Here is a 288,358-nt window from a genome sequence, read left to right on the forward strand (position 1 = left end):
CTCAAAGTGTGGACAACAGGACTATAGAGTAAGACGTGTGTGTGTGTGTGTGTGTTTTCATTGTTTGAACCATGGTTTAGCCTTGGCTGTCCTGGAACATGGTTTTTATCAGGCAGGCCCCAAACTCAGAGATCGATCTGCTTCTGCATCTGAGTGCTGGGACTGAAGGTATTTGCCACCACAGCCAGCAGAGCACTGTTCTAACTCTATTTCTCTTTAGATGTCAAGCTTCAACGAATACAGAAGAGCCTACAGAGAAAGATCTATGAGGATGAAACAAAGGAGCCAGAGGAGAAAATATATTATGATAGTGATTTCTATGAAAATGTTTATATAAAACTTTAACACCTGGTTCCATGTTTGGCAGATAAAGAACCATAAAGAATTTCCTTTTCTCAGCAATGGCCCATCAAGCCCACTTCCCAGTGAAAGCCAAAAGCTACTTATTGTGACTACAACGACTTGTGTACGTATTACTTATAGTTAAGGAATACTGAAGAAATACTACCCTGGACAATGTATAGTTTCTCCTGGCATTCTGAGAAACTGTAGTTGTTTGACAGTTATACTTAAAATAAAGATACTTTTTTGGGGATTAAAAACCTTCAAATAGTTTTGCTCACAGGGTAGCTGCTCAGCGCGGGGCCCACTCATCACCGAACGCTCCAACATGCCCTCTCCAAATGGCCCTCACTCATTTGTCTTCCTGAAGTGTCCGCTGAAGTGTTTCAATCTACACGACCATGGAGAATGGTGTATTTCACAGTACGTATACGACATGTACCAACCAACTCAGAGCGGTTGCTCTCTGTCCATCTGGTTGTTTGGCACTTTTGGGTGTGTGGTGCCGCAGTGCATGTAGGGTGCACGAACGTCTTTGGTACTCTGACTTCTTTGGAGACACTCGGAAGTGACACTGCTGAGCCACACAGCAGATCCATTCTGCCTGTCCTAATTTGCTTTCCCCTATATTGACACACGCATTGTGTTTGGTGTTTGAGAATGTGCATTGTTTATAGCATGACAGCATCTTGTAGTTTTGATGGCTTAACATTTAAAGTTTTTTTAAATGTATTCTTGATACTGACTCTTTTTAGATGAATAGTTGGCAAGTGTTTTTACCTAAAACCTGTAAGCTGTCTCTCCATTCTTATAATTTTGCATGAGCACTTTAGCTGGTACGATTCTCCAATCTGTCACTTTTGAGTTTTCTGTGCACTAAGGGTGCATCAAGAAAGTCTTTACTTCCACCAGCGTCTTATGTTTCCTGTGTTCCTGTAATAGTTCTGTATCTTACCTTTTAGCTCTTGACTAGTGTCTTATTTCCTGTTTTCCTGGAATAGTTCTGTATCTTACCTTTAGGTCTTGACACATTTGAGTTGATTTTGGTATAGGGTGAGACACAGGGAACCAACTTTTAATCTTCTGCATTAAAATATAGTTTACCAGCACCAATGGAAATAAGGAAATGGTGCCTGGGTCAACATAACCATTTTCTGAACATCAGTATAGAATCAGCTCGGTGGGGAATGTAGCTTTATCTCTGGGGCCATAAAGCTCTCGTCATTGTAACCCAAGCACGTCCTTCAATCCTTTCAAGTTTTTTTGTTGTTAGCTAATGGCAGGTTGGTGGGGTCTTTTTGGTAGTTCTATGTGAATTTTTGTGATTTTCTAGTTCTCCAAAAGGATGCTTCTCATATTTTTAAAAGGATTGGACTGAGTCTCCAAACTTCTTTGTCTGGTATAGGAAGCCTTTCCATCTTGGGACTTCTCCATGACTTTCTTCAGTGCTTTGTAATTTCCACAGCAGGGGTCTTTCAGAACCTCAGCTGAACTTCCTCCAAGGTATTCTATTTAACTACTGTGAATGGATTTGCCTTCGGTTTCCTTTACAGAAGGTTAGTAGCAGGATGACATTGGGCCTGCATGTAGTCATTTTTGGCTTGACCTATCTGGACCTCAGATCTCACTGCAAACTAGTGAGCCCCAAAATAAGAAGCTTAGGAACAGAGCGAAGACAGCCCTGTCCTCAGCAAGGAAGACTATTACTTAACACAGACACTCTTTAATGCAGGTAACAGTGATTTAAAGATTTCTCATCGATAGATCATCCTCTTCTAGAAAAAGAAATATCTATATATCTGAGTACTATTTACCTATAAAAAGAATAAAATCATGTCACCCATCAATGGGAAAATGGATCTGAAGGGTATCATGTTAAACAAAAGAAAAGCCAGACATAGTAAAATTAATATCGCATAATATTATGTCACGTGGAAGCAGAGACCTGAGAGGACAAAAGCAGCCATGAGTTATGAAAGAGGACATGGGGGTTGCAGGGAGGAAGATACCTCCCTGAGGAGCAGCAGACATGATCAGTATGTTTACACTTACACACGCACGCACACGCACAGACACACACACACACACACACACACACACACACACACACACACACACACGCACACACCATACCTTAAACAGCAGAATAAAAAGTTAAGGTCTGGAGCAATATTGCAGTGGGGTAGCTATAGAAAACAGCAATGTTCTGTACACTCCCAAAAGCATGACAGAAGGGCTGCGTAGACTTTTACCATAAAGAAACCATATACCTGGGGCTGGAGAAATGGCATAGTGCTCAAAAGTGCGGACTTCTCTTCTAGAAGACCAAAGTTTGATCCCAGTACTGACATGACAGCTCGCTGCTATCTAACTCTATTAATCTAACCCCACCCTCTGGCATGTAAGCGCTACACAGACATAAATGCAGGTGAAGGGGTTGGGGATTTAGCTCAGTGGTAGAGCGCTTGCCTATGCGCGCAAGGCCCTGGGTTCGGTCCCCAGCTCCGAAAAAAAAAAAAAAAAAAAAAAACAAAAAAAAAAAACAAAAAAACAAATGCAGGCGAAACACACAGACACATCAAACACCCTCGGGAAACTCGAGATGCCCTAATTTTAACATTACACCACTTACACACTTCAACATAGCCCATCAATGAGTACATTTTTAGGATTTTAGGTAAAAAAAACAAAAACCTCTCATAGAGCATACAACATCTCATTTCATGTCCTCATTAGGAAGAAAGTCAAATCATCTCTCTCTTTTTTTTAAATTACTAGGATTGATGGTGCATCCTGTCAATCTCAGGAAATTATACATTGTGGGAAGTAAAAGGTTGAGTTTAAAAACAAAACAAAACTAACAAAAAGAACGGCTCTGCGTTCTGGTTTTATACTTAGAAGTACTAGGAACAGAGTCTAAAGGACGGCCGTATACCCACGTGTATTATGATGGCGTCCTATTGCTGGGACAAAATACATGAGGTAAATAACTTGTAGGACGCCATTTGAGTTCTGTAGTGAGACAGTATCATGCCAGGCAACAATGACACAAAGAGGCACCAGGGTTCCATTTTATGAATTCAAAGAGCATAAGCCGTGCCCTCCCCTAACTTCCTTGCACTGGCCCACCTCCTAATGGCGGTTTCACCTCCAAAGTGTTGAAAGCGTATGGATGACCTCATCTTAGAAAACCTAACAGTGTGAGCAGTGGCACACAGTGTACAATAAGTACAGTAATGGGGTTTTTTTGTTTTGTTTTTTAAAGATTTATTTTATTCTATATAAGTATACTGTAGCTGTCTTCAGACACACCAGAAGAGGGCATCAGATCTCTTTACAGATGGTTGTGAGCCACCATGTGGTTGCTGGGAATTGAACTCAGGACCTCTGGAAGAGCAGTCAGTGCTCTTAACCACTGAGTCGTCTCTCCAGCCCCAGTAATAGTTTTACTCACCGAGAAACTCAGTAGTCAGGTATGAAACGACAGGCACCTGATAAAACACCTTGCGGACGTGGGAAAACGCTGGCCCTTGAGCGTCAGCCATGAGCCACGGGACTGTTCAACCATGACTGCTTCTGTACTGCACCAAGCTGAGGACGCAGCCACACGAGCAGAAGGCGACAAGGTAATAAAATAGTGTTAAATCGGAGGGGAAAAAAAACATAGCATAAGCGACTGCTTAAAACAGTGGTTCTCAACCTGTGGGCTGTGACCCTTTCAGGGGTCCCCTAAGACCCTGGAAAACAAAGATAATTTACCTGATGGCTCGTTGACAGTAGCAAAAGTACAGTTCTGAAGTAGCAACAAAAGTAATTGTATGGTTGGGGGGGGGGTCACCACCGCATGAGGAACTGTGTTAAAGGTCACAGCATTGGAAGGCTGATGAGCCTGCACACCTCTCTAGAAAGAACGAGACTCTCTGGTTACGGGATGAAATGTCAGTGGAAAGTAACAAATTTCAGATAAGGACAGTCTGAAGAGATAGCCTATCAAAACTATGACGGTGTCTAGGAAGAATAAAAGCAAGCGCCGTTCTCCTCCATTATAACTGTAAGAAATGGTAACATTTAGGGAGCTGTAGGGATGAAGGGAAGTCCTTAAGGGGCTTTAACCATCAGTGACGTGGGGATGACAGCAGGTGATTAGTGACGGAGCAGAATAGCGAGATCATGCAGCCAGGAGAGGAGCAGAGATACTGCGAAACACTCAGTCACCCTGACTAATTCGGCAGAAGGAAAGCACACCAAAAGTGTGAGAGGCTCTGTGCCCCTAGTGGTTACAAGCGAAGACACCACCATTTTGTGCCTAACAAAGATTTATTTTTTCAGTTTGAAAATATAAACAAGGCAAAAACCACCTGGTTTAGAGCTTCTGCTTTTAAACAATACAGTACTAACTATACACTGTTACTCCCCCCATACATAAAACCACACGTCCTGTGAGAGCAAAGTATGGGTTTTTATTCCCAGGAATAATTATCATTATATGATATCTTTACCAATTCTGAACCCAATTCTTTGACTACAGTGTATACAAAATTCATTTTGCCAGGAGCTGCACAGAGGAACATGAAACCCTCAAAGGGAAGGAATTTATCTTAAAACATGATAAAATGAAACACCACATTTAAGATATTAGGATCAGGGTTGGGATTTAGCTCAGTGGTAGAGCGCTTGCCTAGCAAACGCAAGGGCCCTGGGTTCGGTCCCCAGCTCCAAAAAAAAAAAAAAAAAAAAAAAAAAAAAAAAAAAAAAAAGATATTAGGATCTTCAGTTTTTTAGATTTGAGAAAAGTCAACTGGATCACTTTATAAGTGAAAGTAAAGAACACTGTTCATTGGCCTTCCTGTTACAATGTAATTAAGAAAACCACCAGACAGCACACTGGAAAGCAATGTCCTGGACCGGCTGCTGATTGACACTCAGCATCAGCCGCCCCTCCTGCCTGGACTCTGAGCTCACTGCTGTCTCCTAGGACCTAGCCCCACGCCTGGCACACACAACACTCAAGTAGTTCATACAACGGACACACGACTGTATAGTCAGCAAATACTTGTACAGTTCTTTATTTTACTAGCACTAAACAAATCTACATAAAATACATTACTAAGGTACAGCTGTAACATTAGAAATTAGAAATGGCACAGGCTCTATTTCATACTGACCTACTTTAAAAGACAGCTATAAACTTTAAGGTGCTCAAAGTTCTTCCTTTTACCATATTTAAATTTGTGATGGGTTGAACATTATGGTGACCTGAGCTTTAGGACCTAACTGGGCACCATTTCAGGGGTACAGGAGCACAGGGCCGGAAGAGGGGCGCTGCCTCCTTCACTGTGGACAGACACGCTGTCTCGCTTCTAGCAGCTTTTCTACTACTTCTTCCTGACTGGTGAGAAACATGTACAATGCCTTCTGTTGTTAGGCAGGTAACCTTTCTCCAGATAAACTGTGAGACCATCGTGAATATCACAAAGGCTGTAAGAATCCGAGGTGTTGCTGACAGACATGGCAGGCACTCAGCATAAAGAAAATACCTGACTTTTAATAACCTATAAGTCTACCACTCATTGGCTCCTGGTAACTGCCCATCTCACTCAAGACTGTCAATATTTTCTAACTTAGTCTCTTTCACCTTTCAATGAGCTGCTTCTAGGTTTATCTGAAAAATTTAATAGAAAGCTGAATAGCTTCTGTTTATGGAATATTATTCAAGGGTAAAGAATGGACCAATTATATTATCCCAACCTCTTCAGTGGATTAACTACAAAACCAAATTAGAAATTCATTTAGCTACCCATCATTAGCTAATTATCTTCCTCTGTCCATGAAGATAGCAACACTCGCTTAAAGACATTCTAAGTTCATTACATTCACTTGATTTTCTGCAGTCAAGTAGATACCAAACATCCATTTTGTAAGGCAGTACTTACAAAATACAAAAGAAAGTTGAAATGCAGGATAATTTCATAGCAGCTTACCAGTGTATGTGTGTATGTATATATCAACAATACAAATTATATATACATATATCTTAGGTTCGCAAACAGAAAGGAGCGGCAGTAAATGCATCTCCCTTCACACTGCCACCATGACATAGGTGACATTTAAGGGGCATCAATAAAATACTATGCCCACCAGCGTACAGATGACAGAGAACAGGTCTACTGTGGCCTGAAAGACTCTTCTGCTCTTAGAAATCTACACGACTCCTGAGATCTAAAGCCCTGGAGCCAAAAAATGTCAGTAAAACCTCTGAGGATGAGACAAAGCAAACCATCTGAAGACTCCCTCTTACCCCGGGCTACTCAAGATTCTCTGGAGCACAGGGATTAAAGGGTTACCACACCTGGCTTGAAATCAGAACATCGCTTTAGTGTCCCTTCCTAAAAATGCCAAGGACCAGAACTGCGTTCAGCTTTAGACATTTTCATGTTGTGAAGCATTTGTGCAAACAGCAAGTTAAGACTAGCTACAGGCTAATCTGCAAGTCTAAGATGAGCCTAATATGTCAGAAAGTTTTAAACACCAAACATCTCATCTTTTGGACTTTGGAACAGAGGATCTTTAACCTGTACCACCAACTTTCAACATGCTCTATTATTTTTTTCTCTTGAATCTGCAATTCTGGTCTGAATATGGGGCCCCATACAGGTTAGGCACACGCTCTAGCCCAACATTCATTCTAATGTGGGTTTCCCATGATATATTGACAGATAAGTACTTCATTACTTAATGCGTGTGACACACACACACACTATCTGGAAAACATGCTTTAACTAAGATTGTTACGATCTTGTCTTAAAGTACACCAAAGTTAAGCTCACTCTACCACTGTTTGCAGTTTGGTGTGCGTGTGGGTGACCCTACTGTGGTAACACAAGCATGATCTAAGAGTCAGCACAGAGATCTTGAGTAACCATCGCCTCTAACAGAAGACAGCAGGAATGAATACTAATATTTGGGTGATGATCAATCAAGTAGACAATTGGTTTAAAAGCAGTTGTTCACTTCAGTAATTCCTATCCAAATATGGTGGGTGGCAGGTCCTTTCTGAAGTCCAGCAACTCCTCTACTGAAGGTCACACCCACGCTTTCCACCCTGGGAAGAGTCGGCTGAGGTTTTTGGGGTCCATGGCCTGCTGGATAAGCAGGTTCACCTGTCCGCCCACACTGAGCACAGTGCCCTCCTCCACGCCTTTCAGCTTCTCTTGCAATCTCATCAGGACGCGCTCAGCTACTTTGTTGAAACTCTGGTCAGTATCACTAATGGTAAAAGAACACAAAGGTTACAATGGGGTACAACTGGCCTAGGAACGAGAAAATCTAAGTAACAACAGGTCCTTCCTGGAGTCCCTCACCTAAGACTTCGTTTGCACTCCTGATCGTCTGCACTGGGGGTGGACTGGAGGTCAGTCTCGTCTTCTGGCCTCTGCTGTAAGTACAAAGCTTTTAAAGGGTTCATAGTCCAATCAAAGAGTGGGTCGTACAAAAGAACCTAGGCAGGAAAGACAAACAATGTGCCTGTTAATTATGTGGTTAAAAACAACAGCAACCACATCACGAGGAACCACCAATCACAAGGAACGGTGAATGGGAAACTGTAGGAAAAAGAACAGCTCACTGTGGTTTACCAAGGGCAACACAGAACTGTGTATGTGCAGCTGGGTAAGGTTTGGGTTCTAAAGTGACACAGGCATTGTAGGTGGAGACAGAAATAATTTCTCAGATGCAGTTCCCTCACTCAGACCGCTGTGGCAAACTGTTCACTGAGTCTTCTAAAGGACACTGCTCTGCTCCTGCTATCCCAGGCTTAGTCAGTGCCAGTGAGAGAGGAATGACTCTTAACCCAGCCTGCACAGGGACAGTCATTCACAAAACACCCATGGTCCTCCTGCAGCCCTAGAAATCTGGTTTGCACTCGGTTAGCATCTCTTCGTTAGAAGCAGTGCAGAAGACACTTGTGCAGCCAGCCAGCCAGGCCTGTACTCGACTTCCTATGTGTACTTCCCTGTGCAGGAAACAGCTGAGTTCTCATCTCACATATCCTTACCAGGCTCCAAGTGACGGCTAGAGGCACACAGCTCTACTTGGGTGGATTAATATCGTAAGCACTGTAGGTATGGCTTTCTTCCCTCTCTGTCCCGGGTCAACAGGAAATGATGAGCCGGGTTTAAGCGTGTGCAACGCTCTGCAGGCCGCAGCTCCACTCAGGTGAGCTGTCTCAAAGCTGAATAGCAAATAGGCATGGCCACAGCCTCAGCAGCAGACCTTGCCCTTGAGTTATGCTTGCCACTAACAATGCTGACACCCTGATTTCCATCTCAATTAGCTCCAGATTTGTAGGGAAAATGATACATGCTGTTGATTTCTCTTCATGGAAACCAATCTCAAAGTAATCCTACACAGGATGCACGCAGACTTACCTGTATGCATATGCACATAATCATGTGTGTGGTGTGCCTGGAAACCAGAGGTTAATTAATGCCAGGTACTTTCTTCAATCACCTTTCCTCTTTGTTTTTTGAGACAGTGTCTATCACTGAATGCAAACTCACTGATTTGGCTAGACCAGCTGGCCAAGAGTCCCAGAGGCCGCCCCAGCTCTGCCTCCCCACTGCTGGGATTGGAGGCACGCACCACTAAGCTAGGTTTTGACATGGGTTCTTGGGATCCAAACTCAGGCCCTTGTGCTTGTGGGGCAAGCACTTTGCCAACTGAGCCATCTTCTCAGGCCCATGTGGGATGTCTAAGATGTCAAAGTGCTCATTAGTGTATCAAAGAATGGAGATTACTTAACAATGCTATAACATTGCAAGAAATGTGAGGGGACTAGAATCGTTTCTAACCCCAAACTTGTGATGTATGGAAACGCTCACTGTGCCCCTTTCTGCTGCTGCCTAAGATCACTCCACAGGAAACACAGCAACGGGTGACAGCAAATGAGTAACTTTCTAACAAGGCAGGCTGGTGGCAAAGGAATGCAGACATCCTGTGCACGCTTTACCTCTACAATGGTGAGCAGAGCTTCCTGGGAACTACGCATAACTTCCATTGTTTTTTCACAGCACCTGCAAGGGAAAACACTACAATCGTAGATTCTGTAGGATCCTGTCTGCCAGGATTTCAGCCCTTCTATGCCTATATGTACTCGAATGATTCTTGCTAGCAATTCCCCATATCATATGTCAAGGAGCAGAACAGCTGACTGAGACAACATTTAAGAGATGCTCCAGATATTGATACAAATATATACAAATGCTTATATTGTATGGGTGTGGATGGTTCCTAAGCTCAGCACTTCCAAAGAAGACTACGAAATACTTTGTCTTGATTACTGAGGCGAGGATTAATTTATTTTGACGAGCTGAGATTGTGGACCTTTGCTGGGAGAACTACAAGGACGGCAAAGTCTTTGGCTGGGAGTTATACCAGAACATGGTTCTTTCATACATCAACAAAACACCGAAAAGCAGAGTGAGTCAGCTAAGACTGAGTGACAGCACAGAAGGAGGCCTCTTCCAGAGGAGGTTAGGTATGACCACATATGCCATGCTGGATTAACACCACAGTGCTCAAAACAACTACAACAACAAAACCAAAAACCTATTAGTGCCCATACTAAGGGTCTTTTCCTTACTACTATAAAACACTGTGCACATTTAAAACTAGGAGCTGAATAGTTTTGATAGCAAATATTCCCTCCCTTACCTTCTGAAGACACCTTCCACACCAGTGATACCCATCCCGTCCACGATATCTCTGCTGAGTCTAAAAGGAACTGTCTCTGGAGTGGGAAGGATCTTCCCCTGTTCAAAAGCCACTCCTAAAATAAAAAGAGACGTGAGGCAAGCAAGTCTGAGAGGCCGAGATACTGTCTCTGCAAGTACGTGCTAAGTCTGTAAAGGCAGCAAACCATTTGTTACTCATGCTCTATTAGTCCTGGAAGAATGAAAAGAACATATATTTTTGCTATATAATTCCACTTTTGCTTTCCCTGAATATCTCAGCTTCATTATCTATGAGAATCACATCAAGTGCAAAAGTAACAGCTTCCTGATACAGAACAGCACATTAAAGGACGATTTTAAAACTGGGTAATGTTTAAAATGTAGAAGGCGTATGTATCAAACGTTTTAAAACATTTTAAATTAAAAACAGTTTTGAGATACAGACTCACATGCTGATTTTCAGGCAATTACAGATTCACATGTAATTCTAAGAAACAATGCACCTTACAAACTTTCTACCCATTTTTCCCGCTATAGTAGAAAACCATGGTACAGCATCACAGCCAGAATAATATGAACCCTGGTACAACCAAGACACTGACATTCCATCACCGAGAGATCTCTCATACGCTCTTTATAGCCACACCTACTTTCCTCACAGGGCTTGCCGATCTCTACACATATCTCCATTCATCTAATGACCACTATTGTGCTTAATTCTATAATTGTCATATAAAATGGATGACGTTGCAGCTGCAGTTAATGCTGGACTTCATTATTGCCTACATGGAATGTTTTCCTCCTACGGCTTAAAAGATGCCTTTTCTAGGACCATTTCCTTTGATGTGCTGGGCTTAGCAGCTAAGATAGGCCTCCCCTTGGTTTGTGAGGCTTACTTTTGGTTTTTGTTTTGACACGGGGGGAGGGGAGTCCCGTTTCATAACCCAGACTGGTCTGAAACGACCTATATAGCCTAAGCTGTCATTGAACTCACAACAATCCTCCTGCCTCAGCCTTTTAAGTGCTGGGATTATAGTCATGAGCTACAACGCTCACTCTGGTCTAGGTTTTCAGTACTAGAATCCCAAAGCTTCAGTGTGAGATCAGAGCCTGCTCCAGCGACTGTAGCTGTCTCTGGATGAGCTGGACTCGCCCTGACATCCAAACTCCCTTTTTTATATTGAACCATTACAGCTCTCCGGAAATCTCACTAACGTTTTCAAATAATGTGCAAAACTCATCGCTTTTTAATTGTTTATAATATCTGCCATATTCCTTCGCTAGATGCTTTGGACGTCTGGAAATCCTCCTCCCACTGTCCCACTGACTTCAATGGCACAGCCTACTACAAAAATGTCCTCGAATCCAATCTCCTTGTCACAACAACTCTCGTCCCAACCGTCATCATCTCATGTCCACACTATCATTTTCTCTCTCAACTTCTGGTCCAAGTTGCTCAGAAGATTAACTAAAATCCAAACCCCATGGTCTGCTGGTTAAATAGTTCTCACTTCCCGCCATCTAACAGATTAAAGCTCTCTTGCTCACCTTCTCAGTGTACTACCATGCTGTCTCGAGCTACTTAATTACTGCGAAGTTCTCTCTGGCAAGGTTATTAATTACCCCTCCTCGCTAGATCCCTGCCCTCTCAATCACCCGTCCTTCTTGCCTTGAGGACTTGACTGCCACTCAATCTTACAGCGAGATTTACTCATTGTCACAGGTGCCCACAGACACTCCTCTTGCTCACCACGAGTGCTTACGCTTAGAAAAAAAAAATATCCTGGTATATTTTCCTGCTGATGTGTCTTTAATATGCGGATAGACAAACAGTCTTTGGCGACTAAATATTAACGAAAGACACGTATCTTTTATTACTCACCCAAATCTATGTGCACGAGTTCTGCTGACTGCTCGTTTATTAGGATATTCTGGACATGCCTATCACCAAGTCCAAGGATGTAACCAACTAGAGGAAAAACCCAAAATCAACCATGTGAAATCTCTAATACATATGCAATTTTTAAGTAGCTTAGACTTTAAAGTTACTTCATGGAAATTATATACAGTGAATAGTGTATAGGGTTTAAGTAAAATCTAGCCAGATACTTTAACGCATTTTGCATTTTACAAATAGATGTGCTGCTAAAAACATTTTCCCTTTCCTCTGCCTGATGGAACTCTGCTGACCAGAAACTGATCGCTACTTTATTCCACCAGGCATAACTGCATCCCTACTTTTTAAGACAGATCATGGCAAGCCTTCAAACACCTTTAACCTGATAGGAGAAAGCATGCAGTGTTACAGAAGAACCACTGGGTAGGGAGTAAGGATCCCACTATGTCTGGCTGGCCCTACTGTTAACTGAGCCTGCTTTCCTGTTTATAAACCAAGTCGCTTTAATCCAATTAGAGGTTTTCATGGCAGAAGAGGTTCCTACAAATACTGAGGACCTCGCCCAAACATGCATGCCCTGCCACTCTAGGTACAGCACAGCAGTGGCAAAGGAAACTGCTTTAGTTGCAAATTAACATGAGATGGTCTCCACATGTCTGTCAGTTCTCATGTTCTAGGATTTTGTTAACAGCTTTAACTTTATTCCAGTCTCATAAGGAACGAAAAAGCCAAAACATATGTTGTATATCAAAGATTTAAACACAAATCACGATTTTTGTTCTGAGATTCTATTAAGCAGAATAAATCAGTGGTTTTGTACAGAAGAATAAGAAGTCAAACAGCAATATCAAAGGCTTTATTTCCTAAAAAAAAAAAAAAAATCTCAAAAAAATGAGATAAAATAAATCACATTCACTACATTAAAAACTAAACCAAAACTGGTTTTCTTCCTCTACCTCAGAGTAGAATTCTCTCTATAAAGACGGTGCAGGCTAACACTCTGCTGAACAAACGTGATGCCCTGTGAGGACAGTCTGAGTGACAACCATTACTACCACCTTGTGAGACAGAAGCAGCTATGTGATCAATAGTAAGATCTACAGGATTACCGATAGACGACGTGGCCACACTACGCGTATACGCCAACCGTTTCTCAAACCAAACAGCTGGATCCAAGAATTTTTCCATGCAGAAGTAACGGAAAACTGGCTCAAAGTTCTGGCAAATAGTCATGAAGGTCTCATACTTCTCTTCAAAAGACTTCTTCTGCACTTCCTTTAAACAGAACATTTTTTCAGTATTATGCTCATGCCATTCAGCTATGCTTTTAGAAGAAACAGCTAATAGGTTATAGGGGCAATAAAAAGTGAAAAAGACACCCTACCCACAAGAAGTTAGCAATCTGGTCAGGAAAACCTTTAATTTAAGTGATAACTGCATCAGGATCCTCTCAGAGCACTTTTTAACTAAATTCTAATTTGAAGGTTCTTGTAATGTAGATGAATGACACGGGAGATTCCAGAAGCGCTCCCACTAATCTCCCAGTAATCTCAGGTGGAGTCAGAGGGCGCAGGCATCAGACTTCTGTCCTCTAGAACCTCTCCATGGAACACTTCCTGAAGCCAAGCTTAGCAGCGTCAGTGGGCTCAGTGTCCATCCATCTGAGGATGGTGTCCTGACCTGGACCAGACACTGGCTAACAGAGTGACGATTACCACTCTATTCCCGATACAACATTTTCATTTCAATCTTCCAAATCCAAACGTAGCAGCAGCAGCCCACTATCCAGAAGACTGGGAAGAGCACACCTTTCTGTACACTGTGCTTGCTGTTTACTTAACAGAATTTCATCCAGGTATAGATCATGTACCGAGTATACTCCCCCAGCCTGTTTCCTCTCTTTTCTCATTTGTTATCCTCCTCTTTGAATCCTTTGTGTCCCTAAAAAAATTATAGTTCTGCTCTCTTTCATTTTATATATATATGTACTTTCTTCTTAAAAACTAGGAACCACAAATTTGAAAAATTATACATTTGTCTGAGCTGGTTTAATTAACTTAGTATTATCTCCAGCTGCACCTTTTTCCTGCAAACAACGTAACTTTATTCTTCTTTAAGCCTTAAAATTTTCCCATTTTCTTTACTGAATCCTACGGCTTGACACCTAGACTGCTTCTAGAGCTTAGATACTACAACAACCCGGGAATCCTTCAGGTACACGAGCAGTAGAGCTGGGCCATACCATAGATGTGTCTGTAGGTTTTTGAGAAACCTCCACGTTAACTTCCACAGTGGCTGGACTGGTTTACATCACCAGCAGCAGCAGTATTTAAGGGTATCTGTGCCAGCATTTGTGTTTTATTACTTACAATGTTTTTTGTGTTCTATTATGCTTCACGTGTATGAATGTTTTGCCCACATGCCTGTATGTGCAGCACGTGGGTACCTGTTGGATCCCCTGGAATGGGGTTGAGGATGACTGTGAGCTGCCACGCATGCACTGAGAACTGAAGCCAGGTCCTCTGCAAGAGCATCAGGTACTCTAAACCCCGAAGCCACCTCTCCAGTTTGATTACATTTTTATTTACTCGTGTGTGTGTGTGTGTGTGTGTGTGTGTGATGCTGGTGCTTGGAATGCATGCACCACAGTGCACATGTGTCAGTCAGAGCAGAGCCTGTGGGTCCTGTGATGGGAACTTGGGTGGTCAGGCTTAGCAGCGGAACCTTTTTACCTGCTGAGCCATCATCTCTCCAGGCTCCCTGTCGGTCTGCCTGGGGTAGGAGAGCATCTCAATGTCTGGTGACGTAGAACACTCACTCACACGCTGGCTCAGATTTCACCCTCCTAACTGTTCAGTTCATTAGGCTACTTACTGATTTGCCATTCATTTTCTTATTTCTTTTTTTAAGTTTCGTTTATTCTAGCTATTATGCTTCCGTCAGGTACAGAGCTGGCAAAGACTTTCCTGATTCTGGAGGCTGCCTTTTCATTGATGACCTTGCTCCTTTGCTGTAAAGAAGCCTTTAATTCCATATGATCGTTTGTCGACTGCTGACCCCACTTCTCAGTGGCTCAAGTCCTATTCAAAAGGACCTTATGTTTTCCTCACATCTTCCTCTCAGAGTACATTATCAATTCTAATCAATCCAATTCTATCAGTCTTGCCTCTTTAATGTACCTCTTATTTACCCACAATTCTTCATTAATTAGCCTTAATTCAAATAATAGCCCTAATCTGTTTTCTCAAAACCACAACATACATTACTGTCAGAATTATCCTCCTAAAATGTAAACCTGAAGCCAGCCACGGCGGTACATGCTTTTAATCCTAGCACTCAAGAGGCAGAGGCAGGTGGATCCCTGTGAGTTCCAAACCAGCCTGGTCTACATCCTGAGCTCCAGGACAGCCAGGACTAGAGAGACCCTGCCTCGATGCTCCCCTCCCTGTAAGAAGTAAATCTGACATCCTGAGTTTTCACAAGGGTCTTTTTCACCTATAGAATAAACACTTGCAAACATTTTACAGCAAACCTATGCTTTTTGGGTCGATTACAAACTCCAGCCCCATCTATCTACCCCTTCTTAACACCCAAGTTTATGTGGTCTGTACTACACATGCCTCCTGCCTTCACACTGTTTAAATCCCTTCCCGTTTCACTCACACAGACATTCATCTCGGTAAGTTTACATCTTGTTTCCACCTAGCACGTTCAACAGTTATCTCATGAGGTTATGTAGCGTGTATCCTAACACTGGGTGGCTTTGTGAACTACTAAAGAACCCTCCGACTCACCATCATTTTCTTTTGGCACTGATAGGCGCTGAGATCATTTGGCCTGTATCTTTTATGAGCACCTTCTTCGTTGTTAACAAGATATTCACCGATAGGGATGGTTCCTGTGCACCACTCAAGAACACCGCTTCGCTGGGAGAGGGGGACCACCTGAGATGAAATCGCAGACCCCGATTAGAGAGAGACATTAGAGGTGCCGAGGTTCACATACCATCAGCCAGTCAGAGGGTTTTCTCAGGATCTACCAACATTTCCACCTTCAGCAGACAAAGCCCTGTGGAGGGCTTAAGCTCAAGAAAAGATCTTTCTAGCTTCTGAGACTTCAGAGTAACCACCCACCTCTCACTACCCACAATTCTCTGAGGCCCCTCCTGTTAACGATACTCACAGCACCTGCAATCGGTCCACACGGATTTGCGCCTTTAGCAGAGGATGAACTCTGCTTTCATCCTTTGATTTCTGAAACAGCATCTCATTACGTAGCCTAGGATCCTTGAACCTGTGACGCTCCTGCCTTAGCCTCTGCTATGTTAGTTACGCTTTTGCTACCCAGGAAACTTAGGGAATTTCATCCAGAAAATAATTACTTGTAACTGTGGTCTCAATTTCAACATGCTGTCATTATTCAACGACATGTATTCTTGTCCACAGTCTGATTAATTGAAGAAAAAAATATCTCTAAACGTAAGTGAGGCACTGAGTTGTTTTTGAAAACATGGTATATTATAAATATATAAATGCAAAAATAATAAGCAAATACTTTTTTATATACTAAACAGCTTTGCCAAATATAAGACTTTATCAGGTTGGGATTTAGCTCAGTGGTAGAGCGCTTGCCTCAGCAAGCAAGGCCCTGGTTCGGTCCTCAGCTCCAGACCAAAAAAAAAAAAAAAAAAAAAAGACTTTATCAAATCTGCAAAGAGGTGAAGCTTCTTTTGTGCCTCTTGCTGTGTTCACGCCCCCTCCTACCAACACAGTGCTTGCTAATTATAATGCTCATGTAATTTTGTTGTGCTATTTTCAAAGGTATCTATGTAAAAATAGCTGCAAATTTTATTTTCTAATGAATGAATGATTATTGGGGATGTGAGTGCCAGCCATACATATGATGGTCAAAGAACAAGTTTAGCTACAAATTTTAAGTAATGCTTGTTTATCTCAGTTAATCTATAGCATTATCTTCCCCAAGACCTGTTCGTTTTGATGTAGTCATGTTGTACAAGACTTCCTTCTTGCCTCCTGCAGACTGACACTCTGCCAGCCATGGTGTTTGTAGAGACCCTCAGTTTCCCTCAGATACTGCTGCAGTCACAGTCTCCTGGTAATATATCAGCCAGGAATGAAATGGCAGGGTGGCAGGATGTCAAGGGTGGCAGGGCGGCAGGATGGCAGGGCAGCAGGGTGGCACCATCTCTAACTTGGTTGAGCAAACGCTGCTAAGGTAGTAACAAGCCAAAGTGACTGCTGCAATTTAGACTTAGCAGAAAGCTGTCACTGGATTTTCCAACATGTCTGTCTGACTTCTACTTTTTGCCACTTTCAGGCTAACTGTAGCACACTGTGGTTTTAGTCTGTTTTTCAGATGTCTAATGGAATAACATGACCGTTTACTGGTCACTCAAACTTTCCATATGAATTCTGTTCTTTTCTATTTTTGACAATCTTTAAATTCAGTGTAAGAATTATTGATATAGTCTACATGTAAATGATCTTGTGTTATAGTATTATAATTCGCTTTCACTATGGATCTATGTATTTATGGCATCTTTATTATTATTATTATTATTATTTTTTACTATTATTTAGATATGTAAAACTATTTTATGTTTTGTGTCCCAAAGAATCCTTTAGTTAAAACTCAGGTTCTCATGCTTGTCAGGCAAGCATTTTACCCATGGAGATATCTCCCAAGCCCCACCTATGAAATTTACATAAAATAAATGAAAATAAGGTGTCTAAGCTTTATTCTGACTGAGAGCAGCACCTTTGGCTGAGGCAGGAAGAAGAGGTTATTTTGAAAGCTGAGCTGGGTAAGAGTTTATGTACACTGCTGAATTTGAGATGCCTTAGTCCTCTATGCAACTAACCTTACAGGAAGTAGTCCTTCTAAATGGCTATGTGTTAGCTGATGTCATCATTTGAATATGCTTGGCCCAGGGAGTGGCACTACTTGGAGGTGTGGCCTTGTTGGAGCGGTGTGTCACTGTGAGCGTGGGCTTAAGATCTTCACCCTAGCTTCCTGGAAGCCAGTCTTCTTCTAGCAGCCTTCAGATGAAGATGTAGAACTCTCAGCTCTGCCTGCACCGTGCCTGTCTGGATGCTGCCATGTTCCCACCTTGATGATAATGGACCTGTGAGCCAGCCTCAATGAAATGTTGTCTGTGTAAGACTTGCTTTGGTCATGGTGTCTGTTCACAGCAGTACAACCCTAGCTAAGACAGCTGACCTGTCTATTTTCAGAGTCCAAATCAAAGACAAGCAAGGAGTCACTAAAAGCAGATTAGATTTCCAAAGACAAAGTTATCAGGGCTTAGCCACAATGGACAAGTTTTCCAGTGACAGGAATGGCTTCTGAAAGCCCCTGCTGCTGTGATACTCAGTGGCATTAAGGAATCAACCCCAAATACAAAGCTAATTCTTCAGTTGTCATGTGTACAGTCTGAAAGCCTGAGCCTTAGAACATAAAAGCGTCCTTTTATTGGAGTGGTAGCATGTCTGTACTCAGACAGGAGACAGCTAACACGCACTTCACCCTTGTTCTACAGCTAAGTCAGAGCAGACAGGGGTCAGACTGGAGGCCCCGGGACCAGGGCAGCATCAGCATTGCTTGGTAAGACGCGGTCTCAGGCTCCACTCTAGATCAATTGCTGGAATCCTGAGCACGAGCTCAGCAATCTGTTTCAAGGATCCCTCAAAGCCTGGGGCAGTCAGTGGTTATCTGTGATCCTAGTACTGGGGAAGTAGAAGATCAGGAGTTCAAAGTCACCCTCAGCTACATACTGAGTCTGAGGTCAGTCTGAGCTACAGGAAACCTGACCTTAAACACGCGCACAACGACAAAGATGGGGTAGGTGGGGTGGACAGAAAGGAAGCAGGGCGAGAACGAAGAAAGGGAAGAAGGACCAGAAATCCTGGAAGTGGAGATGGCTGCAGAAGCTTGAGTGCTAATAATCCGAGCTGTATTTAGAAGATAAAGACTCTGGGCTGGAGAATAGTCAGCACTTGCTGCTCCTACGGAGGACCTGGCTTCAGTTCCCAGTGTCTGTAAGGCAGTTCACAGCCATGTATGTGAGGAAAACACTCATACACAGAAAATAAAATAGATCTTAAACATCAACAACAACACGGCTGTTACAGACTTTTAACTTTGGTTTTAGCATTGAGAATGTCTTAAAAACATCTACTGGGCTGTTAGCACACACACTGGGTTTTAGAAATGTACTGGAAACATTTTATGGCTTATTCAGTTTTACTGTCTTTCTCCAGTCCCATCCCACCTCAGTGCAGGATACTGGACTCTGGGCCTTATGCCTGCTAGGCAAGCATTCAGTATTCACTTACATTTTTATTGAAATTGTACTGTCATACATTATTTTTAAATAAGCTGATATTTTTTAATGCCATCCCATTTAAGACATTTGTTAGTTTGCCTTTATATGTTATATTTTCCTAACTTTTTAATCCATTCCTGTACTTGTCACCACCACTCCTAGGCAGTTTATTCATGTCACATACTTGTCGGAATGGCTGGCACCTACATATATTGTATCAAATGGTGTTGCAGATGTGTCCCTGAATTTTCAATTGTTAATCGCTGTGCCAGCAGTGACAAGTGCTGGCAGGGTATTTGTTTGGTATTGTCACTTCTGTGGCCCATCACCTGCTTTCTATCAGTAAATGTTTGTCACCCCCTCACCTGCCCCAAAAGAGGCTTCTCCGAGATTACCACGGTAAAAAGCAAGCTGCCATGGGGGCGGTCATGGAAGGTCACATGGCCTTTGATCTGGCCAAAGGCAACACTATTACCATAAGGACTAGGTGCAGTCGGTGGCGCTCGGCTCAGAATGGGTAAGCTGTGGGACCTCTCCCACTATGCTAATAGCTTTTTCTTAGGAGAAAGGAATGTGAATTTTGTTTAAAATAAAGAGCTGGTGGCTGGAGATGGGGCAGAAGAAGGCAGAATGTCTTGGCAGAAAGACAGGCAGGAGACAGAACCATGGACAAAAATGAAGCAGGAATGTAAAGAGAGAGGGAGTTGGGGTGGCGGGGAGGAGAGAGAGAGAGAGAGAGAGAGAGAGAGAGAGAGAGAGAGAGAGAGAGAGAGAGAGAGAGAGAGAGCGCGTGAGCACTAGTGTGAGCCCTTGCCCGCCTTGTGGCAGGGACACACTGGCAGTCAGGTTAAGTCAGAAGCTAGCTGAGAGACTAGCCAGCCCCAGCAAAAAGGTCAACAACCTTAAACTTTACAGATCTCTCTGTGTCTTTATTATTAAACCTTAAGTGGGACACAAACACCCTGTAATACACACTCCCCTTCCCCCCTTTTGACACAGGGCCATGTAAATTTTCTTTGTACCAGTCCAATTTTAGTATCTGTGTGCTGCAGGGAGCACAGTGTCACATACTCTAACTGTTGTGAAGGGAACGTTTTTCCACTCTTTTTAAACAAGTATTAATGCTTAGGTTTACTCCTGGTGCATGTTTGAGTTTCTAGAGAAAAGACTTGCAGCGTCTACCCTTCTGAAAGTAAAAGAAAACAGCTCCTGAGACTGCCCTGACAAGAGCTGGTTCTCGACTAGAAGTGAATTAAATGCTTTTCAGTTTGTTCCTGTCTTCCTGGGGAAAGACAGGTGCAGCAGCCAGAAGTCCTGATACAGCAGTGACAGAGGATGGGGATGGGGAAGAGGATGTGAGAACAAAGCCAGAAAGGGACAAACCCAGGGAACCTTCACCTCTTAGGACCAAAGATCGGCTAATGGGATCAGCAGATAGAGTAACAGGCCTTGAGGATTTCTCAAGTGAACTGTGGAGAAAACGGAAATGGCTTCCGTTCGGTTGGCTGTCCTCTAGTGAAATCTACCAAGCTGTAGCTGCAGTGTCCTCTCGCCTAGCAATCCGACTTTTGGGAATCTTTCCAATCGGTCGACCCGATTATGAACGAGGCATGCGTGTTCACTGCATCTGTTCCAGGCAGAGCATCACTGTGATTAGTAACGCAAGCCCAGAAAGAAACAACCAAAATGAACCATGCACACACAAACGGCAGCATAGTCCCTACAGTAATTACTTACCACAACCAAGGGAGGCTACTTCTGTTGACTGTAGAAAATGTCTAATGGCAGCTGACATTAAATGACACTAAGTTGAAAATTAAAGTTGCACTGTCCACCCAGAGAGGGACAATCTACAGACTCTAAAGCAAAGCCAGCATCGGTCTACGTCTGTACAGCTTGTGAGCAAAGAATGGCTTCGCAGATTTTAAAATAGGAACACAAGTTACCTTGTATGTGCAGATGGTCAGTTTCCTCTTTCTAGTCTCAGTGTTCCTCTGCAGTAGCATATTGCACATCTGGAAAACCTGCTGCATGACAGCATCCTGCCTCAGGTCATCTCGGCCCTTCAGAGCAACCAGACACAGACAGCCAAGTTCACTTTGTTATAAGCACAGAGAGTCATTTAGAGGAGGCAGAACAAGGCAATCTGAGTTTCTATGCACGTCTTCAGAATCTCTTAAATAATTAATACCTACTGTCACTTTTCGTTTAGAAAAAAAAAAATCTATGAAACTGGGAAGCAGACTGATATAAAAGGCCAAGTCTCTCTTAGCTGCTTCTCTAATAACTGAACTCTCTCACCTGAAGGCACAATACAGAACACACGAATAAAGTAATATTTCATTTCTCTTTTCTGTCTTCAGCAAGACCCCAAAAGCACCCAGGCGAGCAGTGCAAGCAAGGAGTGTGCTAGTTCCCAGGAGCAGGTGGTACAGTGTCAGGCTCGGGACATTGTGTAAAGGCCTTAAATCTGTTCTAATCACCACCAACCCCTCCCCCCCCTTTAACAAGTAAGCTCATGGTGTGCGTATACCTTGATAACATATTTTATCTTGAATCAACTGTGTAAGAACCTGCTAAGCCCAGTAGTGCCGACCTACAGTCTCAGCTTCTCCAGCACCTGAGGCAAGAGGGTCTTAAATTCGAGCCCCTCCCAGCGAGCTCGGCACGACCCCATTTCAAGTAAAACCTTAAGGAGAACTGGGCTGTAACTCAGAGGCAGCCAACTGGTGAGCTTGAGCAAGGCCCTGGCTCTAACCCGTAAAATCAGGAAACGAGACAAAAATTAGTCTTTCAGAGAAAGACACACAATTTAAAAAAGCAGTTCGGTTCTACCAAACTGTATTTCTACTTCATAAATGTTTCCTACCTGTCCTAATTCAGGATAAAAGCTAGATGCGGACAGCAATGAGGCAAGGAGAAGCCATCCCGACACTGATGGCGTCAACCCTCTAGGGAATATATGAGAAACAGGAAGTCTCACCTTCACAAGCTGCCTCCTCTCCTTGCCGTCAGAACCCACACAGTCTATTATTTTTGGTAAATTTAAGCCTCCGGCTAAGCGAAATTCTGTTTTAAATGACTTTATAGTCACCAGCTTTTCATACTCTCCTGTGGGGTCAACCTAATAAATGGTGACAAATGATTATTATAGGACAGACAAACAATTAACACAGAAGAAAAACAAATTATAAGTAGCAAACAGAACCATAAATGACAACATTTATGGTTGTTTAATAAAGTTAGAATAAATATCACAGATATGATGATTTTCATTACTTTTGCTTATTAGTGTGTATGAGTGTGCATTTGGGTGACCACACACATGTGCATCACCATGCTGGTACCAAAGCTGAGCTCTGGTTTAAAGGGTTGGCAGCAAGTGTCTTTACTTGGTGAGCCATCTTGTCTAACGTAGTTTACTTTCTTAAACATCTTTTAATAAAACTTCAGCGTTTCGTCAATTAGATAGTGTTGCTGAAAAAAAACTACTGAGAAACTAGGACTCAGTTGTCGTTTGCATATGTTAAATAATCTAGGAGATTATTTAATTCACAAGAACATCGTGCAGATTTTTAAAAGTAAAGAGGAAATATTCAGTTAACCAACACGGCTTCTAGGTGTTAGCCTGCATGGTCAGACCCGGTGACAAAAGCACTGGTCTTGTACGCACTGGAAGGAGAGCGGTGTCATGGACTTAACACCGCAGCTTCTAAGATTAGAATGCGACATACATCCCGCCCACATGGCACTTCTGGGAATGGAAGATCACTGTGAATAGCTGTCTCGTGTGTGCACAGCAACTTAAAAGTACTGTAGCACCTATGCTTTACTGAAGTATACAGTTACTCACAGCCAATACATCCCGTTGCATATTGAATTATTAAAAACCAAAATGACGATAACAAAAATGATGGAGTGGTGTTGTACACCTGCAAACCAGGGGCAGAATGTTTCATCGTCATGGGCATGAAACACAGCCACACAATAAAGTCAGACACAATGGATGGGCCACAGGTCTAAGTCCCAGGTACTCAGGACATTGAGACCAGATTGTCAAGTTCTAGTCTTGTTTCAATTACAGAGCAGGTTCCCAGTCAACTCAGTGAGACCCTGCCGGAAAAACTAAGTCTAAAAAGGCTCCACCAGTACCTAATAGGTTCAGTCACTAGAGTTAAAATAACAATAAAATAAAACAGAAGGAATTCTTGGGAGAAGTTTGTGACTATTTTAAGGCTTAGGCAAAAAAAAAAAAGAAAAAAAAGAAGAAGAAACATGAAACTACAGTCATTAGCCATTTGGACTGAAAAAAAAATCTACAAATAATTTAATCCACTAATGTGTAATTTAGTCTGATTAAAAATCAAGAGTTTTAATAGTAAACTACCTTAATTTCCATAGTGGGAACAACAACGTCTTCTAAATTCTTGAGTTTAGTGATTGGCTGGTTGGCTGGGATGCTGATGCCTTCTGCATTAAGAATAAAGGGGTTTTAGTGGCAGCTGTAAATGGAGACCAGCGCTGCAGACCAAGCTGGAGCAGCGGCAACGACGCGTTCACACATACTTCTCTGGTTCCTCCACTGAGAGGCATCCAGGTTCGCCAGGATGATGTAGGCATCGCAGAGCGCCTCCATGTCCTTCACCATCGTACGCCTCGCACTTCTGATCGTATGGATTATTCTGCTTGCAGCCTCTGCTCGATCCTACCATCAACCACAAAGAATAAGAACTACCCAACCAGTAAGCTATACAACGAGAATGTATGCACCAATCTGGACAACGCAAGGACTATAGTTCTTCAGATACAAACAGAACACCCACCCAGTGGGTGAGATACACACATAAGGACATTCAAGGTTAATGACCTGGGCACTTTTCAAATATCTGTTTTTCTGGGCCCAGAGAGATGGCTCAGTGGTTAAGAGCACTCGCTGCTTTTTCAGAGGACCAAGGTTTGGTTCTCAGAACCTGCATGGCAACCCCAGGTCCAGGGAATCCAAAAACTTCTCCTGGCTTCTGTAGGTGCCAGATATACATACGGTGCAGGCCAATCATTCGTGCACATTAAAAATAAACGAATATATTTTTTTTTTAAAATTCTGGGGTTTGTTGTGCCCCACTGCTTCATGAAAATAAAATCAAACTGGCATTTATGCTCTGGGACATGTTTAGGAATTGTTAACCAATTCTGGGTGGCAGCTCCATAATACAGGATACAGAGCAGTACCAGCAACGTGCATCCTTAACGTCTCTGAGAATTAAGACAGGAATGTTCTGGGAAAGAATGACCGTCACGACACAAAAGCGTTCTTGTATTTAACCCAAATACCTCATCAAGCTGAGAGCTTTCTTTGGGTGCATTCTTGGTTATTCTGACCCTTCTTGCTGTCTCTGGTTTGCTCAAAAACTCATCTTTGTTTGCATTTGCTAAGGCCAGAATGATGAACAAGGTGTGATGGGGGTGATCCATTGAAATCCTAGAGATGAGCTATCAGAAGATTAATAACTGTTAGTTTCATGCGAATAGAAAAAACTTTAAATATACATTTTTCGTATTACTTAACATCAAATTCAAGTTAATGTCATTATTGTACAGTAAGTAGCGTGTGTATCTGTGAGAGAAAGCTACAGCTGAATGTCAGACATGAGAGACAAACTTATCTGAGATGAAAGAGAAAATTTAATACTTTGATTTCTCATTTTTACTAATATAAAAGACAGGTAATTATTACATTTTTGACTTCAAGTCTACTTACATTATTGAGGACTTCATGAAATCCTAGGCCTCCTGTCATTTTGGTCCCCATTCTAGCAGCCAATTGGTACATGAGAGGCAAAAACTTATAGGAGGAAATCTTCATTCCATCTCTCTGCCATTAAAAAAATGCAAAATATAGAAACGTGTGTGTAATATAATCTTACATCTAAGCCAAAATAATGGTTTCTAAAATAATGGTCCTCCACTAAGTACACCCTAGTGGCTGTCAAAACTTTACCAATTAGACAATTTCCCCTATCTCTTGCTCTACCTGAAAGTCTTTCTAGTGCAAAACCTAGGTGATAATAAAATTCACCTAGTGATTCAGTGATAATAAAAATACGTAGCCCTCAATCAAACTGTACCCAGAGCTGGTATGGTAACCACCAATCCATTCCAGTGACTCCGAGGAGGACAGATATGAATCCAAGTCCACTGTGGTCTCAACTCCCAAGAAGTCAGGGGCAACAAAGTCAAGTTCCTTTCCCCATATGCCAGAGGCAATTAAGTTTCACACACACACACACACACACACACATACACACACACACACACACACACACACACACACACACACACAGTGGAACAGATTAGTTTTGTTGATTTTGAGTCTTACCAGTCTTTCCATTCTGTAGAAACATTTTATGTATCTACAAACAGAAACTTCAAACTAACTGACAATATATATTTATTTTGTGACCACATCTTAAGATTTCTTTTCACAGGCTGGAGAGATGGCTCAGTGGTTAAGAGCACTGACTGCTCTTCCAGAGGACCTGAGTTCAAATCCCAGCAACCACATGGAGGGTCACAACCATCTGTAATGAGATCTGATGCCCTCTTCTGGTGTGTCTGAAGACAGCTACGGTGTACTCATATACAATAAATAAATCTTAAAAAAAAAAAAAAAAGATTTTTTTTTCACTAAAAATTTACAAGTACTCCTGTATATGCTGTGATTTTTTTTATTTGTAAAAGTGCTCTATTGGAAAAAAGAGCCCTCAAAAACACAAACAAAAGAAAGGAAAATTCTTGCTTAGTGTCACATTGTTTTTGTTTCCTCTTCTCCAGTCTAGCATTCCCTTCTATGGACTCCTCTATGTCATCTGCAAAGGTAAAACGCTAAGAGAAGTTCCGTTGCCTCCGCACAAACCCGTGTCGCTTAGAGTTTACAAAGTGCTTATTTGTGGAGCACCAGACCCATTACAAGGGGTACACAGACACTGAGAGGCCGTGGTCTCCGTTTAAAGTGTATGGGTTAGGTAAGACTTGCCTTCATCATGCCATTGACTTCAGAGACTCCAGAATTTTCCAGCCAGAGGGAGCAGAGTCGGAACACCCACAGATCATGTTCTTCTCCGCTTAGTAAGCAGCTGATGTAGTTCTCAACTGCTTTACACAGGAAGCGTTTACGGTCCTCTTTCAGTGCACGGAGAGCACATTCATCTAGCTCCAGTTCTCTCTGAACCTTTACTGTGTATCTTGCATTTGATAAATTCAAACATAAAAGTCACAAAACTTTACGTAACTATAAAATCGTACATGATATACAACATAAGTGAAAACCAAGGCGTTTACTCCAAAAAACCCTAAATATAATATAAAGGAACGAAATGGCTCGTTACACCAGCGATTACTAGGTCTTCTACACACCCACGGACAGAGTGGACTCCAAGTTAGTTCTCTGCTTACTCTACACACACAAGAACCTAGTGCAGACTTAAAAGTAGCGTGACGATATCAAAGCAGGCAAGTCTTCTATACTTAGTGTGTATCCAGCAAAACAAACTAACATCCATGTTCTCTGCCAAGAGCTAACCCAAGACATTAATTATTCAGAGGAAAGCACGCCAGTGTATTAACCGACTGCAGTTGTGATGAACCAGGAGAGGATTGAGGAAGCCGGTAAAAATGCTAATTTAGGTGTTCAAAACTGTAATTCAGATGACAAGCTCAAAGCAGTCTTCCTGTAAACCGCCCTTTAGCGTATAAAGTTACCTGTTCGTCTGAATTTTATGCTCCCTTATAAGACCCACTTCTTCCTTGGCTCTTTTTAAGAGAGCTTGCTTGTTTTCGAATTCGGATGACTTCATGTAGTTCTCGATCCTCTGGTACTGCGTATCAGAGAACCGCGCTAATGAGAGGAAGGCCTTCATCTGTCCATTTCTGAGCTCTCGGCTGTCGCCATCATAACTGCCAGCAACCTTCACTGCCTTCAACAACACACAATCCATTAAGACCATGTTTATAGAAGATTTCCACTCCTAACTGTCTCTTTAGATTTCAGAAACTTTAATTTTAAGACCATGTTTATAAGCATAAATAGAGCTAGACTTGCAGCCCAAGGCAACCCACTCACATCTAGATGAACGAGAAACTTGATGGTACGGAACCCTTATCAGGTAGCAGTTGCACTGAACTGCGCGAGAATGAAGCTCTTTAGGATGGGAGACAAGCACATCTTACTTTTCATACTAAACTGCCGGTCTCCCAAATTAGCAACACTAAAGGACAGAGTAGGCGTAACGGGAAGGCTAACAGGGACTTGAGAAGTGAAGTCCTGACCCTTACTGTGAGTAGTTGGACTACATACAAATGGTAAAGGTGGCTTCTACGTTTAATAGGATATTCTGTAGAATAAAAGCAGAATAATCAGAAATGACTTCCTGAATGGTGGGGCTACAGAGTGGACGGAAGACATTCACGCACTCAAAGTTGTTCCTTCCTTGGTGGCATTTGCTTCATTCTGCTCTGGGGATTACAGAGAGCCCCAGCAGGAACTGAAGGAATGAAACCACGCTTTTGTTTTCTTTTGAGATACATGCAGTCTTCATAAGAGGATTAAACGTATTTACAGTAGACAATAACGTTCAGAGCTGCACCAACGACCTACCTTTTCTAGATAGGTCTGCATGATGACTGCAGGATTTTCTAGGCAAGTCTCTGCCAGCCAGTTGCCACAAACCCTCAGACACTCTGCGTGTAGGCCTTTTAGACCTGCTTCATTCTGTATCAAGAAGCAAGAATCTTAAAATGTAGTTCCTTTTCAAGATTACAAAAGTGTCTTCCATGTAGGTAGAAAAAAACAATTAAAAATATCTTTCCTCATGTTTTTACCATATAAGGAAATAATTCTAAGTATGTGAGCTTATGAAATAACCACCCTGAACTGTCTAGCTATTACTAACAACTCACATTTACTGAGTACTTTACAATGCCAGGAAATTTCCAACAGCTCTATGCATATTAACTCACAATTTTCACAGGAACACTATAGATTAGATATATCATTATTACCTACTTGTCAGTGCAAAGACTCAGGTACAAAACCACTGCACATGTTAGGGTCTACACTATTTAGGAAATACTTAAGTAAGTTATACTGTTACCTAGTACTTTGTTATAATTAATAATAACAATAACTCATGACCTACAATGTCCTGCACTGTCCACTGAGTGTGAATATGTTCAGAGCACAAAGAATGACAAATTGTTGTCACTTGTTTTCTACTTTTCTTCTCCCAGACATTTCTAATTCTATTTTTGTTCTTGCTACTTCGAAGTTACAACGTGTATTTCCATTCATTTCCTACATATTATTTTTGACTTCTATAGAATATAAACTGAATGAATATACTACAAGACAGACTGATAGATTTAGGAAAAAGTTTTCAAGTCTCATTTCTGACATTCATTTTCAAGGTCTCTTTCACATTATTTTGTTTCTGGATCACTGCTTTCAAAGCCTTAATGTGACCACTACAGACGTATTCTGCAGCAGACACCTTTTGGAGAACATAAGACACCGATGAGGCCAGCACACAGGGCACGCACCTCTCTAAAGCTGGAGTCCAACTGCTTGATCATTTGCTTGAGGATACTTAGGGCAAGACTCTGCTCCTTCTTCGCCCAAAATACTTGTGCTTCTTCCAAATGCCATTCAGAGATTCCACAAACAGCTGGATTATATTGCTTAATTTTAAATATTGCCCTTTCAGGGAGCTACAGTGAGAACGCATATGGAAATAAATACGTTACCAGCAAGGCATTTGCTGAGACCCTCACTATTTTTCGGAGACTATCTTAATTAGCTTACTTACTAACCTACAGACCACAAAGTCTGACACAGCTCATGTTGGGGGGAAGGAGATAGAGAGGGGGGGGAGGGGGGAGGGAGGAGGAGGAGGAAGAGAGAGGGAGGGAGAAAGAGAGATCACTGAATTGTTATTATTACATTATAGTAGTTTGGGTATCTATTTTCTTATTTTATAACCAGGAAATTGAGGCTGAGAAACAATAATTATTGCCTTGCCAATGTTTAAACTCAAGTTTTTGTCTAATTCTACTATGGAAGCTTTGTTTTGTTTTTCCAATCAACACTGGGGTTTGATCCCAGAGCCTTGTATTAGCTATGCAAACAAGCATGCTATCACACAGACCCAACTCTTTCACACATGTAAGACGGGTCTCACTAGGATTTTCATGCTGACCATGAGCTCATTCTCTTACGAAGGCAGGCTCTGAACTGGGGATCCTCTTGCCTCAACCTCTCAAATTCTCAAATGACTAGGATTGTAAGTCAGGTACAAGCCTCGGTCAACCTAAAATCTTCAATAATTTTATGTACAAAGATTTCCAGTTTTCAAGGATATTTCTTCTTCACATCATTATACCTTCTGGTATCTGAGAAAATAGAGCCCAAGAAGTGAGATAACTTAATTTTACAAGCTTTTTACCTGTGTGTTCTTGAAGGTTCGGGCCAGAACAGAGAATTCAACAAGGTGTTTGGTGAGAATGTCCTTAGAGCATCCTCCTTGAGAGTTCTCCATTTCCTTTTGTACCAGGATCTCCAGAATGACTGTGCGGAGAGCCATGAGAGGCTCCTGAAAGCTGAAGTCACTGTCCTTCAGAAGCTGGGAGTGCTTCTGCCACTTCAGGTATACCTCAGAGCGCTCTCTGTCTGAGACCGACCTGAAAGTCAAGTCGCATAACTTAACTTAGTTGAGTAAAGGAAAAAAAAAAAAAAAAAGAGGTTCTTGAGTCCTGAAACTTAAGACATTGTATAATATATAAAGAACTCTTATAAACTCATGAGCAGCCCTAAATATTTAGAACAGTGCGAAATAGCATGCAATTACAGATAATGAATGGGTACTTTAAACAGATTTTGTTCAGACCTATCATAAAGATTTGTTCAGACCTATCATAAAGACGAGACGACTGCTAGTCCTCCTTGTGGAGAAGGCGGACCCATCTACAAGGAAATCAATTAACTTCATTAATTACCTACAAATGCTCACTGAATAGACGACTAGCACCTGAGGACACTTCATCTGCTAACATTCTAAACAGAAACACAGCATCTGCAACTCGTTTATATGAATACTTTGCTTTTCACATGTGTAAGTTATACTATCCCACCTTTCAACACTTGTGTTGAGAGGGGGAAAAAAGATCCAGCGAGACTAAGAAGATGACACAGTAAAGATGAGAAACCATCTCAGTTGTTTGGGCGTGTTCATCAAAACCAAACTCCTACTTCCTCCGTCACAAACGACCCCAGAACAACAGATCTAAAATATTTTAGACAAAGGAACCTCCATAGACTCTTAAAATTTAATGAAGGTGCTGAAGAGCTTTCGATTCCAATATTTAGGTTATACCTGTTGGCATTACAATTTTCTGTTGATAAGTCTAAGAGTGTTTATTACATGCACTTTAATAAATTTATTAATTTTATCTTACAATAAGTCTCTCTCTTTCCTCCTGCTGTGTGCCATCAACACAGCATCTCATTCAGGCCAACGCAGAAGCAGCTAATCATGGGCAGAAATCTTTGGAAACCGCAAGATAAAATAAACCTTTCTTAAAGCAAATAATAAATCATGCCCATCGCATGTTTCCACTGGTGACACAAACAACACACTTCAGGACCACGAGCCACATACCTTGAGAAGAGCTCTCCACTGTTTTCCAGTTCTCCGATTGCCTGCAATCTGCTAAGTGTGGGGTACAGCGAATACACCGACTCGAGGCTGCCTTTGCTCAACTCTTCAACTTCCTTCACCCTAGGGGTAGGAGAGACGGTCTGACGCTAACGTGCCTTCAGGGGGATGGACGTTCACCTCTGTGGCTCAGCACTACTTGGCATACGCTTGTGGCTGACTGAAAAGACTACGCACGCAGACAGACAGCATGAGGGTGAGACAGCAGTGTGACCAGCCTTGGGATTATACACACCTAAACCTAAAGCCCGGTTCTGCCATGTCTGTCTGTCCTTGATCTGCTACTGAATTTTGCCACAGCCATTGTTTTCCACCTCTGGAGTTAAAGAGTCTGTATAGAAAGAGTCTGACGAAGCATCTAGAATATAGTCATGATAAGCGTAGAAATATTATTTCTGTCGTATGTGATAGGTTATTTCTCCGCTGTCGGTAAATGAGACAATTCAAGCCAGATTAGATTATACAAAAGGCAGGTTTATCGGGAAGCTGCTCTCTGGTGGCCAAGTTCACTGGCCCCAAGGACCAAGGCCAGAAAAGTCACCATTAGGAAGGGGTGGGTAGGGTGAGGGAGAGTGAGGGATAGAGGGAGAGAGGGGGAGAAAGAGAGAGAGAGAGAGAAAGGGACAGGTACGCAGAGAGTGAAGAGGAGGAAAAAAGAAGAAGACCAAAATGTCCGGATTACATAGGGAAGACCCTCTGGGGAAGGGCAGCCCAGCCCCTAGACTGGAAAGTTCAGGATTGGGGGCAAGGTATACCAGGCAGGGACTGAGGGATGCTGGAAGAACAAGGAGGCCAGGTCTGCTTTGATGTGTAAAATATGCACCTCAGTCCCCTGTCCTGGGGTCTAAAACCAAACAATAACCAAACAACATGTATAGGATTTATGATGTCAGTGGCGAGTGTTTAAAATGTTCTACTCATGTTTGGGAGTAGAAAGATGGCTCAGTGGTTAGGTGCACTGGCTGCTCTTAACCAGGGTTAAGAGCACCTACATGGCAGCTCACAACTATCTGTAACTCCAGTCCCAAGGGATCCGACACAGACGAATACGTAGGCAAAAACAGCACTGCATATAAAAATAAATAAACCTTTAAAAAATTCATGTTTGTTTAACTTGTTACGGCTAATTGCTACACCATGTATGCCTCAGAGAAACCAAGCTTACAAAGCAGAGCTATGATGGTAAGAGAGTGAAGGCCATGAAACTAGAAAGGACAAAGGTTAACTCTTCCAGGACACGTGTACAAAAGAGAACACTATCATGCTTTTCCAGAGGGTGCAGACTGAAGAACTGACGTAGGTCCTCAAGAAAATCTTTCTTAAGAGCAAAGAACGACAAAGAAATGCTTGAACTCAGCCACCAAGTCTTATCCCTTCACTGACGCAAATTCTTATTTAAATCTACTCACATTTTGAGGACAGCAGCCACAGCATCAAATATAAAAACAATCTGTCTTTTTTATAATACCTGGCATGTCGGAGACTGTCATAAAATGTGGAGAATTCTCTGTTTCTTAGGCACTGCAGAGCATTATACAACGATTCATGGTAACTGGTTCCTTCTAGTTCTTGGCTGTGAGATGATTAAAAAACAAATTTAAAAACGGAAAACTCTGAGATATGCATCTATAACTAACTCAAAGGACAATGTTGAGAACTAAAATTAAGATTTCTCATAAAAGTTTGCAGAAAGAAAAGTTTACATATTAAGAAAAATATGTAGCTGGTACAGTGGCAAATGCCTTTAATTGGTAGGCAGAGAGAGGTGGATCTTAGTGAGCTCAAGGCCAGCCATGGTCACATGGTAAAATCCTAACTCAAAATATAAACAAAGAGAAAAGAAACAAAAAAGCCAAAGCAAGGGGTTGGGGATTTAGCTCAGTGGTAGAGCGCTTGCCTAGCTAGTGCAAAGCCCTGGGTTCGGCCCCAAAATACAAAAAAAAAAAAAAAAAAAAAAAAAAAAAAAGATCTAAAAAAGCCAAAGCAGTAAAAGGCAGTGAGAAAAGGAAAGCATTTTACAGGTCATTTAAATTCTTTAAAAAAAAAAAAAACAACTTAGAAATTCTGGTTGGTTCTCAATCTTACATTTAAAATAAATATTTAAAATATGAGAGCAGTCGAGTGGTGGTGGCACGCACCTTTAGTGCCAGCACTCAGGAGGCAGAAGTAGGATCTCTACTTCTGGTCTACAGAGCGAATTCTGGGACAGCCAGGGTTACACAGAGAAACTGTTTCAAAACAAACACACAAAATTCATCTACATATGAATAAATCCCCTTTTATACCACTCCTAACAGGAAATTTGATAAACACTCCAATTTATGAAAACATTTTTCCATTAAAGTAATTAAAATGACTTAATTTTTTAGCATTCTATCAGACTTTTTTATGTAACTATTAAATCCTTTAGTAGTCTAGGTGTTTTGGTTTTCATTTAAAAAATACAATGATTTGAAATACAGGCTACAACTTTTATCTTCTTGGGCAACTTGGTTGGGCAGTACTTTATAAACTGCCTGGTCATCTGTTTGTGGTAGCCCTGGCTGGCCTAGTACGCACTATGTAGTCATGGTTGGCATCGAACCAGAGACCCACCTGCCTGGGACTCCCAGTCACCACTGCTCCTGGCCCAGCACGACTTTTTAACAGCAGCAAGGACGACGACCACCACGAAACATTAACAAAGGTAACTGACTTTATCACCCAGCCAATAGAAATGCTTATGACGACAATGTAGCAAGAAGCCGTGGGGAGAAGGCCTACACTTGTCTTTAGATTCCTCAATTCAACAATCAGTATTTTCACAGGAAAAGGCATTTTTAAAAATTTCTATCTACAAAACACTTGAAGCAGGGGATAGAACTCCTCTGGTGGAAAAAAGTAAGAATGAAATTCAATCTTCATTGTGCTAGCTGCCTATTGTATACTAAGTATTGAGTCGTATGTGCGGCCCATAGTGTCTGTACAATACATTAAAAAACAAAGCCCCGCAGCACTCATCGAGAAAACAACCAAGTGCACAGTTCCAGGGTCAGGTAGAAGCAGTGGGCAGAGGCTGCTTTGCTCTCACTTGGCAGAAGTGCAGAGGTCCCACTGCATGTTCCTCCACGCCGCCTGGTAATGAAGCTCCTGCAGTTCCCCACACCACTCTCTCCTTTCATGGTCCAATCCTTTCAAGTAGATAGAAAGAATATGGGAGAGCCCCATGTTCTGCAAGGCCTGAAAGGAAGTCATCACAAAATGAATACATGATCAAATACGTCAGGACAGAGTAGACCAGTGGTCTCAGCCTTTCCTAATCCTGAGACCCTTTAGTACAATTCTTAATGCTGTGGTGACCCCTAACCACGAAGTCATTTCACTGCTACTTCATAACTGCAATTTTGCTGCTGTTATGAATCGTAATTTAAATATCTGACATGTGACTTCTGTGAAAGGGTCAGCCAGCCCACAAAGGGGGTCTCGACCCACAGGTTGAGAACCACTGAACTAACGAAAAACCCAGCCCCCCTCCTCCCAAAAACAATTAATTTCAAAATCTTTAATTGACAGTATTACTTAAAACTCTAAAATACTGCTTAGCATGTATATTTCTCCTCAGAGAATGTTAATGTTTGATGGAAAGATACCTAAGCCTATTATAGTAATAGATAGGACAGTTTCCAGGACCAACTCTAAAGCAAACTAGTGCCCTGTGAAGCACTACGAGTGTCTCCTGGCAGGCATACTGTACACACTCCAGAAGTGTCTTCTGCTGTTGGGTAATAAAAGTATTATCAACAAACTACAGTGACCTGTGCAGCTTTCCAGTGTGTACTGAGGCGCTGGCCTAATGTCTGACAGCCTAACTCCACTGACGACAGCTTTACGGAAGCAGGCACGGACGGCAGTGTACCTGGATGATTCCCGACTGGCGGGTGGAGGAGGAGATGGTGGTCTCAAGGTCGTATGTCACTAAGGCTTTCTCCCACGTTGCTTCATGCTCGTACGTCCTTATTCTGTAAGAGATGACGGTGAAAACATCTTTTGTTTCTGTGCGCATAGAGCTCCTTCGAAAGGCAGAATCACTATCTGAAAGGTGCAGCTTACCGGGTAAGGGGTTGTAACATTTTCCCTCCCCCGCAGCCATACAGGCTGTCTGGCTCTCCTATACTTCTGTAGATCTCCAAGAGAAGATCCTGAAAAGAAAAATACCAAAGGTGGAGACTTGAAAATAAAAATCAGTTCATGAGTTTCATAAGCTTTAAATTTTATCATTATCACTCACAACTTATAACAAATAAATGTGCTGTAAAAAGTAAAATACAATGGTATTCTAATCAACAGCACAGCGGTCTTGCCTCATACAGCAAAACGATTAGTCTGCTTTAGAAGCAATGCTCAGGCTGAAGAGAGGCTCAGAGGTTAAAAGCGCTTCTCTTCCACACGACCCGGGTTTGGTCCCCCGCACCCACGTGGTGGCTTAACTCCAGTCCTACGGGATCCTACACACTGCTCTGACCTGGGCAGGTGTGCACGTGGTGCACTTATATACCTGTAAACAAAATACTCATATGCATAAAATAATAAATCTAAAAAGTGATACAGTTTCACAAACTGATAATATATGTGTAGCAACACGCTCGGTTTTTAATCACATTCAGCAATGATCACAAAACAAAGCAATCTTGTGCACAAATGAAACTGTAAATGGAAAAATGAAGTTCTGCAAAGCCTAACTACTGAAACTGGAACAAATGAAGGCTGTAAATTTTCTTCGAAATGCCTATTAGTTTTTAAAATGTGCTGCATATAAAGCAGCAATTTAATTACTTAAAATACTTTTTGTGAAATTTACATAGGAAAGCCTAGTGTTAACTTCAATGAAACAAAACAAAACAAAACAAAACAAAAAACAGAAAACAAAAAAGAAAAAAAGAAAAACCCAGAAGCTACACTTCATAGAAAACTGAGCAAGCGATGTAATTGCCTTGATATTTTTGCTTCGGAAAATATTTCCTAAGTACAAATCCATCAATATTGGTATAGATCTATATGTAATTCTTATTCAAATATTTCTATTCATAGATATGAAATAAAACCTTAAGAATGAAAACACTAAGGATCTAACGGTCCTTGGCATAAGAAAACACTCATGAAAATCAGTACAAAAAGGTGAGACTATATAGTTGCAAAGGAAAAGAGAAACCTTAATATAGAGGGTCACAGACAGGGCTGGGAGCCCAGGAGACTCAGCCACAAAGTGCTTGCCACAAAAGTATAAAGACTAAGTGCAGATCCCAGAACACACACAGGAAGCTCAAGGCAGCTGCCAGCACGTGTGGTTCTGGCTCTGGAGAGGCAGACAGGTAGATCCCTAGAGCTCCCTCATCAGCCAGCCTAGCAAAAACCAGTGAGTTCTAGGTTTAATAAGATACCTTGTTTCAAAAAGTTAAGACAGTGTTTAAAGACATCTGATGCAGACCTATGGCCTGCACACACACAAGACATAACTAGACGTGAAGTTAAAGGTTAAGGAGAAAGAAATGAAAGATTACTAGTAGACTTAGCAATGTATAGTTCATGGTAAAGGCTAGGCAAGCACCATTTTAATGGAATAAAGGAAAGAAATGGAGAGAGCAAATACAGACATCATCGGAAAGTCTGGATGTGGAAGGAAAGGAGACAATGACACCTCAAGAGAACACAGAAGAGAGAGGCTCCTTCCAGATCCAAGAACAGAAACGGTTTAAACAGTAAAAGTCTGAAATGTTTATGATATAGGTCAGAAAGAGCACAGCATAATAAAGTTTCTGAGCAAGAACAAATAACCTGAGATAAAGGGAAAATGTTTTTTATTTTTTAATAAGAGAGATGGTTATGATCAAAGCAGAGACAGGGAGATTAAGACAATTATGGGATGTGGGATGTGGTGGGATTCCTAATTCTGTGGTTGTTTGAATAAGAATGTTCCCCATAGGCTCATGTTTGAATACTTGGTCCCTAGTTGGAAAAATCTGAGAAGGATTAGGAGATGCAGTCTCATAGAGGAAGAGTGCTTTGGATGGGTGGGTGTCTGTCTGTCCATCTGTCTGTCTGTCTCTCAACCAGAGCTGTGCTCTCAGCTGTTCCTGTTGCCATGCCTTTGCTCTGCCATCATGGATGAAACTCTTTAAAACCATCAGCCACAAATCAAACACTTCCTGTTATAGCTGCATTGGTCATGGTGTCATGGTCAGTGATAAAAGCCTTTATTGAAAGTCAGAAAGGGCCACTATGTATGCAGTGCTATAGAACAGGCAGCAGAGTCGAGATTGGAAATCACTTCTCTACTGAGAGCACAAATTTATAAATATCGTGCTAGGTCCAGTAAGTAGTTTCAGTTTTAAAATCAACTCTATCCCTATGAGAAAATAATCGAATATATAAATTATCAGAGTTTCTAATATTTACCTGTAAGCTTATTCCAGTTTCTTCTTTACTTTTTTCACTCAAACTAGAAATAGTTGTACCTTGACTTCCTTCTTCAAATGTTGGACTTCTGGTTATCATAAAAACATTATTTAATGAGAATATACTATCTAAGAGGTTATAAATACATTTATTCTATACGTCAACATAAAGAAACTGATTATGGCTGCAGAAAGAACAGCGAGCCATTTATACTTTAGCACAGAATCTCATTTAGATCTGGGCAAGGAAAAGAAAATGTTGAGACTGTTAATTCTACATGGGAAAATTATTCATAATAACGATATCGTATAAACAGCAGAATTATATGCCAAAACAGGCTTATTTACATGGAGACAGGCCTGTTTAAAAACAGAAATTTTGCAATTCAGATCCTAAATATTCTATCAGTGATCTTACCTAAAGTTTAACTTGATAATTGCAGATATATATATATAGTAAAACCACAAGATTTAATTTAATCCCCAATAAACAGAAAAAAAAGAAAGAAATCTGATGAAATTAAGTGGGATCAAGTGAAATCTAAAGGTAATAATGTGACTAGAATTCAGATTTATCCACTCTTAGACCTCGCCTTTAAGCGTTTATATATTTGGGTGTAATAGTTTATTAAGTGACTTAATTTTGGTATCATCACTGCTACTGTGCCTATAATAATCCAATATATAAATACCTCTAGTATCTTTCTAAAACATGTTTTGTGTTTTCTATAATATTTCCCCACAAAACTGAGTAATTCTTTTGTTTCCTTCTCCCAATGTAGTTTATCTTCCTGATCCCCCCTTTTTTTTTAATCAACTACCCTTTGGTAACTATACAAACTAATTTTCTTACCAACTGCAGTTTGATAACGTGTACTCACTAATACAATTCAGCACTGTTACTAAGTTGAAAATCTGCAGACCAGTAGTTCTACCAATCAGATATATGTCACTGACAGAACAGGTAACAAACTGTGCTATCTTTCTAGTATACCACGGGCAGTGAGGAATGACAATGGGCAGCACAGATATTAAAAACCTGGGTGGGAAAGGTGGCATATAAAATGTCTTATAAAACTCAAAAATAGGGAATACTACACTGTGTTTCCCAAATCTCACCTAGACTGGAGGAATGATAAAGACACTGAAGGTCACCTTTACCTCAGGGAGGGTCTCGGGAGGCTGGTACAGAGCAGAGCGCTGAGTAAGAGAACGCTGCTGACCGTACTCTACTTTTGCCTTGTAACCTTCAGGTACAGCTCTAACATCCATGTAAAACATCCATCTAGCTCCAATTCATCAAGACAGCACATGTGTAACACAGTTGCATGTATTTCTGTCAGGCATCACTATAGGAACTTGGAATATTAAGAAAACTGAGGCTGTAAAAATCTGCTCCCTAAGTCTTGTTAATAAGCCTTGAGCTGACAGGGTATTAAACAGACTATGGACATTAACACTGAGATTGCAGTGTCTCAGGAGCATGCTAACAAAACACTGTATCTCAAATACCTTCTATGAAGAATTCTAGTAAACAACCTGGATAGAAAATACTAGCAGCTTGTCTCCTTGACAGCACAGGTAAACTGCTCACCTGTTCTATTTACAAATGCAGCGTGCGTACTACCTTGGGCCTCCGGGTCGGTGCCTCTAACAGAGCCACTGTGGATTTCTGCACTCCTCAATCTCTGTACACCTCATCCATCTGTCCTCCTTTTCATCAGATCTCTGGGGCGGGGGAAAGAACCCCAGAGACCAGCGAAGCAAACACGGACATACCTGCTTGAGGGCAAGCAGTTCTGCACAAGTTGCTCCATTCAAAAATGCTTTTATTTATACTCACAGAGGACTTAATATTTGCTCCTAATTAATAAAAATAGCATTCTATGGATCCACAATACTAAAACTCAAATTGCACTCAGTGCCACACACCTGTCTTCACCGGTTTATAGTGACCATGAATACATTGGTTACATGTTCTATAGTGTCCACATAATGTACATTTGTACTTATTTTCAACAAAAAAGCAGAGATAAAACCAGGAGTGAAGAAAATGGTCTAAATCTATGTTAACTACTCGCAGAACATTGTGGGACCGTGAAAGGTAACGTGGTCCCTAGTTGAGCTAAGGCTAGAAGGTCTGGAGACCCTGAAGGGACGGTAGGAGCTCTGTCTGTTCCTGGATACCAGGCCCTGTCACTAGCCGCAGCTCCCCATAGATGTATGTCCATCAGTCACATAGTAAGGGCAATGCCCCAAGCCCTTCCACAGGTAGAGGATGTGTAGGCTCAAAACAGATCTTAATGAGGTACCTGAGGGCCTGGAGGTCTTAGCCAATAAGCTTTCTTTCCTAGACACTCCTCCCTGTAAAAGGTATTTAGTCTCAGGCCCACCCTAAGAAGTGGGGTACGGTTTTACTCATTCACTTTCCACCATGACGATAAATGCCTTAAAACCATGGACTGCCTCTTTTCATCAGGATCCACATGGGGAGCCATGGAGAAGGCCTTTGCCTACAGAGCCGCTGTCTAATCTCCCATAGAAGGCCTCTCTGCACTCCCAGCCACAACTGCCATCAAGCCAAGCCAACCCCTGAGAAGACAAGGACTCATCCAGGTCCTCAGAACCAGACAGCCCCAGTCTTGTCATTGTAGGGGATCCCTGAACCAGCTCCACTGTCCCATAGGTCAGACCATGCTTTCCCACCTGTGGGTGGTGTCCCAGGGTTTCCCTATGGCCCAACACCCACCCAGCAACAGCAGTGGGGTAAGTGCAGTCAACTCCCTCCTCCTGTCTCCCTGAGCGGCTGTGCTCTGTGGTGGAGTGGAAGCAGGACATGAGAATTCTGGCCCTGCTTTTCCAGTCTAAACAAATATATTACATTCCCAGCCTAATGACATCTACAATTATTAGTAGTAAAAATAATGTATGTAGTGGCATAACGCACATTTGTGATTTCAATTTCTTAGAAAGGCTGAATTACTGGTAAGAAAGTGAGGCTATATATAAACACAAGCACTAGGCTATTTCAGACAGGGATCTGAAAGGAGGTTCATATAATAAAACATGTAACGCAATTTAATACCCTATTTTCTTGGTTATTTTTCATCATGATCTATGATCATATTTATAGCTTCTTATAAGAGTTCTAACTCACTCTGGAGAAATCAAATTGAAGTAGCTAGAAATACATGAAACTTATTTAGTCAAACAACCAAGTATTGTATCTATTTAGAAGCTACCTATATGTCTGGTCTTTATAATATAAAACGGAATATAGTATATAACTATAATTTCTGTTTTTTTTTTTTTTAGAGAAATACTTCTTTAAAAAATTATTTTGTGGGCTGGAGAGATGGCTCAATGGTTAAGAGCACTGACTGCTCTTCCAGAGGTCCTGAGTTCAATTCCCAGCAACACATGGTGGCTCACAGCCGTCTGTAATGGGGTCTGATGCCCTCTTCTGGTGTGTCTGACAATAGCTACAGTGTACTTATATATAATAAATAAATAAATAAATAAATCTTTTAAAAATTATTTTGCTTTGATACAGAATATCTCTGCCTAAAATGTCTTTTAAATGGAGAGATGGGACAAAATTTCTTCTATACATTTTTACTGAAACAAAATCAACACCAATTTAAAAACCACTATGTCACTGGGTAGTGGTAGCACACGCCTTTAATCTCAGCACCACTGAGAGGTAGAGGCAGGTGGATCTCTGAGTCTGAGGCAAGAATGGTCTACAGCTAGGACAGCTAGGGTAGTTATACAGAGAAACACTGTCTAGAAAAAACATGAAAAAATGAACAAATAAAATAAACCCAATGTCAAAACCCGCTTACCTTTTCTCTTGCTCATCCATGCTTTTCTTATCTGAATAGATCTCTGCATAGAGCAGTGCTGTGAAGTGAGCTGCACAGGACTGAGCCACCTTTGCAACCTCAAGATAATTCAAATCTAGCCAGAAGGCATCCTCGAAAGCTGTTCCCGAGGAAGGCCTGAGGAGGAATTAAACAGGACGCCATGTCATTGCTAACGTAAACAGTGAAAGAAGCACAGGGCGTAATTGCAATACAGTTCTCCAGTGTATGGTTATGAGCCATGCTGAGATAGCATGGCTGAGGTCCAGCTCTCCGTGGTCTTGGATCATAACCTCTCAGAGAATCTAAAGAAAGCCACTAATCATCATGCCATACCAATCCGGGCTCTGCACCCACCCTTTACATCGCTGGCTGCAAAGGACAGCTTCAAGGTCACTTTTAAAATAAAAACATTGTTTCTTCTCAGACAGGAAGGAAAAAACCAAAAAACAAAACCAACAACAAAAAAAAAAATACCATGTGATCATCAACTTGATGGAACTTAGAAAGACCATGGACACAAGCTTCTGCGTACATGTTGACACAGATTTCTAGACAAAGTCAGCTGATGTGAGAAGACCTACCCTGAATGTGGGTGGCAGCATTTCATGAGCTCAGATCCTGGGCTGAACGGAAAGGATAAAGTGAGCTCAGCACCAGCATCCAGGGCTCCCTGCTTCCTAAGAATGGACGAAAGCTGCCAGCTGCCTCCTGTTGCTGCCACCATGACTTCTCCAACACGGTAAGATGCACACCTCAGACTAAAAGCCAAATAAGCCCTCTGCCCTTCAGCTGCTTCTATCAAGTACTGTGTCACCACAAAAAGACACATGACTTTTCTCTTGCAATTTTTCACTCCTACTACCAACATGGACCGACTTAATTAAAAAAATACTCACTGTGGTAATGACATATCAGAACTGGATATTTTAGATATTATCCTTTTCAAAACTAGCTATATAGACAGATGTAAGACGACACAGTGATTAAATGTCTCTGGAGCAGTCCATGGCTAAGTACAAAGTTAGCTTATCACCCACTACTAGCTGCATCATCTGCAGCACAGTTCAGTCCGTTCATTCCCATCTATAAATAACAGAACCGCACATACCACATCTCCTACATGGTTAGCTTTAGTGGAACACTTCCCTAATTGGAAATTCAAGCTCAGAGAAGTAAAACTTTCCCACAGAAAGAGCTGCATGTTTATTGATTGCAGATATATTAATACACTGTCAATTTTGACTGCCACACACCCCTATTCTTAAAGTCTACTTATTTGAAGCAGGGACTCAGTATTTATTTCAGGTTATGAAGTCTTAACTGTCTGGAACTCTATGTACATCAAGCTGTCTTGGAATTCATAGAGATCTTCCTGCCTCTCCCTGGGACTAAGGTATGCATCAACATACTCATGTCCCTTTTCCTGATCCTTAAGAATGAGAAGACAGATGCTCCCTGGCATTAGGTAACATGCTCACACAGCTCAGATCACGCAGCTTTTAACAAAGCATTAAACCTGAACTTAGTCCTGCTCTAGTCACATCTTCTTGGGTAATTTTTTAAAGACTCCCTACCCTTTTAAAGATAGAGTCTTTTTTTTTTAACCATGGCTGTCCTGGAAGTCATTCTGTAGTCCAGGCTAGCCTTGAACTCAGAGATCTGCCTGCCTCTGCCTTCTGAAATTAAAGGTGTACATCACTATACCAGACTTTCAAGATTCATAACAATAATGAAAGGAATCTCTGCTTCCTCAGGAGACAATGTCTTTGTTTTGTAATCCTGGTCTGCCTTTTAACTCACTTTTAACTCCCTTGCCCCCACATGAGTCTCAAATTCACAATCCTTCTCCTCAGTCTTCTAAATACTATGATTATAGATGTGCACCATTATGCCCAGCTCAGGAATTTTTATCTTGTACAATTACTATGTGACAACTACAAACAAAAAATGTGAATTTTTAAATGTGTATGTGTGTTCACGCTCATCACGTGCTATGGTGCACATGCGGAGGTCAGACGACAGCGTCTCTCTTGTTACCAGCTGTACAGACCAGGTTTGTTGGCCCACAAGCTTCTGGGGAATCTCCAGTCTCCGCTTCCTGTAACCTTTTATGGACACTGCGATTAGATGCATATGCTACCAAGTCCAGCTTTTATGCAGGTTCTGGGGATTTAAAATCAGCCATCAGGCTTGTGTGGCACGTTAGGTACATAGCAAGCTCTTTACCCATGCAGCCATCTTCCCGGCACTAAAAAATGTTCTCTAAAAAAGAGTATTTATCTTCTCTGTCTTGCCACCATCAACATCATTCTACCTCATCAAGTCTGAAATAAATGGGTCCAAGACGAAACTACCTCCCAATACCAGAAAAGGCACTCACAGCTACGGCTAAATGTTTTCTTAGAAGGGGATCTATAATAAGACAAGATAAACCATAAACTTTCAAATCACAGACAATAAATGCAAGAAAAATCTGTTAGTGAAATAGAATGTTAAGAAAGGCATGCATTGTTTACAAGAGAAATGCATTAAGGGTCAAATAATCTATTATTCTTCTAATTCACCACCCCATTCTTTACCAACAACTGTCATTACCATCACACATACCATGAGGCATTAATTACTAGGTGCGTGTCCAAATCATGCATGCTCCTACCCTTGGGGCAGGATTATGGCCAATACATCCTTCACAGGTTGAAAATACTTTAAGTTAAAAAAAATTATAAAAAAAATTTATCACACCTAGCCTACAGAAAATCATAGCGACACAGTACACTATGGGGGGCACCAATGATGGTCTATTCTCTTCATCAGATGGCTGATAGAGAGCCACAATCTAGCATCTCAACAAAGGACTGCTGAACATAGTGGGGCACCTTTAATCCCAGCACTCAGGAGGCAGATGCATGTGGATCTCTGTGAGTTTAAGGACAGCCAGGGCTACAAAGCGAGAACGAGAAAAAAGGAAAAGAAAAAGACCATGCTATATTGTCACCAGCCCCGAACATGACCAGAATTTGAAGTCCAGCTTTCTTTCTCTGAATGCTGCCACAGATTGCTCTAAAGTTGAAGAATCATAAGCTGGACCAGACCATTCTGAGCTGTTTCTCCAGAGTTCTGATAACTCATGGCAGCACCTGTCAGCTGCATGACCCATCTTGAGCTATTTCTGCACTTGTTAGTAATCCCTTGAAGGCCCGGGGCAATGGTTCACACCTATAACCCCCGCACTCGTGTGGAGGAACATCAGTAATTCAAGGCCATGCTGAACTACATGGTGAACTGAAGGGTACCTTAGGCTACAATGACCTGGTCTCCAAAACATTCCTATAGAAACAAAGATACTATACTGTACAGTAACTTACCTAAATCAACTTTGTCGTATCACAAGCTTACTACCAATTTTCATGGTAAGTATGGCACAGAGGAGGAAAGGCTTTATTCTCATAAAGAGAGGATAACAGAGACACCCAACTCTAGCTACTCAACTAGTCTATGAGCAGCCGCAGGACTAAGAACTGCCTGGGAAAACCGTGCACTCAGTTCCCGCATCTTCCCTGCTGTGGTAAACTAGAGCCTGCATGACTTGGCTGCCGCAGTGTGCTGCTGGGACAGCTGGGACAAAACTGACAGTTCCCATGCTTAACCCAAGGGCCTGCATATGGATTATTAAATTAATAACACACAGAAGCACCATGCCAATCAATTTTAGCAGTCTGAAGCAGTTGCATATACAATAATCAGATTTAAAAAGCAGCCAGAAGGAAGTTCCCAAACCCGAGAAACAACTGTTGATGTTACCTCTTTTGCCTTCTCAGGTAGTCGACAACAGCGAGCATGGTTCTTTGTGATTTTTTATCCAAACAGCATCGGAGAAAGTTCTCTGACTCTGACGGAAACAGAAATATCTCTTCTTAGTCTCGTACTGCTGAAAAAGTATTTTCTTGTCTATGTGTCCTTCTACACTGTAAGATTACAATGGGTGGTTTGCCCAACACAAAAACAATTCTTAGTAAATAGAAATCAAATTAACTTAGTGGCATTCCTTTTATTTTAAAGGAAGCAATATGTATATTGTAAACACAAATGTAAAAATATACTATAAAGAAGTTGCTACAAATTCAGCTTTGTTTCTGAAGCAGGTGTATCTACTGCTTGAGATGCTTGTAATGCCGTGCTGCTAGGTGCTCAGCACATTTACAACCGGGAACAAATCAAGACTGTTCCTGCACGCAGAACTTGTTGACTAGCCTGGAGGCTCTTAACATGGTTGCACAGGGCTGTGAGGGAAAAGGTTTTATTCTGTGGAAGACATGTGAGAGTCACCTCGCCAGGACTAAGAAAAGCCTGAAAGAGAAAGTTACACCTGAAGCCAAAATATCAAAACACCAGTCAGTCAGGGGAAGGGAGAGAGAGGATGGAGAAGCAGGCAAAGCTAGCAGTGTGGCTGAGAGAGGCAGACTGAACTCTTTTTGGTGACAGGCACCCCACCCATAAACCATTATCACATTAACCCATGCTTTAGGATTCTTAATTCAGTAATACCCCAACGTTACGTAAGCATGGTCCAGATTGTTTTGATGAACAACTTCTAACCTAGGAGGGCTACAGGAGGGACAACTTTGTTTGCTTTTGCATGTTGTATTTGCATGGTTTTTTTTTTTTTTCAGATAGATTTGTCCTTTTAAAACTTTTAACTAAAATCATACATATTAATGGGATGCCATTTGATTTTCCAATACAGGAATGTATTTTATAATGTTTTCATCTGGTTAAATATATTTATCTCCTCAAAATTTTATTTGTTTACGTTAAGGTTTTTTTAGGGAAGGTTTTTGAAAATGTGTGTGTGGGTGAATGTAGGTGCCCATGGAGGAAAGGAGTGTGAGGTCCCCAGGGAGCTGGAGCTACGGGTGAGCCAGCCCACATGGGGCTGAGAACTGAACTCAGGCTATGTACTTCCCAATACCTCCAAGGTTTGTCTGTCTGTTTTCACATGCAATACGTAATCAGTCAGCAGTTGCCCCACTCTTCAGCAGAACATGAGATCCTGTCCTATAACTATAACCCAGTAGTAGTCAACCAACTGCTCTCAACTTCAATGAAACAACATTATCAACTGGGATACATAAAAACAGCAACAAGGAAGTCTCAGGATACCACAGACATTTCAAATGGACACAGTTACTAAAAGCAGAAAACTGGGAAAATTGAATAATCACAATTATGCTGAAATGACCATAAACACACTAAGGTGGTTTTAATTAAAATGCTATTTCTTGATATGCAACATGTAAATAAATCTGTGCCTAGGTTTATGCTTATGTATATTAAATATGGTAAATTAACAGTATAGAACTGTTTTCTTATCCTCTTAAAATTTCAGTTTGAAGAAGTGATCTACAATGAATCCTCAATTGTGTTTATATGTGCATTTAAACTCTAGGGTAACCCTCCCCCACCATGTGTGACGGTGTAGATGTGGAGGCCAGAGGCTGATACTGAGTATCCTTCCTGATTGTTCTCTCTGTTGAGACACAGACTTCAACCCAGAGCTCCCCTGTGTTGGCTAGCTTAGCTGGCAAGCTGGCACTAGGGGTCCCTCGTATCCACCTCTGGTGAACTGAAATAAGAGTTGGGCTATCACAGTCACCTGTCTTTTACAGGGGTCCTGGGGATCCAAACTCTTGGCATTTTACCTGCTGAGCCATCCTCCTAACCCCTTAATGTAATTACTTCTGCTAATTAAGAACATCGGAAATGCACCTGTGATTCATACTCTGTAAGGCCCAAGTAAACTCACTTCTTACCATGGAAGTAAAATTGAAAAGAAAAACACGACCTAAATGTTTCTTTAAAGTCATTAAAAAATTGAATGGATATATTCTAAATGTAAAACATGTATAAATATACAAATTACTATATATATATATATATATATATATATATATATGAATCTAAATGTAGATATCTTTAGTTATGGGCAGGATTATGGATAATTAAAAAAAATTGTAGAACTTTTACTGCCTACAAAAATATGCACGATTTGGTGATAAAACGTTGTTAAAGAGTAGCTGGCCAGATGTCTAAAAATATAAAAACTCCATCCCAACTCTGCCATGGTACAACGACACACGAGGACGAGTCTGTTTACATGTTTTTTCTGTTGTTAAAACAGGAGCGCTGGGGTTGGGGATTTAGCTCAGTGGCAGAGCGCTTGCCTAGCAAGTGCAAGGCCCTGGGTTCGGTCCCCAGCTCCAAAAAAAAAAAAAAAAAAAAAAAAAAAAACAGGAGCTTTGTGTTGTTCACGTCCACACTGCAAGCACAGTGCCTGGTGTGCGGAGTGTACAGAAAGCTGCCCTGTACCTTGCTGAACCATCTTTCTCTAGAGCTGAGATGGGGACAGTATGAACACTAACGAACAGAATACCTGAATCCGAATTCGCGGGAGTCGCTGAGCGGCTTGCTTGGGAGGAATGTTTAAAACAGTTAGTGAAAAATCCTCGGATGTGTGTAGATAGCAGAGTTCTCCACGACTCATGTGTATCTTGGAGTAAAACATCATGGATCAAGTATGGCAGCACCATCTGACAAAAGTCGGTTTTCACCTAGAACATGGCATACATCCACTCAATTGTTTGAATTAGAGTAACATCATTTACTGAAAAGGTTAAATCCCCTATGTATTAAAAATTGAAAATTACATGGAACGTCCATGAACTCCAAATAACCTAAACAGCAACCAAAAGTGTGATTAAAATAAAGAAGGGCTGAAGAGATGGTTCAGTGGTTAAGAACACTGACTGCTCTTCCAGAGGTCCTGAGTTCAAATCCCACAACCACATGGTGGCTCACAACCATCTATAATGGGATCTGATGCCCTCTTCTGGTGTGTCTGAGGACAGTTACAGTGTACTTATATAAATAAATGAATCTTAAAAATAATTAAATAATAAATAAAAAATAAATCTTAAAAAAAAAGAAGAAAGAAAAAGAACAAAAACAAGCCATAATACCAAGCAAAGTATTTGAGACCCTGAGAGAGGGTGGCAGGAGCACCAGGTCAGAGTCACCCCTGGTTACGCTGTGTTTAAGATACATAAGCTCCTATCTCAAACAAAGCAACAGCAAAAAGGCAACCAAACCCCAAGACTGACACCCCAGGGACTAACGCATTAGAGGTGCCTGCTCTCCCAGTGAGCCGCACCTCAGACCCCAAACACTATTAGCAACTGGAATCGGCTTGCACACTTAGGAGGCTGTACCAGGCCTTCCATGTAAAACTGATTCCTGCTGCCTACCTTCTCTTCACTCAGAGAGCATACTGAAGAATGTCAAAAGACAGTGAATAGGCGCTGACTTTCAATAAGAATAATTTATACTCTCAATGACGTTAAGCGTCATTACTAATTATTCTAGCACTCTGTAGGATTTAACTAGTACGCTGTCTTCTGAAACATAAAGCCTGCTTCATAGTTCTGGCTAAGCAGAGACAGCCAGTCCAAGGGACTTGTAGCAGCTGGATGTGGTTTACACTGCAGGCCGATGACCTACTCATCACTCAGAGTTCTTTTCAAATATGTAAATCACAATCGGAGACGCAGAATTTAAATTAATGGGAAAAGCAAACAAACAAACAAACAAAAAAAACCCCACAGGCTCTACGTCAGATTAATCCTCTTACTTCACACATTGGCTTTAGTAACTGAAGAATTTCGCTTTTTATGCCTCCACTGTCCAAAAAGGCACACGTCAGCGTCTTTATCCAAATGTCATGGCTTTCACTTTGAGGAACCCACAGATTGACATCATCCAGGCCTTCTAAAGCATCTTCTTTAACAAACTGGGGTAATTCTAAAAACTAGAAGCAGAAAGTCATTTCCTATGTCAATTAAATAACCCAGTACAGTTGCTTATTTGCTCCCAATAAAACTAAGTACACTTAAACTACACCTAGGGCCTGTGCACACAAAGTAGGTCAGGAAGTAAAGGTCCTTGACGCCCTCAACCCTCACTGACCAAAGTTGATCCCAGAACATACGTGGTCTAAGGAGAGAACTGACTCTGGCAAGTTGTTCTTTTACCTGTGTGTGAGTGCCACGGCATGCACTTGCACACACACACACACACAACACACACACACACACACACACACACACACACGTGAAAAAATAAATGTTTAATAAAAATTTAAATCTGGATAGAACATTTGCCTTTTAAAAGTGAAACAGATTAGACTAGGAATGGTCGTTCAGGGCTGTAATCCCACCTATTCAAGAGTTGAGGCAAGAGGATTTTAACTTCAAAGCCTGCTTGGTATCTTAATAAAATCCTGTCTCAAAATAAAAAGTAAAACAGAGCTAGGGGTATAAGTCAAGGGTCAAGCACAAGGCCCTAAGATCCACTTCCTGCTATAAAAATAAACGAGGGAAGAGGGGAGCACACATGTGAGACGGGGGATTTAAGCGAGGGAGTCAAACTGTAAAGGTATTTCTGCTTGCTCTGTTACTCACTGTCCGCATATTATACAAGTCACAATCTTTGCCTCATCCGGTTCATATGTAAAACTGATTTAAATCTACCACAAAATTCATTTCAAAATAAAATATAATATTTACATGTTAAAAATACAGTATTTAGCTGGGAGGTGGTGCACACACCTTTAATACCAGCACTCAGGAGGCAAAGGCAGGTGGATCTCTGAGTTTAAGGCCAGCCTGGTCTACAAAATGAGTTCCAGGACAGCCAGGGCTACATACATAGAGAAACCCTGTCTCCAAACGAACAAAACAAAACAAAACAAAACAAAAAACCAAAACAACAAAAACCACACCAAACCAAATCAAACCTAAAAAAAAACCCTAAAATTGAAAAACCCCAAAGAAACAAAAAACCAAACCAACCAACCAAAAAATCCTAATACTTTATATTAGGCTATATTAATAACTTCATTAACAGTTTGTATTACTACTAATTTTACCGGGAACCAAAACTGTGACACATTAAAATGATTACTTCAGTGATGGGCATTTCCATTGAACTCAAACAGGTAAAAACAACTGCATGTTGCTCTGTCAGTTTCTGAAGAGAGGAATGCTTAGAGACAAGAGATACAAAAGCTCTTAATGACACTGCAGGCAGCTTTCAATGGACTTGTCATGATGATTAAACATGCATGAAAGAAGCTTACATGTCTTTATTTTTCCAAAGGTGTGCTAAGCAGTAAACGCTTGTTGGCTGATCACAACCCCTGAAGTAATCCTGGATCAATGATGCCTAATACCACAGGGATACTGAGAAAGAGTTTCCCTTGGCCCCAAATCAGCTCCTCTTTACCTTATCCACTTCAACTTTTCTATTCTGCCTAGGGTAATTAACAAAGCCCTTGAATTCAGTCTGTACAGTCTGAATTTGTCCAGCAAGCAGTGTGTTAGTTATTTAAGAGACCTTTTTCCTCGATGCTCTGAAAGGCTGCAGATAGGTCAGCATTGGATCTGCTGATGTCTTATGATTCTCCCAGAAAATATGTCCGGTCTTGGTAGCCAAAATGTTTTTCAAACAGGTAGCAGCAGCTGATCGAATTTTGACACTGGAAAACATACATAATAAATTTATTAATCTGGAATGCTATGCAAATTTGACTGGAAAGTTTTAAACCTAATTAATTGAAAATTTTAGAAACTTATCTGTAATATTATGTAACACTGAAGAAAAGTCAAAGGATTTTTAAAATAGTCTGAGTAAACATGAGTTACTAATCAATAACAATTCTCTTCATTCTGTATAATAATGACTGTTATACTGACCATAAATTTAAGAACTACTTGAAAATAATTACAATAATAAATATGATTAGGCAAGTCCTAATTCACCTGAGGAAACACACCGACATTTTCTTCAATGACACACATCATTTTTGAGGTGAGGTACAATATTTTACTCCCAATGTTTAAATTATCACAAAGATGCCTTTTGAAGGTACATACTCGTTTGCACAAATCAGATAGTTGAAAACCATTCACATCTCAAACCTCTAAATAAAGAGTACAACTCTTTTTTACTAAAACAGCAAATGGAGGGCTACAAGAGACCTGAAAATATAGACAAAGAAAATGTTACTGGCCTGAGACTGGAGAAAGGACAGTATTAAACGATGGTTTAATTCTGTTCAGTTATGCTTGTCTCTCAGATGAATTCTAACCCTGGATTCATTTTTCCCACATCTAAGTCCTTAACAAATCCTAGTGTCTATACTAAGAATGGGCCCTACTTCTACCCACATCCCTCATGTCCACTATTCGTCTACTGATTCTTTCTCCTCTGTACCACAGCAGTAATTAGCATAACCAGCTACTGTTTCCAATCCTGCCCCTTGGTCACTGTGTTGGTTAATGTTTTTGTCAACTTGAAGCAAGCCAGAGTTACCTGAGAAGATGCCTTCATCAGACTGGCCTGCAGAGAAGTCTGAAGGACATGATAGGTGCAGGAGGGCCCAGCCCACCGTGCCGAGTGCTACCGCTAGGTAGGCGATCCTAACGGACTGGCTGACCCACAGAACGAGCGAGGAAGGATTCATCCATCGGCTCTGCTCTAGTTCCTGCCTTCCTGAGTTCCCACCCCGACTCCTTCCCAACGGACTGTGAAATATGCCCTTTCCTCTACCAGTTGACTTTTTCTGGCCATGATGCTTAACACAGCAGTGGAAAGCAAACCAGAACAGGCACCGGTTTGTCATGTAAGGTTATGCACGATGATGTATCACAATACCACTGTACATAAAAGTTCACGGCACACATCTATGCATACAAAGATCCCACACTACATCAGATAAATTCATATAAAATGAACTTTCTCAGTCGCCCCTGTGCTCTACTCCTGTCCTCTCAGGTTAATTCACTGTCACTCAGACCTCAAAGAAGTATGCTCTGAGTAGTTCCTTAGTCAACATCCCCTTTGCATGCTGAAATCCCTTAAACCCCCAACGCTTTCCCCTTTCCTCAGTAGAAGAGAAAAGAGCTGCTGTTGCCTATTATCCTCATGCTTATGTCACGCTAACAGGTCTGTGTATCACTAGATGACAACGACAACAACAACAACAACGACGATGACGTCAGATTACTGGATTCCAAACCATTTTATGATTAAGTTTTCTGTGGAAAAATCTCTTCAGAAAGTCAATAACGGGGCTGGAGAGATGGCTCAGTGGTTAAGAGCACTGACTGCTCTTCCAAAGGTCCTGAGTTAATTCCCAGCAATCACATGGTGGCTCACAACCATCTATAATGGGACCTGATGCCCTCTTCTGGTGTGTCTGAAGATAGCTGTAGTGTACTCACATACATTAAATGAATAAATCGTTAATAATAATAAAAAAAAAAGTCAAGAAAGATTAAGCCAGTAACACATGTTGTGATCTCAGCCCTTAGGAGGCAGACAGCAGAAGGAAGATCAGGAGTTCAGGATCACCAAGTTACAAGCAAGTCCAAGGCCAGCCTGAATTATATGAGATTCTACCTCAAAATAAGAGAAAGAAATGGATTAAAAATGGTAGAAAGATAGGGGAACAAGATAAAAAAAAAAAAGGACAGCAGTAAAATGTTAGTGTAAGAACTTACATGGTAAGTAAACAGATATTCACCATAAACTTCTTCCCCTTAATTATATGTATGAAAATATGTATAACAGAATGTTAGGGAAAAGACCCATGCCAGCCAGTTTAACATAACGAAAACAATGACAAAAATATAGGTTCATTAAATCAGTAATGGAAACATGGTGGGTTAAGAGAGGCAGAAGACTAAAGTCAAACTACAGATGTACTTGTAAGAGATGCCTGGCTCGGAGAAAACCTTTGAACTTTCCCTCCCATGATGTAATGATGTGGGTGGACAAATAAACCAGTCAATTAAGGATAAATAATGAGGGATCTGGAAATGACTCAGTATTGTAAGGATGTGTAAGGTCCTGGTTTAGGCCCCAGTGCTGTAAACAACAATAATAATTATAGCAACAACAAATAAGTCAGTAAACAATGAAAAGATGGAAATGCACAACCAACAAACTAAAATACTGAGTGGATCTGAAAACTTTGCTTTGAACAAAGAATACATGAGTAATAGGAAATTCTATTAGTTTAAACCTTCGGAGGTTACAAAGCTTTTACTCCACGGATTATTCTAGAAGAATCAAAATAAAGATTAGCTTGGAGGAGCAAAGCACTTTGGTTAAAAAAAACCACTTAAAATAATAACATTCCTAACATTTCTGTATTTAACCTTGTTATTACGAGGGAGAGGCTGAAGACGCAGGACACAGCTTGTGGGGGTCGGAAGACAACTTCAGGCTCTCGCCTTCCCCCTTAGTTTTGGGGATCAAACTCAAGCTGTCAAGCTTGTGAGCTGCCTGCTAAGCCAGCCCACCAGTCCGCATTTCTGTATTTTAACTGTCTGTGTGGAACCACCTGGCAGCTTACTGATTTATCCTTTAGTCTTACTAGAATTTAAAACGGACAAACTTCATCACCGTCAAATGTTAGGAATATCGGGAATTTGATCACACAAATTTATAAATGAATTTCATTAAAATGTACAAGACTTTTTTAACGTAGGGACTTGAAAGATGAGAGCATGGCTCCGTGGTTACGAGCACTCATCGTTCTTGCAGAGGACCTGGGCTCCATTCTACATGGTGTCTCACAATCATCCAACTCCAATTCTAGGATATCCAATACGCCCTGCTGAGCTACAGGAGCACCAGGCACGCCTGTGGTGCGCACACATGTGTGCACGAAAAACATTTACATGAAAATATGTAAAAAACTTTAGAAAAGAAAAAGAAAGGGTTAAGTGAAGCATGAGTATCATTTTCCCGGAAGCCAGATTTGGTGTCTCTATCTGACGAAAGGCGTCCTCACCACTCACCTGTCCTCCACCAGGGTGTTGTTCAGGGCAGTCAGCATTATCAAGGTCCACTGAAGTTCTCTGTCTTCAGGTAACCCGTAGGCTTTGGTGTACGGCGTATCTTTGCTATGCTGTACAGCTATAGTAGAGAAATCCAGAGGACCGATTTCTCCCAAACACCTGCCGACAGCCTCTGCATACAGGAACCTCATTTTAGTACAGTCATAAAAAGAATTAACACTGTTTCATCATGCTTCAGGATTTCAGTGTTTTCTAACATGGGGATTAGAGAAAACTATAGAATACTTTAGAGCAGTAATATACTTTTCACCAGCGATGACAGTTAACAATTATAGTAACAGAATATTAGAAGCAAAAGTATTAACATGTTTGGCACTGTATGAAGTATTGACTTGAAATGTTTAAAAGGAAAATTCAGGATATATATATATCTATATATATAGATAGATATAGATATAGATATAGATATAGATGTCACTCACTCACTCATTTTAAACACACAACTCAGTGAAAAGTTTAAGCATATGCCGGCATGCCGCCTATAAGCACAGGCAGCTGTGCTTCCTTTCCCCTCTGCACACTTCTCATCTCTGCTCCAGGCTTGGTACCTCGAGCTAGAACTCGCATACAGCACTGAACATAAGCAGTAAAGGGGATAACTTCTCTTTGCTTGCCGTTAGAGGAAAGACTCCGGTCTTCTACCACTAAGTGTGATGATGTGTATTACACATTCAAAACAGCATCACTGTACGCTACATAAGAAAGCTACCGAGGGACCCTGGAGCAGCTCAGGCTTATGTCCAGCAACAGCCAGCAACAAAGATGTTAATCCTGGGCTGGGGTGGATTTGAGGATTCTGGTAAGGTTTAGTTTCTAGATCTGGGAGGTGAATGCACAGTTATTCTGATTGTGTGCGGATCCTTAAAACTAGGTACATATGATCTATATTCATGTCTATACATAAGATAGACGTAAATAAAGACCAGTCTAAAGGTCAAGCACGGCAGGCGCCCACTGAGAACGGAGGCGGACACGGGAGGTGGACACTGGGGAGCGCACCAGCAGCTCTTCCCCTTCCCATTCTTGTAGCACTGCTGTCGTATTTTAGTGTGACACTGGTACTTCATTTAGTAGCACCTCTGGCTAACTTTGGTCATGTGATCTGCCATTCTAAGACCACCAGATCTAAATGCCTACATCCAGCACGTCAGCAAGTCACCTTAGATTAGATTATGCCTAAATGGCGGCAGTGAGAGACTTAAATGATATTTTTAAAAAAATCCGAGCTTAAACATCCTCCAGCCTCTCTGCTCCTGTTTGCCGTAAACAAAGTAGACATTAAATACTGCCTCGGCCATACTTACAAAGCATTTCAGAAGTTAATTAATTTACAACTCAACTATGCAGAGATTTATGATTTCCATACGCATTTATAAGGCATTTTATTGTTAACATTTATACAGCATTAATTTTATTGCTAACTTTATTTTAAATGCCTACTTGAGGAATATAAAAGGCACCTGGCTATCTAAGGTTACCCGAATTGAACAGAAATATTAACTTAGCAAGCCATCCTCGTTTTTCCAGTGAATCAAATGAGCAGCTAACGCTTATTCTGACCGTACTGAAGATCACTCACCTACGCCACTTACCTAAAACTTCTCCTTCACCAGTCTGGTTCACTGCCATCTTGGATAGCTGCAACAAGCTGACCACCAGCTTCACCACAACGCCATCTTGTGGGTCATCTGGAAACAGTTTAGGGAAAGGTGCTTCAATCATCACAGGGACAACACACACTTACTTTACACCACTCCCCAAATCAGCACATTCTAAAAGGTTTTAAATCATGAACAGATTTTTAAAAATACACATAGATAGAATTTCGCTGGGAAATGACTAGATTAACCAATCAGATAAAGAAATGTCTTGAACAAGCTGAACAGAAAAAGCTAATACCTTAGCAAAGTCACAAATAGCTAGAAACATGAGACATTCAACACAACAGCTAGAAGAGGCCTTGTTTAAATGACTGTTCCCACACAGTATTCAGAATTTAGACCCGCACCACCCAGTGGCCTCTCTGTAAAGACAGGAATACAAATGAGGATGGTGGTAAGCAAGAAAAATTCACAAAAGTATCTGAGAAAGAAACAGGAAGCTTCATAATGTTAGAATCACTCCTCCAAGGGGGTTGCAGAGACGGCTCATCTGTCAAGAGCAATGGCTGCTCTTGCAGAGGATCCTGGTTCAGTTCCCAGCACCCACACGGCAGCTCACAGCCATGTAACTTGAGCTTCAGCCATGTTAACACCTTCTTCCATGCCCTGAACACCCTTTACGTGCACTGCATTCGCATGGCGCACATAACACACATGCCAGCAAAACACCCATACACATAAAATCAGTATTAAAACAAACAACTGGTACCCTGAGATGCTCTCACAAGATCTAGCATCTGATCTTTATGCTGTTCCAGTTGTCTCCGAAGATCCTTCAGTCCTTCCAGTCTGGTTAGTGGAAGTGGATTATAAGCACTTACTGAGAGAAAATGGTTTATTTCCTAAAAGACCAAATTAACGTAATATTAGCTGAGTATATACTGGCTAAGTGTGAAGAATGAAACAATAAAAGAAAAAACAGTAAGTTCTCTCTGTAGACGCTGACCCATAAAACAGACATGGCAGAACTAAAGCTCCTCCTCCCTATACTTGAATTCTGGCAATGTTTTAAGGGTTTAAAAACCATGAGATTCTCTTATCTACATCGATGTCAATAGTCTCCAAGACTGCAATGGCAAGCTGAATTGGAAGGAAATGTTACAAGTTTCATTTATTTGGTAGTATATAACTTGTACGCCTTAATTATATTAAATGTTCTCATACTGACATAGTCTTAATTGAATGATTTTAAAATTATAACATTTAGAAAAATGATACAGACATAACTAAAATTTATAAAGATCAAAATTCTTAATATCATCTCTAGAAAAACATTACTGACCCTCAAGGAAACAGATTGCAATTTTGAGATATTAATGAACCCCAGGGCCCTCTGCATATTAAAATTAATACTATGTTGTATCATATTCTCTGAATATCCAAATTTATCTTAGTCAGGAAGCTTTGATAGCTATACTTTAAATGCAATGCAAGAAGATGTTTTGAGAGGCTGAAGAGATAGCCCAGTGATTAAAAGAGCTGGCCGCTCCTGCAGGGGACTCACAGTCCCCAGAACTTGTCAGGAGGCTCAGAGCCATACACAACTTCAAGGGCAGTGGACTCTGAAACCTTTCGGTTTCCTTGGGCACACGCACATCTAAGTTATATACACACAGATGCATAAATTTAAAATATGTATATTTTAAAAAGATTTGGATTATATTTAAGAAGGTAAACCTCATGTATTAGAGCTTTTACTACAACAGAAAGTATTCTGTCCTTATTATTGAAGCATTAACGTTTTAAAATAATACTCTTGCCTATGTTCTGTAATACAAAATATAAATAAATATTACCTCTAAGAGTGTAAAGGGTCCTCCACTATATTTTATCTTCTGTTGAGTAAGACGCAAATCCTTAAAGACAACACGGTCAGGAAACGGATCCAAAAGCTTAATTGTGACAAAGAGGTTTTTATTGTCTTTGTTATCTATCACCAAGTACTTCAACAGGTCCAATACCTAAATAATTATCAAAGGAAGAGAAAGAAGTCTTAATTATATTCGAGAGCCAAATCCCATTGTAACTGATAAACAAACAAACCTCTCTCCCCTAGCTCAGAAGACATGTTCTAACGGCACATGTAGTGCCCAGCTCTTAGTGGTCATGGCTTCAAACGCTCTAACACACTCACAGTGCTACACAAGCAGGCATTAAAAATTCAGTGTTAATGGAGTGTCTCATAGGCGAGCTCACTGTCATGGTGGGAATTGCTAGCTCTGTTTCTGACTCCATTTCAGTGTAACAGACAAAACAATCAGATTTATTAGATCAAAACGCCTAAGGGGTAAGTAACCGATTTCAAAGGTCACTTCACTAAGAATGTCTTCTCCATTTATCAAAAAGCATTTTCATTAAGGTAAACTTAAAGCATTCAGTTCCTAAGAGTATCTTTCACCTCAAACACCCCTTTGTAGATGCACTGGGAAATTACCTGTTCTTGAACCTCCTGATAATCCACAAGGGGTATAAGTGTGCCCACAATAACATGAAGATGGTTTTCTAGGGCGTCCTTACAGTGAGTTACCGCTGTACGGCAAACTCGACTTAATAGGTCACAGCACAGGGAGAAGCTACGTAATGACACGTCAGTGAAATGGGAAGACCTAATGGGAAAAATAAATGAACGAACGAATGAATGAATAACAAGGCCTAAGAAACTGATCTCAAACAAAATTCAAGTTCTTTTTACTCAGTCTCTAATTCTTATAGGGCTTGACAAAAAAGTAAGTTACATGTCTAATATTTCAATGGTTATAATCCAAAAGAGATAAAGGATGTCTGAAAGATACATTATAACTACTGCGAAACAAAAACTGTCACAATCCTTCAAAAAAAAAAAAAAAAAAAAGAGAGAGATCCAGGAATCACTGCCAGCCAGCAAGCACTGAAGGACGGCGCTTTTTGGTAAACAAAAGTCTTATTTATTCTTTTTTTCCTGCTCTCCCAGTACTCCTGATACTCACGTAACCCCAGTAGGGTACTCTCTGAAAGCAGGCAAAGAGTGCCAGGCTTCATCAGACACAGGTAGCACGAAAATCACTGATGAAGAATCTGCTTGGTAACAGCTGGTGTTCAATAATAAATAAACATAATAATAAAAGACAGGAAGGGAGGGAGGAAAGAAAAGGAGAAAGGAACAGAGAAGAAAGGGATAAGGTCAAACAAGGCTGGGGTGACGGCTCAGTGGGTAAGAGTGTTTACTCTGAAAGAGACAGCCTAAATTCTAATCCGAAGCACCTATATAAACACTCAGGCACGGTTGTTCATGCCCATAGCACAGGACTGGTGGGCCAGGAACCTGGTGGCCAGCTAGATGAGCTGAAATGGCCAGATTCTCAGAGACTCTGTCTCAAGGAAATAGGTGGCAGGAGATTTAGGAAGACATAGTATGTCCTACTCTGGTCTCCATGTGCACATCCAGATATTTAACATGCATGAAGCAGCATTCAGAGTCAAAACTTAGGGAGGACCCGGTTCCACATTTAACCACATTATGTACTGAAGTGGTAAGATTTTAGCAACAAAAGTTTAGACCAAGTAAACAAAAAAAGCATGAAGTATTAAAGGGAAGAAAATAGAAACATTTTCTGAAGAATTTCAGGCACTAGAGTTACTAAAAAAAAAGGAATTCAAAGGGAAGCCCTTGGTCCTGCCAAGATCCACTGAATCCGGGGCTGGGGATTTAGCTCAGTGGTAGAGCGCTTGCCTAGGAAGCCCAAGGCCCTGGGTTCAGTCCCCAGCTCAAAAAAAAAAAAAAGATCCACTGAATCCCCAGTGAACGGGATTGTTGGGGGTAGGGTGGTAATGGGGGGAGGATGGGGAGAGGAACACCCATATAGAAGGGGAGAGGGAGGGGCTAGGGGGATGTTTGCCTGGAAAGGGAATAACAATTGAAATGTATTAAGAAATACCCAATTTAATAAAGATGGAGAAAAAAATATTATAAAAAAAGAATTCAAAATAATTTTAAAATTTAAAAGTTGAGGAGAGGATAGAGGGTACCAAAGACCCGAGAGAAGTGATGGGAGAATGGGGAAGATCTGTGGACACTAAGGTACAATTGGGGAACGAGACATTCTGGTGTGCTATAGAAGAGAGTAACTAGAGATAACAACTATATAGATAAAAAAAAGCTACTAGAAAGGATTGCTTTCACCTAACAAAATGATGAATATTTTAAAATTTCATTCATTAAAGACATACAAAAAAGTCACAAACCTTTGGAGCTAAGTAAAAAAAAATTGACACAGAGAAATGGATTTATGAGAAACTATGAAGAGAATATATATGCCTGTAGTTCTTGTTATGTAGGAGGCCAACGCAAGGGGAATTCCTGAACCCAAGTCTTTGAACGTTTTCAACGTGGGCAACACAGCATAACCTCACTACTTTAAAACAACAATGATCAATAATAAGGAAAAAAACCCTAACATCAATAGCAAACTTAAATAAGTCAGTAACAAGTAATGAAAAAGTCATCCAACAAAGAAAAGCCTAGGACCAGATGGCTTCACTAAACTGATACTGATTATTCTCAGTTATTCAAAATACTAAAGAGAATTTCTGCCAGTCCATTCCACCAGACCAGAATCAGCCTGATACCCAAATCAGACAAAAACATAAGAGTAAAAAAAAAATTAATATTCCTGACAAGCAAAGATATATAAAAAAAACTACACAAAGTACCAGCAAATCAAACTCGACATTACACCTGAAAGATTACACATAATCAGGTGCGGTTCATCCCAGAAATGCCAGGTCAATTCAACACATCTAAGTCAACAGAAGTGCTAAACCACACGTCAACAGAATTTAAGCAAAAGAGCTGTAATCATCACGACAGGAAAAAACAAAAACCACAAGGTACAATTAGGGAACGAGACATTCTAGTGTGCAAAAAAAAAAAAAAACAAAAAAACAAAAAAACAACAAAAGACATTTGAAAAGATTTAACATCCCTTCATAGAAAAAAATCTGAAGAAAACAGAATTTTAAGAATATACATCAACAAAATACATGCTGCACCTGAGCAGTTCACAGCTGACACAGTGAAGAACAAAGTGAACAGCCTCTCCTGCATTCTGAAAGACAAGCACTCCTTTTCATCATATCTCAAACTGTTGAAAGTCAGCTCATCACTATATACAGGAAACTCAAAGGCACCAGAAAACAAAATAATCCAACCAACCAAATAAAAACCCCAAAGTATTAAAACTATTCATTGTATTCAGTAAAGGTGGAGGTTATAAAACCAAAATAAAAGAATCAACAGGATTTCTTCACACTAATAATAAATAAAAGGGAAAAAAAATCTCATTTATAATAGCTACCAGAAATGTAACCTAAACTAGAACAATGTCTACAAAACAAAAACAAGAAACATAAAATATTAATGAAACAAAGTAAAGCAAAAAGGGAAGAAATCTTTTCACGAGTGAATAATTATTAAAATGCTCACTCTACCTAAAGCATTCTGTGTAATTTCTAAAGATACTAATGACTCCTTAGAGAACTAAAATGAATAAATTAGTTAATTAATAAATAAAAATTCTAAGATTCAAATAGAACACACACACACACACACACACACACACACACACACACACACACACACACACACACACAACCTCATCTAGCCAAAGCATTTGAGTGTGATACATCAAGAGCATAACGCTCTTTCTGATGACAAACACGTAGTGGCTAAACTAGAATGGGATTAGCATGAAAATGCACATACAGATCAATGAAACAGCACTGAGTGTCCACCTGTGTCCTGGGAGGTGGGAGACAGACAGGATTCTGGGAGCAGGCTGGCCGGCCAGAGCAGCTGTGTGTGTGCTCTGGTTCCTTCAAGGGACCAGGAGTCAATGAAGGAGGTGAAAAGCAGTGAAGACTCCTGCTGTCAGCTGCAGGACTCCACACGCTCTCCTCCCTCCCTCTACAGGTGCTCGCACGCCTGAAGGACTGCTAGCACATCAGTGTGATTTATTACTTACCTTTTGTTGATATAGTGAATCAAGGTATAAATAACATCTCGGAGAACAAAGGCCCAAGCTCCTCCCAAGCCACTCTGTATGTCTTTCAGTAATAAACTGACAAACAGGTGGTATATTTTAAGAATTCTGTGCTTTTTAAAGACATTATTTGTCTCAGCTGCTTGTTCACAAATGGCCAGGAGTATTTTCTGATAGGAATCCTACAAAACAGGCACACATTGAGAAAAAAATTTTTAATATATTTGACTACAACCAACATAGTTTATACTTTATTAAATGATCATTTAGATTATGGGCTTGATATCACATGCAAAATGTTACATTAAAATTGTTAAGAGTCCACTTCACTTTTTGGTTTTTGTTTTGTTTTGTGTTTTTTTCCAGACATGGTTTCTCTGTGTATCCCTGGCTATACTGGTACCCACTCTGTAGAAAAGACTGGCTTCGAACTCACAGAGATCTACCTGCCTTGGCCACCCCAGTGCTGGAATTAAAGGAGTGTGCCACCATGCTTGGCCCATTTTACTTTTTAAAGAGTTGATGAGGAGTTTTGAGAAAGTGAACTGGAACTCAGTATATTATGATGCACAGTAAAGGTGTTCCCTGAGCTAATTACAGAGGCCCTGGCCTAATGTGTAAAACATATTAAACACTGACCAAAATACGAAGATATAATTTGTAAATCAAGTGCTTTCCTTTTTAAATTAGTCAGTCAAGTAAAATTTCATGTTCTCCCCAACCCCAAGATACAGATTTTCTACCCAGAAAGGACTTTTTTTTTTGAATAAATTATTATATCAGTAATGCAATGTGTACTTACAGGGATTTTAGAAAGGATTTCTAGAATGCTTTTAAACTTGGTTTTATGACAGCTGCTGATGTAGGCAAATGTTGCCTTAATGACATGTGACGGGAAATATGGCGGATTGGGAGCGGGATCCAAATCCCTAAAGAAGTAGAAGAAAAGAAATGTAGTTATGAAAAAGAAAAATAACTCCCAAGTTATAAAACTGGTTTTCTACTGAAAAACTGATTTTTTTTAATTAAATCACAAACAATAAAACAATTCAGACATGAATTAGGCATCCTCACATGGACTTAATGTAAGATGATTTGTTTAACATAATTTGTTTATGTAACCTTTTAGGAGGTTAATGGCAGCCCCAGAGTTGGGCCTTACTAGAACTTGCCTTCAGGTCTCATTCAGAGTATTGCAAGACCAACAGTACCTTAAGCCGGGTGACACATCAGAGGAGTAACAGCATTTAAAACCTGACTATCAAGTCCGAGCACTTTCTCAGTATTACTACAAAGCTGCATGCTTAGCCTAGACTGCATATTTAAACACTGAGTATTTCCAGCAGGGAAGTGCGGCACCCGCCTTGAATCCTAGCACTTGGGAGTCAGAAGCCGGCAGATCTCAAGTTTGAGGCCGGCCTGTTCTACGAAGGGAGGTCCTGGACAGCAGTGCTACATAGAGAAACCCTGTCTCCCAGAGACAAAACCCAACAAAATTCTTTGGGGACTGGAGAGATGGCTCAGCAGTTAAGAGTGCTGACAGTGTTTCCAGAGGGTCCAGGTTCAATTCCTAGCACCCACAGTGGCCAGCAACTACAACTCCAGTTCCAGGGCCGGAATGGGGAGGGAATGAAAAGGGTTCTAATGTTCTCGTCTGGTTCCATGGCCACGGTGTGCATACATACATGCAGGTAAAACACCCACACATATAAAAATAAAATATTTTTAAACCTGTTTTTAAAATGGAGAAATTTCAAGTACCTTACCATCAAGTCCCCCACCCCTATCACCAATATTCATATACAACCAACATCTAATTTCACATCTAAATTAAACTGGAAAGCTAGGAATACCACAGAGAAAAGGAGGCAGAGAAAGGCAAGGTGTGGGGAGGGAAGAGAGCCAAGTGAACTACATGAAGAAAAACAGTCTCAAAGGGCATCAGGTGGTTCGACGCTGAGGTACACAGAAGAGTGAAAAGCTGAGAAGTCAACAGGAAGAGCGGCTGCAGCAGGAGGGCCGCAGTGAAGGAGACAGGAAGTAAGGCCACTCGTCAGCGACAGCTAGCTCTCTAAGTATGAGACGGGCATACCCTGAAAAATCGCAGAGGTCGGGGCTTTGACCAGAATCCGAGTCAGCCGTTTCATGCAATGTCATAAGCAGCTCCACCACGATCTCTGGCAAATTACTAATGAATACTTGATCAATCTGTAAGGATGCAAAATTAAAATGGATTGAACGCCTTTTATATCTGTGACTTTCACAACAGCATGAAGCGTATGGATTGATCCCTTACCTCAGTTCGACCTTTCCATTTTACAGAATCATTTGAATTGACTTTGTATTTAGCGTTAAATTCCTCAAACTGGAAGATCTCTAGGTAGCAAAGTTCCACAGTCTACACTGTTCCTCAATTTGCATTTTATCTTTTATTTGTTCACTAGGTCTTTAAAGATCTTAACTATTAAAAAAAAAAAATCTTTGTGACGGGCACTAATCCCTTTAGGTGCCACGTACGCTTCTCTCGATACTGAAGCCAGTGCCACCTTTCATCGGTAGTCAGTAAAATGACTCTTCTCTAAGAGGCAGGTTTCTCACCACCTGCTTCTTACAGGGAGCCTCGCAAAGGGCAGGAAGTCTTAAGGCTGCCAGCACATACCCAGGACCCCCAACCCTGGGGCTGCAGGTGTGAGCTGCCAGCAAAGTCCAGCTTTTATGTGGATGTAGGGATACGGACTCAAGTCGTCATACTTGAGGCCAATAACCTAAGTTTAAAGCTTACTTCTTGTGCCAGTACATAGAGGCAGACAAAAACGGAAGCCATACCTGTTTTCCTAGGAAGTCTTCACCTTTAAGAGCATCGTAGACCTCGGTAGCAGTCTCCCTCTTCTGTGCCGAGCTGCTGTCCCCCGTGCCCTCATAGGCAAAGTACGGAAGGATGTGCACAAGCATCTTTGGAAAGCAGTCGATCAGCAGGCTTTTCCAGCACCTCTGAATCTGATTAGCAATGGACTTCACCTCATCAAAGTGCTTTCTAATTACCAAGTGTGGAATCAGAATCTTGTAACAAGATCTGAAAATGGTAAGTTTAAAATTCAGGTTATGAAAATTTTCAAAGTAAAATTTTATATCAAAAAAAAAAAAAAAAAAACCCCAACCCAAATTGTTTTAATAATGTTCAAAACATCATTTTAGGTCTTTAAATATTCTTTTAATATTTTAAATTTTTATCTGTTTAAAATTTTATGAATATGGTGTTTGGCCTGCATTTATTTATGTCTATGTACGGCTTTGCATGCCTGGTGCCTCTGAAGGACAGAGGGCACTGGCTCCCTTGGAACAGAGAGAATTGTGAGATACGACATGAGTGCTGGGAATTGAACAACCTGGGTCCTGTAGAAGAGAAGTCAGTGCTCCTAACCGCTGAGCCATTGCCCCAGCCTCCTAGGTCACCGAATACTCTTATTTTCATTTTATAAGGGGAGAAATTAAAGTAAAATATAAGTAATCACACTTTAAAAAAAAAAGTACAACTTTATTCTTCCTCCCCTTTTTCTGAGTCTAAGTATCATTCTGTAGCCCAGACCAGCCTGGAAAGTATAATATAGACCATGCTGACCTCTAAATTCTGGTAATCCTCCTGCCTCTGCCTTTCATGTTCAGGAATTACAGCATGCACCACCATACCCAGCTAAGGAATTTTATTTTTTACACATAATCAATTTGTCTAATATTGTAAGGTAAGAGTAATTTATAAACTGAAAGAACAAATACAAGTTACTGCAAAACTGAATGGATGACAAGGCCATCAAATGGACATCTATCAGAAAGTGCCGCTTCTCTCTTTTTGGATGACGGGGTCTTCTGTAGTACAAGCTGGCACTGAACTCCCTATGTCGATGGAAATCTCCTTCAACTACTGAGCTTCCTGCATCCATTTACCCTCAGAGTGCTGGGGTCACAGTACTCTCCACGATGCCTGGTTGACAGTGCTGAATCCAGGTTTTGAACGTGCAAGGGGAGCGCTGCACCAACAGAGCCACACCCCAGTCCCCACGGAATCGGTTATTTTCCAATGATCTTTGGAATCCCATAATGTTTAAACAATCTACTGCTAAGCAGTCGGAAAGAACACCAGGCAGGAAATAATTGGCCTCTAGAATTAGTCTTTTAGTATTTCCCAAAGGTACGATGCTTGTGTGTAGAGCAAGACGCATGGCGTGTACATGGCTGACTCAAAGACACACAACTGACAGCCAGCAGTGCTAGCAATCCTAAATTCAAGTGCGTCCTTTGCTACATTCTCAACCTGACTTGTTTAAAAACCAGGCTACCCCCTACTTGGAGCTGGGGGTGTTAGGTGGGAGGGGTGCAGCCTACCTATAGAAATCCTCCACGCTTGTGTAGTTTAATAACGTAAAAGGAAAGGAAGATAAGCTGTATTTAGCATCTTGAAGGTTCAGCCATTCCAAAACCAGGTAATCTAGATGAGAAGCCATGAAGTCCTCTAAGCACCTACATCCAAACGACTCGGAGACTTTCTCTAAAACCTGCAGAGAAGACACCGTGATGTTCAAGAACATGGGGATAATTATCATTTCACTCCTTGCTGATGTTTTATACAGGACTTCAGAGCAGTCACCCGATGTCTTTCTACCTCGACTTCTTCATCAATGAATGACAGAAGGATGGTAAATGAGAAAATGGAAAATGTATTTAATAAGTCTGGCATAGTATACAGCACATAGAAATCGCGGAATAAACATCAAAGAGTATCCTAATTTTATACTGCTGACTGTATCTCAAAGGAAAGTCTAAGGGGAAAATTATTTTCAGCCTCACACCCACATTTTTAAAAAGCACAAAACATGCTACTTGCACAATCAGGTAGTATACTAAAATACTTAAAATACCAATAGGTAAAAGGTGAGCTCGGTTAAGACCAATTCCCTGCAGATGGGCCTACCATAGCTCCATGGAACCGGCCTGTACAAAGTTAACTGCCCATCTGTCTAGATGCAGCGCATTAAAACCTGCAACAGGATCCTGTTAAGGCCCCTAAATAACCAGCTTGCAGTGGAAGAACAGGGAAGCCTGCCAGAGTCTACAAAACTGGGATGATCGTGCTGAAACCACCGAGCCCAGGCCTCTTTGCTAAATGTAACCTACAGGCCGCACTGTTCTCAAGTACATTTTCTGTCCTTGTTAAATCCCAATGTGGTGCTCCACAATCAACAAGGCAAAAGCAATCAAATACCTCCAAATGCTTCCCTCAGTAAACACTGTCTGTGTGGAGATGGACCATTCACTATGGCGTATCCTCAGTAAGTGCTTTATAAAATGCTCTTAAGCTAAGAAGTAAGTCACACTGAGTACAAATTAATATACCACTTAAAGAATTATCAAATTTGGCTGTGGAGGAGAATATAGCTCAGTAGTTAAGTACGAGACTCTGGGTTCAAGCCCCAAAACACACACACTCTCTCTCTGTCTCTCTCTCTCTCCCTCCCTCCCTCTCCCTTTTCTTTCTTCTCTCTCTCTCTCTCTCATATACACACACACACACACACACACTCACAAACACACTCTTTGTCTCTCTCTCCCTGACACACACACACACACACACACACACACACACACACACACACTCTGTCTCTCTCCCTGTCTCTCTCTCTCTCTCTCTCTCACACACACACACACACACACACACACACACTCACACACACACGCTTGCTTGTAATTTTCTGAGTCTAGAAAATTTGTTTCTGAGTGTCAAATGCCACCTATAAACAATGTGACCGAACCCAGCATACCTTTTTCACAAGATGGGGTTCTAGTCCATTTTCCTTCACAGATTTGCATAAGGCAAACAAAGCCTGCTTTTCACAGATTGGGCTACAGTGCAAGACCACAGCTATCACCGTCAGCAATACGGATTTTCTATTATAAATCTCATCCAGAAGATCAGGGTTCTGAGAATCACATAACTTCAAAAAAAACCATAAGAATGTTGACATGAATATCATAAAATCATAAATCAACCAAGCAAGCTCAAATTCAAGTATTCTCTAACTTCTAAGCAGTCCGCAAAGTTTAAATCCTATAAAAATGAGGGAAGAGAAAAGACTTGAGAAACAAGCTTTTCTATAGTTAACTAAAGCTCCCATTTCTTAAGATCTAATGGAAACAATGACCAAAGGGAAAAAGATTTTAACAATGTGTTTATAAAGAACAAACAGCAAAGGAGAACAGAAGTATCCAGAGTTCGTCCACTACAGCTGCTACTCGTGTGAGGATTTTTATTAAGACATCTTTGTAGTGTTTTCTTCTTTAAAAATCAGCAAGATCTGTATTATGAAAATAAACGAAGTCTTAACAAATAGAATGACATGCTTGCAGTTTAATGATAATCAGATACACTTATATTTTTAAAATTTATTTTTATGTGTCTGTGCTTTTGGCCTGCATGTATGTCTATGTGCAGTGCCTGTAGAGATCAGAAAAAGGCACAAGAGCCCTAGGAACTGGAGTTACAGGCAGTTGTGAGCTGCCGCGTGGGTGCTGGGAACCATGCCCCGCTCCTCTGGGAGAGCAGTCAGTACTCTTAACTAAGTCATTTCTCCAGCCGCTATCTTCATTTCGTAACTAGCTGTAATCATTCTACAATCTAAATTTAGCTCACTCTTTGAATAGTAAGGCCAGAGACATACACCATCACACACACACACACACACACACACACACACACACACACACACAGAGCATTTTTTTGGTGTGTTTTGTCTTTTTGATTTGAAAGATTTCTTAAAAATTTTCTAAAAAAAAAAAACCTTTTAAACCTCTCCAATGTATCAAAATCCCCACTAAAGTTGGATTGTCCTCACAAATACAGATAAGTTAAAGCAAAAGTAATTTCTATTACTGGACTCATTCTGACCTATAAACTTCATTCAGAAAAATTTTATTCAGTGCATACAGTTGACTTAGACCAGCTTTATAGTGTAAACTATAAATACAAACTCTCGTCCCCAGTGTACTAGAGAAATATGACACAGACTGCCCACATGCGAGAGGACAGAGCAATACATGTTACCACAGTTACCAGTTCTCTGATTCCTGCCTCTGCTTTCATGTATGCACTGTTGAAAGATGTCTGCTGAAACTTCAGAGGAAGTGCTTTCAAGCTTCTGGAGGAATCGCCTTGTCTCATATCCTGGAATAATCTTTAAAAAAAAAAAAATCAATTTAGTTCAAACCCTACATATCAAAACAAAGCATATTATGGAACAAAAGAAAGCCCCTCCATGGGGTAAGGTATCAGGCCTTGGTTTGAAAGACTACTTTAGCAGTTCAGACTGTCTGCTAATCGTTAATCTATAAGCCAATTTGTTGGGTAAGAAGATTTCAAAGCTTTTTGAACTACTGGTCATCAGATTTGAACACTAAACTCAGGCAGTCAGAAAGATACACTGTCCTCTTAACAAACATGGATCACAAGAGTCCACAAACTTATCTGTCAATATGCTATAATATTTAATCAGCCCAAGAGTGAGTCACTTAATGCTTCGGTGTTCAGTTTACATTACATTTTATGTGGAAAAAGGTGACCAGTGCCTCTTACATATAATACCTACATATTTAATCAACTCTGCAATAAATTTTGCCCTTGATATTTCTTAGAAATCAAAATTTTACATTTTGTTATTTCTGATTCCTTTATTTTGCTAGCTTTCCTTGAAACAGTCATACATTAAATGTCTAATAAATCAGGGACCAAAAACACCAACGAATCCTACTTACTGACCGTTCTTGAATTTTTTTCCGCCATGCTACCACTACACTGAGTTATAAGACTCAACAATAATCCTCTCACCTGAGAGTTTTAACCTCAGGTCAGTAAGGACTTGAACTCCCACACAGAACCACTGGCAATCTGGATGATGCACTGCGTTCTTACTAAAACAAATGAGGAAGGTGACGACACCTGGCTCAGGGAAACATGGCTGTCTCAGATGCAAACTGTGGACTCCTTAGTTCTAAAATCATAGACCAGTGACTCTCAACCTTCCTAACACTGCGACCCTTTAATACAGTTCCTCATGTTCACAATGACTCTCAGCCAAAAAAATTATTTTCGTTGGTACCCCATAGCTGTAATTTTGCTATTGTTATGAGCTGTAATGTAAATATTTGTTTTCCGATGGTCTTAGGCGACCCTCAAAGGAGTCGTGACACACTGGTTGAGAATCACTAAGATTCAGTATGTGACTACTTGGACAATTTCATGTCGACCTTCTTTTACGGGTCACTTAGGTCCGAATAATATGCGATTTCCAGCTTTGATGATTTTAAAGAAGCGTATAATTTCTTTTCCAAAACCGTTCATTTATTTCACCATCAATGAACAACCACCACAGCCAAATATTATTTTAGGTTAAAGAAACAGCAGTGATCATATCATCATCACATGAAGTGAAGAAGCTACCACTTTATTGACTTGCGTGAAGTCAAGGTAATGCCCAAATACTCTACTCTTCCTCACGTGGCAGGGGTGTAAACACCTATCACTCAAACCGATGGATTACTGGCTCCACAGCACTGAGCAAGTCACCTCTCAAAGCCAGAGTTTTCACTCGTCAGTTGGAGAAAATAATGCTAGCTAAGCAAAGGAACTGTTAGATTAAAGACCACAAAGCCCAGGCACATCCATATATGGATGAGGTAAGTCTAAGTCCCAGGGGTCACGCTGAGGTCAAGAGCTTCTGAAAACAACTCAGTACCTGCTGATCGACCCCGCAGCCAACATCCGAACGTGATGGTGACCGTCAGTCAGAAACTGTGGAAATGCTTCACGTACAGGAAAGTCCTGTCCCTTTACATTAAGAATCGCCCACTTAGAATATGGATCAGCCTGTAGTATAAAACAACGATTGAGGTTAAATACAAAGACATTAAGGGAGAAACTCGTGAGTAGCATACAGAAGTAAAGGTGGCTTTAATGAAGAACTTTCTAGTAGCACAGAGTGACTCACCTCAAGCAGTGTTTGAAGACACTTTACTAACGCCATTCTGACAGAGAATATACATTTCTTTTCCTTTGTTAAATGCCTGAAATTAGGTAAGATTTTCAATGTAATAGTTATTCAAACAAAAGCAAAGACAGAAAAAAAAAAACCAATGGATATTAACATTATCACTGGTTATTTCCAAAATGTCCATTTTAAATTAATCCTCATTATGTAGAAGATGCCAGTGTATTTACCTTTCCTAAAATTGAAGCTAAATTTAAAATAAAATCATTTTGCCGTACATTATTTGTTCTGTATCTTGGAACTGACATACTTCGGGCACACACGCAAACTAAAGATAGTTCTGGTCGTTATAGCATAGATTTAGAGAATCTAAGTTCTATACTGACTTATTAATCAAACAGAATGAGGCATCTAAGTTACATGCAGGTGATCATCTATAAATATCCAGTGTTACTGTTGGGCCGGTGAGATGACTTAAGTGGGTAGAGGCACCTGCTGGACCTCAGTTCAATCCCTGGATGAGAAAACTGGTTCCCACTAGTTACTGTCTGACCTGCCCATGTGCACCATAGCACTGCTCATGACCTCCCCACACAACATAAATACAATGTTAGAAAGGTGTTTAAAATGGTACTGTGAGACTATGGATGAAATTAACAGTTTCAAAGCCAACCGGTTCATTTGGATCAACAATCCAATTGGCTTTTAGGATTGCTGCACTTTTTAATGCAGAAGTTATTATGTGACTCAGATTTACAGGGCCATATGCTAAACACTGTAGGAAATAAAAGCCTTATTAAAAACAATGTAGCTTTTCAGGGAATGGAAGACATAGCTGGGGAAATGGCTCAACAGAAAAAGGACTTGCCACGTTAAGTATGAAAACCACAGTTTGATCTCCGGAACTCATGTAAAGTAAGATGCAGGAGCATCCATGTGTGCAATCTCAAGATGCCTACAGCAAGACGGAAAGCAGCAGCAGAAGAAACTCGTGCACCTGGTAGGCTGGTGCGTGCAGCCGCAAACATTATACCTGCTTCTAACAGGTACAAACTGAGGGCTGACACCCAAAGCTGTTATTTGACTACTACAGGAGCACAGTGACACACATGTACCCATGCTCATACGAGTGATCATTCACAAACATGCTCATTAACAAGACAAATTGTGTATATAATTGTTAAAAGATGCAAAATGTTTTACAAGATAACCAGGAAAAAAACCCCACTAGTGTACAGCTTACATCCAGAGGTAGAAAAGTAACCAGAGAAAGACTTATGCCTACCAAAATGCTCCCATCACTGTCAGGAACTGTCCTTGAGCATTCCTTGTGCTCTCTGTGTCCACGCTGCCCTGACCTAGGTTTGTCACTATATGGAGGACATTGCTTAAAATCGTCTTGCAGACATCTTGGTCACGCCGATACAGAGAACATACAAGGCTGTGGCAGAAAAGGTTTAATGTTATAAGCTGGTATCCAAGAACACTGTCAGTTCATAATTCACAGTGAGCTAACATGTGGCTTTCATTTCTTACGACAATGGCTGCAGAAGTTCAACAACATCTTCCATTGGCAACAAATGTTCTTTTCCAGGGAGATCCTTCAAAAGCACCAAGTACTAAGGTGGCATAAGAAAAAAGAAAAACCAGCTTTACCCACAGATCACCGACTTTTAAAAGCATATATAAGCAAATTCAAGCATGCACATAGCTGTAAATCTCTAAACACAGCATACAATAAAATTATCTTTAAAATCAAATACTGGATTTAAAATTTAGCACAACGGCCTTGACTTGAATGGTTAAAAATCCTGACCATATGCCAAGGAGAACATACACTCTCACACCAGGGATATATCCATTATCTGGATAGGTGACTAAGGAGAAGAAACAAGAACATCTATTTCTGGAATTCGATAAATGATGATTAGTGTCTCCACTGTGGCTAAAAGATAAGGAATCTGAGACTACACTATGTCTCTACAGTCCCAGAATGATGCCTGCCATGGCAAGTTCAACGGTGAAAAACTACTGCATTCTGGGGAGCAAAGACTAATCCTAAGAAGTAAAATATCCTAAGGTACCTAAACACCATGGCGGCTCTGTAACTTTGTGTTACTGTATACACAGAGAGCTGTGTCACACATAAACATTTATAAAGGTAGTTATAACTAAGCCATCGATTTCTCAGCCATTTAAGTCACTCTCTAGTCACACCCAAAAATCCTAAGAGCTATTTCTCATATCTCTCATGTCATATAAAGAACTTGTTAAAAGCCTCTTTAATGCCTAGCATGTGAGTCACATGTAACGTTACTGAGAATGAAAAATGATTTTAAACATCAAAACCTTACGAAAAGCACAGAACCCCTCCCACTGGTCAGCCGTAAGAGTTTACCAGGATGTTCATGAAGAGTGAGGCCAAGGGTCCTGACAATGAAACCTATTTTTATTAGAGAATGCCTATGCATGTTCAACACATCCACAACAGGGGTTCTAATACACGGTTAGGAACTCACCAGGTATGTCTGCTCATTTACCAGAACCAAGGCTATGACCTTGAACACACCCAGAATATATTCAACAGGCCAGGAGCCATTTCCAACTGTTTACTGGGAGTGAGGTTCCATGTAAGAACTTAGTTTCGTAGAAGGTTACTAAGTGAACAAATTATTTGTTTGTGAAAACGTAAGATTCTCATTTTGTCTTATAAAGACAAACAAGGTAGGTGCAAATTTGCAAAGAGGAAAAAGAAATAAGCCATAAAGTTATGAACTGGAACTAAGGGTATGCAAAACTCAGACCTCAAATTCCATGTGATAAATTAATTTTTATAGTCAAGATCTCTGTTTTGCTGACTGCTAATTACACTCATGATCTCAGCACTTGGAAGGAAGACTATTTAGTACAGGCTAGCCTGGGCTACACAGGGAGAACCTATCTCAGTGAAGACGTTCCTGTTCCAGTCTATAATAACTCATAAGAATTACACCTAATGATATGCAAATACTTCTGAGTTTTAGTGCTTCAGCATCCATTCTGATTCTTCTCACAGCATGTTAAAAGAAAACACTGAGAAATCTGGGCACAGTAGATAGCGTGGGCCTCTTACTCCATGTACTCAGTGAGACTGCTTCAGCCTGGTCTGAGAACACATACGCACATGTGCAGAATATATTAATATATTATATATATTCCTAAAATATTAGGACTGGGCTCAGATTATCTTCCTAAAACTTAATCTCAAGCCTTCCAAGTTACTGTTTCACTCTCACAGATCCAACACGGCAACACCAGACAAAATCCGAAGCTTCTGACTCACCATGTGTAGGTGGAGGGATTTAGTGAGATCGAGTGTGCTAGAATCGAGTAACATTAACAACTTTCTTCTAATATCAGCTCCTCTAAAAGACACAGTCTGGCTCTGACATGCAGTTACAGAGAGGCACAAGAACCTGAGCATGTCTAGAAGAAGATGATCTTGTTTGGACAGGCAGTCAGCAGTTAGAGGATTTGCGGCACCTAAAAATGAAAGGCACTTATTAACACCAGGAGAGGGGCACCGTAGACAGATACAATCTCAGACGGCTTTCCAGCTTTCCGCAGTCCAAATGATCTATTGTCTAGTTTCTTCTAAACTACTGTACATTTGAAGCTCTCCCATGAAGAATAAAATGAGAAACTAATAAATGTGATTTTTAAGATGAGAGTAGCTTAGAATGTGTAGTAAGGAGGAACAGTGAATTTGGTTCAGCAAGTAAGAACGCTTGCACACAGCTGACAAAACTGATTTAGAAACCCAGAACCCACAGTGCACAGTCGGAGAGAACTGACTCCTAGAACACTGTCCTCCAATCTCCATGTGTGTGTGCCCACATTAACACACAAGGACACAGAAAAGAATAAAAACAATATATATATTTTTGAGTGCCAGGCATGGTAGCACACACTCTTAATCTCAGATCATGGGAGGCAGAGGCTGATGGAGCTTCGTGAGTTTATTAGTCAGTCATAGTGAGTTCCAAGACAGAGCTACAGAGTAAAATGCTGTCTCGGGTGTGTGTGTGTGTGTGTGTGTGTGTGTGTGTGTGTGTGTGTGTGTGTGTGTGTGTGTGTGTGTGTGTTGTTAAAAGTCTTAAATGTATAGAAAAAGAACAATCCAAGTAGACTATACCTATGGGAAATGAAACTATCACTAAAGGACTTTTCAGTGAGGGCCCTCACTGTGCCAAACGAATCTAAGATGGTGAAGGAAACTCAGAGCAGTAAATACTTATTTACCAACAGCATTCTGGTTCTCTCCATAATCGTTTGCATCGCTCACAGTACTAGCAGAGTAATCGCTAAATAGATCTGTGGATGATGAACCCTGTGTCTCCATCAGACTTTCACCACCACCACCACCATCACCATCATCATCATCATCTCTCACCGAATGCTCCTCTCCATAGTCAAATGGCTTTTTCGTACAGGATGCCTTTAGAGAGGAGAAACAAAGATGTTTTCAACTTCTTTCAGAGGGACCTTAATCCACCATTTTGTAGGGAAGTGGATATATAAACTGGAATTTGTTTAGATAGTAAGATAATAACAAAACTTTAAAAATAATTTCTCATATGAAAAGCGGTATAGGCCAGCAAGATGGCTCACGGGATAAAGGTTCTTGCTGTCAGGCCTGATGACCGGAATTGAATCCCTGGAACCCACATGTGAGGAAGAGAATCAACTCCAGCAATTGTTCTCTGACTTCCACACGTGCACTGTGACACATGCACACACACATACACACAGAAATAAGGTAAATGTAATAAAAACGAAGTCCAGTAGTCATTCTGTATTGTATTTGCACATTCAAACACCACCATGTACCCCCACACACAGAACAATACTTTGCAACATTTAATAAAAATGTTAAAAGTTAGCACTAGAAATTGACAGAAGCATGGAAAGAGTATAAATTATTAGAATTTTTATATAGGGCAATAGCAATAGCCTACATCCAAATCACATCCAAAATCAAAATTAAAGCTGGGCACAAAGGCATGTGCCTGTATTTCTACCTCTTTGGGTATTTGAACCATTTGAGCCTAGAGCTCAAGGCCAGCCTGGGCAGCACAAGCAAACAAACAAATAAGCAACCAAAAAAGGTCCCTAAAATCATCGTACATTCCCTTGAAAAAGCAAGTCCCTCTCTGGAATTTCTCTTGAAACCTTCAAGTGCACCAATGTAAGAAGACAAAGCAGAAATGTAGGCGTCTCTGTGGCAGAGCTCTTGGTTAGAAGAGGAAGGCAACTGGAAATGTTAGGTAAGAGCGGATGGGTTTGGCAGGGGTATGTGCCCCTCAACAGACTGCCTGTGAGGCTTAGGCAGGATGACGACTATCCAAAATTCACCGCCAAACTGACAAAAGAAAAAGGCAAGAGCATGTTAAAATGTGTTGTTACTCCTTTAGAGATATACATGTACTACTCCCAAGGAGTGGAAAGCCATGACTGTCCAAAAGAGCACAGCAGTGTGGACCTCATAAATAACTATGGTAACAAGGAAAAACTTTGTCATGAAATAAAAAATACTGATGGTACAGAATATCTTTTTCATCCAGTGAACTACAAAAAGTAAACAATGAAATAAAAAAATGCATGTATAACATAAGTCCAGTGTCACAGAAGACGAAGTATAAATACCACAGTCAAAACATGCCCCAAGAAGACACGGTGTTTCCCCTACTTTGGGATTTTCTTTTTCTTACAGGAATAATTTTGGTGGGTATGGTAATGCACAGCTTTAATCCTAGCACTCAGGAGGCAGAGTCAGACCTCTGTGAGTTCAAGGCCAGCCTGGTAGCAAGTTCTAGGCTAGCCAAGCCGTATAATGAGAGCATGTCTTGGACAGTAAGTTGAATCTTTCAATTATTGAGTAGGAAACTAAAAGACAACTAAACTACCATGCCAGGTACTGATCTTAGGAACAAATCAGGGCGGAGAGATGGCTCAGCAGTTAAGAGCACTGACTGCTCTTCCAAAGGTCCTGAGTTCAACTCCCAGCAACCATGTGGTGGCTCACAACCACCTGTAATGGGATCTGATGCCCTTTTCTGGTGTGTCTGTAGACAGCTATAGTGTACTCATGTGTGTAAAATAAATAAATAAACCTTAAAAAAAAAAAAAACCCAAATCAAATACATGTCCTCCTTAATGCAATAAGCTTATTAAAGGCTACACTTATTGACCAAAAATTCCAACATGCTATATACCATGAGATGCCTATCTATTCACTAGGTATTTCAACAAAAATTTGCAATTGAGGACTGGCAATGTAGGTCAGTGAGTAGAGGTTTTTTCATGCAAGCCCGACATCCTGAGTTCAGTCACTGATCTGAGAAATGATAGATGAGAACCCACTCCCTAGAGCTGTCCTGACTTCTGCACATACTGTAGTACACATGCGCTGGCTGGCTTGTGCTTGCTCAGGTCCCTTCGCTCGCTCGCACGCACGCTTTTACTGCATCTCAGAATCAAAGAAACTTAGTAGTAAAAAAGGCTTCATACTTACCAAGCTTTTACAAATATCTGCAATGTCATTCATGAGCTTGGACGTTAATAATCGCAGGAAAAAGCCAGAGGCCATCTTGTTTAGAGTGTGCTGTGGTTTGAAAGCAGACACAAGCAATGACTAAGTGAGGCGAATACATAGGTTTTGTAATACTACTTTCTGTACCTTGAACGAAATGTAGATAGGAGTTCAGAACTGAGGCCACGTTATAAGTTAGGATACACTACCATCTTTCTTTTTTAAGAACAGGACTTATTAAGTCCATTTCAAGAGGGCAGTAAAATAGGGAGTAACCAGAACAGCAACTACAGCCTCATCTCTTTTCTTAAGGAAATATCTTTGTGTTTATGCATCATTAAAGTACCGGCTACTGATCCTAAACATAACAAGCCATTGGCTGTGAGGCTTATTCTATCATTTCATGTCTTCTATACTTACGTAAGTACAGGTGAGACACTAGAAAACAAAGCTAGATGCTACAGAGATAAAGCAGCCTGTGTACCAGCTGCAGATGCTGTTCCGTTTCCTGGCAACAGTCTAGCATGGCTTAGCTACCCCAACAGGCAAAATCAAAGCAAGGATGACATACAGTGGCACTTTTTCTACCGAATGTTGCCTAAGGCGACAAGGGTTAAAGGAAGGAACATCTGTACTAGTGTCATTTGTCTTTGGTGGCCCTCTACAGAATGAGCTCCATCCTAGGATGGCGTTAATCATCTCTGTAGCATTCATCCTCTGTGGTATAGTTGTCATGAGAATAAAAAAAATCACATATTGTTAACAATCAATGAAAGTATGCTAGCAATAAAAGACTCATCCCTGTATGTATGTGTGTGTATATGTATATATGTATATGTAATATATATTATATGTAATAATATTTATTATCACATATTATGCAATTATATGTAATATGTAATTATATATATATGTGATGCTAGGAAATTAAAGTTATGAAATTGTTTTATGAGAAACCAATATACTCTGAACTTTTTTATCATTAAATTTAGTTTTAGATGATTATATAAACTTATAAATGGACCAAAACCACAACACCACTAAATAATATGTCCCATGAACAGGTTATACTATTAAGAAGACACTCTTACCTTGGTATGTCTACACAAGCAACTTGTACACAGATGTATCACACTTCTCAGTGAACCAACTCTGGACTCCTCATTTGTCTTATTTCTAAACAAAGAGATACTTTCCCCTGCACACTGCATCAGAGACTATTTAGAACAGAAGAAAAAAAGACAGATTCCAGTTGAAATAACAACTTAGTGTTTCTGTTTTGAAATTTCATTTAAGAACAAAAATTCAATATATTTACAAACTGAATATGAAACTGGGATTTGGGCTGACTTTAGTACTTAAGGGTCCGAGGCCAGCTTGGGTTAAGAGCTGACTCCTGTACAGATAGTGCTGATGCTACAGTCCTGTTCCCCAATTGGATCTTGATCTGTCAGTAAAGAAGCCATTGGCCAATTGCTGGGAGGATAGAATAGGCCGGACTTCCGGATCCCTGGAGGCAAGGAAGAGACACAGGGAGAGGAGTGACAGAGTTGGCCTTGCTTCTGATGGAGAAAAGTTGACCAGATGTGACCGCACAGGCTGCTCGCACAGGCCGCTTGTACAGGTGGGTGATCAGGGGAGTGTAGCAGGGACTAGAGCAACTAAAGTTAGGGCAGGTGGGAGGTGCGGAGCTAAGAATTGATAAGGGCACGCTTTTCCAGGCTGGAGATAAGTAGCAACCAGCAATTGTGTCAAAGGGCACGAGGAAATTGAACTGTGTGTCTGTGTCTTTTATGGGCGGATTCAAGGGCAGCTGGGTGGGGGCTGGTAAAACGGCCCGTTTCAGGAGCTTAGGCGGGGTAGCAAAAGCAAGCAAAACAGACTCCCAAGGGAAATAGGGCAAATGGTCATGCAATATGATCACAATGATGAACACCCAAAAAGAAAATGGCAAATCTAAGCTACATGTGGCAATGAACCTGTAATCTAAGTGCTCGTAGGGTAAATAAGTTCCTGGCCAGGTTGACCCATACAGTAAGACCCTGTCTCAACAAAAATAACAACAACAAAAATCCTACGACAATGTTAACATTGTTTCCTTTGCAAATCCCAGCACAGATACATTAGTACTGAGAGGTGAAGAAAGCTTTAAGCTAGGTGGTGGCTCACACGGCTCTGATCCCCCCACTCGGAGGCAGGGGAAGCTCAGAGTTTGTTTCCAAGTTCCAAGACAGTGAGGGTTACACCAAGAAACCCTGTCTCAAAAATGAATGAATGAATGAAGATGAAGTTTTAAGCTTAGAAACTACCCAATCAAGAGCTCTTTATTACAGATCATCAGATTTATTACAGGGGAGAAATTTAAGAGTACAGATAAAATCATGTGTATAGCTAGGCATGGTAGTATAAGCTTTAAATCCCAGAATGTAGGAGGCCCAAGGCAGACACTCTGAGTTCCAGGACAGTTAGGGACCCTACCTCAAGAAACAGCATTCTAATGAGATTTCATTGTGATATGAGATCATTTACCCGATGTATTTATCACTCGCTTGTAATAATTTCACATTTTAAGGAAGGACACACTACTTCTTTTAGACTATATAAAAGAAAAGTTAATCTATACATATTGAGCACCTAAATACAGAGGACAAAAATGTTTCAGAATTTGGAATATTTACATATACATAACAGGATATCTTTGAGATATCCCAAATCTAAATACAAAACTTGTTTGTTTCATCAACCCTGTGTTGGTTAGTTTTTTGTTGATCTGACGCAAACTAGTCCTATGAGAAGAGGGAACCCTAATTGAGAAATTGGATGATAGGCAAGCCTGTAGGGACATTTTCTTGATTGATCATTGCCGTAGAAGGGGCCAGTCCAATGTAGGCAGTGCTATCCATGGGCAGGTCCTGGGGTAAAACACCAAAGTGAGCAAGCCTTGGGGAGCAAGAATTCCTCCACGGCCTCCGTTTTCCAACTGCAGGACCCTACCCTGGCTGCCCTCCACGATGCACCATAATCCTGAAGGGTAAACCAAATGAACCTTTCTTCCCCAGGCTGCTCATGGCCATGGTCTTTATCCCTGCACACAAAGCTAAACAGAGCATCCTATACCCATCTGAGGGTAACCCGTGTCTACATTGACTATGACTGTATGAGGGCAGATGTAGACATTTTCACCTTTATGGTTGTGCTGTAACTAAAATTTCCCAACTCTAAAGTATTTCAGATTTCTTATTTTCAGATTAGGGATATTCAACTTATACAAAAACTTCTTTTACATAATTTGCCCAAGAATTCAATCCATTTAAATGCACCTAAAACTTCATCAGTGTAAATTTTCCTACCTTGGCTTTCTGGAATAATTCTGATTTATATGCTTCGTCTTCAGTTATTACACCCATGTAACAATAGCAGCCAAGAACACCCACCAGAAGACTCGAACACCGGACAAGGGTTTCTGAACTTGTAATCTTAAATCATAAATTTAAAAATACAGTATTAGATATAAATAATCTACGTAGTTTGGAATTACCTCTGGAAGAATAAGCCCCATACATATGAAGAAATAAAAATTCAACAGAGTTAAAGCTGAAATAGTCTGGGTAATACTTTAAAACAAGCAGGAATACCCAGCAGTGGGACACATATTTTAAATCCCAGCACTTGTGAGGTAGAGGCAGGTGGATCTCTTGAGTTCTAAGCATTCTGGTCTACACTGTAAATTTCAGGATAGCCAAGGGTACAACAGAGAAACCATGTCTTACAAAACCAACCAACCAACCAACCAACCAACTAAAATAAATAAATAAATAAATAAATAAATAAATAAATAAGCAAGCAAGCAAGCAAGCAAGCAAATAGATAAGACACATAAATAAATAACATTCAAAGAAAAAAGGGAAAACTAAATTATTTTAGAATGAAACCAGCTACGACTGATGGAGCAGACCATCAGTAAGTGGCAATGACAGAAAAAGAGCCATACTGCTCCTGCTTGGTTTTTTGGGGTCATCTTTTGGGTCATTTTCTAGGGTTGCTTATTTCACTCCTTTGGGAGTTTATAAGTGTTTTTCAACTTTGTCATTTACATAACAGAAAGCTTTGTGGCAGATATAAAGCTTAACAAACTAAGCAACTAAGCATTAAGCAAATTATGGCAAAGGTTGAGATATCTAAACATACGGGTATCCATGGTATAAACAAGATACTAATTAAGTGCCCTTGAAATCGAAAGACTACATAGTATGGATTGTTGTTTTTTGGTTTTTCAAGACAGGGTTTCTCTGTGTATCCCTGGATGTCCTGGAACTGGCTTTTAGACCAGACTGACCTAGAACTCAGAAATCTGCCTGCCTCTGTCCCCTGAGTGTTGGCATTAAATGTATGTGACACTACGCCCAAAAACTATGAAACTAATACGTGAAAGATTACTGTGGCTGAGCGAATATAAGGCTTCCACATCAAATGTAACATGTGGCTAACTACATACATGGAATAGGATGGATGCACACCAGACATGGAGAGAAACGGTGTTTTACAAGAGTAGCATCCATGCAGTTGTGATGTTACAGACGAGTCATTCGACCTCTAACAACTGGGTACCTGCTAGTCCGTTTCATAGCTTTATAATCATTCCACGTGTTTCAAATGCAACAACTAGAGTTTTCTTCTCCTATGACTACAATTTCCCTCCTTTGTATGAACATGTTCATTCCATCATGAAATTCTTAGACTCGCACCAGCACTCCTTCCCACTCTTGTCTACAGAGTTCCCAGAACAAAGTATCTCAAAATCGCTGTTTTCCCTTCCTCCATGCCAATGTTTCCTACTTGTTGGGCTGTGCCAACATTTACTTACAACCAGGCTTCCCGCATCTTTTACTCTCCCATTTTCCTTCCTAAAAACTAATAAAAGTTCAAGAATAGACTTTAATTCTTTCTAAGAAATCTCACCTCAGAAGAGTAATTACTTAAAAGCTGTTCTGATAATCCCAGAAGATAATGATCCAGTGATTCCTTGAGATTTTGGTGGACAGAGAAGCCAACACTAGATTGAAATTTTTCTACAGTATCTTCTTTGACAGGAGTTAAAAAATCCATCTTGTCAAAAGTTGTCTGGAGAAACAGTTCTTCCACTTCTGAGAATGAAGGCTCTTCTTTATCTTCACAGTGTTGCTCACTTCAGGAGTGAGATTAATGATATTAGTAACAGATTTTACTCACAAAAATGTATAAGTTACAGTTCCAAATTCAAGTTCAGCGATATATTTAGACACTAACCCTAGATAACCGAATGTAATCACTAAAAACAACTGCCTTCTCTTCACCTCATTTCCAAAATCAATGATTTTCTTTCATTTTAAAGAAGTGAGAAACTGGATATCTTTATATCATTAACCTGTTTTCAGTCACAGTGCCAAATGTAGGTCTCTGAGCCTATCAACTAAAAACAGGATTTTAAATATTTTCACGTTAATTATAATTAAGCTTTGTTTTTCAGAATTGGTTCTAGTTACACTGTTCAGAAGGGTCTCCAACTTCTGATTTCAAGATTCTCTTGCCTCAGCTGCCCAGTGTTTGGACCTCAGAACATCATTATATCCACCTCTCATTAGTTTTTCTTTTGTTCTGCCATCGATGTAGCTAGTTAGATGGAGTGGGTGAGTGACTGTGTGTGTGGGCATGGGTGTGCGTGTGCATGCCAGATGCACAACTGCACACCGGATGCACAACTTGTCGAGAGTCAGTTCTTCCTTCCAGCATGTGAGTCTCAGGTCCCAGGGACTAGACTCAAGTTATCAGGTTTGAAAAACGCCTTTACCAGGCTGGAGAGATGGCTCAGTAGTTTAGAGCACTGATGCTCTTCCAGAGGTTATGAGTTCAATTCCCAGTAACCCCACTGTGGTTCACAACCATCTGTAATGATATCTGATGCCTTATTCTGCTGTGTCTGAAGACAGCTACAGTGTAATCATATAAGTAAAATAAATAATTCTTTTACAAAAAAAGAAAAATGCCTTTATCTGCTAAGCAATCTCACTGGCACTTTTAAAACAAACAAATTTTACTCAACATACAAACAATAGGTCCCTACTAAAAACTCACTTCACATAAATTTTATGTTCTTAATTTTCAGCTTTTTCTCTTAAAACTTGTTAGGCATGTTACAATATACATCAATAAAACGGTAACCTTCATCTAAAGCAATAACACGTAAACTATAATCACTAATAAAGAACTTCTTTCTGCTAAGCTATAGGGATATTTCTTCAATCAGACCAATTTTACCTTAATTATTAATAAGATGAGCCCCTACCCTGATAGAATTATCTTTCTAATTAATGCTATATCTTAAAATACCACGTATTTTCTTATATAACATACCATTCTGGGGCACTTTGAAAAAACTTCATTGCAGCTTTTGAGTTTTTCATAGTGAGACTTACAAGAATTTTTTCCAGTACGAGATGAGGGAAATTACTAAAAAAGAAAAGGAGAAGCTTCATTTAAAAGACCACATATCATTAAAAAAAACTTTAACATCCACGTATATATAACTATAAATTAGGATCCTTAAAACTCAGACCCCAATCTAAAAATGCTTTCATCTGTCCTGAATCACTTGTATTGTAAGGAGTTTATGAAAGATGTTAGAACAGTGCTACCGTAGTTCCTAAAACTGCTTAGAATAAATTATACATAATTTTAAAAGGGAGATTTCTTTTTTCAGATTGTCTGTTTATTGTTATGTGTATGTGAACTTCCTTGCATCAACGTCTATGCTTCTTGTGTGCCTGATGCACAAAATGGTCAAAAGAAGGCATCAAGCTACTTTAGGGCCTTAGGCCTAGTTTGTCTTCTCATCATTCATGTAACAAATTTTACCCAGAAGACACCCATTATGATTCGGGAGTAGGATGAGATATAGAAAGAAGGGGGTGGTTCTGATGCCAAGGTCCTGCTCCCCAATTGGTTCTTGATCCGTCAGTAAAGAAAGCCGGGGGCCAATTGCTGGGCAGAAGGTACAAGAGGGACTTCCAAGTCCCAGAAGGAAAAGGCAGACACAAGGAAGAGGGGGGGTGGGGTTTCCCATGCTTTGGAGAAGCCAGCAACTACGTGAGGTCTTGGGAAGAGCTGGGTCCTGTGGCCACTGCTACAGGGGGTTGGCCAGGGATGTTTGACAGGGGCTAGGTAGGACTAGCCGCTGAAGTTTAGGGCAGGTGGGAGGAGCAGAGATAAAAATATTAAGGTCACACTTTCCCAGGCAGGAGATAGCATCACCCAGCTACTGTGTCTTAAGGCAAGTTGAAAAGGAACAAAGGGTGTATGTGCCTTTGTCCAAGGATTCAAGGGAAGCTGGGTGAGGGCTCGTAGCACAGCTGATTCTGGAGCAAAGATGGATAGAGCGTAAAACTACATGCCACAATAGAATGTCACAAAACACACTGTAGACCAGGTGTGGTGGCCCATGCCTTTAATCCTAGCACTCAGGAGGCAGGGGAATCCCTATAAGAGGCTAGATTGGTCTTGGTCTATATAGGGAGTTCCAAACCAGACCAGACTTACATGGTAAGATCATGTAACAAACAAAACAAAAAACACACAGGCAGAAGGGAAGAAAAAAGTTCTAAATTTAATGGGAGAAGGACACTTTTGGTGTTCTACAATGGGGTAGGTAATCATGATGATTTACTCTGTGTGTGTGCATGTTTTGAAGAAGCCATGGCTTTCAATGTGTTCCTCATAAGTAGATTACACCTACTTAAGATAATATATTAACTGTGGTTTAAACATCGTACAATATATGTGTGTATCGAATATTACATGGCATATGACAACTATGAATACTTTTTATAAATGTTAAATTTTTAAGAAACAGTTGTGTGTCTATCCTTCGTGAAAATCTCCCATATCCCACAGTGAGATAACTTTTTATTTCAGAAATAATGCGGCACATAGATACAGATGATTTTTAATATTTTGGAGATAACTCCAGGAAATTCTGCACTGTGAGTATAAAATGAGGCTATCGGATCTCAGCCGTGTAGCGAGTCTTACAAAGTTAAGCAGGCAAACATGCACAGTGAGAACAGAGCGAGAGTGCAGGAGTGTGCCGTGAAGCAGAATTACCTGTGGAGGACGGGAGGCGGCTCTGCACTGTCTTCCAAGTCGCCCTCTAACGGGTAGAATAAGAGCCACCTCATTATCGACTCCTTCACAGAAAAACTTCTATTTGTGTCACACACAGTTTGTTCTGTTCCCATTTTTGTCGCATCTGGAACCACACACATGCTAAGCGCCAAAGTCAAGCAGCGAACTGAAGGACTACAGAGAAACACAAGGAGACTGTTAGAGGCCAGCTCTCTGAAGGGCACACACCTGCCTCTGCTGCTTACTCTAAGCCTGCCATGCACAGGCAACACGAGGGACAGTTCGAGGGACAGTTCGTGAAGTAAGCTGTGAAAGGGAGATTACATTTCACAAAACTCTTTTGATGTGAAATTTTTGTCCCGGGGGCTGGAGAGATGGCTCAGAGGTTAAGATCACTGTCTGCTCTTTCAGAGGTCTTGAGTTCAATTCCTAGCAACCACAGTGCCGCTCACAACCATCCATCCTGGGATCTGATGCCCTCTTCTGGTGTGCAGGTGTACAGACAGACAGAGCACTCAGACATAAACACATCTTTACCAAATTGTAGAGAGGTACAAGGATGGTTATGAAGGTTGAATAATTATGTGACAGTTAACAATTTAAATTTTATAATCGTATACAGAAAACTAGTCTTAAAAATAAAAAGGCAGGCCAATGGCTCACATCTTTAAACCTAGCACGTAGGAAGCAGAAGCAGCAGATCTCTTAAATTTGAGGCCGGCCAATTATGGAAGTTAGCCAAGGCTATGCAGTAAGACCCTAACTCAAAATAAATAAAATTAATTAATTAATTGAAATTGTCCTTCACAAAACCTCTCTGTATTATTAAGTATTTTGGGCCAAACAACACAAGCACCCAAAACAGATTTTAACATATCTTTTGCTAAAGTAACAAACTATGAAAATAATCAGGGATACACACTCATGTGTTTATGTAAAATCAAATATAATACAACCTACCTTGAAGGTTTACAGGCTGAGCCAGTAAATAACTTCCAGAATTCTCTGTCAAGTTCAACTAAACTACCTTGAATAATGGCCCCAAGTAAACCAAAGTTTTCAGTTTGTGTTTGTTCAGAACTTATACCACGAAAGGTAATAGACCAAATTTTAATCCACAGTTTCAATAAATCTGACTTTTGAGAGCTTTCTAGGTTTGATTTCTTGCCTTGACATAAGGCAACTTCCGTAAGGCATCGTAACACATATGGAATGCGTTCTCCACGCCGCTGTTGAGGCAGAAGCTGGTACAGGATCAGTATTAATGGAGACAGCTCACAGTTAGGTAAACTGGAAGGATATTTTGATATTAATCGGGTTGTAATCTGTAGCCTGAAAGGAAAAAAGAAAGGATTATTGTGAATTTTCAATCCTTAATTAAAAACATAAAAGAAAACAAAGATGCAAATACTGTACCTTTCTGTATCCTAACTAAAGAATCATTTTCACTCTTTTCAATCGTGTTTTCAGGTAAATGGACTGCTGACACTGACTAGGCCCTGCTGCCAATTACAGAAGGAAGAATTACACAGTCTGGCTAGCTACATGTTTACATAAAATCTCAGAAACAACTAAATTTCTCATCTTTTGGCACCAAAAATATTTTATATTAGGAAAAATATAATGTAAACACTTGTCTTTGACACCAATTTATCATTGAATACAATGTTCTGTGAACGTTCCAGAATGACAGTTCTCAACCTGTAGGTCACAAGCCCTTTGGGACTTGAACAACCCTTGTACAGGGGTTGCATGTCAGATGTCCTGCATTTCAGTTATAATGTTATGATTCATAACATTATAAAGTAGCAAGGAAAATAATTTTCTGTTGGGAGTCACCACAACATGAGAACCATATTAAAGATCTGCAGCATTGGGAAGGTTGAGAACCACTGCTCAAGTACTACTCAAAACTATGTTATTCATCGCTTCGTGTCTGAAGTGAGGCACATAAAAGTCATTCTGTAATTCTTTTGATTTGTTTGGTGTTTTTTTGTTATTGTTGTTTTGTTTTATGAGGCAGAGTTTCTCTGTGTAGCCCTGGCTGTCCTTGAACTCAGAGATTCACCTGCCTCTGCCTCCTAAATGATGGGATTAAAGACCTGCACACCTCCACCCGGCTAGTCATTCTTGATTAAATAGACAGATTAAGAATCTAAAGTAGTAAAAGATATATACAATCTCAAGAGAAAACAGAAAAAAAAAGTCAATGAAAAGATCCAAATGATCTTCTGTTACAGGTAGACCTAAGCCTTGCATGATCATCAGAGAGGCTTCATCCGGCAGCTGACAGGAGCAGAAGCAGAAACCCACAGCCAAACATTATGTGGAGCTGGGGCCTGTCGGGGAGGGTCATAGGGGCTCAGAGACTGAGGCAACAACCATGGAGCCTGTCTGGGTCTGAGCTAGGGTCCCCTGCGTCTATGTTATGGCTGCGTAGCTTAGTGTTCTTGTCCTAACAGTGGGAGTGGGGTTCTTCTGACTGTCTTGCCTGCTTTGGAACCCTTTTCCTGCTACTGGGTAGCCTTATGCAGCCTTTAGAGAGGGTATTGGCCTAGTCTTATTGTAGGCTGTCATGCTGTGTTTGGATGGTATTTCTGGGAGGCCTGCCCTTTTCTAAAGGGAAATGGAAGAGTGGATTTGGGGGAGAGGAGGAACGGAGAGGAGTGGAGGGAGGAGAAACTGTAGTCAGGATATACTTCACGAGAGAAGAATAAATTAAAATAAAAAAAAACTAAAGTAGAACTGTTAACTACATAAAATTAATGGAAGCTTAAGCAGTAACAAAATCTATAAAGCTTTTCCACACAACTCGATTACATATAAATATTCCAGCAACAAGGTGAAAAATATCCTCCCATCTCCCCCTAAAAACCTGTTAAGTCTTGAAGTATCTTCAGGCATGCTGGTTAACATTTCTAGGCTTGGTCCCTTTCAGCATAGAAAACAGGCCTGACTAAATGCAGTCTAATTATCCTAATCAGAGTTACTCTGTGATTATAGAGTTGTGCACATTTAAATATGAATGAAAAAGAAAAAAACAAAAGCACATGTCTACATGTCTAAAGAGGTAGCCTTGTCTAGCACAGCAGACGAGCCTTTTAGTGACCATCGCAATGTGCTAGAGCAAACACTTCACTCTGCTACTAACAGCTGGTCTGAGAATAGTCAGACAACAGCTCTGGTCAATGAAGGCTTCCTAGGGAAACATGATTTAAAGCATACCGAATGAGAAAATACAACATTTTACCATGGCACAAGATCAAAATCATTCTGTGACTTCTGAAGATAATCTTTTATCACTTCCCAGCCTATGTCTATTTTCCTTCTTTTGCAAGGTACACTGTAGTCAGTGGATTCCCTTTGTGTCGCATAAGACTGAGAAATCTCCACGGATCTGGTATCTGCATTAAAAAGCTGCAAAATGAAAAAAACCACATTTTTATTGCTACAATTTTTTAAATAAATCATTGGGGAAAATATTTCTCAAATGAAAATATAAGGACTCAATTATTAATAAGCTATAGAAATATATAAAGATATTAAGAGATAAATATTTTGCATAGCAGTAATGACATTCTAGCAAGTAAGGTACTAAATTTATTTTTGCGGACATTTACCAAAACTTCGAAGAGTGTATTTTCAACAGGATTAAAATTTAATTTAATTAAATAAGACGTAAAAATTAAATTTACATTAACATTTAAGAGAGCAAAATTACTACCAGTATGTCAATCAAATCTGTGGAGAATAAAATACTCATTTATAGTTCCCAATGGAACACTATGTGAATGAAGCCAGGCACAAAAGTCCACATACTTATGATTCTATTTCTATGAAATGTCCAAAGCAGATAAATCACTCAGAGATAACAGAAGTAGATTAGTGGTTAAGAGAAACAGATAAAGATAATCGAAAGCTTGGAGGTCTAAAGTCTCTGTAGGGGATGGGAAAAGGCTTAGGATAGATTTTGGTGATGGTTTCAGAACAAACCAATGATAATTATTATAAATATTATCAGCGAATTTTATGCTACATGAATACTAATTTTTTTTTTCTGAGACACAGTTTCTTTGTGTATCCTTGGCTGTCCTGGAACTAGCTCTGTAGACCAGGCTGGCCTTGAACACACAGATCTCTGCCTGTCTCTGCTTCCCGAGCGCTGAGATTAAAGACATTCTCAACCACTGCCCAGTTGATTTTTTTTTTTTTTTTAAATTAGGATAGGATTAATTTACCTTCCCTGTAGATGACTGTCATCACTAGCTCTAGACACATGACAAGAGTTACCTTTCAATTAAAAGGGTTAGTTTCAAATATGCATAATTTGAAAATAACTGTTAGGAATATAGAGTAAATTTTATAGGCTTGTCCTAATGCAGAGATCCAGCAGGAAGAAAATTAATAGGAAATTTCAAATGTGACAAGAGCTACTGTACCTGGTAACAGACATCTGCCATCAACTCAATCAGATTCTCCTTGACAGCAATATTACGAGATCCTGAGGAGTATTTCCCTCTGCTTCCTATGTGACTTATCTCACTCACCAGCAGGTCGTATAAGTTGTACAAGATCCTTTTCCATTTCATGGATTCATAAGCACCTGTAACCCAGAAACACAGTGTATTTATATTCAAATTCTATCCGCACTGCCAGTTTTCAAAATGGCTCACCTGCTAAGGCACCTCCACATTACCTGCCTAGTCCGATGTCTATTCAGCACTGATGTCCCATTGGGCAATGTCCTTGAAAACTTACTTCCTAATGGTTTTCATCTCAAATTCAGGTAACTGTGGTTGTTATAAATGTCCTCACAGTTCATCTAAACATTTCCCTTTTCTAATGTATGTGTGATGTCCCCTAAGAAAAGATAACATGCCCTTCTTCCACAAGGGGACCAGCTTCTGTGTGATTTTTATTACTGTTCCGCTAGCACATACACGATGCTCTCCGTTGACAGTGGTTATCTCACCATGCAAGTCACACTCCAGTCAATCTACGCCCCTCTTAAAATGCTAACTGGAGTCTGCAGAGTCCAGTAAACATAGTCCTCATGGAAAACTACAGGGCTATCACTTCTCACAAACAAGAGAGCATAAAAAGATATTATTGAAGGCTAAAACTAAGTGAATCTTTCTGGCAGCCTCATAACCCTGTCAAGTTTTCAGTTAACCATAAATATGCAGTTAACTAACCCATTACACCACCTCTTATGGCCTCATCCTTATCCTGATTAGAGCAGGATGAAGACAAAAACTGGGAAGTCACAATTCTTTTTTTTTTTTTTCTATATATCTACACTAAAAGAGCTGATGCACATCCCTACTGAAAAAGAGAGTGGCATAACAGTTATTCTCCATGATAACCGATGTTAATGAGCCAGACTATCTTAACAAAATCACCACTATGACCCAAGGTGAACTAGACTAAAGGCTAGTACAAGCTTGAATGCAATTATAGACAAGCTATGAGAGTTCATTGACTTGATATCATTCAATCCAGTTTTGGGGTTTTTTTTTTTTTTTTTTTTTTTTTTCCTAGATAGGGTTTATCTAGACAGCTGGCTGGATAGCTGGCTATCCTGGAACTCCCTTTGCAGACCAGGCTGGCCTCAGAAATCTTAACTGCCTCTTCCTCCCAAGTGCTGGGATTAAAGGCGTGCACCAACACTACCTCAATCTACTTCTTAATGAAGAATATTCTTGGTTTAAAATAAAAGGGGACAGGGGATGCAACCAGGGAGAATAAGAGATTCATTACCAGGGCTTTACTGTTGTGTATTTTGCCCCCAGAAAATGAGCCATGGGTATCGCTGAGGCACCCGGTGTGGCCCTTCTACCTCTCGTGTCTTTGCATAAGGTCATTACCCTCTTGGAAACGGAGTAACTGGCTTGGCTATTTTCCTTTCTATTAGAAATAAGAATCACCATGTAGATAAACAGGTTCCTGCTTTCCCTAACTTCTTTTGCTCTGCAGTCTACGTTCCCTCTTATTAGGAAGTGGTGGATAAATGGCTGTTGGAGGAAACGTCTCAGACTTGTTTTCCTCTGATACTTTATTGAGTGGGAAGGCAAGATAGAATTTACCGCCACTGGTTCAGATCCGAGAGAATGCATGAGAACCAGTCTCAAGACTAATCACACCACTAACCAGGGACACTGCATTCCCCTCCAGATCACTGACGCCACACAGACAGATCTATTTCAATGAGCATATTCAAATGGGGGAAAATTCCCTTTATACCTTCTTCAGGAGCTTTGGCTCCCTGTGGATGATGGATATAAATCTGCAGTTGAATTAGTTCAATAATTACTTCTTTTAAGGAGTCATTAAGTCGATGTTGAGTCCAAATATACAGTAAGGTAGGAAGAATTTCATCTCCTATTTCACACACCCGCTTTCGGAAGTTGACAGCCAAAGTCTTGAGGAAAATGTTAAGGGCTGCTAAGATGTGACTTAAGCCAGGAGAGCTCTTTTCCTGTCTGCAACAGAAAATAAAGTCAACAAGCACACTTGAAAGAATAAAATAGAATATTCAAACAGAATCATATACTGGGTTCATATCTCTTCAGAAAAACAATCAAAAAACCCCACAACATTACTAACCATTAAAAAAACATTTATTCTCACTTGGGGTTAAGAAATTTTTCCTGTTAAATGTCTCTGCTACTAAACCACGCAGTTTTTTTGTACACCTACAGTTACATACAGTTACATTTAGTTAACATAAACTAAATTTTGCCATACAAATGTGCACCAATGCTTCCAAAATATTTTACCACTTTATTCTTTTTTAAAAATGTGTTTGTTTGTTTGTTTATTTTTACGTATATGAATTTACTGTCGCTGTCTTCAGACACACCAGAAGAGAGCATCAGATCCCATTACAGATGGTTGTGAGCCACCATGTGGTTGCTGGGAATTGAACTCAGGACCTTTGGAAGAGCAGTCAGTGCTCTTAACCACTGAGTCATCTCTTGAGCCCCACTACTTTATTTTTGATATACTACATCTATTCTTAAAATGGAAAGAATGAAATTACTTAAGTGACATCTGACTATCCTTGTTATCAGATGAGAAAGACCACAGGGGTCAATTTAGTGTCATTTAGTGTTCACACATTAAGGACATTTGGTTCTAAATGGCCCTTCAAGGAACTGGTTCTATAATGAGTCGATGGTTCCTTTTGAAAGACAGTATTTTCCACCCCCACCAATGCAGTGTAGTCTTGTTGATAGTACTTGCTGTTTATTTCTAGTTAACACAGCTCTTTTAGTTACAGTAGCACTAACCTCACTGTGATCTGTCTTGCTCGTCTTTGATACCTAACAAGGTTGAATGTGTTCATAAATTGCCTGCATATTTACTTTTCTTATTTATTTTCTCATGATGCAGACCAAGATGGCAACAAATGCACAGTCATCCTATGCAGAGCCTCCAGAGTCCTGAGTTACAGAAGTTCATCGCTACTCTAGGCCTATCTTTTTTAATTAGAGTATTTAAAAACATTTTTAACTAACCTATTTTTTATTTTTTTTATTTTTTTGAGAATTTCACACAACGTGCCTTGATCCATCTCCCCAGCAATATGGTTTTTGTTACCAAGTTTCATGAAGTTGTTATATAATCTGGATGTTAAGTCTTTAGTCAGATCTACAGTGTGTGAGATTCTCTCCCATTTGGCAAGCTGTCTCTTCACTCTGCTCAGTATTTCCTTTCTATGAAGATACTGTAGTTTATATAAACCCACTTGCTTCTTTTTTGCTTTTGTTTTGGGGGTTTAGTCCCAAAAGATCACTGCTTTTATCTTATAACAAATTTAGTGTGTGTGCACACACATGCACACACAAGTATGCATGAAGAGGCCTAAAGGAGGATGTTGGGTGGCCCACCTGTTCTCCACATTATTAAGAGCCCTTGAAACAAGGGCTCTCCCTCAACCTGGAGCTTGCTTGCCATTGTGGAGTAACTCTGGTGGCCAGCAAACCCCAATTATTTTCTGTCTCTAACCTCAACTCCAAGTCAGCGAGGCATCAAACTTTGCTCAGCTACACTGGGGTATTTCATTTGGCTGCTAAGGATCCATACTCAGTTCCTCATGCTTGCACAGCAAGTGTTCGTGCCCACTAAGCCACCTCCCAGACCCTTATATCAGTATTTTAAACTGGTTCATCTGTTTACTTTCTTCAAGTTTCTCAGTGGCAAATCTTTGGTCTGTTTTTTTTTTTTCTTTCTTCATATAGAATGGAAAACAGAGGTCACAATGCATACAAAGATGAAATATCACAACGAAACATAGGACTATCCACAGTTATGTATTAATAAAAACTTAATATTCAAGAAAATAGGAATATCCTGATTTGATCACTACCTACTATAACTATACTGAATAATCACATTTTACATCACAAATCTGAGCAACTGAATACCCACTGTTGAAAAGGCAGTATAATTTAGTCACTAAATCTAAAACATGGTCATGGCGAGAAGATCTAACGTAGTTTGATGCAATGGGAAACAAAGTGGTAGGATTACCTGGCATACTGAATAGCCTTGGAAAAAAGATCTAAGAACTTTGAAGGTAATCCATCAGTCTGTGAGCAGCATCCTCTGGTGACAGCATGAATTATTCTAGCCACTAAAACTCTATTAATGTCCTGTGATGGTTTGAGATACAGCCTGATGTACAGGGAAAACAATTCTAAAAATTGAAAAAAGAAAAAAAAAAAGAATTAGCTAATTATTTTAAAAATCAACTATGTTCAACATCACAATTCAACTTAAATATGCTATAATTCTCCAAGACAAAAGGATTAAAGACAATCTTAAATTTAATAGAATAAATCAATGTTTATTAATGTATTTAACATACGAACATAAGTAGCACAGTATGAAGGTATCTGTTTTAACAACCAGAACTCAAATAAGCCACTTAATGTCCCCACGCCTATACTGCTTTACCTAGGACTAATCAAGTCACTGACTGAGTCCTGGCGTTCTACCAGTGGTGTTTTTAAAATATGTATAGAAAGTATCACCCGTTATGAATGGCTTCACAGATCGCTCTGCTTGTATTTACAATTCATAGATTTTTAATAAAGGACATTAGGTTCCTGCTCAAAGAAAAAGGGAAGTTTATTCCTTGCAGCGGTAACAGCAAGCAGAACACATCCACCTTTGGATTAGGTCCCCAATCTCAACAGCATCGTGAACAGGAATGTTTGACCCAAATGAAAACAGTAGCCCTTTTATATAGAAGTAAGTTAAAGGCGAAGCCATTCTTTGTATCAAGGAAGCCAATGACTCTACCTCTCAGGTTATTCACTACACAATACACCCTTGAAGAAAGTAGTCTAGGTTAAAACAATAACAAGAGTCAGAGATAGGCAGAAAAGTAAAATCCATTGAGAATTGTGCCAGACATAATGAAAAGTAAGCCAGTGGCTTTAGACTTTATTCCCATTAGAAGATAGAGACGGGGAAGAATAACAACTATCTGTATCTTCCTTTTCAATTGTTCACGTCATGCTTCTGCAAAAATAGATAAGTGGCTTAAAATTGGGTATCAAACAAGATATATGGCCAATATAAACAAATCAAGCATTTTTAATCATATTATATAATCAGAGTTCATAAAATTATATCAATTATGTCAATATGTTCGCACTGCATCAAATAGTTACACAATGGTAAAAATGTTCACGCACACATTGAAGAGAAGAATCCTTCTCAACAATTTTTTCTTTTATTGACAGATAAGAAAGAGCAAAGGCCAACACTGTCTCTGCTTCTCACTAAAGCACATCAAGCTACCTATATGTTACTCAAGGTGAATGATCCAAATTTTCAGAATTCATCATGCCCCCCTAAAGAGGGGGTGTGAAGGACATCATGAAACACCTCAAGAAGTCTCAGAGAGTGCAATCCTGCCTGCTTTTTCTCGTAAGACGCAATGGATGCCTTCAGATGACATACTTTCTCCGTGAACAGTAAAACTTCATGTGTGAAGAATGTTTGTGGAGTTTAAAAAACAAAATCTCAAGTATCATCAGAGGTAAGTTTCTAGGGACACTATGTATGAGCGAGCAGTTGTGTCAGCGGCTGACGGAGCTGACTGGCATGAAGCTTCAGACCTGTGTTTGCGTCTGTTTACTGCCCTAATGGACGGAAGTGCAGTGCTGCAGTGCTTTACGGTAGGCCTGGCTCTGGTGGGGCCTTCAGTTACAGAGCTTCCCAGTGGCCCACGGGTCAGGATTTGGGATCAGGATGTAATAACGACTCTCTCAAGTGCGAAGACAGGATGTCAGGAATAGGAAGGAATTCTGTATCATAGCACTGAACAGCCTGCTACCACATCTCTTTTAACATAGAACTCTTGCTTGCAACCTCGGTGACATCTCTGTCTTTTGGGTTCCTCCTTTATTTATGGCTATCACTGTTCTGCGTGCACACCGTAAACAAACTTGTAGAGAGTGCATGGTGATATTTAGCTGACTGTTTTTTTTTTTCAGTCACTGGACTGCTGAACAGTTGAAAATGGAGCAGTAATCTTTGAAACCAGTAACTCCAGTTCCAGTGGTAAGCACCTACCATGCACATACGTGTCTTGATACTTTTGAGAGTACAAAGTAAATGAAAACTAAGAACTGAGCATGGTCGTGTATACCTCTGACTCCAGCCTTGGCACACCAAGGCGGGAGGATTCCCAGCTGAAGGCCAGAACAGGATACACAGCAAGGTGTAAGGGAATTCAGGCTCTGAGACCACAGTGATATGATTTCATCGATGTAATGTTAACCTGAGCCGCCGTGCGATTCAGACTCACAGCCTCAAACCTACCCAGCCACTGCTGCTGAGACACTTCGCACCAGTACTTCCTCACAGACAGGATGTCTTTGAGAAGGATGTTGCTGCAGTCAGCTCCGTACGTCGCGCCATTAGATGAGTCTTTCACCGTATCCATGACGTAATTCAAGAGGTCCTGACATTTTAGCCTGGGTGCTCCTATTTAAAAATCAAACAAAACGGTAAAAATGCATACATCTTAAAAATAGAGAACCCTTCAAGGGCCAACTTCTTTAACCAATTCCACCCAGAAAATTATTATAAAGTTGCTCTCTCATCCAACAGGGTCTGGTAAATTCTATAGGCCCTAAGTAGAAATTCAACGGGTTGGCTGTTTTGTTAATAAAGTTTTAACTGGAGCACAATCATGTTTCTGCATTTACTACAGCAAATGACAAGAAAGGAGTATCTGCAACAGAATCTATATGACCCAGAAAGTTAAAAAGGAAAAAAAAAGACATTTGCTCCATTAAAGATTAAACTTACCAACCTCTAAAAATACAGCAAAAATAATGAATTTTTACACTTAATTCACAATTTGTGGTACTGGACTTAAAAGGACTCTAAGTCTCTGAGCATCTTTATGAATAAATTTATTAAAGTAATCTTGAATTATTCTAATTAGAAATAGCCTAGTTACTCTGAAAAGCAAGAATATTTCCATGACATCTACACAGCATACAAATGGCATACATGTAGAAAAGGCTGAAATTTTAACAACACGATATTTTAGATTCTGAAAATTCAGTGCTAATAAATGTTCTTTTAAAATGGGTTAAGCCACTAAACCTTTTCTTTGTATGTGTATGGGTGTTTTGCCTCCATATATGTCTCGACACTGCATGTATATTGTGCACTGCACGCATGAGGTCAAAAGAAGGTTCCAGATTTTCAAAGACTGAATTTATACATGGTTGAGAGCTCCCATGTGGGTGCTAAGAATCGAATCCAAGTCTTCTGGAAAGACAGACAGTGTCATCTTCCCCACCCCAAATTTATATTTTCAAAGATCACAAAATTACATTTAAAAACAAAATTATGCCAGGCACAGTATTACACACCAATAATCCCAATAGTCCTCGGTAAAGGCACGAGTCTGGCTAAGGTACATTCTTGACTATATGGTAAATGTAGGACCATCTTGAGCCACAAGGATACCCTATCTAAAGAAAATGGGGGCAAGGGATTTAAGTTTAAAAGGATGGTCTATCTCTAGGTAATAGTTGGAGTACTGTAAATCGGAGGCTAGCCAAGGCTACAGAAATAAAAGTGTTTTATTTTTATCAAATCATACTGATACCAAAACTAAAGGGTTATCATTTCTTCAATACTGACTTCATTTTGAAATTTAACTACATGTAGACTGCAATTCAATATGCATAGGTGAAATGCATAACTGAATGCATAAGTGAATTAGGTTAGCGTTTTCTTAATGATGAGAACGGTTATATTCAGAATTATCAGACACAGTAAGTAGTCACTGGCATCACAGCACAACAGCTTTCGGTCGTGGCTTACAATTTCAGGCATCTGACCCAAGATGCCTCCCACACCTGTGTGATCCTTTCCTGCCATTCCTTGGGTAGCTCTCTCACAATTCTTGATTTTTTTTTTTTTATATACATTTGTTGTACTGTCAGAATATTATGGAAAGGAATAACTTACCACAAATGCCCAAGACCAACAACAGACAGTAAAGTTAATTTCATAAGTATTAGGATGAAATCTTAACTTTCTGTATTCTTTATCCCAGAACATTCTCTTCCTCTGTCAAATATAATTGTTTTAAAATTCATGCTATTTCCTAATTCTCTCAGTAGAGATGAAAATTCAGTGGCACAATATTTGCCTAGCATGCAAAAAACAATGAACATTATACCTACCAGTGTAAAAAAAAAAAAACAAAAATGAAAATAACAAAATAAAGAAGTAAATAAAGATCTAAAAATCTGTTTTATAAGGAGGCTGAGTTATTTATATGCTTAAGAAACCTCGGGAAACCAGTTTGCACACCCGGTTTCTATTTTCTACACTCTGTGCTTAGTAAAGGGTCAGGGACGCTGGCATTACTTTAAGTTCCTTCTTAACGATTCCACACCCACTAGTTTGTGAATGATTTTCTTCATTCTACTTTGGATACAGTATTTAAAAAGTCTGTTAAAATCTCAGCCTGTGTTTCAATTGCCATCCACCATTCGGTCCATGCAAATAAATAAATAGAACTGAAGAAGCAAAGCAGAATGATAGTAGCTCTCCAGCTTTACTGTAGGTCTGCTGACACTGCAAAACTCCGTTTCTCAAAAAAACAAAAACAAAAAAACAGTTTTATAGTTTTTCTTCCTTTGACTCTTCCCAGATTTTCCCCACCTCCCCTCCTCTCCAGATTCACTTCCTGTCTCTCATTAGAAAAGAACAGGCTTCTAAGAGACAACAATCAAACATGACAAAATAAGGTATAAAACAAAACCCATCATGTCGAGGCTGGAGCAGGCAACCCGAAAGAAGGAAGAAAGCCCAAGAGCAGACCTGAGAATTAGAGACTCACTAGTTCACACCCAGGAGTCCCACTAATGTGAAAGCTAGAATATACACACACGGCGGACCTGGTGCAGACCCATGTCAGCCCTACGCTTGCTGCTTCTGATTCTCTGAGTTCAATTTAAAAGCTATCCTCTAAATAAAACAGTACTTTCTACCTACTTAAATGATCTAGTTTTGGCAATTTTACTTTCTGGTAAACTAACATATTGGTACACTTTTAATTGTGATCTCCATGATTTACTTTGTAACTAGAGGTATCTTTTCACTAGAAAATAAAATTGTAAGCTACAGAATTTTCTGCTGGGCAATAAAACCTGGTGTCTTTCACCAGGAACTACATAGTACAAATTAAGGTCCCAATTCTATAAGCCAACAGAACAGTGTTTGAGTGAATACAAAGCTGTCACATGAGCCAAATCAAGTACAAAACGTAGCTTTCCTTTCCAAAAACGGAATCTTGAGAGGATGGAAAATTTCTTTAAACAGCTACTCATGAGATTTGTTCTACTATATCGTTAGTCAACAGCCTATGTAGTTTTACTAAAAATTTACCACCAACTAGATTTTATAATTACATTTTATGTGTGTATATGCGTAGCTGTGTGCATGATACTCACCGACTGTTAGAGTCGGTTCTCTCCTTCCCTCATGTGAGTCCTAGGGACTACACTCAGGTTGTCCGGCTTGGCAGGAGGCTTTTTACTGCTAAGCCATCATAGCAGACCATGGATTTGCCTCCTTTTTAACCTAAATTTGCTATCACAAATCCACATCCTTATCTACACAGAATGTACAAAGTCTGAAACTTCTCAACAAACATTTTCTGCTCTAGCTTTCAGTTTTAATAAAAAGGCCATTTCTTTGCAAAAGCTTATGAGGATCCTGCATTTCTGCTTCAAAGACATCATTCTTGAGGTCAGCAAGATGGCGCTACTTTATGGTACTTGCAGGCAAGCCTGATTGATGATCTGAGTTCAATTTCGAGTCATGGCAAAAGGAGTCGACATCTACAAGCTGTCCTTGGACACCCATGAGTACATCATGGCAAATGCACACATGTACACAAAATAAATGAAACGTAGGAAAAAAATTTAAAATCCACCTTCAAAATATCATAGGTAGGGACTAAAGGTGCTTCTCAGCAAAGGGGAGCTGACCTACCACATACAAGGCCCAGGTTTAATCCCAGTACCACACATCTATCTTCACGTACACACACTTAATTAACTATGTAAGTTCAGGATGAGAGATGTGTGATTTATCACTGACTGGGAAAAAAAAAAGACTTGATTTTTATTCCTTTTTTTCTTTAAATGATAGCAAAATATTGAGCTGCAACTATGCGTTTTGACCACAAGAGGCAAGTGTTATCTCAGAATCAATAAATGTAGAGAATAAATGCTGGAGTGAGAGCTTAGTTGGCAAAGTGCATGCCATAGGTATGAGGACCTACATTTGATCTCCCAAACCCAAAAGTTGGGCACTGTGGCACGCAGTTGTAATCTTAGCACAGATTAGACGGAAGGATCCCTGGGCCTTGTTGGCCAGCAAACTCAGCCTATTTAGCAACAACCCCAAGTCCAACAAGAAACTCTTTAACAAAATACACAGGCTGGATGCCGCCCAACTGTCCTCCCATTCACCAGAATACCTGTTGCACCCACATACGTGAGTAAATGAATGAATGAATGAATGAGCGCATAGCCAGCAATGGGGGCATGGATTTGCAATCCAGGCACTGAAAAAGATGTGAGGCACCTGGATCATATATCAGAGGCCAACCTGGGCTATACTGAAAGACCCTGCCTCAAAAAACAAAATTGAAACAAATATGCTGTAGACTGTGACAACTACATTATACTACAAGCCTGAGTGCCACTCTCTGAGGAATAACAAACTCAAGAATATTAGGTCAATGAGCTGAAGGAATTAGGGCCATTTACCTCAGAGGAAGAGTACTCAGGAATGCTATGGCTATTTTCAAACATATCAAATGATGTCACATTGAAATCAAATGCTAGGTTTTCTGTGTATAATTTAAGTTAGAGGGACGAGAGACATAGCTTAGTGGTTAAGAGCGTCTGATGCTCTTACAGAGGACCTGGGTTTGGTTCCCAGCACTCACATAAAACTATTCAGTCCCAGAGGATTCTCCTGATTTCTTCAAGAACTGGAATATACGGTATACTCATCATATAAATAAGCAAACCCTAAAAAATAGTAGTAGCTGGAGAAATGGCTCAGAGGTTAAGAACACTGACTGCTCTTCCAGAGGTCCTGAGTTCAATTCCCAGCAACCATATCACAACATCTGTAATGGGATCTGATACCCTCTTCTGGTGTGCTGGAAGAGAGCAACAGTGTGCCCACATACATAAAAATAAATAAATCTTTAAAAATAAAGGAGAGCAGTAATCCATGAAGACATTGTTTATTTCCTTTGTGTGCATGCACATGCTCACACATGCTAACACATGCTCATACATGCACTAAAGCACCCATGCTATGGTGCATGTGTAAAGGTCAGAGTTAGTTTTCCCCACCATTTAGGTTCTGGGGCTCAAACTCAGTTCATCGAAGTTCCTGGCAAAAGTCCCTTTAGCTGCCAAGCCATCTCACCACCTGACAGGATTTATACCTCAAAACTGTTCAGCCTCCAAATGGTTATTGAATCCCTGAGACTGCACTTCTGCTAATATGTAGAGGGACTACAAGAACAGGGGAACTGAAGCATTAATTTTTTTTTTTTTTTTTTTTTTTTTTGTTTTTTTTTTTTTTCGAGCTGGGGACCGAATCCAGGGCCTTGGCGCTTCCTAGGCAAGCGCTCTACCACTGAGCTAAATCCCCAACCCCTGAAGCATTAATTTTTAACCTTTCCACTTCTGAGATTAAAGATGTTATGCTAAATTACTCTAAATTTTGATCCCACTATATTAAAAGCCAGTTTATGTGCTAAGAATTTCAAAAGGTACTTAATTTTTATGCCACTGTTATTAAGATCAAATGTATGCTATGGTAACTACTGAAGCATTTGTGAGTAATGCATAGTGTTGTTTTACTTTTGTTGTTGTTGGTTTTTTTGTTTCCTTGGGTTTTATTTTATTTTTATTTATTTTATTTTATTTTATTTTATTTTATTTTGAGACAGGGTTTCTCTGTGTAGAGATCTCTGGCTGTCCTGGAACTTACTCTACAGACCAGGTTGGCCTCAAACTCAGAGATCCACCTGCCTCTGCCTCCCAAGGGCTGGGATTAAAGGTGAGCACCACCACACCAGGCCAATGTCGCTTACTTTTATTTGCACATTTGATGAAGAATCTGACCAGACTGCTGATCTCTTGCATCTTCTTCTGTCTGGAGGTTTGTGTAGAGGCTGAGACATTTGATTTTGCTGTTCTAAGACTTTCTGTTTCCTTTTGAATGTACTTCTGCAAAAATCTTCAAGAGAAAAAAATCAAGTGCTCGTTAATGCTCACACTTTACCATTTCAAACGCTCCTGTTTATCCCCCCCCACCCCCCATGGCATCTTTTACACCACACTGTTGTACAACAGGCTCAACGAAACCACCAAAGTCCAACAAGGCACACAATCAATACCAAGCCTCACTGCAAAGCTCTTAATTTGTACCCTGCACGGTTCTCTTTCACTTTACCTGCTTGCTCAGAATGCTACTGAGGATGTTCAACTCTCCTGACATTATGAGCAGTTTGTCATAATTCCAGGCTTTAAAGGAAGGCTGGCCAGGGTGGATGGAAACCTGGCCTCTCTAATCAGCTTATGAAAACCGATAATAATAGTAATTATAATACTGCAAGTAAATTAAATGCTCAAAGAGAAAACATGTATTTTTCCATCTTATGTGCATTTAGAACTTTAGTGTCAGGCTGAGAGATGGCTCAGTGGTTAAGAGCACTGACTGCTCTTCTAGAGGTCCTGAGTTCAATTCCCAGCAACCACATGGTGGCTCACAACCATCTGTAATGGGATCCGATGCCCTCTTCTGGTGTGTCTGAAGACAGCTACAGTGTACTCATATATAATAAATAAGTCTTAAAAAAAAAGTTTAGTGCCAAGTTAAGAGATAACAAAAAAACAAACTCATATGCTTGGCAGTGGTGATACCTGCCTTTAATCTTCACACTCAAGAGTTCAAGGGCAGTGTGGCTTTATTTTTAGATCCAGAATTTTTAAAAAACCAGTTTAAATAAACCAGTTTAGCCAGGCATGGTAGTGCACACCTTTGGTCATGGCACCAGGGAAGCAGAGGCAGGCAGATGTCTCTGAGTTCGAGGCTAGCCTGGTCTATAGAGAGAGTTCCAGGACTGCCAGGGCTACATATAGAAACCCTGTCTCCAAAGCCCAACACCCACCCTTGCCCAAAAGTTTATCTGTAGGTATTCTAAAACAATTTACCATTGTATGAAGGGATAGGAATACCTTCCTTACTACAGTTATTTATTTTGTTTATTTGTAATGAGCCGAACTCCTTATCTTCTTTATCTCTACCACCTTCCCAAGGTTAAAGGTGTTATACACTGTACCAACTTCTGTTAAATTCTACATAAATTTAAAATGTTTGGGGGGCTGAGGAGATGGCTCAATGGTTAAGGATCAAAGTTCAGTTCCCAGACTGCAAGTAGGACAGTTTACAACCTCTATATAACTCTAGTTTAAGGATATCCAATGTTTACTTTTGGACTCCAGGAACCTGCCTGCACACACACTTACTTGACAAGGACACAAAGACACGCAAATAAATAAAGATATTTTTATATTTTCTGCAAAAACCTTTCCCCCCGAAAAGTCTTATGTTTTCAATTGTAAATGAACTTAAGCTTGAAGATGAAATTTCAATATAAAAACATATCAACTCTGCCACAAACAAGTTGTTAAACTGCTTGAATCTGAAAGTAATCCAATATTTACTTTACCTGTTTTAGTACAATTTAACCCATGAAGTTACTTATAATCAGCAAAAATAAAAATGATAAATATATGACTTACTTTTTTTTGTTGTTTTGAGACAAGATCTCTGTTAGCCCTGGTTTCCTGGAACTCCTGTAGACCAGGCAGGCCTAGAATTCAAAGATCTGCCTACCTCTGCCTCCAGAGTACTGAGATCAAAGGCATGCGCCACTGCCCAGCTATCATAACTTACTTTTGAATCAATTTGAAACAAATTCTTATAATCAAAATGAACAAAATCCTTACTCTGTTGTTTTTGTTTTGTCTGAAACAGGATTTCACTACATAAACCAGGCAGGACTGGAACTCAGTATGAAAGCCAGGCTGGCCTGCACCTGTGCACCTCCTGCCTCAAGAAAGCAGTAGGACAGGAATCCTACGATGCATCTTTCTTGATCTTACAGAATATACATGTAATGCATTCTACTGAAGAAATGACTTAAACATTCCCGTGTTCTGTATGTTTTAAAAACTCTCATATAACCACAAAGGGCCAACTTCCTACGTAACAGACAATGATACGCTATGAACAAAATTGAAGAGTAAAATGGCCTTACAAAACAGAAAAACAATGCAAGAAAAACAAACCCAAAGAGGATACCTGAAAACAGCATCCCAATTCAGATATTTCCCTTGTTTGGAGTCAGAATGCCTATCCAAATGTTGAACTGTTTCAGGATCCTGAATCAGGCGCTTAAATTTATCCACTTCTTTCTGAAAATGAAAATAATAATAATAATAACAACAACAATAACAACACACTATGTTAACTATCACACATTTTTTTTTCAAGAAAAACTACTTCTATAGCGCATTACCCTTCGTTCTGTAGCCCTGTCATGTTCTAACTGCCGGCAGCAGATGAGCAGGTCATTCAGTGCTAGACTCATGGTTTAGGATTTCAGAACGTGCATCCTCACCTGTGAAAAGAAAGAAACATACATACACGATTTCATGTGAGGACTGTGATGTACCAGTAAGTTGTACTTTAGACCTGGATGGAATTATTTTAGACATTAACTATACATTGAAACCTAACTGTACACCCAGAGGCACACTGTGATCAAAGGCACAATAATTTTTCTTAACATTTCTATAGGACATTTTCTTAAAATACATCAAAATTAGGCTCTAATTCTCATGCGTGCTTTGCTTAGCATGATAATGTATTCTTTTGAATGAAACAAAACATTTCAGTGTTATCTCTATAAAAGGAAAACAATGACTGATAACAGCAAACAATGTTTCACATCTGCAGTGTTTCCGGTCAGGCATGTTAGAGGCATCTGGAAAACAACTGAACTATCCTGACACACGGCCTACCCTCTTGAAGACATCTGGTGATAGTGACCACCAGACAAGTATCAATGCACAGTTCCAAGTTGTAACATATGCCTCAAAGGAAATAAAAATACAGCAGGAAACCAAAGAAGAGAACAGAGTGTGTCCCAGCACATTCCTGTAATCCCATCAACAGTGGGAAGGTTAAGAAAGGAGGATCCGCAGTTTAAAGTCACCCTCAGTGAGAGCAATGCCAGACTGAGCTATAGAAGCTCCTGTTTCAAAAAAAAGAAAAAATTACAAGAGTTTAGATAAGCTGTCACGAATATGTATCAAAGGAGAATTAAGTTAACTCAATATCTGAATAAATTGGTGCCAATTACAGGAAGAACTAAAAAGTGAACATTTTAGGGACAGAGATCAGAAGAGCCAAAAGATTTAGGGAACTGAAAGACACCCAGAACTGTGCTAGCTTGCATAGCACACACACTAGAACTGTGCAGAGATGCATAAATTCGTAAAATGTTCCAGGTTAAAAAATCAAAAGAAAAAACAGGCCATGGTGGTATTCGCCTTTAAACTTGGCACTCAGGAGGCAGAGGCAGAGAGAATGGCAGAGAGACAGGCACACAGAGAGAGGCAGAGGCAGGTCTATCTGTTGAATTCAAGGCTAGCCTGGACTAAAGAGTGAGTTCCAGGACAGCCAAGACAACAGAGAAACCCTGTCTGGAAAACAAACAAACAAACAAACAAACAAACCAAACGATGGTAGGTGGCAGAACCAAAGCTACCCAACTAGAGTAAGAGAGCTATCAGGTGAACAAACGGTACTGAGACATTAAAACAGGTAACATAGGTCCAGCTCCCAACATTCAACCGAAAAAGCTTAAGCAAAAGCCCCTGAACTGACAGAATCTTCCATTTGAAGGTTCAGTCAGGTTGATATGTTTTGACAATGATAATTATATCTCACCTTCCCAGATAACCCCACCTCTGGCATGCTAGTCTTGGCTAGTGGTAAAAAGCACTGGGGCTCAGTCAGGTATGGCAGTACTATATTCCCAGCCTGAGGTCGCACATCTGTGAGTTAAGGGCTAGCCTGGGTTGCAAAAGGATGGGTTGTATTGTTCCAATCCAGGTCCATTCAATTAACAGTTATCCAACCTGCAACATGCTGGTTAACCTCACAAATCTGTTTTCCGGATGCTAAATAAGAAAAGGATACCAGTATTTACCTAAAAGAGTTCATTCATCAGGCTGGAGAGATGGCTCAGTGGCTAAGAGCACTGACCGCTCTTCCAGACCGACCAGAGTTCAATTCCCAACAACCACATAGGGTGGCTCACAACCCTCTGTAATGAGATCTGATGCCCTCTTCTGGTATGATTAAAGACAGCTACAGTGTACTTAAAGATAATAAATAAATAAATCTTTAAAAAAAAAGTTGACAGGAGTTTGTTCATGTTCCTCCCCCCCACACACACACACTGAACAAATGTTCAGTATTACTGTCATCCTGTTACTGTCTTCTCTTCCGATCAATTTATAAATCTATTTTGACGACTGTTTTTTTTTTTTCCTCCTCTTCTTGCTCTCATCCCTTCCTATGGTTTCAATACACTGGAGACTGCAAAATCCGTTACCACTCAATAACAAAAGCTCGCTACACTTTGTGCCTTTCATGCACTTCCTTTTTTCTTAAAGCTTCCCTACCATCTTGCAGAACAATTTACACCTGGCGAGGTCTAGCGCAAAGTTGATTCTTTCAGGCTCAATTTCCACAGAAACAGTCCTTCCTCGGCTAACACGTTTTGTTTTGTTTTTTTTTTCTATCACATTACCGCTCTGAAAGAGTAGTTGTCTAATAATCTGTGCCAGATTGGGGTGGGGAAGGAAGAGCAGGTAAAACATTTTAAAAGGCTCTTAGGGGTTGCCACTTACCTCACTAAAAGACAGCACAGGTAATACAACTGACAATAAGAATTCGAACTCTCGAGGCTGTGATTTCCTAGCCAGTGCTCTTAACTACGAACAAATGCAAACCTGTAGCTTAAATAGAAATAAACGGTCTGAGACTAAAGTGTAAGATAAAAAAAAATCTCCTAGGTCGACGAGAACCCTTAAGGTGACAGGAAAGAGAGACGCGTAGAAAGGAAAGCTCAGGCTCATGCCAACTAAGGTCTGCAGAAAGTAGGAGAAGATCATGGCCGTCCAGCAAAGAAGGGGTAAGAGGCGTCCAGAGCCATTCGGAAGCTGAGGAAAGATGGGGTCTGATGAGAATTTTCCCTCACAGAAGCCCGAGAGTTCGTTCCTCGCTCCTACCGTTGCATTCTGGCTGCCAATGCAAACCCAGGTCGCTTCGCCTTTTCCCGCGTGCACGGATCTAGCAGCTGGTTCTGCAAGCACGCCTTCCCGCTTCCGGTTCAAAAGCAGCAAGTTGGTACCGCAAGGGTGCCCCACAGGAAGACTTCAGCTTGAGTCGCTGCACCACTGCGCTTGCGCCTAGGGATCACGAGCTTCCCAACTCAAAACACTCGCTCCCCTCAAAACATTCAGCCGGCCTGAGGAAACGCGCCTGCGCACTGCGCACCAATGGCGCTCGACCTCGCTCCGGCAACTCCGCCCAGGGGCCGTCGCTCCCACACCCGGCCACCGGGTCCTCTCTGGCCCCAACCTTCCCCAGACGGAAATGACGACGATTCCAAGGAGAACGGAGGCGGGTTTCATTTCGGCGCCTTTCTGTCTCCCGCGGAAGCGATTGGTTGGAGTGGCACGAAAGAGGCGGGACAAATTGCCGCGGGTTCAGCACCGCCAGTGGAACCGGGAGATGCGGCGGCGCCGGGGCTGTCGCCGTGTTTGCTCTGAGTTGAGTCTCGTCCCTTCAGGCGGCTCCCTGTGCAGCTCGGATCATGCTGTTACCCTCGGATGTAGCCAGGCTGGTATTGGGTAAGCGCCGGCCCGGGAGGGCGGGTGATCCGACGGGGCTGAGGGGACGGAAGGACTAGGGGCTGGGGGGGAGAGTTGCCCCGGGTGGGGAAGCTTTGAGGAGTGGTCTGCTCGCGTCCAAGTTCAGACTAGCGGAGAGGCTTGGTCCCTCGGCGGCCTCGGACATTTGAAGCTTCCTTGGTGTGGGGATGTCCCTTTTCACCGTGCTGCGCGATGGGGGCAGCCGAAGGGAGAAGGAAGCTCGGCGTGGAACACCTGGGGCCTGGATTCCGAGGCACAGCCAGGCCCGCTGGGACACCTGAAGGAGTGTCGTCTGTGTGATGGACGGGGCTGTGTGTCCCCCACACACCCCACCCCACCCTTTCCCTTGTCAGAGCCGGGACTGATAAAGGGAAAAGGGGGAGAAAACCCCGCTTCCCCGGCCGCCCAGTGTTGTGGACTTTACGACGCCCTTACCCATAACCCGACCGTAGCACTAGGAATTTGGGACACAGGGAGGTCTCCACACTTCTGGCCCACCGTAGAGGCTTGAAACGCCAATTGCATATTTCAGAACGGCAGTGTGTCGTGTTCTTGAGCAGATATTTAGGAGGTACGACGACTGACTTCTGGCTGCACACGTTCTAGCCCTCGTTTTCCTCCATTTTTGAAAAGGGCTTGTTCATAGACCACTGGTCGGTCGGGAAATACTGTCTACGAGAAAGACTGTTTTCGTTGTTTGTCCTTTGAAATAATAAAACGGATTGTACTGCATGGATCAAGAGACTCTTAGGCTCAAAACTGGACAGTGACTTTGAAACATTATTTGCGACATCTTTAAAAGAAAATGGTCAGAGTATGAGGAATCCTTCCATAGTTTCCAAAGCCGTTACGAACATTTGCTTTGTGCCCTGTCCAAAAAAATAAAAATTGCACGTTTGGCAGGACATATTTAAGAGGCTCTGAACGGTTCTACCGTCCATTTTTGGAGAAACTTAAACACTAAAACTAATGTTTTGAATGTTTAATTTTTTTTTCTACTTCATCAGACTTGGGTAGTTAACCTAAATTTATACCTGTGATTTTTAAAGTTAGCTTTCTTGTAATTCTTAAATTTATTAGGCTCATAAGAAAACTGATGAAAAGTAGACCCACAGTGTAAATATTTTTTTCCTCTGTACGTAGTGTGTAGGTAAGAACTGCGACTTTTAGCAGTCTAATGATCCAAATAAAATTCCTTGATACAAGCCTCAAAAATGGCTTCTTGAATTTGGCAGTATGAACATTGTAAAAGTAGATAATTAATATGATTTTTTTCCGTTTTTTTTTTCTTCAGATTTTATGGAATGTTTAACAGCAACCCTGATTTCTCTCCATTAGATACCAGTAGGATGTCATTCCTAGCTGTAAGAAAGGGGGTAGGGAGGGGCTTTACACACTGTCAGCATATCCCCTGAAGAGAAAGCCCTGCCTTGTTAAAACCTTAAGGAAATGACAGGATCGTCCTAATTGGAATAGTTAGGTTTGTGTCCCACTAACAAGCTGTAACTTTGTCTCTTAATGCCTGGAAACTCTCATTAAAAAATCATCTTTGTTATTCAGATTCCGCTTTCAGTGCCGTGAATTCCAACTCGCCTCCCATTCTGTTTTGGAATTGTGATGTCTTTCCATATGCTCTACTTGGAATTCATGTATATTCTTTTGCAAACATTGCTGAAGCATCTCAAAATGGAATCACTTTTGAGCTTGGTATATAAAAAAACCTCTCCCACTACTCTCAATTCTGTGATTTAGTATTATCTTTTTATATATAGGTACTCATCGGTATACAGGGTTACTGCTTGCTCTGGTCCTTCTGTGGTACCCCCTTACCACTTTACCCCCTGTCTTTTGATTGCCTATGGTTTTTGTTGTTTTGTTATGTTCCAAACACTGCCAGTTTTTTAAGCATAAGAGGAAAGGTAATTTCTCTTACTATTCACTCCTTTATTCTTCTTACCCTTTAATACCAAAACATTTTTCTAAACTCCATCTCACATTGCCTAATGCCCTATGTCACCAAATAAAACCTAGTAAAACCGCTTATTACTTAGTAACCTTACTAATTCACTTTCCTCTAATTCTTTACCTTACTGCAGCACTGAGTGGTCACCTAAGTGCACTATTCAACCATAGCCAGCTATTTATTGCCTCGATGGAATTTATCAAACTATTGTAGAGACCAAAATACATTGTTTGCTGCCTCTGGGTCATCAGTTTGGCTTTTACTATTATGTCATAGGAAATGCTCTGTGGAACTGATTATACCCAGCCCCATCTTTTCAATATTTGCACTAGGTTGGAGCATACTAAGGTACTTAAGTTTTTCTGAATATTATATATTCCTTTTCCCCTGTATTCCTAATATACTTGTATTAAAGGTTCAAGTCAAGTGTGATATCAGAAAGTTCTTTCAGTAGCTAAGGTTGATAATTTCTCAACTGTCCTATTAAAGTAACTTTGTTGGTGGGTAGAGATTTTGCAAAATTGATAATTATAGCAATTTTTAAGCTTATGGTTTAGTAGTATTAATTACTACTCTCTACCTAAATTTTCTTTCTTCTTCCTAAACTAAAACTTTCTTATTCAGTATTCTTTATCTTGGATTCAAGCAAGAGTTTTTGCATTCAAGCTTCAGAGTTCTTAGGAACTTCAAAAATAATAAATTCTATGTGTAAAAGGAGCACTTTCATGATTGAAGGGTTTAGTTTTTGTTTTTGTTTTTTCAGTTTAAGTAGGTTAGTTTCTGTATGTGTGGCATCCATTTAGAAAACAGACACTAAGTTGTACGTTTAATGTGATAGGATTTAATGAGAAACTTGGTTACACAGGTGGTACAAAAGCTTTGTAGCTTATATGATGAGGGAACTCATAGGTTAGTTAGCACAGCAGGAAGCCATGCTAATCCAGGAGACAAGGCAATATAAAGCAACCCAGAAGCAACTATGTGGAAGAAGAAACTGAAGACTTGCCTGATCTGTCTATAGTCAGAGCAAAGATTCTTGAGACAATCAGGGAATAAGGCTTCTTCCTCCTGAATTCCAGTCTGATACAAGCCCTTGCACTTTTAGCGAACTTAGTCAGAAGCTAGCTGACAGGTGAGCAGAGTAACTCCCTGTTTGAAGTCTAGCTTCTTAAATAGAGTCCTAGAAAATAAAGAATTGCTTTAAGGGCAAACAGGACCAGTACCAACATATTCTTAAGAGATCAGGAGCTATTGGTTTTATTTTCATTTATATTAAAAAGACTGATATAATAAACATTTACCAGAATGCAATTGTGATCATCCCACATCTTGAATAATACCTATACTCACTGTTGACCCTTGAAGTGTTTCATGTTTATGTTACTTTATTTTTAATCTCTCATGTGTGTGCATGAACCCATACCACATTTTGGGTGTGTGGAGCTCAGAGATATTCGATTTCTTGGAGCTGTATTTGCAGGCAGTTGTAAAACACCTTAAATGGGCACCAGGAATTAAACTCAGATCCTTTGGAAGAGTGATAAACACTCTTGACTGATGAGCCATCTCTCCGGTCTGGTTTTCCATGGCTCTTAACCATTTTGTCTTTTCTGTTGAAGCTTGTTAAGTATTCTTATGTTTTATGCAGCACTCGAATAGGGCATGATCCCCAAACAAATTCCTACATACATGCTGTCATTACTTTGGGACAGACATATCACTCCCTTGACCAATAATTCTCCATGAGTAGTAGTAAATTCTTAAGTCTGGATCTTCCCATAAACCAAGCCATTCCTATTTTCTCAATACTTTTAGCTTTTCCTAAGTTAATCTCTTCTAACCCTATGTAAATTATAATTTGTGGGTCAAAGCTATACATCTTATGTTTGTAGATTTAATACAAGACACTGTTACTTAGTAAGAACTTATTCCTTATATTTATATTCTTTCAAGGATATGAAAGCATCAGTATGTGAAGGAGATGTTTACAGAAGTAGAGCTTTAGTTCTTGCTTTCTTTAGGATCCTTTTTGTCTTTCCCTAAAATGCCCAAGCTCTTAGAATGTTCCCCAATATATTGATGCCCCTTGATAAGTTAGGATTTTATCTGTCATGTAACAGGTTATGATCAGATGGCCAATCAGATGGTGGGTAAGCATTTTTGTAGCACATAACCAGTTAATCTTATAAACAGTGGCATCATTGAACATTTTCAGGTATTTTCTCCATTGGTTTTTGAGCGCTTAAGACAAAGTAAAACAGAACTTAACAAATTTAAGCAAAATTAAAGCTCAAATTTTACCAAAGCATATTTTAAGAATAGAACATAATGTGTCTCAGATATTTCTAGATGGCTATATATTTCTATAACAAGAGAAGTAATATAGCATTCTCACAGAGCCTTTTCTCAAATACACTATGCAAGCTTGCAGTGTATCATGTGATATTGTTTTCCCAAGGTATGCTAGCACAATTGGTCATATATTTTACTTGAGAGCGTGGAAAAATTATATTAAATTCTGTCTAAGGCATTGCTTTTCAACCTTCATTTTGTTGTTAGACCCTTTAAGGAGTCTTTGTGGAATTTTTTTAACCACCTTTCCCACAAATATTTTTAATGTCACAAACTGTACATCTTATATTAGATAAATATCTCTTGTATTGCATAAAAATGAGGTTTTCCTATTTCTCTCAGGAGCAATTTCTATCCTTTTAGGATGATTACACTTCTTAGGAATGTGTGTTCTCCAGGAAGGAAGACTGTTTAGGAGTTCTGTTTCATAACGACCACCTGTCACAAGTGTCAAGTGACCGAATACATCTAGGTGATTAATGCTTTTAGAACTCTTTACAACGAAAAAAAATATTTTTAGTGGATCTAAGCCAAATCCAAAACCTGAAGAAAAAGCTCCAAGTACCCAGATTCCAAGGTGATTTCTTCAGTGGTTTACTTAATGTTTTAAATTTGTGTTCACAGAATCCTATTGCCACCTCATTCATTCCAAATAATACTTTGGAAAACTGAGGTATCTTTTTAAACTGTTTATATTTCACAAACAGGAAACAGCTTTTTTACAGTTGAATTTTATTATTTTGTGTAAGAGACAAAAACAGCAGCATGTGACAGTGGCTGTGCACATGTGTGGCAGTCAGTCAGAAGATAACTTTCAGGAGATGGCTGCCTCCTTCCACCATGGACTCCGGGGTTCACACCAAATCATCAGACTCGCGGAGCAGATGCCTTTAGCAGCAGAAGCTATCTTGCTAGGCCAGTTGTATCATTTTAATTCATGTAATCTGCAGTACGATTTTCAGTGATAGCAATCTTAAAGTAGGGATAATCTAAATAAAGGGTTTGTTTGGAGGTTTTGCCAGTTTTGGTTTGTTTTCGTTTATTTGTGTGGATTTTTTTGTTTTGGGTTTTTTTAATTTTTCCTTATGCTTCTTATGCTCCAGGAAATATTCGAATATTTATTTGTTTTTCTTCATATAAGTTAGAAGTTAGAAAACCTATTTCACCTATTTGTGGACTACAAGAAGAAAGTGATAAGTTAATTCCCGAGCCATAATGGTTCCTAAGAGAGGACCTGTTTTGTGCTCTTCCCATTTTTAAAACTCATGTGGCTTTGTAGGCCCTTATGAGGGTTGTGTTTAATTTTATTTATTTGTATGTATCCAACTGTTTTGACTGTGTGTATCTGTACTACATACACACAGTGCAGAGGATCAGAAGAGGATATTGAGGCTCCTGGAACTGGAGTTAAAAATGGATGCTAGTCACAGTGTAGGTGAAGATCTGAGCGCACTCCTCTGAAAGAGCTGCAGGTGCTCTTGGTCAAGCCATCTCGCCAGCTCCCGCTTTGCTTCCGTTTGTTTGTAGTTAGAACTGAATATGTGCATGTGTCCAAGTGAGGAGACTTAAAAGTTTAGAATAGGAAGAGGCTTTAGGAACCATTTATTAAAGCTAAGAAAATGTTTCAGTCGTTATATTTACCAGCACTGAGATAAATAAAATATACTTAGGCTAAAGAATGTAAGGGGTTGCTTAGAGTTACTGCAGGAGATTTCCAACTGTAGGCAAAGGGAATATAATAAAGGATGTTTTATGAGATTAATTTGAAGGGTGGAATGGTCAGAGAGCTACAATAAAATTAGGATGCGACAAGTAAAGCTCCACAGAGCACGTTAGGAGTTTATAGTGGGTTCTTCCCCTGCAGTGTATAATTGACACGCTAAAATTCGGGGGACTTCTATTTCTTTTTCTTTTTCTTCTTCTTTTTTTTTTTTTTTCTTTTCTATTTTTCAGAACTGGGGACCGAACCCAGGGACTTATATTTCTAATATGGAATAGGACCACTAATTCCAACAAAAAGCACATACTGATAACAGGCACTCTCAGCTTCCCCATCCTCCGATTACCTGCTTTTATGTGTGAATTTGCTGTTTATGGACATCACACATAATTGAAATACTGTGGCTTTCATGTCTAACTTCATTTAGAATGCTTTCAAGAGTGATTCAGGTCATGGTGGGTGTTTAGATTTCTGTCCCAGTGTATATTGGTAAAATCAAGTTCTAGTTTGATTTCTAGGATCTACAAGGTAAATGATATGCAATTTTTTTTACATTTTAAAAGTTGTTTTGCTTTATCAATGGTATCCTTATTAGCATAGAAATTTGAATGTCGATATTCAGCTTGTCTCTTTCTTTGGTTGCTTGTGTTTCAAGTGCTATACTTGAATATATCATTGTTTAATCATTATATCTTTGTTCAATCCGAGGCCAAAAAAATTACTTCTTTCGTTGTTTCTGTTTTGAAACAGTTTTATAACCTTTGCCTTTACAGCTAGGTATTTGATTTTAGGGGAGTTAATTTTTTAATATAGGTTTGGGGATCAGCTTCATTTTTGCAAGCAGATATCAACTCGTGACAGCATGAGTTACTAAAAGACTATTCTTGCTAGGTGGTGGTGGCTTATACCTTTACTTCCAGAAGGCAGAGGCAGAGAGATCTCTTGAATTTGAGTCCAGCCTGATCTACAGAGTGAATTCCAGTACAGCCAGGGAAACACAGAGAAAGCCTGTCTCAAACAAACAAAACTTCTTTTCCTCCAATGAGCTATTTTGATAACTTTAATACAGAGCCAAGTGGTTACCAACCTTTAGCCCTCACTTACAGTTGGAGTTCTTATTGGAATTAATATCAAGAATATCCTTCTGACTTAACACAGTGTAAATAGATCTCTCTTTGATTTGATGAGTCATGAAGTGGCTGGTCAGATAAGTGATGCTAATGGAATGTGGATTTTGGGTAATCCAGTAAGCATGTATCTCCGTCCGCTCACCTAGTAATCGTGGAAGTCGGAGTAGTGGAGTGCACATACTCTTTCTTTGCTGGTTTCTTCCCGGTGGCCGTTGCTTTATGCTGCAACACAACTACAGAAAGGCTGTAGAACAGCAGCATGTTTTGCTGGAGGCTCCACTTGGCTTTCCTACATACTCTAGCAGTTTTAAGAGCTTCTTACGAAAAGTACAGAGTTTACTGAAAGTGTTCAAACTTCTATTCTTCATTTAGGTTACTTACAACAAGAAAACCTCACATCTACTTGCCAGACTTTTATTTTGGAAAGTTCAAATTTAAAAGAATATGCAGAACACTGTACTGATGAAGGTTTTATTCCAGCCTGCTTACTGGTGAGTTACTTACTCCTTTCAGGAAATGTTCATTACTAACCTACGCAGAAGACTAAAGCAGAGCCTTAACGTGAGCTTTTGAAGGAGGCACCGTGTGTGCCATATGTCTGCTGTCCTATCTGATTGGGAACCTAAGATAATTACAGGATCACTTGAGCCCAGGGATTTAGGGACAGCTTGGGCAACATAACAAGACCCCTGTCACTCATCAGCCAAGCCAACTTTGGCAAAAAGCTCCATGGCTTATCACTGTCTAATTCACATAACTGAGAAACAGATTTAGCCAGGTGGTATACATCTATAATGCAGGTTTTAGAAAGCTGAGACGGAATGATTATTATTACTTTTAGACCAGCTTGGACTACACAGGAAGACCTAATAAAAAAGTTAAATTAAAAGATTACTGTCACCTCTTTTTGTAGATATACAAATATAAAAAGAATACTCTGGAATTACAGTTTTTCATATGGTACTAGTAGTTGTGTTAAAGATGGCTCCTTAGGGGGTTGGGGATTTAGCTCAGTGGTAGAGCGCTTGCTAGTGCAAGGCCCTGGGTTCGGTCCCCAGCTCCGGGGGGAAAAAAAAAAGATGGCTTCTTAGTGGAATTTTAACTATTAATGGTCATTTTTCTATAAGAAGTCTAAAAGAATCTACAAAACTGAAGTTTACCAAGGACACGGGATAGAAAATGTGCAAGATTCCACTCTGTTTTTACATGCCTGCAGTGAAGACAATGGCCAGCCAATATCTGCATTTTATACCTCCCTGAGTTCCAGGGAAGTTGGGCATCTACCCTGTCCCACTTAAATGAGGAAACTTGCAGCTCTGGAAAGTTAATGCCTTCATGCTAAAACCCAGGGCTAGACAGTGGCAGAGCCAATGCAGGATGGTGTGGTCCAGTTAATGGCACCCTTCTCAACACGTTGCCCTGCCTTTGTGTTTTCCGTGTTTTTCTATGAAGAGAAAGGAGGGAGGAGAGACTGGGCTTGGTTCTGAAAACTGCTGCACATACTGCAGACGAGTGGGGTGTGCACAACACTGTTGTTCCTGGACTCTGAGGCCAGTGGCCTCTGTCTTCACCTAGAAGGAAGGGACAGTTATTTCACTTTTTACAGTACCTAATTATAATAACAACAAACAGAGTGCTTGAGTAACCTAGCAAAACATATGTGTGATGTTTGCTAAGATACACAACTGTTTTTTACTGGAGTTCCTTGGGATCATATTCCCTCTTTTGGCTTTCTTAGATGTTTGTATACCCAAACAAAAATAAAATAAATCTCGAAGAGTCAGAACACTATATATCATTTTAAAGTGTCAAGATTAAGAAAAAAAACTGGAAAACTCACATACCAGAAGAGACTAATGAAACATAATGCTTAAGTATAATCTAGAATTCTAGATTCACATTTCAAGAAAACTTCAAACACTGAATAAGTTCCAGTATGTTTAGGGCTGATAAAAGGATTCTGTTCTTATAAGATGCCAATACTGTAAGGAACTGAGAATAGGCTACTGAACTTTGAACTGTCTTTAGGCTCTTCATTGAATTTTAAATTCTAAAAACAAAAATCTTGAGAAAAGTTAAATTAAAACTTAAAAAGTACAGAAAGGTAGATACTCATGTCTCTTTTTAAAAGACTTTTTTTTTTAATATGTGTATTTGTGCATGTTTGTGTAAGATTATACACACATGAATACAGGAGCTCTCAGATCAGAAGAGGGCATCAGATCTCCTGCAGTTGGAGTGTTTGGGTAGTTGTGAATTGTCCAATGTTAGTGCTGGGAACTGAACTTGGATCTCTAAAAGGGTAGTATGCTCTCTTACCCTCTGGACATCTCTCCAGATAAGTAAACTGAGATGCTAAACATTAAACCAAATCCACAATGTTCTTATAATTCATAGCAATAGATCTTTACTGTGTTACTTTCTCTTAGTATTTTTCTTAGTTGGTTTTCAGAACAGTAGTGAAGATAAGAAATAAAATGACATGATAAAAAGAGAAGGAGGGGAAAGGGATATTCGGTGACAATGACTTCATTCATCCTTGTACTGAGAGGCCAAAGGGAAGGGATATCTGTCTTTACCAAATCAGTGACTCTCAACCAGTGGATCGCAACACATGGGGAACTGTCAAACAACCTCTCACAGGAGTTGGCTAAGACCCTCTAGAAACAGCTGTTTACATTTTGATTCATAACTAGCAAAATGACGGTTAATAAAGTAGCAATGAAAATAATGTTATGGTAGAGGGTCACTGCAACATGAGGCACTGTATAAAGGCTCACAGTGTTGGGAAGGTTGGATGATATCAGTGGAGATGACTGTTACTATACAGAGGGGAACCATTTCTTTAGCCAATCATTTAGCAATAACTAGTTACTGGTTATTATTAGGGGAAAAACACAGGGAGTGATTACTTAGGTAAATCTCCTGCCTTCTCAAGCCTTATGGTGGGGAAATAGCCTCCATCTGAGCTATATCCCAGTTTCTTTTTACTTCTTTGAGTTGGGATCTTTCTAACTTACTTGAGCTGGTCTTAAACTTTCTCTATAACTCTGATAGAACGTGAGTTTACAGCCCTTGTTCTTTACCTTCCCGGGTACTTAGGAATACAGGCCTATACCATATGCCTTAATCTCCCAGTACCAAGGAAGCCGTGACCAGCCTGGGATTTATAGTAAGACACACACACAAAAAAGAGTGTAATGTTGAAAGTTGAGCCGGAAATGGAACGTAATTGCCACAGTTATATCTGTCTTCAATATTGTTTAAAATAAAAGTTTTATACTACGTCTGCAGTCAGTTTCTAGGTATTTAAAGAAATTGTTGCAAGCTGTTACTACTTTGAAATCAGAACTCTTGGCTCCCAAATCCTTGCTCTTTTCTAACCTTAAGTGTATGATCATGCTGTTACAACAGAGTACTCGTGAATCGTAGTCATAAGGAAAGGAAAGGTGTGTAGGTATGCTGACAGAAATAGGAACAGAAATGTCCTGCTCCTTAAGAAGAAGATTCGTTTTTAAAACTTCATTTTTACATGGTTTACATGGCTTTTAGGTCAGCCAGAACAGGTTCGGCGTGGGTTCTTACTCTTTCTTTTAAACGTTATAACAAAGTACTGCCTCCTGGCTGGAAACTCCTGTCACAGTTCAGACAGGCAGAGCTCTGTCCTCAGCTGCGCTACACACACCTTTAGTGAATGTTGGTGACCTGCTTCTCTGCCCTTTCTCACAGGAGTTTCTGCAGTCTAGATCTTTCATTAGCATTTATGGTGGGAAAGTGGTAAACTGTATGGCTTTGGTAATGCTTAATCTTTTTGTCTTTCAGTCCTTATTTGGAAAAAACTTGACAACAATTTTAAATGAGTATGTAGCTATGAAAGCAAAAGGTAAGAACTTGGATATTGTTTTAAGATACTGTCTCATTAAAAGCCTTGAGAAAACATTATCTTATTCTGGTAAAATATGTTTTTCTGAGCTGGGTGGTGGTGGTGCACACCTTTAGTCCCAGCCCTCGGAAGGCAGAGGCAGGCAGATCTCTATGAGTTCAAGGCAAATCTGATCTACAGAGTGAGTCCTAGAACAACAGGGCTACACAGAGAAACCCTTTCTTGGGGAGTGAGGGGGGACTATATATTTTATTAGGAAACAATTTATTTCTGCTTATATTGAGTAAAACCAGTTCTAAAATTCCAGATGTTAGCTAACCAACATAAGCCAAAACTCATATTTTTATCAGAGGGGAATTACTTATTCTCTTGCTATTGTTCCTATAGTTCGTATCAAAACTATTACTGTTCGATTGTCCTAAGATAATAGCCAGAGGAAAAGTAGCTTTACCTTTGTTGATGATAATTAGATGTGCAAGTATCCTGTTAGGTGCTTTGCGTATCTCAGTGTTTAACTCAATAAAAAGTATTGCTCATAGATGTTTTTAATAAAGATATCAAGGGTTAAGTTAGCACACATAGGAGTTTGTATAACTTTCTGATAATATTGTTTGCCTTTCTCTAATACAAAGAAGATATAAGATTATTAGCCTTAAAAGTTATTTAGATATACTTTCTCATTTGTATTAGATTTGCTTCTCTGTGGTTTAAAAAATAAAGCCACCTCATTATACATCTGCACACTGTTACAAAGGCTTATTTCTCAATTCGCCATGTAACTTCAACAACTTAGAGACAAGGCTTTTTTGTTTTTTCCTGTTACTGTCTGTGTCTTTGTTCACATTGAAAAATGAATTTTTTCAACTGAGTTTATTACCTCTTATTTAGAAACATCAAATGATGTCCCAACAATAATGTCATCTCTGTGGAAGAAGCTGGACCACACACTCTCTCAGATCAGGTACTGTGTCCATAAAGATGTGCTGATTTAGGAATGCAAATACACTTAAGATCTTGTAAAATTTATCCATGAAACATTCTTTTAACTTCAAAGTTTTCTAGAGGGTAATGGAGGTTCGTATTCTAAATTTGAAATAATTTGGAACAAGTCGAATACTTTTAATTATTTACAAATGAGAGAATTTTAATATACAAAAATTTAATGACATTCTCAACTTTGCATACCAATTTAAAAACAGTTTAGACCTAGATACAAATTCCTTTAGACAACCATTTCTTCATTACATATTCAGAGAATTGTTGACTTCCTGCCCAATTGATTCTTTCTGGAATTGTCTAATATTTTCTCATGGTATGAATACTTAAACTGTCTATGTAGTTCACAGTCTTGGGATGCCAGTTTCAGCATCCTTGAAAAGAGGCCAGCACTATTGCCATAAGTTTTGGACATCTCTTATATGATGACAGCATCTCAATGAAAAACCCTTCTTCTCAAAGCTACAAGTGAATATTTCATATAACTTCAGTAGAGGCCTCATTTTTACCCTCTGGCTAGGCTAATAGCTCCAAGTGGTTTTGTCCTAGCAGTGAACCACATCTTATTTGCTACTTTTGTGATTATATTTCTTTCCCTAACTCATTCTTCTGCCCTTGGAAATAATCTACAGAAGATTTTTACAGGGTCTGGAGTAATAGTGTCTGCTATACCAACACGAGGAGCTGAGTTTGGCTCCCCAGGACTATGTACAGAACTATGCATGTAGTACATGCCTATAGCCCCAGGACTATATAAAAAAGACTTTTTTTTTTTTTTTTTTCTTTTCTTTTCTTTTTTTTTGGAGCTGGGGACCAAACCCAGGGCCTTTTGCTTGCTAGGCAAGCGCTCTACCATTGAGCCAAATCCCCAACCCTCAGCTCAAGACTCTTAAAGTCACTGAATCTTGAGGGTTTAGTGGGGAGATGTTTGTTTTAGTGGGCTGTTAGCTAAAAATAAGATTCATTTTACACAGGTTTTCTCAAAATTTTTATGTTAAGTTTTGTGGGTCTTGGTGGAGATTTGATGAATTTCACAGGAACCAGACATGGTGTCTATGATTGCTTATCAATACGTTAAAAATAATTATAATTTACAATGAAAGGATTAGCTTCTACTGTGAATTTTCTATGTGTGCTTTTCTGTATATATTGAGGTTTAACAAAATAATTTCATAGTCATAATGTAACAGCAGGATTCCTTGAACTCTGAGGTTCTAAAGTATTGATACATGAATAACAGTTTTTAGGAAAGTTTCTACCATTACAAAATTGAATTGAGAATGCTATATCTATATGTAGGCTACTTAAACATAGCATGTTTCTGAAGATGGGCCAAGCTATACCTTAATATCAGTACATTCCAGTACGTATTGATTAAATAGGAATTTGATCACCAAAACTATGTTGGATGAGTATTTATATGGTTCTGTTTTTCTTCTAAAAGAAATCACAGTAGGATACCGCAAAAGACATGTAGACTCTTTATCTCAGGGAAATCACCATTTAACTCATAATTTACTTCAGGTCTGATGGTAACTAAGCCAGAACATACCTCATTGAAAAGTAACTTAAAAATAACTACCGTGTTTTATTTGTTAGGAGCATGCAGAGTTCTCCAGGGTTTGCTGCCCATCAGAGAGGTTGGTATTTAACTTTCATTAATGTTCAGCATTACTTCACTGTCTGTCTCATGAACATTTTAACTAACAATATATGTGTGCTACATCTATATTTTCTTTAAATTGCTCTCTTAGTACATTCATTAGACATGTTCATGTATTAGACTTGAAGGGGTTTGAGGTGTGGCTTAGTGGTAGAGTGCATGTATAGGTCCCTGGATTTAATCCTCAGCAATATAAAACAAAGTTAAATAATCTGCATATGTGCAAATACATAATTTTTGTGTATGTATTTATGCTTATAAAGCATGTCCTAATTTTACTCTTGTATGTCAAGTGATAGGTAGCATCCTTGATCAATCTATAATTTTGAATATCTTAACTTTGAGGGAACATTATAACATTATAGGTTATGGCAGAATGGGTGTGCTTTGGGGTATGTAAAGTTGTAATGTTTGCATTTCAGTTTGTTTATGTTTTTCAAGGCTATCTTTGAATCTATAACTCTTACATGTTATAGTGTATAGGCCATGCAACATAGTGTCTTGGTCAGATTCTGAAACTCCTCTGACACTAAGTTAATTTGGAAATATTCATGTGTTTCAGCTCGAACAAGAAATGGAATTGCAGAAATCAAGCGGCAGCGATGGCTGGCATCTCAAGCAGCTCCCGTTAGCTCAGAGTTGCTGGTTTTACCTTACGCTTCAGGACAGTTCACCACTTCTCCTTTGGCAGCCACACAAACTATCAAACCAACTGGACAAATTCCAACTCCAGTGAGGTCAAATATTGTGGTGGTCAACCAGTCACAGACACAAAGTACTGTAACTAGTAAGTTTAAGTTTTATTCTTTAAATCCAGCTCATCCAAGAAACCTTGTCTTACTTTTAAAATATGAAACCATGGCCCAAGAGAGAGGTGAAAGAACTTGTAAAGATAGCAGAGAGTTGTTCGGCCACGGAATGTAAGCACAAACCTGGGATTTTTTTCTCACTGTTATATAAAACTGACTCACCTGTGGAATCCCAGCAGTCAGGAGAATCAGAAATTCAAGTCATGTGATATATGCCTTCAAATAAAAATATTTTTACTTAAAGTCTAGAAGTCATTGTAGCTGAGGTCTACAGTTCTTTCTGTTCTAATCGAAATCTAAACCAACCTTGAACTTGTCTAATTTTCAATTATGGGGTAATAATTGGAAAGACCTGGTTGTAATTTTAAGTAGAATGTACATTATATTCCACCATCTTTTTACTGTGATTGTCAGTGTGTCCTGGAATATATTCCCACTATACCATCATCATTATGTGCTGGATATTCTATATATTCTCAGCTGAGTCTCAGATGTAGAAATAGTTAGAAATTATGTTCTAGTCCAGACCATGCTTGTTGTATATATACTTATCAAAGTGAAAACAGCATAGCAAGAAGTAGGAAGCTGGTTTAATACTTGCTTTGGGATTAGAAATCAGGGTTCATCTTTTTATTTCTTAGTCGAGTAATTTTGCCACCCATTAAGATTGCTCGTTTCAGGCATAATGGGGTCGCCTTTAATCCCAGCAATGGGGAGACTGAAGTATGTAGGTCTTTGAGTTTGAGGCCAGCAAGGTCTACAGAGAGTTCTAGCTGAGGCTACACAGAGAAACCCTGCCTTGAAAAATAACAACAACAAAAAGATTGCTCATTTCTGTCTTTCTCCAAATCCTGTTCTATACTAGGAGCATTCAGTTGATTCTTTCTATATTTTTCTTTTTGTTTCCTTTGTATTGTGACAAGTGTCAACCGTAAGTGTGTAGGGACTGGACTGCATTTGTTTTATTATCTTGTATATGCCTTGCTCTGAGTGGTACTCAGAAAATGTTTTCTGAATTTTAATATTCAATAATAGTATCTAATGTTTGTCATCTCATTCAAAGTTTATAAAATTTGTATTTCTTTGACTTACTGTGTTTTCTTAAGATACAGCTGGAGAATCTTTGAATATCATTCCTGGTCCTCAGGAAAGGAAAACTCAAACCAGTTTAATGTCTCCTGGTAGACGTAAAAGGTAATTACTTTATATAATCAGCACATGGCCAGTAGCCACTTAAAAACAGACAATAGGGGGTGGAGAGATGGCTCAGCGGTTAAGAGCACTAAGTGCTCTTCCCGAGGTCCTGAGTTCAATTCCCAGCAACCATATGCTGACTCACAACCATCTGTAATGGGATCTGATGCCCTCTTCTGGTGTGTCTGAAGACAGCTACAGTGTACTCATATAAAATAAATAGATAAATCTTTAAAAAAATAGGCAAAAAATAACTTAGTGTATATTTACATTGTAAAAAAAATTAATAAGACTAGATTAAGTTCTTGAGACTATTCATTCCAAAATGCATCTTTTCCAGTATTGTGGTTCACTGAATTTGAGTTGTGTCTTTTAATATTGCTTACTGTTCACTAACTTTCTGTAGTGGTGTGCACAATCGTGGTACAGCCTATGAAGGATCTTAACTTATTTGTAGTGTTTTCTTAAATGAATGTAATGTTAGTTTTATGGTACAAAAGAACATAAGGAGGTAAATCATGATGGCCTGCTTTTGTATTGTATTTTCATATGTATATTTTTTCTGGTCTGCTTCAGCCTGTATTTTTAAAAAATACCAGAGGTCAGAGTTCTAAATGGTTTTTCTCTGATTCTTCATCTGCCACCAATAGTTTTTTCTTTTTCTGATTAGAGTTTTTAACTTCTCAATTCAAGAATGACTTTATTGTCAGCTTCCTTTAGTTAAAAGCCTCCTATATTACAAAGCTGTGTAACTTTTAAACCATATAAAATAATAAACATTCGTAATAACATTTTAGAAGCTTTGAACTTACATTATAAAGTTCATGCATATTTAAAACTTTGTTCATAAACCCACTAGTCCAGGGGATTTGCTTCCATCGTTAGACTGGTGGTAGAGCGTGGAATGTAGCTGGGGAAACACGTGCCCAGCATGGATGAGGTCCTGGAATAAATTCTCATTACCACTAAATAAAGAAGGAAAAGGGATAGAAGTACAAAATTTATACACGTAAGAACACACAGGGAATTTTTGTGTTTTTTGTGGGGGGAACTTGGTTTTTGTTTTGTTTTTTTCATACATTTTCTTTTTTTTCTTTCCTCTTCATCTTTTTAGTTTGTTGTTCTTTAACAGAAGTCAGATTCATTACATCTGAATCCATGTCTGGGAATGCTTTTCTGCTCTTCTGTCTTTGTTCTTATGGAAAGAGAAAAAAATGTGTCTGCTACATGATGATCTCAAAATTTGTATATATATCATCGATCTGTTAAACAGGTACTAAAAGGCAAGGTTTATGGTTTTATTTCAGTGAATCACAAAAGAAGAGTCTCACGTCATCTGGAGCACATTCATCAAGGAATCTTCAGGATCCAAATGCATTTGCAGTAGAAAAGGTAAGTGACCTTCCTAAAATGTGAGTTCGAAATGTTCTCAAACTTGAAAACACTGATGTATGTATTCAAGCTAAGTGTATTTATATGTTTGGTATGAATATGAGAGCAGCAGATTGCCTGTTGAGTAGGGAATTGTAATTGAAAAGTAGCAGTTAGAGAACACACGTGTGGTAAATGAACCAAGTAAAAATTATTTGTGATTGCGAGTTCCTGCAATTTAGTTGAACATTTTACCTGGATCAGATAATTGAAGACCTTGTGTGACGTAGTACAATAAAAAGTGTATGGATGGTGTGAAAACTAAGTTGGTGAAAGACCTGTGATATTTCTGAATTGCAAAGTACTTTGTTCAGGCCCGAATGAAGATGGAGGCCCCAGAACTTGGTTTCTTTGCACTGATGATTATCAAAACCAGCCCCTGCTATTGATTTTGTTTTGTGACTTTTTTTAATTATTCATTTAGAGTTGAGGTCGTGTCGTGTAGTCCAGATTGAACTTAAACTCCTGACTTCAGCTTATAATTTTATCTCAGCTCCACAAATTGCTGGGACAAAGGTGTTGATTTGGGTTTGGTTTAGTTTTCCGTGATTGATGTAATATTCTTTCCTATCTTTTACTAGTCTTGATTTCTTTTTCAGCAAATGGTTATTGAAAATGCAAGAGAGAAAATATTAAGCAACAAATCTCTTCAAGAAAAACTAGCAGAAAACATAAATAAGTTTTTGACTAGGTGAGCTATCTGATTCAAATCTGATTGTTTTTACCTAATGACCCAACTGCACTAACTGTTTTCTTGATTTTTCTTCTGTGTTACAGTGATAGTAATATTGCTCAAGTACCTAAACAGACAGAAAGCAGCCTGACAGAGCCAGAAACGTCAATTGATGAACTCCTAGGACTTCCGGTATGGGTAGATGTGTGTGGGGATATAAGTGTGTGAGAGAGTGTGAGGGAAGTATAATTAGAATGCAGTGGTATTTTGGTTTTATTTTAAAATCATTGCCAAAAAATTACATGTATACAATCTAATTTAAAGTAATTAAAATAGACTGTTCATTCATCACAGATGTAATCTGTTTCTGAACACATTTGAATAGTGAATACAATGTTTAAGCCAGCAGATATCTTGGCGTCTGTTGGGATTGGGGGAAACAAACACAGACTGAGAGTAGTCTAACTGCACCTGTCTCCATACTTTGAAAACTCTGTAGACATTAAATACCTTGCCAAAGGGATGTGGCAATGGACTTGTCCTAATTTGCCGAAACTTCAGGCTTCTCAGCTCTTACAGCAGTGAACTTACAGCAGATAGATGGCTCTAGAGAGCTCAGCTCTGGAGTTACAGATGATGGACTTGCCTAGCCAGAGAAGAAACAGTTTAGGACTATTGACAACTGTACTGTATACACCATTGGCTACTCTAGAGTATATGAACTCAGAGTAGGAAAACCTTAGCAACCTGCAGACTGAGAGACAAGTAAAGCTGAATTAAAGACAGCTGCCAGATAGAAAACACTTAACCAGGATGTATTAGGATCAGCATAAACCATAAGATATAGAAGTTCCCAAGAGATTCCCACCCTGAACCTCTGTACTCATAGATTAAATGGAATAGATTTTAAAAAGGTAGATTTTTTAAAGAGTTGCTTCAACTTTTTTTTTTATATCTCCTATCCTTCACTGTCTAAGCTCAGCAATTTTCAACATTTCTTCATCTTCATTATTCCTAGAACTCCTTTCACGGTCTCTCACCCTTCATATGTGGGAAGTTGATTCTGGGATCCCTGACTTGTGATTATCTCTTGTTTCTGGTCTCGGGATACCTCATCTTAGTATAGTGTCTACTATAACCCTCCAAAGCACAGCAGGTGACAGCAGGCCGCCTTTCCTACCAGCCTGCTGGCACAAGGGAGCACTTACTATCTCACCGAAACCGCCATGCCTTTGAGGCTTTTGAAAACTGGTCTTGTCTTGTGGATGTGTAGGATTGCTGGTTTCTTTTTCACTCCTGACTTGGCTTCATCTTTGGGCTGGAGCATGTGCTCATTCCTTTTTACTCTGTCACCATCTGTTTCTTCGCACCTAACAATTACCTGACCACCCCTCTGCTGTGGGATATTGTTCTGCCACACTGTCTCTTTGGAGTAGAGTCCGATCGCTCTTCTCCTCGCCCTCCTCATTTGCTAGTTTGTAATTCTCTAACCCGGGAATTAGTCTCTTTAAATAAATAAGCCTGGCATTACAATCAGAAGAAAATGTCTCCTAGGGAAATATTTACATGTAAATGTCAACAATGACAAATGTGAATAATTTCTCTTGTATTAAACCCATACTAATTCTATTTTTTTCATGCCTTCATTAATCTACAGAGTGAAATCCACATGTCTGAAGAAGCAATTCAAGATATACTGGAGCAGACAGAATCAGACCCAGCCTTTCAGGCACTCTTTGATCTATTTGACTATGGTAAGTATTGTGCATTGAGTTAACAAGGAGATAAATTTTTCTCTACTGACTTGAGTAACTAACTCAGTATTAAGTAACATCACCCAGGGCTTCTGACAAACTGCCTATTTCCTTATAGCAAATGACGGACATGGGAGAGGGGTCTTTATTTTATTTTTACTTAGGAAGTTCAAATACAAAAGTAGAGGTTTTTTTTTTCTTTTTGGGGTTTGGGTTTTGCTTTTGGTTTTTTTTTTTTTTTTGAGTATTTTGACAGTCAACATGAGCTGTGGTGAGCCTGTTATAGAACAGGTAAATATAAATGAATCCCCAAAATGCAAAGTATTCAGAATTACAGTCAGAATAGCCAATAGTACCAGCGTTTTCTAAGATTCTTAGGCCTTTCAGAAGAGTTTAATAAACATTTAACATTAACAATCAGGTGTTATGTCATGTGCCCATTGTCTTAGTCAAAAGGCTGAGGCAAGAGGGTCAGTTGATGTAAGAACTTCAAAAGTAGCTTCTAAGGCAGCATAGCAAAATCAAAAAAGAAGACAATTTGGTGAGCAGTCCTTGGATTTGTGTTTGTAAGTGGCATATAAAGGAGCTACTAACATTGTTTAGTAGGTGGGGGGCAACCTACAATAATCCTCAGGGATGTGGAGGGAGAGGCAGAAATACCAGGGCCATCCTTGACTACATAGTGAGTTCAAGGTCAGCCTGGGCTACCTGAGACCCTATCTGGAAAAAAAAATATGTGATTGAAATAAAAGTTTTAACATGTATTTAAAGTGGCAATATTTGTGCTTTTTTTCCTGGTATGGTTATTTAATTATTTTTCTATTATCTTTTTAACAGGTAAAACAAAGAACAATAAAAACATATCACAAAGTGTCTCTAGTCAGTCAGTGGAGACTAATCCTAATATAGTCATACCTGAAGAAACTAATCTAACAATTAAAAGTTCTTTTGAAACAGAAGAATCAGGTAAGATTCTTCCAAAATGTTAAAATTAGTCTCAAAATTTAAAAAAGAAAACAAAATATTGTTTAAATTAGAAGTTATTTAAATTATTGTAGGTCATTTTTATTCTTAGACTTTTATGTCCATTGAGAAAATTATTGCCAAATCTCTAGTAATTTGATTAAAAATTAATATTTCATATTCATTCTTTCATAGAGCAGTAGACATACAATCTAGTAGTAAGTAGTATTGGCCAAATGGGTAAGTCTGTACCTATTAGTACATTAGTACTAATTTCATTAGTTCACAAAATCTAAGTCCTGATGTATTAGAGTTTTTCCAGCATTCTGAGTTGAGTGACTTTCAACGTTTGTTTCTGGGAAGTTACACAGTATGTTGATAGTCTTGGTAATCTCTTTATTCATAGCTTTGCAGTTCCGTCTCTCATGGAGTACCAATGTAGCATAGTTAGTCCATATATAGTAAGCACTTTGTGAATTAAAGAAAAGGAAGAGTCAGTCAGTATCAAAAGATTTAAAATATAGAATGAGTTTCTAAAATCTTACTGTTAAATATAACACAAATGTGGAAAAATACATAATAATGTATATAGTTCTCTGTTATAAAATCAAATAAAGAATTCCCTTGGAATCACCTCTCAAGGAAGAAAAGGAAAGCACAGGAAAGAGACCCCCAGTAACCTCCACACTGTACCCTGTGTCTCTGTTCTTCAGAGGTAGCTGTCATCTTCGCTTCTCATACTTTGGTAAACTTTATGCCTTTTTGGTATCACTTCCATTTATTTAGTCAGTCTGCAAGCCATATCTGGTCATTTCTCCTTACCTGTTTTGATTGATTGATTGTTTTTTGAGACAGGGTTTCTCTGTGTATCCTTGGCTGTCCTTGACTTGACTTTGTAGACCAGGATGGCCTCAGACTCAGAGATCCAGCTGCCTCTGCCTCCTGAGTGCTGGGAGTAGAGGTGTGCATCACCTCGTAATTCCTTACCTGCTTTTAAATGCCTAATGGCTTCCAGTGTTTTCACATCTTGTCTTCAAAACCTAGTTCCGGGTATCTTTGTTTGAATTCATTGTTAATAACAAAGCTCAACCCTCCATTTCTTAGGCTGAACTATAATTGAGCATGTGTTTGCTTGTTTGTTCACATCTAGAAGATTATCCTTCACTTAAGCTTCATCGTAAACAAAAGAGAACTCATAATTCTACTTCCTCTGAAAGTCTTGCCAGTGTATTATGAGTTTCCCTCCAGGCTGAGAATGGATTTCAGAGGGCAAGTGCTTATGTAACATAGCCCTTAATTTTGTCTCTAGCATTGCATTTTTAAAAACATCACTTACCCTGTAGCTGTGTGCCTTCATATAATTTTCACACTAATCTCTCCCTGAGTATAGAACCAAGTGGGCTCCATACACAGTATGATCTTTACTAGTTACGATAGTTGCAGACATTTTTCTTGATTTTTTTTTCTTTATGTTTTTTTTTGTATTGTCAGGTTATCTGCATTGTGATTGCTATAAAATTCACTATGGGGATGCTACATCGTTTCCTCTTACATAACTTCATGTGGTACCTCCTTTATAAAGTTTTTATTTTATCTCCCAGTGGCCTTTCTTTTTTATAAACTATTACAGTTTTCACTGTACCTTATCACAGTTTTCAGTTCTGTATTTTCTTTTTTAGCTGTCTTAATTTCTACAAGTTCATTGAGTGACTCATTCAATTTGCATTCTACAGCCATGTATATGGTTGTACTCAGTAAATATGTCAAATGTTAAAGTATACACAAAATCGTGTTAATTGTGTAAAATGATCTTGGTCTCATCTCACCACAAAAAAAAATATATCAGGCAAAAGAAGGTCAGTAGATGTGGCAAAATTGAAAATCCAATCAGCCAGGAGGCTGAAGCAAGAGGATCACTGCAGGCCCAAGGCCATTGTGGGCTCCACACACAGTGAGACCTGTCTTACAAACATCAAAAAAGGAAGAGAGAGGACAAGGTCTAGAGAGGGAGACAACACTATTTCCACTAGTGGTTAGAGCTTAGGACATTTTGTCCCTTGGTAAGTATTGGATATTCTTAAAGTTCTACGTTTTCCTTCTCTGTGGCATCTGTTATCCTAGAAACCTGGGAAACAATTTGACAGTTGTTTACAAAACTGTCTGCAATTAGAAAAGTAATTAGATTTTTTTTGATACCCAGAGAATGAGAAGTAATTGTACATCAGTCTTAGAAGGTATGCCAAAGATTGGTACATCCTTGGCAAAGTGGGTTGTTCAGGAAACGTGACTGCTTCAGAAGCTAAGCATACTCAACTTTCCATCACACTGGTGTTTTACAGATGGGCAATCTGGTCAGCCTCCATTTTGTACATCCTATCAAAACGAAGATGTAGTGTTAAGTGATCTGAAGAGTGGCAACAACCATGACGTTCTTCCACAGGAGTCCCAGGGAAACTTCTCCCAAATAAGCGCTGACATTCAAAAAGCAGCTGTACCTGCTGAACAGAAGTGTGCCCTTGACATTACCTTTGAGTCTGTGTCTAACTTGAGTGATTTTAACCAAAGAGGAAGCGCTCCTGAATGTAATGAACATTGTTCTGAGCTATACACCCGTCAGATGCCCACTGAAGCTGAAGCGGCTGTGCGTGAAAAGAGCTCTCTGTCTCCAGATCTGAATCAGTCTCAGTATCAGCCTGATCAGCCCCGCGTGCCAGTCACTTCATTTGTATCTCTTGGTGGTGAGACCAATGACAAAAACTTAATTCTCTCGGGAAAAAATTCCCAGCTTTTGTCCCAAAGTACTCCACTAACTGGAAAGCCATCTAAAAGTCAATTTTGTGAAAATTCTAATAATATAATAAAAGTAAAAACTAATTCTCATGCTTCTGAGTCACCAGATTCTAGTGACACTCACAACAGTAAAGATGAAACTAACAGTAAATCACCAGTTGCAGCCCAGACACAACCAGATTGCCAAGATAATTCTCCACTGCAAAGCAGAACATCTCCTGTGATTATTGAAGGTTTAGGTGTAAATGTGGCTGAAAAAATAGAAATTAGTATTGAAGAAACATCCCCTTCAGATAAACAGCTACCTAATGATTCAGCTGCTGTTGACTTAAATCCTATGGGAAGCGAGACAGAGCCACTTCAGTCTGAGAACACTCAAGAGCCTCCTTCTGTGAAAGATGGAGATACTATTTTTCTCTCTTTGAGTGGACATAATGGCTGTGAAGAAGTTGCACTGGTTCCTGGAGAAGGTAATCCTGTAAAAAATAATCATTCACTTTCTTCAGAATCTGGTGGATGTTCTGGTGGTTCGGTGGGAGTCTCTGCTGAGACCCAAAACACTGATGGCAAAGCTAGCGACCCAACAGAGGTAGATGCGTCAAGCATTGTCTCTCTCAAAATCATCATTAGTGACGATCCATTTGTTTCCTCAGATGCAGAGCTTAACAGTGCTGTGTCTAGTATCAGTGGAGAAAACTTACCAACGATAATTCTGTCTTCTAAATCTCCCGCCAAAAATGCAGAATTCGTTACATGCCTATCTTCAGAAGAAACTGCAAGTGCTGTTGTATCTGTTGAAGTAGGTGATTCTGGCTCCATGGAGCAGAACCTTTTAGTGCTCAAACCTGAGGAATCCACGGTAAACAGCACTCAGAATGAAGATGGCATTGCTTTTTCAGCCAATGTTGCACCATGTGTTCCTAAGGACGGAGGATTCATACAGTTGATGCCTGCTACAAGCACGGCATTTGGCAATTCAAGTAACATTCTGATAGCTACCTGTATGACTGACCCAACAGCCTTGGGACCAACTGTCAGTCAGTCTAATGTAGTAGTGTTGCCCAGGAGTTCTGCAACTTTGACTGCACAGCCTCCTCCACAGCAGTTACAGACGCCACCTAAGTCTAACAGTGCATTTGCTGTCAGCCAAGCCGTGTCACCAAACTTTTCACAAGGTAACTCGTAAAACCATTGGAGGTGAGCCTGGGGTATAGTTCAGTGGAAAAGCACTTATATAGCATGTGCAAGGCCATGGACTCTATCCAGCACTGAACAGAAAAAGATACTTGAATGTGTGTATACTGTATATGTGTGTGCACACCTATTTTGAGCTCCCCTGGATTGTAATCTTAATTTTCTTGTGTGAAGTCACAGACTAGGAAATAATATAGATAGTTCATACGACAGACTACTCGAAATAATTGCTTATGCCTCTTGCCATCCAATTCAGCCAGGATTTGTTTTAGATCTTGTAGGCTCTAGCTTTAATTTGTTTCCTTTGAACAGTTTTTTAATCTACAGCACTAAGCTGTGAGAAAAGAAAGCCTAATTCATTATATAACTGTATACGTACTTAAGCTCAATGTTTCGGGATATTTATTTTTATTATAGTTATAGTTTTTAAGAAATTTGTCATTTAGAGAGACTTTCAAGAAAACATTTTATAAAACTCTTTCTAATTTCTCACTATCTTCTGCCATTTAGAAATGATTCAAGTCTTTAAAGGGGACTCTTGTGTTCATTGTATGCTGGTTTATAAGCAGTTAGTAATTGACAGACTTAAATCAATTTATGTTTCTCAGAGATAAGAACTTACACATGTTCACTTACATTTCCATGTGCACTAGTTCATAGACATACAGTGAAGTTTGATTAAATGTTATCAACTAAGTATTAAGTTTAGTGAATCTATTTCAAATGAGATAAAGAAGAGACGAGAATTGGTACAGAGTATTCTTGACTTAGAATAATGAGGTAAAACTTAGAGTTAAAGACGTCATTATAATGCCTAGGTGAGTAGAGTGAGATTTAGTCATTCTAACGCCTAGGTGAGTAGAGTGAGCATTCCTGGGTGTTTGGTGAGTTGTCAGCGTGCATGAGAATAAGGTAATCTGATAGGGGCACTTAGTGTGTTAGATGGGAAGAGCTCATTTACATAGCAGGACTGAATTGCTATTGCTTTACTTCTGGTTAATTCATGAGGACCATGTAGACACTGTAGTTTCCCCCAGTAGTTTACTCTAATTAAAAAGTATATTTTCTTTTTGACCAATACCTTTAAGGTTTAATACTTTGGGAAAATAGTTTGGGGCTATAAATATTCATTTGGAATTTAAGTTTTCTGATACAAGATTCAAACGTGAAATTTCATTACTCAGTTTCTAATTACTTTGACCCCTCAGTATGATCTAGCTGTAGAGTCTCCAGCTTGGGAAAGTATTGCTTAATATTTAGATTTACTTTTTCCTGATTTATTAGCTTTGTTGTTGTATTTAAGTCAGTTTTTTTTAAAAAAAAGTTTGGCGGGGTTGGGGATTTAGCTCAGTGGTGTTCTCATGGGGGTGCTTTGTTAATTGAGATTCCTCCTTTTAAGTAACTCTGGCTTGTGTCAAGTTGACATAAAACTACCCAACCCCTTGTTGGCTTGCCACACAAATATATCATTGTTAAGCCATAATCTTTCTTTTCTCGTTTTCCACCAACAGTAGATAGACATCAATAGCATTACAATATAAACATTCCAAATTTTAAAAGTCCCACTGTCTCTAAAAATTCAAACATTTAAAAATTCAGTCTTTGGGGGCTGGAGAGATGGCTCAGAGCTTAAGAGCACTGGCTGCTTTTCCAAAGGTCCCTGGTTCAATTTCTAGCACCCACGTGGCAGTTCACAACTACATGTAATTCCAGGGGATCTGCCACTCTCAGTCAGACACACATGCATGCAAAACAACATAAAAATAAATCTTTTTTTAAAATTAAGTGTCTTTAAAATGGGCAGTCTCTTAAAATTGAAGGTCTTTCTGTTGTAGTTTCCTGTCAAATCAAACAATAAATTTAAATACTTTCTTCAAGAGGGGAGAACCAGGGCACAGTCACAGTCTGAGCAAAGCAAAACCAAAGTGCCAACAGTATAAGTAATTCAGTGTCCAGTGTCTAAGATTCACTGTCTTCTGGGCTCCTCCAAAGTGGCCCAGAGGCTGGGTCCTTCTCTGGCTGTCCTCTGCAGCCCACACAGCTTGTTCTCTTGTACGGCTGGCTCCACTGCTGCACTGCTCCACTGCCGCTGTCCTTGGCGGTTATTCCACGGTGCTGTCAGCTCCAAAACTCTGCAGTCCCCTGCTGCAACTGAGCAGACACTTGTGGGCTCCTGTCAGGGGTTCCAGCTCTACTATCCAATGCCAAGCCGCAACTGTTCTCCATGACCCTCTCATGCCTTCAAAACCCAGGTGACTTTAAACTACCAAGTTTGGCTACCAGCAGGATGCACAACCTTGGCTGGTTCTGAAACACAGCTTCTGTATGCTGACCCCAAGGAAACATTTCCAGAAGATTTACTTCACCTCAGTGATGCTAGTCTGTTAATCACAGCTGATTCTTCAGCACCAGCATCAACTGTCCTGGGAGAGCAGAGGTTTTACTTTAGTAGTTCTGGTCTCTTGTTAATCACAGCCAATTCTTCAGCTCCAGTTGACTAGACACTACAGATTCTTCACACAAAAGGGCCAGTAGAGTCTTTGCTTCCCTCTGGGATTTAGGAAGCCAGGCTTCGGTTGTCTGCTTTCAACGTTCTCATCTTCCAAGCTCCTACAGAATAGCCCACTGAGCTCTCAATTGCTTTTTTGCCCAGGGTTCCTAAGTTCTTCCACAGTCCTCCCAAAAACAAACTGGGCGGGTTTTTAGTGTACCCCACTCCTAGTACCAATTTGTTTTAGTTGGGTTATTGCTGAGGCAGAAAGGGCTTATCTCACTCAGGTCTGTATTAAAAGCGGTGAGGACAGGAATCTGGAGCTATTGCAGAAATTGTCAAGAAAGAAGATTTGGTCACAGAATTTGTTTCAGAATACTAATTTATTGTTGTCAAAAGATTTATGGAGGAAATCTGATATTAGAATTATTTTTTTAGGATCTGCCATCATAATTGCTTCTCCAGTACAGCCTGTTCTTCAAGGAATGGTGGGGATGATACCTGTGTCTGTAGTTGGACAGAATGGAAATACATTCTCCACTCCTCCTCAGCAGGTAGCATTTATGAACTAAAAATGGTGTGGGGAACTATTTGAAACAGCATAATTAATAGGGGTTTTTCTTTATCTCATTCTTTCTCTTAGGTCCTTCATATGCCTTTAGCAGCACCTGTTTGTAATAGAAGTATCACTCAATTCCCCATTCCTCAAAAATCCCAGAAGGCTCAGGGACTCAGAAACAAGCCTATTACAGGTACTTTTTAAAAAAAGAGTTAAAATCAACTTTGTATCTCAGAAGCAACAACTGAATGTTTTCAAATGTTGACAAATGTTGTCAAAAACCTGAGTTACTCTTGACAGGTATTTCTCAGTCAAATATTCCTCATTTTCTGTCATCAGTAGTGTCCTACCTACCCTGCTGTCCTTTGGGAGAAGGCGAGATACTTGATTCTCTAATTCTTCTATATTGGTTAGCGAAGTGACCCCTTCCCCTGTTCGTATTAGAATATATTATAACTTGGTACCTAAACATTTCAGGAATTCCCTGTTGTTACAGAATAAAATTGAAGCTCCTGGCCCTGTGTGGTGGCAAATTCTGTATACCTCATCCATGAGAGGCTGAAATAAGACGCTAGACCAGGCCGAACAACTTGAGGCCCTTTATTAAGGAAAAGGAAAAGAAGTGAAGGAATCTCCTTGCCCCACTAAGTATTCCCAGAGGGTCCTAGGGATTTTACTGGAGAATGTTTGTAATAGCTCCTTTCTACCTCCAGTGTGGGTGGTAACTGGGAAGCAAGTGCGCTCTTTCTTTCTCTCTCTCTCTCTCTGTCCCTCCCTCCCTCTCTCTCTCCCCCCTTCCCCCCCTCCTTTGTTTTTAGTAGGTTTGGATAGGAGCTTTTCAGTATTGTTAATCTTTTTACACAGAATCAGTTCTTTGTGAGATGAATTCCTATGATTTTAGACCCTGGTTTTGCCCTGATCTTTATTCTTTACTGCCTTCTGCTTCTAAGTTTGTCTGTTTGCTGAAACCTTGAGATGCATCATTGTTATGTAGCACTGTTTTGGGGGAGGAACCAGGAAACTAACCACAGTTCAGAGTCTCACTTGTTACCCAGTGAGCTTACTGGACTGATTGACAGAGATTTGAGTGAGAGATAGTAATCAGGAGCAAAAGTGACTGCTGTATCATTAAGGAAGCCCACCCAAGCCTGGATGACAGCTCACAAAATCTAGAAACCTCGAGTGTACTATACAACTTAGCTGATTTGAGGCCCTTCTAGGTAGCTCTGTTGATCTGAGCCTCTTTGAGGCCGGTGGACTAGTTTCTATTTTTTGTAGGTAGCTTGGGTGATGAACCTCTTCAGTCTTCTGTGCTGGTTTGTGACTGTCTTTTGCAGTCCTTGCTGATTATTTATATATGCCTCTTAGAGCAGAGACTGGTGACTGAATAGCCACAGTGACTTCCTGAAGTTATTAATTTGTTTACTACCTGAGCCCTAGGAGCCTCCCTGTAGGATGAGGGTTTTAATCTCTATACAGATATATATATATATCTATATATCTGGATACATCTGTGTATCTATATGTGTGTGTATGTGTGTATATATATACATATATATATATATATATACATGTATTGCTATAAGTAACCATTAGATAATTTGTTTAGTATCTCTCTGATAACCATCATTCAGAAATAATTGTTTAATCTGCAAGTGTCTAATTTCTGAGGTCAACCTTTTAAATTACCGTTTATTATAGAGAAATTACTTACAGTATTGGCTTGGTTGTGAACCAACTTGTGCTTATCTTGTAGAATTTTTATTTATCAACTTTGAGAGGTAATTTGCTGGTATAGCAATTACAGTTTAGAATTTCGGGGCTTGAAATAGCCTTTCCTGATCTTCTGACATAAGGGTTGTTGACAAGATCTCATGTCGTTTTAATATTTCTGCCTCTATGTATGAGTTGCTGTATTTCCCCTACAGTTTTTACTTTATTTGTTTTTTTGTTTTGAAAATTTGGCTACTATATATTATATTATAAGGGAGATCTTCTCTGGCCACTATTATTTTTAGGTGTTGTTGTTGTTGTTCCCTTTTTCTTTTTAAGATTTGTCTGTTTTGTGTATAAGGCTGTTGTTTTGTGGCCACTGATGTTAAAGGAAGCCACTGTGTTCCCAGGAACTAGATGGTTGTGAGCCAGCATGTGAGTTCTGAGAAATGAGCTCTAAGTCTTCTGGAAGAACAACCACGTGCTCCCAACCACTGAGCCATCTCCCTATTTTGGGACCCTTAATACTTCTTGGGTTTGGATCTCTTTCTTTGTATAGACCTGGGAAACTCTTGGCTATGATAATGAATACATTGTCTGAACCTAAGGATTTCATCAATTCCTTCTACCCCTATATTCAGGTTTGGTTTCTTGAATATAATCCTTTCTCTTAGAAACTTTGGTTCATGTTTTCTTTCCCCTTTATGTATGCCTGTACTACTGCTCGGCCCTAACCCCATGCCTGACATGTACTGCTTTGCTTGCTTTGTGTGCTGACAGTGCTTCCTCCTGTGGCTTTGAGGGTCGTTTCTTTCAGTTTTAGAACTTTTCTGTTGGTCTTTTTATCATCTCAGCTTCCTTCATAAAATTTTGCTTCATTTTTTTTCAAATTACTGGTTATTTTATGCACTCTGGTAACTAATTTTCTTGTCTAAGTCATGGGTCGATTTCCTTTTCTGTGTGCTTGTATGTTTGAGTTCTCTATGTAGTAGTTATCCTGTTTTGAAATGGGATTCTGAAACTTTTTTTTAAAAATAAAAGGATGTCAGTATTTAAAAAGTCAGGTGAGAAGGAGCTAGGAGAGGAACACAAGAATGATAAGGTATATGGTTAGAGCATGAGGCCCATAGGGGAATATTGTGTGTTAGGTTTTGAGAAAGGAAGGGCCGATACAAATCGTTACATTACACCTGAACTCTTCTTTTAATTCTTTTATTTTTTGTGCTCATAATTATTTCCCCATCCCTTTCCTCCCTTTCAACCCTTTCATAGCACTCCTTCCTCTTTTCACATCCACAGCTTCTTTTCTCAATAATTTTTCTATCCTTATGTATGTACTTATGTATCCCTAAATAGAATCTGATCAGTCTGTATACTGTCACTCATATGTATTTCATGATCCTTGGTAATTAATAACCAACTGGTCTACCATTCCTTGGGGAAGACTATTTCTTCTCAGCTTTCCTTAGTTGCCTGTAGTTCTTTTTATTTATTTCCATTAATTTATTTAGTTATTCATTTTACAGCCTGATCACAGCCCCCCCCATACCCGAACTCTTAAAAGTACAGAAGTATAAATTGCAAAAAATAATAACAACAAAAAGGAAATTTAAAAAATTTAAGCCGAAGATTAAAATGCTAAGATTGATGGGAGGAGCCCACTTGTTCACTTTAGTTCAGTCTATGAGGATGCTGTAGCAGACTGTACAGCTTCTCCCTGATGTTGCCCGGGTAGAGATTCAGCCTCAGACCCCTTATCGCACCTCCATGGCGGTCTCCAGCCTGCTGCTTGGAGTCTCTGGCTCCATCAGGATGTCGCCCCATATTCCCTAGTCTGCTCTTTCTGCAGTCCCAGTGTGTGGCTCCTCTGAGCAGTGGCAGAGATGAGGAAGTGGTGAGGGCCTCTTGCCCTTCTCAGGTACCATATCTATGACATGTAGCTTCACTCTGTCCTCTGTGTACCTTAAGTTCATCCTCTAATTGGAGTATTTGTTTCTCCCCAGCTCTTGGTATCTTGTGCTCAGAGTTTTTGATATCAGCATGGTGTGGCTGGATGTACCAGCTGGCTTCCTTGTGGAGAAAAGCCCATCTAATCTATCTCTACTTCATGTGGCTCTTTCTCCATTTGTGATTTATTACTTTGACTTTATTCCAACCAAACTCCAGGTCTCAAAAATACCACTTCTAATTCATTATAGCTCCTTTCCCCAAGGCGCTTTGGGTTTTTTTTGTTTTTGTTTTTTTGTTGTTGTTTGTTTTTGTTTTTTGGTTTGTTGAGACAGGGTTTCTCTGTGTAGCCCTGGCTATCCTAAAACTTGCTCTGTAGAACAGGCTGGGCTTAAACAAACAAAAATCCTCCTGCCTCTGCTTCTGTGCCACAATCAGGCACTCATCCCCAAGGTGCTTTCCGAAACAGCTAACTTGATCTAAGTATAGTTGAATTTCCTTCTCAGTTTCTTTGACATTTGCAGATTTAGCCAGCCATGGGCAGAAAAACTTGGAAGAGTTAAAAACTACATTTGTGCCAAATTCCTTTCTCATCGTTTTTCTCTGAACAGTACAATATTAGCTATTAACATGGTATCTGTATTATATCATATCACTAAACTAGACATGATTAAAAGATATGTACAACTCCATTTTTCTGTAAGGAACCTGGTCATATGCATGCACTATCCATGGGATCTGTTCATTCAGAAACACTGGTAGAGAATTGGTGCAGTAAGTACCATCTGGAGCTTTAGAAGTTGTGGCCCTGAAGGTTGAATTCCTGTTTGCCTGAAATTAAAGCAGATCATTGGGTCTGTATCTAGATTTCCTCTATACAGTGAGTGAGTCTATATTGTAAAACAATGTAAGTATTAAAGAAATAAGTATATGAAAGAGTTTGCAAATAAGATGATTTACTCATTGTAATATCATCTGACTCATTCTCTTTCAGAAGAATAAATATATTCTTTCATAAAGAATTTGTAATTTCTAAAAAAATAATTTATAATTCCAGGAAAACAGGTAAATAATTTGACAAGCGTGTCCAGTCTTTCAGAAGCATGTCATACACAAAGGTAAGCATAAAATACCAAAAAATACCAAAAGTTATTAAAATGCTTAAATGACTGACTTTGGGGAATTGCTAAAAATAAGATGTTTCATTTTTATTTCAGTAGAACTGAAGCTTCTGATAAGAATACAGCCACTGAAGTTGGGAAAAAAATGGAAGACACTACAATTCCCCTATCAGCAGAGAGGGTAGCTCCTCCCAGCAGGCCATTTGAAAGTCATAGGCGGGTGCTTTGTTTTGATAGTACTGTTTCTTCTGTTGCAAATACACAGGGGCCACTGTATAAAGTGACCTCCCAAAACAAAGAAAAGAAGGAAACAGCTTTTCCTCGCCTTGACTCACCCATTCTGTCCTCTACCTTAAAATCACCTACTAATAATGCCATCAAGAGAGAGAGGGAAAAAACTGTGCCCAAGATTTTATCTAAATCAGAAACTGCCTCCAGTCGACACACCACTGTGAAAGAAGTTCAGTCTGAAAAGAAGGTTTCCCCCATAGAAACGACCCTTGAATCTTTCCATAAAGCAACAGCAAACAAGGAGAATGAACTGTGCAGTGATGGGGAAAGGCCGAAGAATCCAGACACCTCAAAACTTCCTGGCGGGCAGCAGAATGGGAGCTTGAGGAATGAAAAAGCCATAGCCTCACTGCAGGAATTGACCAGAAAACAAGCCACACCCTCAAACAATAAAAATGCCACTACTGTAAGTGGGGCTGTGAAGGATCAAAAACAAGAGCAGAGTAAACCTGCCGGCTCTTTAACTGGGGTAGATACACTGCAGGATGTTCCACTACACAACCCAGCAAAAAGGACTGCTGATAGTGACTTGCCGGGACCCCGGACGCCTGGCGCAGGAGCAGGAGAAAAGCATAAAGAAGAGCCTACTGACAGTATGAAGGCCCCTGCTAGTAGACGCTGTGGTGAGGAAGGCAGCGTGCCCAGAGCAGTGATCCCGGCTGTCACTGCTGACTTGCCTGCCTGCAGCCCAGCCAGTGAAACGGGCAGCGAAAACAGCGTGAGCATGGCTGCCCACACGCTCATGATTCTCTCTAGAGCAGCAATTGCTAGGACTACAGCAACTCCTCTAAAAGATAACACGCAGCAATTTAGAACATCTTCAAGGAGCACTACGAAGAAACGAAAAATTGAGGAATTAGATGAGTGTGAGAGAAACTCCCGCACTTCTAGTAAAAATCTTGCAAACTCATCAGTACCAATGAAAAAGAAGAAAATCAAGGCAAGTTCGAAAGTTTTCATTTCAGTTCCACTCCTGTCCCTTCAGAGTTTAGAGAGGTCAGAAGTGCTTGCTGCAGCTATATGACTAAATGTATCCTCAGAACCATGCGCTTAGTATTGTTTCCTGGTCCCAACAATACAAGTTGTCTCTAAGGACATCCTGAGGACAAGTGAATGTTTCTGTCATGGTATCACCCAGGATTTTTCATGCAGTACAGAAAGTGTGGGAAACTACCATTACCTGAATTACCATGGGGAGCACCACGCGTTCTCCATCTCTTCCATAGTCTGTAATGAGTCTGGCAGAGTAGTAGAAAAACTCATGTCCTTGTGTTTTAACCAGGATTGTCTGTAGTAAGGCAGTACAAGGATTGATAAATAAAATGCATTTACTTAAAATTACTGAAAAGATTAAATGGAAAGTATGTGAATGCCGTAGGGGAGAAAGTAAAAGTTAGAGAAGTGGCTTTTAGATTTGGTGTCCTGCAAGCCTGAGTTTGAATGCTGTATGGAGTGTGTGTCATTGCTGTGCCTGCCTGTTCATGGCTAATCTGGCCTCTTCTGCCTCATCATTTAACCTAAAATCATAAGTCTCGCCCTGTGGTGTGGTAGTGTATTATAGACTAATACTTTAAAAGCACCTCCTCTGTGTTAGTGTTTGGAGCTCGGTGAGTGAGTGATATTTGTTAATGTGCGTTAGCAGCAGGGTCAGCTGGCAAAGGTGTGTGTCTTCAAGGCTGACCCACTATAGAGTTCAATCCTTGAGAGCCAGGTAAAAGCAAAACCACTTCCAGAAGCAGTCCTTTGACTTACATACACACATGTGCACATGCAGAGAGTAAATCAGTATAGTAAAACAGTATCTGTTGGTAATGCTTTGTAAAATTTATGATTTGACAAAAATGACCACCTTAAAGGAAGCATGTCTCTCTCGTCTCAGCATTCACATGTATATACTCTGGATTTCATTTGTGCCTTTTGCCCTAAACTAACATTGAATTAGGTTAGTAAAACCTCTCTGTCTTTCCCTATAGAAATAGATTGTAGAAAACTCAAAAATGATGCAATTTCATTATAATAAAGAATCTAATTAATGTTTTAGGTGATTTGCTAAGAAAATTATCTGGCCTAGAGTTTATTGTTTTTCCTTCTTTTTTTGTTTTTATTTTGACAGAAAAAGAAGCTACCTAGTTCATTTCCAGCAGGAATGGATGTGGACAAGTTCTTGCTGTCACTGCATTATGATGAGTGAAGGACACCCTGACATAGAGACCAGTAGCTATTAAAACTAGTGTCCTTCAGACTGCGCGTAGGAAATGGGATAGAGACAGACTGCAAACATGACCTGCACTTTGACTGTACTGAGGTTTCACTTTATATATATCTAAGTCATGCTGTTTCTGAAGCAGCTTCCTAGTTTGTAAATAGACTTTCGTGGAATATTTGTATTTTAGACAAAAAGAACATACGCAGAAATGTAAGTAAACCCAATCTGCAAAACTGTATAGCTGTGACACTGTATATTGTACATGTGTACATTGTGTAAAATAGAGCTTAAATCAACCTAACGTTCCCACACTGTCTTGATTGACTTCCTGTGATGCCCGAGGCTTATTCTTCTGGAGTAGTTTCTCATCTCCTTTGGAGGAAGATGATGATTATTCTTATAAATTACCTTCAGCCAATACTAGATAAGCCACTAAGTAAAAAATAATAATGATGACCACCTCAACTGGTTAGTAAAATATCTAATCAGAAAACAACAGTTTGATGATTTCCCCCTAGAGTCAATATTTTATCACCCTAAATAAATTTCAGTAAAATCTATATTTCTGAAGTTTTATACTTTATTCTGATCATCTATCCTCTTTGTTTTAAAGAGATTTTTATAAACCATTTATTAAGTGTTCTGATATTTCACTTACAACTTTTTGAAATTTTTTACAGAACATTAAGTGGTTAGACTATTGAGCCATAAAAATTTGAGTTGTGTAGTAGTCGAGATTTCTTGATGATATGTAAACTTTCCCTAAGCACTGGGGATACAAAGAATTGCACTAATTCATAGACTTTGCATATACTAGTGACCAATGCACATTAATTTAAATCTTGTATGTAAAAGCTTATATGGAGGATTGTCTTCTGGTGTCTTCGAAAGTCATGTCCATCATAAGATGTAAAAATGAAAATCATAGTTATATTGTAATTTAGTTTACCCTCAAATGGGATATGTAAATAACTGTGTTTATACATAACCTATAGAACCTCGCGTTCTTTAAAGTGTTATAAATAATTACTCTCAAAAGGTCCTTAGGGGAGTGAGAGGTGCCTTCTCTGTTAGACTGACTCATAAACAACAGTCAAGTTGAAAAGCTGGCTTAAACTTTAAAGGAATGACAGAAATTATCATTAATACTTGACCGATTGTGCCTAGATATTGAAGTGTTTTCTTAAGTTCTTACTGCTTAAATATCAGTATATTAAGGTTTTTTTTCTACGGGTGTATATTTTATTAAAAAGTCACTTTCTTCAACCATTTTTTGTACTGGGCCTTTAAGAAATAAATCCATCCAACTGTAACAACAAAAACCGTCTTCAATATATAAATTATGTCTTTTTACTTGCTAGATTTTACTGTACAGATTTATATTTTGAGAAATTTTATATGACTATGATATATACCTAAGGGACTAACTAAGCATACAGCTAATGTTTATATAACTCAGCTTGGGTCTATCCTATGGTTAGGTTTGAATAAATATATTTTCATTGACTTTACCAGTTTGGATTTATATTGACAGTCCTATTTAGAAACTTTTGATTAAATTTCTTTGTAGCTTAGTTAATTCTCTGTGTTTTTCAGGAATTCATGAACTCCCATCTGTGTGATGCATAATAAGAATTCATATATAAATTAACTCATGCTATTTTTAGTCCGTGTCTTTTCTGTAGGTCAGGCTAGCTTTGAATTCATTACATAGTCCAGTGACTTTGAATTCCTGGTCCTCTTCATCTGCCTCCTCTTAAGTGCCAATATTTCAGGCATGCGCCATACACAGAGCTGCTTCAGGGTTCTTGTCAGGTTGCTTTTGTCTTTTTTAATATATGTACGCTGTGGCTGTCTTCAGACACACCAGAAGAGGGCGTTGGATTACATTACAGATGGTTGCGAGCCACCATGTGGTTGCTGGGAATTGAACTCAGGACCTCTGGAAGAGCAGTCAGTGCTCTTAACCACTGAGCCGTCTCTCCAGCCCATTTTGTTGTTTTTTGTTTTTGTTTTTTTGTTTGTTTGTTTTTTGTTTTTTGAGACAGGGTGGCTATGTAGTCTTGGCTGACCTGTGTAGATGAGACTAGCATCAAACTTACAGACATCCTCCTGCCTCTGCCTTTCAAGTGCTCGGGGCTAAAGGCATGCATTACCCATCCTGACCTTCAAGATTCTTACTGAACTAGCCTGAAACCACTAGATAGTAAATCCAAAGAAAGTTTACAGAAGGATGTCAGGTATTTTTATTTTTCTCTGCCATTTTCCCTTAGGACAAGGGTTTTCACTCAGTCTGGAGCTTGATAGTTGTAAGCTATGCTGCTGGCCAGGAAGTCCCAGTTATTGTCCTGTATTTGTTTACCACATCTGAAACAAGGGTACAGGTACACACAGCTGTCCCTTTCCTTTTACACGGGTCCTTGAAATCCACATTCAGATCTTCATCTGCTCTGTCTTTATTTTACAGGTTTGGTTGTTTTGGGGGTTTGTTTTTTTGTTTGGGTTTTTTTTTTTTTTTTTGGTTTGTTTTGGGTTTTTTTTTTTTTTTTTTTTTTTTGGGTTAGGTTAGGTTAGGTTTGGGGGTTTTTTTTGGTGGTGGTGCTGGGATTTTCTTCAGGATAGGGTTTCTGTGTGGAGCCCTGGCTGTCCTGAAACTGGCTCTGTAGATAAAGCTGGCCTAGAACTCAGCGATTCACCAGCTTCTGCCTCCCCAGCACTGGGAATAAAAGTATGTGCCACCACACACACCTGGCCACCACAATTTCTTAAATAAACTTTCCTTTTCTGTGTTCACGTGCACTTCATCTTACTGTGATTCAGAATCCTTTATAATTCCAAAGTCAAAACACTTGACAACCAATTCTTTGTTCACCTTAGCTTTAAAGCCCATTTCATGGCAAAGCATTGTTAAAGACTGTGTGTGAGGCCTCTCACAGTCTTTTATTTCATTTATGAGAACATTCATAGTTTACTATTAGAATAATGTCCTCAATTTGTATATTATTTTGAGATCTGTGATACATACATTGTGTTACTTTATAGAAACCCAAAACATTCTGAATTATGAAATGCAATTTGCTCAAAAAGTTGATGTGAAGAATTTCAGACTCAGCGTCTACCCGCATACATATGAACTAGTCGACTTTGTGAATAGATTGTGTTCACTGGCTACATCATAACTCTAGCTGTTAGTATTCATGTTTTTTTCAAGTATACCTGCTATACTTCCTAATTCAGAATTACTGCTATTTCAAACTAAACCTCTATTAAAATAAATTTTCGAAATATGTTAAGGTTATAGCTTAATTGACACTGAATAATAGCAAATGGAGGTCAAGATGGGGGCACAAGCCTGTAATCCCAGCACTCGAGAGGTTAAGGCAGGAGCATCGCCGTGAGCAAATGGTAAAGATCATGAGGTAAGTCTCAGTAAATCTTTTGGGTTTGATTTGGTTTGGGGTGTTTGAGAGTGAATCTGAGAAGCTCTGGGTGGCCTGTAGGTCACTGTAGACCAGGCTGGCTTGCCCTCCGTAGAGGGTGTGCTGCTGTGCCTGACACCTGAGGACGCTTTGGATACTCTCCTCATGACTTCTTGCCAAGCTATTTTTAGAGAACTCTGCATTCCGTAGCTGTTTGAATTGTTTTTGGAACTGTGCAGAGATGTTACTTCTTAAGTAATGTAAATTTCTGCTTTGACTGTCTGAAACACCTTGGCTCAGATTTGACACGTTATAAATTGCAGTGTTTTACTGTCACACAAAATTTTCTGCTCTTGTGGAAACACCATGTTTCAATTATGGGGGAAAAAGGCTTAATAACTTTCACTCCTCGGTCTTTTTTTTTTTTTTTCCCCCCCCGGAGGACGGAACCCAGGGCCTTGTGCTTGCTAGGCAAGCGCTCTACCACTGAGCTAAATCCCTAACCCCTCCTCAGTCTTTAGGTATCAAACTGCTAGCCAGTGTAAACATTTTACAGTCATATACAGCACATAAACAGAAAATGCACCAAGAATACATTTCAAGGGATTTAAGACTCTCAACACTCTAAAAACCTGTATCCCTCCTAATGCTCCCAGCCCAAAGGGTCATCACTACCCTGGCTTCTAGAACCTTGGACTCAGCTTCTTGAGGTAATTGTAAGTTTACTAGTGTGGCATATTCATTGTGAGGGTTGCTCATGTTTTATTCAGTCTTCCTTAATACTGTACGTAGTTTCACTGTGATTTTAAACAGCGAACCTCGTTTGACAAATACTTTGTGTTCCAGTCGGGTCTAATATGGGGCCATGTCTATGCTTGTCTGTGTTTGGGGAATTGCTACACTTTTCAGTCAGGTATATGTTGTTTTAGAAACAAAAACCCCAGCTGTTCCCAATGGAGACTCAGAGCCACATGCTGAGGTGAAAACCTAATAGTTCAGAGAGGCAGAGAAAGCACCCAGTGGACCTTCCTACTCCACCAACGCCCCAGAAGGAAAAAGCCCTTTTCCCTCTCCATGGTGTTTTAAAAACCCTTCAACTCAAAGGCTGTTCCCACCCCTTTCTGTTTTTTGTGTTCACTCCCTGTCAGCTGGTTGCTTGTTCCACCTCTTCTAGGTTGACTTTATTTAGCTCTTGGAGTAAAGGTGAGTGCACGGTCTTTTCAGTAAATTACACAGTCTTGGGGCTCAGCGTGTGATCAAATACCCTGCAACTCTACTCTTACACACCCAGTGGCATTGCTGGGTCACAGTGCTGTCCATTCCCAAACACGTTTAAATTGTCCTGATTGTGGCGATCTGTAACCGCTGTACAGAAACCAGTGCTCACGGTTTCCATGTTAATCATTTTGAAGAGTGAGTATGTTAATATACTCTTTGTTATTGTGGACTACCCATCTCTTTTGCCTACCTTTGTAATGAATTGACTTTTTAAAAATAATTTTTCAGTTTTCTTTCTGTATTCTAGATACAGGTTCAAAATTGAGTGTTTGATCTCATGTCAATATTTTCTGTATTTCAAGTTTTCTTTATTGTCCTGTTTTAAGAAATCATCCGTCTGGAATTGATGTCCCCTGTGGATATCCTGTTAACCCAGTGCCATTTACTAAGAGATTGCATTGCAGGAGCTTTAGAGACCTCCAAAAGCATGAGTCTCAACAAGTCAGACATACTTCAGGCCCGAACTCTGCATCAGTAGCCTGCCATTGTTCCTGCACAAGTCCATGGCACAGATTTCCTCCTGGCTGTGCCAGTCAGTTTTGGTCTTTTACAGCCAGTGGACGCCTGGATCTTGTAGTTCTTTCTGCTTCTGTGGGCAACACCAGTTCCACTTTGCTAACATGCGGTCTATACTACCTGATGCCAAACAGTCAAATCAGCACTGATCTGTGTAAGAGCCTGCAACAGTCCAGGTATCCAGGGAGAGCAGTGAGGCTGATTCCAGGATGGATATAGAAGGCCAAACGTGCACTCAGAGGAAGGCCTGAGGTGGGGGTCTCATTCCTGGGAAGGGAATGACTCTCTTCAGAAAAGTTAGGGATCCCTTTGGCAAAATAGGGTACATAGAGATTTATCTATATATGTGAACTAAATCATATAGTATTTTAATGTCAGAAACTGGAACCGGGTTAAGGTTTCTTGGGGTTTTGTTTGTTCTGTTTTGTTTTTGAGAAAGTACCTTTAAATGGCCAGTTAGGTCTTTGGTCATGATGCCGATTAGTCCTTGGTGAACTTAGACGTGTGCTCGTCTCAGTATGCCATGGGACAAGCATGTGTGGTGCAAGCCTGTAACTCCATCAGTTGGGCCGTGAAGGCCGGAAGAACAGTAGTTGACCGTCTTCCTTGGGTACATGGTAAGTTCAAGGTCCGTCTGGACTACATTAAATTCTGTCTCAAAAATATTACCTAATAGCATTTAGAAGTTTTTTTCTATACTTAAGAGGATGCCGCTTTCATTTAAATACTTCATATCCCAGAGCAGTGGTTCTCAACCTGTGGATCGTGGCCCTTTTGGAGGCCACATATCAGATATCTTGCATATCAGATATTAACATTACAATTCATAACTAACAAAATCACAGTTAATGAATTATCAACAAAACAGTTTTATGGTTGGAGGTCATCACATCAGGAGCTGTACTAAGAGTCACAGCATTAGGAAGATTGAGAACCACTGGCCAAGGGAGCCTTAAGCTTAAGTTTATCTAGTGTCCCTAAAGAGCAAGGAGGGAGACAGCTGTGGTCCTGAGTAGTCCCAGGTGACGCTGCTGTTGTACGTCAGGGTTAAGTTACAAGTCATGCACTTGGCTTGCATAATTTCTTAAAAAACAACACATTCAGTGGTTTCCTTCCACCATGTGTGCTCTGAAAGTCAAACCCAGGTCACCAGGTTTTGCAGGGAGCACACTTATGTGGAGAGCTATCTCAGTGACCCCGTTTGCACAATTTAAAAGGGACTGCAATATTCCCAGTATATTTTTGCTGTAGACATTCTTATCCTATGAACCCCTATGATCACTGGCCTTTGGGAGTAGGGCTCTGTTTACTTCCCATTTGAAGGGGTTAGTGATAATAGTTTAAAGTGTGAGTTACTGGTAACAACTAGCTGAACATTCTGGAACTTTTTTACCTAGGTCAGATAAGAAACTTAGATTGACTTACATGAAGCCTGAGTATGCATTGCACACCCAATAAGAATCCAGTCTCTCTTGAATACTTTCCTTTTAGTTCTTACTGGCAGAACTTTTTGAGGTTAGGAGCAAGAAGGTTCTTGATATATAGCAATAAAACAAGAGGTCATCCTTATTGAAATGGGAAATGCTGCTTAAGACTCTCCGATGCCACTTCCCCCATGCTGTTTCTCTCTGGCCTGCACTTGTTAAGAATCTGAGACTTGGCATTGCTTGCCCGAACTAGCAGGAGCATCTCTCCTGATCTCTAGCTACCCTTCAAACGGACAGAGCAAGAAATAATGAGAGCAGCAGTAGAGCCAAACGCATATTTGAGGAGAGGTCTCTAGTTGGCCATTGGTCTTGTGTGAACTGACTGGGGAGTGTCAAGAAAGAACCCTGTTTGAAGCTTGTTGTAGCCATTAGTTTGTTAGGCAAGGCTGGTCCCAAGCATTGCTGTGACTTAGCAAGAATAGAACTGAGGTAAGGGTGTGTCTGTTGTGTCTTATGTCTTTATTCTTAACCATGTGTATCTGAGTATGGTTTTGTGCACATGTCCAAAGGAGGCCATCAGTTTCCATGGAGCTGGAATTAGAGCTGGGAGCCACCAAGTATGGGTGCTGGAAACTGAACTTGGGTCCTTTGGAAGAACAGTACACACTCCTTGCTTCCAGGAATGAGCCAGAAGCATTTCTCTAGCACCATTCTCATATTTTGAGATCTGTTCGTTTACTGAGCCAAAGCCCACTAATAACCTAGACTGGTTGGCCAGCAAACTCCAGGGTCCACCTGCCTAGCCATTTAGCCTTTCTTGCCCTGTGCTAGTGTTAGACAAATGTGCCATCCTCAGCTTTGATACAGATGCTGGAGATCTGAGATCAGGTCCTCATGCTTATGTGACAGGCACTTTAGTGAGGGATTTGCTGAGCCCCCAAATTTAGTTCTGATTTGCATCTCTCTGATGGCTAAGGACAGTGAACATTTTCATATTTACAAACCATTTCCGCTTCTGCACAAATAGATTGGGTTATTTGGTGTGGGTTTCCCCCTTTGGTTATTAATTTTTTGTTCCTTATATATCATGAATATTAATAGTCTATCAGATGAATAGTAAATATTTCATTCCGTAGACTGTCTTTCCATTCTGCTAACTTTAATGTGCTGAACTCTGACTTTTGTGCGGTCCCATTTCTCCGTCTGCTGGAATCCTAGTCAATACTTGTTCCGTTTCTGAATTGAAAACTATCTCCCCTTGTTTCCTGTAGTGGTCTCAAGGTTTCAGGTCATAAATTAATGTCTTTGATCCATTTTAGACTGATTTTTGTATGAGGTGAATGTAAAAGTAATTTGGGGGTTTCTTATGTCTCTTTTGCTCAGTGTGTTTCTGTGCCAGCTCCAGCCCATTTTAGCTCCCAAAGAAGTGACAGTGAGACATGGCGTTTTATTAACACGCTTCAGCTCAGCAGTTTCTGAGCCATTCTAACCGGCAAGGCTGCCTGGTTCCCAGCCGTGTGGCCCTTTACCTTCCGTCTGAGTCTTGGCTGGCTCCCTCTAGTCCATGTATGTTCTCATGACTTTGTGGTGAACCTTCCTGGTCCATCCACATGTGTAACTTGAATTTTTTCAAAGCCTATTTTTAATGATGGCTCTTAAATGCTTTAAGCTCCCTTTTAGCCCACCACCCACTAGGGGTAGTGGAAACGAAAGGATTGGGGGTATGGGGAGGACCTGTTTAGAAAGGTTCTTTGGAGCAGCTCCTGTCTGGAAACCAGCAGTTCAGTCCACAGGTTGTCATAAGCAGCTCTCTACTCTCAACACTTCACAGATACCCAGCAGTTGGGCTCCATAGAGTCAGGTTAGCAAACACAAATCAGCAGCGATGGCACTACCTGGCAGAGACAGCCAGGCCTTAGCCTTGGCTCAAGTAAGCAAGCAGGAAGGACCCAAGAGGGACGCCAGAAGTTCTCGGCTGTGCCTCTCTCAGGGAACCAGAGATCAGTGAAGACTTGAGACCTGCAAACGTTACACAGCCCGCTCTATAAGCAAGCCCAGGCAAACCTCCGTCACTGCCCCTTGGGCCTGTTGCTATTCTTCCAAACATCACAGGTCCTCTACAGCGCTTGCCTCAGCAAGTGCATCTGTCTCAGCTGACGTCACTCTGCCAATCAGCCAGAGTCCGCTGAAGGGGCCAGAAACTGCAGCACACCACCAGAAGTTCTTTGGTGCATTTCTCTCTATCGAGTCCCAACAAATGCAGTTCAATTACGCAGTGTAAGCTGACCAGTATAAGCGTGTTGTTAGCAAAGAATCCATCACGTCCTTTAGCAGAACATCTTGTCACCTGCGTCCATTTCAGCTCAGTGTTTGCTGCAGCAAAACCCCAACCAACCAACGTTTCAAAGAACCTTGAAGCTTCTACTTTACTCATGGCCTCTCCACTTTCTTCTTGTGATTCCTTTTTTTCCCTTTCTTCATCTCTTTCTGGGAGTCCCTAAGTAGAATTGAAAGTCCCACCCTATTCTCTTCTACCCAGCTAACTGGCTGGTCAGCTCTTTATTAACCAATAATCATCTAAACATACAGTGCACAAAACCATCCCCCACAGGTGAGAACAGAGTTTAGTTTCATTCTTTTGTGTGAGGACATCAGTTTTCCCAGCATCACTTGTTCTGGAGGCCTCTCCTTTTCAACAGCTGCTGAGAATTAGCCATAGCTGTGGGCTTATTTCTGAGTTTTGTATTCTGAAGTTCTGTGTTCTTGAATCCCTCCCTTGGATATTATCGATTGATGAGTGGCAATACGCTTACATAATACTGTTTGGTTTTGTTCAGTGAATGACAAAAATAAAAAGGAAAGGAAAGGACATGACTGCTCCTAGGTGTGGTGGAGGAGAAACTTCATTGTAGATAGAGCAGAGCTAGAGTTACAGCTGGGAGAGTACAGCATACACATGATCAGCCAGCGTAGACAAGATCAGACTTAGCTGGGCCATGTTGGGGGAGGGGGAAGGAGAGAGGGGAACCAGGTGAAGCAGCCAGAAGGCAAAAGGTACAAAAATGGTAGGAAACCAAAATACCTGTGCTATATAGAGACAAGCCTCTGGGTGAAGGGTATGCCAGCTATACTGTAACAGGTTGGAACTGAGGGATGCTGGGAGAACCAAGAGGCCAGGGCTTTGGTATGTTAAAAAGGCTCCTCGGCCATTTATCCAGGGTTTGAAGCTTCACATTTAGTATTATGAAGTTGAATATATGAACATTCATAGCGTATATACTTTCAATCATTTCTTCTCCTTTCCCCTTCCTTCCTCTACTCCCCCTCCCTCCCTGCTTCTGTTTGTGTAGTCAGGGATAGAACCCAGGGCTTCGGGGCTTCTGGGCCAACACCACCAACTGAGCTACATTCCCAACCCTCTTCTGTCTTGGTGGATCATTCCTTCATTCTTTGTCTTACCTGACAGCTGTCTTGAAATCTAGCTTTTATCATGGATGGATAAGGCTACACCTGCTTGCTTTTAGCTTCTACTTTGAGAGCATATGGTTTCCTGTTCTGCCACTTTTTGTCTGAGTCTTTGCCAATGCGGTCTCTTGTAAGACACTTTTTTGGTTCTTTCAGGACAGCATTTTTTCTCTGCTGGAACTCATTATATAGACCAGGCTGGGGACACACACACACACACACACACACACACTCTTAGATCCTCCTCCTGCCTCTTCCTCTGAAGTGCTGGGATTAAAAGACATGCACCACCACACCCAGTGGATTGTGGTTTTAAGATAGTATTTTCAAATTTTATGTTGAGTCCATTAAAAATTTGGGCTGAGGGTTTTTTTTTTTAATTATAATAATTTTGTTGATTCTCTGGCTGTCTTAAATACTATTTTTGTTTTCCTTACTCATTATTCTATAGCTCTACTGGTTTGCTGAGTTAGGCGTGGTCTGTCTATCTTCTGGTTTTCGGTTCCTCCTGGCCTGGTGGCATGGACTGCTGTAGCTGATGTTCATTCGGGAGATTAGCCATCTTCTTTCAATTTTCATTTCTATTCACATAACTTTATTTGAAACCAATTTTGACTGTCCAGGGATTAAAGTTCAAAACCAAACAGAACATAAACATCCACAGCGTTCACTCTGGTGGCAGACAGAAGTTCATGGGTGTTAGGTTATTTGGGGGCTTGAGAGAGTCAGGCTTTGTTGCTGCTGTTGTGATGATCAGTGGCCTTCCTGACGGAAGCCATCACATTTCTTTGGTGTATTTAGACAAAAAATGCTGGAACTTCTACTCTGCCGTCATCAGGAGAGAACCTGTTTAAACTCTTTCCGAGGACGGCTTCCTTTACTTGCAAGTGGAGGAGGAAGAAAGCGTGGTATTTCACTTCTCCGATTTCTGTTCGCAGTACAGTGTGCCAGTCCTCCCTGCTGGATGTCACCCACTATGGGTCCTGGAACCAAATGCCCTTTTTTTTTTATTTGTTTCCCCCCCCCCCCAGAGTTTCTACTACTATGTGTAGTCTTCGCTGTCAGAGCACTAGCTCTGTGGACCAGGCTAACTTTAAACTCAGAAAGATGCACTTGCTTCTGTCTCCAAGTGCTGGGATTAGAGCCATGCACCACACAGGTAGCAACAAGTGCTCTTAACGGCTGAGCCATGCCTCTAGTACCTACAGTGTATTTCAAATAGTAGAGTATCCGACTGTTTACCAAAAAATATTAAAGGAGGAGAAATTTTTATTTGTAATTTCAATGGGTTTTTGGATGTGATTTTTAAAAATTTTAGTAGAAAATAATAAAAAATGAAATAGCTTATCCTGAATATAATCTGGCCCAAGGGAGTCGTTCACTTCAGCGGGTCACGTGGAACTATCTCCTAAAACAAGATGTCTACAGCTTCTCAATCAGCACGGCGGAAGCCCCTCCTCCTCCATTGCAAATACTAGCCAGACCGAATTCTCCTTGCTTCAAGGCATGAGCCAAGTGAACAACAATCCGAGCTCCAGACATCCTAGGAGTAAGAAAACATTTGGTTCTTTAATCTAGAACAGAATTTAGGACCAACCAGAAAAGTTCCTATTCCAAATCAACATCCTGAAAATCCAGTACTTGCAGGTAAGTACTTTTAAGTTTACACATGAATTTCAACGCTGTTAGTGTCCTGGACAGTTTTATACCAACGTGACCCAAGCTATAATCATCTAAGAAGAGAGAGCCTCGATTGAGAAAATGTCTCCAAAGATCAGGCTATACAAAAGCCTGTAGGACATTTTCTTAGTTTCTAATGGAGGAGGGCCTGGCCCATTGTGTGTGGTGCCATCCCTAGGCTGGTGGTCCTGGGTTCTGTAGAAAGCAGGCTGCGAGCCAGTAAGCAGCACTCCTCTGTGGCTCCTGCCTCCAGATTCCTGCCCTGTTTGAGTTCCTACCTCAATTCCTTCAGCAATAGACTACCATGTGAAAATGTAACCCAAATAAGCCCTTTTCCTCTCAAATTTGATTTTGTTCATGGTGTTTCATAACCTAAGGCAGTTAGGTTTCAAGCCACAGATGTACTAAGTCTGTGTTCACTGCCGGATATTATCTCAGAAATACTGTTTATCTTAAAGCTGGACAGAAAGGAAAACTGCTAATCAAACAACAGGAGTGGTGGTGAAGTAGCTTATAGAAATACAAAGGTAGCCATTAATCTGACTCAAATTGCTTGTTAGGGCACTCACCCGATTGGATGGCCCAGAGAAACAGCTCCTCCGTGGACATTTACTTTTTGAGGGTCAATCTCCAGCATTTTAATGTTGGCTAGTACAACCACACTGAATGCTTCATTTACTTCCCACATGGCAATGTCTTCTTTTTTTAGTCCTGCATATTTAAGAACCTAAAAATAAATTTCAGAATGGTTATCCAGATATTTAGCAATCAAAACTTACTTTCATTATTTCTAAAGATTTTATAATTGTGGTTTATATTTCTCCTTTTAAGTAGTTACTTGCTGGAGCTGGAGAGATGGCCCAGTGGTTAAGAGCACTCACTGCTCTTCCAGAGGTCCTGAGTTCAAATCCCAGCTCCACATGGTGGCTCACAGCCATCTGTAACAGGATCTGATGCCCTCTTCTGGTGTGTCTGAAGACTGCTACAGTGTACTCATATATGTATATCTTATAATAAGTAGTTACTTGCTTAAATAGGAAGGGTTTTTCTTTTTTAAAGGATTTATTCTTCAGAATTTGTTTTTGTGTATTAAAATAAGAATTTTGTTTGCAAGTACATTGTAGTGTAATACAGACTCCACCAGTGTTTGACAAGGTACATTCTCTCTATGAAAATATACCATGCAATATGTCCTTAAGATCTACCTTGCTGGCTATGTTATTTATATTCCGTATTCTTGAAGAGTTTTGTCTGTTCCCACACGTCTCCTCAATTTCTTTAGAAGTTACATGATGATTATCTCAGGCACAAATATCACAGGTCTTCTTGTGAAATCTTTGATCATGCTTGGTTTTGCTAAGCATCTTGAGGGGGATTCTTGTGCTAATGATTATCCTCATAATAATACCATTTTAAAATAATGCCAAAGTCGTCCTTGTTTAGAACATTTACCATTAGCTGCTAACCCAGTGCATTCACTTTCGAAGGTGTCTGTTCTTATGTTCAGGTCTGCCACCCTGTATTGTGTCTGATCCTTCTCTACTCTTACATTCACCTTCATTATCTGTGTACTCCTCTCACACGTCAACTCTAGTTGGATAGGGTGGTGTAGACCTCTAATCCTAACACTCAGGAGGCTGAGGTAGGAGGATCTCAAGTTCAATACCAGCCCAGAAATCATAGCAAGAATTTGGCACACAAACAAAAGGTCAAGTTGAGGCTATCCCCTGTAAGCATATATTTGCTGAACACACCTCAGATCCCCGTGAGTGGCTTCCCAAGGACTTGGTTACGTTTGCCTTTGGAGGCACAGACAACAATGTCGGTTCACTGAGTCTAGCGTTACTCTTTACTGCAAACTACACAGTCCATGGTTCTTTCAGCATAGAGAAACCTCTGCAAGCAGCTGCTTACTCTGTCATCTAGACTGGCACTTTTACCACTCCAGGGGTGGGCATTGTATGTGTTTACAAGGGATCCAGCTATCCACTTCTCTCCATTCTGATGAAGATGGAGTCTGAGGTTTCCTGTCAGTTACTATTTTCTTTTTTTTTTTTTTTTTGGTTCTTTTTTTTCGAGCTGGAGACCGAACCCAGGGCCTTGCGCTTGCTAAATCATTTACCACTGAGCTAAATCCCCAACCCAGTTACTATTTTCTGAAGTGGAAAGACTCAATAACAAATCATCCCTGCTTCTGCAAATGGACATTTAAAATGCAGACCCTGCAATCTGGTACCAGAAGCTCTATAGTGAGCACAGCCCCTCCTTTGTTCTTACCTTAGGTACAGCATATGCAGGTGCGAGTGGGAAATCAATGGGGTCTACAGCAGCATCAGCAAATGCTGCAAAAACAGTAACCGTGTTACATATACCACGAGGTTCCATCCTTGGAGATTCAAAATCCAAGCCAGCAAATGCACGTTGCCTAATCTCTCGCCATGTAGGACTTGTATTTGCTCTTTTTTATTTTTTAAGGCAGGGTGTCTGTATGTAGCCCTGCCTGTGCTTTAAACTCACTTTGAAGACCGGGGCAGCCTTAGCCTCATACTCAAGAGACTTATTGCCCCTACCTTTTAAGTGTTAGGATTAAAGATTTGTGCCAACACACCCAGCTGCACATTGCTCCTTTTGTAAGAGTCTATTGAATATGATTACATTAGTTTCTAAGACACTGATTTGCTTGGGGAGAGGTTAAAGACAATAGCACTGTCTAGGACAGTGGTTTCCGACCTATGTAATGCTACAATCCTTCATACAGTTCCCCATGTGCTGACCCCAACCGTATAATTATTTTTGTTGCTACTTCTTAACTGTAATGTTGCTACTCTTAGGAATCATAGTATAAATACTTGATGTGTGATACCTGTGAAAAGATTTGTCTTAGGATTTTTTATTGCTGTGAAGAGACACCATGACCATGGCAAGTCTTAAATATTTAAGATTTATCTTTATTATTTTATGTGTACGTTTTCATGTGTGTCTGTGCACCACACGTGCTGGTACTTGAGGAGGGGGTAAGCCAACTCCCCAGCTGGATCATGGCAACTATTTAAAGGAAAACATTTAATCGGGCCTGGCTTAGAGTTTAGTCCATCATCACGGTGAGAAGCAGGGGAGTATCTAAGCAGACATGGTGCTAGGGAGGCAGAGGAGAGTTCTACATTCCAGATCAGTAGGCAGCAGGAAGGCAACTGTGAACCACTGGGCCTGCTTTGAGCTTCTAAGACCTCAAGTGATGCGCTTCCTCCAACACAGCCACACCTCCAACAAGGCCACACCCACTAAAACTGCCATTCCCTATGGACTTATGGGGGCCATTTTTATTCAACCCCCAAATGGCCTGTGGTCATGGCATCTCTTCACAGGAATAAAAACCTTAACTAATGGGGTTGGGGATTTAGCTCAGTGGTCCTAGCGAGCACAAGGCCCTGGGTTTGGTCCCCAGCTCTGAAAAAAAGAAAAAAGAAGGAAAAAAAAAAAAAAACCTTAACTAATAAAGGTGGTGAACTACATGTTAAACCACTAGCCTGGGACAATTGAGAGCTGTTCTTCCAGAGCAGCTGAGTGCAGTCCTCAGCAGCACACCAGCACCTTACAACTGTGTAACCATAGCCTTCACAGCAGTATTGCCTATTAGGTGCCCATTCCCACATGCAGTCACAAACCAACACATGAGTGTTAAAATTCAGAAAGATCTAGTTTGGTGGTATAACTCAGACGTAGAATCCATAAGGTTGTTAGTTCAATCCCAAGCACCACAAATGTAAATAAAAGCCCATGACAGAAGCTGGAATAAAATTAAGCTAAATGTATTATAAAGCAAATTGTATTTAAGTCCTTACAAAGAAGGCACAGCACATTTTAAAGGTGAGAAATACAGGCTGGCAAGATGGCTCACTGAGTATACACACGTCTACAGTTCAATCGTAAAACCCATGTAAAGGTGGAGGGAAAAAACCAACTCCATACATGTCCTCTGACCACCACGTGCACATTATACGTAGAGACAATAACTTTTTTTTGTTTTTTTTCTAGACTCCCAATTCCATATTTTTATTCCAGTTGGCTATATCTTTTGGTAAAACATAACTTTTCCCTTTCCCTACTCATACAGGATAGATAACGGGAGTTTTTGTTTTTAAATAATAATTTAATTATGTAAGTACACTGTAGTTATCTTCAGACACACCAGAAGAGGGCATCAGATCTCATTACAGATGGTTGTGAGCCACCATGTGGTTGCTGAGAATTGAACTCAGGACCTCTGGAAGAGCAGTCAGTGCTCTCAACCACTGAGCCATCTCTCCAGCCCCTAAATAACACTCTTTAAAGAAAGCTGTGTGTGTGTGGGAGTAGGCGCGTGCCTGCCTTGGCACCTGTGGCAGTCAGAGGACAGTGTGTGGGAGTGAGCTCTCTTCTGTCTTTCACATAGGTTACCAGGGTCCAACTCAGGCCATCAGGGTTAGCAGGGGCACCTTCACCCACTGAGATACCTTACCAGCCCTAAAGTCATTATATAAAGCCGATTCTTAATAAAGATATTAAAGGAGCTTCTACCAACCAAAACAGATATGGCCAACTCCATTACTACCTGCCACCAAAGAAAGACACTGTTCCAAAACTAGAGATGGGATGTAACTGAGAAAAGCACATTGGGCCTCTAGAGACAAGAACACACATTCACACAATTTGTATTTTAGTTAAAGACAGAGGCCTGGGTGATGGTAGCACATGCCTTAAATCCCAGCACGTGGGAGGCAGTGTCTGTGGAGGTCACCCTGGTCTACAGAGTTCTAGGGCAGCCAGGACTGTTACATAGAAAAACAGTCTCAAAAAAAAAAAGAAAAGAAAAGAAAAAGGGGTTGGGATAGACAAGGTCAAGGCAGGCTTGGCGGCCCAGGCCTATAATTCCACCTTGGAAGCTGTGGCAGACATAACAAGATCAAAGCCAGCCTGGGCTACAAGACTGAATTCAGGCCAACCTATACAACTGAGTCCTTGTTCCAAAAGGAGAGCTAGAGGTATCTAGCTCAGACAGAACACTTGCTTAGCATGTGTGCACTGGCTAGTTTTATGTCAACCTCACATGAGCTAGCCTCTAGCCAAATGTTAGTTGGAGTTCAGGGAATCCTGAGGAAGAGGGGGAGAAAGGATTACAGGAGCCAGAGGGGTCAAGGACACCTCAGAAACATGGCCCACAGAATCAACTAAGCAGGCTCATAGGGGCTCATAGAGACTGAACCTGCATCAGGGAGCCTGTAGAGGGCAGCACTAGGTCCTCTGCATATGGGTTATGTAGCTTGGTCTTTGTGAAACTCCTAACTGGGCATGGGTTTTCTCTTGACTCTTGCCTTCTTCTTTATCCTCCCACTGGGTAGTCTCAACCTGCCTTGATACCAGGGCATATGCCCTGCCTTATTGTACCATTATGCCATGTTTGCTTGATGTCCCTGGGAGGTCTGCTCTTTTCTGAAGGGAAACAAAAATAATAGATGGGGGAGAGGTAGGGGAAACTGCAGTAGGGGTTTAATACACACAAATTAATAATAATAATAATAATAATAATAATAAAGTACCTCCATAATATCAGGCTATAGAGCAGGCCTCTAGGGCACTTTCTTAATGATTTGGGGGAGGGCCCAGCCCACCATGGGTCATGCCATCCCTGATCTGGTAGTCCTGGGTTCTATAGGAAAGCAGGCTGAGCAAGCCTCCAGATCCCTGCCCCATCTGAGTTCCTGTCCTGACGTCCTTTGATGGTGAACTGTGATGTGGCAGCATGAGCTGAGTGCGCTCATCCTTCTCCGGGTTACTCTGGTCATGGTGTTCCATCTCAGCATTAGGAACCTGGACTAAAACCCTGGATTCTCAATACCAGGGGAAAGAGGAGAAACAAGGGGAGAACATTTACCTGCGATTCGTGCCAGTGGCTTAACCTTGAGCCTCTGGGCTGCCTCTGCAGTCATGAGAACCACAGCAGCTGCTCCATCGTTCAGTGTGCTGGCGTTAGCAGCTGTTACTGTGCCTGAGATCAACAAAAACCAAGTCACGCATCCGCTTCACTGAGCCCATCCTGCTCGTCCCACAAATACTCACGACGCTGTCTGCGTTACCAAGTGAACAGACATGCTGTAGACAGGCTTGGAGAGGATTTCTGCCCGAGGAAACACGCACAAAGCGAGCTCCGCGGTCAGTCAGTGTCTCCACAGTCAGTGTCTCCACAGTGAGTGCAGTGTGGGGGTTCAGACACACGGGGGCACTGGGCCAATGTTTCTTCTCAGCAGCTCCCCACAGCCAAACTCTAGCACACTCAATGTATTCTCCAAATCTATGTCAGGACCAGGCATTCTCTACAGTCACTGGAGGCTGACTGTCAGTGAGCACTACAACATTCAGCTATAGACTTTACACCAGCTGTCTGTGTATACAAACTCAGAGAGGCTATTTTAACACTGACAGTGTCACAGTCTACCTGGTAACAGTCTACTAAAACTATACTTTTTTTTCTTTTTTTTTTTGGAAACAGGGTCTTACTATATAATGTTGGCTAACCTGGAACTCACAGAAATCCACCTGCCTCTGCCTCCCAAGAGCTGGAATCAAAGTTGTGTATCACCATATCAGCTTAACATGTACTTTTTGTTTGTTTTGGTGTTTTCTTTTTTGGCTTTCAATACAGGGTTTCTCTGTACAACCTTGAGTGTCCTAGAACTCACTCTGTACACCAGGCTGGCCCCAAACTCAGAAATCTTGCCTTTGCCTGCCACTAACTGGATTAAAGGTGTGGCCCACCACCACCTGGCAACACATACTTTTACACTATAAATTATGATGAGAATGACCAGAAAGATGACTGATGATTTCTCTATTGGAACTGAGCAATTCTATCAAGAAAGGAAAAAATAATTGCAGAGTATCACAGTTGCAAACAGTCAACCTTGTAGAGCTCATATTTTCTCAAAGTTTAAAGTTCCAAACCACTTAGAAATTTGGAGGCTAGGCATGTCATTCAGTAGAAGAGTATTTGCCTAATATTTGAGCCTCTAAGTTTGATGCCCAGGAAACCCTCCCAAAAGGAAATTCAGAACACAGACTATTTGTCCCAACATTAAAGATTAACACATGCTAAGCCAGGTACTAAATACTGGTAAACACAACCATCAGCAGAAGACTCAAGGAACTTAACATGTAAGTTTGTATTCTCAATTCGCAAACTGTGGAGATGCCTGCCTATAGAAAACAATTCTGTAGCCGTGTTATATAGTCTTCTCCCTAGGACTTAATATTCTGAAGATATAAACTGTTAAGAATAAAGTACTCTAGGGGGTTGGGGATTTAGCTCAGTGGTAGAGCGCTTGCCTAGGAAGCGCAAGGCCCTGGGTTCGGTCCCCAGCTCCAAAAAAAAAAAAGAATAAAGTACTCTAAAAATGTGAAGTGACATCTAGATATTTTATTCAATACCTTTGATTAAATCGTTAGGCCAGGACTAAAGAGAGATGGTTCAGCAGTTAGGAGCACTGGCTGCTCTTAGAGGATCAGAGTTTGGTTCCCTGCACCCAAACGGCAGCTTACAGTTCCAGTTCCTTAGGTTAGATGCCATTTTCTTACCTCCATGCATACCAGGCATGGAGTGATACACAGACATACATGCAGGCCAAACACTCACACATAGATTAATCTTTTAAAAACCTGTTAGTAAGTTCCAAGAATAAACATTTCATGTCATGTCAGGTTCTCCTGTCCGATCTCTCCCTCTTACCGTTTTCTTTCTGGAACACTGTCTTGAGCTTTGGCACTTTACTGAAGTCAACTCGCTTGTACTCTTCATCTTCCTTCACCACCACGTCTGGTTTACCTAAAATCGAAAAGCAATCCCAGTCAAGACACCAACTCAGGAAGAAGCTTACCTCTTCACGCTATTCCAAGCAAGCCTCGGATGTGAAGCCTACACCAACAACTCCATTATTTCCCAGCCTTCTCTCTGTCTCTGTCTCTGTCTCTGTCTCTGTCTCTGTCTCTGTCTCTCTCTCTCTCTCTCTCTGTGTGTGTGTGTGTGTGTGTCTCTGTCTGTCTCCTTTCTTCTTTTGAGACAGGGTCCCTACGTATTCCTGGAACTCTACAAGGCTGTCCATGTAGACTAGGCTGTCTTTGGATACACAGAGATCCCCCTGCCTCTGTCTCCTAAATTAAAATGCTGTGATTAAAGGCAAGTGTCCACACCCAGTCTTCCCAACTCTCGTCTGTGGTCATGGACCTCACAGTGTGTACTCCACAGGCAGATGCTCGACCAGCGCTGCATGAACTAGTTATCCGTAGCCCAGGCACAGTGATCATTCTGGAAAGCAGCCTGGCCTAAGTAATCACTATGGACCATGGATCTCTGCCAGTGATGCTGGTGAGAGGACCCCTTTCTTTGACTCTGAGCAGTGCAGCACATGTAACTCCATAGGCGGACGGCATTAGTCCTTCATTTCTGGGAGGTAACCCTAATAGTCTTCTAATATAAATCCCCTTTTAAAAAATACTTGTTAGGATTAATAAGATAGCTCAGCAGACAGAAGTGCTTGCCACACAAGCTTAGAAATTTGAGTTCAATCCCCAGAATCCATGTAAAAGTAGGAGGAAAAAAGCCAACTAATTCTACAAAGTTATCCTCTGACCTCCACATGAATGCCATGGAACACATGTGTACACATACATGTGCACACTAATAGCAAATACACATAAGCAAGGCTGTATAGACAGCACAGTGGTAAAGACCTACACTAATCTTCCAGAATTTGGTCCTCAGCACCCACGTCACGTGACTCACAACCTATAAACTCCAGTTCCAGGGGACCCAATACCTCTGGCCTCTTCAGTCACCTGCACCAGTGTGCATATGACCCACACACAAAATAGTAAGAATAAAATCTTTTTAAAAATAATTTAAGGCCATGTGTAATGGTATACAACTTTAATTCCAGCATTCGGGAGGCAGAGACAGGAGGATTTGTATGAATTCAAGGACAGCATTGTCTACAGAGTGAGTTCCTGGACAGCCAGGAACACAGAGAAACCCTACCTTGAAAAACCAAGATAAGGCTCTCTTGATCTCTGCATCCACTTACTTATCACCCACAATTCCCTCTTCTTTCTCTCTCCTCCAGCCGAGCAAGATGCCCAAAGGAAATAAAGCCAAGGGGAAGAAGGTGGCCCTGACCCCCGCAGTGGTCAAGAAACAGGAGGCCAAAAAGGTGGTCGATCCTTTGTTTGAGAAGAGGCCTAAGGGTTGGGGATTTAGCTCAGTGGTAGAGCGCTTGCCTAGCAAGCGCAAGGTCCTGGGTTCGGTCCCCAGCTCCGGAAAAAAAAAAAAAAAAAAAAAAAGAAAAGAGAAGAGGCCTAAGAACTTTGGCATTGGGCAGGACACCCAGCCCAAAAGGGATCTCACATGCTTCGTCAAATGGCCCTGCTACATCAGGCTGCAGTGGCGAAGAGCCATTCTCTATAAGCAGCTCACAGTACCTCCTGCCATTAACCAGTTCACCCAGGCCCTGGACAGGCAAACAGCGACTCAGCTGCTTAAGCTCGCCCACAAGTACAGGCCAGAGACAAAGCAGGAGAAGCAATGGCTGCTGGCCCGGGCTGAGAAGAAAGCTGCTGGCAAAGGGGACGTCCCAACTAAGAGACCACCTGTCCTCCGAGCAGGGGTCACTACAGTCACCACCTTGGTGGAGAACAAGAAGGCTCAGCTGGTGGTGATTGCCCATGACATAGACCCCGTTGAGCTGGTGGTTTTCCTGCCTGCCCTGTGTTGAAAGAAGAGGGTGCCCTACTGCATCATCAAGGGAAGGGCCAGGCTGGGGCGCCTGGTCCACAGGGAGACAAGCACCACTGTTGCCTTCACACGGGTTAACTCGGAAGACAAGGGTGCTCTAGCTAAGCTGGGAAGCTGTTAGGACCAATTACAATGACAGATGTGACGAGATCCGCCGCCACTGGGGAGGCAGCGTCCTGGGTCCTAAGTCTGTGGCTCACATTGCCAAGCTGGAAAAGGCAAAGGCTAAAGAACTCGCCACTAAACCGGGTTAAATGTACACTAAGTTTCCGTACATAAATATCATCACAAAATTATCTTCCAAAAAAGAAAAAAGAAAAACCAAGACAAATAAATTAACCAAATATATAAAATACATAATCTAATGTGCTATTAGTCACATATATGAAAGAATTAAAATAACTATTGTATCTCAATTAAAAACAGTAAGCACGGGGTTGGGGATTTAGCTCAGTGGTAGAGCGCTTGCCTAGGAAGCGCAAGGCCCTGGGTTCGATCCCCAGCTCCAAAAAAAAAAGAACCAAAAAAAAAAACAGTAAGCACACCAGCTTTCTATCAAGCCTGATGAGCTGTTCAATCCCCGAAACACGCGTGGTGAGAAAGAACCAACTCCTGCAGGCTGTCCTGTGGCTTCCACACACGCAGCACTGCGCACACAAGCCAAGCGAACACAAAACAAGTAAACACGTGGGTGCTGAGTCCTGCATGAACTGTTACTTCTAACCTGTGACTCTTCCTTTACTAACTGTAAGCAAAACCGTTAACGTGTTCACCTCAGATGAACAGAGATGATACTCATTTAAAATGGAAACATGGGCTGGAGAGATGGCTCGGTTAAGAGCACTGGCTGCTCTTCCAGAGGACCCAGGTTCAATTCCCAGCACCCACATAGCAGCTCACACCTGTCTGTAACTCGAGTTCTAGAGGATCCAGCATCCTCACACAGACACGCATGCAGGCAGAACACCAATACACGTGAAATAAAACTATTGTTTTAAAAACAATGGAAACATCAATTCTATAACACAGATCTATTACTCTAACCAAGAAAAATAAATGAGTGAGAGTGTGAAGTGTGTTTTGGAAATGCATCTACCTTTCACTGAGATGGTGATGGGCGTAATCTCATTTGCAAACTTCCCTGCATCCCACGCCTCTTTACTTCGGGTGTAAGAGCCGATGGCGTACTTATCCTGCTCCTCCCGCGAGATGCTCAGCTTCTTCGCGGTGTTCTCAGCACAGTTGCCCTAAGAAGTTTGGAAAAACGACCTTTGCATAACACTCAGTGCTTGGGAGTTCAACTTCATTTCTCTACATTCCTTTCCTCCATTCTGGGTAACTCCTCCCTTGTGTCTTATTGTCAGATGGTTTCAGGAAACAGAGTTGCCACCGTAGGAGGAAATACCTCACTTAAGCGTGGGGCAGTTACAGTTAATCCATGCTGAGGAAATGGACATAGTAAAGTATTTTTATAAAGTTGACTAAAACATTTAGAGAACCCACCCTAGAACTCAGTATTTAAAATATATATGTTCTGAAAAGCCAAGGGTTAGTATTAAATGGCACTCCCTATTAAAGCAGCATTTGGGGGCCAGCAAGTGAGAACCCACACTGCTCTTCCAGAGTACCTGAGTTAGATTCTCTGGTCAGGTGCCTCAACCCACCTACTGTAGCTCTTGAGGATCTGACACTGTGGATAACAACACACATAAATGGGTTTTTTAATTAGTATTTACCATATGAATTTTATTGTAGACATCAGTTAGCCCGTCTTTCACAATCAGGTCTTCAAGTTTTACCCCACCGTATGGTGTTGCTCCTCTGCTCATTACGTACGGGACATTTGACATGCTCTCCATTCCGCCTGCCACCATCACATCCTGCTCAGAACACAGCAAAGCCAAGGTCAGCATTGTGATCCATGCCACTGCACACACAGCTGTCGGCAACAGTCCATGAATGCCACTGTCCACACACACAGCTGTCGGCAACAGTCCATGAATGCCACTGTCCACACACAGCTGTCGGCAACAGTCCATGAATGCCACTGCACACACACACAGCTGTCGGCAAAGGAGTGTTTAACGTGGCTTTTCAGTTACATAGTTAATGCCCTCTTTATCATTTCTTCCTGATAAGAAAAAAGTGGTTTATAATGTTCCACGACAGTTAAGATTAAAACTAGAAGCTGGGTATAGTGGTACACATCTATAATCTAGCACTTGGAAGACTGAAGCAGGAGCATCAGGAGTTCAAGGTCATTGTCAGCTATAGAGAGGGTTTGAAGCTATCCTGGAGTACATGAGACACTGTCTCAGAAAACACAAATCAGACAAAGAAAAAGTAAGAATTGGACAATTTGACTGCACCTAACTTTGGAAAGTGGAGCTGGTAGGTTTTGGAAAACAATTGACAACTTCCAAGAATACAACAATTCTTCAGGTTTTTGGTTTTTGGGGTTTTTTGTTTTTTTTGTTTTTTTTTTTAGGATTTTTCAAAGCTGTCTAGTTCACTGCTCTATTCTTATAAATCCTAAGTACACACTAGAGTGTGTTTAGATATTGTTATATATAGTCTTAGATAGAGAGAGAGAGTTAGGTATACAGTTATAATACATCAAGTAGGGCACTGAAGTTAAATGACCTGCCCAAGGTTTCCCTGCTTTTAATAGAGAATATTCAAACTGGTAGTGCACTAAGGATCGGAGGGAAGTGTGAGAAAATACTTTTCCCTTTTCCGCCTTCTGGAGCTGTGAGTCTCTAGGGTTTGCATACACTGCTCAGTGATGAGGTTCCTGTCACGGTAGCTCAGACCTCAGTGTACTCTTTTCTTCTCTGAAAGAGAACATAAATGTGTGGTTCTTTCCTGTTTCCATCTTCTGTATGTTATGTGCATGAGTGTTCTGCCTGTATTGTGTGTCTGTGTACCATGCACCAGGTACACGTGTGGCCTAACCCCCACAGAGGCCAGACGAGGGCGCCAATGCCCTGGAACTGTAGTAGAGAATGAGCTACACGTGGGTGCTGGGAACTGGGCCCAGTCCTGTGGAGGAAGAGCCAGGGCTCTGGACCACTGAGCCATCTCTCCAACCTCCAAGTGTGTGTCCTGGTGTCTGTAAGAAGTGACGTGAAAGCGCCTCACTTATTCTCCGCTTGGTTGTGACACACAGCAGTAGGTACAACATCCAGGAAGGGAGGCGACCTAATAAAGACCTCTGTCTTTCTCACCCCGCCCTGGAACTTGTATCTGTGGCTGTTTCCAAGTCCTTCTCTCTGAAAACTGATGAAATGCTAGCTCTTAAAGCCAGACACGGGCAGAAAACAGCCTCAAGGTCACAGCACAGTCCCGAGCAGCCTGTCTCTTCCTCACCTCGGTAAAGATAAGATCTGAACCAACAGACCTCAGACTGCATTCTCCTGCTCTATCTCACAAATGCTAAAATCCGGCATGTGTTTAACTGAAAAGAATCTCAGGGCTGGAGTTCAGTTCTGACACCCGCACCAGACGGCTCATAACCACCTGTGACTCTAGCCCCAGGGGATCCAACATCCTCTTGTGGTCCCCAGAGGACCTGTTCACAAGTGGCATTTGATTACACAAACACTCACACATTTTAAAAAATAAAGGGTTTCAGGCTGTGATGGTACGCGCCTTTTTAAACCCCAGCACTTGGGAGGCCGAGGTAGGTGGATCTCTGTGGGTTTGAGGCCAGCCTGGTCTACAGAGTAAGTTCCAAGACAGCCAAAGCTACACAGAAACTCTGTCTCAAAAAGTCAAACAAAACCCAGGCTGGGCACTCGGTCAATGGTTAAGAGCGCCTGATGCTCTGCCAAGGACCTGGGTCAATTCACAGCACCCAGATGGTGGTTTGGAACCATTCAACAAGATATTCAACATTCTTTCCTGATTTCCGTGTGCACCAGGCATGTGTGTGGCACAAACACACATGAAAGGCAAAACTCTCATAAACAAACACTGTTTAAAAGGAGGCGGGGTTAGAAGTGTGGCCCGGCAGGTAAGAGTACATGTTGCTCTTCCTGGGACCTGAGGTTGATCTTCTACACCCACATGGTGAGTCACAGCTGTAACTCCACTTCCAGAGGAGCCAGTGCCCTCTTCCGGCCTCTGAACACCAGGCGTGCATGTGATGCCCTAACACACGCAGGTAAAACACTCAGAGACACATACGACAGGGATAAAGAACAGATCTCACCACTGCAACAGAAATGTGCTTAGATGCTTAGCATTTTAGAATGTGGAGTTCTTCCAAGTGACGGACAGCGCGAGGGGCTCCTTACCTGGTGTCCACACATAAGACTTTGAGAGGCCATCATGATGGCTTTCATTCCTGAGGCACAGACCTTGTTTACTGTGGTGCACGGAGTGGAAATGGGTAGACCTAAAGCAACATAAATCACATTTTAGAAAAGCAGAAACCACCACAGAATTAAACAGACCTCGAGACTATGATCTGCAAATTTTATTTCTATAAGAGCTATGCATTCGGTCCCCAGCTCTGGAAAATGAGCTATGCATTTACTGATTTAGCTGACATTTTCAAGGTCATTAAGTACAAAAGCAAGTGTGTGTTTCCATACCTGCACCCAGTGTAGCTTGCCTGGTAGGGGCCTGTCCTTCTCCCCCTTGGATGACATTGCCCATGTAGACCTCCTTCACTTCTTCTTTTGGAATCCCTTTTAAAACAGCGAAAGGGATTGTCCTGGGTTTATTCAACTCATTTTTTTTTCTTTTTAACATTTCATTTGCTTTTATTTTATATTTACCAGTGTTTTGCCTATATGTATGCCTGTGTGTCATGTGCATGCAGTGCCCAGAGAGGCCAGAAGAGGGCATCGGCTCACGTGGAACTAAAATTTTGGACAGTTGTGAGCTGCCATGTGGAAACTGAACCAAGTCCAGCCCCGGTATTGAGCTTAATAATCAAGATTACCAAGCACATATCTTGACAGAAATAATTTCCTCTTCCTCTTAGTTTTAGGTTTCATTCCTATGTATCTATGACAAGGCATTTAGATATGTAAGAACCACGTAATTTCTAAGAGGAATATATTCAGTAAATGCAAAACAGTTATGTGTCACCCAATCATTTGCCCCCTCAATTCCGAAACGGTGCAGCCACTGACCTGCCTTTTCAATGGCTCCCTGAATTGCAATAGTACCAAGCTTGGTGGCTGGCTGAGAGGCAAGGCTGCCCAGGAAGGATCCAATGGGAGTTCGTGTAGCACTCACTATAACCACGTCCTGACAAGACACAAAAGGTAAACATTAACATAGGCATACTCAAATTCTCTTTCATTCAATAAACACTTGTACCCAGACAATACGAATAATTATTCAGCAAGTGTTAAAATAATATTGGAGCGGGTGGGAAACACCATGGCACACCACAATTTAAGACACCACGGAAAGACAGGGCAAGAGTGAGCTCAGTGACGGAGCGCTTGTCCAGCATGCACAAGGCCCTGCACTCAATCCACAGATTCACAGAGGCTGGGGTGGGGGTGGGGGTGGACACAATGGAGAGACTGAGGGGGTGAAGGAAGAAATTAAGGCAAATTCTAAAGCAGACATAAAAATCCTTCCCAGCTCTCTCCGGGATGTTTAATGCCAGAAGCTTAAGTTTCAATCCTGCTGGGTCAAAGTCATAAAAACTCAGGGAGTCAAGGTGACTCAGCAGGAAAGATCTGCAACGATCCCTGGACAACCTGAGAGCTTGATCCCAGGAAAAATGTCCACATGTGCACACTCGAGAGTGTGTGTTACACACACATATAAGCCCCAAATAACTTTGTTTTGGGAGGGATTGTTTTCTTGACATGTAACGCTGGCCACGTGGGACTTGCTATCTAGATCTGAGTAGCCATGAAATCAGAGATGGCCTAACTCTGCCTCCTGGGTGCTGGGGGTAAAGGTTTACAGCCAGCAACAGTAAAGCTTTAAAAACTTTTAAAAGTGGTAACTTTACAATATAAAAAAACTGCTTCGACAAACAACACTGAGGCTGAAGAAATAGCTCAACGGTTAAGACTGCACGTTGTATAAACCCGAGAGCCAGGAATCAAATCACAGCACCTCTGTAACAAGCACGGTGCCTCACAAATACCTGGGACCCCAACTACGTGAGGTCTCCACACAGAGCACACAGACGCACACACAGAGTGTGTAGATATGTGATGCTATATGTGGGGGGCGGGGGCCCTTAGAGGCTAAGAGGAGGCCAGAGAGAGTGTCAGGTCCCTTGGAATTCAAGGTGCATGTGGTTAAGAATGGCCTCATTTGGTTACTGGGAACTAAGTGCAGGTCCTCTAGAGAGCTGCAAACACTCTTAGCCATCTCTTCAGTACCATTAACCTTTTAAACTAAAAAAACAAACAACACAGACCAAAAGCTCCTTTACTAAAGCACGAAGTCCGGGCTAGCAATGCATATGTGTAGGCTACATGAACAGTATCAGTTAGGACACAGCCAGAGCCGTAATCTCCTTAACTACAAAATAAGGAGTAGGTAAGTCCTTGTCAGTGCCATGACACACATTCTCCTTGTGTTTGGTTCCTACAATCTCCTACAAAGCAAGATGGAAAGACTTGATGTCATTCTGGGAACCTACAGACAAAGGCAGAAATCAGTAACTAGGAAATGAAGTCAAGGCCTTTTGGGTTAACCCCTAGGCAGTCAGTTCCTCTCTTGTCAAGGCTCTTGGGTCCACTGCAGTGCACCACCTAGCATACAATGTGGGTCCCTCATCATAAAGGGAGAGAGTGCCACAGTTCTGGAGGGAAACTGTTTCATGGTGTATTATAGAGAATTTATTCACAGGCTGAATGAACCACCTCTGTGGGAGCACAGGAACTTAGTACACGAATGGTCAGCTTCCCTGACCACTGCATAAGCATTAATCTTCAAATACATTCAAGGCATAAATGTGTGCAACTGTGTTTGATTTGTCCGCTTGTGACAGGGCTGGTGATCCTCAAGCCAAGCCTCTGGCCTCACCCTCCCAAGAGCTCATGCTACAAGCCACACGTGTGTCTCTAATGGCAACACTCACTTAAATTCTTCAAGGTGTAATTTAAACTTTACTTACATTCAAAGTGGGTTTGGATGCATAACTTCGTCCCAGGCATCTTACTTCCTGTAAGGCAAATGTCTATGTTATAATATTTAAAAATTCATCCATTAATTTTATACTTAGCAATAATACAATCAAGGAGATTTTCTTCATTTGTAAACTTTTATTTCCGAATTTTCCACAGTCTGCATATGCTGCTCTTATAAATCATAAAGAAAATAGTTATAACCAACATTTCCTTTCTTTTGTTGTTTTTTTTTTTTTCTTCTAGACAGGGTTTCTCTGTGTAACCCTGGCTGTCCTAGAACTCACACTGTAGACCTGGGTTGACCTCAGACTGAGAGACGTACTTGCTTCTGCCTCCTGAGGGCTGGGATTAAAGGCATGTGACATCACTGCCCAGCTTAAATATTACTTTTCTAGCAAGCTGTTCATTAGAAACATGCACTTTAACTTTTGGAGAACTGTCATTTGGCTGTGGGTGTTTTGTCTGCGTGTGTCTGTGTACGGCATTTATACTGTGGACATCAGATACTCCAGGACTGGACATAGAGGGTTGTGAAGGGCCAGGTGGGTAGTAGGAATTGAACCAGTTCCTCTGCAAGAACAGCCAGAAAAACCACAAGCCCGTCTTTCTAGCCTCTAAAACTTTTTAAGTAAATAGAAAACAACGGCAAAGACACAGGGGCTGGAGAGATGGCTCAGAGGTTCTGAATTCAAATCCCACCTCCACATGGTGGCTCACAACCATCTGTAATGAGATCTGATGCCCTCTTCTGGTGTGTCTGAAGGCAGTTACAGTGTACTCATATACATTAAATAAATAAAATAAATCTTTTTTAAAAAACCCCAAAGATCCTTACTTATAAAGTAAACAGGTTATGAGGTGTTGAAGCATCTTTTGGGCATATGCCCAGGTATAGCTGGGTCTTGAGGTAGAACTGTTGCCAGTATTCTGAGAAAACGCCAAATTAATTTTCAAAATGTTTGCACTGGTTTGCACTCCCACCAGCAGTGGAGGAGTGCTCCCCTTGCTCCACGTCCTTGCCCCATGTACTATCTCTTGAATTTTGACCTTAGCCATGCTGATGATGTAAGACGGTACCTTGTGGTTGCTTTGATTTGCATTTCCCTGATGACTAAGAAACATTTCTTTAGCTGTTCCTCAGCCATTCGAGATTCTTCTATTGAGAACTGTTTGGTTCCATACCCCATGTTTTAGCTGGGTTATTTGGGTCGTTGGTATTTAGACCTCCCTGCTCATAAACAGCAGATGAGCAGCTTGACCTTCATGTGGGTCCTGAACAACTGAAACAGGGCTATCCCAAAAGCTGTGGCCTGTACGTGGGATATGAGAGGTGTTCTAGCTGTGCTGCCTTGTCTGGCCTCAGTGGGAGAGGATGCGCCTCGCCTCACAGAGACCTGAAGTGCCAGGACGGGAGGCATAACCAGGAGGACCCCATCTTCTCAGAGGTGAAGGGGAAGGGGAATGGGAGAAAGATTTGTGTGTGTGTTGAGGGGGATGACCGGGAGGGGAGCAGTGAGCAGGACATAAAATGAATAAGTAAAACAAAATAAAATTAAACTTATAAAAAAAATACTTAATAAGATATAGTGGTTTTGTTTTGAGGGTTTTTGTTTGTTTGTGTTGCTGTGCTTTGAGACAGAATTTCATGTGAACCAGGCTGGCTTCAAACTTACTATATGCTGAGTTTCTGATTCTCTCGCCTCTCTACCTCCCCAGTGTTGAGATTACAGAATTGAACCAGCACACTTGATTTATTTGGAGATGGGTCAACCCCCCGGCTTTGTGCACACCAGTCACTCTAGGGGCTGAACTGCATCTCTAGCCTTGGGCTGCGTCTTTGAGAAACCTTTGTAAAGCCCAGGCTGACCTCAAACTCACAGAGCCCCAAAGCAGCCTTGAATGCGCACTCCTCCTGCCTTAGCTTATGGGATGATGTCATTACACAGGTGAAGGCAGGTACAGGATAGAACGAGGCCTGTCATTGGACAGGAGAAGGAAGGATGGGCAGGAGAAAAGTTTGAGGGAAGGGGAGGAGACTGGGACGGAAAGGCCTAGAGAGGAAAAGGGAGCAGAGAAGCCGCCGAGGGAGAGAACATGGAAGATTCCACTCTGTGTATTTACAGGTTGTTATGAGTGTTCTTAAGGGATGGATGTGTACAGGGCTTTGTATGACTAGGTAGGTATTTATCTTATCAACTGGGTCAGAGGTTATTGTGCTGTGTGTTCTTTCCTGTGGTGATTTAAGTGTAAGGAGTGTGGGTGGCTGGGCTGGGCCACCGCAGAGTTGGGATGTGTGTGGCTGGCAAGATATCTACCAGAAGTCTTGGGGCACTGCGATGCCAGATCCAGAAGGGGTAAAAGACAGTCAGTCTTTTTATAATTTTACAACAACATTAGCTTCCTGAAAAAAAACTATAATTTAAGTTCTTAATCATGTAATATTAAAAGTTTCACACAAAATATTGTTTAATTTTTAAAAATTTTTTAAAAAAATTTTTATTTTTATTTATATGAGTACACTGTAGCTGTCTTCAGACACACCAGAAAAGGGCATTGGATCCCATTACAGATGATTGTGAGCCACCATGTGGTTGCTGGGATTTGAACTCAGGACCTCTGGAAGAGTAGCCAGTGCTCTTAACCTCTGAGCCATCTCTCCAGCCCCTGTTAAATATTTTTTAAAGTAGGCAGAAGACAGTGGTTAAGAGGCCTTGCTACTCTTTCATAGGACCTAGGCTGGTTTCTAGCGCACACACACACACACACACACACACACACACACACACACACACAAATATTTTTTAGAGCCTACAAGACAGAACATCTATTTTAAAAACAATTTAAGGAAAACTTGCTGTTAACTCCCCAAGCCCTTCCAACAGGAGCCTCTTGATTGACACAAGGCAAACATACATCATGGAACATGGCCTATATTGCCAGATAATTCTTACGTAAGGGGGGGGGAGGGCTGGAGTGTAGCTCAGTGGTACAGTGAAGGCTTGGCATGTGTGTGGTTCTGGTTGGTCCTCTGCACTACACTCAGAACAGAAGGGGAAACACCTTAACTCTTTCCACACTATTTGTAGAAACGAATGTCAACAGAGGGAGTTCTGAAAATGTAGGGCAGGGTTCAAACCCCGCCTGATCTGCAGCTGGGCTGTGAGGGCAGCAAGCCTGACTTTCACAGTCTGCCGTGCATATTCAGATCAGACCGCAGCTGGCAGCGGTTACAGTGTGCACTGAAAGCTCATGAAGACCCAAGAACTTGGATTTTTCACAGACTAAACCCTTTGTCCTGCCTGAACGTAGACATCTAAACTTTTCAGCTGACTCACGATGAGGGCCGGAGCCAGTCAGCACCACAGTCAGCCAACAGCAGGTAAAGGCAGGGGCTAGAGCCCAGAGGGAGAAGAACTAGGAGAGAATGAAAGGCACAGCACAAGCACTCTAGAACCAGGACGGTGGCACACTGCAAGAGGCAGGAGGGTCCTTGGTTAGTATTTTCTCCTTAGAGCCTAGCACGGCCAGCTGCACGTGTTTCCTGTCTGTGACTGTCCAAGGATTTGTCTATTATGTCTCTTCAAACATTTCCCTTTCTGAACGCAGGGTGCAGCTTAGTGGCAGTGTGTGTGCTTAGTATAGGCAAGAACCTGGCTCTAATCCCAGTACCACCCCAGAATAATTCCTTCAGCTGAGGTAAAGTGGGGCTGTGTCCCTCTTTTCTTGCAGGTGTCTGGCTCACTTTCACTGAAGGGTCCGTCCCCGTGTGTCCTCTGTGGCTCTTGTGCCATATTCACCCTCTCCTATCCTTTCTCTCTTCCTTCTGGATCACGCATAAGCATATAACTGCACCCCAGCTCCTCTTGCCTGCAACATTTAACCGAACACACAGCCCACACACTGTGAACTTTGACATCTCTCGTGACCTGCAATGTCTCCCTGGTCTTGCTTCCTGGTACCTTTGCCACTTTACCACTGTTGGCTCTAAACCAGGTCAATACTGTCTGGAACAAAAACAAATAAATGCTTCAGATACTGCATGGTCGTCTGGGTCCCTGTAAGATCCGACTACTACGGTTATCAATGCTGGGTTAAGGAATTTATTGCCTACACATGAAAGCAGCCCTGTTTAATAGGCGGTTTTGTCTCTAAGCACATGCAAAGGCAGTTTTATGAAACATCCTCATATATAGTCATAGGTGTGGATATTTTACCCAGGCGTGGATGTGGCTCTAATCACCAGCTTGAGGGAGAGAAAACAATGGACACCTTTATGGAATGGGACGGAGGCTGGTACTATCCGTGTCTCTACTTTTAAAAGATCTATGTATCATCTACCATCCATCCACCCCGGGCTCCAGACCCCAGCAATGGGCAAAGTGGGTGCTGGTGTTGTTGTTCTGTCAGTCAGGGGACGGCAGAGCAGATGGCATCCTTCGTTCATCCTAGCCTGATGCCTGGCTTGGTGGCCAAAGCTGTTTAATGTCTAGGACTCAGAAAATCAAATCAAATCAAAACAAATCAAATCAAGTCCAGGCAGCACAGACAGAGACCTGTGGACTACCAGGCCACCCACAGACCTGCCCTCCAGCTCACAGCCACAGGCACCTGCTTGCTGCCATACCACACGGCATGAATGGAGGATGTCGCCCAGGGGCACACCAGCCTTGTGGGCACCCTGCAGTGGCAGCCAATACAAAATGTGGGAGTATGTGGTGGTCAGACGGGGAGAGAAACACAACTGAGCAGCTTTAGCATTTTGAAGAGAAACAGAACTGGAGACTCGGGTGTGGAGATAAGAAGCCTGCTGTGAGTGGCCGGCCCTGCCACATGGGGCCACGGCGAGGTCCTGGCCCAAGGTGCTTCTGAGGGACATGTATGAGTTGTGGCTATGCAGTGGCAGGGGTTGGTGTTATTGTCCATGACTCATATGACCACTAGAGAACATAGAGAACATAGACTGTCCCTGGTTGGGACAGTCACCAGGGACCCTGTATGTCCAAGGGCTGTGCATAACTGGTCCTGCCCCTCACCAGATCTGCCCCTCACCAGATGCTGTACTCTGGAGAACCTGCCCCATCTATCACCAGCAGTACACTCAGGAGAGCGGGCCCTGAACCTCTCCCTGGCAGCACAATGGAGCTGACTCTGGTGTGTGTGTGTGTGTGTGTGTGTGTGTGTGTGTGTGTGTGTGTGTGTGTGTGTGTGTGTGTGTGTGAGAGAGAGAGAGACAGACAGACAGACAGACAGAGACAGAGAGACAGAGAGACAGAGAGACAGAGAGACAGACAAACAGAAAGTGCATTCATCGTGGCATACATTAAGTCACCGGGAGTTAGTGCCTACCTTCCAAACTGTCTGAGGTAGACAGAGCCTCTCTTGTTCCTGCCACTGTGGCAGGCAGTTCTCCCGTCTCCATCCCCCATATCACTGCAGGAGTGCTGGGATTACAGAGGTGGACCACGTAGTGTGAGTCCAGGGGTCTGAACCAGGGCTGTCGCTCTCTCCCCTCTCTCCCACTGAGCCATCCCTCTGCCCCAGCTGGTCTGTTTTTATTCTTCATGTCAAAACTCAAATGACAAACCCTACAAGGTTTTCTTTAATTACTTTATTTAAAGTTGGGCTACTAAGCATGATGGCACACGCCTGTAATTCCAGCATTAGCGAAGCAGAGGCAGGAGAATCCTGAGCTCAAGGATAGCCGGGCTCTATAACAAGTCCTAGGGTAGCCTGACCCTATTTCTAGATAATAGATAACAAATCTGACCTCTACGTTTTTTTAGCTCTTTCTTATGTTGGCACCATCAATTCCTCCCTCAGAATGAATGACAGGATACTGTTTACTTGTTTTGGTGAGAGTCGCAGGTGCTAACCAGGTCTGAGAACAAAGTTTACTAACAGGGCTGAAAAACATGTTCCCAGTGACGCTTTAAGAAAGCAGCAAACAGGGCTGGAGAGATGGCTCAGCAGTTAAGAGCACCAGACTGCTCTTCCAGAGGTCCTGAGTTCAATTCCCAGCAACCACATGGTGGCTCACAACCATCTGTAATGGGATCCGATGCCCCCTTCTGGTGTATCTGAAAACAGCTACAGTGTACTTATATATAATAAATGAATAAATCTTTAAAGAAAGAAGGAAGGAAGGAAGGAAGGAAGGAAGGAAGGAAGGAAGGAAGGAAGGAAGGAAGGAAGGAAAGGAAGGAAGGAAAGAAAGGAAGGAAAGAAAGGAAAGAAAGAAAGAAAGAAAGAAAGAAAGAAAGAAAGAAAGAAAGGAAGAAAGAAAGAAAGCAAGCAAGCAAGCAGCAAACAAGAAGCCCAGAGTCGCTGCAGCCCATCTATCTGACATGGTCAAAAAGCCTCTCTGGAATTGTCATAGAACTGAAAAGCAGAGTCAGCCTTAGGGAGAACTAGGCATTTGAGGCACAGGGCAACGGCCAGCCCATTGTGGAGAACAGGCAGCATATACTAAACTCAGGAAGAGAGGACAGGGCAGGGCTGAGAGCAGAGCTCCATGGAAGGATGCTTGCTGAGGCCCTAATGTCACTCCTTGGATGCCTTAGGGTTTCTATTGCTTTGAGAAAACATCATGACCAAAAGCAAGCTGGGGAGGAAACTGTTTAATCAGCTTACACCTCCACATTGCTGTTCATCACCAAAGGAAGTCAGGACAGGAACTTAAACAGGACAGGAACCTGATGGCAGGAACTGATGCAGAGGCCATGGAGGGGTGCTGCTTACTGGCCTGCTCCCCTGGCTTGCTCAGCCTGCTTTCTTATTGAACACAGGGCTACCAACCCAGGGATGAAACCACCCACAGTAGGCTGGGCCCTCCTCCACTGATCACTAATTGAGAAAATATCTCATGAAGGCATTTCCTCACCCAAGGCTCTTTTCTCTTTGATGACTTTAACTTGTGTCTGGCTGACACAAAACCAGATAGACATGCTGGGTGACATGCAGGAGTAGGCACATGAACTGAGGCTTTGCACACAGCTGCAGACATGAGAAGGGTCTGGATCCTGCCCCAGCCGCTTTCCTAAGAAAGCTCTAGCCACAGCAGGCAAGAAGTGGGGCAGGCAACATTGAGCGTGGCTACTGTTAGGAGGTACAGGAGGGCTCGACACAGGATCTGGCATACCTTAAAGTCAGGAGCGCCCATGGGTACTGCTGGTCTCCTGTCACAAACAGGAATCTAAAGCCCTGGCAGCCTGGCAGATCCAGCATCTGAAGTCACAAAGCCAGGGAAAGGCTGTCAAGTCCTCTAGGGCCTCTACTTTGGGCATTTAGACTATTATAAAGCTCTGGCTTCCTAAAAGAATAACAGCCCTCAGGAACCGGAGGCCCTTCTCCTCCCAGAGCACGGCATCTCTTGTTGGGCAGTGACCATTTACTTCACTGGTCAGGTCAGTCAACAGTAACCCTAATTTTTTTTCTCCTTTGTAGGTATAGGTATAACCAGACACAGAAAAAAAAATTACAGGCAAGGGCTGGGGATTTAGCTCAGCGGTAGAGCGCTTACCTAGGAAGCGCAAGGCCCTGGGTTCGATCCCCAGCCCCAAAAAAAAAAACCAAAAAAAAAAAAAAAAAAATTACAGGCAAATCCTGTATGTTAAAATAATTGTAAGCCCTGCCCAACATGCTAGGCACTCGTAGCATCTCAGGATGTGGAGGAAAAAGATCAGGAATCCAAGGCCAGCATGGGCTACACAAGACTTGTGTTAAAAACCCAGACAGCTGGGTGGTGATGGTTGCGCCTTTAGTCCCAGCACTCAGGAGGCAGAGGCAGGTCAGTATCAAAGTTTGAGACCAGCCTGGTCTACAGAGTGAATTCCAGGTCAAGGATTCAAAGAGGAAACCAGTCTGAAAAAAAAAAAAAAATCGAAAACAGACAGATAACAGTTAAAGATAACAGATAAAGTCCCATAACGGTTTGTTGACCATAGAGAAGCTTTGTGTGCTTGAAATCGAAGGTTAAAGAGCCCACACAATGGGTGAAAGGTCAATTTCTATTCCACAACACGGCACAGAATATGAAAAATTCTTTTCAGAAAGATTTCTATGGTTACATAAGTGACTGCTTAATTTAATTAAAGGGACATCCAATCATTCATTTCTAGAGTTCAAAAGAGTGAACTGGACTGGAGAACTTGGATTCAGTCCCAAGCATGATGTGGCACCTGACTGTTAATTCCGGAACTCAAGATGCATTCTGGAGATCATCTTTGAGTAATACCCAACATAAAGGGGAGAGGGTGCATGGCACATGCTATATGACCTATAGTTAGTAAAAAAAAAAGAGCCCAGAACACAGGCAACTAGACTGTATAAAAATTAATGCTGGGAAGAGACATATTTAAGTCCCTGGGACCCAGAGAAGAAGACTATAAAGAAGGCCCCAAATCCAGGACTCAGAGGAAACTCATTGATAAATTGCATTTGATATTGTGCAGAAATCCCTCCTTCAGACTGGAGTTCTATACTTTGATCAATTTTATTCTGGTTGCACTGCTTTGAGACCATCTCACTATGCAGCCCAGGGTAGCCTCAAATCACAATCCTCCTGCCTCAGCTTCTTCAGTGTGGGATTGCATATAGATGGACTCCACCACACCAGTTCAGACTCACTTTTCCCATGCAGAAGATAATTTGCATGGTTATAAAATCCTCAGTGTAAACTAAGAAGGCTCTGCACACTTTTGCTCCCACAGCTTGAGTACTTGGCTTATCTGATTAATTCACCTAGGAACCTCCATTCAGCATCACGGTTAACTTAATTTCACTGTAATTTCTCCAGCTGTCCCAGCGGAAACTTACGAACTGATCAAGAACTCCTCTGGGCATTATGGCCTGCACTTTCAATCCCAGATAATCCAGAGGCTGAGGTAGGGGAGTGAGAAGTTCAAAGCCAGATGGCCTAGACTATAAAACCAGTAGAAAGAGAGTAATAGTGGGGGATGGGGGGAAGGAAAGGGGGAGCAGGTAAGAGAAGGGAGGGGAAGAGAAGGAAGGATCAGAAGGAAAAAGGCACATGAGTCTTTATTAGGAACACTTATTTTATGGGTGAGGTACTGCTCATCTCCAGACGAGAAAATAAACTAGCCTTCTGGCTTTCCTATTACTGCAATCACCCAGGATTTATTATTATTATTTTTTTTATCTTTCTGAGACTGGGTGTTTCCACATTGCCCACGTGGGTTGAAACCCTTGATCTCAAGCTTTTCTTGCCCTGGCCTGTAGAGTCGCTGGAACTGGAGACACCAGCAACTCAAGTAAGGTTCATTTTATAGTTTGTTTCCCCTCAGCTTCCAGCCTCCTGCTCTCTTTCAGCTCCTATTGCCAGAACTACCCAGTTCAGGGAGCCCTGCTCATTACAGAAACAAAAAGTAGGCAAAGGTAACTGCAGACTCTTAAAGACTGGCAAACACTATCTGGAATGCCACCTTTGGAAAGTACCAGGTGTTCACGGAACACAAGAGAGGCACTCACTCCAAATACCATTTATTTCCTATACTGTCTCAGTAACCAGCTTGTTAGTTTTAAAACAATCTTTTGATTGTCATGTAGTGACAATCATTATGCCCTGAGCCCTCATTAAGACCAACCAAAGGTTGCCAGGTGGTAGCGCATGCCTTTAATTCCAGCACTCTAGAGGCGGAGGAAGGAGAATGAGTTCGAGGCCAGGCTGGTCTAGAGAGAGATAGGGAGTTCTAGGACAGCCAGGGTTACACAGAAAAACCTGTATCAAAAATACAAACCAACCAACCAAACAAATAAAAATACAAGGAAAAGAAAACCACAAGGTCACTGGTATGCAAGCGCCCTACCACTGAGCTAAATCCCCAACCCCCACTGGTATGCTTTAAACGTCTCAGAAACTCCTTAGGCCTGCAGAGACTCATCTCTCTGCAGCCTGGGATCGCGCCGGGCCAGACCCACGCCTTGCTGCACAGCCGGTGCGGTGCGGTGTGCGACAGCAGCAAAGACAGACTGGTGGACACACGACTACGCGGCCCCTAGACACCCGAGGCGCTCTTGCAGAGCACTGTGGCCCGCGAGGACGGACCTCTCAGGCGGTTCCACCCCCGGAATTGAACCTGCTCACCTGCAGCAGCCCGGGAAGCAGAGGCCTGCGCACGACGCCGTGTAGAACAGCCAGGGCAGCCATGGAGACCGGAAAAGCTTGTCAAGGGCAGAGAGACGCGCAGCTGCTTCCACTTCCCACCGCAGACCCCGCGACGTCGTGGCGGGCACCGCCCCAGCCCTCTCCTCCAATAGCAGTCAGAGATCGCTGCTCTCGGCGGCGATTGGCCCGTAGCCAGGGGCGGGGCCTGGCGCTTGGCAGGAGGACAGAGGAGAAGCTCTCCTGGACAAAAATGGTCTAATGACCACGAGGCTTGACACCTGGCTGGTGCAGCCTAAACCGCTTTTAAGCTCTTGATGCCTGTTGTTTCCATACAGTCCCAGACTTTCCATTCACTCAGCTGCGCCTGACCATGTGACTTTATCTATCCAGGCAAAGGATATTGGTAAACGTATCCAGCAATTCCAGTTACATTTATTTATAATACAAATAAACCAATTACTATGTTAAGAGAATTTTGAAGTTGTTTTTCTGTAGGATGCTAAGTAAAATACATATTACTATCTAAACTTCACTGAGTAATAAGATTACATAACTTTCAGAGAAACTCCTTGTAGGCTGCCTGTGGTAGGACACACTCAGGAAAGAGGTAGGTGGAGCTCTATGAGTTCGAGGCCAGCCTGGTCCACATAGCGAGTCCCCAAATCACTAAAACTACAAACGGAGACCTTGTCTCCAAAAAATTAAAACGAAACAAAAACCCTCTATGCATTAGCTAATATTAGTTAAATGATAATTTTCCTATTTGTGGAACCCATTGCTAAGGTTAGTTGGGGGGTTGTTTTGTTTAGTTTTTAGATAGGGTCCCACTGTGTAGTCTGGCTATGCTAGGATTCACTATGTAGATTAGGATGGCCTTAAATTCAGAGATCTGTCTTCTTTGCCTTCCTAGTGCTGGGATTAAAAGCACTATGCCTAGCCCATTAGCTGACTTTTAATCTTCAGTTGGGGCTAGCAAATCTGACTTGTAACATTAATTTTCTTTTATGTGAAACAAAAGGTACCACAACATACACATTGAACAATTTACTTCAAGTTAACCTGTTTTGTGTAATTGTGTAGCTCTCTGCCTTTTTTTTTTAACTTTTTTTTTTTAAAAAAAGGTTTATCTGATGTATTTTAGTACAGTGTTGTTGTCCTCAGACACACCAGAAGAGGGCATCAGGTCCCATTATAGGTGGTTGTGAACCACCATGTGCTTGCTGGGATTTGAACTCAGGACCTCTGGAAGAGCAGTCAGTGCTCTTAACTGCTGAGCCATCTCTCCAGCCCCATCTCTGCTGTTTTTTGTTTGGTGGTTTTGTTTCGTTTGTTTTGTGAGACAGGGTCGATCCTTGCACTTGGAGCTCACTAGAATGGCTGGCTAACAAGCCATTGTCTCTGCTCCTTCTCTTCCAACCCCTTCCGTGTCACTGGGAATACAATCGAGGGCCACCATGCCTAGCTTTTTATATGGGTGTTGATTTAAATTCTCAATTGTGAAGCATGCAGTCTGCACACTGAGTCATCTTCCCAGACCCTTTTGGTGTAAAGTGTGTGTATGTGTATGTGCACGTTCTTTCATGTATATGTGCATACAGGTGCCTGAAGAGGGCATTAGAGGGTGTCAAGACCCCTGGAACTGAAGTTATAGGTAGTTGGGAACTGTCAGGTGTGTTTTAAGAACTAAACACAGATCCTTTCTAAGAGCTGCTAGTATTTTTAACTGCTGAGACATAAGTCCCACTTACTTTGTTTTTAAAGTCAGTCTCATGCAGCCTAGGAGTACCCACTAGGTGGTCAAAGATGACCCTGAGTTTCTATTCCTCCCGCCTCCACCTTTAGATTGCTGGGGATACAGTTGGTATTGGACCCAGGACTTCATGTAATCTAGGGAGTACTCTACTAAGCTACATCTTCACTATGAAGCCTACGGATCCCTTGGATGGTGGGGGTGTGCTTTCCTCATTAAGATACTCTTATCAAAACGCCTTTGATGACTGCCAAAGCTTTGGAATGGGCTTGTATAAGAAGCCTACACATCTCCAACGTGGTTTTTGTTTTACCTTGTAGTTTTGGAGTTTTTGTTTTGGAGTGTATGTAACTGCCAAAGAAGGGATGAATGTCCACAGCAGGAACGTGGAGATCAGAAGAAAACTTGCTGGATGGAGAGTGTGCTCTTTTCATAACAGTACCTGGGATCAAACTCAGGTTGCAGGATTGGCAGCAAGCTTCAATTCACCCACTAAGCCATCTGTCCTGGGCATGGTGGTGAATACCTTTAATTGCAGCATTTGGGAGGCAAAGACAGGTCGATCTGAGTTTGAAGACAGCCTGGTCTACAATGCCAGTCCCAGGACAGCTAGGGCTACACAGACACGATGACCCAATCCTTACTACTTCAATCTCATTGTTAGGTTTGTCCTTTGATTTTGCTTTAACAGGTCATAGCCGTTATGCAGCACATACATTTTCTAGATTTTCTAATTTGATGGAATAGAAGCTATCAAAATAGTCCTGACACTAGTGTTTATTGTAATATTTCTTTTCACCTCTAATTTTATTGATTTGTATGTTTTTCTCTTTTGGCTAATTCAGCTGGAGGTTGTCATTTTTGTTTTTTTCAAAAGGCATTGGACCTTTGTTCTCCTTTGTTTCTACTTATTTTTTTTTTTTTTTTTTTTTTTTTTTTTTGGTCTTTTCCTGAGACAAGGTTTTGTTGCATAGCCCTAATTGGCCTGGAACTCACTGTAGACCAGGCTAACCTAGACCTTGAAGTGATATTACTGCCTCAGCCTCCCCTGTCCTGGCAGTCTAGACATGTAACACCTGTCTAGCTTCTCCATTTGATTTCTGCCCTGATTTTTGTGACTCTGACATTGTTATTTTTCTAAGACCTTGAGGTTAACCATTTGAGACCTATGTGATTTTTAAAAACAGGTATGTATAAGTGTTTTGCCTGCATGCATCTGTCCTCCAAGTGTATGTCTGGTGGCCGTGGAGGAAGGACAAGGGCTTGGGATCCTTGAACTGGAGTTATATATAGTTGTGAGCCACCAGGTAGGCGCTGGGAATGAAGCCCTGGACCTATGACAAGGCAGCAAATGCTCTTACCTGTTCAGCCACAAGCCCCTCAAAATTTTGTGAAAACAAAGCAAAAACTTGGTTGAGGAAGAGAACTGTATTTTTTTTTTCTTCTTTTTTTCAGAGCTGGGGACAGAACCCAGGGCCTTGCGCTTGCCAGGCAAGTGCTCTACCACTGAGCTAAATCCCCAACCCCACAAAGCAAAAACTTAAGGCAGGTGTTGCAGCACATACATTTTATCCCAGCACTCGGGAAGCAGGGTGAGCTCCAGAACAGCCAGGACTAAACTAACAGATTAGCATCTTAGTCCAGCACACTAGGTATTACCAGGATTCCGTTGTCTGGTGAAAGGTGTTTATTTCATGCAAGTTCTTTCATGCTAGAAATGTCTATCCTAAACACACCCAGCTGTTTCAATCTTGCCTGCCTCTAAACTCCATTCTTGTCTGTATGAGTCTGGGCTCTTTACCAGGAAGTTAACTTTCTAATGCAGCTCTCTGTAAAGCCTGTTTCCTTTGGTGGTGGGGTGTACTTTCCTCATTAAGATACTCTAGCAAAATGCCTTGGGTTTGAATGCCAAAGCTTTGGAATGCATTTGTAGAAGAAGGCCTAAAATCTAATCATAATTATTAATCTTAATTTTTGATCTTGGCTCAGGTTAAATACTTTTTTTGTAGCTTCAATTCCCAGTCACCCCTATTCCTCAACTCCCACAATTCTAGTGAAGGCAAAAGTTCGAGCTTTTAGAAAGCCATGTATTCATTCACCCAACTGTCATGTCTTCTTGCTGGTCTTCATGGTGGCTAAAATGTACTACTCTATCCCGACACATAACAAGATGTTCTTCACTGAGGCAGTGTCCCTGTGCCTGTCCATGTTAGTCCTGAGCTGGGCCTGAACCATCAGCTACCACACCTTCCCAAGCAGCTGGATGACAAGCAGCAGCCCTAACCAACCGAAACAATTTTCACTGATGTTAAACACAGGCTAGCCCTGACTGGCCTGCAACTTGTCAGTACACCAGGCTGATCTTGAACTCAGAGATCCTCTGCCCCTGTCTCTAGAATGCTGGGATTGAAGGTACATGATACTGCCCTGGCTTGCCAAAAATTTTTAACTGTTGCAAAATTTTTATGGTAGAACATCAAGATTTTCTGGATAGATGAAATGTTTTATATTACACTTTTATTTTGCAAGAAAATAAATTATACAACTTAAAAAATAAAATCCAAAAATTAAGCAGTTCATCAAAATATTTCAGCCTACTGCATACAGAAACTGCTACCATGGAAAACTGTACAGTGTCATCTCAGTATGGAGTGGTGCACATTCAAAACTGTACAGGTCAGGACGAGAGACTACACCTCAGGAACTCCAGACCACACATAGTGTAGATGACAGGAACGCTCTCAAACAATGTTTCTCTCATAACTGTGACCTTGGGAAAACTTGTGGCAGCATCCCAGTCATTTACACAAAGACAGAAGAGCCAGCTTGAGTTTATGACAGCAAACTTTCTGTAGACTTAGCAAATATATCACCAGATTGAATTGAAAAATGTGCCCTTGGAGCAGAGCTAATGATACCAGTCAATCTAATGGAGTTAAAAAAATAAGAATGATTAACAGTTCACTTTTTTGGTGACTTTAATATTTATGCACAGAGTAAGAGCTTTCAATGAACAGGCTGGTAAACTCAGGGATCTCCTCCAATAACTGCAAAAATTGGGAGACTTCAGAATTTAGTTGAAGATTCTTATAAAATTATTAGAATGAGGGCCTCATGTTTGTCTAACTGTACACATCGATGAGTCTATCCTTTCCACTGGGCGAATCTGTTCCGTCTCCTTACTATGGCTGTGAGATGGTGACAGGTTAGCATTTACAGACAGTGCCACCTAAGATAGAGAGAAGTGCTCAAACCTCTGAGCAAGCCACATCACTCATTTAAAAATGCCTCTCTGGTGTTGAGCGGGAAGCTGGGCTTTCCCTCCCCTCACCTGTGACGTGTTTGGCCCTGCTCAGATAGCAAGAATATAAAGTCTGCAGGGAAGAGAGATCAGACAGGGAACACTGTGTGTCAGTGGTTCTGGACCTTCAGAAAACTCTTGCTGTGTAAGATCTGTTTCAGGATTTTTTAAAATTTTCAAATCTATTCATAAAACATTTAAAGAAAATCTCAACAATGGTATAGGCACCTTGTCAACTAAATAGTTTTGATAAACACCAAAACGTAGTTACACTTTTGTATATATATATACTTTAAAAAAAGGATGAAAACTGTTAAGTCTGTGGTATTTACTGCTGCTCATTCCCCAAAATACAATTAGGACATAATTAACTATTAAAAAATTTATAAAAATTTAATAAAAAACTTTGCTATGGATTTAGTGTTACCCACTTTGCATTAAGTTTGCCTTTATAAATCAAAACATCGCAGCTCTCATTCTTAAATGACCAAAGCGATTAGAAATTTCAAAGATGTTCTAAGAAAAATTATGGTTTAAAATGACAAATCTTAAACATTAAGAAATGGCCTAAAATTTTTCCCTTGATTGTTTCTTCCTTTGGCATTCTGGTATTGGGAGAGGAAAATTTGCCAACACCAAGCTATTAAACAGAAGGGCCACAGTCGTTATAAACTATCCCTCTGAATCTGGATGCACCATCATCCACGCGGTACGGCAGCAAGCACTGAGTTTGCTCTTCACCCCTGCTCCACATCACCTCAGAGCTGCAGGGCAGACGGGAAGCACACATGCACTCCAGCTTCCTACGAGTTTCAGAACAGATATTCGACTATAATTATCAAAACCTTAAACATCTAACATAGACTTTATTTCCTTCCAGCAAGGAGCTCCCAGCTGAGCAGCAGGCGAACCCACAGCCCACTGTGGTGATGTAATACTGTATGCTTCTCAACACTCCATGTTCTACTGTATGCTTCAACACTCCGTGTTCTACTGTATGCTTCAACACTCCGTGTTCTACTGTATGCTTCTCAACACTCCATGTTCTGCCAGCTTCAGAACCAGACTTCAAAATACTACTTAACATCAAGAGTTCTAAAATTTGCAAGAAAACTTGAAACGTGCACCACAATGAGTAAAAATCCACAGGGAGCCATCTTTCCTGCTGGGGAATAATTCTCTTCGGTTGCTTGAGTCCTCAGTTTCCAACTTCCCACTGCTCTGTGAGGTCCTGAGTCACCGCTCTGGATTAACGAGAGGAGCAAGGTAGGTGTTGCCCTCTAAACATTTTAAAAATGTTTATTTTTAAAATATATAAATATATATGTACATATTTGGCAAGGTTACTGCTCACGTTAGGACTAGCAACTCTTGAGTGCTTTTCAGGTTGCAGGTCGTAATCTCACCTTTCTTCCTGCTAAGTGGCGGGTAATTATTACTTTTAAATAGAGAATGTCTTTCCAGAAAACTGAGGTGGTAAATCCCTAATCACAACACTTTCAATCACCAAATAATTCTATGCTACAGGTTAAGAAAGCAATTCTCTCACTGTACTGTATCAGAATATTTCTGCATTGTTTTCAACAAATTTAGGTACAGTATAGTAAATATTAGGTGTATAAGTATTAAGTGTATTAGTAACACACTTAACATGTTTGCTTCGAGATTCTGATTTCTGTAATCAGTGATGTACCTAAACCCATAAATTTTTAACTGAAACAACATTGACTATAAACTTCATGTTTTCAAAACAAGCTCTCCAGCCATACAAGGTCTAAAAAGAAAATCCCACATCTTCATGTTTAACAACAAATGACTAAACAGCACTCTCCTGCTCAGTGAAAATCAGCATTTGTAAGGTAGAAATATTTAATACCAGTTTCCGTTACCATTAAGATCCAGTCACTAAAGTGAAAGCAGTGTTTGACAAACAGCTCAACACTGGCAGACTGTCTTCTCATGTGTGCCTGCCCTTGCCCAACAGTGTTGACAATTCACTCTGCATCAAAAGAAGCTGAGTGCTGCCTCTAGCTTTAATTGCATTAAAAAAACAAAACAAAACAAAAAAAACCAAAAAAAAAAAAAAAACCAAAATAACAAACCAACAAAAAACCCCAGCATTTCTCAGTGCATGAATATCTGAAAATCCTTCCTTGTGCAAGTATATTCCTTTAAAGAGGAAAGGGGGATAAAAGAAGCAAAAGGAACCCCACCCTCACCCTTCCAAAATGTTATTTCTCTGGGTGGGTAAAAATTGAATTGACTTTGAAAGTTCATAATGGGCTCTTCATGAATGCAATTTTCTCCACAAAACAGCATGCTGTTAAAGAGTGTGCAACATGAAGGGAATGCCATCATGCTGACTAATGTGACTGGCAAAATATAGTCGCTTTGTAAGGTAAGGCAGAGTTTAATATTTATGTAATCAAAGTCCAAATAAACCTTCCTCCAGCTCAGCCTGGGACAACCTTCTGCCCAGGTCTCCAGATGTGTGGCTGCGGCAGGCTGGATTCAGCTACGCCATGTATATGAAGGTGTTGATGTCGGCCTCATCCCTTCTGATGTACTTGTGCTCGATCAGCCATTCGATTTGCTCTTTTATCATTTTCTTCTGTGGTAAGAACATGTTTTTCAAAATTTCTACTAATTCAGTCTGCAGCTGAGCATTGCTAATTTTCTTCCTCATTTTCATTATTTGTATGATGGCTTCCTAAGAGAAAAAGGGAAAAGAAAGTACATGAATACATTCAACTAGTTTGAGCAAAGCAAATCAGTAACGTTTCCTATGTTATCTCCTAACACCAGCCACACTGTACGGCCCCTAGCTATTCACCTGGAGACTTAATCAGCAGCTACAATTTTTCCCCTAGCACTAATTACAAAGATTTTGAAAGTAAAGGAAGCCAAAATTAACCTATAATCTCTACTGTTTTATAAAAATTAATATGCATTTGAATGCTTGACTCCCTGTATGACTTTGTACCACATACATGTCTGGTGCCTGAAAAGGCGGAATAGTCATGAGCAAATCTGTGGGTGCTGTTAACACAGCTCAGTCGGTAAAGGTGCTTGTTGCTAAGATGCATGATGACCTGAGTTCAACCCCTAGGACCAACAAAGTGGAAAAATAGTATCAAATCTTGAAAGTTGTGTTCTAATTTATACATACACATATGATCACACACACATACAAATAAATGCAATAAGACACAGGACTCCACCTACACAAATTTGCCTCTAATATTAGGGTGTCTCTTTGTATAACAGGGGAACCATGAGTATCTAGTCTTAAAAATCTGTAAACACTACTCTCTATATTAACTAGACTAATAATACAGTGATAGCAATATTTACCACAGATCCTGTCTTTACTTCTATTGATTTAATTCATGTTTCTGACATTTAAATGTTTCTAAAGAAATCAACATATTCCACCTAAGTCAATTTTATCAATATGGTCTTAGTGATTTTTAAACTACATAGAAGTTGGCAATGACATTACCTGAAAACTAGACTTCCTGTAATCATTATTAAAGTTTAGCTTCCCATAGGCAACAAGGTGGCTCAGTGGATACTACAATTTTGTATAAAGGAAATAGAAGAGATACAGTTGGTTCTCTGTATCTGTGTGCTCCACACTACAGACTGAATGAGCAGCAGAATCATGTGCTGATTATGGTGGCCATGCCTGTAATCCCAGTCAGATCTGAGTCCACAGAGTGAGTTCCAGGACAACCTGGGCTACACAGAGAAACCCTGTCTCAAAAACGAAACCAAACAAACAAAACAATCACAAAAATGTAATTAGACTTATGAGAGCTGCGTCTGTATTAAGCACACAAACTTAAACCGCAGAGCATGGGGACTAGTCACACAGCACTTATACTGTATTAGGTGCAATGATGACCTAGAGATTACTTAAATATATGGTATAAAATATGTAGGGGCGTATTCAGGCACTACACATTTTATACAAGAACTGTGAGCACTGAGATTCTGGGATGTGCAGGAAACCCTTGGACTGACTTCCTGTGGACAACGTATTAACACCTGACAGCAACAATGCAAACACGCTCGGGAACCCGCAGGTTCAGCAGGGTAAAATCCCTTCCACTTTTCAGCTCTCCTGTACAGGCATGAAGTCTGTCATTGACACTACATGATCTGCGATGCATCCAGTTACAAGCTTTCATACATTGTTTTTACAAGAGGCTTTTAACTGTTATCATTGCACATCATTACATGTTACATGTTTACAAGCACACGCCAGAGCAGGAGTGTGGAAGTCAGAAGGCTTTCCAACAGCAGCTCTCTCTCCATCTGTGGTTGGCTGGTTGGTATTCTTGAGGCAGGGTTTGTTTCCCTGTGTGGCCCTGGCTGTCGTGGAACTCTATACATCTGTAAATGGCGTTCTGGGATTAAACTAAGATCACCAGGTTTCTGTTACCTGATGAGTCAGTCATCTTGTCCAATGATACCAGGCTTTTGATCAGATTATAAATAGGGCTTTATGTCAAAAATATAAAGGAAGACAAAAACAGTAAGTTTGTCCATCTAGGAATGTGAAGATTGTAGGACCATGAAAACTTTTAATCTTTCTTCGTGCTTCAAACTGTATGGCATTCACCAAAATTTCAAATAATACTAAATAAAAACTGTAAAAGTACAGCAAAAAAAGCAGCCCTGTTAAAAGACTTTTTTTCTTTTCTTTTCTTTTCTTTTCTTTTCTTTTCTTTTCTTTTCTTTTCTTTTCTTTTCTTTGGAGCTGGGGACCGAACCCAGGGCCTTGCCCGTGCTTGGCAAGCGCTCTACCACTGAGCTAAATCCCCAACTCCGACTTTTTTTCTTTAATTAAAATAACCATCAGTTTGCAATTCATTAGAAGTTTTAAGAACTTATTTGTTGTGTACACATGCACGTGTGCCCATGGGAGAGCGCCTCTCGCTCTCTTCTACATGCGAAGGTCGGAAGACAACTGTGGACTTGAGTCGGTTTCTTCCTTACATCAAGTGAACTGCTGGGACTGAACTCAGGTTGTCAATTACACCACCTACCGCACGATCTCGCCAGCTCTGTTTCCCTGTATGTTGTATTCATTTCCGGGTAGTGGAGACGAGGAGAACGACCTCCCTAAGGAGCCTCTCTCCTTCTACCATGCGGGTCCCCAGGACAGCGCAAGCTGTCAGCTTGCTGTCAAATATCGTTACGAACTGAGCCACCTTACCTTTCTAGTAATAAATATTTTTACCATGTTCAGAAGCCATCCTAATCCTAATTTTAACACATTTTTCAAAGGAAAATATACCAGATAATGTTTCTTAGTTCTAAATAAAAAACATTTCCTAAGGGCACATTACATTTCAGAATTCAATATAGTTTTAAATACTTCAGTTCTGCAAGTTCTCAGCTGTGGCTGAGATACATGTACTCAGTAGGGTATCAAAAAGAGACATAAATAAAAACCAAGGTTTTATCCAAACAATACATCAGAACTTATTACAAACCTCCAATCCAAAAGAGCATTTCTGGTAGCAGAGAGAATTAAACTAATTTAATTTTTAATTACTAATAAAATGAGCATTAGCTCTTATTTATGAATAAATGACTTTCGTGTTTTTTAATTCACTGTTGGAAGGGTTTTGTTTGGTGTTTTGGAGGCAGGCTCTCCCTAGACAGCTCTGGCTGCCCCGAATCCTCTATAGGTCAGGCCTTAAACTCAGAGATCAGTCTGCCTCAAATTCCACAGAGTGAGGTTAAAAGAATATGTCATGGGCTGGAGAGATGGCTCAGAGGTTAAGAGCACCGACTGCTATTCCAGAGGTCCTGAGTTCAATTCCCAGCAACCACATGGTGGCTCACAACCATCTGTAATGGGATCTGATGCCCTCTTCTGGTGTATTTGAAGACAGCTACAGTGTACTTGTATATGATAAATAAATAAATCTTTAAAAAAAGAAAATGTCACTATGCCCAATTCTGAATACTCCTTTTTTTGTTTTTGTTTTTTTAAAGAAGCTTGAAAAATCTGGTCATTCTTTTTTTCCCCCCCTACGTGGAGAAGTTTAATGAGAGAAGAGGAGAGGAGAGGAAAGGTTGGCCATGGGGCACATGGAGGGAAGGGGGTGGGGGTGGAGAGAGAAGGGACAGGAATAGAGGGGAAGAGAGCAGAGAAGCAAAGAACAAAGAACAAGAGAGAAAATTTGGTGGATGCTTCACTCCTTTAAAAGGGGAGCAAAAATATCCATAGGAGGGAATAAGGAAGCAAAGTTTAGAGCAGAGACTGAAGGAACAGCCATTCAGAGCCTGCCCCAAATGTGGCCCATACATATACAGTCACCACACTAGATAAGATGGATGAAACAAAGAAGTGCATGCTGACAGGAACCAGATATAGATGTCTCCTGAGAGACACAGCCAGAACATGTCAAATACAGAGGCGAATGCTAGCAGCAAACCACTGAACTGAGAATGAGATCCCTGTTGGAGGAATTAGAAAAAGGACTGAAAGAGCTGAAGGGGCTTAAGACCCCATATGAACAACAATGCTAACCAACCAGAGCTTCCAGGGACTAAACCACTACCGAAAGAGTATACCTGGACTGACCCATGGCTCCAACTGCATATGTAGCAGAGAATAGCCTAGTAAGGGCACCAGTGGAAGGGGAAGCCCTTGATCCAGGCAAGGTTGGACCCCCAGTGTAGGGGAATGTTAGAGGGGAGGGCAGTAAGGGAGGGTAAATAAGGAGGGGAACACCCATATAGAAGGGAAAGGGGAGGGGTTGGGGGCTGAAGGACAGGAAACCGGGAAAGGGAATTAACACTGGAAATGTAAATAAGAAATACCCAATGTATTAAAAATTGAAAAAAAAAAAAAAAAAAAGAGGTAATTTGAACATTTTTTCTCCCTATACCAACCTGGGTTCTTAATATTCTTAGTTGAACTATTCCTTCATTTTCTTCTTCTCTCATTCGTTCTGTAGTGAGCTGCAAGCGTCCAATCAAATTGATTTTTCCCCTTTTCTGTACTTTTGCATTTTTTCTACAAAAAAAAAATCAAAAACGTTAAACATTTACTGCAGCACAATGTCTGAAGTTTTAGAAGCATGGTTAGACATTATCACTCAGAGCTGTAGGAAAGTGAAGTGATAGCATGCAGCTTTACTCTGAGCAGTCCCTATGCCTATCACGGTGGCCCTGGTCTACAGTCACCTGCAATCCTAGTGAGGGAAGCTGCCCAGAAGGATCTTGATTGCTTTGAGGTTAGGCTCTCCATTGCAAACAAAAATTTTTAAAAAAAATGTGATCCTTCAAACAAGATCTAGCCTCTGATGACCAGGGACCAGATTCCTCAAAACATTAATTTCATTGCCACGAGAATAATAATTAAAGCAAAAGCAAAAAGGTTTTATACAGCATTATCTGATTGAATCTTCAGATAAACAGCTCTGCCTACATAAAGCTGTTTTACCCACTCCCTCTCTCTTTTGGTCTTTACTTTCAATTAAAAAATGAAATGGCATGTCTCCATCTGTGCCTAGAGCTGGGGCTGTCTCACAGCCCTCAGACCCAAACCCGCCCAGAGACACCTGGTCTGCCATGAGCGCTCGCACTCCTATGCCCACAGATGGGACTCCACTTTCTTTCTTTTCCACTGGCTATCCACAGAGAGACCCACCGGGAGCAAACAGGACATGGGAGGACATGGCAGGACATGCGGCCTGCCACAGGACCCTTCTGGTCTTCATCTGTGCCCAGAGATAAGGCTGTCCCATAGCCCTTCACACCCAAAAATGCCCAAAGAGAGCTGGTCTCCATGGAGTGCTCTTACTCCTAAGATTACAGACTCACATGCTCAAAGGCTCACAGGCCCACAGGAAGGACAAGCTCCAGTTAACAGCAGAGATAACCAGATAGCAAGAGGCAAGCACAGAAAACCCAAGCGACAGAAACTGAGACTACCTGGCATCATCACAAACCAGCTCTCCCACCACAGCAAACACTGAATATCCCAACACACCAGCATAAAGGAAGCCTACAGAACTCCAAACAGATTGGACCAGAAAAGAAACTCCTCCCACCAAATAATAGTCAAAACACCAAATGCACAAAACAAAGAAAGAATATTGAAAGCAGCAAGGGTGAAGTAACATATAAAGGCAGACCTATCAGAATGACATCAGACTTCTCACCAGAGACTATGAAAGCCAGAAGATCCTGGACAGATGTCATACAGACCCTAAGAGAACAGAAAGGCCAGCCCAGGCTACTGTATCCAGCAAAACTCTCAATTACCATAGATGGAGAAACCAAGATATTCCATGACAAAAACAAATTTACACAATATCCTTCCACAAATCCAGCCCTACAAAGGATAACTGATGGAAAACTCCAACACAAGTAGGGAAACTCTGCCCTAGAAAAAGCAAGAAAGTAATCTTCTTGCAACGAACCCAAAAGAAGTTAGCCACACAAACATAATTCCACCTCTAACAACAAAAATAATAGGAAAAAACAATCACTATTACTTAATATCTCTTAACATCAGTGGACTCAATTCCCCAATAAAAAGACATAGACTAACAGACTGGATATGCACCTCACTGACAAGACAGACACGACCTCAGAGTAAAAGGCTGGAAAAAAGTTTTCCAAGCAAATAGTCCCAAGAAACAAGCTGGGGTAGCCATTCTAATATGGAATAAAATCGATTTACAACCAAAAGTTATCAAAAAAGATAAGAAAGGACACTTCATACTCAAAGGGGAAAATCTGCCAAGATGAACTCTCAATTCTGAACATCTATGCTCCAAATACAAGGACACCCACATTCATAAAAGAAACTTTACTAAAGCTCATAGCATACATTTCACCTCACACAATAATAGTGGGAGACTTCAATACCCCACTCTCATCAATGGACAGATCATGGAAACAAATTAAACAGAGACACAGTGACAGATTATCTTTAGAACATTTCATTCTAAAACAAAAGATTATACCTTTTTCTTGGCACTTCGTGGAACGTTCTCCAAAATTGACCATAAAATCAGTGACAAAACAGGCCTCCACAGATACAAGAAGATTGAAAAAATCCCATGCATCCTATCAGACCACCACGGACTAAGGCTGGTTTTCAATATCAAGAAAGACAGAAAGTCCACACACACATGAAAGTTGAACAACGCTCTACTCAATGATAATATGGTTAGGGAAGAAATAAAGAAATTAAAGACTTTTTAGAATTCAATGAAAATGAAGGCACAACATACCCAAACTTATGGAATGCAATGAAAACAGTGCTAAGAGGAAAATTCATAGCTCTGAGTGCCTCCAAAAGAAACTGGAGAGAACATATACTAAGTTTGACAGCACACCTGAACTCTAGAGTGCTAGAACAAAAAGAACCAAATACATCCGAGAGTAGAAGAAATTAGGAAATAATCAAATTTATAGGGGAAATCAACCAAGTACAAACAAAAAGAGCTATACAAAGAATCAACAAAACCAGGTGCTGGTTCTTTGAGGAAAAACAACAAGATAGATAACCCTTAACCAGACTAACCAGAGGGCAGAGACCAACTCTTCTGCTCCAAGCCACCTGCATGGAAGCTTTAGGATACACAAACCCAGGAGCAACTCACTGTTCCCAGATCTGCTAAAAGAAAACAATTCTAGAGGAGTGCTGACATACAGGCTTAGAGGAGGGTCAAGCCACTGTCAGAGACAGAAAGACAAGCTAACACCAGAGACAACGTGATGGTGAGAGACAAGAACAGGAACCTAAACTACAGAAACCAAGAATACTTGTCATCATCAGAGCCCAGTTCTCCCACAAAAGCAATTACTGGATATCTAAACACACCAGAAAAGCAAGAGTATCCAAATTAACAAAATCAGAAATGAAAAGGGAGACATAATAGAAACTGAGGAAATTCAAAAATTAATCAGATCCTACTACAAAAGCCTATGGGGTATAGATCTAAACAAAGAATTCTCAACTGAAGAATAATGAATGGCCTTGAAGCACCTAAAGAAATGTTTGGGATAGAGAGATGGCTCAGTGGTTAAGAGCACTGACTGCCCTTCCAGAGGTCCTGAGTTCAAATCCCAGCAACCACATGGTGGCTCACAACCATCTGTTATGAGACCTGATGCCTTCTTCTGGTGTGTCTGAAGACAGCTACAGTATATTTATATATAATAAATAAAAAGAATATTCAACATCCTTAGTCATCAGGGAAATACAAATCAAAACCCTGAGATTCCACCTCACACCAGTCAGACTGTCTAAGATCAAAAACTCAGGTGACAGCAGATGTTGGTGAGGATGTGGAGAAATGGAACACTCCTCCATTGTTGGTGGGATTGCTAGCTGGTACAACCATTCTGGAAATCAGTCTGGCGGTTCCTCAGAACATTGGACATAGTACTACCTGAGGACTCATACCACTCCTGTGTATACACCCAAAAAGATGCTCCAACATATAAGAACACATACTCCACCATGTTCATAGCAGCCTTATTTATAATAGCCAGAAGCTGGAAAGAACCCAGATGCCCTTCAACAGAGGAATGGATGGATACAGAAAATGTGGTACATCTACATAATGGCGTACTACTCAGCTATTAAAATCAATGACTACATGAAATTCATAGGCAAATGGGTGGAACTAGAAAATATCATCCTGAGTGAGGTAACCCAGTCACAAAAGAACATACATGGAATGCACTCACTGATAAGTGGATATTAGCCCAAAAGCTCAGATTACCCAAGATATAATCCACAGACCACACGAAGCTCAAGAAGGACGAACTAAGTGAAGATGCTTCATTCTTTTTCAGAAGGGAGAACAAAATACTCACAGGACATAGGGACAAAGAGTGGAGCCAGAGACTGCCCACCTGGGACCCATCCCATATGCATCCACCAAACTCAGTCACTATTGCTAATGCCAAGAAGGGCTTGCTGACAGGAACCTGATATGGATGTCTCCTGAGAGGCTCTACCAGAGCCCTACTGATACAGATGAGGAAGCTTATAGCTAACCATTGGACTGAGCACCAGGACCCCAGTGGAGGAGTTAAACACAGACTCAAGGCACTGAAGGGGTTTGCAACCCCATAGGAAGAACAACAACATCTACTAACCAGACCCCAGCAGAACTCCCAGGAACTAAATCACCAACCAGTGAGTACACATGAGGGATCCATTACTCCAGCCGCATATGTAACAGAGGATGTCATTGTCCAGCCTCAATAGGAGGAAAAGCCCTTGGTCCTCTGAAGGCTCATTTCTCTAATGTAGGGGAATGCCAGGGTGTTGAGGTGGGAGTGGGTACATCCTCATAGAAGCAGGGAGAAGGGGGGAAAGGGGATAACACTTGAAATGTAAATACATAAAATATCCAAGAAAAATAAAATTAAAGGAAAGAAAAAAAGACAACAAATTTAGTGATACTATTTAATTACTGTTTTAAACATAAGACAAATAATCAGTTTAATAAATAAAAGCACTGAACCGAAACATAGTACTTTTCATTTTAAATCAAGCATCATGAGCTTACTTACATTAAACTAAAGTCCTGGTTGACTGAGAAGAGGGTGCCTTCTGTAAAATCTTTGGGTGAGTTGACTTGAGGGTCATACAATAAAACTTGCCGTTTGAGCTTGGGAAAAGCTACTAAAGACTATGGAGAAAAGAAAACAATTAACACCGTAAGTTATAAGGAGTGATAGGCTCAACTCTCCCACACAGGCAAGAATGACTTCTAGACGAAAGACAATCTACAACCCAATCTCATGCAGTCAATTATGTATGTACAAATGTACAAAGTCACAATCCAAACTTGTATGTAGTACCTCCCAGCATGTGACAATGTAAATGCAAAATAAAGAGGGTAAAGGAAAGAAAGAGCTGGCTCAGAGAAAGCAATATATGTTCTCTTACTACATATAGGAACACAAACCATTAGGGCCGGTATACAGGACTACAGAAAACTACCAGTTAGTAATACGTACTCAGTTTGTCCACTGGAAACAGTTTATTTTGGAGTTCATGTTAGAGTCAGAATTCAATGCACTTATAATCAAGAATATCATTAGCACAGTTTATAAACTGAGAACTAACTCATTTATTTGGTAATAAAAGTCTTTGAGCATACTTCCATTATAAAAATTAACTGTAGAGCTAGAGAGATGTCTCAGAGGTTAAGAGTACTGACTGCTCTTCCAGAGGTCCTGAGTTCAATTCCCAGCAACTACTTGGTAGCTCACAACCATCTGTAATGAGATCCAATGCTCTCTCTTCAGGTGTGTCTGAGGAGAGCAAAGTGTACTCACATACATAAAATAAATAAATCTTAAACAAAAGAAAAGATTAACTGTACTGTGTGTTGTTAGGACTCCTTAAATACATTTAACACCAGCTCAACCTCTCCCTCTTCTCTTCTTCTTTCCTGTTCTACTTTGGTAATTAGCCTCTTTTCATAGTTTTTTAATAAATTCCTCAATATTGTGCATTTTTGCATTGAAAGTCATATTTAGAGTGTCATGAATTTAAAATATTTACAGTGGCTATGTATGTAGTTCAGTGGTAGAGTGTATGCCTAATGTGTACAAGGCTCCAGATTTAACTCTCAGCACCAAAACTCCAATTTTAGGAGCCATCTACATATCCCCAGCTATATGACACATTTTAAAAACAAAGCCAAACAGAAAATAAAACAAACCCATAAAGTCCTTCTAAGTTCAGCATCAGGGAGTTCCGTTGCAAGTTTTAGATTCTCAAAGCTGATTTTCTCTCTAGGTCTTTGGTTCCATGCAAACAACACAGCCAACTGAAACGTGGTTACTTCCAAATCATACTGACCTACTTCGTTTTTAAATGTTATCTGAAACAGAGAATGGGCTTCAGTAAGTAACTCATTTGTGCATGAAGCGTACTCCAATACCTAGTATATGCACATATGATACCATAGGAAAAATGAGATTGCTAGTCTTTTTTCAAGACCCATTCTTTCCTACTCATAGGTAATAATCTTTGCATACATAAAATCCATCTCCCAGGTTTCCCTGAAGCTCAATGTGGTCATTGACTTCATCCTGTCCAATGTGTTTGAAGTAGAAATGATGAGGAAAATGTTTATTAGTTGCCTTAAAAGAAGGTTCTCCTTTCCCTTCTGTTTTGCAAGAAGACAGAGGGTTGGGGATCAGATTGGATGATTCTACAGTCAAGTGCATTTGTTTCGTAAGCACTGCACTGATGAACACTACATTCCTGAAAACTAGGGTCAAAGCCACTACTTTTGTTCTTACCTTTTTGTTTTGTTTTTTTAATTGATTTTACATGTGAGGATGCTTGCTTGCATATATGCCTATGTACCACATATGTGTACTGCCTATAGAGGCCAAAAAGGGCGTCAAATCCATTTTGGATCAAAGTTACAAATATGTGAACGGCCATGTGGTTGCCTGGAATTGAATCCAGGTCCTCTGGAAAAGCATTGTTCCCAAACACTGAAACATCTCTCCAGCTCTTAAGTAACTCTTTCTACTAACACCCAAACTGACAGCCCATCTACTTACAATTCCATTTGACATGAGATGGTGCCAATGTAATTTTCTACCACTATGATTTTTTTTGTAAAATTCTTCTACTTCAGGTATCAAATCCTCCAGTTCAGTAGGAAGTGAGACAAAGACTTTCTCAGAGCTTCTAGACCAAGCACCAGCATTCAAAATCTTTATATTAACTGAATCAGCTGCAGATAAGAAAATCAGACATTATAAATATTTTGAGACAAGTTAAAATTTGGTGAAAAATCTTGTTTATGTAATTATAAATAATACCTGGTAATGCCAACTTATTATTTTTATGCATTTCTTTAAAAGCTTGGTTCAAGTCTTCAGATACTTTTATGTCCTGAAACATTCTAGCAAGTTTGTTCACATAATCTGCTGGCATACCAACTTCCTATGAAAATCAAACACAGACAGAGAATAATTATATATAGTTAATACTATTCTATGACTCATAGAAAATAAACAGTAGTTTTGTACTCTTTGCTTTGTTCAATTCCAGTATGCATGGATTTCAGTTACCACAATGTGAATGAAATCCACTCCAACTCACCTACTGTTGACACCCTGTCACCTACTGTTGACACTATGAAATACTGCATGGACTGCAACCCACGCCTTTAACTCCTCAGTCCATAGTCGGGAAACAATGGCAGAAGATGTCATGGGGACAGTTCAGTCATAGCATGTCTAAGGGTCTTTGGGCTTGGCCACTAACTAGTAAGAACAAACACATTTATTCAGGATGACCTTGATAGATTAGAGGATATGGTCCTCTAAGCCTCTACTTCCTTAATTTACAGTATGAACTACCTCTTGCAGCTTCATAAAACACTACAACAGTTACTATTTATTTGCAAAAATTTCTATAGTTGAGCGTTTATTACCAAAGACATGGTAAAAAGGTTGCTGTTTTGTCCTGGATACCACTAAAGTAAAATCAGTTAAAACTGAGGGTGGGGGGAAATGAAAGTACAACAGTAAAAAGAAAGCAGGATTAAAATTAAGAAAATTGACATTGTTAGAAACTGCTATTTATATATTTGACTATATATCCTTATAAAATGAATCTGCCTAGCATTAATTATAATACAAAACAATTATTTTAGCATGCATATGAATAATATGCTGTATCAATAAAAGAAACAAACAAACGAACAAAAACCATGTTAGGCAAATGAGATAACGCATCAGGTAACGTTCCGAGGAAGAAAGAGGAGACTCCAGAGGAAACTCCTGGCCTACTACCCTTTGAGCTTGTTAAATCTCAAATCCAGACCAGTAAAGACGCCATTTAACGTATCAAAGCAGAACTTAGCCTCTGAGTTCTTCTAGCATCCCTCAGCCCCTACTCTTTTCAGGGTATGGAGGGCACGTCCTGCCCACTATTGCAGACATTTGGGTTACCCCCCCCCCCATTTTGTACCTTTGGCCTCCTGGCTCCTACACCTGGCACCTCTATCTCCCTTCTCTTCCCTCTCATTGGACTCAGGGTCATGACCACTTTGGACTCTCCCAGATATGTCTGCCTCTGGCTTTGTCTCCCTTTTGTCTACAAGAAACTTTGACCTCCAAAATACCCAGCAGCAGTTATATCCTTTGCTTTTACTTTCTTCTTCTTCTTTCATTCATCTTTTGTAGAAACCACAGCAATGGCTTAAATGACTTCCCTGGCCAAGGAACTCAGCACTCCTAACCAAGCTGCAGATCTGACTGTCCTACGGGATGTAAGGGATGGATGCGCTTTTGCCACCCGCCCTATTCAAGTCTCTTCAGCTGCCTCTTCCCCTACCTTACCTCCCTACTATGCCTTTTGGCATCAGCAAGTCTATTTGATCAGATACTTGCACGTCTCTAGCTGTTTTCTCTTCTTCTAGCACTAACCTGGGACAAAACACTGAGCTGCCGTTTAACGGACTCTTCCGCCTGCCCTCTACCACACCACCGATACGACCTTTAAAACTGCTGTACTTACTCTTAGCCACTCCACCATGTTTTCTTCAATCTCGCTATCAGCAGAGATGTCCAATATGAGACGTCGGGTAAGATGAGCTTTGTGATATCTCATAAAAACATCTTTGTTTTGTACATATTTAAGTACCAAGAGCTGCAGAGAAGACAAAGTTACTTTAAATTCTTACATATTCAGCAGTTTTTTCATGTAGACCTTTCTATATCCCCAACAGCAAAGATGAGATTTACAAAGACAGATACACAGGCCTATTAGATTACTCATCTCTGAGAAACCAACTCAACAGCAAATCTGTTCTATAGCAAATTTTATTTCTATTCATTCATTCATTTTTGAGATAGAGTATGCACGTCCTGGAACTCATTACATACACCAGGCTGACTTTAAACCCAGAGATCCACCTACCTTTGCCTGAGTGTTAGAATTAAAGCTGTGCAGGAATATGTCTAGCTACATACTTGAGACTTTAACCAACTAATTTTTAGTTCCTACTAATCCAAATTTTTCGGACTGTATATAAACTGGATGACACCTTATGGGAAAACCAGTAGTAATTTCTCAACACATCTTAATCCCTTCTTTTGTGACACCAATCATCTCCCTAGGCCTTTCTGCCTGTACTTACTTGTGTGATGTTTTTCTCATTTTACCTACCTCTCTGCATTCCTGGGCTTAAATAATGTTACTAACAACCAACCAGGAGGACCCAAGGAACTGGAACGATGGCTCAGCAGTTAAGAGCAGGGCCCAACTGCTCTTCCAGAGGACCCAACTCCAATTCCTAGCACCCATGCGGCGCTTCACAAATGTCTGTGACTGCAAGTCAGGGAACAGGACACCCTCACACAGAAACGCAGGTAAGCAAAACACCAAGGCACATAAAAGCTCATATTCATGTAGTCTCAGTTGTCTGTTTCTCACACTCTCACAAACAAAAAACTCCACTTATTTTTTGTTAATAGAAACTGACTTTAATCAACTAATTCATCAAGAAAGAAGCCAGGAGGGAGAGGGGGTTGGGACGGGGACTCTAGAAAATCCCAGAGAAATGGGATGTGAGAGGCTTCCAGGACTCAATGAGGATGACCTGAGCTGAAATGCCCAACAGTGGGAAGAGGGAACCTGAAGAGACCACCTCCAGTAGACAGACAGAACCTCCAGGGGAGGAGGCCAACCACCTTCAAAATTTTTGACCCAGAATTGATCCTGACTAAAAGAAATACAGGGACAAAATAAAATAAAGCAGAGATTGAAAAGGAAATCCAGTGACAAGCCCAACTTGGGATCCATCCCATGGGTGGGCTCCAAAACCTGACACTATTACTAGTGCTATGTTGTGCTTGCAGACAGGAGCCTAGCATGGCTGCCCTCTGAGAGGCTCTACCAGCAGCTGAGACAGATGTAGGTACTTAAAGCCAACCACTGGACTGCAGTGGGACCTCTATTGAAGATTTAGGGGAAGGACTGAAGGAGCTGAAGGGGATGGCAGCTCCTCGGAAGACGAACAGTATCAACTAACTCAGAATCCTGGAAGCTCCAGAGACTAAGCCACCAACCAAAGTATACACATGAGCTGGTCTGTAGCCCCCAGCAACATTGGAGAGAACCATTCTTAAAAGCAGGGCTGGAGATGTAATTAAATAGTACAGTGCCTGTTTAGCATGTACAGGCCCCAAGTCCATCTCTAATACCACAAACAGGTAAGCAAGGCATCCACATGCAGGAAAAGGCATACACACACAACACAATTAGGAATAAATGATATTTTCTTTTCAGAAAAATTTTGAATAAAAATTTTTAGGAATTACTAGGTATCTTATGAAGGGTGTTACACTACAAAACTTTATTTTTTCTTAAATATTTATTTATATTTTATATATGTGAGTACACTGTCTCAGTCCTCAGACACACCAGAAGAGGGCATCGGATCTCATTACAGATGGTTGAGTCACCATGTGGTTGCTGGGGATTAACTCAGGACTTCTGGAAGAGCAGTCCGTACTCTTAACCACTGAGCCGTCCCTCCAGCCCCACTGTAAAACTTTATGTTTACGGATAATACATTTCTATCTGTGTGGAAACTGTATGTGTGTTATGGAGGCCGAGGTTGACATCTGCCACCATCTTCTATCTCTCTGCACCTTATTTTTTTAAATGTATTTTATGTGTATGAGTATTCCTCCATATAGAGCCTGCGGAAGTCAGAAGAGGATGTCAGGGCTTTTAGAACTGGAGTTATAGGTGGTTGTGAGAACTTGGTGCTGCAGATCATCTCTCTAGACCACCTTAAGTTTTGAGACAGAGTTTTCCACTGAACCTAGAGCTCACTGGTTCAGCAAGACTGGTTCGTCAGTGAGCCCTGTACTCTACCTGTCTCCAGCACCACATGCTCACCCCCAGTGCTGGGCCACAGCTGCACACCACCACACAAAGCTTCTGGTGTTTTTATGTGAGTGCGGGGGCCCAAATTCAGGTCCTCCTGCTTACATAGCAAGTACTTTACTCCACTGACCTATCAATGTAAGTTTAATTAAGAACATGAAATATAGCAAACTATCTACTTTCCCTTCTCAGAAGGACGATATTGTCCTGGAAAGATAATCATTCTCCTTACTGGCACAACTACAACTCTTACACAGTTCCTGTGCCCCATTTCAATGTTCACACGTATCTTCATACCTTGGCTAGGTACGCCTCAAAGCATACCTGCTATTTCCTCCCTGCTTAGACTTGGGAACTGAGCATGCTACAGGACTATGCCCTCCTATATGAATGTGTACAGGTCCCTGTGTAACATCGCAATGCCTCCTTTGTTGGAGGACATTGATTTGGATACAAACGTTCTCCTTACCTACTGCAAAAAATAAATCTTTACTAGAAAAGAAACAAAAATATACTCACCACTTCTTTAAGCTTTGCTTCAATCTCTTCAGAGGTTAGCTTTTTGCTTAATGGTGTTTTCCTTAATAACATGTCACAGTAATTAGCAAGCAACTCAGGGCACTTTGACTCAGGCTGAGTTTTCAACCCCACTCTAGAAAAGAGAAAGTGGCTGTCTTTACTGCAATACTACATTACCTGAACATCTACCTGGAAAATGATTTTTCTTTGTCTCCACAGTACTGGTAATGGAGAGTTGGCAACGGCACTGTGTGTGATGAGGACACAAACCAGGACTTATGCTAACGTCTGCATGGGAAGAGGCAACCCCTTTAATCCAAGTATGAACTGAGCTGGCTCAACCTGTGCTGCAGCTGTGCCACAGTCTCTTCCTGCATGCACCGCATCCCGGCTTTCTCAGCGTAAGCACAGGCCTACCTTCAACCACCTATTTCCTCCTCACAAGTGAGGGCCTAAGTCTGCATGCTACTACTACTTTACTCTTAGTTGTAAGTTAATCTTGATTGCCAACCTGATTTCACTCAGAAACACCTGTGTTAGTAGAGCATCCTGATGGGTGTCTGTGAGGGTGTTTCCAGTTAGGATTCGTCGCTTCTATCATCTGTTATGGATTCGAAGAGACTACTGGCCATGGCCTCATTCAGGAAGTAGGTCAACAGGTCAGGTGTAGGCGTGGGCATCCTTCAAGGTTGTATCATTCCTGGCCCATTCCTGGTGTCAATATTTCCTAACAGCCGTGATGTAAGCAGCTGTTACACCCTCCCTGCCATCATGAGCTGACACAACACAATAAATCCTTGCTCCTTTCAAATTATTTAATTTTTAAGATTTACCTTTTATTTTTTCTTTGTTTGCTTGCTTATTTATTTTTATTTTTAAACAGGGTTTCTCTGTATAACCTTGGCTGTTCTGGAACTCATTGTGCAGAGTAGGCTGGCTCAAAATTAAGTAATCTTCCTGCCTCTGACCCTACAGTGCTCAAATTAAAGGAGTGCTCTTTTATTATTTTGAAGATAGGATCTATAAAGTCTAGATTGGTCTCAAACTCAAGATACCTCTCCCACTGTACTCTAAGGAGTGCTAAATTAAAGAACATACCACACACCAAATTTCTATGAAATACTAATTTTCAGCTGTAAACTGTAAGAAGGGATGCCGTACCTAAGTCAGATTTATTAGTGGTCCAAATTCTTAAAGATTTATTTATTTTATGTAAGTGAATCTGTATGTACACCTGCATGGCAGAAGAGGACACAGATTCCGGGACAGATGACTGCGAGCTACCATGTGGTTGCTGGGATTTGAACTCAGGACATCTGGAAGAGCAGACAGAGATCTTAACCACTGAGCCATCTCTCCAGCCCCCTAGTAGTCAAATTCTAGTTTACATTATAAATTTTACTTAGTATGAACCAGTTCACTTTATGAAGAGACTTGTTTTCCTTTTAACTTATGGTTTAAATTTAGTATATAAAAGTAATGAGTTCGTTCATCTTAATTGATCCTCTTTGTGTGTGTGGTAGGTAAGTGGTAGTCAAAGAACACTTTACAGGAGACGGCTCTCACCTACCATGTGGGTCTCCAGGACTGAACTCCGACTGTCGGCTCTCCGTCAGCTGAACTGGTCTGTGGACTCACTCACTAGTGGACTTTATGTTGTTCCCTCCCTTCTCCAGCCAGCCTCTCTCCTGCCCTCATGGTGTGTGCATCCCTTACCAAGTCACCTGCCTGCTTCCTCGTGAGCTGGAGACCACACTAGGGTATCACACTTGCTAGACAAAACATGCCACCAAAGAGACCATGTGTTAAAAATGGTAACTCAAAGTTTACATTAAAACTGATTTCCTTTTTATATCTATCATGATGGAAAAGTCATTTTCTATGCTTTCAGATAGTAAACTTTTAGTGACTATAAAAGAAAACCAGGCAGAGATTCTAAAGACTCAGAACAAAAGTTATTTCCTAATCTTTTTATTTTTAAGATTTATTTATTTTTTAAGGTGAGTGCACTGTTGCTGTCTTCAGACACACCAGAAGAGGGCATCAGATCTCATTACAGATGGTTGTGAGCCACCATGTGGTTGCTGAGAATTGAACTCAGGACCTCTGGAAGAGCAGTCAGTGCTCTTAACTGCTGAGCCAACCCTCCAGCCCCCAAAAAGTATATTCTAACTTCCAAAACAGTATCTTGGTACAAGAAGATTAAAAACAAAAAATCTAAGTTGAAAAATTTTAATAGCAACAGGTAGTAAAAATTTTAAAGTAATAACAAAAGGCAAACAGAGTAAGGTATGTAACACAGATTTTTGAGCCGGAAACAGGAGGTTTTATAGACAAAAGGTTCTCAGAAGTCAGAGATGAAGCCAGTTGTGGTGACACATGACTTTAATCTAAACACAGGTAGAGGAATAAGGTTTTATGTAGCCAAGCCGGCCTGATCTACGTAAGTTATAGGCTAGCCAGGGTTATATAGTGAGACAAATAAAAAAAGGATATGAAACTTAGAGGTGCCTTAGTGGTTACGAGCACTGGCTGCTCTTCCAAAGGACCCAGATTTGGTTGTTAGCACCCACACGGAGGCTTACAAATAGCTTTAACTCTAGTTCTGTGAGCCCTGAGGCCGTCTTCTGACTTACATGGATACCAGGCACACATTCTCTCTCTGTGTGTCTGTCTCTGCCTGTGTGTCTGTCTGTGTGTCTGTCTCTGTCTCTGTCTCTGTCTCTGTCTCTGTCTCTGTCTCTCTCTCTCTCTTCCCCCCCCCCAAAGGATGTAGCTCAGTTAGTCAATAGAATATTTACTTAGGATACAGAAAGCCTTGGATTCAAGTCCCAGCACTGAGTAAGCCAGGCCCCACAATGCAGTGACTCTTAAATACCAGCACTCAAAAGTAGAGACAGGAAAATTAGGACTCTTTGAAGATCCTCTTTGGCTACATAGGGGGTTTCAAACCATCCAACGCTAGACGTCTCAAAAACTAAATAAAACAATAACAATTAAACTTAAAAGCCGGACCAACTAAAACCCAACAGGGAAACAGCGCTCCATGCTCATCCAGTAGCCCTGTAATGTGTAATAGTTCCCCAAACTTGAATATTTTTAAAAATAAAAATTTAAAGGCTTACCCTTTTTGCTTCAAAGGCAATTCAAGTTTAAATATGGTAGCATCATTAACAACTGCTTTATATGCCTATAAAAAAAACCAATTAGAAATGGAATAAGATTTAATATTTAAAATATAGAAACTACATGTTCAATGATCTGAATCAGGTATTTTTCTCAGATTATTTATTTTTTGTTGTGCTGGCACTACATGAAGACTGTAAAAGTACACACACTACTACTGAGTTTTAGCTCCACCTGAATTTTAATTTTAACGGTATAACTCGCCTCAGTACATTGTTTCTTTTTTTTTCTGCCTCAGTAAGTTTTTTTAAGATTTATTTATTAGATATGAATATACTGTAGCTGTCTTCAGACATGCCAAAAGAGGGCATCAGATCTCATTACAGACGGCTGTGAGCCACCATGTGGTTGCTGGGATTTGAACTCAGGACCTCTGGAAGAGCAGTCAGTGCTCTTAACCACTGAGCCATCTCTCCAGCCCGTGCCTCAGTAATTTTTTAAAATAAAACTTTATTGTTATTGGGGTAGGGGTAGGCACAAGATGTGCCATGTGCATGTGTGCTGTGGTGTGGAGCTCTCCTCTTTTAAGTGTTCTAGAGAAAAGACATCATGACAAGAGACTCATCCTCTAAGCTACCTCCCTGATTCCCCTCCCAGAAGACTGTTTCAAACATTCCAGCACATTCCTGTCACAGTGTAACTACCATTATTCTATCTTGCAGTATTCTCGCTGAGAATACTCAACTTGAGTAACCTTCAGTTGCCCTTGCTCAGCTTCCTAAACATTTTGATCCACCTCCTATCTCCTAAAACTGCTAGCATTTTCTTTCCAGTGTCCATCTTCAACAAATGTTCTCCCATTTCACGGAAAACACTGTGACAGTCAAAGAAGATGCGATGCTAATGTTCCTATGGGACACAAAGACAACTAACTTTAAAGGAACTCTCACAGGGGCTCCACCAGAGGACAGAGGTGATAAACAGGTAAAGGCAGTGGCTGCTAAGCCTGATGCTGTCATTACTCAAATACAGTTCAGCATTCACACCTTACCTACCCCACCACCAAAACAAATAAACGACATATATTTAAAAAAAAGGATCAGCCAGAGGGTGGTGGGCCCATTCTTTTTAATCCCAACACTCAGAGGCAGAGGCAGGTGGGTTCCTGAGTTCCAGTCCAGCCTGTAACAGTCAGCTATGGCTACACTTAGAACAGTCAGCCATGGTTACCCAAAAAAACCCTGTCAAACCAGACTATAAAAAAAAGAGAGGAAGGGAGGGAAGGAGAGAGGGGAGGGAGAGGGAGAGGAGAGAGGGGAGGGGGAGGAAGAAGGAGGGAACAAGGGATTGGCTCTGCTCAGGATGAGCTGTGGAGAGCAGCAGTGTAGCAAGGCGAGTCTAAAAGGGAGAATGAGTAAAACTCCAACCAGCAGGAATAATATCCTTGGAAAAACTAAGAAGGGAAACGCTTCCTGGTTGAATCCTAGTTCACAATGATACAAAAAGAAAGACTAAACCAAATTAATAAATATAGCTGCTGTACTCTACAGAAAACCCGAGTTCCCACAGTCTAGTTCTCAACTTAGCAGTATGATGCCACCAATCATTAAGTCCACTGTAACAGTATCAGCTTTTATACAAAATGTCCACAAAGAGAAATGTCACCTTATCTCTTGCAGTAAGGAAACGAGGATCATCCTGAAAAGCTTCTTTGACCAGTTTACTGAATCTATTGAACAGTGTAAGTAATTGTTCCACATACTTCTCAGAGTCCTGGAAACAAAATGTTTTTCATATTAGCTTTTATTTAAAAAGGAAATACTATTCTAATAAAAGACTAAGGTTTAAACTTGGAGAAAATTCTGTTCTTAAAGTAAGTGTGCATGTTGTCACCGATTGCTACCGTGCTGCTTCAGTCACTAGTGTAGATGTGACTTTGGATGTGTATGTGGCCACACTGCCACTGCAGGGACTTACAGTAGTGATGGTTTCAGCAGCTGCCACCATGTCTGCTAGACCAGCACTTATGATGTGCTCCTCCAGATCCTTCAACATGGGCTCGATCCCATTAGGAACTTTGTCCATCAATGAAAACATCAAATGTAACTCTGAAAGGACACGACACACTCACGTAACTACTTTATCCATAAGAATACATTTCTTTCTTGATTAATGTCTGTGGCCTCTGTATTTTATGAGAGGGTCTCACTATGTAGCCCTAGCTGGCCTCAAACTCACAAGGTGTGGGGTACTAATGGCAGCTATGTTTTCAGTCATAAGATGCTGAAAAAACTTGGGAGTTTGAAATATGTTATTAGTATCCTGTAGCTATAATTAGTCTACAGTTTAAAAGAGAAGTTTTGTTGCTTTTGGTTTTTTGTTTGTTTGTTTGTTTGTTTTCCAGATAGGGTTCCTCCATGCAGCCCTGGTTGTCCAAGAACTCACTCTATAGTCCAAGCTGGCCTCAAACTCGAATCCGCCTGTATCTGCCTCTTGAGTGTTCCAATTAAAGATGCGTGGCAGCACTGCTGGGCAGGATACACATTACTGACATGTCATGGCTAAAGTTTTACACTAAGAATTATTTTCATAGTACTGGTGTGTGTGAGCACACGAGTGCAAACCCTAAACATGTCGAAGTCAGACGACAATCTGGGAGTCTTCCTTGCACTACCTGTGCTTTGGAGGTGGGCTCGGGTCATCAGGCTTACTGAACCATCTTTATGCTGTTTTCCAAAACGATGCTCCAAATGTCTACACAACTCAGATGCTCAGTTCTAGTCTACACTGTAGGTCTGCAACTTTTTCTAGCCTTTAAAAGCACAGTTCAACTTCCAAGGAAAAAAAGACAAAAGCCTTCCCAAACAATGTGTTGTTATCTATATACAGAAGGAAATGCACCTCCATCGACAAGAATGACCCAAGAGCAATCAATTAGGTGATGTGCTTAAGATACTCTCTTAAAAAGTTCTGTCTTTGTGAGATTTTACCTACTTTCAGTTTCATTTCGCTTGATCATGCCTTGACATTCTGCTAAAATAGTCTCTTTAAATGAGGTCACCAGTGCGTTCACACAGCATTCCATGAGCTGAAACACAGCAAAAACAGTAGCAGCTGCTATAAGCCTTACAGCACACTAATGAGTCAAATCAAACTGCTGAACAGAAGAAAGTACATTGAAAGTAGACTTTATCTGCCTTTATGCAGGATTGCTGTTAATGTATGGATCAATACACCATACTACTTTACCAAATTAAAGGAAAAAAAAAACACAGAACTTAGGTTACAAGCAAAACAAAATTTGGCTAACTTCTCTTACCTGGTGAAATCTGTATTATAATTTTAATTCTACACATAATCCAAAAATATATGAACATTCAAAAATAATACACACATGGTTAACAGCCTCTTACCCAATATGGTAGAAGTTCTGCCCCTATCACCTGCTGAGTGATGTCACTCTACCTCAGACCCAAGTACACTCAGTCAACATCCTCCCTTTAACACTAATTAATTTTATGCTATTGGTATTAGTGTTTTGCCATCAGAGGCATGAGTCCCTGGAACTGAAGTCAGAGCTGGCTGTGAACTGCCTGTGAAGTCGCTCTGCAAGAACCAACAGTGCTCTTCTTAACAGCTGAGCCTTCGCGCTAGACCCACACCCAACATTTACCTACCACAGTGGACCAATGAAAACCAGGTTAGTTTAACCATATGAAGAAATAAACATTCTGGATTGAACAAATAAGCTTAAGTTCCAGTCATTTGAATGTCTTCTGCTTCAGTAAATTTTGCACATAAACATGTTGTTATTGGCAATCCAGAATTTTTAAATTCCAAAAAATCTAGCCTGTCATGTTTCACAATGTTTTAAAGACAGGTTTTAAATGCAATACTATTTTTTAAATGTTACAGAGCAGTAATTCCACATACAGTAGCAAACCCCTTAAATCCTAGCACTTGGGAATCTTAGGCAGATGAATTTCTATGAATTCAAGACAGCCAGTTCTACACAGTTTAAGACCCCCATCTCCAAAACCAAGAAAGTCATAAAACAGTACAAAAAGTGAAACAAAATCAAAATATATCACACTTTGAAACAATGATCATTATTTCATAAAACTTTTGTTGCAGATATGTACAAATAAATTACAGACATACATATAAATATATATATGCTCCTTTATGTATGAAGCTACCTAAACATAAGTGTACTCCTTACTGTGGTTCACAAGAGCTAAATGGGAGGTCAAACTGAAAGAACAAGACAATCACACAGAACTTCCTAACTGCCTCAACGAAAGGAATTGTGTAGACGAGGCAGTTTCCAGTTTGAAACATTCAAATATTTCTATAAGTATCTTGTTTTATTTCTTTATGTGTATGGGTGTTTTGCCTATATGTATATCAGAGCACTACTCCCATTCCTGGTGCACAAGGAGGCTAGAAAAGAACATCAGAATCCCTGGAATTGAAGTTATAAATGGTAGCAATCTGCCTTGTGAGTTCAGGAAGCTAGCCTAGGTCCTCTGGAAGAGCAACCAGTATTTTTAACTGCTGACCCATCTCTCCAATCCTCACAAGTAGTCAGCAGCCTTATAAAGCATCTTCTTAATATATGGAGACATGGGCCAAGTAGGGATGGTGGTATGTGTCTATGAGCCCAGAACATGGGAGACGGAAGGGGGCCAATCAAGACTCATGGCCATCCTTAACTACACAGGAAGTTAAGAGACAGCACGTGCTCAGTGAGACCATGTCTCAGGAAGTGAGAGAGGACAAACTACAACACTAAACAGCTAATTCACAAGCATTGGTGCTACAGTGGAAAAATAGGACTGATTTTTTAACATTCAATTTCTCTTGTTATACTAAGAGAACATGCTTATTCTTGGAGTACAAGTTCAATAAAGAAACACCAGTCCTTTTTTTTTCTTTCTTTCTTTCTTTTTTTTTTTAATGAAACAGGTTTTCCCTGTATAGCCTTGGAACTCCCTCTGCAAACCAGGCTGCCCTACAACTCAAGAGACTCACCTACCTCTGTCTCCTGAGTGCTGAGATTAAACGCATGCACCACAACATCTATCTTTGATGAGCTTGTAACCCTTCTGTGAACCTAATTATATACCCACAGTTATGTGTATCACTCAAAAAATAGAAGAATACATGAAAGAAGTTCAGTTGATAAATAAGCACACCAGTGAAATATCTCCATCCTTGCTACACTCAGTAAACTTCACAAGGGCAGGACTGGGCTTTATCCACAGCTACAGTCTCAGTCTCTCACACAGCTGCTGGTGGGTAAAGGACAAAACAGATTCCAACTTCTGTCCCACTCTGTACGACTACTTTTAATAATACTGAGTCTGACATATAAGCAAAGGCCAGACTAGAATCGGAAGGGCCTTGAATTAGAAATAGGAATCAATGATTTTTTGGGTTTTGGACCCAGGGCTGCGTAGCCCTGGCAGTCCTGGAACTTACTATATAGACCAGGCTGACCTGATCACAGACATCTATCTGCCTTTGCATGGCAAATACTCTTCAGATTAATTAAAGATAAAGATAAAGATGGTTTAGATAAAGAAGGATTCAGAGTGATATATTTGAAAAATTGGTATGAACTTACAAAAGAAAGCAACAATAAATATACCTAGCTTCATCCATAATTTAATTTTTAAAAAAGATTTATTTTATGAGTAAGAATTTATATATGTGTACTGAATGCATGTCTGGTGTTTGTGAAAAGATAGCATCAAACTCCATACTGAAGATACAGAACTGTGAGCTGCAATGTGGGTGCTGACAGCAAAATCTGTGTCATCTGCTAAAGCAATGAGCGCTGTTACTCACTGAGTCATCTCTCTGTACCACAGTGAGTTTTAGTTTTAACCTGCACTTTATTTTATGTGTACAGGTGTTGTGACTGCAGGCTTTCGGTAGGTTGGTAGGAGGGCCAAAAGAGGATGCTGGTATTGGGATTCCCTACTGACAGCTGTGAGACACCATGTGGGTGGTGAGACTCAAACCCAGGAACTAGTGCTCTGGACTGTTGAACATCCCTCCAGCACCAACTCAATGTTTAAATGTACATAAAGTCTTTTAAAATGTATCACACTGGGAAACTGAAGATTATAAACCAATAAAATATATGTCTGTACAGATAGATTAGAATAAGAACTATAACAATTCAAAAGTCAGTTTGGAATTAAATAGTAGTTTGTATATAAGTAATACTCTTTCTTCAGCAGTCTCTTTTCCAGGAGATTCTATCCCAAAACAGTGTGAAGTGAGGAAAGATGTATCTGTAGTTGTGTTTACAAAACTAGGCATTAAGGGTGTCCCAGCAAACTCTTCCTAAAAGAAACTTTAACAATGAAAAAAATGGCTCCCAATAGAAAATATTACAGTGTATTTGTACTGTAATTCTACAACAGTATTGAGTCAGTATGCATGTGCAATATCATAAACTTCTTTTAAACATGCCAGAGTACAGGAAGAAAGAGATTAGGGAGGGAAGGAAAGAGGAAGAGAAATGAAGCAAATGAGTAAGATAAAATGAAACAACTGGGGGGCTGGAGAGACGGCTCGGTGGTCTATAGCACTGCATGCTCTTCAGAGGTCCTGAGTTCAATTCCCAGCAACGATATGGTTGGTGGTTCACAACCATCTATAATGGGATCCGATGCCCCCTGCAGGTGTATCTTAAGACAGCAACAGTGTACTCATATAAATAAAAATAAGAAAAAAAAAATGGAATGAAATGCCGCATTTAAAAAAAAATGAAACTGGCATTTGCTATGCTACCATTTCTCAGTAAATCTGATGAGAAGGACCTGGCTCACTGGCAGAGTGCTTATCTAGCATGTACAAGGGGTATGGTTTGATAGTCAGCAGTATTAGAAAAAAGAAACAAAATAAAATGTATGTGTGGGGCTTCGGAAATGCTATGAGGCCTAGTAACTGTAAGGTAGAGAAGCAAGCCCTGCAAGCTGTCCTTCTGAGCTCCAGATCATGCCGTGGCACACGTGCTCCTATACACGCACACACTTAAAATAAACATAATGACAGGAATTAAACTCAAAGTTCTCTTACCTCTAAGATTATGGTACAGACCCTATCTATTCAGAAATCATTTAGAAAAACATTTTCACCAGGCAAAAAGAAGAAACTCTAATTTCCTTTCTTGCTTCAAATGAGTCTCATCCTATACCAAAAAAGTCCATTTCTTGAAAAGAAACCATGTAAACATTTTTTTTTAATATTCCTTCTATACTATTTATCAAAATACTGTACTTCCTATGTGAAAACATCTTGAATGGATGGATGTTCAACCACCTCTCTCACCTCGGATTCCCCTTCTGTCTCCATTTGCAAGCTTCCATGAAGTAAAAAACCCTTATTATCAAATGCCACCAGCTCCTCCTGATTTGTTTCCCAGAGATCAGTAATCTATCCCCAGGGCTCTGCAAGGTGGAACACCAGGACTATTCAAGGCTGCCATGAGCAAGCTAGCACTTAAAAAGGAAGGAACACACCCACCGATTCCCTTTCCCATGGGATCTCCACGCTGGTCTTGGTCGTTGTAAAAAAGGAAGAGTACACTGAAGCTGGCCTTGCAGCAATGCGGTCTGGTGTAGAGCATCAGACCAGATTCAAAAACTCCTGGGCACTTTGTAAAATAGAGAATTAAAAATGCCCTTGGGCAGTTGTATTGCCAAAAGAGAGAGAGAGAGAGAGAGGAGAGAGAGAGAGAGAGAGAGGGAGAGAGACAGAGAGAGAGAGAGAGAGAGAGAGAGAGAGAGAGAGAGAGAGAGAGAGAACACATTCACAGTTCATGAAGATGAAAGATGAGAGAAGGCTACGTGATAGGGCACCTTTTCTTTCAGTGGGATTCAATTAATTACACAATTAATTCTACTCCACTGAAATTCAATGAAGGCAACAAAACAGATTTGGTTATTATTAGTTATATAAATTTGTAAATATTTACTTTGTCTCAGCTGTAAAATAAGAGTTAAGCTAAAAGTTACCTATATTATATTTAAATTTTTGGAATTATATTTTTACTTGGGGAGGGGACAGCACGTGTGGAGGTCAGAGGACAGCTTGCAGGTACTGAGGACTGAACGTAAGTGGGTAGTACTGTGGGGGGTGTGCACTGCTCTACTTCTGAGCTATCTTCTGGCCCAGGATTCTATTTTAACACTATTATCAAAGTCCTCCACCAAACAAGGACATCTGCAATGTATTCAGAAGTTAACTCATTTTCTATACGACAAGCTATTCTCAAAGTTGATTTCTCTTGGCTTCTTTGGCTTGGTTAAGATCTTTTCCTTCACTGTACTAGTGGCATCTGCTTCATTTCTAAACAATCCCTCCTCCTCCTCTTTTTGCCTCCTCCTTCTCATCATCCTGGTGTCCTCCTCATTTTGTTTTGTGTGGCTATTTTGGGTGACAGAAATCAAATCCAAGGCCCTTAACATACTGAAATACTGAAGGCTAAGGTATATTTAACAATTTATAAATTACAACATATTTGCCTGTTCAATTTGTTTTGGTGTGTGTGTGTGTGTGTGTGTGTGTGTGTGTGTGTGTGTGTGTGTGTGTGTGTGTGTGTGTACATCATAATAAATGTGTGGAAATCAGAGGACAGCTTTCAGAAGTCAGTTCTCAAGCTGCTTAGCAATTCTCTTGCCTGTCTGCCATCTTGCCTGAGGAGTGGTGGGATCACAAATGTGTACCACTGCATCTGGCATTTGACATGGGTTTAGGAAATTGAACCCAGATCACGGGGCTTTCACTTTTAACTCATAAGTCACTTCCGTGGAGCTTTTGTTATTTTTAAAATGTTTTATACTTAGTTGCTCTGTAGCAGCACAATTCAGTTGCATAGCAAGCACAGTACCCAAGGAGTAACTTCCCCTGGCCAGAGAGTAATTCTGATCATGGCGTTCCTGCTTAAAAAACATCCTATGACCCTGTCTTCCGAGTATGTCCAAGCCTAGCTACAAATTTCTGTAAAATTTTCTATAAACAACCGCTAAATTAGTTCTCAACTTCTCACCTTTTCTTTGCCAGTATCAAAATTACTTTATGAGTAAAATCCACACATACTATGAGTGATGAGCAAACAGCCTTCTGCAGGAGAAGACGTGCTGTAAGACTGTACTCAGTGTCTATTCCAGCAATAATAAAGTCAGCCTCAATACCAATCAACATAGAAGAACTCAAAAGAAGGTCATGAGTAAAAGCCCACCGATCCGCTTTTTAGCTATGTATAGAACATGTGATTTTGATATAAATAATAGGTATTTAAGGAGGAGGACTAATGCTGAAATATTGTATATACATAGAATGCGGTAAAGGCCAGAATGCAGAATAAGATATCTTTGCAGATGTACTTTTCTCAACTGGGAAGAGTATTATAACCAGTTACCGATACTAGTTAAAGACATACAATGAGCAGTGTGGGAGGCTGGAGAGATGGCTCAGCAGTTATGAGCCCTGTCTGCTCTTTCAGAGAATTCAGGTTCAATTCCCAACATCTACTTGTTGACTTACAACGTTCCAGATATCTGAGACCATCTGGCCTTCAAAGATACCAGACACAGACAGTGCATACACACATACATGTAGGCAAACCACTCAATAAGTGAAATAAAATTAAGACTAAGAGCAATAACAAAAGTGATGTCACTGGTTTATCTGCTGTCCCTGTGCTGCTTGACTTTAGACAGTTCCAGGAAGTACACAATCACATTACTTACTGCTTCAACAGAGTTACATTCTCGTCTTGTTTCTAAGTATCGGAGTGCTCTTTTTTCTTCTTCTTTTAATTTAGCATCTGCCTGTCCAGAAGCAAAATAGCAATCATTTTAAGACTATCAGCAAACTAGTCAAAATTACAAAATGTACTGAATTCTAACTTACATATTTCATGTAATTCTGTACACCATTTTGCTGTAAATATGAGGGTGCCTGAGTTCTATAAAATCTCTCTGTTGAGTCCAAATATGCCTTCTCAAAATTATCCCTATAGATCTGAAGCTTGTCCTCAGGATTAGAACAAAGATTAACTGAAAGATAGAAAATAAAGTTACTTTTATCATTTTTGAGTATTTCAAGAATGACATGAATAGCATACTGAGGTGTGGTGATATGAGTCAAAAGTTCCAAAGATCATAGCACAAAGCAGTAAGCTAACAAATTATAGTCATGTGGAATATTTTATTTTTTAAAAGAAAAGAGACTGCCTTCTGAACTGATGGTTGTAACTGAATCTGCAGGAATAAACAAGAATTTGCATAGTCAGGATAAGAAAATCAATACCCAGAAACACGAAAGCTCAAGTGTACTGACTAAGCTGCCTAGGAGAATGGAAGTGAAGAATAGCTGTGGAGACTCAACTCTGAATTTAGCATGAGATACCCCTGAGCAGAAGTCTGGTGTTGATGGTTCACAGGCAAAGATACTCGCTGTCAAGCCTGAGAGGTTGAATTTAATCCCTGAGTTACACATGGCAGAAAGAACTGAAGTCTGCAGTTGTTCTCTGACCTCCACACGCATACAGCATGGCATACACGTGTCCACACACAAATAGATAAAAACAAAATAAAGTGGAAAAAAGGGGGTTAAGGATATAGTTTATTAGCAGAGCTTAGACATAGCACATATCAGGCTCTAGGTTTAATTTCCAGTACTGGAAAAAAAAAATTAACTGTAAGAGGATCATTTCAAAAGTCTGGGTATAGAATTTAAAGAGGTCTAGACCAACAGCAAATGAAATAAAAAGAACACTTTCAATGATAATAGTAAAGAAAGTCTAAAGACTTTAATTAAAACAACCAAAATAGAATAAAAAACAATTAAAAAATAACTAAAAGTTCGCTTACTCCAACAAATAGATCTACTGAAGTTTACTTTGTGTTAGGCATACTAATTCAGTGAAATGAAGCATCAGTAAGACCTTAAGTAAACTATTACACTGGAGGCATTAAATGTGAGGACTTAACCTAGTCTGAGAAGTAGGAAGGGTGAAATGAGGCACGCGGATGAGCTTGAAGGTTAGGAAGCATTCTCTAAGTCAGAGGAGACAAGGTATTTGAGTAAATAGGACAAAGCATTATTAGAAGCTGAGAAGGCAGAGAATCTGCACAGAAACCTAACTTCTGAAAACATCTATATAAAACGTTTCCTTTTAGGAGTTGTAGGTTGCAATGTATAGTTCTCTGGTTTAGGATACCAGAGAGTAGTTAACCAAGAAGTTAATAAAGAGAAAATATGAAAAATACATTTGAATTTAGCAGGTTTCTCTGACACAGAGTCAATATCATTTGTATAATGTTGAAACTAAAAAGTGTATGGCACAGGAAGAAGGTGGGAGTCTGACCAAATCATAATATCCTAAGATTTGCAGGATGGAAATGCGATTATAAGAGTTGAGAACATACCATAGGACTCTCGCACTCCTATGACCAGCTGGGAATCAAAAGCTTCCCCTAATCTCTCAGCATGCACCAGCTTCATTGCACTATCCTGGAGTCTGTTCTTTATATTTGAAAAAATCGACTCATTCCACGTATCAAGCATGAGCTAGGAAGTAAGAAAATACAGCATCATTTGCAGTGATTAACATCTCAAGTACCATACACACAAGTTCAGGACAAATGGAGAAAAGGAAATCCTATTACTGTATCTGCAGTATCGGGTCCTTTAGGAAGTCACATTTTATTAGCCAATAGTAAAGAACTAGGGCCAACATGAAGACACACCTTTAATCTGAGCACTCAGAGGCAGGAGGATCTCTTCGAGTTTGAGGCCAGCTTGGTCTATATAGTGAGCTTCAGGATAGCAGGAATATACAGAGACTTTATCTCAAAAAACCCCAAAAAACAAAAAAACTTTTTCTTCATAATACAATTTGGTTTCTAGCTCTATTTATTTCCTTTCCCATATGCAAAATACTAAGAGGCAAATTTCTAGTGGTTCTAAGACGCTCACATGCATGTCTGTGCTAGTTGTAATAAAAATGTATACATCTTCCACCACATGGTTATCAAAGTTATAGAAATAAAGAAAACACACTGGCAAGTAAGACCAATGCTCCAAGTCGCTCTGTTGGTAACAGGGAGAGCGGTGACAACGGTTAATTCTGTGACTCTCACAACATACCCTGGACTGCACCATGTGTTTCCACAGATAATTAATGCAACGCCAACAGTCCTGAAGTAGGAATACGACTTCTCTTTCTATGGTGAGAGTTGGGGCCTAGCAGGCAACACTAACATGTCCACATCTGAACCCAACAAATATCATCCCAGAAACAATGCTCACATAAACCAGTAAGCCTCACAGTAAATTTTAAAAAAATGGAAAAAAAAAAAAGAAAGGAATAACAAAAAAACCAAGAGGGTAAGATTATGGGCTTGCATCTTCAAAGGCTTTTTCCCTTTAAAAAGAAATGTTTCAATTTGTAGCAAATTCTAGCACTGAAATACCATGTATATCTAATGTTATAGTATCTTGCATAAAGCAAATTTCAAGAGTAGGATGGGATGGTAACACCCAGACCACACAATTCTGGTATTGATCTGTTAACCTAACCATCACAGCAGGGTTTTTGTAATTCAAATAGCAGTTTTTATTTTTCACCTTTTGTTGAGGCTGAGCTCAGTGGTAGAGCTTATGCAGCATGTATACGCTCACAGGCTTCCATTCATTTCTCACTAGTAGGTAGGTAATTGGTAAATAGGTATAGATATTTAAAAAAAATAATTTATAGTTGAAAGAAACCTTGTGACAAACATGACTAGACTAACTATAAAGATGACAGCTGCTTAGCACAATTAAAGTTAGAAGAAATGAGTATTCAAAGAGAAAATGAGTAATTAATTCACAAGAAGATAAAAGTATAAAGAAATAGCACAAAAGATACTGAAGATAAAACTAGAAAAGGCCAAAAAGGAAAATTGAGGAGGTTATGTTTGAAAACACTTATAGTTTAAGAGAACATACAAAGATAAAGAATGCTGAAGCTAAAATGTATGAGTGCAAGAAAAAGTTTCATAAAAAACAAACCTAACAGCTATAAAGAGACTGCATGCAGGCTGGAGAGATGGCTTAGCAGTTTAAGAGCACTGACTGCTCTTCCAGAGGTCCTGAGTTCAAATCCCAACAACCACAGGTGGCTCACAACCATCTGTAATGGGATCTGATGCCCTCTTCTGGTGTGTCTGCAGAGACAGTGTATATAGAATAAATAAATCTTTAAAAAAAAAGGTCTGCCTGTGATTAGCAAGACCTACATAAATCATAATGAACACCTTCCTAAAGACATTTAGGGCATTAAGAGACATCAGGAAACAACGGGGTAAGACACATACCTTTCGAACAATACTGTCTTCCATATTTGATTTTTTATTGCTGCTTTGTTTACCCAATAAAGTCACCTCTAGTTGACAAAAAGGTTTTGGTAAAATATCGCACTGGGTGAAGAATTTTCGCCATTCAACAATATATGCCTTTAGCAAAGCTGTGTCATCTTGATGGCTCAGTACGCGCTGAAAAACAAAACTGTATCAGCTTGGAATGACCCTAAATGCTTTGATGAATAAGGACAGTATGCAGTCAAGTGACAATTTTAAAACATGATTTACTGTACAAATACTATATTTAAGAGAAACCAAGCACATGTCCTAATAAAATATTCTGTACATAAATGTTCACAGCCACATTGTCCAAAACAATCAAAAGTAGGAAATGTAAACCAGGCATGAAAACATTTACTATCCCAAGTAAAGACTGCTCATAAAAGATCAATCAGTTTATGAAACCCAAGAGCAGACAAACTCAGAGGTAGAAAATTCATGTGTAATGGTGAGCAGGGTTTGAGAAGTAACAGGGAGTGTTTGCCTGTTAACAGTACAATGTTTCTTCAGAGGGTGGTGAAAATACTCTACAGTTAGTGGTTGAGGCTACTAACCCTCTCCAGCATATACTTGAGGGAAGTGTTTTGTTTCTAAGTTTTTGTTTGTCTTCCTCACTCCCTTTTTGAGCCAGGGTACCCCTGAGCTGGCCTGGAGCTCATACGTGAGGCAGTTGGCTTCCAACACAGCCACCAGCCTGCCTCTGCCTCCTGAGTACTGGGATTAAAAAGGTATGCCCTCCTGCAGCCAGTTAACAGTAAATCTTATGACAGGTAAAGTATTTCTCTTTGCAGGGATGGAATTGGTGCTGAAGTTATACCTAGAGCTTAAACATGCTATCTTAGACTTCACTTATTTTTAAAGGTGGTCCTCGATTTTCCCACTGCTCACACTGGGCTGATCTTGTGACCAGCTTTCACCACACAGAATGTTGCCATAACAAGCCTAGACCTGATGAAATCTTGTAGGTCCCACAAACACCTTCTAGGATGTTTTCCTTAGGAATATGAGATAATTTTTCCAAGAGGAAATCAGCCCTGAGTAATACATATTTAATTATGCTCACTTGGACCACCTGACCCTTGCAGACCCAACTACCAATGCATTAATGAGCTTGAGTGAAATTAATTGAGGCAAGCCCACATTACTAAACCAGACAACAATGAACAAATAAATTAGTTGTGTTGGGTTGGCTGATACAGTTCAAGCATAGATTGCTTGCCTAGTATGAGTGAGACCATGGGTTCCCCAGAACTGAAAAATAAGCCAGTAAAATAAAATGGTTAGGTACTCTTTAAAATAAAAACAGGCTTGCAAATGGCTCAGCAGCAAAGGTACTTGCTGTCAAATCTGACAACCTGAAACAAACATATTAGAAAAAGGAGACTGACTCCCATGGGATGTCCAATGACTGCCACAGGCATACCATGGTAGACAAGAGTGTGCATACACAAAAAACAAATAACTAAAACTGTAAAAACCAGTTTAAAGAAAAAAATATATCTTTTCCTAATAATTTCTCATGTCCTATCTACTTTTCTTTTGGCTTGTTTTTCAAGACATATATATTATATACATATTACATACATAATCTATATTAATAATCTGATTCTTTATGATCCTACTTCCAGAAATTAAAGTGTAAACTTTGCTAATTTGAAATAAACATTATGTACTTTTACCCAAAATCATTAACAAAGAAGCTGATGTTTTCTAGGGCACAAATTAAATTGTGGTACTTGAAGCATTTAAATTTCTAAGACTTTAAAATAGTTTCTATGGGTAGTTCTAGCTGTCCTGGAACTAGCTTTGCAGAGCAGGCTGGCCTCAGAGAGATCCACCTGTCTCTGCTTCCCAAATGCTAGGATTAAAGGTACACCACTATCACCCAAACTCCTAACCCCAGACAGACAGAGTTTTCATTAAAGTAATTTCCTATGAGATAAATTATCATTTAAAATTTCTAAGGCAGATCCTTGGAAGGTCAAGTTTGAGGCCAGTCTGGTCTACAGAGTGAGTTTCAGAACAACCAGGGCTGCACAGTAAAACCCTGTCTCATAAAGCCAAAACAGACAACAACAACAACAACAACAATCAATCAATCAATCAATCAATCAATCGCTGGAGAGTAAGAAGTTCTGGTCTTGTAGTTTTCAAATTCATTTTTCTATGAAGAAAAGTAATCTGCTCTTCAGTTGCTTCTCAAACTGGTAAGGACACATTAGTGATACCACGTTTACTCAGAAACAACACACTATCTTTGAAGTTATCTTTTTTCCCCAAAAAAAGATGGTGTGAATAAGAACTTAACCAAAATAATACTTATTATGTAATTAATTAAATGCCTAAGTAAGATTTGTCTTCATTTCATTAATACTAAAAACTTAGCAAAACCTGAGTGCTGACTTCAGCTCAGTCGCAGCGACACAAAATTTAACTCTAGGAATTTTACAATCTTGAAAGAGAAGTATCTGAACTTGAAGGAAAGTTACTTCCCACTTGAGGTGGCCTTAGTCATGAGGAAAAAGAATCTGACCGTGAGTTCTATCTACCACTGCAATAACCTACAGTCTCCCCTCAGGCAGCATCTGTTCTGCTGAGAGGCCTCCAGCAACTGGGTATATTCTTGACTAAACCTCCCGAGTACTAAGGTTTCGAACACCTGCCAACGTGCATAGTTTCTGCGGTGCTGAAATTTGAGCTCGGATTCTTACATGCTGGTGGTGTACCAACTGAAGTATGTGTCCTGCCCTTCTTCTAGAATAATTGAGGATAATGTTCTTTTGACAGAAATATGGGAAAGCTAATGACAATCATGTCATTTCAAAATATAACAGGTATGTCTGTCATAAGTTCTTGTGAAGGCACTTGTTATCGGAAAGTCTGGCAACCTGAGTTCCATCGCTGCAGCACAGACACAGGAAGAAAGAACGAACCACTTCAAAGCTGTCCTGATCCCCACATGAACACTGCAGCTAATACTTCACATACATACATACATACATACATACATACACACATACACACAATCACAAATGAATAAATATAAGTATTTTTAAAAGTTATTATGAATTTTTAAATTACTTCAGGAACTTGTCTTCAAAATCATAAAATATATAGCTTCATATATTGTGCATGTTCATGTATGAGCAGGTATTCATGAATACACATAAACATACATGTGTAGGCCAGAAGAGGTTTGGAGGTTTTGTTCCTTAGGTGCCACCTACTTTAATTTTCCTTCTCTCTTTCTCTCTCTCTCCTAGTTCTCACTGGGCATGGTAGCACACATGTTTAATCCAGTACCAGCAGAGGCAGGTGGAGCTCTGAGTCCAAGGTAAGCCTGATCTATGTAGTGTGTACCAGGACAACCAGGGCCATGCAGAGAAACTCTTGTCTTAATAAACAAAAGAAAACCAAAAAGTAGTTCTCACTGGCCTGGTAGGATGGGGATCTACGCAGTGGTGACATTACAAATAAATGCCACCGTGAACAGATTATCATTATTATATTCATTTATTTATGTGCAGGGACGGGTATCTCCCCACAGCATACATATAGAGGTAAGAGGACAACTTTTACCTTGTAGGTCTACCATGTGGGCCCCAGATATTAAACTCAAGTGTTGTCAGGTTTGATGGCAAGTACCTTAATTCACTGAGCCATCTCACTGGCCCACACTTGGCTTTTTCAAACTCCTATCCTTGTGCCTGCAAGCCAAATTCTTTACCAAGTGGGCCATCTCCCCAGTCAGATATGCAATTTCAATATTTATTTTTAATTATGTGTAGTTGTGTATGTACCTGATGTGAGTGAAAGTGTCCATATGAATTAGAGACACTGGACCCCTGGAGGCAAAGTTACAGGCAGTTATGAGTGTCTGATATGGTTGCTAGGAACCAAACTGCAGTGCTCTGCGAAAGCAGTGTGTGTTCTTAACCACTGCCTCTCTAGCACCATATACTAAGTTTTTAAAGCAATCTAAGGGAGCTACGTATGGTGGCATATACATTTAACCCTAGCACTAAGGGGGTAGATCTTCCAGTGTGAGACCAGCCTGGTCTCCAAAGTGAGTTCCAGGACTGCCAGAGCTACAGTGAGACCCTGTCTCAAAAACCAACCAACAAAAACATACAAAGCAGTCTGAGGATGAGGCTGTGGCTCACTGATCCAGGCCATGCTTACTTATCAGCCAAGTGTCTAAGGCTCTGGAACTGACATCCAGCACTAACAAGAAGAAAATGTAAAGTTAACATGGAATATGCAGAACTTACTGCCTGTGCTTGCTTAATAAATTCAAGAATATCTTCTTTTAAAGCCTGATGAATTTTTGATGAGCCTTTATCATCCCAGAGACAGACAGCATGTACATCCCTGTAAAAATAAAGCAGATCAGGAGTGAAACAGGCACACAGAGAAGCATTCTCCTTAAGTCCTACGTTAGTACAGTTTCCACAAACCACTCTTCGGAACTAAGCACTCTTTGGAAGGTATCTCGAAGGTAACTTTCTATTATTTCCATTGTTGCTGCTTTCCCTTTTGTTTTTGTTTTTGTTTTGTTTTGTTGCTTTTGCTTTTTTGTTGTTTGTTTAGACAGGGTTTCTCTGTCTAGTCCCTACGGTCATAGAACTTGCTCTTGTAGACCAGGCTAGCCTCAAGCTCACAGAGAACCACCTACCTGCCTCCCCAGTGCTGGCATTAAAGATGTGCATCATCACCCCCTAGCTGTTCTCTTTCTTAATTCTCTATTAGTTGTACAGACATTTATTACAAGCCAGGTGGTGGTAGCACAAGCCTTTAATACCAGCACTCAGGAAGCAGGAGCAGGTGAATCTGAGTTCGAGGCTAGCCTGATCTACAAAGGGAGTTCCAAGACAACCAGAGCTACACAGAGAAATCCTGTGTTGTGTTGTAAAACAAAACATAAAACCGAAATCATTACAAAAGTATGACCCTGTCTCCTAATCTCTATCTCCAAAGTTAATTGCTATAATTTCTCTGTTACCCAGGAGTGTGGTGCATGCCTGCAGTCCCAACACTGGGAGGCAGAGAGAGGGGACCAGAAAGCTTGCAGTCAGCCAATTGAGTCAAACTGGTGAGCTCCAGGTTTAGTAGGTAAAAGACTTTGTTACTCCCTTCTACCTTGTCTACTCCCTTCTATACCAATGCATGCATCTCTCTGCCTCTGTCTCTCTCTCTCTCTCTCTCTCTCTCTCTCTCTCTCTCTCTCTCTCTCTCTCTGTCTCTGTCTCTCTCTCTCTCTGTCTCTGTCTCTCTGTCTCTGTCTCTCTCTCTCTCTCTCTCTCTCTCTCTCTCTCTCTCTCTCTCATCTCTCTCTCTCACACACACACACACACCACTTCTGGGGGTCCTCATGTTTGCACTACAAAAACTGTGTCTACTGAATCCTTTCCCTAGCCCCTGACTATACTTTGATCGTAATTTTTCCCAGCTCAACTACATGGTAATTGATCTTATAAGGTTTTGAGTATGTACTAATATTTAATGTGTCTATGATATAACTTAGTATCTTTTTCTATTGCAACATAAACCTATTCTTAGAAGTTGTGAAGTTTGGGGATTTCAACCTGATCAACTCATAAACATTATGTTTTTCTAGTTGCTTGTAATGCTGTATTTCTATTTAAAAGAACACTTTTGTTCTCACAGCTCTGAAAAAAATGAAAAAATTGATATAAAACCTGGAAAGACGAAAGTTCAGGTAAAAAGAACGCTCATTAAGCTGTACTTTTTCAAAACTACTGCTGAAAAATTTCCCTTCTTCAATGCAAATGGTCAGAGTTGATTTCTAAGCTGCTGTGAGTGCTTTCCATTCAGACGAAATCATACCTACTGGCATTGCCAGGACACAGCTGAGACAACTCCTAGTTCTTTCTGCACATGCCTTGCAGAAAATTTTGCAAATTTTGCTCACCTCAAAATTTCAGTGTGACAGGTAAGCAAACTGAAACTAACACAGGAACAGTCACCTGATGCCAAGGCCTGGGTTGAATTAGCTGGCTGAACTGGGAAGCCCGATGTGGATAGCTTCCCAACACTGGCTTTGCTTGCTAACAAAACTGTGTCTTCTGGAATTAAACAGGCTTGTGTCCAATGCCCTGACCTTAGATACTACAGACTATAGTCCTGGAAGCTTTAGGCTCTGTGCCTACATTAATGTTTCAGCCTTAACTATGTTCCTGTTCCCACCTTCCCCAACCCAGTACTGGGGTTAAACCAGGGTCCTGTCCATGTTAAGCAAGTATTCTACCACTAGAACAAAAGTTAGTTTTAAAAAAGGGGGTGGGGTTGGGGATGCTACAGAATGGCTCAGTGATTAGGAAGACTTGTTTGTTACTCTCCTAGGACTGGGTTTCAGTTCCCATCAGTCACATGGAGGCTTTCAACTCTTCAAGCCATCTAGCATACTCTTCTGGCCTCCTCAGGAAGCAGGCATGCACACTGTGTATTTGTATATACGCAGGCAAAACACTCATGCACAATAAATTAAATTAGCAGTTCACACAGAAACTGAAGAAGAAAACCATTGGCTTTCTAAGGTAAACCTTGTGGTTAATAAGTTGTTTAAATCTGCTACACTGCCTCAGACACTGTTCTCTAGACATGTGGCCAAGGACTAAGCAGCAACAAAGCAGATCTGAGATTCAATTCCTTAGAAAAATCTGTTTGTAAGGTTAGCCTTAGTCTGGAATCTGAGAACTGCCAGTTTCCCACATCTTAATAAACCTTCCCGGAAATGATAACACTGGTTCATGTATCTAAACTGTTAATACAAACATCCTGAATTTATACTAACTCTTCCTAGGAGTCCAGAGTTTGACTATATAGCCACTTCATTAACTCTTAATAACATATCACATGTTGTCAACCTTGCTGCTGAAGAAATTAAATGTCCCATGACTGGAGAGACGTCTCAGCAGTCAAGAGCACTTGTTATTTTTACAGAGGAGCTAAGGCCATTTTCTAGCTAGCATCCACATGGTGGCTCACAAACTCCATTTCCAGGGGATCCAAGACTCTCTTCTGTCCTCCATCAGTACCAAGTACACATTTAGCACATACACATACATGCGAGCAAAATACTTATACGTATAAAATGAGATAAACAAATCTAAGAAAAAAATGTAATGCCCCAGGTGAATCCATTGGAAAAGGACTTTTGGAAATTTGTGCTTTTAATCTCCTCCTTAAATCTTCCAATTTCAGCCCTTTTGCCTTTTCCCTGTATGTTTAGGTTTGTAAGGTCAGAGAACCTAGACTCTGTCTTGGGAATCTCCAACACAGCCAGTAATAATACACAGGTTTTCTTACCACTTAAACTCTTACTGTCAATCCAGTATGTAAAGCCACCAAAACCCGCTTTGTTAACAAACAGAATTACTGGATTACTTACGAAAACAGATCAAACCACTGCTGCTTTGTTACAGATTCCTGGCGTAAAAGCTTCAAAACAATTGGACGCATGAAATCCCACTTGTCTTCAAACTGGAGAGAACCTTTATTCTTAAAAATAAAAAAGATAAAATATGGTTTAATTTTAAAGTAATTAAATATAAAAGTCTTACATACGTTTCTCTAAAAATATATATTTCTTAAGGAAAAATAAAGAGATCAAATTTAGAACAAATACCTTTCTAAAACAGAGTTCTTATAGGCTTAATTTTATAGCAGGGAATCAAAGATAACTATAAACACAAATCAGAAATTTGTGGAATTATAGGTCAGAATCATAGCCTGTACATGAGTCCCTGGGGTCATCCTAGGAGGAGGGGAAGAAAGAGCCTGCAAAGACTAAAACCTAGTGCACGACAGCGTACAGGGAAGAATTTGTTACAAAGAGTGTGGCCTTTCCTCTTGGTTCCTTCTGGTAGATACTCCCCGGACAACTGGAATGTCTACCTAATATGAACCTTAGGTCCTGTGTAAGGGACAAGATAATAAATGCGGTTTTGGTAGGGGACTGGCAGAGTCAACATGGTCTCAATATTGGGGCTGGCCAATTTAAAAGACTAACAATGTAATTTAGAGAAGGGCTTTGTGTCATGTAGAGGTCAAAGTATCCATGGACATAAACATTCTTATCTTTGTGAAGAAATTCCACACAAATTGCCAGGGAAAAAGTTAGATTAGCTTCCTTAGGCATAATTCATGTATATTGTCATACACTGACCAGAGGGAGGACAACAGAAGCTGTACCTCGGGCCTCCTAGACTCCATCCTATAGGCCTCTCTCTTAAGCTGATCTTGAACTGAGTGCTGCAGCCATATAACAAATAACAGTAATTATGCCAGCCTGCAGTAAAGCCTGAGTCTTTCTGCTGTTGAAGATGAATGGGTATCTTACAGAGAGACTTAATCCTCTAATTTCGTAGCTGTATTACATTCTTCACACTGCAAAGCTGTCAGCTGAAGAGATAGCTCAGCAGTTAAGAGCTCCTGTTGCCCTTTCAAAGACCTGGGTTTAATCCAGACCCACGGTAACTCACGACTCTCTGCAACCCCACTTCTACGGGATCTGACGCCCTCTTCAGGCTTCCAGGGACACCAACCATGCACACAGTGCACATACACGCATGTAAAATATTTATGTCCATGGAAGTATCATTTTTAAAAAAAAAACGGGAGGAAGGGAAGCTGGGTGTGGTGGCACCCACCTCTAATCCCAGAATTTACGAGACAGAAGCAGGTGAATGTCTGAGTTCAAGGTCAGCCTGCTCCACATAGTGAGTTCTAGAACAAGCCATAGCTACAAAGACCGGGTTCAAAAGAAACAAAATAAAACAACGCTATAAATCCACAAAAGCCCACCAGGCAGTAGTACACTCACCTTTAATCCCACTGTACTTTTGTGGAGTTTTTGTTTTTTGTTTTTTGTTTTTTTCCAAGACAGGGTTTCTCTGTGTAGACCAGGCTGGCCTCAAAGTCCAAGAGCTATCCACCTCTGCCTCCCAATGGCTGGGTTTAAAGGGATGGGCCATTACCACCTGGCTTACTTCTAATTCTTAATATATCACGTTACATAAATAATTATCAAATGACAAAGAAAATATCTGTATACCTGTAAAAGTCTAAAATTTTAAGTACTTTTGATCCACTGTTGGTTAAAATCAATGCTAAAAGAAAATGTCTCATCTAACAAGCTAATAAAATCTTGGCATCAAATTTGAGAGCAACACGAGACACAAAGGAAACATATAAAGATTTAAATGAGCATTATCATACTGAACACTAGTCCATCCTAAGCATTTTGTCCTACGAACAGTATCTTATTAGGAGAAAAACAAATTAGTCACAGCACCAAACAGAAAGAAGGAGCAACTTCCTATGTACCAGCCAAGAGCTTAGCTCCTATTCTAGCTAAATGTATTCATATGACTTGTTCTGGCCAATAAAGTTCATTCATTTCTTTTCTTTTTTGACTTCCCCCCCATTCGTTTTCTAGTAGAGCAGCACTAAATATTTTATGAAACTCCTGATTTGTTTTTATATACTTTACTTAAATTATATTAATTTTCATGTCTTCCTATGTGGGTGCATGAGTGCCACGGCGTGCATGTGGCGGTCAGAGGACAATTTCTGAATGTAGGTTCTCTTCTTCTACCTTGTGAGTTGCAGAGGACTGACGTTATCAGGCTTGGCAACAAAAGTTTTATTAGCTGGTCTGACTTGTCAGACCACACAAATGTTTTTAAGGATACTGCTTAGTCCAATCATTTATTGCAGGATTTTTTGTTTTGTTTTGTTTTGTTTTTGTTCTATTTGCTGACCTTTATTTTGGAGTAGCAGTGGCCATCCTGGAATTTGCTCTGTAGACCAGTCTGGCCTTGAAACTCACAAGAGACCTGCCTGTCTCTGCCTCCCAGTGCTGGGAGTAAAGGTGTAAGCTACCACCGCTTATCATAGACTCTTAACCCAATCATATACTGCATGAAATCTGCAAACCTCCTGAATTATACTTCAGAAACCATTTTTCAACATATCCTCTGACAACCTACATCAAATCTTCTGGTATAGTAACTTTACCTAAGATTCCTAAACCTACCACAGACCTACTGAACCCACTAGAATTCAGAATCAGCATGCTTATCAAATGATAAATTCATGTAGTTGTGAGTCAGTCTATGGCACCAAAACTTAGGAACTACTAACCACCATCATATAAGACTAAAAGGAAGTGATGTTTCTTACACTCACTTACAAAGGTTACCCTAAGTTAGTCTGTTGCTCCAAGTGCCTACTGCTACCGCTTAGTAGTATTATATATAATATATATGTATATATTATACAATATAATATATAATAATATATGTATATATATTATATAATAAAGACACCTGAGAGATGTGCCAACATTAGCTGAGCCTTTTTCCCTTCACCAACTACAGAATTTAAGTGAGCCAGGCACAGTGGCATAGAACATTAAACAGCACTCAGGAGGCAGAAGCCCGAACTGAGTTCCAGGTCAGCCTGATCTATAAAGTAAATTCCAGGACAATGAAAGCTACACAGTTAGACCCTGTCTAAACAGAAGAACTTAGGTAAATTGAAAGGTTAATTTTTGTTCTCCTTGTGGAGCTAGCTAATGAGTTTAGCCAGATTTGTGATCCTAAATTATACATTATGTAAGGCTAACTTTATGCCTGGCTATCTATTATTTTTTTCTACTGCTACTATTCTCCTGCAGCTTCATTTCTCCTTCTAAAAAAATATATTTTATGTATGTGTGTGTCTGTATGTGTGTATGTATGTGCATGTGTGTAGCTGCTATAAGATACCAGGTGAGTGCTGGGAACAGAACCCAGGTATCTAACAAAACAACCAGTGATCTTTTTTTTTTTCTTTTCTTTTTTTCAGAGCCGGACCGAACCCAGGGCCTTGCACTTGTTAGGCAAGCACACTACCACTGAGCTAAATCCCCAACCCCACAACCAGTGATCTTAACTGCTGAGTGATCTCTCCAACCACTATCCCTCCCTCTTTTTGAGACAAGGTTTCACTATATACCTCAGATGGCACTATATACCATCAAGACCTGGCTGGCATCAAACTCAGAGATCCACCTATGCACCCAGTGCATTCCATTATACTCCCTCCTCTCTCTGCCCTTCCTTCCTGAAAGGGGTATACAAATAAATTATAGAAGGACTCTTACAACTTCCTGGCTCTAGCAGAATAGATTCATAACCTCTTAATACTTTTTCATTTCAACTAAGTCATTCTACACAGGCACTTTTAGCAATTATAAAATTAAGCAATGTAAGTCTTACAATTAAAATTCAAGAAGCTACAGAGTATTATTGCATGATGGCTCTAAGTTGGTACGTACTTGCCTTACGAAAATGAGAAGACATGAGTTCAAGCTTCCAGAACCCTTATTTTAAAAAAAAAAAAAAAAAAAAAAAAAAAAAAAGGCTGAGCACTGGGAGTCAGATCTTTGTGAGTTTGAGGCCAGCCTTGTCAACAAAGCCAGTCCAAGACAGCCAGGGCTCTATTTCTCAGAGAAACCCTGTCTCAAAATAAATAAACATGCAAATAAATAAACTCCCAAAGCAAAAAACTGAGTATGGTGGCATTTCTGTGTAATGCCAGTGCAAGTAACCAGTAGTAGGAGCATCCCTGAGATGCCCTCCCAGCCAGTCTTGGTTAACTGGCAAATTCTAGGCAAGTGAGAGCAGATCCACTGTCAAAAAATAGTGGACGGCTCTTGGGGAATGACACTTGAAGTTTACTCTGGCTTCCACATTCAAACATATGCATGTGCACATATTTGCATATGCAAACACAGTATCCAGTCTTCAAATTTCAGCTCCAATTCTTTCTTCCTAGCTTTCTTTAATCATTCCGTCAAAAATATTTCCTCAATATGTAAAGGCACAAATAGCACATAGTAACATCTCTGAACTTCTGCCTTAAGAGAAAAACATCAGTAAAATCGTCTTGAATATGACAAATTTCCATAGAGCATGGGCATTATTATATATGTCTTGGTATTCCTTAGGGTACCCTTGCCTGTTGGTGTCTAATAAACAACTTTAAGGATGAAGAAATTTGGGCTGGAGAGACGGCTCAGCGGTTAAGAGCACTGACTGCTCTTCCAGAGGTCCTGAGTTCAATTCTCAGAAACCACATGGTGGCTCAAAACCATCTGTAATGGGATCTGATCCCCTCTTCTAGTGTATCTGAAGACAGCTACAGTGTACTCATATATAATAAATAAATCTTGAAAAAAAATAAGAATGAGAAATTGGGGGTAGAAAGATGGCTCAGTGGTTAAGAGCACTGATTACTCTTGCAGAGGTCCTGAGTTCAATTCAGTAACGGGGATCTGAAGACCTCTTCTGGTGTGTCTGAAGACAGAGACAATGTATTCACATACATAAAATAAAGAAAGAAATCTTTAAAAAATGAATGCAATGGATTTCATAAAATTTTAGCTTTATCAAAAAAAAAAAAGAAATTAATTCTAGACATTTAGAATTGCTTGTATGTCCTTTCATTTTCCTTATTTCCAAATGCTGAAAGTTTGCACTGAGAAAAAACTGGGCCTTCTATCTCAGTTTCTTTCTTCATTTTTTTTTTTTCCTTTTTTTTCCGGAGCTGGGGACCGAACCCAGAGCCTAGCAAGCGCTCTACCGCTGAACTAAATCCCCAACCCCTCTATCTCAGTTTCTTGTTAAAAGATCCAACTGAGATGGTTTCAAATGACTGGCCCCATGGACCACATAGCTAAGCAAGAAGTGGTAGGGTCAGAACCTTATTTTGGTCTAGAGATCAGATTAGCACTAAAAGATAAAACTATAAAAGAGGTATTAAGAAAGAGCTGAAGATTGAATCCGGAGAAATAATTTGGATGTCAGTGATTGGGGAAGACGGTAAAAATAAGGAGAGAAAAAGAGAAACAGCAGAGAATAAGAAATGATACCAGACAAGAGAATGAACCTTATCAAGAAGAATCTGGTTTGGTGATCAGGATATTACTACTGTTCAGGTTCTTAACATCTGACAGTTTCAAGGTAACTGGATGGATCAATTAAGGGGAAAGAGGGCTACGAAGGGCGCACGGGCAAAGTCTTAGCAGAGTACAGGTTTATACAAGAGACACAAACATTCTTATGCTTAGACAAGGGAAAAGAGAGCAGCAGGAGGGAGACATATCACCAATTCCTGGAGGACACTGCAGGCTAAACACATAGGTGCAGGGCAACCTGAAAAAGAGCTACGGCAATATGGAGACACCAGCAAGACATAAGGTAGTGAGTGACCGAGGGAAATAATTGCTAGTTAGTGTGCTAGGAACTAAGAGGAGTGAAAACATTTGAACAGTTGCCATCTGGAGTAGGAGAATCAACTGAAATTGAAGAAAATGAGCACCCTGAGCTCAGATGACAATTACAAAAGAAAAAGAACAGGTAGAATTAAGTATCAGAAGTAATCCAAAATAGGAGATGAAACGGTACTATAAGTTTGCTAGAGATGTTCTACAGCTAGAATGTGTAAGGAAAAGAAAAAAGATAAAGTTCCCACGTGAAAAGGAGTCAGACTTAGCCAGTTGACAACTGTATGTTAAAATGCACTACACACATCTTTCTATACTCAAAAGATTGCCAAGATCCAATGACAAGTTCACTTGATCATGATCCCAAATAAAATAAAATACTAATATGAAATGACTTAGTCAGGGTTTCTAATTCCTACACAAACATCGTGACCAAGAAGCAAACTGGGAAGGGAAGGGTTTATTCAGTTTACTTCCATGTTGCTGTTCATCACCAAAGAAGTCAGGACTGGAACTCAAGCAGGTCAGGAGCAGGAGCTGATGCAGAAGCCATAGAAGGATGTTTCTTACTGGCTTGCTTCCCCTGGCTTGCTCAGCTTGCTTTCTTATAGAACCGAAGACCACCCAGGGACAGCACCACCCACAATGGGCTGGGTCCTCCCACCTTGACCAATAGTTGAGAAAATGCCTTACAGCTGGGTCTCATGAAGGCATTTCCACAACTGAGACTCTCTTTCTGTGATAACTCCAGCTTGTGTCAAGTTGACAGAAAACCAGCCAGTACATGAAAGCAGGTCTTATTGCATCAGACTCTTAGAAATCGCATAAAGAACGTTTCTAATCTTATTTTCTCAAAGAGTACCAGCTATTTCTCTGAATTCTGTCAACTATAAAAACAAAACAAAGAACCCACCCCCAAACAAATAAAACAAAACAAAAATACCACCTTGCTTCAAGTCACAAGTAAACTGGGATTTACCCCCTTGAAGCGATCTGGCTCATAATTCAGTGTGTTTCAGGTACAGTTGGTAGATCTGGTCATGACTCAAACTGGTCTTGTCTGGCCTACATTTTCCCTTTCTGACTGATGGACATGATAATTTTCTCTTTGGTAAGATCTACTTGCAGAAGTCCAAGGCATTTCTCTAATAAGTCAATATACTAATCCAACCAAAAAATATGCTAATTTGGCCACTCCCCAGTAAATCCTATATCTACTCAAGGTGTAACAGCTCTGCTTAATCTCATAAATTACGTCATAGATGGACCCTGGCAGGTCCTCACATATTCCAAAGACAAACTTCAGTCTCCCCATTTTATGATTCAAAATGTATTTGGAATTCCTCCCTCAAAAGTTCCAATGACTCAAATAGGTAAATGTAGATAGATAACAGAATCAAATGTCTGTTTATTATGTCCTTCATATTACAACAGTACTAGCTATCTAAAATCAGACTATAGGCCAGGCCTGGTGGGGAATACCTGAATCCCAGCCCTCTACAAACCTCTCTGAGCTAAGCTGGTCTAAATAGTTGAGTACTGAGGCCAGCCAAAGCTACAAAGTTCTGCCTCAAAAATAAATACTATTCATTTAGGACATCTGCTTTTTCTCACAGTCATTATCTCACAAAATTATCTTTTTGAAAATTCATATTTGGCATCTGACTTCACTGAGTCAGTTACAAGTTTTTCCAATGTATTGTTATGAAGTTACAGTACTTTTTCTTTCTGGTTTTGAGACAGGCTCTAATGACAGCCCTGGCCGGCCTGGATTCAGAGATCAGCCTGCCTAGCTTCGAGAATGTGGGAATAAAGGTGTGTGCTATCTGAATGCAGAGCTTTAAAAATCCTAGTGATCTTTAATCCTAGCCCAGTCAGGTAGGCTTTTCCATTTTATGTGTATAAACTACAGATAAAGATTTATAATTTCCTCAAGATAACAAACACTAGTGACTGGAATACTGTGTTTATTTTCCTAAAGGTCCTACGGAGAATATTGACTTTCCTAAGGACTTGGGATGGAAATTGTAGATTGTACCTCATAGTTAGCCAAGTAATGAACAGGTCAAAAGTTTACAAAGAACCAGGAACCCAATTATTTCTTAAACACAATTCAAGAAATAACATAAAACACTGCTTATGTATATGAGTACATTAGTATGGGTCTTGAGAGCATCCTAAGCGAAAGCATAGGACTATAGGAGGTGTGCAGAGAGACGGCTCCGAGGATGAAGTGCTTATTATATGAGCCTCCTGACAACCAGAGTTTCATCTCCAGAACCTACCTAAGGATAGAGGGAGAGAACTGACTCACAGAGCTGTCCTCTGATCTCTAACAACCATACAGTACACTCCCACATATACACACACTAAGCAAATTAAGGTTGGAGTGGGAGTGACCATGATGAACGTACACTATATGCACGTATGAAATTCTCAAAACATTAATAAAATACATTAAGACCCAAAACCCCCAAAACCCTAGGGGCTAGTAAGCCGGACAACCTCAGTTTGAGCTCCAGAACCCAGACAGAATGGGAAAACTCCCAAAAGTTGTTCAGTGATGCTTGCCTTTAATCCTAGCACTTGGGAGGCAGAGGCAAGTGATCCTATTGAGGCCAACCTGGTCTTCAGGGTGAGATCCAGGTCAGTCAGGGCTACACAGAAAAACCCTACCTTGAAAAACAAAAGACAAAAAAAAAATGTTTTTTTGACCTCTATTGGCATGTCTGCACTCATGTACACATTAGAAAATTTGAAAAACAAAACCTTATAGAGTAAATAATCTTTCCTGCGAATTAGTCTATAATGTAGCCTCAGCTGGTCTCAACTCACTACATAACCGAGTCTGGGCTAGGTCCTCCTGCCTCAGTGACCCGCATCATACTGGGAATGACCAATACCACCAGGCCCAGTTTCAAATGGTTCTTCTAGTGCTTTAGCGTACTGATATTAAGTGCCAGTCGCTGTTTTTAGGCATTTTACATAGTTCATCTCTCAAAAGTGCTACCAAAAATGGAGGAAGAAACTTGGTCAAAGAAGTTGTTATGGTTAGGGAACTTGCTCAAAGTCATACAGCTGTTAGAGACAGAAATTCAACCCATGGCTTGCTGCAAGGTGGCACAAGCCTTTAATTTCATTATTGGGAGTGGGGAGGGTCAGCAGAGGATCTCAGAGATCAAGGCCACCCTGGTCTACAGAATCCAAGGACAGCCAAGGCTACACAGAGAAACCCTGTCTCAAAAACCCAAGAGATAGAAATTCAGGAAGACCTTTTAAGGAACCCCTCAAGTGGTGTTGCAGGCCTTCAATCTCAGTGCAGACAAAGGATTTCTGTGAGTTCGAGGCCAGTTGGGCTACATCGCAAGTTCTGGCCAAGATGGGGTCGATGAGACCCCTTTTAGGGGAGAGGAGCCTTTTCTATTATTATTATTCATTCACACAGCCTGAGAACATATGTTTATGTCCCCTCAGGTCATCACTAGCCCCATTTCAGCTAGTGCTTTAGGACAGAATTCTTACTAAAAACACAAACTTGACTCGTGTCTTTATCATAGTCCTCATTTTTTATCAATCTGCCTGCCCTGAGCCTCTCCTGGTATTTAAAAACTTCTCAATGCTTTCTTTAATGAAAACTCTTCTACACTCTAAAAGAATGGTAGAACTTTATCGGATGCCACCTGATGTCCTACATGGGAGGTCGGGGCTGGGAGACAGTTCCTCAAGGAACAAAAAAAAGAAAGAAAGAAAGAAAGAAAAGAGGTGGAAATAGGAAGTCAAGCGTGAGAGAACTGAAGGGAAGGTGTAACATTTAGAAAAGGGAGAAAGGGGGTGAAGTGGTAGGCACTGCTGTCTGGCTCGCATTTTCTGCAGACCAGTGTGTGAACAGAAATTAAGAAATGGGGTTGGGGGTTAAGCCACTGAAACCTGCTAGGTAGCATTTTGTTGGGATTTTTTTTTCCTGTTATGTCTTTGACACTCCATACAGAAGAAACGGACCCCAAGAGTCACAATGGCGGGTTGGTGCGGGCCCAGCAACACTGCTCTCGCTTCCAGCCTGGGTTGATCCCCTGAAAGCATCGCTCCGAGTCAGTCAATCAGCCGGCGGGAGGAACCACCAGATCCTCTGGACCCCGAGGCCAGGGCCCGGCGTCCGGGTGCTCGGGCAACAGCCACCCGGGCTCCCGTTCCGGTGGACAACCCTGAAACACTCTCACATCTCGCTGCTCACACGGAGCCCGGTCCTTCCCCAGGAGCTGAACGCGTCGGTCACCGAGCAGAAGCCGGGCTGCAGTCAGGGGCTTACCTTTAACAGATTAGACGTCGCCATGTTCTCAACTTGGACTCTCGCGAGACGCGGCGAGACTTGGCGGCGCTCGGGGCCAGGCCTCCTCGAGAGGCCGGGGTTCCCAGCAGGACCCCGCAGGCCGCAGCGAGGGATGCAGGGGACGCCGGAGCGGCGTGCCGTCAGCGCTGAGCTCGTCCCAGGCACCCGTGCTTCCTCGGGCTTTCCCGCTACATGGTCACCCCGGCCTGCCCACGCGAGAGAGCGCATGCAAACGCTTAAAGAGACGCGAGCGGCGAATGGTGGGAAGGGACAGGGAGCCGACCTGACCGGGAAGAGGTAGTATCGACTTCCCCGGGCCTCCCCAACTCGTCTTCGGTTCTGCCTCTGGGGTTGCACCCGCCTCGGCCGCCAGCAACGACTTTAGCTCGGCTTAGGGCCCGCACCTCAGGTTCCGTGGCGGTGTCACGTGACGCGGCGGGCGGGGGCGTGCTCGGGAGCAACCCAGGCGATAGCAAGCCACTGGGTCCCGAGGCCGCGCGGAGGGTGGGAGTGCGCCCTCTGCTGGCTGGAGCCGGAGCAGCCCTCACGCGCTCGCCCCAGATCGGGATTGCTATTCAGAGCTCTGGATTAGATTAGCCTGGAAGGCTTTTTACTGCTGTCCTCCGCAAATGCTGACATGGAGAAGGCGCCCGGTAAATTATTTGTTTGGTGTCTGATGCACAAACGTGCTGTTATTCCGCTAAAAAAAGAATGCCCGCTTGTTCAAGAAGTGATTATTAATCTTGGATTCCTTAAGACATATCCTAGAGCACCCTACAGTATTTTCTGCAAATTGCATCGCTTCAGATCACAAATCTCTGATCAAGGGAAGACAATATAATTTATACAGGGTTATCTCCGTTTAGCTGTAATTTAATGCATTACGCAAGTTCCTAGCACTGTTCTTTTTGGGTTTTGTTTGTTTGTTTCTTTGGTTGGTTGGTTTTTGACAATTTCTCTATATAGCCCTGGCTATACTGGAGGTGCCTCCGCTCCCAAGTGCTGGAATTAAAGGTGTGGGAAACCACCACCTGGTGTCAAACTTGTTTCTTTGAAACTCATCTCTCACTGTTCCACAATTTTAATCCCAGTACTCAAAGCAGAGGCAGGAGGATCTCTGTAAGATTGAGGGCAACCTGATCTACAGAGCAAGCTCCAGGACAGCCAGGGCTACAAAAAAACCAAAAGCTTCTCAAACATTGCTAATACATTGTTCATCTTAATCTGGGGTGCTAATTAGAAAAGCAGACTTTCAGGCTCTACTCTGAAGGATTTTATTTCATATATTAAGCCTGAAATCTCCTTTTGCCCCAAGCATTCTAGGTACCTTTGTTTGAAGCGGTCTTTCTATGTTATTCTTGGAAGGCCAAGAATTCTCTATGTAGACCAGGTTGACCTAGAACTCACAGAGATCTGCCTTTCTCTGCCTCCAGAATAACTGGTAGAATTATAGGTATGTGCTCCCCTCCAAAATGGCCAAAATTTCCTTATCTCTGCTTCGGGCAGGTTGTGGTGGAACATACCTTTAATTTCAGCACTCTGACTTCCAGACCAATTAGCGCTACACAGTGCTTAAAATGAGTTAAGATCTACTTCTCAGACCTTGAGTGCTTTACACAATGAGCCTTAGTTCTCTTGTTGGTGAAATTAGTATTAAAACATCTAAATCACAGCGCTTTTGCAAAAATTAAATATAAAGGCTGGCGAAATGGCCCAGTTTTAGGACACTGGTACTCTGGCACTTAGGGGGCTCTGTGTATAGGCATCAGGCATACACTTGGTGTGCAAATCTACATGCTGGCAAAAATTTATCCACATAAAATTCTAAAAAGTTAAAGATTAAATATGACAGGCTAGAGAGATTGCTCAATAGTTAAAAGCATTGACTACTCTTCCAGAGGTCCTGTGTTCAATTCCCAGCAACTACATAGTGGCTCACAACCATCTATGAGATCTGATGCCCTCTTCTCATGTGTCTGAAGAGAGTGACAATGTACTCACATACATAAAATAATAAATCTTTAAAAAAGATTAAATATGACATTGATATAAAAACAGTATATAATTTATACATATAGACAGTGTAATTAGAGGTAAAGTGTATAATTCTTACTATGTGTAAGACATGATTCTATACATTTTTGGTTTTGTTCTGTTGTTTTTCGAGACAGAAGTTTCTCTGTGTAGCTGTCCTGGAACTCGCTCTTTAAAAAGGCTGCCCTGAACTCAGAGATCTGCCTGCCTCTGCCTCTGAGTGCTGGGATTAAGGAGTGTGCCAGCACCTCAGCTGATTCCATACCTTTTAATAGATTAATATACTGAATGCTGGAATTTATCACTCATAGTGGAAACCTTAAGTATTAATTAAACTTCATGAAAAGAACAGTGAAGAAGGAAACAAAACAAAGGATGCAAAAATAGAAGGGGAATAGTCCGGAGAGATGACTCTGGGGCAAAGAACATACCTGCTGTCTGAGAAGGTCCCTGAGTTCTGTTCCCAACACCCACATTTGGTGGTTCACAACCATAATGCCAGTTCTGTGGGGAATCTCATGCTTCTGGCCTCCGAGGGCCTCTGTATTCACATAGACATACACAGAGAGATACCCACGCAACACACATGTACATCAGTTAATTTTGACATGCTGTGACTAGCTCAAAGGCTGAGCATTCCTAAACCTTCCCCTGCTAGCAAACACTCCCCTCTGGTACTCCTGAAACTCCTAACCCTTCCCGTGCTACCGAGGCAGCCGGTGGCCACTCACTCAGGTACTTACAAGGCAGTCTGGCCCTGCTCTCTGGTTGCTCTTACATTCTGTCCTCTTTCTTTTCATCTTGTCTGGTTCCTACCCCTTTCAAAACTCAAGGTCTTGTGACCCTCTGCCCAGCCATTGGCTGTATAGAAGTTCTTTATTACCAATCAGAGCCAGCTGGGGGCAAGCTTTCTTCAGCCTAGTGTGGAACATTGCAAACAGGTTTTTTGGGTAACACAATTACCAAGAGAACACCAGTCAAAACAGTTTTTAACCTTTGAGCTTTAAGATTTGCTTCCTGAGTCTCATTAACCTCCCTCCTCCCTTTAGGAAGAAACGTTTCAGTAAAGAAGTAGCTACACAACCCGCCCTCATTCCTCTGGCGTATGTCCTTTCCATCCTCACTTCTGTGATGCTCTCTGAGCTTATGCAGTTTGGGGGAGCACTGTGGGTGTCTGACTGTTTTCTTCTCTGGGAAGCTGAGCACCTAGCCACTGCCACAGCAACAGTTCTTCTCAGGAGGCCAACTAACTGGTTAATGAGTCTCTGCAGTACACTGAGGGAAAGAAAATCCCTCCAGGATATCCTAAGCTGACAGCGGCAGTAATTATGTGTATCATCACGAATGTTTAAAAGGCAATTTACTAGGCACACAATACCCACTTAACAGTGAAGTAGCAGTTGCTTCTCCACTGAGGCCTAGACCTCCCCAGCCACGGGCTTTCTGTCCTGGTTTACAGCACTGTGTGTAAGTTTTCTCTTGTGGAACAGACCCAAAATCCAATCCTAAAATTAGTTGTTTACACTCCCAACAGTCATGCCACTGTGCACCAAGGAACGAGTATCATTTCTCAGTGTAAGACCCTTATCAGGGCTGGAGAAATGGCTCAGCAGTTAAGAGCACTGACTGCTCTTCCAGAAGTCCTGAGTTCAATTCCCAGCAACCACATGGTAGCTCACAGCCATCTGTAATGGCATCCGATGCCCTCCTCTGTTGTCTGTTGACAGCTACAGTGTACTCACATACATAAATAATTCTTTAAAAAAAAATCCTTATCAAGGGCTGGGCCGTGGTAGCACACCCTTTTAATCCCAGAACTTGGGAGGCAGAGGCAAGGTTTGAGGCAAACCTGGTCTACAGTGAGAGTTCCAGCATAGCCAGGGCTACACAAAGAAACCCTATTTCAAAAAAACAAACATACAAACAAAAAAAGCCATACCAAGCAAGACTCTTGTTGATAAGACAATCCTTCCCCAGCAGCCTGCATATTGCATTGAGGTATGAAAACTAGGAGGGAGTTCTGTGCTCATTCTCAGACTGATAAATGCCATAAACAAGGACTTAAAACAGCCTTAAGGTTTGGTTGGGGAGATCCTTGAGGGGACCTCCCTGTCCAGCAACTCATGGGGAGGAAGCCCACCCTTGACCTTGGATATTTGGCCCTAAACCGTCCTGACTGTGACTGCAGTGTCAGTACAGTCTGAAACAATCCTATGGTTTATATTAATTCTGTCCAAAGGGCATAAGTCATTTGGCAGAGTCCTTGCTCAACATGCACATAAAACAGGCAGAGAGGTGCTGCCGACCTAGTCCTAGCACTTAGGAGGATCAGAAGGGCAGAAACTCAGGGTCGTCCTCAGCTACATAGCGAGTTCTAGACCAACCTGGGCTGAGTAAGCCCAGTCACAAAACAAACAAACCCAGACAACAAGGTTAGTGTGACAGTTAATTTTGCTTGACAGCATTTAGAATCACTATGAAAACAAACCCTGGCTTATCTGTGAGGGATTTTCTAGATTAGGTTAATTGTCATGAGGAGATCCACACTAACTGGGGATCCTACCCTGAAGCAAAAGGGAGATAAAAGTAGGACTTGTTGCTCTCTCCTTCCAGTGTGACCATCTGTTTTGCACTCTGGCAGCCATCTTGCCTTTCTTACTGTTCGATCTCAGAGAAACCTAGGGATAATTCTCAGGTAGTAATGTGACTCATCCAAGCTCCCCTCCTCCAACCTAAACCTCTCCAGCCCAGTAGCTGCACTTCCCTTCCCAAAGCTTCTGATCCCTATGTAAGAGCCATTTTAGCTATAAGCACTCTAGGTCTCTTGGTTCCAATGCACTCTCTTGGTCACTTTGGCCTCCTCTTCCCTCTCCTCTCTTCCCCTCCCCTCCCCTCCCCTCCCCTTCCCTCTCCTCTCATAGCTAAGTTCAGTCTGCTGTCCATGCTCAGTCTAGACTCTGCCAGATGCCTCTGGCTGACTTCTCTCACCTATTATATAAGAACCTCAGCCATAAGTAGGAGTGGTCACGTCCTCATTTTCATTTACTTACTATGATGGTGGGTTGTACTTTGAACTGTGAGTCAAAATAACCATTCCTTGATTTGCTTTTGTTTGGCTGTTTTGTCACAGTGATTTGAAAAGGAACTGGGGTGGGTTGACTACAATGGCATGATAGATCCTACCCCACCAGTCCTCCATAATCTACAGTAATTTTCCAGGAGTCCTTCAGCCTCCTCTTGCTGAGGTGCCACTGCCTTGTTACTGATGGGCCACTATACATCTCCTCAACTGACGGTCTCTAGGGCAGGCTTGACTGCTTGACTCGGCTCAAGCCCAAGGAAGACTGGGGTTCTCTTCTCTTTCTCAGCCTTCCTAATCCTGGGACCACAGATATGCCACTGCTCACAGCCACACATGTGGATTTCTCTCTTTTGTTTGGTTTGTTTGTTTGTTTGTTTGTTTGGTTAGTTGGTTGGTTTGGTTATTCAAGACAGGGTTTCTCTGTGTAGTCTTGACCTGGAACTCAAACTATACACCCGGCTGACCTTGAACTCAGAGATCCATGTGGGGTGCTGGGATTAAAGGCATATTCTGCCACCACCCAGCCAAAGGTCAAAAGAGGGCATTGGATCTCCTGGAACCAGAGTTACAGATGGTTATTAGACACCATATAGGTGCTGGGAATTGAGCCTAGGTAGTCTGCAAGAGCAGCCAGTGCTTTTAATAGCTGAGCCCTTCTCTTATGTTTGTTTTGTTCTTTAAAAAATGTAAGCTGGCTATGGTAGTATATGCCGTTTATCCCAGCACTTAGAAGGCAAGGAAGGAAGATCTTTGAGTAGTTTGAGGCTAGACTGATCTACCTAGCAGTTCCTGGATAGACAGAACTACATAGAGAGACCCTGTATGTATGTACGTCTGTGCACCATGTCTATGCAGTGCCTGTGGAGACCAGAAAAGGGTGTCAGATCCCCTAGAACTGGAATTCCAGATGTTTGGGGGCCTCCATGTGAGTGTTAGGAACTGAACCTGGGTCTCCTGGAAGAACAGCAAGTACTCTCTCTCCAGCCTGCATTTGGATCATGACCTTACTTTCTTACTCACATTCAGTAAGAGAAGGAAGGCAGAAACACTACCTTGGCAGCACCTGGCAATGCAGAAGACAGACAGCAAGGCAGGCTGAAGGTCCTTTTTTTTTTTTTTTTTTTTTTTTTTTTAAAGATTTATTTATTATATATGAGTACACTGTAGCTGTCTTCAGATACACCAGAAGAGGGCATCAGATCTCATTACAGATGGTTGTGAGCCACCACGTGGTTGCTGGGATTTGAACTCAGGATCTCTAGAAGAATAGACAGTGCTCTTAACCACTGGGCCATCTAACACAGGCTGAAGATTCTGTTGATTGCTTTCCTTCCTTGAAGTCAACATCATCAGTTCATAGGATGAGGTGAAATTTTATGCAGAAAGGAGAAAAGAAGATAGCACATTACTATGTTCAGTGGTGGGAGAGTAAAAGGACTACACACATGCACCATGATTCCTGGGCAGCCAGACATGCCATCTTGCAACTAGTTTGCCAGAACTTTAATTTTTAATTTAATTTTTTATTTAATGTATGTGAGTACATTGTCTCTGTCTTCAGATACACCAGAAGAGGGCATTGGATCCCATTATAGATGGCTGTGGGCATGTGGTTGTTGGGAATTGAACTCAGGGCCTCTGAAAGAGCAGTCAGTGCTCTTAACTCCTGAGCCACCTCTTCAGCCCTATTGTCTGTGCTTACCAAAGGCAAACAGACCTCTGAATTCTTTTGCCATGTTAAAAAACCAAAGAAAGTGTGCTTGCTGTCTCTTAAGAGTCAAGGGGGTGGGTCATGGATGCTGATTCAAAGGAAACCTGAGTAAAGGACTGGATGGATATGTAAAATAAAAGACTGGACTTAGGACCTGCTAGAGAAGAGCTATCCAGAGAAGATTTTAGAATAACAACAGAGAGCTGTCTGGAGACCCCAGAGAAAGCAGAAAGAGAAAAAGCAACCTGGAAAGCTGTCTTGAGCAGAATGTAGGCCTCCGATTTGGACCATGATTTGACTTCAAGTTTGGACCATGATTTGACTTCAAGTTGTTTGTTTTCTCCACTCCCAGACACCCCTTCTCTCAGAATCCCTCTCTAAGCCGAGGCTGGTCCTTGGCAGACCTGAGGGTTGTTGAAATGAAAGAAGTCCAGCTGGAAAGACAGGAGACAACCATTGGAGGGTGAGAGGGATGTAGGCTGTTAGTAGTAATAACCATTGTAGTGCCAAAGGCTAAGCTATAATCAAGGGGGAGGACACTGGACAACAGATCTGGGAACTGAAAAGCCAGGCATCCAGATACTTTGTTGGCCAGTCATATGGGGTGGGCCTAATTCTGATTTCAACAGCCACTGTGGTAAACATTTTATGTGAACAAATTCCCTGTGACAAAATCCCACCTGACAGGCACACTTCTTTGCACTTCAATTTCAGGATCTTCTCTAAAGATCCAGAATCACACAAGTGTCACAGACAAGTTCAGTAAAACCTAAGGAAGCAAATATTTTCAGGACCAATCCTCAAACAGTAGGGTAACAAGCCAGTGGATAATGCCCCAGTCCCTAGTCTTTGGTATACAATTCTGTGGAGTTCTCAGAATGATTACCAGAGTACCCACCAGGTTTGGTTCTTTTTGTTCATGATACTGACCTTTGTAGCTCACCTCTAAGGGCACTAACTCTTCCTCCCCTAGCTTACTCATCTACTTCTTTGTTCCTGCCACCTGACTTAGCTCCCAAATACACCACTTCTACATAAACCACTTGTCTCAAACACTACCTTAAAAGGAAAACAAAACAAAACAAAAACAAACAGACAAAAAACCAAACCCTTTTACTGGGAAGACAACTGAGTAGCTAAAAGCTTTTGTCACAGAAGCCTGATCACCTAAGTTTGGATCCCTGAAACCTACATAAAAGTTGGACATGATAATACATGTCTGTAATACTACTGCTTCTTCAACAAAATGAGCAAACAGGCCCAAGGCCAGCTAGCCTGGAGTGTGAAGCACAGTAGCTAAACAAGAAAGACCTGCCGCAAGCAAGGTGGAAGGAGAAGACGGGCTGTCAAGGTTGCCCTCTGACCTCCACAGAAGCACAATGGCACACTGCACCTACATTACATACATACATACCTACCTCAGCAAGAAAAAAAATCTGTATTGAAACCTTAGCACATTGGTGACCTAACTACACAGATATTGAAGTCATTAAGAATTATCATAACGTGGAATTTGTTGGAGACAATGATAATGGTGTCTGCACCTAATTCCATTAGGAATGAATACAAATGATCTAGAAGGGCCTGTACATGATGGTGAAATAGGAGTTCCTGGATAGTTATCCCACATACACAAGAACAAGGGGAAACTGAAAAACAAGTTGTTTTTTAAGAGACAATGATGAACATTGATCTAGGTGTGATGACACAGGCCTATAATCTTATCACTTGGGAAACTGAGGCAGAAGGATCCCAGGGTTGAGGCAGGGCTATCAGTCTGAGCTACATAGGAAAACCTCATCCCAAACCAAAACAAAATGATGTGTTGACTAATGTATTTTTTTTTGTTTTAATAAATTTTTTTAAGATTTTATTTTATTGTATATGAGTACACTGTAGCTGCCTTCAGATGTACCAGAAGAGGGCATCAGATCTCATTACAGATGGTTGTGAGCCACCATGTGGTTGCTGGGATTTGAACTCAGGAAGAGCAGTCGTGCTCTTAACCACTGAGCCATCTCTCCAGCCCCCTAATGTTGTATTTTAAAGTACAGAGACAGGGGGATTGTGTTGTATGGGGATCTGGGGAAAAGGGGTGCCTCAGTGGGTCAATGTTGAGGCATCCCTTAGGCATCTCTTACCCCTGAGGGACCAGCCACACGATGGTATAATATAGAATAGAGTTTATTTAGGGCATGGAGAGGGGAGTTAAGAGGGCAGTAGGGCAGAGAGATTGAGAGGGGGTAGGGGGAGGGGAGTAGAGGCCAGCCATGAGCATGTGGAAAGAAGGGGGGAGGGGAATGGAGAAAGAAGGGACAAAGGGACAAGAGAGCAAGAGCAAGAGAGCAAGAGCAAGAGAGTAAGAAGAGGGCAAGCAACCCCTTTTATAGTGTCAAGCATGTCTGGCTGTTGCCAGGTAACTGTGGGGGTGGAGCTTAGACAGAATGCTAATACAAAATAGTTTTATTTTTGTTTTTTACCAGAAGAGGGAAAGATAATGTGATCTGAAAGTGGTACTGGAGAGCAAAGAGGTCCCGGGAACAACTTTAAGCTTGGTGCTAAAAAGACATAGAGCAGTGCTGTGGAGATAACCAGACTCCACTTAGAAACTTAAAAGAGTTTGCAGGTACCAGCTGTAGGAGTGGAGCATGGGAGATGGTATTGAAGGGAGATGCTTTCCAATGTTCTGAGGGAAACCTCATCTCCTTTGGAAAGTGGCGTAAGGCTATGGACATTACAAGTTGGGCATTTTGTCTTACCTGTGCTAGAGGATGGCTAGGGCCCAGGGATAGTGGATGTTAACGTGGAGCTGACCACTTACTTTGTGGCTAAAAAGTAACTGTTGGATAGTCAGCAATTCTTTCATGGCTCTTCATGAACTAATGTTAACCAATAATATTTATGAGGGAAGCAATCTTCAAATGCTGAAATATTAGAAAAATGTTTAAAGGTTCCAAATATTACAAAAACAGATAACCAGAGTACCACAACCTGAAACCCATTGACCATTGTATGGTTTTTGGAACAAACATATTTCACCTGACCTTTCTGGTTTACCAACTTGGCAGCCTTTGAACTTTCTTGGAGGCTAATTATCTTCCATCAGAGTGTGGGTGATTGACAGAATTGGGGCTCCAGTTTGTGACTGGATGCTTATTCTGACTGAAGGATGGTTTCGGGAGAAAACAGAGACAAAGGGCTCTAGATGTGAATCTTACCTTGAAGAGCAAATCCTTCTCTTCCAAACCAAATTCCCCTTCTTCCCTGAGGCTGCCTCACCCAAAACTAGCTCCTCTAGGCCCCTTCTCTAAAGATGGCCTGCTCCTGCCTCATTCTCCAGATGTCTCCCAACTCTCTGAGAGGATCCCTGCCCTCAGGATCATCGGTGTCCACAAGGGCAAAAGGAACACAGAGGAGGAAAGTGAGGGGTTCAGAAACCCTGTGAATATGTTCGGTAACACACCAGGACCAGCTGCAGGGAGGCAGATCAACTTTACCTGGAATGATTCAAGGCTTATATTGGGGGAACATCCAGAATGGGCTTAGGGTATTGAAATGCCTGCCCCATTAGCATGGGAAAGCATTTCAAGCATTTCAGGAATCTCACTGGGCAGCAGAAGAGGTTCTGTATGAGAAAGGAAGTTGAACCTATATTCTGAGGCTAGGAGATATTCTGCAGGTAAAGATGGGGGAGGCGAGATTAAACTCCTTAGACAAGGTCAGAGAAGGGGATGGAGTCCTGTTATTTTTGCTGAGCTCAGAAAGCTATCTGGTCAATGACTTTGACCTTAATTAGCAGAATTTTCCCACAACTCTTCTGTTAGGAGAGGAGTGATAAACCTTGAGATTGTCCTGGATTTCCTGATGTTTCTGTTTATTTACCCTCTAGACCCCTTTGGTTCATTGTCCCTTTCAGGTTTACTCCATCTCAAGTAGCTACAGACAAGTCAAGAATCTTAGGGCTGTTCTTCAACCTGGCACTCTGGTTCCCCTAGTGGCCACGGGTCTGCTTACAGCAATTGAGATGGAGAATGTTCCAAATGCTATTTCAGCTGTAACAATTGTGGTATAACAATTAACTTCAATGACAAGAGCTGGTGTCTCACCAGGACTGGATCCAAGAAGAGGACAAATTCAAAGAAACACACGGCAAGTACTTCTTGTTTTGCTGGGTAGGGTGGGTGTTGAGACAGGGCCTCTCTGCATAGCTCTGATTGTCCTGTAATTGTGTAATTGTTTGATTCAGGTTCCCAAGTGCTAGGAGTAAAGAAGTACCTGACTTCCCAGCATCTCTAATGCTTGTTTTCTTATACACAATTGCATAACTAATATCTACTTTTTCTTACCAGAAAACTTCAAACAAGTTTAGCTAGTCTAATTAGCAAATAGAAAAACAAAAGATAGAGCAGAGTATAGTGGCAGATCTCCAGGAGTTCAAGGCCAACCTGGTCTTCAAAGCCAGTTCAAGACAGCCAGGGCTGTCACACAGAGAAACACTGTCTTGAAGGGGGGGGGGGAGGAAAAGAAAAGAGAAAAGAAAAGAAAAAGAATATGAAAATTGTTTTTAAATTCTCAAAGTTTTCAAAAATAAGAATAAGCCAAATGAAAATAATTTTACTAATGGGATTTAAAAGATTTTGTTTTAACCACAGAGAACTCAATTTCTTCTTTTTTTAAAAAAGATTTATTTTGGGCTGGAGAGATGGCTCAGTGGTTAAGAGTACTGACTGCTGGGGTTGGGGATTTAGCTCAGCAGTAGAGCGCTTGCCTAGTGAGCGAAAGGCCCTGGGTTTGGTCCCCAGCTCCGAAAAAAAAAAAAAAAAAAAAGAGTACTGACTGCTCTTCCAGAGGTCCTGAGTTCAATTCCCAGCAACCACTTGGTGGCTCACAACCATCTGTAATGAGATCTGATGCTCTCTTCTGGTCTGTCTGAAGATAACTACAGTGTATTTATATACATAAATCTTTTTTTAAAGATTTATTTATTTATTATTTATTTATTTATTTATTTATTATATGTAAGTACACTGTAGCTGTCCTCAGAAACACCAGAAGAGGGGCATCAGATCTCATTACAGATGGTTGTGAGCCACCAAGTGGTTGCTGAAATTGAACTCAGGATTTCGGAAGAGCAGTCAATCTTAACTGCTGAGCCATCTCTCAGACCCCTCAATTTCTTTTAAAATTTATTTTATTATATCATTGTGTGTGTGTGTGGGGGGGTGTTACCTGTATAGATATCTGTGCAGTACATGTGTGCAATGACTCCAGGGTCATAAAAGGGTATCAGATCCTTCGGGACTATTGTTACAAATGGTTATGAGCTACCAGGGATTAAACTTACGACCTCTGCAAGAGCATCCAGTGCTCTTAACCACCCAGCTATTGCTCCAACTCTCAGAATTTAATATCTGTTTTTAAAAGATGTGTTTGTCTATTTGTTTATTTAATGTAATAAGTACGCTGTACTTATTTATTTTATGTAATGTAATAATAAGTACACTGTAGCTGTCTCCAGACACACCAGAAGAAGGCATCAGATCCCATTACAGATGGTTATGAACCATGTTGTTGCTGGGAATTGAAATCATGACCTGTGGAAAAGTAGCCAGTGCTCTTAACTGCTGAGCCATCTCTCCAGACCCAAACTCAATTTCTTAATAAAATTATATCTAAAGTTAGTTTTACTAGAACATTTTTATTGTGTACAAGTATAATAGTAAAGTGTGATGATTGTGGTCTCTCTCTTTTTTAAAGATTTATTTATTTTTATGTATGTGTGTACCCTATCACTCTCTTCAGACACACCAGAAGAGGACATCGAATCCTATTACAGATGGTTGTGAGCCACCATGTGGTTGCTTGCTCAGGACCTCTGGAAGAGCAGTCAGTGCTCTTAAACACTGAGCCATCTCTCCAGCCCTCCTCCTCCTCCTCCTCCTCCTCTTTTAACTTAATAAACTACTTACCTGTCTTAGGGTTACTATTGCTGTTTTGAAACTTGGGAGGGAAGTATTTCACTTACATGTTTTGAGTCACACAGTCCATTGAGGGAAGCCAAGGCAGGAACTCAGAACAAGTGGGAACCTGGAGGCAGGAGCTGATGAAAAGGCATGGAAGAGTGTGCTTACAGGCTTACTCCTTATGTTTTGCTCAGCCTGCTTTCTTATAGAATCCAGGACCACCAGCCTAGGAGTATCTGCACCCACAATGAGCTTGGCTCCCTCACATCACTAATTTAAAAAGTGCACAACAGGCTTGCCTACGGTGATATCTTATAGAAGCATTTCCTTCCTCTCTGATGACTCTAGCTTGGGTCAAGTTGACTTCAAACTAGCCAGCACATTACTTATACAATTTATACAATTAAAACATGGCCAGGTTTCATAAGTCTAGGCAATGAGATCACATTAATACCCAAATATTGCTACCTTCTCTACTTGTTCTCCCTGCTCCCGAGGTTCTCTCTATGGAGCCTTGTCTACATAGAGCCTGGAACTCACCCTGTAGACTAGGCTAGCCTCGAGCTCACAGAGACCTATCTGCCTTTGCCTCCTAAGTGCAGGACTAAAGGCATGTGTCACCTTATGTGTCACCATAGCTGGCTCCTCTAATAGTTTTAAGACAGGATCTCACTATGTAGTCCTGGTTTGTAAATTTTCTGTCTCTCCACGCTGGAATTATAGGTGTGTACTAGCACATTCAGCTCCCCTATGTATATATGTGTTTGTATAGCTCAGTGCATGTTTATGTGGAAGTCAGGGGACAAGTTCCAAGAGTGTTCTCTTCTTCACAGTGTGGGTTCCTAGGATTGAACTCATGGTGTAGTGATTAGCAGCCAGTACCTTTCCCCACTGAGCCATCTCACAGGCCCCTCCTTTCTGTACTATTCTTTCAGTCTTCCAAGCCTACTTCATTGAAACAGGATCAGTTCTGAGACGGTTTGAGACTCCTGCTTCATTAAGCTCCATTTAGTTGGTTCCCTGTATACAATCTATTAATGATTTCAGAAAGTGTTAATTGTACATGCTAATTATGAAGCAATTGAGAACAAACATAACAGTAAAAAAAAATAGGGCTTAAGGCATTTACACTGTAGCTGCAATGGGCATTATATCTTGAAAGGGTCATTTCTCCCTGTCTCCTGTCTTTTAAACTTTTTCTCCATCACAGGTGGAGTAAGCTGCAGAAGTACAAATTCCCCTTCAACGTCTGTGGTTTAGAAGGGAATCAGGTCAGACCAGCAGGAACATCTTGTCACATTTACCCTTGATATGATTTCTCCAAACTTAACCTGTATATTTATTAAAATTCCAATAAATTACTACTTTTTTTAAGTTGGCAAACTAATTTAAAAATATTCTCAGGAGGGACTGGAGGGATGGCTCAGCAGTTAATAGTACTGTTGCTCTTTCAGAGGACCAGGTTCAGTTCCCGGCACCTATATGGTTCACAGCCAACTGTATGTAGTTCCAGGGGATCCAATGGCATACATATGTGCATGCAGGAAACACATTAGCATAATTTTTAAAGTACTCAGGAGATATATCGGGAGGACAGTAAAAATCATCTTTAAACAAGAACAACATCTTTAAGCAAAACAACCCAAAGAGTTTTACACCTTTAATCTTCCTACAGGCAGGTGGATCCCTCTCAAACAAAACAAAAGACAGTTCTAAGACTGCAGCTGACAGGGCCTAGGAATTGTGCCTGCCACTGTTTTCCTGTTTTGTCTTGTTTTAATTTTTGACTTTTTGTTCTTAGGTAATGTTTTTGGTTTGTGTTTTGTTTTGAAACTATCTCTCTAGTAGTCCTGGGTGTCCTGGAACTCACTATATAGACAGGCTTGCCTCAAATTCACAGAGGTCTGCCTGCCTCTGCCTCCCAAGTGCTGGAATTAAAAGCTTATACCATTATGTCCTGCTTTGCAGTGTTGTTGTTGTTTTTTTTTTTTTTAAGACTTATTTATTTTATATACATGAGTACACTGTTGCTCTCTTCAGACACCAGAAGGGGGCATCCGAGCCCATTGCAGATGGTTGTGAGCCACCATGTTGTGGCTAGAAATTGAACTCAGGGCCTCTGGAAGAGCAGTCAGTGCTCTTAACCACTGAGCTAGCTCTTCAGCCCTTGCCACTTTTTTTTTTTAAAGAAACTTGGTCAGAAGGCCAAGGAAAAAGCAGTTGTGTGTGTGTGGGGGGTTGTTAGTAAGGGAGATATTCTTGATTTGGGAGCATTTTCAGGAATATTAGATTTAATACTCTGGCAAGAATCCTGGAAGATAGTGCCAACTTTTTTCTAGGATGACCTCTGGAAGGCAGAGAATGCTGTCCATGTTAACTGCTGTTGGAATGCTAGACCTGCCATGACCGTAGAATAAAGGCTTAACAGGCCTGCCCAGAAAATTAAGCATACTAAATGGATGTACTGTGTAAAGTGACAGGCTCTCCAAATACCTGTGTCCCGCAGAAAGGACAGTAGAAACTATCCTAATAAAAGGACATTTGTCTCTCTCCAAGAAGCTCACTTCTTGCAGCTCACTTATGCAGGCCAAAGCTGGTGATAGGCGAGGTCATGCAGGCTTCCTGGTAGGAACGGCAACAGTGGGACTATATTAATATAGTTTGTGACAACACTTAATGACCACATGATTTCAGTCATAATGTGTGTCAAGTTCAGGGGGCAGGCAGGTGTTGCTTTTGTGCAGCTTCATAAAAAAGTGATTAGACATGGTTCCTTGATGGTTAACGTTTAAAATTGAATATTGGGCTGTGCAGTGGTGGTACATACCTTTAGTACCAGTGCTTGAGAAGCAGAGGTGGAAGGATCTATTTGTTTTTCTAGGTTTTGGGGAGGCTTATTTAATGTGTCAACTTTGCTGAGCCATGACATTACTGATTATTCTAGAAGTGCATGTGCAAGTATACTTGGAGGATATTAACTTTTCTTTTCCTATTTTATGGATCTCTACATAGCCCTGACCTTTTGGAACTCACTATATAGACTAGGCTCACATAGCTCTGCCTGCCTCTTCCTCCGAGTGCTGGGCTTAAAGGCATGTGCCACCACGCCAGCAGCAGAGGTTAACATTTAAAAGTGTAGACTTTGAGTAAAGCATCTCAGCCTTCATAACGTGGGTCGGTGTCATCTAATCAATTGAAGGGCTAAATAGAAGGAAGAAGCTGGTCTGCTCTGAGCAACATGGAATCCTCCAGAAGACTGCCTTGACATCATTGTCAGTATTGACCGTTTTCACTGTTTCTGGGCAGACAGATGGCCTTTGAAGTCCAACTGCAGCAGTGGTTCTTTTGAGTCTCCAGCCTGAATATTTTGGAACTGACAGCCTCCACAAGAGAGGTTCAAATTGGCAGTGTAACAAATACAACACAATAATATCTTCACCTATTAGCTTAATATTGGTTCTGTTTCTTTGAGTAACCCCAGTTTACTAATGTTGTAAAATAGGAAGCTAGCCAAATGGTTTGTTTTATACAGTCAAAAGAAATGAAGAATGTGTGATCAGGAATATGTTTTCAGCCTTCTGTATCCATAACAAAACATTTGACTAATTAACTTGTTAAACTGTTTATTTTGGTCCATAGTTTTGAAGACTTCTGTCATAGTCTTCATTATTTTAAACCAGGTACCATTAAAATATAGATCAAGTTTATACCATACTTCACTTTTCTTGTCATTTTGGAAAAAAATATCAAGAGATGGTGACAGAAAAACATGTATCCTCCCATGGAATGTATATACTAAAACAAAATATGTGGAACTCACATTTAAAAGGCATAATTCAATACCATAACCATGTTAGTAGTCATTGAATGGCACAGTTACAACAGTATGTTAGGCACTATTTTAATAGAGACAAAATTTTTACCAAGAGAGATAGCAAGGTACATTTGTTTGTAATGAATCTTTAAAGGACTCTTTGTTTTCTTTCTTTACCATCACGGTGTGCAGCAAGTGAACGAGAGTGTGTTGTGATTGATCGGATTGCCACGGCTCAGGGCTCTGGTCTAGTTAGAGAAGTACGGTCTGCTGTTATAGAAGTGTCGGATCGCATAGCACTTCACCCATGTTCAAAAGAATAGTATTGTCTCTTAGTTCACAGGTGAAGATTGGTTGCCCAGGAAAAGATTGGTGCAAGCATTTGAGGTTCGTTAAGGTCCTGAAGCATGAATGTATCAACTGTGAGATTTCTAAGAGTAGCTTTGTTTGGGCGTCTGTTTTACTGTTGACTGAGAAGGGATTTTGCTCTATAGCAGTGACCCTGCTGTCTCTGGATGACAGCAGTACAACACCACACCTGGCCCTGTTACTTTACTATTTTAAAGTACAAAAGATCAACTCTGAGTGATTTCCCCCTAGAGGTGATGATGTTCCCTTTGCTTTTCCAACTTAAGTCCTTCTGGGCAACTATGAGGAAACCATATGGATCCAAATGGATTTTTTTTTTTTTTTGGTTCTTTTTTTCGGAGCTGGGGACCGAACCCAGGGCCTTGCGCTTCCTAGGCAAGCGCTCTACCACTGAGCTAAATCCCCAACCCCCAAATGGATCTTTAGTCTTGCTTATATCCTTTTTATTTGATCAGATCTAAGGAATTATGCAAATTCAGAGCACTCTGAACTTTTGGAAGTTCTTGGAAGTTCTGCTCTTCATTAAACTAAGGGCCATAAAAAAAAAAAAACATCATTCTTAAAATGCCTTTTTTTTTTTTAAAAAAAGATTTATTTATTTTATTTATAGATGGTTGTGAACCACCATGTGGTTACTAGGAATTGAACTCAGGACCTCTGGAAGAGCAGTCAGTGCTCTTAACTACTTAGCCATCTCTCGAGCCCCTTAAAATGTTTTCACTAATCCAGATTCTGTTTTTCAGTGGTGTAAAGAAAGCTCATGAAGTACTTCAGGTTTCCAGGCTCAGAAACTCTCTTTACTTGCTCCTATGAAGATGCAGACAACATAAAGGTCACCTTGAAAAGCATCCTGACCACTTGAACATTGTGTCTAAGCTTACACATAGTAACCATCACATCATTACATGTTCTCAGAGTGTTAGCACTGAGGGTGAGCAGTGTCAACCAGGCACACATTTCTTGTACACCAAGTAGATTTTTGTTCATTCATAAAATTATAATATTTGGTAATTAGCTACAACATCTATTGGTATTAAATTTATGTAATATTAAATAAATTTAAATGTAATATTAATATAAAGTAAGGTATGTCTATTTTTTAAAAAGATTTATTTATTTATTTTATGTATATGAGTACACTGTCACTGTCTTCAGACACACCAGAAGAGGGCATCGGCTCCCAATACAGATGGGTGTGAGCCACCATGTAGTTGCTGGGAATTGAACTCAGAACCTCTGGAAGAGCACCCAGTGCTTTTAATCGCTGAGCCATCTCTCCAGCCCAAGGTATGGCTATTTTTAAAGACAGGGTCTCACCATGTAACTTTGGCCAACATGAAACTTGCTCTGTAGACCAGGCTGGCTTCAAATTCATAGAGATCTGCCTAACCTCTGCCTCCTGAGTGCTAGGGATTAAAGGTGTGTGTCTGACTTTTAAGGAACCTGGGCAAAATATTTTCGTCTACAGTAAAACTTTGTTTTGGCATGATAGTCCACATCCTCTATAACAATATATTAAAAAGGTCAGTTATATACACACATATACATACAGACATATGTATATGTGTGTGTATGTATAGATAGATGATAGATAGATAGATAGATAGATAGATAGATAGATAGATAGATAGATAGATAGATAGATTGATTGATTTGGGGATAAGGGTATACACTCTGGCAGCCTTAAATCTTTAGTTTTTACTCACTAATAGGGTCTCTCTGCATAGCCCCTGGCTGTCCTAGTATTCACATCTCGTGGACCAGGCTGGCCTCAAACTCACAGAAATCTGTGTGCCTCTACCTCCAGAGTGTGTGTTAGCATGCTCAGATTTCACACACTGATAATACCTCCTCATAGGAGGAGGGAAAGACCTCCTCCATAAAGTAAAATCAACGGCGCCCCATTTATCCTTTTACTTTCATCAAACACACACACACACCACATACACCCTGATAACCAAAGAGTTGAGAGACACAGAGTTGTAGAACTTGCTTGTGCAAGTATCAACTATTGGAGTCCCCTTCTTCCCATCTGTTCTTCCAGCTTCTATTCTGAGTATGGAACACATCCTATCCTTCAGGCAAGACTTTAGTCTTTATCCAGCATTAATATAAAAGGTGTCCACTGAAAATGAAATCACACTTTCAATCGCAGTTTTTTAGCTTGACAAGTAGACCCAGGTAACTGTACTTGAAACCGTTAGATATTCTGCATTTTAAGTCACTCCATTTTGGATGTGATGGAATTCAAAATTGTTACAGTAAAAATAGACTTGTGTGGGGAGGGGCAGTTTGCATTCATTCCCACAAAACAGCCTTGGGACATAAAAATATTGACAATATAAATATCCAAAACTTTCATAGTGACATAATTTATGTTCTTTTCTTCATGAGTACTATTAAAAATACACAAATCTAGAAAATGTACAAGTGTTTATATTTTAAAATACAATTAAATACCTACTTCAAAGTTGCACAAAATACTTTCAGACACGATTTTTTGGTTGAATTAATTTTCCCAGGGCTTTCTTGTCTGTTGTTTGCACTTTAGAGAAACACTAATTCAACAGCAGCTCAAGGTAGAAGGACAGCAGGCAAACGCCAGCCAAGAGCTCCCCTGGGCCCATGAGAACACACTGTCTTCTGGTATCTTCACACATAAATAAAAAGAAAGAACTCAAGAAAATTCTTATCCACTGTAAGCATAATGATATGTCCAGAACCAGCATAACACTTGTATTATGCTTTCTTTTTTTTAAAGATTTATTTATTTATTTCATGTATGTGAGTACACTGTCACTGTCTTCAGATACACCAGAGGAGGACATTGGATCCCCATTACAGATGGTTGTGAGCCACCATGTGGTTGCTGAGAATTGAACTCAGGACCTCTGGAAGAGCAGTCAGTGCTCTTAACCACTGAGCCATCTCTCTAGCCCCTGTATTATGCTTTCTGCACTCAAATCTTTAACACCATCTGCTTGATTTTCAGAATAACTCTATAGAATTAAATAAATGAGTCTGGTAGGCTCATTTTATAAACCAGAAAAAAGCAGGCAAAGGTAGCTTAGAGATATGTTTTCTGATTCTTTCCTTAGTGTTCTTTACACCAAACCATTTTGCTTTTCACACACATTAAGTCATTATGGCTTAAGCATAAGAGCCTTACAGTGTCAAAAATGCCAGCTTCATTGGGTAATTAGATACACTTCGCAATTTATAGCATAGAACAGATAGACATATTATAAAACACTGTGATAAAATGTCCTTTCCATGCCTATTCAAGCAGTAAGTTAAAACTTTTAATCCCAGCACACAGAGGCAGAAGCAGGCAGATCTCTAAAGTTAACATCCAGCCTAGTCTACATCCCATTCTGAGTTTGAGGTCCACAAGGGCTCCCAGAGTGAGACCCGGTCTCAAACCTCATGCTAACATATTAAGGAGCTGGGCATGGTGTCATGTACCCAGCACTGGGGAGACTGAGGCAAGTGGATCTGAGCTATATAGCAAAACTATCTGTAAAGAAGAAAAACAATATATTTTTTTTTTTGGTTCTTTTTTTCGGAGCTGGGGACCGAACCCAGGGCCTTGCGCTTCCTAGGCAAGCGCTCTACCACTGAGCTAAATCCCCAACCCCTGAAAAACAATATTTTTAAAAAGAATTGAACATTATTTTATTCACTTAACTGAGTATTTTATCTTCCCTTCTACTAATGAGTTTGTATAATGAATTCTGAATGCTAAATCGAGTTCCTAACACCATTTTTCTTGTTCAGAACATCTTATCCACACTTTTACTGGAAATGGGATAATTTGGAAATTTGAAAAAAAAATACTGTGTATGTATATTGATAATTTTGAAAGTAGTTCAAGGTAAACTGTAATTTTCTTTGAAAATGTCAGTATATAAGCATTGTTAAATTTGGACAATGTACAATAACGTCAAAGTATTTGATATTGAGTGATCCTTTTATTTCCTTACAATATTTGCTTAAAGCACCTCCTTTGAAAATTTAGATACCTTATCAAATGTAAAGATTCCAGGAGCAATAAATCTAGGAACAAAAAGGGAATATAAAACTTACTTTATTATGTTCCAAGAATGGCAACTCTATTTTAAAAAGAAAATGTGTATTTTAGTTCTAGCCAATATTTCTTTAAAAATTATTTATTATATATAAGTACACTGTAGCTATCTTCAGACACACCAGAAGAGGGCATCAGATCCTATTACAGATCATTGTGAGCCACCATGTGGTAGCTGGGATTTGAACTCAGGATCTCTGAAAGAGCAGTCAGTGCTCTTAACCACTGAGCCATCTCTCCAGCCCCTAGTCAATATTTCTAAGACTGCTTTTAAGTACTTTGCTTTTTTCCTGCTCTAGCTTTGATACTGGGGATTGAATCTAGGTTTTCAGAACTAAAGAAACATTCTACCACTGAGCCACAGCCACAGCCTTCGAGTTGTACCTTATGCATTTTCAACATTATTTATTATGGCCCTGTACTTGCTCATGTGTATTTGTATGTGCATGTGTATGACAGCATGCACATGGGGGTCAGGGGACAACTTCAAGGGAAGTGGGTTCTTTCCTTCTACCACAGTGGCTCCAGGAATGAATGAAACTCAAGTCTACAGATCTGGTGGCAAGCTTCCTCACCCAGTGAATCACCTCATTGGCCCTTCAAGTGCACTTTGTTTTCAATACTAGTTAACCCAGGAGAAAATGAATCCTGATACATTCTTTTCAGCTGAATTACATGTATATGAGAAAACCTATTTTCAACTGTCAAGAGGGATGATTAATACCGACACATCTGGGCACTAAGGTCAGCTATACCCTAACAAAGTGAGAAGGGATGTAACTTTGTAGACCCTGGTTTCAAGAAAAAAGTTGTCTCCTTTTCCTCCTAACTTAGCAGACTACCCAGTCTGTTGGTGTTGAGTGGACACAGCGTTGTGTCCACCAGCTTATGAAATGGGTCTGGATGTTGGTAGATGTTCCCTCCTTTTGTCATTCTGCTGTCCATGTTGACATCTATCCAGAGCGACATGTCTGTCTGTGGTAGGTCTTCGACAGGCTGGAGTCAACAGAAGCACTGTTTTCTAGGCTTCACTGCTTCCTCAGAAGAATGCACAGTATTTGGAACGAAACCACTTTTAACCCCTTCCCATCCATCCTGAATACAAATGTCTCCTTTTTTAATAAGTTCATATATGTCTCTTGCCAAGATTGTAAAGGACTCTTCAACATTCGTGGCATCCTTGGCTGAGGTTTCTATGTACTTCATTCCACAGTCCTTTGACAGTTTCTCAGCTTCCTCCCTTGAAACCTGACGTTGTGAAGCTAGATCACATTTATGTCCCACCAGTAGAAATACAATCTGAAAAGGCTGCACATGCATTTTTGCTTCTTCTAGCCAATCTTTCACATGTTCAAAAGACCGTCGGTTAGTAATGTCAAACACTAAAAATCCTCCAACTGAGTTGCGGTAATAGGATCGAGTTATTGATCTGAAAAACAGAAAAGACATGTAAGGACAATGCTCTTCTTCCCTCCTTTGAATAACGAAACACAAAATCAAATTTGAAGACACCTTAATGTCATTTAACTAGAATTTATAAACCCAATATGAAGTATCATAAGTGAACGAAAATATTCTGCTTAACACGTATGCCTATTTCATATGCTGACAGAATATTAAAATAACATTTTTAGATATATAAGAACTTAGGCAGTATATCGTCTTACGGTATCTTATGAGGTTTTATTTTTAAGTATTTGGTAGAAGAGTTAATATAAAATTGAGTTTAGATCATATAGACAAATAGAAAACTAGGGATGTAACTCAGCAGAGTGCCTAGCATGCAGGAAGTCCTGAGTTCAATCCTTAGCACCAAATGTAATACAAATGGTGGCACACTCCTGTAATCCCTTCTCAGGAGGTGAGGGTAGAAGGATGAGAAGTTCAAGACTGGGCTGAGAAGCTAACTTAGTTGGTAAAGTGCTTGCCAAGAAAGCATGAACATCTGAGTTTGGTCCCTAGAACTCATGGTTTTTGTTTTTGTTTTTGTTTTTGTTTTTTTTAAAGTGTGTGTGGTGGCTCAAAATTGTAATCCTAGCACCTGGGAGTCAGGGACAGGCAGACCTCTGGGACTTGCTGTCCAGGCAGCTAGTATATTTGGGTGAGTTCTAGGCCAGTGAGAAACAGGACTCAAAAACCGTAAGATAGAGACACCAGGCAGTGGCCCATGCCTTTAGCCTTGGAGGCAGAGGTATATCTTGAGTTCAAGGCCAGTCTGCTCTAGAACAGTCGGCTACACAAAGAAAACCAGTCTCAAAAACAAAACACACGGGGTTGGGGATTTAGCTCAGTGGTAGAGCGCTTGCCTAGGAAGCGCAAGGCCCTGGGTTCGGTCCCCAGCTCCGAAAAAAAGAACCAAAAAAAAAAAAAAAAAAAAAACAAAAAAAAAAACACCCTAAAAAACCACCCCCAACACACACACATACCTGAGATTGACCTCAGGTCTCTACACTCACTACACACATTTGCATGAGCCTCTGCACGCACACATAAACAAGTATATATGTATACAACACACACGCACACACACACACACACACACACACGCACAAATGTCTTCTTTGTCTACCTACATAATGAGTTTGAGGCCAGACTGAAATACTTGAGGCAGAACAGAACAGAACAGAACAGAACAAAACAAAACAAGACAAACAAAAAAACCAAACACAAAACAGCAGAGAGGATGCAAAGGGAGAACTTGTAGGATACTAAATCAAATCTTAAAATATCTCCTATGGGCGGGTGGGGAAAAAAAATCTCTCCTATCCTGTAATTCAGTAAGGCTCTTATGTCTTTCACACTCCCATTTCTCCTTCAATAGTTCAAGAAATGAGAAGCCTTCTCTGCCATTGACTCCTTTCTCATATAATTCCACTGAACTGTTAGCACACTGCTATTATATTTACACCAATTCATATATGTGATGACTGAATATGTAAGTATGTCTGACTCAGTTCATAGTTCCTTGAAGGTTAAACATATTTTATACATGTGTCTTACATCATATTGGCTGGTAAATCCTAGATGTCACAAAACGTTTGCTGTGTGGGACTAACTAGTTAAAATGGTGATGGGAAGTGCCAAATGCCGAGGAACTCTTGAGGGTCAGGGTCCAAGCTGTCAGTGTTCCACACTAAACTCATCTACTTGTCCAAGACCAGAGACCTCTATGACGGTACAGTGGGATCCTATATCCTTGTCTTCTGCATTATTCTCATCCCTGAAGCCACAGTAGTTCAGTGACTCAACAGTACGTGTGCCTTTGCTTCTACGGCAGGGGCTTTTGGTTAATAAGTACTAGTCTAGCACTCATGAGGCCCCAGGTTCAAGACCTAACACTCCTAGGAAAAACAAAACAAAACAAATTTGCTTTCTGAATGCAGAGAAAGTGTCTACCCTCCCCCCTTTATTCACTACCTCCCAGTTTTTCCTCAAAATTCTTAGCATATTCCCAAGTGACACCCCTCCCCACTCCTGTACTTTCATCCATCTTTCTTTTTTCATAATATTTTCATTAATAATTTTAGAATTTCACATCATGCACACCAATCACACTCACTTCCTAGTCTTTCTAGGTCCATTCCCCACCTTTATGACCCACCCCCTTAAAAAAAGAAAAGAGGGGCTGGGGATGTAGCTCAGCGGTAGAGCGCTTACCTAGGAAGCGCAAGGTCCTGGGTTCGGTCCCCAGCTCCGAAAAAAAGAACAAAAAAAAAAAGAAAAGAAAAGAAAAGAAAAGAGCCACAAATTTAATTTATGTTGCCTATACACTCACTGAAGCATGGTCAAACTCCAGTAACCAGCCCCTTAAAGAAAACTAGGTTTTTCTGCCAACCCACCAGAAGCCCAGGATTGTGGAGAGCTACACTTCAGCATCCTTACTATTTCTTAAGAGTTCTCTTCTATGGTTTCCTGTCTAGGTTGTTACCGTTCTTTGTTGTAGGGATGGGCTGGGGACTGTCACTGCAGCCTTCTACATCCCTCAGTCTCACCTGTGAGTCTGCAGTCAGGCATCCTACTATAAAAATGGCTTCCTTGCCCTTTATAGTCAGGGGAGCGCAGACCTCGGATATCCATATGGTCTTTGGAGTCAGCATGTACTTACAGACCTCAGCATGGTCTCTGGTGGCAGTACAGACCACGGGGTATCAACACGGCCCTCTGCTGTAGCACCAACCACAGACGCCATCATGGCCAAGGACATCAACATGGTCTCTAGAGCTACACTGGCCAAGGACAACGATATGCTCCACAGCAGCAGCTCATCACAGGGACATCAACATGGCCTCCTCAGGTGACAGCACACATCAACATGCCCTCTGGCAGCAAGATCCATAGATATCAACGTGGCTTCAGGCCATAGACATGTGCATGGCCTTCAGTGGTAACACAGGCCATGGACGTCAACATAGTCCTTAGCTTCTGCAGGAGCACAGATGAAGACATGGCCCCCTTGGCACACCAGACATCTGCATGGGCCTTAGTGGTAACATTAGCTTTCTCACACACTTGTCATTGCCTCATGTCTCTAGTTCTGTCTCTTTCCATGCACACACACCTCTCCGTTCCCCCATCTTTCCCACCTCTCCATTGCATATTCATTCGTTGTAGCATTGGAAACTGCAGTGTGTCACAAAGTTTTTGTTTTCTTCTCTAACAGCTTCACATGCAAATATTCATTGCATCAGTCTGGTTCGGGCGTCTGGTTTCTGACACACTATAAATACTGGACCATAACTGAGACTTAGATATTCTGTTGTTGCCCAGAGTCGAGGTGATTTTATGGCTAAGCTGGCTGGGGGCTTGGGGAGGGCAGGTTCTGTGCAAGTTCCAGGCTGCCACATGCCTCCCTACCTCAGCCGCATCATAGGATAGGCCCTATCCAGTGATGATATCTGGTTCTGCAGGACCAGCTGCTCCACCTGCTCCAGCAGCTCACAGATGGATAGATGTTAGGGTGGACCTACTCAAAGCATTGGGTCTGGGCCCAGATGGCAGCAGAGTTGGTCAGTCCTCATGGGGCTTCTGCCAGCCATGAGGGGCTTCCGCTGCCATCTTCTATCTTTAAGACATGGTTTTCCAAGTCTAGGACAGCCTAGGACTTCTATGCAGCCCAGTTGCTCCTAATTCAGCCTCCTGAGTGCTGGAATTGTAGACATGCACCATCATGCCAGACTCTGGCTAGGCCTCAGGAAGATTCCGAGCCAACCCCTCCCCCAGTTATTCCCTCCAATCCCTGCTGTAAACAAATCCTCTGCTCCTTTGAAACTGAGGCCATCTGCTAGCATCTGTCAGTTCTGGGGCAATCTCTACGGAGATTTTAGCACTTGACTTTTCTCTGTCTCAAGTCCTGTCATTCTGCTGATATCCACGGCTACTCTGGTGAGCTGTTCAACAGTACCTGTTCCTAGATTTTCTCATCTCTAATGGCCTAGGTTTGGGGACCAGTGAGATGAGTGGAGGTGCTCGCTGCCATGCCTGATGACCTGAGTTCAGTCTCAGGGCCCACATGGTGGAAGGAGAGAGCTTACTCTTGCAAGCTGTCTTTTGTCATGTGTATGACCTCACCCAAAATGAGAAAATGTAAAAACAAATTTAACTGCAATTCGTGCCGAGGAGGTGGTTCAGCAGTCCATCATTGAAGTCACTATGAATTAATTATACCCAGTCCCAAGTGGTGCCAAGGAACACTGCTGGGACTCTTGCATGGCTTCCTCCTATACCCCTCCTTTCCACTCGCTCTGTGCACGCTACTGGATGGCTAACTGAGAGGCATGAAGGGCCATGTCTGTTTTGTTTACTGTTGAATACCCACTGCTCTTCAAGTGCATAGAACAGAATGATCTTCTAGTATCTTTGTGAATGAATGAATGAATGAATGAATGAATGAATGGCTGATCTGGTTAGGGTCACCAACACAGCTGATGAGGAAAGAAGAGACATGACAGAATAATGAAAGTCAGGATAAAGAGATAAGAGCAGTACAAAAATGTTGTCTAACATGCCATCCATTAGTAGTTTGACCTCATGTTTTACATAACAGCATTTGCTATCGGTATTTGGAGAGGCGAATTAACATATAGTGGTCAGTGATCTCAGTAAAGTTTTTTGTGGGAACTGACTCTTAAGCTGAAGACATGTAGATGAGACCAAAGAAAGTGAGTTGTAGGAGCTTTTAAAATTAACTAGCTGGGCATGATAGTGTGCACCTTTAAAGACACCACTTGGGAAGCAGAGGCAAGTAGATCTCTGTGAATTTGGGGCCAACCAGGGATACACAGTGACATCCTATCTCAAAAAAACCATCATCATCATTGCAGCCGTCATTATCATCATCATAACCATCACTGTATATGTATGATGCATTCGTGTGGACTTGCTACAGCATGCATGTGAAGGCCAGAGCACAAATATAAGGATTCAATTCTTTCCTTCCATCCTTCTCTGGTGTCTTAGGGTTTCATTGCTGTGAAGAGACACCATGACTGAGGCAACTCTTACAAAGGCTAACATTTAACTGGGCCTGGCTTACACTTTCAGAGGTTCGGTCCATTGTCATCACAGTGGGAAGCATGGCAGCGTGCATACCACACTGGGAGGAGCCTGAGCATAAGGAAGCCTCAAAGCCCACCTTCACAGTGATACCCTTCCTCCAATAAGGCCACACCTCCTCCAATAAGGCCACACCTCCTAATATTGTCACTGCCTATGACCAAGCATTCAAACACGTGAATCTCTGGGGGGCCAAACCTATTCAAACCACCACATATGAGTTCTGGGATTAAACTCAGGTTACCAGGCTTGTACACCACCTTATAGTTGTATTTGTATATCTTATGCCCCTGCCAAGAAGAAAGATAGGTTTTTTTTAATCTTAGAAGAAATTTTTATAGAATAATATACTTCTCTGACCCATAAGTGTGAGACCCAGAAGGTATTACCTTTAACAGGTGAAGTACCTTCATTTGGTCTATGCCAGCAGTTCTCAACCTGTGGTCATAACCCCTTTGGGGGGTCAAACAACTTTCACAGGGGTCAACTAGGATCACAATGGAAGGAAATTTACAGTTATTAAATAGCAACAACAATAATTTTGTGGTTGGGGGATCACAACATGAGGAACTGTATTAAAGGATTGTAGTAGCATTAGGAGGGTTGAAAATCACTGATATATGCTATAATGAAAGCAACTTTGCCATCTAAGCCATCAGATCTCATGGTGTCAGCCTCAAGTGTACACAGCAGAATGAGATGTTCTATTAAGCCCAGGGAAGACTCCAATGAACACTCATAGGAGTGACATTTTATACCAGAGACATGCTCTTTGTCAAAGCTTATTACACCTTTGAAATAGTTCCTGGCTCATAACCTGGCTTGAAAGAGACTCAATGCCTATCTATAGACTACCAAATGACTGTGCAACTTGGACGCTCACTGTGAGCAGGGTATTCTTTGATTCACCAGGCTTGCGCTTTGTCACTAGACAGACAGACAGACAGGAGGGAAGAAGGGAGGGAAGGAAAGAGGGAGGAAGGGAAGGAGAGGGGGAGAGGGAGAGAGAGAGAGAGAGGGAGGGAGGGAGGGAGAGAGAGAGAGAGAGAGAGAGAGAGAGAGAGAGAGAGAGAGAGAGAGAGCAAGTTAGCACCAGTCAGCTCCACTTCTTTGGTGAGCTTAAAGATAAGTGGAAAAGGGAAACTCCCATTTGGAAAGCTTCTGTGACTCCACGCATGGTCTACTCTTTCTAGAGGACAGATGTGGCATAAGATCCACAGCAACTCATTAGCACAGGCTAAGGGGTTGTCATATCAGACACAAACGCCACGATCAGAGCATTGGTTATAGAGATGTTTGAGGGATGTGTTGATGAAATGTAGTGAACACTCATAGCTTATATGAAAGCTCACCAAAAGGCTCCTCCATAGAGGAATCTTGATAATCAAAATATTCTGTCCTGCCATTGTCAGTAAAGATTTTCACTCTAGTTTGAATGAAAAGTGGCCTTGGGAGCTGTGCCAGGGTTTGAGGGACTTCCCCTTATCCAGGTTGGCCTGGGCCATCCCTGTTTGCTACCCACATCTCCAGCAGCCACTGATGTGAGAAGTTGGGCAGTCTCACTGTAAAGGATTTACTCTGGAATCAGGACATCTTAGCAGCCATCCATGAAATCACAGAATGCCTCGTTCCTTGCCATGGTACTATATATAGGGCACTGGTTAAAGCATTCGGCTAATCATGGTGACGACGGAAAGGGGGCTAATGTCAACAATGGGATTCCAAGAGCTTGTCACTATCCCTTGAGAGGCAACTGCTCCTGTACAACCTTGGAAAGGTTCATGAAGATTTAGATAATGCCATGCCAGAGGATATCACCTTGCAAGACTCTGGCATGATCCTTCAGAATGTAGAAATTCTAAACTAATGAACAGTACAAGAAGTAGGTTTTTTTTTTCTCTCCACAAGTCAAAGTTGTTGTATGGGAAGGTATGGTTGACGGGTGAGTGACGGAGCCTTTCTCTTTCTCAATTGCATTTAATGAGTCACTAAATCTTTTTTTATTTTCAATCTCTTTTTCGCTTTTTGATAGTGACTCACACTGTAGCAGACTAGGCCTTGAACTCTAGGCAATTCCTCTGCCATCTCCTCCCAAGAACAGGGGTTATGAGTTACCATGTTTGGCATGTGAGTCACTGAATACTGTGAATGCTTTTAATTCTTTTAAATTTTGCTGATAAAGAAGTTTTTGCAGTCAGATGAGGAATGCTTTCACTAGAGAACACTAATGCTTCTACTGAATTAGCCCAGGCTGTCAACTGGCTCCTCGGGTCTTCTTATGGCGGTGGGTGAGCAGTCAGGGAGAGCACACAGCACCATCATGTGGGGACTATAGGCTTCCTGTGGTTCTTTCTGCTCAGAGCTCACAGGATCCACTGGTTCTTCTAAACTTGCTTCTCCAGCTTAGGAACAATCTCATCCATTCTATCAAGGCAGTCTGAGCAGTGGTCAGAGCATCTTTCACTTGTTTCCTATTATGTGTGGAGGTGGGGCTTGTGGGTAATGTGCATATGAATGCATATGCTCACAGAGGTCAGAGGTGTCAGATCTCCCTGGAGATGAGGTTATAGGCACTTGTAAGCTGCTTGATTCAGGTGCTGGGAATTGAACTCAGGTCCTTAGGAAGAGCAGTATGTGCTCTAAACCACTGAGACATCTTTCCATCTCCTCTCTCTCTGCCTCCCTCTCCCTCTCCCTCTCCCTCTCCTACTCCCTCTCCTCTATGTTAGTCAGCCAGACTGTCACCCTGACAAATACCTGAGAAAAGACATTTAAGGGGAGAAATTTTTTTCTCTCATGGTCTCAGAGCCTTATGCCCAAAGTCCCTTGACCCCACTGTGTGGTAAGGGAAAAGCATCACAGGAGACAGGGTGTGGAGGAGCAGAACTGCTCACCTAAGGATCGTAGGGACAAAGAAGGAGAGGAGAGGGAGATGAGAGAACTGTAGAGATAGAGGAAAGTGATAGGCAGAGGGGGATGAAGAGAGAGAAAGAACACACCCACTCCAGGGACAAGCATCTTTCAGTGACATTTCTCTCAATCACTCATCACTTCTTCACATCACCATCAAACTATGACAGCATCAGGGGATCAATCTAGTCATTAGGTCAGGATTCAGTCTCCCAAGCCCACCAGCTGGCAAACAAGTCCCTTTCATACAAGCTTTGGGGGACATCTCAAATCCAAGTTGTCACACATCTTTAATTTTCAAGTGTATAGTACAGTATTGTTAATTTTAAGGACAATGTTCTCTGCTCTTCAGGTCTCTAAATCTAGATCTTTCTTGATCGCTCTATTTCCTGCTTCCTTAGGTTTGACAAGTTAAATGCTTCTAGAACCATGCGTTACATGGCTTCTGACATCTCTCCAGCTCTTCCCAACATTCACTGCATAGCCCAGGCTGGCCTCAAAGCTGGCCTTAGCTTTCCAGTGCTGAGATTATAGGTGTGTGCCACCATGCTCAACATGGCTACTAGAGTTTTAGCTGCTGAATTCTCTTTCTTTCTCTTTTCTCCAGAGATAATGTATACATGAGTAATTGCTAGCAGCCTCAGAGCCCACTTGGATTTATAAAGACTTACTTAATGTTTGATTAATGTAACAAACTGAGAGTGGACTTCTATGGGGAATTTGGAGTCTTTTGGCACAAAGAACAATTATTAAGGTTCTAAAAATATATAAACGATATCTCAAACAGCTCCCTCATTTTTTGGCAAGCCATGAAAAGAAGATGATGTTGCTGTATGGAGGACAACACTCCACAGGCCCTGGAGTGCTTGGATTTATAGCAGTGTCATATATAAATATTTAAATTATATAGTGTTTGTGTGTCATCATGAACTTTGCTGGATGGACCTCAGGCTCTTTAAGACACTGGGCATCTGCCGACTTGGGTTAAGTGAATCAGATGCTCCTCCTGGAAATGCCCATCTTGTGGCTTTGCCAACTGTAAAATAGGCATTTAGAAGACAAAAGTGCTTTGATGCTGAAGACCGTTGGCAGCTAGCAGCCCGCAGATGCATTAGCCTCTTTCCCAGCCAGGGCGGTGTGTTCTGACTGCCCTTGTGGGAACAGGCAATGTGCTGCCATCACTCGCTTGCCCCTTTTGCCTTGTAATGCTGACCCTTAGGACTGCTTACAACGAAAGTCTGCCCTCGCGTTTTAGCAGGGCTCAGTGCCTGCCCTTGCCTGGGATTCTGAAACTCAACGCTTTGAAGTTAGGCTAGTCTTTCTTCACGCAAACATTAATAATTCTGGCATCTTCCCAATTAAAAAAAATTAGGTTGTGGTTACAAAGGTTCCAAGAGATACTGAGAAGGGACTGATAGGCTCCATTTTCCCTTTGAATATGTCATTCAATCCACTCCCCTGTGGACACGTTTTATTTCTCTTTCACGATACATCCTCATTTGGTAATAGTGTTGCTCTTGCCATCCCCAGTATTCTAGTTGCTGTTTTTTGTTCTTATTCTCCATAGCAATGAATACATTCATTTTCAGCTTATTTGATTATATCTCAACTCTCCCCCCCCCATTAGAAAATGAGGTCCACAGAGCTAGTCATGGTAGTGTATGCCTATAATCCCAAGACTGAGAGGGTGAGGCAGGAGAATCATGAGTTTGAAGCCAGCTTCGGCTATGTACAACCCTGCATAAACAAATGCATGCCATTTTATATGAATGCTGAAGCTTTGAACTCAGGTTCTCCTGCTGAAACAGCAAGCTCTCCGATCACTGAGCCAGCTCCCAGCCCCTAATCCAGTGCTTCTGGTATCTTCTGCAGAAAAGTAATGCCTGGCTTCTCAGAATATTTTTTTATATAATAAAATGGATTATCAGAAACAATTAAATACTACCCATAGATAGCAGTTCATAGAGATCTGTAACTTCAATCCCAGGGCATCTGACTCCTTCTTCTGGCCTCCATGGGCACTTCATACATGCGGTACACAGACATACATGGGGGGGGGGAGACACAGAGAGAGAGACAGAGAGAGACAGACAGACAGACTTTTTATGCAAGCCAGCTAGCTATGAGCTATAATATCATGGACAAGTCAAAGATTCTCTACACATTAATTATCTTACTTAGAAAATGGCACTTAGAGGAGGAGGCAGGAGGAGCAGGAGTTCAAGGGTTTAAGGGGATTTTAAGGGAATGACTACAAAGTCAGTTGGAATCAGCCTAGATCTTATGAGACCATTTTTCATCAAAAATAAATATATTTAGTTTCATTAAAAAATAAACCTGCTAATAGTGCATTGAAAACTATTTCATGGAAAAAGTAGTGGGCAAAACCTATAATCTGAGAATCTATAATCTTTCTTCATATGCTTTCTTTTACAGCTAGGGTAGTTCTTGGGGGGCCACCCACTGTCTCCCCCACCCCTGCAGCATTCTCTCTTAGTTTCATAGAAGAGGTTTCAGTTTGGGTCATGTACTACACTTCTGTATATCTGAGGCACGCACCTATGTTTGAAGCTATACTTCAGCCTTATCTACATGACCCATATCACACTAATGTATATGTATCCTGTAAGTGTATCCTGTATCTGTGAAAAGGGGATGCACTGGGAAGGGCTAATCAGAAGAAAGGAATGCAGTAGGAAATGCTTCCTTTGCAAGCACGAGGACCTGAATTTGGGTCCACAGCACCCATGTTTAAAAAAAAAAAAAAAAGGCTGGCACAGCAGCATGCACCTGAAACCCCAGCACTGAGGAAGTGGAGACCTGGAGTTCACTGACCCTTACTGTCTACAACCTTCTGCTAAGTTAATTGGCCAGCTAACTCATTAGTAGGTCTGCTATTGCTTCCCATTAAAAAAAAAAAAAGCCTCTGCTGCTTCTTTATACTGCTTGGTAAATAGTTATTCCTGAGGGGGCTGGAGAGATGGTTAAGGGCACTGACTGCTCTTCCAGAGGTCCTGAGTTCAATTCCCAGCAACACATGGTGGCTCACAACCATCTGTAATGAGATCTGATGCCCTCTTCTGGTATGTCTGAAGATAGCTACAGTGTATTTATACATAATAAATAAATTAATCTTTAAAACAAACAAACAGTTATTCCTGATTGCATGGTTTGAAAGAGCCCAGTAAATCGACCAATTTAATAACAACAACACATCTCTTTGTGGCAGTATTTCTTAACAGCTTTCTTTCTTCTGTGCTAGGATCAAGCCTAGAGCCTAGGGAATGGCAAAGAAGAACTCTGTCACTGAGCTACATACAGCTTTAGTCCTTGGTATTTTGAGACTAAGTCTTACTAGGTAGCCTATGCTGGCTTCAAACTTACAGTCCTGCCTCTGCCTCCCAGATGCTTAGGTCACCATCATACCTGGCTTCCTAGATGCTCTGATATGGGGTTTTAAAGGAACGTTAAAGTTATAGAGATTTCTAAATACATTTGATTATCCAGGTCATCCTTTGAAAAGAATCACCAGGGTTCAAGCACATCTTGAGAGGATGTTGAAGAAGGCGTCAGCCCCTGAGCATTACAATTAGTGCCTATAATTGTACTACCCAAAAAGTCAGACAATATGAAAAAAAAAATGGCCAAATTTGGCTTGAAATCCACAAGTCTCATGGTGCATGTGTGGATTCAATATTGCTACAAGGTTTTTTCACCATATATATTAGACCGCTTTCTGCTACTGTGACAAGATATGAGGCTAGATACAGTATAAAGAAAAGCAGTTCACCTAGCAGCATGACACTGGGTTTTGTGAGGTCCCCTCTGGCTGCATAACATCAGGGTAGGTGACATCCTTGTGGTTGCATGTTTGAGAGGAAGATATCACATAGCAAGACAAGGTGCCAGAAAGCCAAAAGGGGCCGGACTCAATCTTTTGACGTTACCTTTTTTTTTTTCTTTTTTTTTCCGGCTGGGCTGGGGACCAAACCCAGGGCCTTGCGCTTGCTAGGCAAGCGCTCTACCACTGAGCTAAATCCCCAACTCCGGATTCAATCTTTTGAAAGAACTTATTTTCATGAAACTATTTGGGGTTCCATGAGAAATTACTTTTTAAAAATTCTCTATCCTAAATTTTTCTTTTAAAATTTTGTTTCATGAATTAATTTATGGGGGGAAGGCATCTCCTTACCCACATCCCACATGGAGGTCAGAGGACAACTTGCTCCAAGAGCCAATGCTCTCTTTATACCATGTGGGTTCCAGGAGCCAAACATAGGTTATGAGCTTTGTCCCTTTATCCACGGACAAAGGTCTCTTGCAGACCCTTGCATGAGAAATGACTTGATCCTTCCCAAGGATGATGTAGCCAGTGACCCAATAATTTTACTCTATAGCCCCCTACATTTTGAGTCTTAACACCTCTTACCTTTTACGGATTACATGGTGAATTTGTTTGAGACTAGTGGTGTCAACACATGAAGGATGAACATTAGCACTTTATATTACATAAATGTATTTTATGGAAAAAAATCAAAATCTATATTCTTCTACTTAATACCTTTCCATGTTTTTAGCGCTTCCTGTATACTTATGAACACTGTATTGCCCTTGATGTGATGGGGCACACCTTTAATAAGAGCCCTGGGGACAAAGGCAGCAGGCTGTCTGAGTCCAAGGCCAACCTGCTCTATAGTGGGTTCTCAGAGCTACAAAGAGAGAGAGAGACGACAACAACAATAACCAAACAGTCAAAAACCTAGCCAAACAAATATTGCATTAAACATGGTTTTTATTTCTTTTACTGCTCAACTTTCCCCAATATATTAAAAATTATAGGTCTGGAGAGATGGTTCAACAGTTAAGAACACTGGCTGCTCTTCCAGAGGTCCTGAGTTCAATTCCCAGCAACCACATGGTGGCTCACATCCATCTGTAATGGGATCTGATGCCCTCTTCTGGTGTGTCTGAAGACAGCTACAGTGTACTCATATAAATAAATAATACAAAAAGTAATATATATATATAAAGTGGTGATGGCCAGTTCCCCTTTAACATTCATAATTCTAAACTCTCCTTTCCCACTTCCTAGATATATAGTGGCACTCTTTCTCATTGAACTAAGGTTCTTCATGGGATCCTAAGTATTGTATCAAATCAAACCAATATCCTGATTTGATTTGATTTTATTATTTTTTTTTCTTTTCTATTTTTCGGAGCTGGGGACCGAACCCAGGACCTTGCGCTTGCTAGGCAAGCGCTCTACCACTGAGCTAAATCCCCAACCCCTTTTTTTTTTTAAGAAAGAGTCTCACTATGTAGCATTTGGTTGGCCTGCAGCTCTGTGTTGACAAGACTGCCTTGTAAGTCACAGACTTGTTTGCCTCTGCTTCCAAAATGCTGGGATTCAAGGCTTGTACTACCATGCCCAGCAATGTTCTCTTTTGAGACAAGTCTGGTTGTGTAGCTTGGGCTGGCCTTGAACTTATGATCCTGCTTCAACCTCTGAATGATGGGCAAGTGTCACCATGCCCAGCAGATCTTGTTCCTTTTCTGTTATGCTGGTAGTTAAAACCCACCAGAGTGTTAATTTAAATACTGTGGGGCTGGAGAGATGGCTTAGCAGGTAAGGGCACTGACTGCTCTTCCAGAGGTCCTGAGTTCAATTCCCAGCAACCACATGGTGGCTCATAACCATCTGTAATGAGATCTGATGCCCTCTTCTGGTATGTCTGAAGACAGCTAGAGTGTACTCATATACATTAAATAAATAAATCTTTTTTTAAAAAAAATTAAATACTGTAAAGTAAAACTGATGGTGATAATTACCCACTGGTCACTTTTTTGTTCTGTAATATATTTCAAACTGCATCATGAGCCCTCTAGGGTAAATTCCTTTTTCCTTTATGTCTAATCACCAGTAAACCTAATACAATACTTCTCACAAATTCCTCAGGTTATGACTGTAATGACAGACATGTGTCTTCAAGTACCCTTGAAGGTAATAAAACATGCCAGGAGACCCATGATTCAAAGATAATATCTGCATTTTGTAGAAGATGACTTAACAGTAATTGTTCAGAATGCCGTTTTATGGTGAGGCGTTCTGCTAAATGCTAGAAAGGCAACTATTGTAGGTAGCTACTGAAATATGTATTTATGAATATATCATTGGTAAAGAGCCAAAAAAACCAGAGTATGACTCATCATAAATGTTCTCTAACTGTCCTTGCATTATTGGGTGGTTTTAATAATGTATAAATAAAAGGAATTGCTATTTAGATTTTTCTCAAAGGCATTACAAAACCCTCAATTAGCAAAGGTTTACATTCTAATAAATTAATTATCGTTTACCTTCCTGCCAATAGGGTGAGGAATTACTTTTAAGTAAACAATTGGACAGAAGAAGATTTTACTATCTTTAAAGGGTAGAGCAAATGCTCTTATTAAATGCTTTTTTTTCCTTGACCCTGAACTATCTCGGAAGTTCATCTCTGAGTAAGATCACAAATGGAAGAATCTGTAACTGTTCTCAAGAGTAGTTGAACCAGGAGTCTTAGAAATCATAAAGATGTTTTCATCTTACAGATGAAGCACAAATTTATTTTTTTATTTTTTTAAAGATTTATTTATTTAATGTATATGAGTACACTGTAGCTGTTTCAGACACAATAGAAGAGGGCATCAGATCCCATTACAGATGGTTGTGAGCCACCATGTGGTTGCTGGGATTTGAACTCAGGACCTCTGGAAAAGTAGCCAGTGCTCTTAACTGCTGAGCCATCTCTCCAGCCAGAAGCACAAGTTTAAAAAACAAAACAACACTGTTTCAATCGAAGGAAGCAGATTGAAAAGGAAGGGAAAATGTCTTCATGGAATTCAAAACACTCGATGACCTTTAACACCTCTCTGAAAGTTGTTCTTACCGCTTCTATACATCACAAAACACAACTTATATACAAGCAAGAGAAGCGGTAGGTACCCTTGTTATCTCTGTGGATCAGTGGAATCACAATGTCAGACCCAGGAATGGAAACCAAAAAATCCAAAACAAACAACTAAAAAAAACAACCAAAATAAATAACCAAAACAAACCAACCCACTTTTTTTTTTTTTTTTTTTTTGAGATCACAGAGATCTGCCTGCCTCTGCCTCCAGAGTGCTGGGATTAAAGTCTTGTTCTATCACAATCTGGCTGGAAGCCAAAATTTTGAATGTTGAACATTCTACACATGTAGGCTGACCTCTCTTTCAATGGATGTTGGCTGAGTGAGGGGAAGCCATATTTGTGAAGTTCCTTAATGGAGTTCTTTATTTCACAAGCAAAGTACTTGCTAAGAGATATAAAAATGCTTGCCTACAAGACTTCCAATTGATCATGTGATTTTTAAAAACTTGAAATACGCTTTAAATGCGATTTAATCTCAACTATCCAAGGAATTCGGTTTCATTTATCTTCTTTTTCTGTAAGGCCAGTCGACTTTATACAATCTTTCAAGTTCCCAGGTAAACATCCAGAACTAGACTATCTACTTAAGACCGACTCTCTCCATTTAGAAAAGTACTTTCTTCTGTTGTCACACACCAGAACGTTATGAACCCATCAATGAAATAAAGGAAAGGTTGCAGACAACCCTCCGTATTATCTTTTTCACAGCAAAGCGCCAAAGATGACGAATTTCAAAAAGCAACTTCACCCTTTAAACACAAACACACATCCTTAGTTGTGTCAGTGATTCTGATGTTGCATTTAGTTGTTTTCCAAGACCTACTCCCGAGGGTCATGGCCCAGAATTTTCTGATGATCACACTCGGTGCTGTCAGATGTTCAAACCATTACCGCATGCATCTCGCTGTAAACCGTTCCGAGGCAGCTCTGACTGTAACCTCGGCTGGAAATCTGCTTGCTGAAAACTAAAGATTTTTCACAGACTTAGGAACCCCACTTGGCATATTTCCCGGGCCCGAAAGAGCCTTGGTCAAGGCTGGAGAGGAGGTGCTAGGAGGAAGGTGGTTGAGTAAGGGTGTGTGTGCGCAGCGAGCGAAGTCGAGTTTGGGGAGAAGGCAACGGTGGAGCCAAAGGGACCCAAACGCCAAGAGAAGCAGACAGAGCTGGGGAAGACCGGCGACCCTGGTTCGGACAGGAAAGAAGACAGAAAGGGGGCGCAGGAAATCCGCACTAAATAAAGAAGAAACTGCGGAGGAGGAAGTCGCCCCTGGAAGGGGAGGAGCGAAGGGGAAGCGAGCACCGAGCACTAGCACTTTCGAGAGCCTGTGGCGCGTTCCTCCCTACCTGAATCGCTCCTGCCCCGCCGTGTCCCAAAGCTGCAGCTTGATCCTCTTGCCTGGCTCAATCTCCAGGAGGCGCGAGAAGAAGTCCACGCCGACTGTGGGGTCGCAGGCCGGGGAGCGCAGCCCTGGGAAGCGGCCTTGGGTGAAGCGGTGCAGAAGGCACGACTTGCCTACCGTGGAGTCACCGATCACGATGAGGCGGAACTGGTAGATCCAAATAGCCTCCATCGCTTACGTGCCCAGTGCGCTCAGGAGCAAGTTCTGCCGAAGGAACTGTCCCTTCAGCACCTACGAGGCGCGCGCCCGCCGGCTTCCAGCATCTTCCTGCGGCTGCGGCCGCCGCCTGGTAGCCGCCCTCTGGGGAGGGAGGGGCGGGACCGCGGGCAAGGGGCGTGGACTTGTTCTGCTTGGGGCGGGGCTTGGGTGTGAGGGCGGGGTCACGAGTTGGAGAGACCGCAGGTAGGGGTGTGATGGTGGGCCCCAACTGTAAGGAGCTGGAGCTGACGTCTTAGGAGCGGGTCATTGGTCATACGGGGGCGGGGCCTCTAACTAGAGGCGATAGCTTCGGCCTAGGGGATGGGGGAACTAGGAGAACTAGGACAACCGCAGCGTATTCCAGTCCGGATCTTGCAGGAAGTGGACCAGGAAGTGGGTGTGGCGAAAGAACATGACGGCAATAGCAACCAATGAAAATGTACTTAAGGGTTAAACGCCAGAAAGGTCAGCCAATGGGAAGGGAGAGTCATCTTTCACGCATCTACGAAAGTTCCGCAGACTAAGACCCTGATCTTGGAAGTTGGTCAGGCGCTGAACAGGCTTCTATATGGGGATTCATGGTGTTCGGGTTCTCAGAAGATTCCAGTTGGCAGTTTCCTCTGAAGAAAACAGATTTGCAGAACTATTTCTGATAGTTTCTGTGAAAGACTGCCTGTGGCTGTTTTCCATAACATTTTCAGCATTAGAGAAGAGAATTCTAGCCCTATGCTTTGTGGGGCCCTCCGGCCTAAGAAAAACTTAAAATGTTGAGAAGCTCGTACAAGTCATCGCTATTCTCGGTCTTAGCTGCTCTCTGCTTGCATATGACCAATGATCTAATAAACAAAACGAAATTTAAATTTTGGTGAGACCTTACTGTGTTCTCATCTCTTCCCTCAAATTTGATAAGGAAGAAGAGAATTTCTCTTCTGGACTGGGATGTAGCTCAGTTGGTAGAGTTGCCTAGGTTGCCTAGGAACATGAAGACCTGGGTTCAGTTCCCAACTCCATACAAACCAGATATGGGGGCCCATGGTTATAATTCCACCTCGTGGGGCACGAGGATAAGAAGTTTAAGTTCATCCTCAGCTACAGAGTTACAGAACGATTTAGCTTTTAAAAGTCAAATCAAAGTTCGACAGTTTTAAGGTGTGCATTTATAAAACCAACGTTTGTGATGAGAGCTGTATAGCTCAGTGCTAGCACTCTTCCCAGCTTGCATGAAACCCTAGGTTTGATCTTCAATACTGAAAATTTTTTGCCAACCATTTCATTCTTTTCTTGCAACATCTATCACACTCATCCTTACTTCCTTTCTTTGTTTTAGAAGAAGTATGACTTTCAGAGAAGTATTCTTTTTTCTGTTATGCATCTTTACCCCCCCATTAGTTGATCTTTATTTTATGTGGTATGTATCTGACTGTCTCCCCTCTACAATTGTTTCTTCCTCCTTTCTTTCTTTCTTTCTTTCTTTCTTTCTTTCTTTCTTTCTTTCTCTCTTTCTTTCTTACTTTCTTCCTTTCTTTCTCCTTCCTATGTTACTTATTTATTTATTATCTTTGTTTTGTCGAGACAGGGTTTTGTGTGTGTGTGTGTGTGTGTGTGTGTGTGTGTGTGTGTGTGTGTGTGTGTGTAGTCCTGGCTATCCTGGAACTTGCACTGTCGACCAGGCTAGCCTTGAACTCACAAAGATCCACCTACCTCGGCCTCCCTAGTGCTGGGATTAAAAGAGTGCACCACCACCACCACGACCACCACCACCACCACGACCACCATCCAGCTCGACTATTGTTTCTGCTCCTTGATCTGCAAACTACTTGAGTGTTCACAGTCCTAAAGCTAATTAATCAGAACCCCTTCCATGATGCTCCTTTGCTTCCAACATCGTGTTCATTTTCACATATCCAAAAGAGCACTCTACCCTCATTTCTTGTCCACAAGACTATCTTTAACAAGCCTTCACACGCTTTCTATGCCGCAGACTCTCACGCAACAACTACTTCAGGTAACTCTGCGTGAGACCCCCTAATTATCAGATTCAACCACCTGTCCTCATCATCCTTATCTCTGACCACATCATTCTCCCTGACCTCTCAGGACTCCTCCATTAAGGGCAACCAAGTGACAGTTATATCATCTGAGACATGAGTGGCCTTTTTTGGGGAAGGGGGATAAAGATTGTTTCTTTCTGTGAGGTTATGGCAACCTTTTTGTCTGTCTTTTTCTCCTCCTCTTCCTTCTTCCTTTATTTCTCTTCATGAATATGGGTGTTTTGAATGCATTCTGTGGACCATTTAGGGGTTTGGTGCAGACAGAGGTCCAGAAGGGAGCATCAGATTTACAACAGGATGTGAACTAACATGTAGGTGCTTGGTATTGAAGCTGGGGCCAGTGCTCTGAGTTACTGAGCCTAAACTCTTGGTGGTTGGCCTTTCTTTCCTTTGTCTTCCTCTTCCTCTTCTTCCTTTTCTTCCACTTCCTCCCCTTCCTCTCCTTCCTCTTCCTTCTCCTCCTCTTTTTGCTGACCCTTGTTCTTCTAGAAGAATACAAAGGTAGGAATGCTGCTGGCATCTAAAAGGTATTAAGCTGTAGCTCCTGCAGGGCTCCTGTTAGGTGGTGTCTAGACACAGAACAGATTGACTTCTGTTTCTCTATAGAAATAGTTGAGTTGGTTTGGTCTAGAATAGGTGTTCATACATGCTATAATGTGGACCTTAGATGAACCTCAGAGCTCCATATATTAAAATCTTGGTTCCCCAGCTTGCCACTGCTGGGAGGTGATAGAAGGTCTCTAGGTCCTTGGGAAGCATGACTTCAAAATCAGTTCTGATAAAGCCAGGGAGATGGCTCAGTGAGTAAAGTGCTTGCTGCTGGAGTGAGGACCTGCAGTTTGGGCCTGCAGGTGAGTATGACAGCATATACTTGTAACACCAATGTGGGTGGAGCTGAGGGTGAATGTAAGTTGTGTTTGTGTGTGTTAAGTGTTAGAGACAGGGCATATATGATATACATCTACAATGTAGCCAGGAGAATCTGATACACAACTTGCTATATACACGACAGATATACCACCATGTAATATCTGTGAATTGAACTCAGGGACCACTGGAAGAGCAGTCAGTGCTCTTAACTGCTGAGCCGTCTCTCCAGCCCTATCTATTTACATCTAACTATCTATCTATTAAATTTATCTAATTGCATGTGTATGGCTCTTTCGCCTTTGTTTATGTTTATGTATGTGCACCATGTAGATGCCTGGTGCCCATCAAGGTCAGGAAGGGGTGTCAGATCCCTTGGAACTGAAGGTACAAATGGTTGTGAGACACCGAGTGGGTGCTGAGTCCTCTGTAAGAACAATGAGTGCCCTAAACCAGGGAGCCAGCTCTCCAGTCTTGTGTTGTGTTTTAAATTTCAAAACACTTATTTGTTTATGTATTATTTTGTCTGTATGTGCACGCAGAAGCCTGTTCTCTTCTGTGGGATCTAGGAATTGAAGTCAGGCTCTCAGATTTGCAGAGCAAATCTTTACCCATTAAGCATTCAATTGGCCCTCAGTATGGCTTCCTCTTTTAAAAATTTCTAGAAGCTCTTGATACATTAAACTAAAGTACTTAGATTAACTTGGTCATAAATTTGCTGTCAAACTGAAGTTTTCCCACAGTGGCCAGCTGAGAATTTGGAGATAGACCACCGAGGGATTATGTGAAGTGCTTGGAACCTCCCATTCCTCACAGAGACAGCTTAAGCTGGAGCCAAAGCTCTGACTAGAACTGGTTCTGGATCTCATCGAACTACCTAGTGTTTGACACAGAGCTTGTCTAGAGTTTACTAAACAGAGAAACCAAAAATAATTCCATAAAATAAAGCTAGTTTAGACTATGTGTTCGTGTTCTTTGCAATACTCATAAAAATTATAGTTGTTTTCTGGATAGGATTTTCTTTTCTTTCTTTCTTTTAAAAACTGTTTATTGGGCTGGAGAGATGGCTCAGTGGTTAAAAGCACTGACTGCTCTTCTAGAGTTCAAGTCCCAGCAACCACATGGTGGCTCACAACCATCTGTAATGAGATCTGATGTCTTCTTCTGGTGTGTCTGAAGACAGCTACAGTCTACTCATATATAATAAAGAAGTAAATCTTTTAAAATTTGTTTATTAAGCTTGGCAGTAGTGACACACATCTTTACCCCCAGCACTTGGGAGGCAGAGGCAGTTATGTCTCTGAGTTTGAGGCCAACCTGGGCTACAGAGAGAGTTCCAGACAGAGGGACCCTATATTGAAAAACCAATTTGTTTATTTATTCATCTATCTATCTATCTATCTATCTATCTATCTATCTATCTATCTATTGATCAACAGGATCTCACTACGTTTCCCTTCTTTGTTGAGAAATCTATGTTTAGTTCTGTACCCCATTTTTTAATTAGGTTATTTGGGTAGTTGGTATATAACTTTCTGATTTCTTTATTTACCTCGGGTATTAATCCTCTGTCAGATGTAGGGTTGATGGGAGAGAATGTGCCTGGTCCTGTAGTGAGTTGATGTGTCAGGGGGTGGTGATACCCAGGGGGTCCCTACCCTTTCCAGGAGGAGAATGTGTATCAGATATAAAGTGAATAAATAAATTAATGAAAAAATGAAAAACTAACTTGCACATACCTGTAATCCTAACACTTGTAAGGTCAAGGCAAGATGATTAACACAAGCAGTAGGCTAGTCTAAGCTACATTGAAAAGCTATGGCCCCCAAACAAAAGACAAACAAAGAATTAAGCCCCTACAGCCTGTGCTTGTGACGGCCTTCGCCATCTCTCAGGTGGGCTGGTGTTCCGTTCCACTCCCATCTCCTGTCATTGTTGTTGTGGGTTTTTGTTTTGTTTTTTGTTTTTTTCTGAGACAGGATTTCTCTGTGTAGCCCTGACTGTCCTGGAACTCCTTCTGTAGACCAGGCTGGCCTCAAACTCCGGGACATCCACCTGCTGGGATTAAAGGCATGCACCACCAAGCCAGCCCAAATCTAATGTGATCCGATAACCATCTAGGAATTTGGATGATCTGAACAAATACGAGGAGGAGGGACTCCTGAACTGGTAATCAAATCTATAACAATATTGAAAAAAATAAATATATCACCGTCAGGTGGAATGGACTCTCAGGATGACTGCCTTGTGAGTTGATGGAAGAATTCACGGTTCATTTCCATGCCTGCAGCAGTAAACTGAAAGAATCTTGCCTACTACGAGAGGAAGAACCGATATGGATGGTAGCTGACATGTAAGAGGGATCTTAGTGGGTGTACATGCCAGCAAATGCTTCGCACTTCTTCAGGCAGGACATTAAAGTGAATCTTGGAGCTTTGATGAGAGCTGTATATGTGGGTGGCTGCTGAACCTCCTATTGTGTCTCGGGAAAGCCACTGCCTTAAGTAGTGAGTTTTTCAATCAATGTTTCAGGCTATGGTATAAATTGAAGTGTTTTATCATGGTGTCTTTACCGCTCCCTTCTAGCTGGCTCTTTCCTTCCCTCCACAGTTAGCGCCCCTTTGTGCATTCCTATTAGTGAATTTCCGAATTCCGTTACGTGAGTTCTGTTACACTGCCCCCCTCCTCCTTTAAGATCTGTTCCTCGATCACGATCCTCCCTCTAGTTTCTTTCAATCTCTCTCTCGCTCTCTCTTTCCCTCCTCATGATTTTAAAGCCAAGTTCCACATATGAGAAAATTTGTTTTATTTATTTTTACTCATTAGTAAATAAGTAAATAAATAAAATAAGTAAAACACTCATTATTTTATTTTTTCATGGTTTTATTTAAATACATGTATATATATTTTATTTTTAAAATAGTTTTTATTTATTTACACTCCAAATGTTGCCTCCCCTCTTGGTCCCCCCCCAAGAGTACTTCACCCCATCCTCCCTCTCTCAGCGCATCTTTTTCCTGCAACTGTCTTGACTTCATTGTTCTTTCTGGCTGTGTAGACTTCCACTGTGCGTGTACCCCACATTTACTCTCTCCATTCATCGGTTGGTGGATGTCTAGACTGGTTCCACTTTCTGGCTACTGTGAGAAGTGCAGCAATGAACGTGAATCTTCAAGTGTGTCTACTGTGTGCGTAGAGTCTTTTGGGTGTGTGCTAGCTAGTTTATGTCGACTTGACCCAAGTTACAGTCATTTGAGAGGAAGGAACTTCAACCGGGAAAATAGTTCTATAAGATCTAGTCCCAGGCGAGCCTGTAGGGCATTTTCCTAATTAGTGACTGATGGGGGGGGGCATTGTAGGTAGGAGCACTCCTAGGCTGGTAGTCATGGGGGCTATAAGAAACACAGCTGAGCAAGTCATATGGAGCAAGCCAGTAAGCTGTACTCCTCTATGGCCTCTGGGCCAGCCCCTGCCTGGGGTTCATGCACTGACTGTCCTCAGTGATGGACTGTGATGTGAAGAGTAAGAAAAGCACTCTTCAAGTTGCTTTTGGTCATGGTGTGGTGTTCCAACACAACTACAGAAACACTAAGACAGGATCGATCTGTCTGCCTGCCTGCCTGTCTGTCTATCTATAGATAGATATGACAGGATACACACACACACAGAGGGAGGGAGAGAGGGAGCTTGTAGTAGTCTTCAGTTGTCCCCCCCGCACCCCCCCCCCGAGGATCCTCCATACTAACATCCTCTGATCCTTTATCTCAAACTGTAACCAAACTCTAGCCTTGAGATTAATTTTTTCCACCAGGGTTGAACCCTCTCACCGGCCCTTACCCTGATTTGTAAATCACATGTATTGTTATAAATAGAGGAACTTAGTGCCTGTGGAGAGTAAGGAAGAATGAGACTATAAGGCAAACCTTGGTAGATTGAAGGTGGGCCAATAGACAGAAGCACTTGGCCTGGAGAGACGGCTCAGCGATTAAGAGTACTGATTGCTCTTTCCAAGGTCCTGAGTTCAATTCCCAGCCACCACATGGTGGCTCACAACCCTCTGAAGTGGATTCTGGTGCCCTCTTCTGGTGTGTCTGAGAACAGCTACAGTGTACTCATAAATAAAAGAAATCTTAAAAACAAAAACAAACAAAAAAAAAGACAGAAGCACTTGATGACATTTGGGCACCAAGGCAGCTAAGCAAAGGAGTTGAACAGACTAAGGAGGATGAGATATTTGACCCATCACTTAGGAAGTGGGACAGTTTCTAGCGATGACTGTACTTTAATATGTGTGACCTCACATGGGTATCTCACGAGGTCCTGATAGAAAGTGTCTATGAAGGTAAGAAAGTGAAGACATGGAAAGACCAGTGAGTTTGACTTATTTTTAATGTGTATAAAATCCCCTTAGTATAGGATAGTGGCGTCCAGCAAGAACATCTGAGGAGGGATGTGGCCCAGCCTTCGTCTGGCTTGGTCCTTCCATAAGTGTTACTTACATCTTATTTGGACAAAGATTGTACATTAAATGTTATCTCAATGCCAGGAGTGCAGTTAAAGGCAGAGAAATAAAATTTAATAGTCTTTTTGACTTGCGATAAGACGAATAACCTCGCTTGAAGATGGAAATGCCTTAGAAAGGATGAAAGCAGAGTTAAGGAAATACATCACTCCAGGATGTACTGTGGGATGAAAAAGTCTCTTAGACCCCAGTGATGTATACAATGGAGCCTAACTTTACTAACTTAATCCAGGATGAGTTTAAGTCATGTATGACTACATTAATATTCCAGCCACTCAAACTGAGATACACGTAGCTAACCCAGCCAGTAAATACGTAGGAATGCCTTTCAAATATAATTTTTTGAATTATAAATGTAATGTATATTTTATACAATATTTCTTGAGAGAATTTCACACAACATATTTTGACCATATTTACACCTCACTGCCCTCCAGTTCCTCTCAGATCCACCCCGCCCTCCACACTCTTTGTGTCCTCTCTCTCTCCCTCCCTCTAGATGATATCATAGCAATTATCTTAATCCCTTGGTTCTTACAGTCTTTCCACCCCTCTTTTGCAATGTTCCCCGAGCCTTAAGTGTAGGGATTGAATTGTAAATGTATTAATTAGGGCAGGCATCCCAAGAATGTTCAGATGTGGAATTTTTTTGTATTTGTTTTTTAAGAGATTTTTATTATTTTTTTTAAAAAAACACTCATCTATTTTATATGAGTACACTGTCACTGTCTTCAGACACACCAGAAGAGGGCATCAGATCCCATTACAGATGGTTGTGAGCCACCATGTGGCTGCTGGGAATTGAACTCAGGACCTCTGGAAGAGCAGTCAGTGCTCTTAACCACTGAGCCATCTCCCCAGTCCCAAGACTTCTATTCTTATTTTAGGTATGTGAATTTTCTGTCTGAATGTTTATCTGTGCGCCACACGTGTGCAGTGCCCAAGGAATCCGGAAGATGGTGATCTAGAGTGTTGGTGTGGCTGCTGGGGATTGAAACAGGGTCCTCCAGAGAAGCAGACAGAGCTCTTAATCTCTGAGTCATTTCTCTAACCATAGACGCATTTCTCACCTGAAAATAGAGGTTGGCTTCTGTGACGGCTATTTTGGGGTGTCACTTTGACTGTATCTGGAATTAACTAAGCCCAAGTTGCTGGGTACACTGGTGAGGGATTTTTCTTCATTGGATGATTTGAGGTGGGAAGACCCACATTAAATCCAGATCATTTGAGGTGGGAAGACCCACATTAAATCTGGGCCACACTTTCTGGTAGCAATCTATATAAAGGACTTGGGAAAAGGAAGCTCTTGCTTTTTGCCTCCTTGCCCTCATTCTCTCTTGCAAGTTCATTCCCCCACTGATATTAGAGCCTAGTTCTTCAAGATTCTGATGTATGCTTAAGACCAGCTGAGACATTCAGCCTTGTGAACCAAACAACTGTTGGATTCTTGAACTTTCTCTCAGGAGATAGCCATTTGTCAGACTACCCAGACCGGAGGAGATACACACATACACACACACACACACACACACACACACACACACACACACACACACATTCTATAATATATATTCAATCAGTTCTGTTTTGCTAGAGAACTCTGACTAATACAGATTCTCAGATAACTAGGTACGATGTTATCAGGTTCTCAGGACATGGGGTCTGGACCTCTCTTTAGTAAGAAAAAGCCTATAAAACCAAGAACTAACATTACTGGTCAGCAGAATGAGACTTCAGTCATCTCTGTGACCCTGGAAGAAGACATGACCTCAGAACTTCTTGGAAGTTTGTTAATAACTATGCAAGCTCAATTCCGGGATCCCCAAATGTTATAAGATTGCTAGATAGCAAAAGACTTTCTATGTTTGATCCATACCTATAGCTCCTATAGGAGTCTTTCTGATAAAGAACTTATGATTGTGATAAGACTTAGCATTTCCCATCTGTAAGAATCAAATGAAGTGGGTCTTCCAATCACCCAGATAGGACAAAGTCCTTCAGGAAGAGCATCTTGTTCTAGCCACTTAAGGAACAGTATAAAGCCTGCCATCATCATGGTCCTTGTGGTGGTGGTGATGATGACAATGA

At 41.0% G+C, this 288,358-nt stretch overlaps 6 protein-coding genes, 1 non-coding gene and 1 pseudogene across 10 annotated transcripts in view; 4 read left to right on the forward strand and 4 right to left on the reverse strand.

Annotated features, from left to right (window-relative positions):
- The window catches only part of C8H11orf65 (chromosome 8 C11orf65 homolog), a 25,573-nt gene extending 24,971 nt beyond the window's left edge, over nucleotides 1–602 (forward strand). The window contains exon 8 of the mRNA XM_032909703.1: nucleotides 221–602. Coding sequence (XP_032765594.1) covers nucleotides 221–345 — 125 coding nt within the window. The 3' untranslated portion in view covers nucleotides 346–602. The remainder of the gene's footprint in view (nucleotides 1–220) is intronic.
- Nucleotides 603–5,381: 4,779 nt separating this feature from the next.
- On the reverse strand, nucleotides 5,382–107,980 carry Atm (ATM serine/threonine kinase). Of its 2 annotated transcripts, XM_032911434.1 has the most exons (64): nucleotides 107,752–107,980; nucleotides 107,371–107,478; nucleotides 104,967–105,068; nucleotides 104,750–104,862; nucleotides 102,474–102,619; nucleotides 96,635–96,799; nucleotides 94,331–94,496; nucleotides 92,039–92,277; nucleotides 90,235–90,398; nucleotides 89,046–89,212; nucleotides 86,756–87,127; nucleotides 85,775–85,969; nucleotides 84,029–84,124; nucleotides 82,598–82,823; nucleotides 80,989–81,114; nucleotides 78,730–78,855; nucleotides 77,621–77,710; nucleotides 75,349–75,544; nucleotides 74,390–74,589; nucleotides 72,604–72,686; nucleotides 72,353–72,508; nucleotides 71,068–71,143; nucleotides 70,816–70,946; nucleotides 69,138–69,258; nucleotides 67,849–68,022; nucleotides 66,416–66,585; nucleotides 64,862–65,108; nucleotides 64,128–64,243; nucleotides 62,838–62,964; nucleotides 62,018–62,217; nucleotides 58,453–58,624; nucleotides 57,815–57,979; nucleotides 56,728–56,860; nucleotides 55,950–56,045; nucleotides 54,298–54,469; nucleotides 50,825–50,966; nucleotides 49,062–49,238; nucleotides 47,808–47,985; nucleotides 45,179–45,266; nucleotides 41,357–41,512; nucleotides 37,513–37,600; nucleotides 35,170–35,258; nucleotides 34,976–35,078; nucleotides 34,151–34,299; nucleotides 32,549–32,653; nucleotides 31,024–31,143; nucleotides 29,812–30,046; nucleotides 28,910–29,077; nucleotides 27,969–28,082; nucleotides 27,074–27,288; nucleotides 26,349–26,556; nucleotides 25,074–25,187; nucleotides 24,647–24,805; nucleotides 23,882–24,020; nucleotides 23,703–23,785; nucleotides 22,299–22,439; nucleotides 21,262–21,378; nucleotides 15,765–15,914; nucleotides 13,080–13,245; nucleotides 11,956–12,042; nucleotides 10,054–10,168; nucleotides 9,350–9,413; nucleotides 7,704–7,840; nucleotides 5,382–7,608 (listed from the first exon to the last, which is right to left on the reverse strand). In XM_032911434.1, the coding sequence occupies exons 3-64, from the start codon at nucleotides 105,036–105,038 to the stop codon at nucleotides 7,425–7,427; spliced, it is 9,189 nt and encodes a 3,062-aa protein (XP_032767325.1). In that variant the 5' UTR covers nucleotides 105,039–105,068; nucleotides 107,371–107,478; nucleotides 107,752–107,980; the 3' UTR covers nucleotides 5,382–7,424. The 2 variants fall into 2 exon arrangements, with proteins under 2 accessions (XP_032767325.1, XP_032767324.1); XM_032911433.1 differs by lacking the exons at nucleotides 5,382–7,608; nucleotides 7,704–7,840; nucleotides 9,350–9,413; ... (54 more) ...; nucleotides 94,331–94,496; nucleotides 107,371–107,478 and having other exon boundaries at nucleotides 96,291–96,799.
- A 138-nt stretch (nucleotides 107,981–108,118) lies between these two features.
- On the forward strand, nucleotides 108,119–144,750 carry LOC116906548 (protein NPAT). Of its 2 annotated transcripts, none has more exons than XM_032909259.1 (18): nucleotides 108,119–108,375; nucleotides 115,934–116,052; nucleotides 119,384–119,444; nucleotides 120,333–120,405; nucleotides 122,040–122,080; nucleotides 122,666–122,890; nucleotides 124,019–124,106; nucleotides 125,414–125,498; nucleotides 126,137–126,228; nucleotides 126,315–126,402; nucleotides 127,868–127,964; nucleotides 128,802–128,930; nucleotides 131,267–132,892; nucleotides 135,841–135,956; nucleotides 136,046–136,154; nucleotides 140,679–140,739; nucleotides 140,842–141,973; nucleotides 143,147–144,750. In XM_032909259.1, the coding sequence occupies exons 1-18, from the start codon at nucleotides 108,339–108,341 to the stop codon at nucleotides 143,222–143,224; spliced, it is 4,257 nt and encodes a 1,418-aa protein (XP_032765150.1). In that variant the 5' UTR covers nucleotides 108,119–108,338; the 3' UTR covers nucleotides 143,225–144,750. The 2 variants fall into 2 exon arrangements, with proteins under 2 accessions (XP_032765150.1, XP_032765149.1); XM_032909258.1 differs by having other exon boundaries at nucleotides 108,211–108,375; nucleotides 140,839–141,973.
- Nucleotides 144,751–154,367: 9,617 nt separating this feature from the next.
- Acat1 (acetyl-CoA acetyltransferase 1) lies at nucleotides 154,368–182,208 on the reverse strand. The gene is made up of 12 exons (XM_032909536.1): nucleotides 182,062–182,208; nucleotides 171,947–171,994; nucleotides 169,986–170,103; nucleotides 169,440–169,535; nucleotides 169,140–169,240; nucleotides 166,578–166,721; nucleotides 165,938–166,088; nucleotides 162,784–162,879; nucleotides 160,936–161,049; nucleotides 157,302–157,366; nucleotides 155,594–155,751; nucleotides 154,368–154,887 (listed from the first exon to the last, which is right to left on the reverse strand). Exons 1-12 carry the CDS (start codon nucleotides 182,122–182,124, stop codon nucleotides 154,767–154,769), a joined length of 1,275 nt encoding a protein of 424 aa, XP_032765427.1. The 5' UTR covers nucleotides 182,125–182,208; the 3' UTR covers nucleotides 154,368–154,766.
- LOC116906726 lies at nucleotides 164,177–165,095 on the forward strand (annotated as a pseudogene).
- Nucleotides 182,209–189,527: 7,319 nt separating the features above from the next.
- Cul5 (cullin 5) lies at nucleotides 189,528–240,254 on the reverse strand. 2 transcript variants are annotated; one of them, XM_032911583.1, is made up of 19 exons: nucleotides 239,741–240,253; nucleotides 229,552–229,661; nucleotides 226,412–226,511; nucleotides 222,096–222,272; nucleotides 220,164–220,305; nucleotides 218,644–218,789; nucleotides 218,481–218,561; nucleotides 211,705–211,798; nucleotides 210,688–210,818; nucleotides 210,376–210,483; nucleotides 208,710–208,774; nucleotides 205,585–205,717; nucleotides 202,687–202,818; nucleotides 200,982–201,105; nucleotides 200,718–200,893; nucleotides 199,862–200,023; nucleotides 198,702–198,820; nucleotides 194,049–194,172; nucleotides 189,528–189,843 (listed from the first exon to the last, which is right to left on the reverse strand). In XM_032911583.1, exons 1-19 carry the CDS (start codon nucleotides 239,987–239,989, stop codon nucleotides 189,649–189,651), a joined length of 2,568 nt encoding a protein of 855 aa, XP_032767474.1. In that variant the 5' UTR covers nucleotides 239,990–240,253; the 3' UTR covers nucleotides 189,528–189,648. The 2 variants fall into 2 exon arrangements, with proteins under 2 accessions (XP_032767474.1, XP_032767475.1); XM_032911584.1 differs by lacking the exon at nucleotides 218,481–218,561 and having other exon boundaries at nucleotides 239,741–240,254.
- Nucleotides 216,247–216,375, forward strand: LOC116908369. The gene has a single exon (XR_004388918.1). It is a non-coding gene; the product is annotated as a small nucleolar RNA SNORA61 (small nucleolar RNA).
- A 20,482-nt stretch (nucleotides 240,255–260,736) lies between the features above and the next one.
- On the reverse strand, nucleotides 260,737–279,217 carry Rab39a (RAB39A, member RAS oncogene family). The gene is made up of 2 exons (XM_032910019.1): nucleotides 278,577–279,217; nucleotides 260,737–262,250 (listed from the first exon to the last, which is right to left on the reverse strand). The coding sequence occupies exons 1-2, from the start codon at nucleotides 278,801–278,803 to the stop codon at nucleotides 261,824–261,826; spliced, it is 654 nt and encodes a 217-aa protein (XP_032765910.1). The 5' UTR covers nucleotides 278,804–279,217; the 3' UTR covers nucleotides 260,737–261,823.
- Nucleotides 279,218–288,358: the final 9,141 nt, after the last annotated feature.

The sequence above is a fragment of the Rattus rattus genome, chromosome 8 (genome assembly GCF_011064425.1).
Source record: "Rattus rattus isolate New Zealand chromosome 8, Rrattus_CSIRO_v1, whole genome shotgun sequence".
Lineage (NCBI taxonomy): Eukaryota > Metazoa > Chordata > Mammalia > Rodentia > Muridae > Rattus > Rattus rattus.

Coding starts and splice junctions, on each gene's coding strand:
- Atm (XM_032911434.1), bottom strand. CDS start 105,038: ATGAGTCTAGCACTGAATGACCTGCTCATCTGCTGCCGGCAGTTAGAA. Junction 69,259..70,815: donor GCTGCGGGGTCGATCAGCAG/GTACTGAGTTGT, acceptor TTTTTTTTAAAG/ATTATTCCAGGATATGAGAC. Junction 23,786..23,881: donor TCAGTGGAGGAACCAGAGAA/GTATGTGTGAAC, acceptor TTCTTAATGCAG/AAGGCATCAGCATCCCAGCC.
- LOC116906548 (XM_032909258.1), top strand. CDS start 108,339: ATGCTGTTACCCTCGGATGTAGCCAGGCTGGTATTGG. Junction 132,893..135,840: donor GTCACCAAACTTTTCACAAG/GTAACTCGTAAA, acceptor TTATTTTTTTAG/GATCTGCCATCATAATTGCT. Junction 141,974..143,146: donor TGAAAAAGAAGAAAATCAAG/GCAAGTTCGAAA, acceptor TTATTTTGACAG/AAAAAGAAGCTACCTAGTTC.
- Acat1 (XM_032909536.1), bottom strand. CDS start 182,124: ATGGCTGCCCTGGCTGTTCTACACGGCGTCGTGCGCAGGCCTCTGCTT. Junction 171,995..182,061: donor TGCTTCCCGGGCTGCTGCAG/GTGAGCAGGTTC, acceptor TTTGCCTTACAG/GAAGTAAGATGCCTGGGACG. Junction 170,104..171,946: donor CATCCAAACCCACTTTGAAT/GTAAGTAAAGTT, acceptor GTGTCTTGTCAG/GACGTGGTTATAGTGAGTGC.
- Cul5 (XM_032911583.1), bottom strand. CDS start 239,989: ATGCGCTCTCTCGCGTGGGCAGGCCGGGGTGACCATGTAGCGGGAAAG. Junction 201,106..202,686: donor ACATGGTGGAGTGGCTAAGA/GTAAGTACAGCA, acceptor TGATTTTCATAG/GAAGTTGGTATGCCAGCAGA. Junction 198,821..199,861: donor AACTTAGAAGGACTTTATGG/GTTTGTTTTATT, acceptor TTTTCTCCATAG/TCTTTAGTAGCTTTTCCCAA.
- Rab39a (XM_032910019.1), bottom strand. CDS start 278,803: ATGGAGGCTATTTGGATCTACCAGTTCCGCCTCATCGTGATCGGTGAC. Junction 262,251..278,576: donor GCGGGGCAGGAGCGATTCAG/GTAGGGAGGAAC, acceptor TCTGTTTTTCAG/ATCAATAACTCGATCCTATT.